Raw genomic sequence first — 288,358 nt, 5'->3', positions numbered from 1 at the left:
ATGATTTTGTTATCAGAAAGTGTTAAATAAATTATTACAACACCTAAAATTTAATGTGGGTATAGTTGTCGTTGCGTCTACATCTATTATTACAATCCGAATTGGGCCTCCTTTACTGAGATTATCAAACTTTAGGCACAGTATATGTGAACTAGGATTGTTTCAAAGTTACAAATTAGAAGAGAGATTTGTTAATAATATGTTTGCATAATTTCGGTCTTTGTAGTATCATGTTAGACTGTGAGATATTTCTTCATATTTTGTTATATCTACAGGTATTTGGTTATTTACAAGAGTTACGGAATTTGAATGTCTCGTACTTTTATAGGAATACATTTTTTGTTATAGTAGAAAGTCATACTTAAACACGTTATTGAAGAAAAAATAATATATTAAATAATAGTGGCTTTATTAGATCTTCCAAACAAAACATTAATATTGGTCTCATATAAATTATAAATTTACCTTACTAAGATTAAATTTAATAAAATACTCCTAATATCTGGATTGGTGGTATTTGGTCTTTTCATCATTTCCTACTGTCGTTATTTCTAATCTATTAAATCATAGATCGTAACTAAAGAGACTCAAAAAATTCCTTGTTTAAAAATTGGATTAACCCAGTAAACGGTGTTTACCAATGTTGTTCTATCCCTTAAGATGAAAATCGTCAAAGAAGATAATAATAATAATAATAATAATAATAATAATAATAATAATAATAATAATAATAATAATAATAATAGTAATAGTAATAGTAATAATAATAATAATTTTTGGTTTAATAGCAAGAAATTAACTTTATTTCAAGACCCTCATTACTAAGCTGCTTGGCTTGCAGTACTTCTTAAATGAGACTACTAGAAAAACAAAGACATAGACAACAATTGTGGTTTCAGATATGAAGGCTTGAAGAGTACATAACTTTACTACTGTTTGTATTCGAACTGAACAATTACTCGTATTCCTAAAATATAAACCAAACCCACTCTCAGTTATTGTCCAGGAACATTTGTAAAATATGACGGTAAAATAAGTATAAGAGTGAATACATTAATGCTTACGTTGTTGCTTTTCTAGACCTCAATTCAGATATCTATTTTAACTTTTTGAGGTTTCTAGAACAAAAAAATGGCTATTCAGATATTAATGGCAAAAAATTGACACAAATTAATTCTACTTACTCACTTCTTCCGCCATACTTGTTAAAATTCTAGAGCAATGCAAACACAAATAGCTCTTCTTTGTATAATTTCTTGGTTTTAGCTTTACATAGTAGAACACACACACATTGTAAATATTTGCATATTATAGTCAGCCACATATCTTTATAAAAATCTTTATTTAAGTTTTTTTCTGAAATAGTAAATTCAATTAATGTTTGCAGAAAGTAAATTCTACTTTTAACTGATAACAAAGTGCTACTTAAAAAGGTTTAATTTGGAGTAAACATATTCACAAGAGGAAATAACAATCGCTAAAAAACTTTTTTTCAATCTAGAGATATATTTCAGCGTCTCTTAGTATCTTGTACGGTACTGAATATTATTGCGTTAAATTTTAATACAAATCAAAAATGAGGGCAGTAATATAAATTTAAAGACTAGAAATAATTGTTCTACTATATTACATTTGATGTCTGTCAGGTCACGAAGAATTCGTAAATTAGTTCTGCTTTTCGAGAGAATAAATGCACCAGACAATCGGTAGTACTGCCCTGGAAGCAACGGATTATTCCTGTCGAATCTGAGAATTATGACAAAAAAATTATTATGATTACAAATTCTTGTCGTAAAGATATATAATTAATGCTAGTAAAAGTAATAAATTTAATAAATTGTTTCTCCATTTATATTGCTAATTTTATTAAATACATACAGCTTCTCATTAGATTATACAATGTCTGTTTACAATATATACAGGATGTCCCAAAAATAATGGCAAAAAATAAATCCACAGATTCCTGACACCAAAACAAGTAAAAAGTTTATATGACCTATAGTCCGGAAGTGGACAGGGACGGAGCTAGACAGCATCGGATGTGGGGGGCGAAGAACTTCATTCTTGCCATCGGAATAATAATAGGAACTAGAATGTAGGTTCATAAATACATAAAGATCATCTTGACCTGACATGTGAAACGCATGTTACATAACTACACCAGAGATCCTCTATACATCATTTAGGGATTCACCGAATATCTGTACGACAGGGGTATTGAAACGGTGCAATAAAGATGGAAACCATACATTAAAAAATATCTGTAGTACGATTGCAATCACATGTACAATGGGAGTCAAACCAAAGACTACTTAGCATGGTTGCATAATATCAGGAGGCAATGAAAAGTGATATACCAGATAGAAACCTGCAGATAGAGGGTAGAAATAAGAAGTATAACTAGTCGTGTAATGTAATGAAATAACAGGCAGAATAAACAATGGCGTATTTTATTTGTAACGCAATGTCTTATACAGAGTAGCACTACAAACTACTAGGTCATACGTGTTACCAATAAATGCACTTACAGAAGATATTCAAAGTGCTGTCCTCTCGCGTCTATGAACGTGCTAATCGTGAGTTTCGAATGCATTCCATTACTCCCAGTGTGTTCCGTAACTGTTCACGCGCATCTTCAATGCAGTTTTGTAAGTCGGCAAGTTCCTTTCCGTAAGTGTGAAGTTCCTTTCCCCCACATTCAAAGCTACCTAGCTCCGCCCTTGTCCACTTCCGGACTATAGGTCACATAAACAATTTTACTTGTTTTAGTGCCAGGAATTTGTGGTGTCATTTTTACCACTAATTTTGAGACATTCTGTATACATATACTATTTTATGACATTATAACTTGTAATGCACATCGGCATATACAGTCCTATTTCGACCATTGACCATAAGTAACGAAACGTTAATGTAATATAAGTATTTCACAATTTGTAGATAAAAATAATATGAGACTGTGATTGCAACATTGAGAAATCCAGGAGGAAAATATTATTATAGGTACACTACAAAGTAATAATAATTTTAAAGAAAAGGTCTATTCAACAACAGCCATTAACGATACTTGCGAAAGAAGTTGAACTATGTTTCATATTGTCTTCATGCATATACCAGTAGTATCCAATTGGAAAGCAAATCTGGCCATCAAGTAATTGTGTCTATTAATATAGTGAAGCTAATCCGAATTCCAAAATACCAACATGATTAATTTATTCATGTTCAGAAACTTAACCCTAATTACACTCAACAAAAATATTGATTTGTCATCATGGATTTTAAATTACTGTGCGACAGCAATTCTAGAGATAAATTAATTTTAAATATGTAATGTTCGTATATTTTATAGTTGATAAGATATTTCTTCCTGGGTATAATATTATATTTAATAACATAACTTTAAATCTGGAGCTGATGTTAAATTCTGAATACCAAAACAATGGCAGATATTTTAGTAATAATTGTCACGGATTTAGATTACAAGATTAACTAAAATGGTTGCAGTAACAGAACCTATACTTATCAACAGAGATATGACGGCTCTAGACAATTACTGTTAATATAACATCATTGATACAATACTACCAATTAGGAATACCTTGACAAACTTTTAATCCTATATAAAAGGAAATAATATATTATTGCTTTAACTTCTGAGTTATAGCTCAAAATTATAGTTAAATATACATAAATCACAGGAAAGACTTGTTACCTATTTGTGCTTGTTTCCTTCAAATTACTTTACTGGTGCATCTACACGCTGATTCCAAAGTAGCTGCCGTAGATGGAAGAAGCCCTGCAATTCCTGTTGTGGATTGCTTCGGAGTAACCTCATTGTATAATAATGAACATTGTAGATGGTGTATAATCGTTTCACTTTTAGTGTTGGTTTCATTGTGGAGAAAAAGAAAGTCACCGGAGGCTGGTCTGAGGAGTGGGAGGAATGGTGTAAAACAGGGATAATGCATTTTACCAAGAAGTTGGAAACATTCGTTAAGTCTAACCAAAAACATTGTCATTGCTCAAACGCCACTGTTCTAATACCCACTTCTCATGTTGTTTACGAAGAACGAAATTGCTAATTGTTGAAATTTATATGTGTAGACATCCTATGCTTAACCACATGGTACAAATTCGAAGCATACAAGATAATCCAAATATGTAAAAAGTTCAATCAGTTGCACTTTCCCGTGATACATGACGTGTATGACAATAAAGTGTTTAAAAAACTAACTCCCATTCACAGAGCACTATCTTGCATTTGGTCTGCGAATGTATACCCATAATATATCCACTTTGATAATATTGACCAAGAATGCTGGGTTCTTCGAGGGTATTTCTTCCAGTTTTCTCCTTATGGTGATATGAGTTTTCTTTTACTTTGTAAGAATCCTCGATCAGAATCTAGATGATACATTGACCATTCCTAAAGATTTCGTGTTAGCATTGGTGACGAGACTTTAAAAGTGTTTAACTCTACCATAATTCCATGGATAGTTAACTTACCATCGGATTTCAGATGTGCACTAAAATGTGCAATTTCCTTCTGACTTTGACTCTCGGAGGGTGACACTGACGACGAGTTTCCACTATGGACATATCTTTTGCAGCTTGGAAGCGCATAGACTGTAATTGTTGGGAGCTTACAGGTTTAAGTATATCTTGTCAGTTCTATTATTTTCGCGTCGATTTGGTGTGTTAAGGTGCTGGGTTATTAATACCAACTACTCTAATGTATGTTATCTTTTAAGAAATATGGATGTATTTATTAACGTAAACATATTATCTAAAAAGAGTTGTGCACTTGAAATTCAGATTCAAAATCAAGCAAAATATATTAAATAAGTATATTAAATTCACTTACTTGCCAAAATCCCGTGTTTCAATTTTATATTCACCCCATAAGAGCAAGCATTTGCAATAAAGGCCACTTCTTTCTTCATCAGGGGTAGAAACAATTTTTAGCTTGTCTAAAATGAAAATCAAAACAGATACATTGTAAATATCTTATTATGGCACAAAGTTCTTAAATAAGTTTTCAAGACATAAATTTCTGTGTATCTGCTGGATTTTAGTGAGAAGAAATTATCTCTATATATATTCCTGAAATTTTATATAACATTAAGCTGACTACACTAATATGCATTTCAACAGTTTAGAAATAACCTATATTAAACCTGTAGCCAGAAGTGAAACAGGTTTAAGCATTTTAATTTTGCTAATTTATTTTATAATAAACTAGCTTATATGTCTTTTGTATTGAGATATTAGGAAAATATGTTAATCCCGTCTCATCTTTAGGTTACTTATTTCAATAAAAATGTAATGATGAAACTCAAGAATGACTATATTTAGCACAAATTTTGAATTTTTTTTTTTTTTTTGGTTTTACAAGAGTACAAAATAGAAACGTAACGTACTTTTAATATTAATGCGTACTTTAATCAGAATAACATGTTGAAAACCTATCTTGAGGCAGGTACTATGTTTCAAAGTTCGTTTCAAACGGTTTAGACATTTTTATGTGATGTGATCACAAACAATAGACGACGTACCTTTCAATAGAATAAAAATTTAGAAGTGCCCCTTCCCGCCCTTAGAGAGATAGTAGAACACCTGTACACTTACTTCTATTGAAGAGTTTAGATATCGAGTTTCATCATTCTAACGTAACGATTTCATGAAACATTATATTTTTGGTATAAGTATGGAAATCTCTATCGCCCTCTGAGTTCACGCTAATAAAAGTAACATAACACAGCATTAGCTCAAATAAAGTACGAGCTATTTTCATAGGAGAATATATCAAACGGTTCAGTTGTTTCCCGTGATTCTATCATGCACAATATCACTTTCATTTTTGTATTAGATTGTTGGCGTTGGTTTCGTAAATAGGTATGTATATATTCCACATAACTTTACAGAGATGTTTATAATTCATTAAATAAGACTGTTGATTTTCCATCCGTGTTTATTTTCATTGATTGATGTTTCAAATGAATTGACTGTATTCATCTTAAGAGTTGTATTAATTGAGGATTTATTGCACAGTTCTCATGATATAATTAATTGTTACAGTGTTTAATTTTATGTTTCTACATTTTGACAATTAAATATTATTACAAATTACAGTTTGATTTAAGTTTATATTAACCGCTTTCTTAGTGTTCTTTTCACTCTTGTTCTCTTATTCATTTATTATAGTGATAAACTATTCCAAATTACGCTTACTTCCTAACTTACATATTCAATGTGTGATCGTGTAACTACATTTTTATTGTTTCTATTAATAATCTAACATAAATAAAATAAAGAGTTTGCCTGTGTCTGCCTGTCTGCATATATGCTGCCTGGGGACCAGACGAGTTGACCGACAGTTACCAAATTTGAACGCCTGCAGTACTTCCCGGTTCTCAGAGTATGACAATTTATATAGTTGACGTTAAACGTTAATGAATACTCCTTAATTTAATTATTTAATAATGTTTCACATACATACCTTCTGAGAGTGTATTCATGTAATTATTTCAAAACGAAAACATTAATTTTTCTCTTAATTTGCATTATTTAGGTCTGTATGCATAGTTATTTTATGGTCTACTTATGGACCACATATAAGACATTTGATAATTTGCGTAGCAGAGTTTTCACACAAGGTTAAAGCTCGCGACCTCCCTGCAAAAGAACGGAAGACTGTGGGAGCTCCTAAGTACCATTTGCTAACCCGTAGCAGTCTGGTATAGAAGATGCGCTTGGTGTAAAATAACTATTTTATAATAATTTTGAAGATTTTATTCAAATTATTAAGTTTGTTGAATAAGCTGATGAAACATCTAAAAGATGTAACGTCGAGAATGTTTTGTTTCAACTAGTACCCTGATTGAGTACAAGATCTCCTAAAATTCAATTATTATGTGTACAACCGTACTAGAGTACTAATAAATACCAGGTGAGTCTTAAGTTATTTGCATCAAAGATTTCCAGAAAATATTGAACTTATAGTTATAACGCTTCTATCCTTCTAAAGCTAACCTGCATCTTTAAATCCAAAGTATTTTATAAAATACGGTTCTTGAAACTACTAACAGTCAATTTTGTAAATAAAAAAAAAAAAAGACCGCCAGGTATAATTTGTTTCTACTGTTATTCCTATTTTAAATTTACTTTCTCACGTGTTTGCTACCCTCATAACTTCCGTATCTTCCCTTTATAGGGTTCGATTTTGTTTGAAAATTAACAGAATAGCTAGCTATCTCGTTCCTAATCTGTTGAGTTCATTTTTCTTATTAAGCGTTACAATTTTCATTTCAACAACTACGTGAAAATTTAATTTCTTTCAGTACTCGTGTACACTTTATCATTGTAGTTGCTGCATGAGACATTTACACTTTAACACAGTAGAATTGAGCTTCGGAGCTTTACTTTGAACTTCTTTTTGACAAAATATTAGCTTCCCCGAGATTTGGTTAGACCAACGAGCCCTCAGTATTAACCGTATCCAGCGGATCCCTTTGGATGTTTTGTGTAATGCATAGTCAAGAGAAAGGTTGAAGTATCCCACAGGAAGTGTTTGTCTACGGGACTTCTACGGGATCGACTATGCATAACGCTCTTAATCTCTCAACTATTTCTTACACTTGTAAATTTAAACTTATATTTATAATTGAAAAAAATGTAAGCTTTCATCCTACATTAGATAGCATGTATTGCAATTAAATTTATATGCCGGAAGGCAAAACTTCTTTATATCTTCCGACAAATAATTGTAACATATATATATATATATATATATATATATATATATATATATATATATATATATATATATATATATATATATATATATATATATATAATTCTATATTGCAGTAATTTATCATTCAATAATCAGTTAAGAAAGCAACAAATACTGCCTACCTTTGAGCTCTTTATGCATTCTCTTCCTCTTTTATCACATAATTTCTGTCGATTTGCAAATGACAATAGAGGATGAATATGTAAGTGTGCTTAGTCATAAACATTTTAAATATGTTATAAAAGTTTGCCAAGTACAAATTACATGACAACAGTTTGTGCACTTGTGAAACGCTACGGTTAACTATACTATTAAAGTAATGCTGGCTGTGTGTGAACTAAAAGAGGTATTTCACTGTTTAGAACCAGTTAATACTAATTTTTAACTAGCATATTGCTTTGTGATAGACAAGCAATAGAAGAAATACGTACAACAAGTCGCAAGGACATTCAACTACTTTTCTCGTATATAGATTATAAGATCGATTACCTACTTGGAATTTTAAAGCCATACAACATCACAGGAGCAATAGCAAGCGTTGCTTTGTAAGCAAAACTATTCGTAATTGTTTTTATACTTACAGGGTGGCGTACGAAATGATCCACCATTTTTTTTATCGTTTCAGGGAAACAAGAAATCGCAATGTACACTTTTACAGCAGTAGCAATAGAGTTTGGAGAAACAGTTGAAGAAGAAATTGACACCTAACTCACCCTGCCGCCGCTAGAGGGCTAGTTTTCAAGATGGCTGACAAGAGCAGACTGACCACAGAGCAGCGCTCAAAAATCGTACTTTTTTCCATGAGTCAAAAAAATGTTATTGTTGCTCAAAGACGGTTTCTAGAGAGGTTTAATACCCGATAGGCTCCCTCTAACAAAACCATCCACAGACTGTATGAAAACTTTCAGAGGGAAGGAACAATATTGGACAAGAAGCGTCCTCGACAGAAGCCTGTGTGTTTGCCTCAGAATATTGAAGCTATTGGAGTTCCAATGCAGAGGGGTCCCGCGAAGTCTACAAGAAAGGCAACAGTGCAACTTGGCATATCAAGACGTTCGGTTCAACGAATTTTGAAGAGTGACCTCCATTTTTATCCGTACAAGATGACCATTGTGCAACGACTCACAAATGAACCGAAGCAGCAGAGATTAGTGTTCGTGCAATTAGCAGAGGGTAAGGAACGATTTCTTCATAACTTTTGGTTTTCAGACGAGGTGCATTTCCATTTAGACGGAGTGGTAAACAAACAAAATGTGCGTTTTTGGACCAACGAAAATCCACGGTTGATTCATGAAAAGCAACACCACGCTCTTAGGATTACATTGTGGGTTCCAATTTCCAGCCATGGACTAATTGGGTCATTCTTCTTCGAATAAACAGTAAACGGTGAGCGGTACTTGACTATTCTCCGGAATAACTTTGCCCGCAGTTGCTTGCTACTGCTTTGCCCATCAGCACGCAGTGGTTCATGCAAGATCGAGCCAAACCGCACACTGCGAATCTTGTCTTGGATTTCTTACACGAAATTTTTTACATGAGCGTTATTTCTGATCGGTTTCCAGACCGGCTTCATTCTGGACAATCTTGACCACCTCATAGTCCTGATCTTAACCCATGTGATTACTTTCTGTATGGGTATTTGAAGGAAAAGATTTTTCCGAAACATCCCAACAATTTGGTAGAGCTCAGACAACTTCTTGTTCAGACTTGAAGTGAAATTGATGAACACATGTGTCGTCGAGTAGTGAATAACCTCAGTGTTCGATTAAATGCAGTTCAGATCAACACACATTGAACATGTTTTGAATTAGAACATTTCTCCACAGTACACTCTTTCTTGTGACGTGCATTTCTTTCCGTTCTGATTGTGAATAAAGTTTTAATTTAAAAAGAAAATGATGGATCTTTTCATGCGCCACCCTGTACATCAACAATGATGTCCCCAAGTAAGAAACTAATTAAACCGTAACAGTTCTAATATTCCAGCAACTGTAACTTACGTCTGTTTAATGTACATGTAAAATATCCACACACTGAGCTATGCAAACAGACGTAATGTGGTTAAGTTACCTCGTTCAGATGGTGTTCTCGTTTATTGAATTTATACAAATAAATGAATTTGGGAAACAAGCAGAATTATGTTGCTGTTTGTGAAATACGTTAAATTTGCCTGTTGCCGTTGATAAACAAGTAACATATAATAATACTATTCTTTTCAAAAACTGGTCAGATTACTGGAATTATTTTATTAGTATTTTGGACACCTCTACAAAGTCTGAGTGTAGTATGAAATTCCATTATAGACAAGTTCTCTATTAAATGAAATGTAGTATTCATGTTCATATATGCATACAGTACTCACGTCAGCATTAATATCAATCCCGATCTATTCCGAGTGATATATATACGTTCTTGTAAATGTAGACACCTCATTAAACCGATCTCCATTATAATAGAATTCATAAAAGTAAAGGTTTGACATTTTTACAATGGCTACATCCGAAAAATGAAGCAAGAACATCTTATTGAAGAAATGAATGTATGAAACAGAGCGGTCAAGATGTTTGGTAAGGTTTAAATATTAACATGTAAGCAGGAATATTATTAGTGATTTGAAGTGTTGCTGAATTAAAAATATCTGATTTCTAAAGGGTTGCTATGTCTTTGATCGTGATAACGGCTACTACACAGTAATGCATAAAGTCAACATATATACAGGAATGGTGATGCAGAAGAGTCGCCTGCCAAACGACCTCAAGATCTTTTTTATACATCAAGTAATAATGTCAATAGCAAATTAATTACTTGGCCATGAACCCCAGATGTGTTTTTAAAGTATCACCGAGGTGTTTGATGGATCTTAAGACCGGACTTTTCAGCGATAATTTCACCAACTTCCCCTAACCAAGAAGTAACCAACCAGGATCTGTGCAAGGAGCAGTTATTGTACTTGCACACTTCATTTGCATCCAGATGCAGAAAAGTATTAATTGATACAAGTAATCGCCCAGCAAATGTACATTGATGTGATAGATTGCGTGGTAAATGTACTAACGTTTCCAAACATTTTCATGAAACAATACCCTGAACATCAGAAGCCCACAATAATAGTGTATAATTCTAATATAGCACGGTGGATCCATGGCGTCATTCGGCTGGTACAGTCCGTGGCATAAAATTTGTTACAAAAATTCTAAGTCCAAATGAATAACAAACTCTTGCCCAGTTTTCTTATGCATTCTGGTTGGGAAACGCTGTTCTAGAAAGTTTGGAAAGCAAGAGATCACTACAATCATACTACTGTAGACTAGAATTGGTATACCATATGTCCTACTGGGCTCAATGCATCAAACATTTCATCCATTTACAAATTTCAGTAATGTTTTCTCAGGTTCAAACAAGAGAACCACTAATCACTACAAACCACCGTACCCAAGGTTTCCCATCGTCAGAAAACCCCTAAATTGGACTAAGGATGATTTGTTGCGAGTATCATGTAATAAGGACTCCGTATTCCAACGTCATCACCCTTATGGTAGTAGACAACTAATATGGTACAGTCCGCGGCATAAAATTTGTTACAAAAATTCTAAGTCCAAATGAATAACAAACTCTTGCCCAGTTTTCTTATGCATTCCCGCAATACATGCATCAATCGATTAGTTGCTTCTAGTATTTATTCCAACTCCTCCACGTCCTCCACCTCTCCTTGTCTAAAGCAGTGTGTGTGACGTAGTACACTCTTTCCATTCAGCTGAAAAAGAAACAGGAATCAAGTTTACAACGTTATAGCTTTAAAACAGTCTTTCCCATTCGTTTGTTCTGAAATATTTTTAACAGCCTAAATTAAAGGAAAATCACACAATCATCCCAGAGCTTCATAAATATCTTTAGTTTCATTCTTTTCTTTCTTTAAAGAGTGCAAGCTAGTAAGATGCTCCTTAAGAAATCTATGGAAATTGCCAAGAGCTCTAAAATATCTACGGACAGAAACGAGTTTTATTCAATGATTCATTTAATTTCTTTTCATTAAGTGCAAGCAAATCTTTCAGGGGCGTCATTTGGGCAGGACAGAAGGGTGTAATTCCCCCTCTCTTGAGCTTCATAAATACGTATTTTTTGATCAAATGTATAGTAATACACTAAAAAAAGTGAAAATCTTATGTCGCCGGAGAATCACTCCTTCCCCCCCCCCCCGAATAAACTCTAAAAGACACTGGTTTTAACAACAAACCTATAGAGCTACGATAGCACATTGCTAAAGAGCTTATATTTGGTTTCAAGAGTCGAAGGTTTGATCTCAAGCCATATGACTTCCTGGGTGACATTGAGAGAGAGCGAGCGAGAGAGAGAGAGAGAGAGAGAGAGAGAGAGAGAGAGAAATTCAAGTATGGAGACAGAGAGGGATGATTTGTATACACAGATTTAGAATTGGGGAAAAAATGATCGGACAGCATTCGTATTGTGACGAAAATTCTGATTTTGTGAAAGATAAGAAGGGAAGTTCTCGAACTGCAAGGATCACATTAGGCAGTTGTCGAATTAATGTGGAGAACTCTTTTTAGAGCATCAGATGATTACGAAAGGAGAGAAAGATCTTCAGAACTGAGGAATTAAGATTTTAAAAAATCTGATTTTTGCGACGGGTTTCGAACCACGAAGCTTGTGGTTACCGAACCATGACTTTATCCATACTGCTACGGAGGATTCTATTACTGGTGCACATACGTTTCCCTTAGCTGCGTTGAAAGCTACCTTAATTGGATATTCCAAAATTTGACTCGGTGGATGCGCTGTTCAGATAGGACGTAAACCTCTTGTAACTTAGTTACTATGTGCAAAATGAACTTCCTTTTCTTCAGGACACTTTTTAAAGCTTTAAATTTTGTTACTATTGTTTTAATTAAGTTACATTTGATAGAACCATCTGATAAAGTAGTGCCAAGCCCTGTGCGTCATTGTCTCTTAAGTGAATGGTTAATGTAAGTTACTTTTACGTGGATGGTCCGAGCATCCAATCAAGACCATTCTTATTGATTATTTTATTTGAGCTACGCTCATACTGTATATTCCACAAGTTCAAGTTTGAAGTAATGTAGTCACAGCTAGTTTAATTCGAAATAATTTTCCAATATTATATTTGTTACTAAATTTACATGGCACTCCTCACTGTTTGTAGCCCTGCATAAATGCAAAATTGTTTTAAAAGTATATTTTACTTTCAAGTATTACTGATTTTTTTTTTTGAATTTTCCTTCAAATTTATTTTATAATTATTTTCAATTTCTTAATTATAACATATTTTCTATTTATATTGTATTCTATGTTACACGTTTATTATTTACATTTTATGTCTTACCTTTGAAGACGAACTTTTGACAATTCAGAGCAGCAAGGACATACACAGGATGCAGGCCTTTGCAATCCAGAGCTTTTGCCCCCACGAAATCACTACTTTTTTTTGTATATATATATCTAGTTTTATAGATGGTGATAGCAGGGGCGGATCCAGGGGAGTGTGTTTGGGGTGATCGCATCCCCCAGAATAGGGAACTTTTTATACTTTTTATTTTAAAAAAAAACATATCCTAAGTATTTTTCATCTTTGTATTATAAACGTAAATTAAAACCTAAAGTAGATAGGCCTTATTTTCTTAAGAAAGTTAATTCTGCAGAAGAGCTACTTCTTCTTTTCTAAATTTGTTTTTTTCTTTTCTTTTCTTTCTTTTTTTTTGCAATCCGCTCTTACCTTGATTTGACTTCAAATGACCGCCCCTCCCAAACAATCAACCTGGATCCGCCCCTGGATGATAGACATTCTAGTAAAATATGCCTTCAATCGCTGAAATAAATTCCTGTCAAGGTTTCGATCGCTGAAATAAATTTCTGTCTACGGCCCTGCAAAACAGTAACGATTTTAGGGAGTGATCAGTTAGTAATGCCTCCCTGGAGCAACGACACTTCCCCAGAAGTCATATCTCCGATAATTCAGAATATGATTTGTGCATTATCACTTTTCACTCTCAGTGTCTTGAAACGCACCAAAAAGGAACTGTTCTGAAGTATTTACTGGTTCTCCCTATGACCCCATTTCAATATGGCCAACCTTGGACATATACACATCTGAAATATCACCTTTTATGTCAGTGATCCCGAAAACTATGCATTCGACACAAATATAGGATATTTTCGATTCTTTATTCCTGTCACCCTCCCATTGTCAACTCGAAGCCAACCAAGGCTTATTTTGGACTTACCTAGCATCCACATTGTCACTTTTCATCTTTGCATATGAATTCGACACTAATTTCGTTCGTATTTGACTACTTTTACATGTCACCTTCACCTCTTGGTAGGGATATTTTCAGTATCTCGCCCCCACAACTATGGAGAAATTTCAACCGACTAAGTATAATTATAAATTATCATCTGAAACACAACAGTACGGGTGATCTTTTTCGCAGAGGAATTCGTTAACTACTGTTTCAATATCAATGTATTGGCGTTTCTTGCTGTCCATGCTGAAGATTGCCAAAGGGCTAAACTTCATCTGCACTATTGTGCAATGAATATAGGTTTTAGTGGTTTAATTTACTGAATACTCGCTTAGATGTAGCTCTCGTCACAGAAAAAGTGATATACAGTTATAAAAGAAAAATGAAATGAAATATCTAATTTTTACGTCCCACGATTATGCCGACTATGCTAATGAAGAGAGTAATGGTGAGAAATAAATGAAATTGTTTAATGGAAAAGTGGGAGGAAACGGGAGAAACCCGCGAAAACTCATGCACACGGTGTTTGTCCATAATAAAGTTCATTCGGCGTGAGCTGGGATCGAACCAAGGACCCCATGCACCATAGGTAAAGTTATAAAAGAATAGGCGTCTAAACAAGTACGGAACACTACTATCAATGAGAATTATATAAGATTAGATTTTTAGTTATTTCATTCTAAGTTAAAATTTCAATCAATCTTGTTCTTCATTACTGTTCGAAAACTTAAAGTTGTTGCTGCAAGGACGTGATAAATCTTTTCAGTAGACTTCGCAGTCCCCTCCACAGCTTCTTTTTCATGTAAGGCTAAAGTAGTCTCATTTTAGACATCGAGGAAAAATAGTGGAATTACGAATTTTCAATGGGCCCCGTTTTAATCTGGGCTCCCTCAACGCACTGCCGTTAGTTACGTCACTGTTCGGGATGTATGATGCAGCTTCTGCTTTTAGGAATACTTTCTAAGGCAATACGAGTTTTTTTTAACTGCTGTGTGAATTAAGTTGTATTTGCTAGAAGTGTCGGTTAAAGGAAACTAAAGATCCTACACTCAAACACAAATAATCTATTTCGAAACTCTAATGGAAAACGAAACGAATCGTCCTAAACATGTTACGCTTTTGAAGAGAAAAAGAGCAAAGCAGTAGTTGCACATACGCTTAATGGTGTTTCTTGGATACAAATTTATAACTTACAAAAGTCATGTTCACGTCATGGTTTGATAGATGAAGGGTTAGTAAAAGGAAATCTTACGCTGGTGGTCGTGGGTTCGAATCTCTGCTCTTCTTGTTACTTTTTCTTTTAGCTACACTTAGTTTGTGCATTCCAAACCTCGAAGTTTGGTTTGGATTATTTATGAAAGCAGGTAGAGAATTAATGGTAGTCGAAATTAGTTTCAAATATGAGATTATAATTACATATTTTGTCTTTAACTTATTACGTATCAATTTTTATATCAAATTTTCCAGTCTTTATTTAATTCATCTTCCGGTGTAATACAATAAACATTTGCAGAACGACGTCAGTCGGACGAAAGTACTATATTCCATTGTTACTCTAATATACCTAGGTATTTGTTCATATATTTATAAATTGTTTACTAAGTAAAAACTTATGGCGGTCCACATTATGTGTCATATAATAGACCGTACGAAGGCGGACATAGCAGAAGGCGTATTGTAAATATTCCTGATGATAAAAAGTAGGGGTCTTCTTCACTAGATTCGAACCACTGTTACAGGCGGTTTTGGTTTACATAGCAAGCATAATACCACTCGGCCACCAAGTCTCGCACGTTAGCCTCTTTATTAATGCAGAACATACTGAGACACTTACATTCACTGGTGGCGCGTAATGTATTTCATAACATTTTGTTAATAAGTGGGTCGAATTAGGTAGCCCTCGAGAGGGCTGATGGTGTTGTGGGCGAGCATTTATTAATAGTGTGTATAGTCCCCTTGGGACTCGATTACAGCTGCCATACGCCGTGGCATTGAATCCACCAGGCGAGAGATATAGCGTTGGTTGCAACAGATCGACGACACATCTTCAACACGCTCCCAAAGATCATTAGATGTTCGTGGAGGATTGTTCGACCAGGTTTCCCGCAATGTTCTTGCAACAGAGGCCCACATACTTTCAATATGGTTCACATCTGCTCCATGAAGAACCCAGTCAACTATTTCGACATCAAGTTGCCTCTGCAACCATGTCTGAACCACATTTGAATTATGTATCGAGCTATTGTCCTGTTGCAAATATAATATGCCGTCACCTACATGAGCTTTTATTTCCGGAAGCGTTTCATCCAGATGTTCCACATACTTGTGGGCGTTTAGGTGACCAGGAATCCTGTAGATTCCTCCGAAATTTGCAGCCTTGCATATCCATTCCCAACAGTGGACAGTTACATGTCCCATTCGACCAGAACGGGAAACGTATTCAGAGGCATACCTTTTTCCAGGGGACGGTAAACACGCTTCGGCCAGAAGTGTGCACTGGAAAATATTTTTCGTCTGTGAAAACGACCTCGTCCCACACACGTGCAATATTTAACTGTGCAAACGCCAGACAGACGGTCAACCATGTGGTCTTCTGTTAGTCGCTCCTTAACAGCTGCCCTGTATGATCTCAAACCAAAGGATTTGAGTCTACGACGGACAGTCGTAACATCGCCTGGGAAATTGGTTTCCTCTCGTAACTGTCGGGCAGACATGAAAGGGTGCTCACGGCATTGGGCAATTAAACTCTGGTCTTCTTCGGCAGAGGAAACTCTTTGTCGCCCACTTCCTCTTTTACGTCCTACATCTCCTGTTTCCTCATATCTCCTCCACCACCTCCGTGGTGTAGCACGGTTAACGCCATATCTCGCGCCTGCCTCGCTATAGTTCATGCTTGCATGCTCAATTAAAGCAATCAATCTGCTTTTAACAGAAGCTTCGTAGTGAGCCATTTTCACACCAGAAGCAAAATGATAGCTTTGCTTAAGTGTTTGAACGGAACGTGCTTCATGTGACGTCACGTAATAAGGCGGAGTTTCCTCTCATTGCTGTAGACGATATCGTACGCCCTCTGCTGGGTGTTTCGTGACGGAAAAATTGCTTTTAAGCAGTTCATGGCGACCGCTTTAAAATCAAATGTAAAGTATGAGAATTGAATTTGTCATATCTGTAGTTTGGTGTAGAGACAAAACAAAATTGGAAACCAAAGGTTTAAGAACAACTCAGATTATTAATATAAAACAAGTCAAAGATTATTAACTTGTATTATCATACAAGAAATGCGAGAATTTTGAAACAAAGAAAAATAACTTAGAAATTTGCAACTGAAGACAAAAAAACTAACTTAAACACACTAAAGGATATGAGTAGGGGAATTAATGGGGACGTCAGCAATGAGGCTATATGTCCCCGTCTCGATTAACGCGAGGGACGGATTTTACCATTTCACTTTGACGGAATAACGTAGAGGATGGAGAGGAGGGGGAAGATACATAACAGCTATAAATATAAAAATAAAAGTGACAATTTTCGGTGGTTAATAACTCTTGAACTACCCGATCGTTCTCAATCACATTTTGAACATAGATGAAATTCGAAACTGGGAAGCTTTTTGTTATTTCACTTTGATATTAGAGCTTGCGGAAGAGGAGGGGAGGGTAAATATATGAAAATGAATAAAACTTAATAACTCTTGAACAATCCGACTGATCCCAATCAATCAAACATTCAATATAGATAAGGTTCGGACCTGGGGTGTTTTCATTTTTTGCCTTGACGGCACAATGTAGGGGAGGGGAAGGGGGACTATGTAAAAAATAAAAATAAAAATGCTGTCTTGATGACTTCATCACGCTTAAACCACCGAACTGATCTTAATCAAATTATCAACATAGATGAGGTGCGGACCTGGGGTGGTTTTTATCATATCCCTTTGATGGTAGAACGTAGGATAGAAGGAGAGGAGGGGAGATATCTATAAAAATGAATAAAACTTAACAACTCTTGAACCACCTGACCGATCTCGATCTAATTTTCAACATAGACGACGTTCGGGCCTAGAAACTTTTGTTTTAATATTTTCACTTTGACGGTAGAACATAGGAGAGGATAAGAGAAGGGGAGATTAATATATAAAAATAAGTAGAACAACTCTTGAACCATCCAACAGATTTCGATCAAATTTTCAACGTACATGACATTCGGGCCTGGGATAATTTTTGTCATACCGTGCCCCCAACATGGAGAGGGATACATAAAATCATCGAAAATGACCAATATCAAAGAGTGCTTTAGCAATAGTAAAACCATAACATATTACTATTTTTCTTTAATCGAGGAGCGAAATCGAGGTGCGACTTAGATTCGAGGACGTCTTAAGTTCGAGTAGTTATCGAGAAATAATTAAAGATATTAACTATTATTATTATTATTATTATTATTATTATTATTATTATTATTATTATTATTATTATTATTGAAGATTTGATCATTCAAATATTGAAAGATCATAATATTCAAATACCTTAAGACAATTAAACGTGTGTCATCGCCGACTAATGATCACCAAAACTTCTAAATTTAAACAAAATATTCACACATGGTTCTGGCTTGAGAACCTCCAGATTATTAGCTAGCGCCTTGAGCACAGATCCACGCACTATATGCGCTAAATGGTATGTTTTAGTATGTTTAAATTAGATTTCCTTGCCTCCAGTTACAAAATTCTAAGTTAGTATTTTTCGTTCTTTCAAAATTTCTTTCGATTTTTTTAATCATATAAGTCAATAATCTTTGGCATAGTTTATATTAATAACGTGGTTGTTCTTAAACCTTTCGTTCGCTATTTGGTTTCTTCTCCACACCAAACTACAGATATGATACGTTTAATTCTCATACTTGTCATTTGGTTTCAAAGCAGTCACCATTATCTGGTAAAGCAATTTTGTTCGCCACGATTCATGGGTTTTGTAACAAAACACGTCAAGAAATGAGTTAAATGAAGGCTGCAAGAGTTTATATCAAAGTTGAGTATTGTGAGCTAGTGACAAGCATGTAATAACGCCTCGTATTTGAAAATAATGTTAGCTACTTTTAATTCACTAACTGGTATTAGATTTAATTCAAGCTTAAAGAATTGGAATGAACAAACTCAGTGTAGCTTAAAGAAAAAATACGTAAGAAGAACGGACGAGATTCGAACCCTGGACCACCAGTACAAAAATTCTGTTCACTAACCCCTCACCTAAAAGCCATCAACTTCTATAAGTTTTAAATTTGCAAGCAAATGATACCATTATACGTTTGTGCAATCAATGTTTTGCTGTTTTCCTCTTCAAGAAAGTAACATGTTTACGACGATTCGTTTCGTTTTCTATTAGAGCTTCTAGAGAGATGATTTGTGTTTGAGTATAGGAACTTTTGTTTCCTTTAACCGACAGTTCTAGCAAATACAACTCAATTGAAACAGCTCAAAAAAACTAGTACTGTCTTAGAAAGTATTCCTAAAAGGGAGAAACTCCATCGTGCACCCTGAACAGTGACGGTAGTGCGTTGAGCGAGGCCAACAGCAAAATGGGGTCCATTGAAGATTCGTAACTTCACTTTGAAGGGTTTTAATTAATTTCACACTTTTTCCTCAATAACTAAAATGTAACTACTTAGCCTTAGATGAAAAGGAAGTTGTGAAGGAGCTATAGACTGTGAAGTCTACCGAAAAGATTTATCACGTCCTTGCAGCAACTATTTCCAGCAAAAGGGAATAAGTACATCAGACCTAAGTTTTCAGAAACGCTAAAAAAACCTTCCCGAGGCGTATTTGTATTTGTTTCAACAAGTGTATAACTGATTAATTGTAGCAAAAGAACTGACAAACTCTAAGACAAGAACAAGAATCTTGTATTGTAGCACTGCAATTGGTGAGAAAAGCTTAAAAGTGGAAAAAATATTTTTATGTACTTATTCCCTTTTTCCAATCAGTGGTTCAATTATGAGCCTATATTTTTAGGTGTTAAAAATAATAATAAGAAGAAGAAGAAGAAAACTTATTAACTGGTAGGTTACGCTGGACTCTTACTTGTGTATATGGAATAATGGAACGTGGGGTTATACAGAGGATTTTGGATTTCTGTTGGCGATCAATTAATCGTTACCCTAGTAGGGAATACTAGTTGATCCGGATTTCGAACAGTAACGAAGATCAAGATTGATTGAAATTTCAACATAGAAGGAAATAAATAAAAACCTAATCTTATACAACTCTCATTGATAGTAGTGTTCCGTATTTGTTTAGACGCCTATTCTTTTATAACTTTACCTATGGTGCATGGAGTTGTTGGTTAGATCCCAGCTCGCGCTGAATGAACTTTATTATGCACAAACACCGTGTGCATGAGTTTTCTCGGGTTTCTCCAGTTTCCTCCCACTTTCTTCATTAAACGATTTCATTCCTTTCTCACCATCACTGTCTCCAGTAGCGTAGTCGACATAACGTGGGACGTAAAACTTAAATATTTCGTTTCGTTTTTCTTTTATAACTGTATCTCACTTTTACTGTGACGAGAGCTACATCTAAGCGAGTATTCAGTAAATTAAACCACTAAAACCTATATTCATTGCACAATAGTGCAGATGAAGTTTAGCCCTTTGGCAATCTTCAGCATGGACAGCAAAAAACGCCAATACATTGATATTGAAACAGTAGTTAACGAATTCCTCTGCGAAAAAGATCACCCGTACTGTTGTGTTTCAGATGATAATTTATAATTATACTTAGTCGGTTGAAATTTCTCCATAGTTGTGGGGGCGAGATACTGAAAATATCCCTACCAAGAGGTGAAGGTGACATGTAAAAGTAGTCAAATACGAACGAAATTAGTGTCGAATTCATATGCAAAGATAAAAAGTGACACTGTGGATGCTAGGTAAGTCCAAAATAAGCCTTGGTTGGCTTCGAGTTGACAATGGGAGGGTGACAGGAATAAAGAATCGAAAATATCCTATATTTGTGTCGAATGCATAGTTTTCGGGATCACTGACATAAAAGGTGATATTTCAGATGTGTATATGTCCAAGGTTGGCCATATTGAAATGGGGTCATAGGGAGAACCAGTAAATACTTCAGAACAGTTCCTTTTTGGTGCGTTTCAAGACACTGAGAGTGAAAAGTGATAATGCAAAATCACATTCTGAATTATCGGAGATATGACTTCTGGGGAAGTGTCGTTGCTCCAGGGAGGCATTACTAACTGATCACTCCCTAAAATCGTTACTGTTTTGCAGGGCCGTAGACAGAAATTCAGCGATCGAAACCTTGACAAGAATTTATTTAAGCGATTGAGGGCATATTTTACTAAAATGTCTATCATCCAGGGGCGGATCCAGGTTGATTGTTTGGGAGGGGCGGTCGTTCGAAGTCAAATCAAGGTAAGAGCGGATTGCAAAAAAAAAGAAAGAAAAGAAAAGAAAAAAACAAATTTAGAAAAGAAGAAGTAGCTCTTCTGCAGAATTAACTTTCTTAAGAAAGTAAGGCCTATCTACTTTAGGTTTTAATTTACGTTTATAATACAAAGATGAAAAATACTTAGGATATGTTTTATTTTTAAAATAAAAAGTATAAAAAGTTCCCTATTCTGGGGGATGTGATCGCCCGAACGCACTTCCCTGGATCCGCCCCTGCTATCGCCATCTATAAAATTATATATATATATATATATATATATATATATATATATATATATATATATATATATATATATATATACATATACAAAAAAGTAGTGATTTCGTGGGGGCAAAAGCTCTGGATTGCAAAGGCCTGCATCTTGTGTATGTCCCTGCTGCTCTGAATTGTCAAAAGCTCCTCTTCAAAAGTAAGACATAAAATATAAATAACAAACGTGTAACATAGAATACAATATAAATAGAGAATATGTTATAATTAAGAAATTGAAAATAATTATAAAATAAATTTGAAGGAAAATTCAAAAAAAAATCAGTAATACTTGAAAGTAAAATATACTTTTAAAACAATTTTGCATTTATGCAGGGCTACAAACAGTGAGGAGTGCCATGTATATTTAGTAACAAATATAATATTGGAAAATTATTTCGAATTAAACTAGCTGTGACTACATTACTTCAAACTTGAACTTGTGGAATATACAGTATGAGCGTAGCTCAAATAAAATAATCAATAAGAATGGTCTTGATTGGATGCTCGGACCATCCACGTAAAAGTAACTTACATTAACCATTCACCTAAGAGACAATGACGCACAGGGCTTGGCACTACTTTATCAGATGGTTCTATCAAATGTAACTTAATTAAAACAATAGTAACAAATTTTAAAGGTTTAAAAAGTGTCCTGAAGAAAAGGAAGTTCATTTTGCACATAGTAACTAAGTTACAAGAGGTTTACCTCCTATCTGAACGGCGCATCCACCGAGTCAACTTTTGGAATATCCAATTAAGGTAGCTTACAACGCAGCTAAGGGAAACATATGTGCACCAGTAATAGAATCCTCCGTAGCAGAATGGATAAAGTCATGGTTCGGTAACCACAAGCTTCGTGGTTCGAAACCCGTCGCAAAAATCAGATTTTTTAAAATCTTAATTCCTCAGTTCTGAAGATCTTTCTCTCCTTTCGTAATCATCTGATGCTCTAAAAAGAGTTCTCCACATTAATTCGACAACTGCCTAATGTGATCCTCGCAGTTCGAGAACTTCCCTTCTTATCTTTCACAAAATCAGAATTTTCGTCATAATACGAATGCTGTCCGATCATTTTTTCCCCAATTCTAAATCTGTGTATACAAATCATCCCTCTCTGTCTCCATACTTGAATATCTCTCTCTCTCTCTCTCTCTCTCTCTCTCTCTCTTTCTCAATGTCACCCAGGAAGTCATATGACTTGAGATCAAACCTTCGACTCTTGAAACCAAATATAAGCTCTTTAGCAATGTGCTATCGTAGCTCTATAGGTTTGTTGTTAAAACCAGTATGTTTTAGAGTTTATTCGGGGGGGGGGGAAGGAGTGATTCTCCGGCGACATAAGATTTTCACTTTTTTTAGTGTATTACTATACATTTGATCAAAAAATACGTATTTATGAAGCTCAAGAGAGGGGGAATTACACCCTCTTGTCCTGCCCAAATGACGCCGCTGATACATTTGCTTGCATTTACTGAAAAGAAATTAAATGAATCATTGAATAAAACTCGTTTCTGTCCGTAGATATTTTAGAGCTCTTGGCAATTTCCATAGATTTCTTAAGGAGCATCTTACTAGCTTGCACTCTTTAAAGAAAGAAAAGAATGAAACTAAAGATATTTATGAAGCTCTGGGATGATTGTGTGATTTTCCTTTAATTTAGGCTGTTAAAAATATTTCAGAACAAACGAATGGGAAAGACTGTTTTAAAGCTATAACGTTGTAAACTTGATTCCTGTTTCTTTTTCAGCTGAATGGAAAGAGTGTACTACGTCACACACACTGCTTTAGACAAGGAGAGGTGGAGGACGTGGAGGAGTTGGAATAAATACTAGAAGCAACTAATCGATTGATGCATGTATTGCGGGAATGCATAAGAAAACTGGGCAAGAGTTTGTTATTCATTTGGACTTAGAATTTTTGTAACAAATTTTATGCCGCGGACTGTACCATATTAGTTGTCTACTACCATAAGGGTGATGACGTTGGAATACGGAGTCCTTATTACATGCTACTCGCAACAAATCATCCTTAGTCCAATTTAGGGGTTTTCTGACGATGGGAAACCTTGGGTACGGTGGTTTGTAGTGATTAGTGGTTCTCTTGTTTGAACCTGAGAAAACATTACTGAAATTTGTAAATGGATGAAATGTTTGATGCATTGAGCCCAGTAGGACATATGGTATACCAATTCTAGTCTACAGTAGTATGATTGTAGTGCTCTCTTGCTTTCCAAACTTTCTAGAACAGCGTTTCCCAACCTTTTTCACCTTGAGGCACACTATGGGTGTTACTTGGATTCTCGCGGCACACTTATAGATATTATTATTTGTGAATGTAGAGAAGAAAGCTCTTTCACTGTTTTTCCAACTTGGTAAATCACTATGCTTATTTTTCATTCTAATTTAAAAATAGAAAACAATTGCAATGAAATATTGGACTCTGGTTTCTAAAAATACGCTTTCTTTTTAAAAACTATGTCCAACCTTTTACTAAGAAGAAAGATCACTAATTAACGAACAAACAAACAAATCTCTTTTACTTTTAAAACACAAATGTAGGTAATTTGTCGAAAGGATTGAATGATATTTTAAAATTTCAAGTTACGAAATAGTCTGCAACAATAAAGAAGCAATAATGGTCATAACAATTATAACACATACTTTTTTCAACATTAGAAATGTACAGAACAGTAACCTGTTATGAAACTTAAAACTGTAGATTCATAGTAGAGGTTCATAGTAATGTGAAATACAAATATAGAATTTTCTCTACGTTTTGCAATTTTATTGCTATAAAATTAATAATTTTGTTTTGATTCCTCGTGGCACACCGGTTGGGAAACGCTGTTCTAGAAACTGGTTAGGTTCTGTTGATTATGATCATGACTTGGGTTCTGGTACTTTGCGAGTCGTGCCGTTTCTTCGCACTAAAAGTGGGAGGCCAAACTTGCCTTGAAACTATCTCGCATTCTCACTTGAGATGTCAGTTGACTTCTACTGTCTACAGGAGTTCTCTCCTCTGGTAGGTATAAATCGTGAATAAACGGGAGTTCATAGAATTAATGAGCGTAACCAATTACCCTTCTTAGGAAAGATTGTAAGTATTGCGTAGGTACCATCAGCGGCGCAAATCTGTCTTCAACATTGTGGAGACAAGTAAGACCGTTTCCTCTTTCTCTATGGTTAAGCGATGCTCAAAATATTTATGAAGTTGAAAAACAATCGTAAGGAGGATCAGGGAGCAGAGTTGTCTCCAACACTGGGAAACAGGCAGATTTAAGACTTATTCTGGGCGACATCAATTTCATCTTACTTTTCTTTGTGACAATCGGACATACATCATCACATTTTTTTTTCCAAAAGATTCAAATCGGATTATTGGTCGGACAGTCCCCTACTTCCAAGATTGGAGGGGACATGTCCCTCCGATCCTCCCAGGATTTACGCCAGTGGGCACCATAGAATGTAACATATTACTGTCCATATTGATATCACAAGCTGTTTGAAATTGTACTGGCATAAATATTTTTTTTTTAAAAAAAAAAGAAAGATACACATATTAGAATAGTATACATTCAGTATTTGTAGGAGATTTTCGCCGCTAGGGTTTGTTATCGCTTATCGTAGCAAAGTTTGGAGTTAGTTTTGATAAACAAGTTTAGCGATTCCTGCTTTAGTTGCTAACTAGTATCGATCCGATGAAATTCAGAAAGCAAATTGAGAATAAGTGTATAATAAAGCATAGTGTACCTCAATTGTACGTATAGTTTTTGAGTGCCAAATAATTACAGCTTAGATAGTTTTCCATCTGGTGAGTTGAATGTTGCAAATTTGTTACGAGTAGAATTATTACTTTACTATTTCAAGGGGAAAATATGTATTTGAACGATACTTGTAGCTTGCTGAATTGAACATATGTACTAAATATAACATAATGATTGAAATTATAATAACAATTATTTCGAGAGTGATATAATTTCAGCTGCATATATAATATAGTAGTATCCGCTTATGCACAGAACAAGACAATATCACTACGATATGGGCACAACCTTTCTTTTCCCTAATTCAATTTAAGTCAGTATATAAAACGAGATATAAAAATATAAACATATATGAACATCATATACAAAATAGGTCGCCTTGATTCTTGTTCTCAATATATTTTGTACATACCTGTGACATATCCTACAACGTAGTCCGTGCAGTTACACAATGTTAGTTTTTTCTCGACTAAACACTGAGCAATACACGCTGAGTAGCTGTAGTATTTGAAAGCCCACATATCTTCATTTTCATACGGGAACTTACATTTGCGAGACTCAGGAGGAAGTTTACTGACATCATTGTCCACAATTTCTTCTCTCAGTATGTATTCAAATCTAATTTCTGGAGGGAACATCATAATTTTTACGTTGTATAATGATCCAAAACCTTCTTCAACTGGAATCTCATACGGCGGTAGAATATACACTTTAAATTGTAACAACGATAATCTTATTTATCAATTTTATCAATTTAAGTTTTGTTGCAATTTAATAATCTATAACCTGTTCGTATCATTACTATGGGGTGGCGCACGAAAAACCGGCGTGACACATGACGGACATATGTCACTTTGTACGGCTTCATTCCGTAGATCCTTTAAGACATGTTCACAAGACCTACGCGAAATGTTCACTTGTTGAGAAAATTCCCGTGTCAATTTCTTTGGACTCTGGACCATTCATTCTTGAATATCCGGTGTCACACTAGGTGTACGAACAGGAGCTGGATTTTTTTTTGTTCCACACTATACCTGTAGTACACCACTTCTTCACCAAATCGTGTATACTGCTTTTTGACGGTGTAGAAACGCCAGGAAACTTGTTCTTCGTTTGCAAAAATGTTCTTCGTTTCCTTAAATGAATCGGTAGACAAGTACTCCTCCAATATTGCGATTCTTTCTTATAGAGAATACATCTCAAGGAGATTTATTTCTTACGTTTTCCCAAACACAACGTCTTCACGGCTTTCGTACTGAAAACTGACAACACACTACACAAATATAGTTTCAACAATAGACGATAAAATAGTAGTAGCAACAATAGATGATAATGCGCATCTGCTTGTCAGTAGCCGGTCGGTTTTTCGTGTGCCACCTCTGTAATTATTTATATGAAAGAAAATCACCGCCTCTAGTGAAAAATAACAAGTGATTGTGTCTTATTACTGAGTTACGAAAAAGCATTGTAATAGCTCACTGAGAATTCAGCGTTGGAAGGAAAGCAATAAAAGTAAGATAATGCACGATCAATAACTAAAAGTTAAATGTAGTTAGTTCTAAGAAAACCGCATGTTAGTGAGGTGATAAATGCAGTTTCAAAAATGTAATTTTAATTGAATGAGTATTGCGTAGGCACCTCAGCAAATTACATTAACTATCCAATTACTATTAAAACTTCCGGACGCTAGAGCTGAACATTATAGTACCTGGTCTTGGCAACTAATTCGAAGTCGTTTTTAACATATGAAAGTACAAAACGTAAGGAGAGGCGGGTAAAACGGCACAAATTGTCAATGGCGTAGTTTTGTCGAAATAAAACACAACGTAAGATAAGAATATTGTTTGTTAAGATACTGTTATTATATTATTAGAGTTACTATTTCTTACTGGAAACAAATTAGTACATATTACATGTTATTGATAACCATGTGTAAAAATACATTTACATAAAATGAAATGAAATATTAAAATACAAGTAAGAAGTATTTACAAGCAGCCTTTGTATATATGCATGCTAAAATGTAATTGGCATCTTCTCAGAACACAGCTCAACATATACACGTAGTTATAACAGTAACCTTGGTATATGCATGAAACGAACATGGCCTTAACTTTGCGAAGGGGTGACTGCCACTACCATACTAACAATGTATCGATTCACAATTCACAGCGTATACCAATACAAGTATAGAGAGCAACATTGTCGCCGAGCGATAAAATTCTTTCAATAGTATTTATATACAGTATACGTAAATGTAACCAATAACTTTCAGTATGAGTTCCCATTCTTTCTTGTTTCTTCTGCTCAATTACGACTTTTCTAAGGACAAACCTACCATGAGCAAAATATGCCTCAATAGACCCATTTACTCACACTATGAAGTGTCTTTCGAATACTAACTGCATTGTTTTTTTTTTATGTTTTGCCAGCGGGCAAAGTGAAAAATTTCCACTTAGAACATCATCTTTTATTCCTCTTTGCCCACGTCAACATGATTCTCAGTTTTCACTTTTCCAATCAAGTTTATCATAATTTTATCAAGAAACACTTTTGTCTATTTCTATTATGAATAATATTTTAAGTTTTGGTTTCAGTCTAGGTATTTGCGTTGAATACTCAGAACTCAAAAATTTTCCAGAAAAATATAGAAGAAAATTTTCCACCTCACAAAACGGCTAAACAACGATGTAGGAATAAGTGGTGTTTTTATGAATCGGAAAATTTTTCGGAAAATTTTCATCACTGGTGGGAGCTGACACATAAAAGCAATAATACTGGTTATACAACGAAAAGAGGAGAATCAGTAACACATGAACTAGAGATGGTATCGAGACGAGACGAGACTTGGTACAGTCTCGGTCTCGTCTCGGTTGATAAATCGCCGTCTCGGTCTTGTCTCGGTCAACAGATGTTTGTCTCGATCTCGGTCTCGGTCTCGAGGATCAAATCTCGGTATCGTCTCGAAAGTCTCGAAATAAATAGTGTAAAATTAAAATTGTGAAAGTATTATTATTGTACAGTCTGTCGTTTCCGTTTCTTATTTTTTGCCTTCATTCTTGACAATTATGGTACGCTGTACCTCTTCATAGTTAATTGCTAGCGCTAATCCCTTCCATGCGTGTGTTCCAGGTTCTATCATCAGTGGATATATCACATCTGGGATAAAACCCTAACAGTAACCCATATTTCACTTTTTAGCAATAGACTTTGTCTCATATAGCCTCAGTACTGCCTATACAATTAAACTCTATTAAATTAACTCCGGTACTATACAGTAGTTTATTTCCTTCCTTTGAATCAGAATTGATCAATACATCCTAACGGATAATGCAACACATAGCAGCACGAATGTATTAAATCGGACCGAAATTGAAATTTTACAATATCTCATTTATTATCCAGTACATTCTGCTTTGACTGTCCATTTTAAAAACAGAATATAACATTCGTTATCTTAACAAATAGAGTAAATTATCACTACAATATATTTTGTTTTTAATTGATCAAATGCTTTATTTGCGTTTCACATCTTCGTGTTTAATTTACACTTTATAACACGAACTTCCTGAACCTTGTGCTGGGAGCTAAGGCACTTGCCTTTGCTATGTGTGGATGTGTCTTGGGTTGGATCACCAAACAAGTTAGATTTGAAGTCCGATATTTCGCATAGTTCGAGTCTCAATTTAAGTACATTCTGTTTTTGTAAAAGTTCATACTTCTAGGCATGGCTAAATTCTGGCATGGCGGACAAAATCCAAGCGGATAAAATCCAAGGAACATTATCATGTGAGTAGTGCCTGTGAACACCCTAATTAAATTGTACGTTTTTTTCATTCTTCAATTGTAATGCATTCTAAAGTTTTATCTGTAATTCTTCAATTTATTCCGGTGGGAGGCAACGGGCAAAAAAAAAAAAAAACCTCAGCATTCTAACATTGCCATATTCAAATTTGATCTTGATAGGTACATTTGAATTAAACTATTATAAAAGAAATCATACAACACTACAAAAAAGGCTTTGATCTGGATAGGTACATTTCAATTAATTTTTTATAAAAGAAATCATACAACAGTCCAGAAAAGCTTTGATCTTGATAGGTACATTTGAATTATATCCAGAGGGTCAACTAATATATCCAGGGAATCACACTTATCAATTATAGCTGATAGAAATTCATTGTAGATCTCTTGTGTCTGGTTCGACAGAAATCCATACACACACGTTACAGCTGTCTCGCCCAATGGAACGCGAATGATATACAACTGGCGAAATATTGCAGGAGCCATTGCGAAGTTTCCATCCATAAACAATGTATCCGATGACGCGAGAAGCCTCAAACATTCTTCAGTAGCGAAAATCACTACTCTTCTTGTAGCAGCAGGCCCGCTATCGTGGACAAGGAATAGCATGGAATTAATTCCCCCAGTTGTTGTCCAATCACCTTCTAAAACCAGATCGTGTATTGTGGCTGGTTCTTTTGGAAGTGTGCCTCTCTTATGCCTTCGAAGATCTCTCTGAATAGAAGAAACTTTACCAATATGAGGCATTACTTCCTTTGGCACATCCTGCAAATTATTTGCAATAACTTCAATGGGTCTAGACGTTAAGTTCGTAGCCTCCATCTTCATCTTCATTCGTAACTTGCAGACTGTAATAGCTTATTCGTTACTGGGATGATTATGTTCTACGGAAATGCTCGGCTCCTGAATCTAGAAAAAAAAAGATGTAAAAACAAATATTATAAACTAGTAAAGAAATGTCTGTATTGTTTGACAGGAAGGCATATTTTGCATAAAATGTAATTTCCTTGTTTTAATTCCATCTTTCTGAAATTACGTAAAGTTCCTGAAACTAACAATTTTATTAGAACAATTCTTATAGTATCACTATTTAATGTGTTCTAATATAAATAAATTTATAACTAGGGAGCGGAAGTTCATTACTTAAAATTATAGATATATAACCTAAAAAGTGAAGTAACGAAATATTAATTTAAACATCCATGTATATAAAATGTACTAATTTCTCACATCTCGGCCTACCTCAGAAAAAGCAGTTCTGTGTTTACTCCGGCGCATTGTCATGAGAATATTGCCAAAAATTAAAAAATCATAAACAATAATTAAAAATTACCGAAGCTTTCAAAAAATAACGAACAAATTACCCAAACTTAGGAAAAATGACAAAAGAATGGCCTAAAATAAGAAAAATATGACCCTCCTAAATTTCCTAATAATTACTAACTATTACTATTTACTTACAATATTATTATAATTTGGTGACGATAAACAACAAACATTAAAAAATCCACTATTTCAACCTACCTCTTTATCAGTCGTAACAGCTCCTTTGCATGAGATTGTTTTTCTCTTTACACAGCTCCAGCGAATAGTATTATTTGAGATATAACCTTTTGTATATATATATATAACCGTTGAAGCACAATTTAGAACCACCTTTGTTCGACTTTGTCAACTCCATTTTCAAAACTGCAGTAAGTCACAAATTTCACTCCCTTTTATAGAAAGTGAAAGTTTAGATTTTAGATGTAAACAAAACTCAAGCGTTCATTGGCTAATAACGACGAAACTCGAAATTCCATTGGCTGGTTGGTTTTAATGTTAACTCAGCGAACTCGGGAGATTATTGTATACTGTGAACAATGTGAAAGGCTTCTGCAACTTTCTTGTTAGACAAACTAAATAACAATGTATATGTTATTGGTTATTTTGACAAGTGTAACTGACGTTTCGCGAAGACAATTAAAACATAACTTTTCATATGGATGTGATAAGTAATTAAAGCTCATCTGCATTCTTACTGGAGTGTTGAAGAATTACAGATAAAACTTTAGAATGCATGACAATTTAAGAAAGAAACAAACATACAATTTAATTAGTGTTCATAGGCACTACTCACATGATACTGTTCCTTGGATTTTATCCGCTTGGATTTTGTCCGCCTTGCCAGAATTTAGCTTGGATTTTGTCCTCTTGGATTTTGTCCGCGGCCCGCTTGGGGTTTCGGGTTCAAACCCTGCTCCCGCCAAGTGAACTTTGTAATGGAAAAACACCGTGTGCGTAGGTTTTCTCGGGGTTCTCCCGTTTCCTCCCACTTTCTTCATTCCATCATTTCATTCATCTCTCATCATCACCTTATTCTTTAGCCTAACTGGCGTAACCGCGGGACGTAAAACTCAAAAATTTCATTTCATTTCATTTTCAAAGGCTCACAAGGGGCGACTGCATTTGGCGTTTGCTAGAAAATATATGTATGCTAGATAGCGAGAAACGGATAACACCAACCAATCAGAACCTTGTATTTAGGTCCTACTTTCGGGAGTATACTTCTCCGAAGGAGTCGTTTTGTACCTCGTATAAGAATTTAAAGAATGCCTTCAAAACTGAAGAGTCGCTGGATGTCCCGCAAGTGGGGCTGATTTTGTAGGAGAGTTTTACAAAGCCGGTTTCGCCGTCATTTTCGATGTGACTTTCCTCTTGTTGAACTCTGGAGCTGCGACTGGATATTATGCAATGAATATTAAATCCTATCACATAGGCCTAGCAGTCTCGGAAATCGTAATCACTGACAGAACTGATATCTGACCAAATGGTGGATTTTTTGGCTAATTTATTACATGGAACAAGTAAATATTCTTCTGCATATGTTTCTGGCCAAAAAGCTCTTACCTATGTATTTATATAAAAAATACATATTTTATGTATAATTTAAAATTGAAATATTGCAATAAGAGATTTCTGTGTAAATCATTTTGGCTAATCAGTCCATAATAAAAACTCAGGATGAATTTTCCCAATTTGGAATGGAAAGAAACAAAAGTCGAAAACTTAATTGCAGTAGCAGAAGAATAAGTTCGATTCGTCGCCTGGAACTTGAAGACTCACATAGTGAAGTGGCTTTGTTTCAGTGCAAGGTGCTTGAGTAGTGCTCTTAGAGTTGACAAACACCATTTAGTGCTTCATTTCCTAGTGCAGTGACAAGTGCTAAACAGCAGTTAGTGTAAACCGGGTTACAACATACCCCGCCGGATGGCGGAGGTGTCCGGAGGTGATATCCCCCCTCCCCGATAATTACGGTTGCAATAACACACACTGATAATGAAGTGCACATGGAAGAAACCATTTTCGTGGCTAATAAAGTCATAACAAACTCTACTCCGCCTACGAATTTATACTTACCGCATCATGCTCCTCCATACATCGTGCATGTTGTACCGGGGGTTCAACTGAAGAACAATACAATAACGTTTCGGAAACATCTTGAAGTGCTAGGAAAAATTCTGTTCCAAAACAAAGTAGCTGGAGTTAAAACATTTACTCCCACCGGTAGGAACTTGGTAAAAATAGAATTCCACACAGGACAACAGGCCAATGACTTCCTCACCCATGAATTACTACAACTCCATGGCTGGAAGGCCTTCTGCCATATTACACTACTAGATCTTTCGGAATTATTCACGGGATATACCCGAATTCACCGAAGGGAAAATATTAGAAAATCTAGAATGTCGAGCTAATGTATTACACGTAAGACGGATTAACTAAAGGATAGATTCTGAAATACGTCCCACATATTCTGTGGTAATAATATTTGACACACAACGATTACCGGACTTATATGCTTTATATCACGCGAGTCACGCAATCCACACATATGTTCCTGCAGTAAAACAATGTTAAGATGGGTGCCACCGTCTAGGTCATCTACAGAGGGCGTGCCGGTCAAAGCAAAAGCTTTCCTACGCTGTAGAGCCCCACACGACACTCAATCATGCACTAACGCCTTCAAATGCATCAATTGTGGCAGAGAGTTCTCGGCCTTCGATCTACAATGTCCAGAAAGAAAACGTCACCAAAGAATCAATCAACTTATGGCAACAGAAAAAAATAACCTATAATGAAGCGCAGCAGCGAACACCCTCGACAAAACAACCTTTATTGCAAAATTTGAGTACTTCTCCTAATCCTCGCACCTCTCTCAATACCATGACGACTTCACCTTTTTCCTTCCAAGAACCCTCCACGTCAAAGTCAACCAGTCAGCCTCCATCACTCCGCCACACCTTAACAAAACCTTCAACATCCTACAACATGTCCCCTAGATCGGGAGGCGGACACAGGAACACATGAAAAAACGCAGAGCCACACGCATGGAAGAAGAGGAGAGATCTTTGGAAAATCTGCAATCTCCGATTCATACAGGCTTTTCCACAAGTAAAGCAGAACATAAGATGACACAGGGAACTCACAGAGGGAACCCTCGTTCACCTCTAGACGCCGGACAATGCTCCAAATACTGCCATCCACGATAACAGAATCAAAGGAAGACTCTTTAAAAAACTTTCTACAGAACCTCTTACATAGCATAGATAATAATGCTGCCATAAATTACGGTTTCCAGCCCGAAACGCATCATACGGAAGATTCCACACTATATAAGCATTTACACGATTATTTCAAATCATTACCAAATGGCCAGTAAAACAGCGCTCAAGTTACTACAATGGAACTGTCGCCAACTGAAGTGCAAAGAACCTTTTCTATGGCATTTATGCAGGTTCTACGCACCATCTATTCTTCTCTTACAAGAAACTTGATCCGTTCCCACCTTTCCAATAAAGATGCCGGCATACCGGATGTATCCACAACACAGACCAGATGGATATGGAGGCATAGCAGTAGGATTTCATAAATACTTACTTTCGCAAGACATACAAATGGATTTTCAACATCCACAGCTGACATATCCGATTCAAGTGTAAAGCTTTAAGTACAAAGGGATCACTATTCTCAGACTTTACGCTCCTCCAGATAGTGCCATAGTGCGGAACTTATGGACATATCTATTTACTCAGTGCACGGGATCTTGCATCATAGCTGGAGATCCTAACACCAAGAGCCTAAAATGAAGCAAAAAGAAGACAAATTGGGCCGCTGATTACCTAGTAAAGGCATTAGAAAACCAATCTTTTTTGATAGCTAATGATGGCACAGCTACACGTATGAAGAACCTTAATTCGCCACCGTCAGCCCCAGACTTAACTTTGCTTAGTGTGGACATTTATTTATATCATACGTGGTCGGTCTATGGGTTCACAGGTGGAAGTGATCATTTTCCAATTATAACGTCTTTGGCAAATATGGAGGGAATACCATCACTTATGCAACCGGAATATGCCGACAGGCCTTTTATACTGCTCAAACAAAATTATAATACTACAATTTACCAGGATCACATAGAACAGGCTATTCCGCATATATCTACCACGAACGGTAGCTTCATTATTCCCCTATTGTCAGAGCAAACGGTAACAGGGTTGCAAACAGCGGGGAGAGAGGAAGATAATAGAAGAAATAGCCGTACCAGATACACCTAGTAGTACTATGCATCAAACGTCGCCTTCATTTACCTGCCCAGGTATGTTAGCGGAATTAAACCGGGTTGCCTTCTTTTACCTGCCCCAGGTATGCTAAGAGGATTAAACCGCGATTACTCTGTTGTATGTTCTTATTAAGTTAGCAAACCAAGAGATTAACTTGGAATTAAGCCGAAAAGGCGACATTTCATCATATAGTATGATGTACATAGGTTAATTACATTTTCAATTGAAATAATGAGATTGCAATTATCCTGGATTGATAACGCGTATCAGATGGTGGCGCTGGCGCCCTTACTGTCTGATCGTGCCGCGGGCTTTGTATATTTTATCACGTATGTGTAACCTTTCCGCTGGCGCCATTCCCGTCGCGAGTTCTTCCGCCCGCCCGCCCGCCCGCTTTGAATATCTTATCACGCATGTTTGACCTTCCCGATGGCCCCATTACCGTCGCGAGTTTTCCCGCCCGCCCTTTTTGTGTACCCGCTGCCAGCCGCGGACGCTAACGATATTTTCCTTTATAGATACCAGCGCACTTTCTATGTTTGCCCGATACTTTAACTTAAGTAAGAAGATAAAGTTCACTTACCTTTGATAACACCTCCGCTGCTATCTATTTCCTGGTTGTCTTCGCTGCTATATTGATGTTGGCAATCTTCTTCTTTATGACGCAAAACTTGTTGCGCGAACCGAAAGCAAACAAATATTGCGATAACGCATTTGAAATGTCCGGCTTTAGGGTATACTTATAACCTCGGTTGACTATTTGATTCAAATTATTATTGAATTTAATAAAATAATAATTAATTGAGTGAATATATGAATTTGAAATTGTAATTTTATGAAAAGTATAAATATTGTGCACTTATGTATTGAAGATTATTTTAAAAAGTACGAGAAACTATACAATATTGGAATATGAATATTTCTATGGCGCTTTCACGTACACTATCCGAAACTAACTGTGTTTACAACCTAACGTTGTATGTTGGTACTTTTATGTCGCTTTTTCCGGAAGCATAGCTTATTTGACATTGATTGCAGGCACAGCATTTGATGTAAGATATTTATTGCACCTTGCAAGTCAGAACTATGTTCTTTTACACATTTGCATTGATAATAACTAACTAACTCTATGGCCTATGGAACCCGGAGGTTCAGTGCCGCGTTCACAAAAGTTCTCCACTGACTTCTATCCTTAGCTAATTGGATTCAGTTTCTACTTTGTATTCCTAACTCTGCTAGATCCATCTTAATATTATCCTCCCATCTGCGCCTAGGTCTTTCTAATGGTCGTTTTCCTATGGGTCTACCAGTTAAGACTTTGGAAGCGTTTCTACTTTCTTCCATTCTAGCTACATGACCTGCCCACCTAAGCCTCCTTGACTTGACGACCCTAACAATGTTGGGTAAACCGTATAAACTATGTAGTTCCTCGTTATGAAGCTTCCGCCATTCCCCATTCTCGTTCCTCTTGGGTCCGAATATTCTTCCCAGGATCCTGTTCTCAAATACTTTCAGTCTATGTTCTTCCCTCAGAGTAAGCGACCATGTTTCGCAACCATACAGAACAACAGGCATGATTTCCATTGATAATACAATTTGAATTGGAATTTTTTGTTATTACTATTTATTATTATTATTATTATTATTATTATTATTATTATTATTATTTTAAGTATGAAAATAAGTGTTATCTTACGTAAATAGGGTTGGAACTTAGGCTCTCCGAATTATTAGTTTGTTATTATATTTACTATTTGTCATGATATATATGACTAGGAAAGATTTAGTTGTGTATGTTGAAGGAAATTATTATAGCTAAATATGTGATTGCGTTTTAGTATATGAAACTGGATATAGAAATAACAGTACTTACCATGTAGATTCAATCGATTTAATTGTATGTCCTATTATTTAAATGTCAAATTACAATTAATTGATATGTATAATACAGTTAATAATTTTTATTACTAATTGCGGAGACCATATGATTTAGTTTACTTTGGGATTGTGATATTTAGATTTTTAATGTTTAGTGTGTGTATCCTAACAGTTATGTAATTGGTAGCAACGAACAATTAATTTGAAAATGTAAAAAAGACTTGCTCACCATTTTAATTTTTGAGCTGTTTAGACTTTATGTTGCATATGTATAAGAATAGACATTCCATACATAGGTTGAAACTGAGATTGTATTTTAGGTATTTTGGAGGGTGGATTTTAAAGATAATCTTTTTTTGTTCGTTAGGTACTTACTTTTCTCTTTAGTATACTAAGGGTGCAGCAGTTTAAAGCTATCACATTAATGCCTATATTTTAAAGTATAAGACTTGAATTTAATAATTTTATAATTAATTTAATACAGGTTGTATTCAAAATAATGGCTACATTAGGGATTATGTTAAGTCAAGCATGAATTTTACTAATTTCACTAATTAAACTATATGTTTTGCGTACAATAACAATATTACTAGAACGTACAATACTTTTAAAACTGTTTTGCTTGCACGAAATTAACATTAGCGGTTTGATTCTCATTGGACTTATTTGGATTACGCTTTGAAATTGGAGCTTATTTATTTATAATGGAAAACTTTATATTTGTGATTACTTGGAAATTTGTTACTGCATCTGAACGTTTATTTTGTGATAATTATTGTTTTTGTAGATGATATAGATATCTGTACACTGAATAAAAACATGATTACAGAAATACTAGTTTGTCGATAGTTTTCATTAAAAATTGCACTAAGAATTCCATACACTAGAGGTTACAGCCGAACAGTTAATAATTTTAACGTCCTATGATTATGCGTGTTAGAGTAACTTATACCAGAACACTTTGTGGTAAGTTTCACTTTTAAGATGAATGAAATGGTGGAATGAGAATGTAGGAGGAAATGGGAGAACCCGAGAAAATTCCATATGTACGATGTTTGTCCATTACAAACATACATGGTTTAGAATTGAACCAGAAGTATTAGCGATACTAAGTACGAAGAGTGTTCACTATAATTAAGAATAGAGGGTATTCCATTGTTTGAACCGAATTTAATGGGAAATTGTTGATAATTGTAGGGGTAAAAGTTATTCATTTTATGTGATAGTGTTGCAGAACTATTTATATATTATGTGGACTTAAGACTTACATTCAATACAGTACCGAGATTATTGATTTACGCCAAGATCATAGTTGAGGCCTTTTATAGAGAGGATTTAGTTCAATCTTTTTGATGACTGCATTATTACACTTTGAAGCAAATATATAGAACATATTTAAACTTGCGTCTTTAAATGGACTCGAATTTCAAGCCCTTGGGTTAACACTTGGACATGGTAGATGATTATTTATTACTTATGCTGCACAACAATATTTTATTACATATGCTTTTATTTGACTCGATTTATATAGATTTAAATCACTGACAGAATTATGTTAGGTAAAAGTTGTTTTTGTTTTGAAGTTTTATGTTACGTGTTTTTTTGGTTGTGAGCCATAAAAATATTTTTTTTTCATGGAGTATATGTGAATTTGATTATATTTAAGACTAGAATATATATTGTTATTGATAGAAAATTTGACATAGATTTAATTGAAGTTGGGAATTAGAGGTCCACACATTGATATGTGATGTATATATAGAGCACACCAGTATTTAGTATGTTGTAGATATATTTAAATTACAATGGACAATAATATTAGAATTTGACATAGCTTGTATTATATATTTGTGGTAGAAGGTTATCCTACAGAACCATTATATGAAGATTTGGTTGACTACAGTTTGTATTTTGCTGAAGTAGGATGTTTAGGAGATTATTTTTATATAGAGATACAGACTAATTACATGATGTTACCATATGATAGTCAAATGATTGATACTTTATTGTTTGGATAATAGAAATATGGTTATTGGTTACTAGGAAGAGAATTCACGGAAACTAGTCTACATTAAGATTTCAGAATTTCAGATTGCAAGATAGAACGTTGGTTGAGGGTATTTAATTTATCTATGGATGCTGATTAAATTTGACTAATTATATACACACTATTCAAACTTGAAAAGCTGTTTACTGTATTATATTAACGTAACAATACCAGGAATAACTACAAATTAATTTGTTATTTCTTATTAGACATAATTACAAATATTTTATCAGAACTGGCAATTATGTTTAAAATAATATTGAAGACAGAATTATGTTTGAATTTAGCAATGATTAATATTTGCTTACTATATTGACTAAAACTTTGATTATGTGTTATGATACCTTTACTGATTTAGTACTTTATTTGCACCTGTGTTACATACATTTTAGGATAACTTAAGTTGTTTCAACTATTTAATTGTAGATATTACAGTACGATTAGTATTATTTTATATTTCAAAAATGACACAGTATTAAGTATTGATAACTAATATTTTAGCTACGACTTACTCGGAACCCAAGCTCAGATTATAGCTTGCAAGTTTGAAACTTCTATTTTTCTTTTAAGAAGTACATGGTTACCAAGATTTAAGAGAAAGGGCAATTGATTTCCGCACTAGTGACAACTATTATACTGAATTGGAGATATGCAATTTATATAACTTTAATTTATTTGTATTGCAATTAGCAGATATAAGTACCTTATTTTTATAAATCCTTGATGATATTGATTCCTTTATATAAAAAGGACATACTTATTAATAGCATTAAGATTTGCATGGTTGGAATTAACTTAAGTAACAACCTTAACTATGAACAATATTATGACCCATTTGGAGATAGTTTTTAATTTTTGAGTTGATATTGGCGAAAATATACGATAGGAACTTATTATGTACTTGGAATTATAGATTTTACTAAGTAAAGTTATGATTATAAATTATTACGATTTGACGGATGTATTGTTATATGTTGGTTTATAATAAGAACTAAATGGATTAGAATATCGTGGATTGACTAATGATTACTAGAATATTGATATCTATTTAGAATAGATACATGGCAACGCACCTAGTGACAAGTATTAACCTCTTGAACTACTGAACACATAACTGACAGACTAACATGTATTGCTTTACATTATAATATAAATAGGTTGCAATTTTATGGAATGTTAGCTGAAGAGTATATTACTGACATTTATTTTAATAGATAGTTGGGCCAGCACAACTAGTAACAGCTATTACTTTGTTAAAAGTACTTAGGTATGATTGACAGACGGCTGTTTTGCTTTTATAATAATATATATTTGGTTTACATTTATGGAGACGCTTTTGTTACTGCATTAGCTACTTATTCATGCTAGATAGGAGGCAGCGCAAATAGGGACATCTAGTGAGTTATTTGAATTATTAAACTGCGGGAATGTTAGATTGATTTGTTTCTTTATAATGCGATATAACAGGTTTTCATTTAAGGATTGGTATTTTGATTACTACAATATTGAAATCTAATTATCTTAGAAGCTAATGCAAGTAGCCACATTTATTAACTTATTTGAATTATTAAAACGCGTGAATGTTAAATTGAATTTTATAAAAGATATATTTGGTTCTCATCTATGGATAGGCTTTTTGATTACTCCAATAGTCATTTATTTATGTTAGATACGAGACATCGTAACTAGCGACCTCTATTATCTTATTTGAAGTATTAAATACGTGAAAGTTAGACTGATTTGTTTTTCTTTTATTATAAGATGTATTTTGCTTTACACTAAAGTTGGAAATTTTGATTAGTACACTACTGAAATCTATATGTGTTAGATAGAAGGCAATACAACTAGCGATATTTACTAACTTATTTGAATTATTAATATGTATGAATGTCAGATTGATCTGTTTCTTTTTTTATTAAAAGAAATATTAGGTGTACATTTAGGGATTGATATTTGATTAGTATAATACCAAGATACTCATGTTTGATAGGAGGCAGCGCTATTACCGACAACTATTAACTTACCTGAATTACTATATGCATGAATGTCAGATTGAATTGTTTTACTTTAAATATTCATTTATTAAACCATAAATATATTTAAATTCACTGCATAGTAACAAGGTATATTGACGTTAAATACGACTCAGAATACAACATTATCATGTACTACATCGTATTTAAATTATTAGATTTTTGAATGACAGACTAGGACGTTTTGCTGTTACACTAAAAGACTAATTATTTTGAATATTTACTCGTATTCAATCAATAAATAAATACTAATGGATATGCATTATATTTTCTTTTACATATCTTTATAATTCATTTATTTTGCTGTTTATATTAACTTGTTATTGTAGACATTTTCTTTTGTTAAAGAAATTTGATAAGATAAATATAATTGTATAAACGCAAATAAATTGAAATTATATATTTATAGCCTACATATTGAATAAGTACTGGTTTGATTTACGAGTTGATAATGAAGTGATGAACAAACACACTGTGAATTTTATAATTGTATATCAGTGAGCATAACATTAGGGATAACTTTCTATGAATATGGACTAATTTTCTTGTACTGAAGAACACTGTATCCTTATTAAACAGAAGTTTTTTTTTCAAATATGTGAAGTTTAAAGAATCATAAGGAATACTTATAAGTAATTGGTGAAAAAACTAAAACGATGAGACCTGACTTTATGATGTGGATATATATCAGGAGAATATGAGGGATAAGAAAATAGCAATTTTTACTTATGAAGACTATGTATTTTTGTTTAATAGTGACATCAAGCATTTTTTTATTTCAGATTGATTACAGACAAAAACAATAGCCTATTTTCACTACTGATGAATTGCATGATAATTTAATTGTATTATAGATTATGACATTTGCAATATTAAGTGATTTGAAGGTTTGAAATCCTCCCAAGACAATGTTTGTGAATAGATGAATGTTATGACCATTTATAAATGTTTTAATAAACGTATTAATCAGGGGATCAACATATTGTACGATTTGTTTATAGTTTCCGCACGTATAAAGAAATATTTAATTATTAGTAACTATAGGTGCTTTTTCATCTTAGGTGACAGTTTTGAGACTATATTAACTTTAAGAATTGCATAGAATTGTTTTCATTATAATGATTCCTTTATTTTCTGCAAGATATGTTTTATGTTACGTTTGTTGATCCTATCTGTTCAGTATAGTGACAAATGAACAAATGTTTCAACTGTATTGTGATATTTGAATGAAAATGATACCAACCAATTTGTTTATTAATAGAGGTTCATTTTGCGGAAGAGTATGAGGGATATGAGGCTGTAATGAAGGAGAAGATGGATTGATTGTGTCGGCTGGATGTCTATATGAATGTGTGGGACTGTGTGGTGTGAAGATGTCTTGAAGGAAATCAGCAAAAGCATCAGCTTTAGAGGAGTCTGTCTAAATAGGTAAGGCATAATTTAATAGTGGACATGATGTTTTACTGTTTTCGCAAAGAGCATTGAAATGTTTCCAATACTTGTTAGGATGAGTGACGTCAGAGAGTATTACAGATTTTAACCCGACACGGTAGCTTGTAACCACAGATGTAATTTTTGACCATCCTCTGAAGTTGTCGGTGATGAGGAATGATTCTGGATTTTTTGTACATTGATAGTCACAATAAAACTGTCGAGAGTGAGTGATAAATGTGAGATATTTTGGTGCCAATGTTGGTCGATAAGGCGTTGATGTACTTATTGGTATGTAAAGTGAATTAGCTTCTTGGATTGAAGATGTGATGGTATGAATGTCATGATAGGGTTCGTCCTTTGATGTACGAGGTTGCAATGGCTCTACTGCTGTCGATAGATATGTTTTGTATTGTTCCCAGTTGAATTTGTCAAAACGGATGCTAGTTCTTCGAAATTCTGTAGATTGAGTCGTATGATGAGTACTAAGTTGTAATTTGATCGGAACAGATCACTTCCTAATGGATCGAGAACATCAATATGGATTTGTGAAACGTGATTAGCAGAAGTAATGACAATATCTGGTGTGCTTTGTGATACAGGCCTAGTGGGTTTTGGAAGATCATGAATGATACCAGGTATGTGAGTTATGACAAAGGTTTGAAAGGTAGATTTGTCTCTTTCTGGTCTGCTGTGCATGTTGAAGTCGGCCATAATTATGAATCTCTTATAATTATCGGAAATGTGTTGCACGATTACAGTAGGTAGCCGCTTTACAGGTCTGATATAAGCTGTAGCAACGGTTATAGCTATATTACGGAAGTATAAAGTAATGATGAGATATTCAGGAAGATTTGGCACCCTACAAAAGTGTTGACGTGATGGAATACGTGGAGAAAATCCTACGGCTGTTCCTCCATTTGCGCGCCTCCTAGGAAGGTGCTATCCTGTTGAATTATTGTATATCCAGAAAAATGTCAAATGATGGAGGGAGTGAGAAAGGTTTCGTTAAGGATAAACACTGCAGCTCTTTTTTCCACTAACAGCGCTTCCAATAAAGATTTATTCTGATGAATGGATCTAATATTGAGAAATATAAAGACTATATCCATGATCACTACCTTAGACAATAGTTTCCAAAAGTGCTATATGAAAATAGACATTTTGACCAGAATAAGTAGCATGAAACGTTTCATGGAATATTTCTTTTGCTGCGTTGGTGATTTGTTTAAGACATACAAACGATGAATTGGATGAATATTTTGAAGAATAAGCGTTAGAAAGGCAATTATATTGCACACTGTTGTGGAAGAGTCCAATGATTGTGGAACGTTTGCAGAGTAGTTGTATATACGTAATCGTGCCACGTACTCAGGCTGAACTTTGGTAGGGACAGGCTTGCCCTTGCACTTGTAACTATATGTCGGATGTTGCTCATGGCAAGTGTAACAATTTGGGGGTTGTTGTAGATTTGGACATGAACGACTGGAGTGATTATCAGAACAATAGATGCAGACTGAGGTATTTCGGCATATTGCGGTAGAGTGTTGATTATATGTCTGGCAATTTTTTGCATCGAAGTGGTAGGGGTGCTGGTGACCGTGAAGGTTCAACTCTGTCTTGTTATAAATGTATTCCCCATTAGTCAGAAGAGAATCATTGGTGGTTTGAGAAGGTGTTAGTACTCGATCAATATACGTGTGGCATGTAGCATTTCTAATTCGTATAACCTTCAGGATTTAGTGTCCTTCGTAGCTAAATTCCTCCTGAATCTCTTCATCGGTATAAGGATTAACACCACGAATCATCACGGAAAGGAGAGGAGGACGGCAAGGTGGTGGTATTTGCGTGCGTTGAGATGCATTGATGTTAGTAAGTTTAGCATCTTTGCCGAAGGTATATTTAGGTACTTTGTTCCTTATAGTGCTGAGCAAGTTTGCATTTTCTGTTTTGAAAATAAAGCCGTTCCTAGTTTTGACTATTTCTTTGAGTGAGGCACGAGGAAGGTACTTTTGCAGTTGTAGACCAACTTTTTTCTCAGTTGAGAAACGTGAATTGAAATTGGTCAATAGAAACGAGTAAATTGATTGAGATAAAGTTTGAGGTAAAGTTGGAGCCTTAGTAGCATTTGTTTCCATGTCCGTAGTGTTGTTTACTCTATCTGGTGTAGTGTGTACTTTCTTTGCAGGTGGTGAGAATTGCAAGCGGTTAGAATAAGTTTGCTTGATTGAAGAGCGGGAAGCCACAGACGTAATAGAGGTTTGAGATGAGCTTTTGGTACGACCAGATGTGGTTTGTGACTGCACCCTGCGTTTTCCACCTTAGTGGAGCAACCAGGAAGTTTACGCTAATTATTGCTAACTAGTAAGTTTATGATTGATACTTTGATACATTTTGACAGTTATACTTAGTAGTTGACATCAAAAGATATGGTAGAGAATTTTTATTAACGATAGATGCACCACATTATAGTTAACAATAAACATTGATATGTTATGAAATATGGAGAGTTTAATTGATATGCTAATGTGTTTTAGGTTCTAATAAGAACTATTTGATTCATAATACCACAGAACAATATTTGATTGGTATATTAGTGTTATTCATATGCAATAGATACAGCATATCGTATCTAGTATCAATAATTATATTATTTGAAATATGAAAAGCACACATGCTAGTTGCTAATTTAACTTTTAAAGTAAGATATGGTTTATGACTACTTCTAGATTAATATTTGATTACTACAGAACTATTACGTATCAACATTGAATATGAAGCATCAAAACAATCGACAAATATTACCATACTCGAAATTTTAATTGCATGATTGTCAGACTGAAATGTTTAGTTTCATAAAAGTTACATACATACAACATTAAAACAAAAATAATCAATATTATACAAATTTAAAACAAACAAAAATGTAAAACTGAATATAAAAAAATGCAATCTAAAATTCAAAGTGCAACTTGAAAAACAAAAAATGCAAAACTGAAAATGAAAAAGTGTGGAACTAAAATCAAAACTGCAGCTTGAAGAACAAAAAAGTAAAACTGAAAATAAAAAATGCAGAAACAAAATTAAAAGTGAAACTTTGAAAACACAAAAAATGTAAAATCGAAATAAAAACTGGAAACAATATTCAAAATGCAAGTCTTGCAATGTGCGTGGAATTGTCTTTATATTTCTCAATATTAGATCCATTCATCAGAATAAATCTTTATTGGAAGCGCTGTTAGTGGAAAAAAGAGCTGCAGTGTTTATCCTTAACGAAACCTTTCTCACTCCCTCCATCATTTGACATTTTTCTGGATATACAATAATTCAACAGGATAGCACCTTCCTAGGAGGCGCGCAAATGGAGGAACAGCCGTAGGATTTTCTCCACGTATTCCATCACGTCAACACTTTTGTAGGGTGCCAAATCTTCCTGAATATCTCATCATTACTTTATACTTCCGTAATATAGCTATAACCGTTGCTACAGCTTATATCAGACCTGTAAAGCGGCTACCTACTGTAATCGTGCAACACATTTCCGATAATTATAAGAGATTCATAATTATGGCCGACTTCAACATGCACAGCAGACCAGAAAGAGACAAATCTACCTTTCAAACCTTTGTCATAACTCACATACCTGGTATCATTCATGATCTTCCAAAACCCACTAGGCCTGTATCACAAAGCACACCAGATATTGTCATTACTTCTGCTAATCACGTTTCACAAATCCATATTGATGTTCTCGATCCATTAGGAAGTGATCCTGTTCCGATCAAATTACAACTTAGTACTCATCATACGACTCAATCTACAGAATTTCGAAGAACTAGCATCCGTTTTGACAAATTCAACTGGGAACAATACAAAACATATCTATCGACAGCAGTAGAGCCATTGCAACCTCGTACATCAAAGGACGAACCCTATCATGACATTCATACCATCACATCTTCAATCCAAGAAGCTAATTCACTTTACATACCAATAAGTACATCAACGCCTTATCGACCAACATTGGCACCAAAATATCTCACATTTATCACTCACTCTCGACAGTTTTATCGTGACTATCAATGTACAAAAAATCCAGAATCATTCCTCATCACCGACAACTTCAGAGGATGGTCAAAAATTACATCTGTGGTTACAAGCTACCGTGTCGGGTTAAAATCTGTAATACTCTCTGACGTCACTCATCCTAACAAGTATTGGAAACATTTCAATGCTCTTTGCGAAAACAGTAAAACATCATATCCACTATTAAATGATGCCTTACCTATTTAGACAGACTTCTCCAAAGCTGATGCTTTTGCTGATTTCCTTCAAGACATCTTCACACCACACAGTCCCACACATTCATATAGACATCCAGCCGACACAATCAATCCATCTTCTCCTTCATTACAGCCTCATATCCCTCATACTCTTCCGCAAAATGAACCTCTATTAAAAAACAAATTGGTTGGTATCATTTTCATTCAAATATCACAATACAGTTGAAACATTTGTCCATTTGTCACTATACTGAACAGATAGGATCAACAAACGTAACATAAAACATATCTTGCAGAAAATAAAGGAATCATTATTGTGAAAACAATTCTATGCAATTGTTAAAGTTAATATAGTCTCAAAACTGTCACCTAAGATGAAAAAGCGCCTATAGTTACTAATAATTAAATATTTCTTTATACGTGCGGAAACTATAAACAAATCGTACAATATGTTGATCCCCTGATTAATACGTTTATTAAAACATTTATAAATGGTCATAACATTCATCTATTCACAAACATTGTCTTGGGAGGATTTCAAACCTTCAAATCACTTAATATTGCAAATGTCATAATCTATAATACAATTAAATTATCATGCAATTCATCAGTAGTGAAAATAGGCTATTGTTTTTGTCTGTAATCAATCTGAAATAAAAAAATGCTTGATGTCACTATTAAACAAAAATACATAGTCTTCATAAGTAAAAATTGCTATTTTCTTATCCCTCATATTCTCCTGATATATATCCACATCATAAAGTCAGGTCTCATCGTATTAGTTTTTTCACCAATTACTTATAAGTATTCCTTATGATTCTTTAAACTTCACATATTTGAAAAAAAAAAACTTCTGTTTAATAAGGATACAGTGTTCTTCAGTACAAGAAAATTAGTCCATATTCATAGAAAGTTATCCTTAATGTTATGCTCACTGATATACAAATATAAAATTCACAGTGTATTTGTTCATCACTTCATTATCAACTCGTAAATCAAACCAGTACTTATTCAATATGTAGGCTATAAATATATAATTTCAATTTATTTGCGTTTATACAATTATATTTATCTTATCAAATTTCTTTAACAAAAGAAAATGTCTACAATAACAAGTTAATATAAACAGCAAAATAAATGAATTATAAAGATATGTAAAAGAAAATATAATGCATATCCATTAGTATTTATTTATTGATTGAATACGAGTAAATATTCAAAATAATTAGTCTTTTAGTGTAACAGCAAAACGTCCTAGTCTGTCATTCAAAAATCTAATAATTTAAATACGATGTAGTACGTGATAATGTTGTATTTTGAGTCGTATTTAACGTCAATATAACTTGTTACTATGCAGTCAATTTAAAGATATTTATGGCTTAATAAATGAATATTTAAAGTAAAACAATTCAATCTGACATTCATGCATATAGTAATTCAGGTAAGTTAATAGTTGTCGGTAATAGCGCTGCCTCCTATCAAACATGAGTATCTTGGTATTATACTAATCAAATATCAATCCCTAAATGTACACCTAATATTTCTTTTAATAAAAAAAGAAACAGATCAATCTGACATTCATACATTTTAATAATTCAAATAAGTTAATAAATATCGCTGGTTGTATTGCCTTCTATCTAACACATATAGATTTCAGTATTGTACTAATCAAAATTTTCAACTTCAGTAAAAAGCAAAATACATCTTATAATAAAAGAAAAACAAATCAGTCTAACTTTCACGTATTTAATACTTCAAATAAGATAATAGATGTCGTTAGTTACGATGTCTCGTATCTAACATAAATAAATGACTTTTGGAGTAATCAAAAAGCCTATCCATAGATGAGAACCAAATATATCTTATTATAAAAATTCAATTTAACATTCACGCGTTTTAATAATTCAAATAAGTTAATAAATGTGGCTACTTGCATTAGCTTTTAAGATAATTAGATTTCAATATTGTAGTAATCAAAATACCAATCCTTAAATGAAAACCTGTTATATCGCATTATAAAGCAAACAAATCAAACATTCCCGCATTTTAATAATTCAAATAACTCACTAGATGTCTCTATTTGCGCTGCCTTCTGTCTAGCATGAATAAGTAGCTAATGCAGTATCAAGAGCGTCTCCATAAATGTAAACCAAATATATATTATTATAAAAGCAAAACAGCCGTCTGTCAATCATACCTAAGTACTTTTAACAAAGTAATAGCTGTTACTAGTTGTGCTGGCCCAACTATCTATTAAAATAAATGTCAGTAATATACTCTTCAGCTAACATTCCATAAAATTGCAACCTATTTATATTATAATGTAAAGCAATACATGTTAGACTTTCAGTTATGTGTTTAGTAGTCCAAGAGGATAATACTTCTCACTAGGTGCGTTGCCTTGCATCTATTCTAAATAGATATCAATATTCTAGCAATCATTAGTCAATCCACCATATTCTAAAACCATTTAGTTCTTATTATAAAACAACATATAACAATACATCCGTCAAATCGTAATAATTTATAATCATAACATTACTTACTAAAATCTATAATTCCAAGTACATAATAAGTTCCTATCGTATATTTTCGCCAATATCAACTCAAAAATTAAAAACTGTCTCCAAATGGGTCATAATATTGTTCATAGTTAAGGTTGTTACTTAAGTTAATTCCAACCTTGCAAATCTTAATGCTATTAATAAGTATGTCCTTTTTATATAAAGGAATCAATATCAAGTATTTATAAAAATAAGGCACTTTTATCTGCTAATTGCAATACAAATAAATTAAAGTTATATAAATAGCATATCTTCAATTCAGTATAATAGTTGTCACTAGTGCGGAAATCAATTGCCCTTTCTCTTAAATCTTAGTAACCATGTACTTCTTAAAAGAAAAATAGAAGTTTCAAACTTGCAAGCTATAATCTGAGCTTGGGTTCCGAGTAAGTCATAGCTAAAATATTAGCTATCAATACTTAATACTGTGTCATATTTGAAATATAAAATAAATACTAATCGTACTGTAATATCTACAATTAAATAGTCGAAACAACTTAAGTTATCCTAAAATGTATGTAACACAGGTGCAAATAAAGTACTAAATCAATAAAGGTATCATAACACATAATCAATGTTCTAGTCAATATACCAAGCAAATATTAATCATTGCTAAATTCAAACATAAATCTGTCTTCAATCTTATTTTAAACATAATTGCCAGTTCTGATAAAATATTTGTAATTATGTCTAATAAGAAATAACAAATTAATTTGTAGTTATTCCTGGTATTGTTACGTTAATATAATACAGTAAACAGCTTTTCAAGTTTGAATAGTGTGTATATAATTAGTCAAATTTAATCAGCATCCATAGATATATTAAATACCCTCAACCAACGTTCTATCTTGCAATCTGAAATTCTGAAATCTTAATGTAGACTAGTTTCCGTGAATTCTCTTCCTAGTAACCAATAACCATATTTCTATTATCCAAACAATAAAGTATCAATCATTGGCTATCATATGGTAACATCATGTAATTAGTCTGTATCTCTATATAAAAATAATCTCCTAAACATCCTACTTCAGCAAAATACAAACTGTAGTCAACCAAATCTTCATATAATGGTTCTGTAGGATAACCTTCTACCACAAATATATAATACAAGCTATGTCAAATTCTAATATTATTGTCCATTGTAATTTAAATATATCTACAACATACTAAATACCAGTGTGCTCTATATATACATCACATGTCAATGTGTGGATCTCTAATTCCCAACTTCAATTAAATCTATGTCAAATTCTCTACCAATAACAATATATATTCTAGTCTTAAATATAATCAAGTTCACATATACTCCATGAAAAAAAAATATTTTTACGGCACACAACCAAAACACGTAACATAAAACTTCAAAACAAAAACAATTTTTACCTAACATAATTCTGTCAGTGATTTAAATCTATATAAATCGAGTCAAATAAAAGCATATGTAATAAAATATTGTTGTGCAGCATAAGTAATAAATAATCATTTATCATGTCCAAGTGTTAACCCAAAGGCTTGAAATTCGAGTCCATTTAAAGACGCATGTTTAAATATCTTCTATATATTTGCTTCAAAGTGTAATAATGCAGTCATCAAAAAGATTGAACTAAATCCTCTCTATAAAAGGCCTCAACTATGATCTTGGCTTAAATCAATAATCTCGGTACTGTATTGAATGTAAGTCTTAAGTCCACATAATATATAAATAGTTCTGCAACACTATCACATAAAATGAATAACTTTTACCCCTACAATTATCAACAATTTCCCATTAAATTCGGTTCAAACAATGCAATACTCTCTATTCTTACTTATAGTGAACAGACTTGGTAATTTTGCTAATATTTCTGGTTCAATTCTAAACCATGTATGTTTGTAATGGACAAACATCGTCCATATGGAATTTTCTCGGGTTCTACCATTCCCTCCTAAATTGTCATTCCACCATTTCATTCATCTTAAAAGGTAAAGTCACCGGAAAATGTTCTGGTATGTTACCCAAACATGCATAATCGTAGGACGCTAAACTTAAAATTATTAAATGTTCGGCTGTAACCTCAAGTAATCACAAATATAAAGTTTCCCACTATAAATAAATAAGCTCCAATTTCAAAGCGTAATCCAAATAAGTCCAATGAAAATCAAACCGCTAATGTTAATTTCGTGCAAGCAAAACAGTTTTAAAAGTATTGTACGTTCTAGTAAAATTGTTATTGTACGCAAAACATATAGTTTAATTAGTGAAATTAGTAAAATTCATGCTTGACTTAACATAATCCCTAATGTAGCCATTATTTTGAATACAACCTGTATTAAATTAATTATAAAATTATTAAATTCAAGTCTTATACCTTAAAATATAGGCATTAATGTGATAGCTTGAAACTGCTGCACCCTTTGTATACTAAAGAGAAAAGTAAGTACCTAACAAACAAAAAAGGATTATCTTTAAAATCCACCCTCCAAAATACCTAAAATACAATCTCAGTTTCAACCTATGTATGGAATGTCTATTCTTATACATATGCAACATAAAGTCTAAACAGCTCAAAAATTAAAATGGTGAGCAAGTCTTTTTTACATTTTCAAATTAATTGTTCGTTGCTACCAATTACATAACTGTTAGGATACACACACTAAACATTAAAAATCTAAATATCACAATCCCAAAGTAAACTAAATCATATGGTCTCCGCAATTAGTAATAAAAATTATTAACTGTATTATACATATCAATTAATTGTAACGTGTAATTTGACATTTAAATAATAGAACATACGATTAAATCGATTGAATCTACATGGTAAGTACTGTTATTTCTATATCCAGTTCCATATACTAAAACGCAATCACATATTTAGCTATAATAATTTCCTTCAACATACACAACTAAATCTTTCTTAGTCATATATATCATGACAAATAGTAAATATAATAACGAACTAATAATTCGGAGAGCCTAAGTTCCAACCCTATTTACGTAAGATAACACTTATTTTCATACTTAAAATAATAATAATAATAATAATAATAATAATAATAATAATAATAATAATAATAATAATAATAATAATAATAAATAGTAATAACAAAAAATTCCAATTCAAATTGTATTATCAATGGAAATCATGCCTGTTGTTCTGTATGGTTGCGAAACATGGTCGCTTACTCTGAGGGAAGAACATAGACTGAAAGTATTTGAGAACAGGATCCTGGGAAGAATATTCGGACCCAAGAGCAACGAGAATGGGGAATGGCGGAAGCTTCACAACGAGGAACTACATAGTTTATACGGTTTACCCAACATTGTTAGGGTCGTCAAGTCAAGGAGGCTTAGGTGGGCAGGTCATGTAGCTAGAATGGAAGAAAGTAGAAACGCTTCCAAAGTCTTAACTGGTAGACCCATAGGAAAACGACCATTAGAAAGACCTAGGCGCAGATGGGAGGATAATATTAAGATGGATCTAGCAGAGATAGGAATACAAAGTAGAAACTGAATCCAATTAGCTAAGGATAGAAGTCAGTGGAGAACTTTTGTGAACGCGGCACTGAACCTCCGGGTTCCATAGGCCATAGAGTTAGTTAGTTATTATCAATGCAAATGTGTAAAAGAACATAGTTCTGACTTGCAAGGTGCAATAAATATCTTACATCAAATGCTGTGCCTGCAATCAGTGTCAAATAAGCTATGCTTCCGGAAAAAGCGACATAAAAGTACCAACATACAACGTTAGGTTGTAAACATAGTTAGTTTCGGATAATGTACGTGTAAGCGCCATAGAAATATCCATATTCCAATAGTGTATAGTTTCTCGTACTTTTTAAAAAAAATCTTCAATACATAAGTGCACAATATTTATACTTTTCATAAAATTACAATTTCAAATTCATATATTCACTCAATTAATTATTTTATTAAATTCAATAATAATTTGAATCAAATTGTCAACCGAGGTTATAAGTATACCCTAAAACCGGACATTTCAAATGCGTTATCGCAATATTTGTTTGCTTTCGGTTCGCGCAACAAGTTTTGCGTCATAAAGAAGAAGATTGCCAACATCAATAAAGCAGCGAAGACAACCAGGAAATAGATAGCAGCGGAGGTGTTATCAAAGGTAAGTGAACTTTATCTTCTTACTTAAGTTAAAGTATCGGGCAAACATAGAAAGTGCGCTGGTATCTGTAAAGGAAAATATCGTTAGCGTCCGCGGCTGGCGGCGGGTACACAAAAAGGGCGGGCGGGAAAACTCGCGACGGTAATGGGGCCATCGGGAAGGTCAAACATGCGTGATAAGATATACAAAGCGGGCGGGCGGGCGGAAAAACTTGCGACGGGAATGGCGCCAGCGCAAAGGTTACACATACGTGATAAAATATACAAAGCGCGCGGCACGACCAGACAGTAAGGGCGCTAGCGCCACCATCTGACACGCGTTATCAATCCAGGATAATTGCAATCTCATTATTTCAACTGAAAATGTAATTAACCTATGTACATCATATTATATGATGAAATGTCGCCTTTTCGGCTTAATTCCACGTTAATCTCTTGGTTACCTAACGTAATAAGAACATACAACAGAGTAATCGCGGTTTAATCCTCTTAGCATACCTGGGGCAGGTAAAAGAAGGCAACCCGGTTTAATTCCGCTAACATACCTTGGCAGGTAAATGAAGGCGACGTTTGATGTATAGTACTACTATACCTATCAGTGGTGGGATACCCAGTGCCAAAATTACTCAACCACAGCAGAATGGCACAAAAACGATTCTTGCACGATCGCACGCCGACATCCTATACTCTTTGTAGAGAGGCGCAGGCGCAATTTAAGCAACATATACAACGAAGACGCAGAACACACTGGCAACAATTCTGTACTAGCCTAACAGAAGGGACCAATGCCGCATGCATTTGGAAATACGTCAAGAGTAATCTAGCATATCGTTCTCAATACAATGGCTCCCAACCTACTCTCAATTGGTTGGAGGATTTCCATAGCTCACTAACAGCACCTCAGTATTGGCTTCGAGAACGGAAATACTATCACACCTTTCCTGCTCTGTTCCTTCTCCAGCAATCTCTAACATATATCAAGAACTCGACGAAGCGTTACCAAAAGGACGTCTTGCCAGCACGGGCGTCGATGAAATCTCAAACCAACATAACCAAGATCTTCCTGGGCAAAGCCTTCCCCTCCTACTGCAGGGATTGCAATATATCTGGTCTACTGGACACATTCCGCACTCTTGGAAACATCACTTAGTAGTACCAATCTTGAATCCAACAAACCGATTGGACATGCTAATAGTTACGGGCCAATAACATTGCTGCCGTGTCTAAGCAAAGTGTTGAAAAAAATCATACTACGAAAAATAGAATGGTGTACCGAATATCACAATACCCTTCCCGCCACAATCATAGGAGCTCGAAAAGGGAAGGCCACCTTAGACGCACTTGCTACCTTCCTTTTAGAAATTTGGCAAGCATGCCAACACCGCCAATATGTAGTCGCCATTAAATTGGACTTCGATAGAGCATATGACAGTATAGATCTTGACAGACTGGTGTATCATCTCATCAAGGCAAACATACCGTCTATGTTTATCAGGTTCGTCCAGAATTGGTTGGTCAATAGAAGGATTAGTATTAAATACCACGTGAAACTCACTGCACCACGTAGCACTTCCAAGGGACTTCCTCAAGGATCGTGTCTCAGTCCATTGCTCTTTAACATCTATATGCTAGAATTTCACAATGCCTTGAAACAACACGTTCGAATCATCAGCTACTTCGACGACCACTTGTTGTACACCAGAGATTCTTCCTTAACAGAAGTGCAAAGCCGCTTACAAGATGCTCTGACATTTGTGCAACGATGGATTTTCAACAATGGCATGCAAGTGAACTGGGACAAAACAACCTATACCATTTTCACAAGGAAAAGACAGATGGGACTCATCCGCCTGCAAATAGACAATTTCAACCTAACACAGCAGCAAAAGCTCGTTTATTTGGGAATCATCTTTGATCGCAGATTAACTTGGAAGCCACAACTAGCAGCGCTACAAGAGAAGATAAGACCTTATATCAACATTATACGCAGCGTCAGCAAAAAAGGGGGGACGGACGTAGGAATTACGCATGGGATTACACATATCCCAACAATGTGTCGACGCCATCCTTCTATATGGAGGGATTTTACTAGCACCTACACCAGCCCGACTATGTCAAATTCCACTGTGATTAGAAGCAACCACTATACATTCTATCTTTTCACTACCTCAAACTGCGCCCACCAATACTTTATTAGAAGTATCAGGTACTATCCCTTTTGCAGTACAAGTGGAGCATTACATCATGAGAAGATTAGGTACCACTACATCTACGGTTATTCCGAAATTAGAACTGCTATACACGCAAAACAGACAGAATGCACTACCGTACCGTCAGAGACTTCCGTGATTGTATCAGGCATATGTCAACATGCGACGCTGGAAACAAGCAATATACAGGAATTCTCGTCTTAATTGTTATCACATTCAGTATAGAACAACACTCCAATCCATAGAATTGGAAAGACCAATTTTCACTAATAAACACACTAATCTACTGTGCCCCAAGAATGTGTTCCCCAGATGGGAAAACTATATGGAAGAAAAACATCCCCAACGCATTCTCATATACACGGACGCATCTAAAAGAACACAGGCTGGAACGGAATACACCAGAGCTGGCATATAAATACCCCATAATTCACACTTTGCAATACAAAGACTACCAAATCAGATGTCGATTTTTCACGCAGAATTATGGGCTATTCGCATGGGCCTTCGACATGTTATAGAACGGAAATATCAATGTTTCGGTATCTGTAGTGACAGCCTTAGAGCCCTAACAAGTCTACAAAACACGGCCCTGTCAAACCGGATGACTTGGATCCATGGTCATATCAAACAACAGCTCATAACGATCAAGGACAGAGGACAAGATGTCAAATTTTTTCATACTTTTGGTCACTTTGGTATCCCTGGTAACTCGGTTTGTGACCGTCTAGCAAAGGCCGGGACTCATCTGGATCACATCCATGCTATCCCGCTTCCAACGGAGAGCCTACAGGCCCAACTTCATCGGCGCCGACAGGAAAAATGGAGAAGGTATCAAGAGCAAAATAGACATCGTGAAGGTAACTACTTTTGGGAAATATTCCCCAGACCCACGACAAATCCCTGGATCACCCTAATGGCTGGAAGAGAAGACACGTGTGTATACTATTTAGATTATATCTAGGAATAGCTCAAACACCATATAGATTATATAAACAAGGTCACCGCAACACTCCTCTCTGTTATTTTGGCGACCACATTGGGAGTTTATCGCATATTATCTTTCAGTGTATGTTAACTCCAGCATATCGTCAAACATTATACAATGTAATCCACCAATACTTTCACCACACCAGTGACTGTTCCCTTTATCTTAGCGAACAATATACAAACCGTAGTTTACCACCTTCTCCAGTACCTTCTAATTAATAACATTACATTTTAACGAGACTTCGCACTACAACGATGCGCAATCTCTCCTAGAATGGACCGTATATACTACATCTAAACCATTATAAACGCATAGAACTGAAGTGCCCAGAAGTCGCATGCGCCAGGGGCAAAACAACCGGAAGAAGAAGAAGAAACAAAAGTCACGAGATCATCTGCGAAGGAAAACAGATGACAAATGACAGTCGAATTGCGATGAATTAGAAGGACTAACAGGTGATTGTAAATGTAGTGTAACATTTTTATGGGCGTGACTGAAGTGAAATTAGAATCAACAGAATAATTAGAAGGAAATATTAATTTATATCATCGATAGGCTAATTTTCAAAGCGAAGTACTAGAACAGACTGTAGGAAAATGTTTGGGGGTGATGATGATGACATTGACTTCGTTCCATCTACCAGGTATGGATTTTTTTTCTTTATATTTGTTAACTAAGAACATTTATATGAAATGCCATGGTAAGTTATATCAGTAAAAATATTTGTATTATTTTTATATTTAAATGAGTATTTTCGTATTCGTTTTGTTTTCACATTTTAGTGCAAGGATATAATAAACCGGTAAAGCAAAATCGTTTTTTAATATGTACTTTTGTTGGTTGGTTTAAAGTTGAATGTCACTTTGGAGTATGTTTAGTACAATAGGTCAAGAAGTACGTAAAAACACAAGATTTACAGGAGAAATAAATGATGCAAGTACCGTACTTAGACGTAACTTAACGTACCCAAATATAACCTAAGCTAACCTGAACTAGGTAATAGTATACATGAGAACGCCGTGATCTGCGTTTCTTCTGTGTTCTATTACCACTTCTACATGAAATACCATAAATTTTCTACGTAGTGCAATAGTAAGAAGTATCCATGTGCACAAGACATGTGATATGCGCTAAATTCCCCCCCCCCCTTACACACACACATAGTCATAGATAAAGTACAAGGGCACTACACATGCAGATATAAAGTACATGTACGTTCTTTTTTATTTTCGTATCAGTCGATAAGTAAATCAAAGTCGCTTTGTTACCCCCTTGGTAAGTTCGTAGATACTCAATGAATAATCCCTAAAAGTATGACCGTCCAGCTCCTTCGGGAACTGACGCGGCTTTACGTATACTATATCCCTGAACTAACCGAAGCTAACCTAATATTAGTAGAAATAAGCGAAAATCTATCATTTTTTGGAAACTTATATGGAACCCCTACACTAATATAACACAAACTAAACTAACCGTATGTGAACAAAAATTACCAAAATTATAACAATTTTTAGAGAAAAGAGCTGGACCCCTTCTGCTAAACATAGGCCGTCACGTTGAGTAGCGAAGCTATATGAGATCTACATTTTAGGCCTTTGTACCACAGAGAAGTCCAGCAATGTTAAGGTATAGGTTAGGTTGGGTTGAGTTAGTTTCGTTTCGGTTGAATTTCGTATTCTAAGACTTACTATGTGGCACGTAACCCACAGTTACGAATGTTCTCTTGATTGAAATTAGTACCACTGTTCGTATCTACGTGAAGCTAACAACTAAAGCGGCCAATGTAAAATTAACCCTGCTGAAGTCTTACTTCGCTGTAATGTTTCTGCCTTCAAGATAATAATTTGTATTGTACTTTATTATTATTATTATTACAGTGTTGAATATCCAACGTTATTGAATCATATGTTTGAAGGGTCGGTGACTGTTATCACTTGCATTGGTGGGTTTTACATAAATTGTGAAAAGTCATACTATCAAACTAGTGTGGCATCTAACGCTTTCCCGTTCTCCAGTGCGAAACAACAATAAAATTAATTTACGTACTTATGTGCACTTTAGTTCTGGGAACACGAAGGTTGAATGCTGTGTTCACGAAAGCCCTCCATTGACTTCTGTCCTCAACCAACTGGATCCACTTTCTATTTTGTATTGCTGTTTCTGTGATATCCATCTTAATATTGTTCTCTCGTCTGCGCCTAGGTCTTCCCAATACTTATTTTCCGATGGGATTTCCAGATAAAACTTTGAAAGTGTTCCTACTTTCTTCCATTCTGGCTACATGAGCTGCCCACCCGAGCTTCGTAGACTTGATGATCCTAATAATGTTTGGTAAACGGAATAATTTATGCAGTTTCTCATTATGATGTTTCCACCTTCCTCTTGAGTCCGAATATTCGCGTCAGTATTTTATTCTCAGATACTTTCAATTTGCGTTCTTCCCTTAGAGTAAGCGACCATGTTTTGCAACGATACAATACAACATTCATAATTATCGTTTCATATATTTTAAGCTTCAAATTCCTGGACAGAAGTCACAAACAAAATATTTTGAACTGAATAATAACATGAATTCCCTGCTTTCAGTCGACATTAATTTATTTCGTGGATATGGTTTTGGTCCGTTAATATTGATTCTACATATTTAAAACAATCTACTTTATCGAAAGTATTATTTGATATTTTGACGTATCCTTCATTCACAGTATTACAATCTCGGCGAATTTCCATGTATTTAGTTTTCTCTTTATTTATTTCTCTACCCATTTGTTCCATCATTTAGTATATCTCTGCATTTCTTTCTATGCATACCCCGGAGAGCATCATACAGCTTTATGCCCTGGTTACTGTTTTTGGTTTTCCTAGTAGCGTACTCCGAAACAAAATTGGATAATAATGGAGATAATGCATATCCTTGTTTCTGGCCATTGTCGACGTGGAAGCTTGTAGACAACTATTTTCCTACTCGGACTCTACTTCGGGATTCATTTAGATGTATGTTAATAAATCTAACTATATTCTTTGAAATTCCAAATTATATAAGAATGTTATACAGTGTTTCCCTCCTAACCGAATCGTAGACCTTTCGCAAATCAATAAATAATTGATGTAATTTGACGAATGCTAAATATCTGATCATTAGTTGACCGATTTCTCCTAAATCCGCACTGGTAGTCTTCAGTAATTTCATGTGCTTATGGAGTCAGTCTTTTGGGCCGCGGTGGCTCAGTGGTAGAGCGTTCACCTCTGGTGCTTGGGGTCCCGGGTTCGATCCTTGCCCCCGCCAAATGAACTTTGTGGTGGACAAACACGGTGTGCGTGGGTTTTCTCGGGGTTCTCTCGTTTCCTTCCACTTTCTTCATTTCACCATTTCATTCATTATTCATCATCACCGTCTCCTTTAGCCTAACCGGCATAACCGTGGGACGTAAAACTCACACAGAGAGAGAGAGAGAGGGGGGGGGGTCAATCTTGCTAACAGTATGTTTGAGAGTACAGATATTTTATAGGATGATGACGAAAGAGAGATACTTTGATAATTATTACAATAAGTTTTGTCGCCTTTCTTGTGAATTGGAACAATTGATTGTTTCAAGTCATATGGGAATTCCTTCTTGTTCCGAATAAGTAGAATGAGTGTGTGTTTCTTGTTCCACAATTTTTACCCTCCATCTAAACTTAACTCAAAAGGAATATGTGTTTCTTTAATTTCTTTTATAGTAATTTCTGTTTCTGTACTGTTCGGTTAACGGAAAGTATTTGAGAACACGATCCTGAGACGAATATTCGGTCCCAAGAGGAACGGGAATGGGAAATGACGGAAACTCCATAACGAGGAACTACATAATTTATACAGTTTACCCAACACTGTTACGGTCATTCATATGGTTTACCAAATATTGTTAGGATCATCAAGTCTAGGAGGCTCAGGTGGGCAGGTCATGTAGCCAGGATGGAAGAAAGTAGGAACGCTTTCAAAGTCTTAACTGGAAGACCAATCGAAAAACGACCATTAGGAAGACGTAGGCGCAGATGGGAGAATGATATTGAGATGGATTTCACGGAAATAGGAGTACAAAGTAGAAACTGGATCCAGTTGGCTAAGGATAGAAGTCAGTGGAGAGCTTTTGTGAACGCGGCATTGCACCTCCGGGTTCCATAGGCCATATATATATTTAAGTACTGTTCGGTTAGGTTCTAGAATATACAATTCTGCTGTGTGTATTTCCCTTTGTCTATGAACATTTGTTTTTGGCGCCGGCGTGTTAAGCAAATCGTCAGAGAAATCTTTCCATTAAAAGTGCTGTCTTTGTCAGTGAGAATTCTTCCGACGGCTTCCTTTAATATAAAATTGCGAGATTGATAGCTTTTCTTAAATTCGTAGAGGTCCTAATACATGTCCCGGCTGTTTTTATTTTTTACTATTATCTTCAATTTCATTAATTTTAGCTTTCTTTATTCTAAAAGTTTTGGAAGTCTCTCGCCTGATGTCAACGAAATTTTATGTAGTTACATCGTTCGGATTTTATAGCCAACCCGCGGTTTTGCGTTTTCTCTTTTCTGATAGTTTAGTGCATTCCTTGTCGAACCATCGTTTGTTCGTATGTATTTCCACATATTCCAATTTCACTTTAAATGAAATTTTATTGCTTCCCTAATTTCAACCCAAGTATTCTCAACATTAGTGCATTCCGAACCTTCTAAAACCGAGAGTCTGTTCAACAGTTCAATCGGGTATTCTCCTTTGCCTCGTTCTCCTATATATATATATATATATATATATATATATATATATATATATATATATATATATATATATTAAATTAAACCTTTCCGTTTTCAGATATTGGCTGTTTTCTTTATTTAACGATAATCTCTCTCTCATTATTGCTACTACCAGGTAATGATTAGTGTCACAGTCAACTCCTCTAAACGACTAAACATCAATTATAGTGTTCTCTTCTGTCTACTAAAACGTGATCAATTTGGTTATATGTTTTTCCATCTGATGAGGTCCAAGTATATTTATGAACGTCGCGATGCGGGAATGTTGTACTCTTCACGATAAGGTTTTGGATGTTGCAAAGTTCAGAAGCCTAACGCCATTGTCATTACTTTCCACATATAAACTTTCATTCCCTATAATCGATTTGAAAATATCGTCTGATCTACCTTTGAACTGAAATTCGTGTTATCGAGGAAGTTCGTCAAATTCCAGTTGTACTTCTTCGAACTGTCTTTTATGTCGTCATCTTTATCTTCTGTTGGGGGTTTACATTAAGGACAATAATATACCACCAACCCATAAGGAAAATAAAAGCAAAAAAAATCTCTATCATTAACAAATTCAACTCTTGTAGTTGCTAAACGAAACACCTTGTTTCTAGTTGGTAATTTTTACTTACTTTCCCGCAAAAGAACGTAAAATTTCTAGCCTACACGGCTCCCTTTCCTTCTCATCTAACTTCCTGAGCTTCTACTAGGTCCATTCTATATTTCTATAACTCACTCGTTACGGATTTTGATGTGCCTGTCCTATAAAGACTTCTTATGTTCTAAATCTCATATGCATTTTACTTTGCTGAGGTCACGCCAAGTTATTAGTCCTGACAACAATAGTAGGGTGGAGCGAAAAATTGACTTTTTAACTTTTTTTTTCTCGAAATCTATATGGGGCTAGTGCGGAAAAGTTGCCACATGATCTCAGGAACAATTTTCAGTCCATTTCGTTAATGTTTTGATCTCCCACCAGGGGCAAATTTGGCGCTCCCCTCAAATTATTCAAATTTAGCTGGTTTTTTGCTTTTTTTATTTATCTCGCTAATTTTTGAAGATATATTAATGTTTCGTACATCGTTAGAATCGTCATGATACTGACATTCAAAATGCTTCGTACTCATTGTGCATATTTCTTACTTTTGAGACGATATTGGCGGGAAACTAGTTTTTCTATTAAAAATTTATACTTGGCAATACCTGTGCATTGTTCAGAATGCATATAAAAGTAATATTTGTTTAGCAGCTCTTCGCTTACTTCAGGAGGTAAAGTATAATTGTACTCTGCATTTCTGCAATTGCACAATATTCTTTTCACATCCTTCCATAACCCAGAACTAACCACGAGGAGGTGGCTACATGCTAGTTTTACCCATTCCCAACCCAGCCACCCTATCATGTGGGAATGTTTCTTTCTACGTTTTCAAGAAGTCCTGTTTTGTCTCCACTTTCGGTAGTCTTTTTCTGCTCTCCATCCTCACTCTGATAAATCCGTCTCTGTTGTCAGGCCCAGAAACAGCACTGGAGGCTTCAGGGAGGAGCTTGACAATCCTTTCTACAGACTGTGTGTGGCACGGAATGTTGATGATATCCAGTTGATCAACCTCGAGAGGAATTACCCCTTTCAACATCCTATTGATCTCACTGCTTGCTATGTTTCTTGTTATAGGTGGTTCGGTAACTTCCCACTCGTTCCAGTTAAATAAATCGAAGTAGTCCGTCGTGCTAGGGTTCATTGGAGGGACTTTGAATTTGCGAATATGCTTCTTCTCTCCTTCTGCCCTGGTCTTCAGAATTCTCCTCAACGCAAATTCCTGAATATGTATTCGTTCGTCTTTAACCATGTAAACAAGGATGTATTTAGAATGACCAAAATATCCATTTCTTTGAATAACCGGATCTACTATCTTCTTTAGTTCGCTAAGATACCGAGACCGAGCGAATAGACTCAAGAGATGCTTCGGCCCCTCCTCAAAATGCGGTTTGAACTTAATATTGAACCAAAAGGGAGCATACATCTTTACGACAAAAGTAGCAAGCGTCTTCAGGATCTCAGAAGGATTCGCTGTACCTATGTATTGTCGAAGAATTCTGTTGGCAGTACTTAACCATCTCGAGTGCGAGAGTTTTCGAGGGTTATTGCTTTCCAACGATGTAGTGCATTGTCCACTTGCAATTGCTTGGCATATTTCGTAGAGGTATTGTTGATAGGAGCTAAGATCTTTAGGGTCCACTGACGGCAGAACTGTGTCAATAGTTTCGTAGAGAGTCACTGGCAGTTTCTCGCACTTCTGGAGTTGAGAACCTATAGGCCCAGAAAACGTGTAGGATCCGGTCGTATGACCGTCCAAATATTGAAGCAGATAACGAAGTGGTAGCTCATTTGCATGAAGTAGACAGACTGCCCACTGTAACAGTCTCCCCAGGATCATTTCAAGTTGTCGGGTAACTCCACCGGTATGTTCAGTATTCACCACGGTTCCGACGCAACCAACAGCCAGTATATGCTCTGCTGAAAATCCCTGTTTATTTAGCGTTTGTAAGTCCTTCAGCAATGGAAGTGCTAGCCCCTGTGGATGGCATGAAATGTCCGATATACAGAGAGCCAGGTTCGTGCACTACAGACACGTGTTCTTCTTTAACAACTCGATGGAACTTTCCTCTTCTCTTTTCTTGACTGATCGTGTTGTCGCGCCTTCTGTCAAAGTAGACTGCTCGCAGGACCGTCTCTTCATCTGCACATTGTTTTGTCTGCATTTCTTCCTCTCACGTCTTACTTTGCTCCTATCTACGACCTTGGAATAATCTTCTGTTACAATTCCCACATCTCTGAAGATCGCCGTCGCGAGCTGGGAAGCATTTCTGTCGGATCTCCCAGTTCGATCACAAGCTATTGAGAAATTCAATAGGGTTAGCCTAGCGGTCGGAGGGGTAGGTTGAGTTCGTTCGGCAGTTCTTTTTTCTTTCTTTTTTTTTTTTTTTTTCGGCTAGGATTAAACTCGTCATCATTATAGTCATCTGAAGAAGTCACAGAAACTTCAATGTCTCTGTTATTTTCACTATCTTCTTCCAATTCTGAACTTTTTTCAACTTTCTTTTCCTTGCTTTTTCTCTGTTCTCCTTTCTCTCTGTTTTCCTTAGTATTCGCGTCGTCGTTTTCGTATCCAAACCTCCAATGAACATCCTTCTCATAGTTTGCTGATAAGAAATGAATTCTCTTTCGATGGGAGGGACTTTTCTGAATTTCTCACAAGTACAATTTCGGAAATCAGGACATTTACACGCTGCAATGTCAAAGAGCGTAATTCTGGTATTTTTCCAGAAACGCCTTCCTGGCCTGAATAGCGGACTCAGTTGTTTTCTTCACGCTCTTCATAATTTTGGAATACTTGTTGTGATACGAGTGAATCATATCAACAACTCGTTTATGGAAGATGACTGGAATTGATGCCTTGTTCAGATTTCCTTCTCCTTTCTTGCCGACGATGTCTGCGATTTCCGAAACAGGTTTTGGTTTTTCTGATTCCGCAGAGGCTTGGTCTCGAATCCAAAGATAGAACTTCAACACATCTTCGACAGTTGGTAGAACAATTTCGGAAAACTCCGATGGATTTCCAAAAAGTTGACATGCCGAGTTCTTTCTAGTTTTCTTTTCCTTAACCTGACTCATTTGTACAGTCCGGGGTAATTTGATGTGACAGATTCAGAGTATTCGGTATTTATATCTGTAGTATTTTTAGTATTATCAAAATCATTATTAATTCACAATCACACTAAACACTTCGTAACGTTGCTTGGGTACTATTAACAGTATTATCAAAACCAAAATAAATCCACATTCACACTAAACACTTCATGTTGCTAGGTCTAATTTTCTGTTATATAGCCTTTTGCTCATAAATGAGCTCATGTAATCTTGACTACAAGTTTCAACATCAATAAAAAAAAAAAAAAAAAAAAAAAAAAAAAAAATATCACTTTCGCAGTAAACACTGAAGTATTTAAGCTCACACTATGTTTGTAATGCTGCTGTGGTGGACACTCAGAACTGGAATGATACAAACTCGGCTACACTTCTAAACATCAGCGGGAACACAACCTATGGGAGAATAATATGTAATCATGGATTAATTATATTATGCTTCTGTTTAGTATTTCGCAAAAATGTGCAACACTAATAGTATAAATGCAAAAGTGCTCATGAATCTTACGTGAAAAATTCTTAAATACGAAAATTTGTGATTTTTTCTTTAAAAATAAAAATTTTGTCCGAAGAATGTCAAAAACGTGAAACAATGTCAATGAACACCAAACTTTTTCAAAGTCCGATATGCAAAGCATTGGTATATCTTCAAAAATTAGCGCGATAAATGCAAACGAATAAATAAATAATTTAAAAAGGCTAAATTTGAATAATTTGAATGGAGCGCCAAATTTGACACTGGCGGGAGATGAAAACTTAACGAAATGGACTGAAAATTTGCACAATTGTTCCTGACACCATTTGGTAACTTTTCCGCACTAGCCCCATATATATATATAGATTTCGAAAAAAAGTGAAGAAATCCATTTTTCGCTCCACCCTAAACAATAGCCTTATATGTGAAAACAAGAATTTAGATTTTATATGATAAATATTTACAATTACATAAACAAGCTTGTAAAGGCTATACAAATGTTTTGTAACACTCCGAAGCTCCTTATCTAGTACTTGCGTATTTTAATTTATGCTAATTTCAGTATTCTTTTTATTTCTTTATTCTTTTAACGTGTGTATTTAGTTTGTATCTTCAGTTATATTTGTATATATTATTTATAACTTTCTGAGATGTAGAAATCAATGAAAACCCTCTTTAAATGCAATGAGTTTTGTCTGTTAGAGGTGGAAATGATTGAATAGTGATTTATGCCATCGCGGCTTCTCTAAATTTCACTAACGGTTTCTAATTTTAGAATGTTATTATTATTATTATTATTATTATTATTATTATTATTATTATTATTATTATTATTATTATTATTATTATTATTTTGGTCCTTAAGATTTGTTTTAAAACTTAGATCTGAGAAGAAGTAAGAGTAATGACAAAGCAAACTTGAATATTGGTAAAGATAACTTTGTTTGTGGTCTTGAACTATGATTCTATAGTCTTAAGGATATGGTGAAATCAAAAGAAAATTGATAAAGAAAAGTAAATGCAATTCACCCTAAAAGTTGGTTCCGCACAAATGCCACCCTGTGACAAACTTTTCTCTTCAAAAGCGCCCAAGGCTGCAACACTGATCCAAAATTTATGGGCCAACTTCATGTAAGTGAAGTGATATTACCAAGCTATCAGCGCAACTAGGCTTTTTCTAAATCTATATTGTCTCGTTCCGCACCGTCTTCTCATTTTGGTAGATATATTTGCATTTATGAATGTTATTTGATGATGTTCTTGAAATCATTCCATCAGCAGTTTAGAGCAACTTTTCCTAAATGTGTGCTTGCTTCGCTTCGTACCACTTCACACCATGTTTTATAATCATCTCATTCGGGCAGGTATAATTTAAATTTCAAAAATCAAATTAATACATTAGATCAAGATTATCGTAGGTAATTTTATTTCAGGTTAGTTAATGATACACAAGGAAAGAAAAAAAGTACGACTGGGGCGAGATTCGAACCCTGATATTCGTCTTACCGTAGCAATGTGTTAACTACTGCGCTACCTACAAGAACAGTATTACAACATAATTCATCTGTTAACACAGTGTGCTTCCCATTGTTGTTTATTTGTTTGGATTTCAGCGAACAATGCCAGAAGTATTTTGTAGTAGATATGATGGTTAAAATTAGTTTGAATAATTTTTAATTTAATAAAAATTCCTTTCAGTTCCAAACTAGCATCGTTGTTCGGAATGGAGAAACCAGCTTTGGATAATGTTTCTTCTTTAACGTATGTTGCTCCTAAACAACCTAAGAAAGCGCAGCCGGAGGTTTCTGAGAGTCAGAAGACGGAAGGTAGTGACCAGTCGTCAACATCAAAACTTTCTGTAATTTGTGCCAAAGCAGTTATTGCATATAAATTGTAAGTACCAGTATGAACACGTACAAATTTAACCTATATATTGATAGAAATATGGTAGCTTACAGTGCAGTATCATCTGGGATAAGTATAAGCTTTTACAGATCGCTTACTGATAGGAGGAAAATAACCTGTAAATTACAAATAGATTATTTTCATAAAATAAACTGAAACTACGTATCTCATGTAAATATGTTAAGGTTTTATTTGGTTGTATGCACTCGGAATGTAATACAAAAATACAATGGAAACTTTATTTACCTTTTTAGTGCGTTTTCTTACTCTGATATTCCATATTTTTACTTCTAATGGTTGTGAAATCTTCTGAAATGATTTTTTACGAACAAAACTCGCACTACTTCTTGTAAATACATATCTTAATGATTCTTAAGATTTCAAAGTTTTTTCTTGAATCATCGTATATTTTAAAGCACCATTGTTCTATATAATAGCTTACATTTTTTTAAAGATTGCATGTAACAGTTTCTTCTTTAATATTTACTTTGGAATCGATATATGAGAGAAGAAGAGTGAAATTCTATTCGATATTTTTAAATAAATATTACAGAACAAGTGTTGTTATGCGTACTCTTTTAAAAGTATGAACCATTATATGGAATAATTGTGGTATAGAATACAAGGTGATGCAGGGAAGAACCTAGAAATCTTAACGAACATTCAGTCTAAAAATAATATAAGATACGTGATTACAAGAAGCAATTCAAGTTTTGTTCGTAGGAACAAACATTCAAGAGGAAGACCTCAGGACTATTAGAGATTAAAATATAGGACAACAGAACAATAAAATATATTATGTTTTCATACCATCATGTGATCCCGAGGAAGTTTTGTCGTTCTTTTTTGTAAATAGGAGTCGTTATAAATGTTTATTAGTAAGTTGGATGGAATCGTATCCAACAAAGACATCGATTCTACACTTCATTGACAAATTTCCTGTAAGCCTATGCCACTAGATATTTACAGGGATGAATCCAAGAGAGAAAATTATAGAGAAATATTGCCAATATTCGTATAATTGTAGTACATACTTACTTTCTGAGAAGAAACCAAAGGATACAAGTTAAATATCACTCCAGAGAATACTTGTGAAAAAATTACTCTTGTAATTTGGTGAAATGACACTTGAGTATCTTAAATTCTTAGTGACGTTAAGAGAGTAGCATTAACGAACTCTTAGGGTACTGACTTTACTTTACTCTAGTATCTTATGATAGCCTTTCCCAACCGGTATGTCTTTAAACCTCATTGAGTTATTCTGAAACTTAAGAATTTAAGTCTCAACTTTATACGATACTTTTATTTTTACCGTGAAACATTTAGATGAATATTAATTTGAGACAGACTATATTACATAAAGTAATACTATTCAACGCCCTCAACGGCAACAACAATGCTAAATTCTAACGTAATCTAACCTAAGTGTATTGCAATGTGCTGGGCTCTTTTTGTGAAATGCGTCATTGGTAGAGACACGATTTTTTTGATGACACGCTAAAACGCGAAGTGTATCAGTTTTATATGAAAATAAAATATACGTAAAATATATTTTTTTCACTATTTGTGAGGCCATATAACGCTCGCGATTAAACGCGAAATTCTGTTGAATTAGCGAAATTTGCAACAAGTCTCGATATTCCACGAAATTTAGGCAAAAGTGACAATTTTTGGATGCTTTTACGATTTATTCATTACCATTATTTGGCAATTACTAGCCATGTGATGAAAATCCCCATTTTTGAAAAAATAGACCGTGATGAATTTTTGAAATTTTACATGCAGTTACAAAATGAAGTCCAAACGTTATCTACTGGTGAAGTGGATAGTGTGGTAGGAATGTTGCGCGGTATTTTAGATGAGCATTCTCTGTAAAGTGTCTCCAACTAACTGTACATATCAGTTTTGAATGTTGATGTGGCTCGAATGGCTCTCTCTTCTTACAATGACATACTTACCGACAAAAGAACAAACATTGAAACAATGCTTACGTCTTATTTGCATAAGTAAACTGTGAACACTAAAGTTATTATTTTCTATTAATGTTCTCTGTGTGCGTTTTTTCCTTTAAATGTTACTTTTATTCAATGAGGATACTTAGTGTTATTTTTTTTTTAAACTCAAATATTGTTTAGTATAATCATGCATGAGCTAATGTCGTGATGATTGATGAGTGCAAATTAAGGTAACTAATTGTGATTGCCAAGGAAAATAATGTTCTTACATTGAATTTTTATTCACCGATTTTATCCCGCTTTACGCATATTTTCATAACGAAATTACAAATTCTTACTTCCCACAAAATCGTATGTCTAGTCATCGGTCGAAAAAGGTTGGGGAGCACTGTGTTACGGGAATTCATTAAAATAATATATATATTTGTCAAATTTTTGTTGTGAACATAAACAAGATATAGGGAAAAAAAATGGAAATTGGATAAATGGGATTAACCACGCAGGTCATAGTTATGTGCACTAATATAACTTGTCGCTTGTAAACACAGACTTCTTGCGAGTTCCAGCCAGAGAATTGTACTACACACAGGTAAGTTGCCCTGTGCCAAATAAGAAAGCAATGTTGCCACTTTGACAGACTGTACCTTTGGGCCATTACCATACCAACAGTGTTCCCTTGCACAATAATGTGCACGTTTCCCGTGTCATTTTTGTGCCTCTTTCGTTTCGATTGAACACCCTACTGAACTAGAAACGTTGGTTTTTCATTTAACGTAGAGCGCCTATCCACTGTGGACTCCAAATTGTGATTAGGAAAGATTCTACCATTTTAGATTCAAAATCGCCTATTTCAAACAACTGTTTATTCTTTATATCTTTACCCATAACGGAGGTGATCTATAGACCTTGGTTTTTGATACACCCTGTATATAAATCTCTAACAGGGCATAGAAGAGCAGAGTAGCACCTTTATTGAAAAGACAGTTTTTCAAGCGATGTACTTTGGCAATATCATTGTAAAAACTATGATATTATGGCACGTAGCTTTCCATTTGTGTATTGTAATGTCAGATTTGACATTGCATGAGGTGAGTGCAGATTCCAAATTTCAGATTATAATGAAAAAGTAAATAAATTTCTAGATATGCGTGAGATCGGTCTGTTGAATAAATAATTAAATTACAGTTAGACAACTCTTTAGCCATCGTTGCTACAAACCTTCAGATTAAAATAAAGATTCGTCTTAACTACATGAGAGCATTCTTTTGTGTAATAAATTGAACACTCAATGGGTACTTGCGTTAATTTGATTTATTCTTCTCCCAAGAAAAGGAAAAAGAAAGAAATATCAGATTTAAAAGTTGATTACTGTCACTGTTGATATTTCATATTTGACAACGAAACAATTGTGAGATAATTTGTTAATTGTTAATCAAAATTGCTTTGTATGTCAGTAATTCTTCAAAGGTAAATACAGATATTAATGTTGATACTTTTTCTGCTTTTTAATAGGAAAGGTCGTACTTTTAAAAGTAAGTTCTGCTTTTTAATTAAAAATAAAATATATTCAGGTAATATTGTCATGGAGTTTACGCTGCATTTTTGTTAAATATGGTGGTTGACGTTGACTCCAGCTGCGGGAAAAGATTGTAACTCAGTGATCAGCACTAAAAATACTTTATGTTTGAGCTATCGAAAGGAAACCAAAGTTTAAGACAAAAATGATTTGTGCCAATAGATACTGCAGTGTTTAAACGATTTTCCTTGTAGAATCCTTAGCAAGTTACATTTTCTAGTACATGCGTCGATACTGTTTGATAAGTTATTAAAGTTGCTTTAGAAAGATAAGCCACTAATTTTTGTACTTCATGAAGCTTGCACTCTTGTCAAGATTTTGTTAATTCGCTTCGTAAATGTCAGTAGTTTAGTTGAAAATCTGTTGAAGAACTTACTTAGACAAAATTTCCAAGTTCACATCAAAAGTTAAATAATGTTAAAACTGAAAGTACGATCAAAAAAATAAGGATACTTTTAGAAAGATAGAAAAAAATTAAAACTAAGACATGGAATGAAATAGTTTTGTCAGAAAGCTGCTATAAAGAAAAAAAAAAAAAAAATCACCAGTGACCAATTCAGTTTTGGAAAATAGTTTACGTTATAACTTACGTGAAACCTTGTCTTCTATAACTATTATTTCACTATATTTTTCTTTAGTTTCATCTTTGAATGAAGATTTCATTTCTGATGAATGAAAGATACTACAAAAGTGAGCAAGTATTTTATTTCTTTCTTTCCTTTCAGCATTGGTTATTTCTGGACTGGCATTTTCTATTTTAAAATGTCTCTAAAAGAAGAAAATATCATAGTTTGCAATAATATAATAGTTATTGAACATCATACAGGGTGGAGCAGACGAAACGCATTTTTATTAAACCGCTAGTACTCAGCGATGAGTAGGGGTATTGATTTTGAACGACCGTTGGCAGACAGCTCAAACAATGGAGTTTCAGTCGCTATGGAGCGTTGGAACGTAGAGCATCGTGTGTTCGCGGTCGATCAGTTCTTTAGAAACAATGATTCTGTGGTCACGGTTCAACATCTTTTCCGTTAAAAGTTTAATGTCGAACGTCCAGATTCAGTCCCAGATCGAAACACTATACTCCAATGGGTTGCAGCGTTCAGAAGTACTGGATCTGTGATGAAAGTGAAGCCACCTGGTCTTCCTCGTTCAGTTCGAACTCCGCGAAACGTAGATAGAGTGAAAAGGGCAGTTCTTGCTACTTTATATCGCACATCGTTCGCGTCATCGCATATTACATGATAATCTCAAATTTCATCCGTATAAAATAATGATTATCCAGCAGCTAAAAGAAAGGGATTTTGTGCAGCGCAGAAAATTTTGTGGCATAATGGACACTATTCTTACGAAAGATGCAGAAGTCCCAATATTCATGAGTGATGAAGCCCATTTTCATCTGGGTGGTTACGCTAATGTAACTGCTCTACGCTCCAACGTTCCATAGCAACTGAAACTACATTGTCTGAGTTGTCTGCTAACGGTCGCTCCAAATCAATACCCCTACTCGTCTCTGAGTACTGTCGGTTTAAAAAAAAAAAAAAGTCCTCTGCTCCACCCTGTATAAATTACTGAACCACTTAACATTTATTAAAATAATGTCCAGTCTTATGTAGGAAGGATGTATATTAATAATCCTACTTACTCCTACTTCGTCACTAAAAGTTACTTATTTCCCTCCCTTTTACTCATTAAAAGTCACATAAATCTATGTAAATATTTGTAGTGATCTTTTTCTCTCTTTCATATTGACAGTGATGATGGTAAATACGCATTGTATGGAAAGGTGGGTGCAGCTCTTCTTGGTAACCCTTCAAATTGTGTGTATCAACTTCTGCTATACAAGGGGCAAAAGCAGCATGTTACCTTCGCGAAAATTAGTTTGAAATTTCAATGGACGGTAAGTAGAAATGCTATATAAAGTACATTTATACTGCAAGAAGTTGACATTTTAAATATAAAATTCATGTTAAACAGCTATAAAATGTCGGTATAACTTAAAAACAGTGATCTTTCTTTTTCGTTGGCTTATTTCAAATTCAAAAGCATAATATATATCTAATAGTGTAAAGCATAAGTATAAAAAGTATAGGTGATATTTCTTAAGCACGTGTTTTGTGTAGTCTTCCTTTTAGTTATTGGGCAGCTATAAATGTGAAAAAGTAATATAATATATTGAAAGTAAGATAGTTCCTGAAACCAATTATCAGATGCATATATTTAAAGTAATATAGTTCTTGGAACCAATTTTCAAATGCATATATTTAAAGTAACATAGTTCTTGGAACCAATTGTAAGATTCTTATATTTAAAGTAACATTGTTCCTGGAACCAATTGTCAGATGCATAAGTAACATAGTTCCTGGAACCAATTGTGAGATACATATACGGTATATAATATTGGTTGGTTGTTTTGATTGGAGTGTAGAGTCGGATTGGAGCGTCTTCGATTCCTCATGAATGTGCAAAGGTTTTGATCGCAACTGTAGAAGTGCTAAAATCTATTGAATATAGAGTTAAGCGTGAAAGAGAGAAAAATGAGCTCTAAAATCAAAATATTAATCAGATTAAGTGTGTAGGACTAGGCCACAACCTGTACCGTGTTTCAAGATGATAATATACAATATTCTTGGAACCAGCACTTTATTCTTATTCTGAAAATTATTCACAAGCTCACTAATATATTCTTTTTCCACTACTTGGGTTCAATTGCAACCTTGTAATAATCTGAATTCCAAATTCATATTCCATAGACGCAAATCTCAACAACCCTCAACTGATAATCAACGGAAGAGTATATGCCTCATTTTCATAGTATTTTCCATCCCAACATTGTCTCGGCGTCACGACACAGTTAGAGAACTATTAGAATCAGAAGATAGTTCCAACCGGATAAAGCAAAAGTAATAAGTTAGGAAAAGAATGAAATGAAATCTTCTAGTTTTACGTCCCACGATTATGCTGGCTAGGCTAAAGGAGACGGTGATGATGAGAAATGAATGAAATAGTAGAATGAAGAAAGTGGGAAGAAATTGGAAAACCCCAAGAAAACCCATGCTTCGGTGTTTGTCCACTACAAAGTTCACTTGGCGCGATCTGGGATCGAACCAAGGACCCCATGCACCAAAGGTGAGCCTTCGAGGCCCCAGTAATGAGTTAGGAGCCGACGAACTGACCACGTATCGCTCAGTTAATATGCGCCATCTGGTCAACCATAGCTCTTCATTCTACAGCAGTCATTTCCAACTGAATGCGCTGGTAGATCAGAGTTTGGTTCTCGCTTGCTCCATTTGAGGAAAAGAAGCTCGCAGGTAACTTGATGTTAAAAGATAGTGGTTTTAAAAGACAGTGGTAGTAACAGGCAAACAAGAACATTGATAGTGTAGTTAGTGGATTTGCAGCCATACTAGTTGTGAATCCATGATTGCTCGTTTACTATCAACATTTACTCTCCTACGTCATTCTCCCTCCCCCCCCCTTCGTTTTTTATTTTTAAATTTCTCTCTGCTTTTTTCAAATTGTAAAACCGGGCTCCTACATAATACAGTTTCAAGTTGGAAATGACTGTTCTATAGTATCAATGAATTTGGCTTAGTTCAGAGCCCCCATAGCAAAACATGCCCCGATCTGCGATGTGATCGCAGAAAATTTGCCGTGCCTGTGCAGAAAAAATAATAATAAAAAAAAAGCAAACAGAAAAATATAAAAACATGCCTGCTATGCTTAAATTCACGGACGACTCGCATAAATATAGTTTGAACTGTTTTTTACGTCGCGTAAAGTGTATTTTTAACAATCACAAATGTTTCTTCTGCAGAAAATTTTTGACTTACCAAAGCTCATCGCAGAGAGACAAAGAAAGTTCTGCCATCAGGGTTCAGAGTTAAAAACCACGGTAAAACAATGATAAACATATTACAGGACAATGTAAGCCTGTAGTACGTTTGATTGCGATGATCCTTATGTAATTATATGCTTTTTCCTCGTGTATGAAAATTCTTGAAAAGCAAATGTGTTGGTGAATGATGCACAAAGAGTGAAAAAAAATGCATGACTGGACGACCGAAACTCGAACCCAGGATCTTAGGGGAACCGAAGATCCCTAGTTCGAATCCCGGTCCAATCACGCATTTCTTCGCTCTTTGTGTATAATTGAATTCGCATCTACGGAGGATTCGGTATGTAAAAATAAGTTTAAATCGGTTGTTTTCTCCTTTTATTGATGTATTGTTGTTGAATAATTTACATTAATAGGTTCCTTAGTTATTTATATTGACTAATATTGCGATTTACATTTGTAATTTCATTCGTTTTATTTATTTGTTTATTTTAATTTTTACATATACAATGAGTTTTAAATGATCCTTAAGGTCACTAACATTTTGACTGTGAGATGCTGGAAAGAAACTCTGGTAGGCCACAATTACTTGTTGACAGTGTACCATATTCTTAGTAATGATAAACGAAATCATCAAGTCATCCTATTATGCATTCCATTTACTGAAATGTATATGCTACTTCTAATAGTGTTGAGAGAGTATTTGCAACGTGTAAGATTAATTTTTTCGATCTCGAGAAACTTCTTTGCTTGATCATTTGAAAATGTTCGTTTATTGCTCACTCGTTGTTCGTTGTTTAAATAATTGTTAAATATCAGATGTGCTTACTGTCAATTCTTAATTTTGCTGTGGATTCAAATATATTTTACTGTGTATTTCTTATACAAGGTCGGATCCAGGATTTTCTAAGGGGGGCTGCACCAATCACTACCAAAATAACCAATCACACGGGAAACTCTTCAAAATGACATACGACAATATTCTTTACCCCCTGACAACGCTGATACATAGAACGTGGGGGAAGGGAGTATTTTAAACAGGGTCGCAAGTGATTGCAGGAAAAGATGTTTTTCTCTCCTTCTGGCCTCTGTTTTCTTCTTTACTTGAGAAATGTTATATTGTTTTGTTTGGTGAATCCGTTTCCTTCAACCTTCACAAAATCGACTTCAACTATTGCTTTTGCATAGCTCTGCTTTCTCTTAAGCCCTAAACGGAAAAAATAACGCCAGAAAATTTCGGAAAGTGTTGCTATTTTCACTGCTGGCTTCTCATTTTAGATAGTGTATATTTACGAGGGGGTAGGGGGGGTGCACGTGTACCTGTGCAACCTCCTAAATCCGGCCCTGTATATATATATATAGTCTGGCGCTAAATTCGTTGTACAAAAGCAGAGGGTATTCCTGAGCAAAACAAACAAAAAAGTTCTAATAAACATACGGCGAAAATCGCTTCGTTTACGTGTTATAGGCTGCCGAAAGCGTGGTAAAACAAACTCTTAGAGTTAAATATTGCACAAACTACTGAGCATAGACGTGATGTGGCATGATATCATCAAAGGATCCTAACCTGCTCTATCCAAATTTGCAGTTTTCAGATTTGTGGAATGGCGGCGCAAGGGATTCTCCAAAGGACGTTAGGGATTCGCGGACATTTTATGACGTAAACTGAATTGACAAGAATATGTAAAAGATATCTCAGTACCTGGAAATAATACTACGTGGTAGGTCAATACACATACACGCAGATAAATGATGGCGGATAAGGTAAAAATCATTGTGCGGGGTTGCATACCTCCTTAAAAAGTACTAGTAGAGACGTTGTGCAAGATTTTACTGAAAACGTCACGTCGCCACAATGTAAAAATACATACAACACAAGCCGATAGGTAACAGAAAATGAAGAAATTGAGATTACTAATCTGCTCATTAATGACATCCGAATTCTTTTCATGACGATCTGTTATTGATTGAGAAAAAGAAAGTACTCTAGTCTCACTTGTGTGATGTACTAATAGAAATGAATATGCTCAAACAGTTATTATTATTATTATTATTATTATTATTATTATTATTATTATTATTATTATTATTATTATTATTATTATTATTATTATTATTATTATTATTATGCGTTCTTTCTTTGTCTCTTAATAGTAGTTCTTGTTCAATTCCTGTAGTATTAAAGGTAGATACGTTCTCAAAAGTTTGCAATATCATTAATATGAGCAGATTAGCAATCGGAATTTCTTTATTTTCTGTTACCTATCGGCTTGTATTGTACATATTTTTACATTGTAGCAACGTGACGTTTGCAGTGAAATCTTGCACAAGGTCTTTACTAGTACTTTTTGAGGAAGTATGCAACCACGCACAGTGATCTTTACCTTATTCGCCATCCTTTATCTGCGTGTATGTGTATTGACCTGCCTATTTCCAGATAGTGAGACGTCTTTTACATACTCTTGTCAATTCAGTTTACGTCATAAAATGTCCGCGAATCCCTAACGTCCTTTGGGGAATCCCTTGCGCCGCCATTGGGCAATGCGCGATAAAACGAAATGCGTCAGAATTAAGTAATTTTCAGTTTCTTGATGTTTTATGATATTCTGTGTGTATTTTCATTGGTTTCCGTTGCGCGTTAAAATGCGAAATTGGCAGTTGCGCGAAATTTCTAACAATGCGCGATATAACGCGAAATTTTAGAAATACGTTTTCATTACTTTAAAAACGCTTTTTTTTTTCCGCTGACGGAACGGTAGAACGTGGCATGAACTGTGCATTTTGGGTGATTCGGACACGGTTATAGGGAACATTTTACCCGTTAGCTATCACCATCGCAGCTGGATGGGGAGTTCCGAAGTGATGATTGTTTGATGTAAGTTTCTTGTAAATGCACTTACATATGTGTAGCTTCTAACAAGCAATGCCAATTGCGAAAGGTTTTTTCCAAGTATGGGCTGATGAAGTGACAAACGTACAATAATGGAGGAGGAAAATGTGGAAACATGTAACATGCTTATGTTTAATGCTTAAATGTAACTTGTGCCTATGTGTTTTCAGAAGACAACAGAACTTTCCTATTCATAGTAAGTTTAGTTCTGATTTTCCTTCAGTTTGATATGAAAAAGTTGATTTTCCGTGAATTAAATTGACAGTGTCAAGTGAAATATTCAATGTATTTTGCTTTTAGGTAATTAATGGTTTATTTTTATAGTGATCTATGAATAAAAGGAACAGTTGTAAAAATGTCAGGAAATTCTTTTCCACAAGAGCTACAAAATGCGAAACTTTATTTGGAGAATGCGACAAAACGCGAAATATGAAAAACGAAACGCGGTTTTCAACTTCTTAGTGCGAAAAACTCGTGCCCCTACGCATAATCTAAAAACTTTAAATTTGGATAGTAGATAGAATTTATTAGGTGAGGTGCCACTAAGAAGGATTTTTTTTTGTTTTTTGTTTTTTTGTTTTTTGTTTTTTTAAGAGCAGGGGAATAGAATCGGTGAAGTTTCCATATGTCGGAGTCTCTAAAGGTTAGAGACATGAATTTCGATATTTTCACTTTCCATTTAAAATAATTAAATAAGTATTTTAGTTTATATATATATATATATATATACAGGGTGGTAGATAACTCCACCGACAAACTTTGGGAGGTGATTCCTTATATGAAATGAAAGAAAAAAGTTCTTATAAACATAGGTCGAAAAACGTCTCATTTCAGAGTTATGAACCGCCGAAAATTCAAAATATCATGTTTCGAAACGCCATGCCTTAGAAACTATAGGACCTATAACAAGCGGTTTAAGAAATTACACAGAAACTAGTATGCGAACTATCTAAATATCCATGTTTTACCGTCCTCCGTTATCGGCGAAACGATCGCGTTATTAGTACTTAAAGGAGTATCCCTACACCTCAATTTCCTTTTTACAGTTAGTTTCGCCGATAACGGAGGATGGTAAACATGGATATTATGTAGTTCGCATGCTAGTTCCGTTGTAATTCCTTAAACCGCTTGGGATTGGTCCTGTAGTATCTAAGACAGAGCGTTTCGAAACGTGAATTTTCGAATTTTCGGCGGTTCATAACTCTGAAAGGAGACATTTTTCGTCCCATGTTTATTAGAACTTTTTTTCTTTCATTTCATATAAGAAATAATCTCCCAAAGTTTGTCGGTGGAGTTACCTACCACCCTGTATATGATCGAGAAGGGAAGAAAAGCGGTGAGAAGATAAAAGGGATGAAACTTTCAGTTATTATAATAAGAATCCATAACTCGGAAACTTTGAAGATTAGAGGGATAACATTTTGTATTTCGATTTCTCATTTAAAGTACTAAAAAGCGTATCGTAAGGAAGGAAATAAGTTCAGGCATTTTCCTAAACCTATTCTCCCTGTACGAAGATTGGGCATTTCAGCTTAATATCTAAATATTTTTATTACTGTATATCCATTTAATTCCGGTACATAGAGCCACAGTGCCGTAGTGGGTAAAGCGTCTACTTAGCATTCGGAAGGTGCAGTATCGATATCTGAGGGAAGGGGTACTTCTCACTTTACCCTTGTTCCAAAAAGGATTCACCCAGCCTCTACAAAATGGATACTTGTGGAAATGTGTGAGCTAAACGTGTATACCAAAATGAAAAATATAATGGCACTTTACTTCCACATAACCTGCAGGCTACAGGCTGGCGAAGTGTGTGTGTGGGGGGGAGGGGGGCAGTCTTTATCTTTCTGTGACCATTAGATGAGGCAGACCGTTCGAATAACAGAAATGTAATCACTAGAATGGCGAAGACTTGATTTTGATAATCTGCTAGGCAAGTGAGAAATCAAGAGTTGGAGTCCCTCTCTCACAGCTAATAGTGATCATGTTTTTCTCTAGTTTTTTTTTTCTTTAACATGGGTTTGGGGCAGAAATCATAGCAACTATTTTTTTGTCGTTTTTTTTTTAAATTTCAGTAGAAAATTGTCGTGCCATAAAATGATTGTACGGGCGAGAGAATTTGGGAACCACAGTACAGTACATTTCACTAGTTTGTAAAGTCATCTGTAAGTTGCGCACAGAAACTAGTTCAACTGGGAGATAAGCGTCATACAACGTGGACATGACTCGGCAAAGAAAGTGTGCTTACATAAAACTTGCCATTCATCGGGGTAAAATCGCTAGAGAATATCACAAGGAGTTACTGGAAACTCTGGCAAATAATTTCTTACGCCATTGAACTGTTGTGAGGTGGCTGACAGAATCTTGACATGAACGCGAAGCATTGACAGCACGTAGGAAGGTTTTTGAGAGCGTGAAAATAGATGTGCCACACTGCACGGAAAGCGACATAAGATGGACATTGCTCGAGTTACATTCAAAAACAATCATTGATACGTATCATCTGTAGCATATCACGGGAAGATTTGTGCCTGTACAAAGTTGCAACGAGTTGAATGTTTCATTCATTTACTGAGGTGGTGAAAGTATACCATATGTTAGGGCCACTTGATACACTACCAAGGAAGGATAGAACGTCTGTAAGCCTTTCTTGTTGATGTATTGATAATATATATAATCTACGTTCTATGTCAAATAAATGCATGTAACAAGATAACAGGAGAGCACACTATCATTATGATAATTTGAGCTTCCTCTGCTCCATATACTGTGCATTCTTCGTACCTTAAATAAATCCATTCTCCTCCTACTTCCATTTGTCATGGACGCAATAGTCGATTTACCACGCATTATCGTGGGAAAAAAGAAAGCTACCATGTCTTGCGTCTTAATCATCGTATTGATTGTAGTACCTGTTAAGAAGCGAAAGTTTATGACATATCTATGTTTTGCTTTGAATGTGTAGTTTAATTCTGGATTTATTTAACTTTCTTTTATATAATTTTAGGTTCAATCAAATAACTATATCTCATTTTATGATGAACAGAAGCAAAACTGGTCACTAAGATTTGATTCTGCAGATGATGCAGCATCGTTAACGAAGGAGGTATGTAAAACTTGTTAATTCAGTACCATAATGGTAAGTTCAGAACTTTCCTCTTTACTTCAAAGAACTGCATTCAATATTTCTATAATTTAATGATTGTAAATTTTAAGAATTTTAAATTTAGATACTACGTGCAAACAACACAGTGTCAAGATTCATGAGTGAAAAACCTTTGAAGACGTATCAAAATATGCAAATCAGAGATGTAGTGGGATGTATACCCACCTAATACTTTTATAGTCTAGTATATATGCACCTCAAATTTACGAGTGTTTTCAGTGATGTGTATGCGCTATATTTTTGAAAACGGTCGAGTGCATACCTACGTAGATTAATCCCTAATTAGATTTATTGGCAGTTCCGATGCCTTTTAAGTCCAATCTCAGCTTCCAATGGGGGTAAGTCAACCCTAGCACATCTGGGGTTAGTAAGAGAAATGATTTATAAAGATGACGACTCTATTTCCGGAGTCGCTAAGCAGTTAGATGTTAATCCCGATTACATTTAAGCCATCGGAATTGTCATCTAATCCGGGCAAGAACGGGCATGTAGGATGGCTCGGGAATTTACAGAGACCCTTATTTATTCTACTTGGTTTCTTATTTAGTGAAACGGGCTCCTACATATAGATGTATGTGGTGTAGGTATGTTTCACTTCAACTGTAAAACTAATTGGGTTATTTCAACTAAACTTGGTACACGTATGATTTACAATTGGAAAAAAGCATCTATGAAGTAAGACAACCCTAGCTTTACTAGTAGGAGTAGCAAGGGATGACATGTAAAAATATTCGGAAAGGACGGATATTAATATCGAGTCCATAGTTTTCGGTCTTACTGATATAAGCACTGACATTCTTGACCCCGTCAAGTCCAAGTTCAGCCCCAGTGTGGGTAAGACGCCATAGGGTTGAAAGCTGGCGAGTGTAAAAATAATCGAAAATGATCTACATTAGTGTCGAATCCATAGTTTTCGGACTCTATTAGACGAATACTGATACTCCCAGTGCTGTTTAATTCCACGTTCGGCCCCCATCGACATAGTAGGTGAAAAGGGGTGAAAAGTAAAATATCCAAACTGATCGGAATTGTGTCGAATCTATAGTTTCCGTGGTCGGGGAAACGGGTGATCCGCTTGAAATAACTGTTAGAATATAGTTAGTATCTGTCTCAAGGTGGGTTTCTATCATATCACTTCAGTTAAATTTCATATTCTGTTGAAGTAGAATGTTCCAAAATTTATGCCAAAAGTAGAATATCTTATAAATTTTTATCAGCATAGTTTCATTGAAGTGCTCATTCTAAAGGAGAAAGGGATTCAGATATTTCCCATACGCCTATTCTCCCCGTTCAGCTAGTGCAATAATAATGCTGCACGTCTTATTGGATTACTTTTACTTTTAGAACAGCGTTTCTTTCAGGGAAAAAAAATGTTCCGGGGGAGGGGGGCTTAGTATTCGGAGAGGCACATATTATTTTCACACGATATTATAGACGTATTATTTTAATGTCCTTCGGGGGTCACTCTCAGAGCTCCAGGGAAGGGGGGCAATGATCCCCTAAAAACATATTTGGAAGAAACTGTTTCAGAATAGTTAATAAATGACTTTAGGGACTTTTATAGAGGGATGACTTATATTTAAAAAGAAAATTATCACAGAAGGGTTATATTTTACACTATAAGCTCATACTCCCAGCAGTTCTTTTGTTTCTTTTTAGAGAGAGCTGAGAGTAATCTAAATTTGAAACCTATCTGTAACCGACACCTCTCATTTACGGGCTTATAATCATGTTTCATCGGTGTCCGTTATTGAAAGGTTTCACTGTATTAACAAAACTTGTGGTTTAACAATAATTTGACATAGTTTAAATTAATCTTACAGATTAATAAACTCAAAAGGCATTTATTTTTACTTTCCCAAATTATTATTGATTGTTTAAAAAATATATATTATGTGTCGAATTTTCAGTGGTACCTTAGGTTTGTTCGGCAGGTACAGAAAGGTGTAGAGTATATGGAAATTAAATATTTACACTCACCAATAAGTATATCTTCTTATTGGGAAAGGCAAGATATTTATAGGAAGCATCTTAGCATTGTGGTACCTTTTCTTACCTAAGTCTTGACGATACTAGCAGCGAATATTTTACGTTTCATATACTTTTTAGACAATCTATAACAATTTGAAGGAGCAGAAGTGAGTATTTTTTGAGTTTATTGGCAAGATTGCTCGCCGAGCAGTTCACACTACAATAGTTCTATATTATTTGGAATGATAACGTTTTAAATATTTTGTTTGTTTTAGATTGGATTAGCAAGAATAAACAGTGCGGCAGGCAAGATAGATACGATAATAGTTCAAGATTTGCTTTTCGGAGAGGGAAGTGGAGTAGAAAATGGTGATTCTATAGAGATCAGATACACAGGATGGATTTTTAAAAATGGGAAATTAGATCAGGTAAGTAGGTATTCTTCGTTCCTTCCTTTCGTTTCTTTCTTGCTTGCTTACTTTCTTTTCTTCCTATCTAATTTACTTTATTTCTTGTTTGATTTCTTTCATTCTTTCATTTATTTATTCATACCAGTCCATTAACTACTACATTCATTCATTCATGCTAGTTCATTAATTAATTCGTAACGGAAGTAAAGTTTATTCACATGTGTGAAGTTTAAATCCTTGCATAATTAAAATCAAATTATTTAGCTTTATTATTCGAAGTGCGTATGATTAAATATACACAGTAAAAAATGAGATGTTGAAACAACACCAAATGACTACCACTTCAGCGTGTTACTTGTTTGTCAATTCAACATTAAGCACATCGCTTTCAGAGCATATCAGAAATACCTCGTTACTGGCTGTGAGTATTTGCATTGTTTTTTATTGTTGGTATGAGCAAAGCTTTGCGAAATATATTTTGCATTTAAGCCAAGTAACTAATAACATTCTATGTTTTCTGTAATCGATCACAATAATATTGTTGTAAACCTGTGAATCATTTGATAACAGTTACACAAGTAGCAGTGCTTCCATCTGTTTTCTTTTTCTGTTATTCTTGTGTTTTAGGACGTAAGAACAGAAGATGGCAGAACTATTGCCTGAGTAACTGTTATCAGATGATTCACAACAATATTATTGTGACCGATTACAGAAAACATAGAACATTATTCTTTACTTGGTATATATGCCAAATATATTTCGCAAAGCTTTGCTTGTACCAAACGATAAATGCAAATGCAAATACTCACAGCCAGTAACGAGGTATTTCTGATATGCTTGGAAGGCGACGTGCTTGCTGCTGAATTAACACACAAGTAAGACGCTAAAGTGGTAGTCATTTTGTGTTGTTTCAACACCTCATTTTTTACTGTGTAGGTAGAGCATTCAGTATTGTTAACAGTGATAGAACCGAACTTTTCCTTTGTAACCCTTTCCTTTTCTTTATTGTTGTTTTGTGTCTATTGAAACTTAGCACCCTTTTGAGCACCAAGGCTATAAGACGTGAACCTATAGTTTAAAGTGGAATCTGAAGGCTATAATGCATTTAATGCTTTGAAATCGGGAATTGAACTGGAAACTACGTGCACCAAAGGTATGCGTGCCGGTCACTAGACTAGCAGGAGGGCTTCATCTTACTTCATCTTGCTTCACCGCGATGTCAAACTGTTGTGAAAGCAAGATTTCTGAATTTTTGTTTAGTATACTGTAGTTTTTTGATATTTTATTCATATGCATTTGTGAACAATTTCAAAAAGCGAGCGAAAGCTGCAATATATTATAACTTCAGTGAACATTTATTTTATCGTTTTGCTCCGGTATCAGGACTGTTTGGTGAGGAAACTTGTATATTCGCTTTTGCCACGGGCGGTCTTCTCTTCTTTATCTAATAACGCGTGTGAGTGTGTGATTTCAATCAATGGAAGTAGCTCTGTGTATTATTCTTTTCGTCTAGTTGGCTGGGACTCATATCGTGCATGCGCAAGAGACCAAAACTCGCGTTCGTAATCGTGTCACCAACACTTTACTAGCGCTCGGCGGGTATGCACAAAGGAATATATACAAAATCAAATACCTTTTCTTTAGTATTTTAAGTTGTGCTGTGCAAAATAATTATACATTGCACAATACATAATAGGGTATTACCTGAAATAAAATTAGATGTAAAAACAACCTAAATTTGCTTTAACCATAATATTTTCTGCAGCCGGAAAATACCGCTATATTCAGAAATCAATATGATTTTCTCCGGAACTATTATGTAAGTGTGAATGACTGATTTCAAACACATCATTCGTACATAGATTCCACACGATGTTGCAGATTATCTCGGGAAGGATAAAAGCGAACGGAAAATTATTCAAAATTACATAAAGATGTTACCTAGGCCTTTTAGTTGAAGAGATTTACACCAATGTCTTCGTCCTGAAGAACCATGTCGAACTAGCAACAAATAGTAAGTGATAATTAGAGGCGGTCCTTCATAGTAAAGATTCTTTAATTAACAAAGTGGATACTAACACATATATATATGTGTGTGTGTGTGTTTACCGCCTTCTTTCTCCTCCTTTATTTCAATATATATATATAGCAATCTCTACTCCTGTTTTTATATCTCCGGGGTCGCGGTAGCTCAGTGATAAAGCGTTCACGTCTGATGCGTGGGGTCCCTGGTTCGATCCCAGCTCCCGCCAAGTGGGCTTTGTGGTGGAGAAACACCGTGTGCGTGGATTGTCTCGGGGTTCTTCCGTCTCCTCCCACTCTTCATTCCACCATTTCATTTATTTCTCATCATCACCGTCTCCTTTAGCCCATGCGGCATAACGCTGGAACGTAAGACTCAGATTTTTTTTTTTCATTTTTTCTCATTTCTTCGTAACCGTTTAAGATATCAAATTTTAGCAAACAGCGTTATAATTTTGTCGTCTGTTAGAAACCATGTAATTCCTTAGATGTGGTACTTATTCTAGCGCTTGTTGGAAAGCTATTTGAATAATGTCAAAGTTTCTGTCCGTTGTAACCTTGTTCCTGTTTATTCGAAGTGCGTCACATGATCGTAGTATTCGACGTAAATGTACTTTGAGTGTGCATTACCCCTTTAATTTCCCTGACGTTATTACTTTTGTAAAGGCCAGTGGCCCCGCGTAGCGTAGTCGCTAACGCTCTCGCCTTCGGTGCGAGCGGTCCCGGGTTCGATTCCCGGTGGGGTCACTCGGTCGAAAAAGTGTAACAGCTTTTTCAGGCCAGCCACCCTGAATGAGGTTTTCCTGGGTTTTCCTCATTCACACCAGGCAAATGCCGGGGTGGTACCTAACTTATAGGTCCCAGGCCGCTTCCTTCCTTTCCCAATCCTTTCTTCCTTCCCTTTCCCCGGATTGTGTGCTCGCCGAGGGACGTCATCCCTCAAATCGTGAAGGGCTACATGGCCTTAGATGCCGAAAGCCCAGAAATCCAAATCCTAATCCTTTTGTAAAGGCCACTGAAATTTTGATGTTTTAATACTGTAGCGGCCTTGGTTTGCAACACTAAATAATAAATATGATATTCTAAATTTTCGTTTAATATTTAGATTTCAGGAATGTAATAATCTTACGTAGTGGCATTTGAAAAATAAACACACTGCTGAACAAGACTGCACTTATTTAATATAAAAACATATTTACACGTGACGTTTCGATCTAGCCAGAATCCTCATCAGATGTACACTCAAAGCCAAGATCTTCATCAGAGTGTACATCTGATGAGGATTCTGGCTAGAAGATCGAAACGTCATGTGTAAATATGTTTTTATATTAAATAAGTGCAGTCTTGTTCAGCAGTGTGTTTATTTTTCTGACTTTATTTGCAAGACGTATGACTATGATTGTGTGCCATTTGAAAAGAATATAATTTATGTTGAGTTCTGTTAATGTGAGAATATTGGAATATATATCTAACAGTATCTTCTGTCGATTCTGACATCATACAAAATATGTTTTTTCTTCAAGATAAATAGCCATCATATATATATATATATAAATGAAACTGACCTTGTAAGTGATCGAATCATGAAAAACCGTTGAACTCTTTCAGATTATTTTTTGAACAAAGTTTTTACCTATCTCGAACATAGTTCATATCGTGTCAGCTAATTAAAATGCATATTTTAAGGAGGAAGCGAGTGGGGATATAATTTATGCGAAAAGTTGAGTATTTCATGAGCCTGTCAAGTTAGGAAGATAAAACTCGGTATATAAACTCTTTATTACAAATAAAGAAACGTGTTCCGGCGTTTCTAAAAATTCACGTTTTAAAGGGAGGCATTGTACCTTGACCTAGGTATATGTATATATTTTTTCGCCACATTGAAAGATACGTTGTCTGAAGTTTGTAATAGTATCACGGAAAGGCGGCTGAACTGTTTACTGGAATTAGCATGCACCTTTTGCTAATGTACACATTTTAAGAATAGTATTATTGCTCGTATTGTTAGTAACTTACAATGATGCCGATTGACATCAAAATGCAATTTAGAGGTAAAATTTCCTGAGAAGACCTTGTAAAAGAGATCCTTGGATAGGTTAAGTGAAGAGATTAATATAAGGCAACATCTTAGGTGGATAATAACCGTGATCGGATTTGTGCGACGATAAACCTTGGTATTTGTTAATCCATGTGATAAGAAAATGATTTAATTATTTACAGATATTTAATTGCCATTTCAGATGTTTGATGATAACACAAAGACCGATAAACCGTTACGTTTAAGGATTGGTAAAGGAAAGCTTGTGCAAGGTTGTGAGGAAGGACTTCTTGGAAGCAAGAAGGGAGGCCGAAGACTTATATTTGTTCCTGCTGCTTTAGGATATGGAAGTAAGGTAGTATGTTTGTAATATAAGAAGCAACTTGTACATATAAATGTTGCCATTTTCTTTTCTTTTTTATCAGAAATTAGTTAAAACACTATCAAAACGCAAAAAATAACTAATAATAGTAATAATAAATATGCCATCAGGCAGAGAAGACAGGAAAAGTTAGAAGAAAAGGAGTAGTAAAAAAAGTGGAACTGAGCAATATCAGGTATGGCATTGTATTTGGCTTTGTGAATCAAATGATAAAATGATACGGTTCAAAGTAAAAAGAGAGATTAGAATTATATGGTCGCATAAGAGGATGATTCAAATTAAAAAAAGTTGGCTACTTACGAATGAATCCTCCCTTAGAAAGCCTAAATATTTTTCAGATGTTTCGGAACTTAAAGCTGGTTCCATCCACTGTGGCAAGGTGTAAAACGGATAGGAGATAAAAGGTGTAAAACAAGGAATACGTACCACTAAATGAATAAATGCAACGTAAAGAGTAGATTTTGCACTTTCCTCTGCTCGTCACATTTCAGAATCTACTCTTTACTTTATATTTATTTATTTAGTGGTATGTATTCCTTGTTTTTCACCTTTTATTTCCTGTCCGTTTTAATCTTTATCACCTTGCTTCTTAGGACGAAGCCTGCTTTGAGTTCCGAAACGTCTGAAAAATATTTAGGCTTTCCAAGGGGAGATTCATTGGTAAGTAGCCAATTTTTTATTAAAAGGACAGATACTCATTATTATTTATTTACTTATTTATTTAAATGGTTTTAAGCAGTAAATATTGTAGCGAATGTTGGTTACAAAATATAGGTATCAGAATACCAAATTGTAGAACAAGGACTCAATTGACTTTAGTTCCATAGCATGTGAAATCTGAAATGCTAAGAAGAGTTACAAAATCATATAATTTAAACAGTACATGATGATATTGATAGCAGCATGATTAGCAAACTTTTCAGTATGCATTTTTCATACCGTAATTGGTACATTTTACATTGTACAGAGAAGGTTTTCATCTACGCAAAAGGAGCCCTTCGTGGCTAAGCGGATAGCGTACGCACCTTTTGCGTGTGAAACCCGGGTTCGATTCCCGACGGGAGCTCATGTGGTTCAGATTTCGCGTTACTCAGTAGGTCCCGTCTTATATAGCCTCGCTGCTAAAAGGGACTTGAATTCCAAATCAAATCAAATCATCTACCCAAAGAGTAAAATTATACTACAAATTACAAGGTGAATCGTATTTGCTTTCATCGGTATTATACTATTTAACTTCATTGTTACATTCAATAATCTTTAGATAAGAATATAGAAGCACTTACGTCAGAATACGTTTAAAATCTGAAAATTCCAGTCCGTTTCGAAGAGTCCTGTTGTCTTGTTCAGCAGCTTTGAAATCGAGACGTACTGTGAGGTAAATCACGGCAAGTATAAATATAATTGAATGTAAGAACTTTTAGGTTTTTTCATTCGGATAGTTTATAAAGTTTAATTCGTCTATACAGTAACGGTCATACTTGAAATCAGTATTCATAATTCTGTATGGACATCACAACCATTTCTTTTGAATAAAAAGTTTAATGTTATGTTATTTTGTGATATTCAAGGGCAAAGAAGGCGTTGTGCCACCAAATTCCACACTCTGTTTTGAAGTAGAAGTTGTGAGGGTGAAGCAGCATAAGGATTCAGTGTCATCTCGATCGGACACCCCTGTATTAGCAGAGGATACCAGTGATAATGTTCCATTACCAAGGTATGATTTTGGGTAGTATGCATAGTGATGTTCGTACTACAATTGTTTTTTAATGTATTTAGGAAACGGCAAAAGTTCGTTGAACAGACTTACAAATATGTTCAGATGCTTTTGAGGTTATGTGTTACTACGTATTATTATTAACATCATGAAACGTAAAACTCCCCTTCCGAAAACACACTTGAAGACATTAATCGGACTCTTCCAAACTTCTGAAGCCATCTAGAAGAAACCACCACCATATTCAAAACGTAAAACTATTCCAATCCCTACAATTCAGAATAAAGAAATTGAAATATTTATAATAATTCTTAATCTTTAATTTTATTTCTTTAGAAAACCATTAGTAACAGTAATTAGAGGCGTAATTAGTCATATACTGTATATACTAACAGATGTGTTTGGCAAACAATAACAATATATATGTTGTATATAAGTTTGCTGTGTATACCACGTATCTGCTATAATCATAGCTTAACATTAATAACTCACTCTTTAAAGAATAACATATATTCTCATTCACACACTTAAATAATTACAATACACATCAATAGCTTGCACTTCAGACGTAACTATTTGTATGACCAATATTCTACTACAATGTATATATTCAGTAAAAAACTACTATAGATAAACAAAACAGCTGTAATCCTTATTACTTAGATTATTATTATTATTATTATTATTATTATTATTATTATTATTATTATTATTATTAGTAGTAGTAGTAGTAGTAGTAGTAGTAGTAGTAGTAGTAGTAGTAGTAGTAGTAGTAGTAGTAAGAAGAAGAAGAAGAAGAAGAAGACTTATAATTTAAGTTTACAAGAATATATTGCATTTCTCTGCTATCTCAATACATTTATGAAACCTAAGCACAGAGTATCTTCATTACATTAACACTTATCTGACGCATTTTATTATTTGTAATTGCTTTCATATCCTTTCCGTAAGAATGGTAACATCTAACTATCGATTACGACTCTCAAACTTGTTAGATATATTAAAAAAAAAAAAAAAAAATAACGCTTTCTGACTATACACTGTTTATGATTTAAGCATGTTACTGCACCATGCGTAAACATTGTGAAATCACAGGCTTTACAGGTTGGCATAATGACTTCTGGCTGTCCAATAACTTGACGTAACTCGTATGATGTAGAAGCACACTTATGAAATATTTTGATTTGTTGGGTTTTATCTGTTTGGTCGCTATGTCATTGGCGTTATGAAATGTTAACTTTTAGCCCCGAGCTTCAGCCTATATGCTATTTCATGTTCTACAGTACAAACAATGTAAACGTTTGATATAGTTAGTTTTCATCCTTAGAATAAAATGTTCGTTTCTTCAGTTAAACAAACTCCATTCCAGAGTGATACTCCTTTTGCATCGGATTATGCAGTTGGTTCCTACAACTAGATTCATTTCTTCCCATTTTGATTGTATATCAAGTTTTCAAGCCTATTACGCACAAGAGCTTTAGGACAACACATATCTCGTCGTTTAGTACCTCTTGTCATCTAGTGCTATCAGTTGAGTAGGAACTTTCCTATTTTTATATAGCATCAGAACATTATGGACTTTACCGGTTTCGATGTTTAGTTGTTTCCAAGCTAAAAAATGTGATACAGTTACTACATCATAATACGAGCGTACTGCGTGAATATAAGTATTATTCCTCAAAGAATTACAGCAGTTTTGAGGCCAAAAATTAATAATGTGTATATCATTAGACGTAAATGAATAACAACTAATAGATAATACCAGGTCATGTCAACTGCTAATCTAATAATAATAATAATCATAATCATAATAATAATATAAACTAGATAAAATATGGAATAATCATATTAAAAACTTTTCAAAAGATTTGTACCATCAAATAACGTTATTCTCGAACATTTTCGTTGGCAAAGATAATGTCATGAGTTTGAAATTCTTTTATTAGTAACCATCATATTTGTTCCAAAATAAAACATCGGACAGCTAAACAACAATATCTTTCGGGTCTTCAACGATTTTGAGCAACAAAGTAAAATCTGTAGATCATGTTGCTACCACTCCCAAAGTTACCGGTATTAGCCATGACTTTCAAAAATTTATATTTATCCAAACTGGATTCAAAACATTCTTCATGAACATCGTCAAAGTGGTTGTCAGACTCCTAGGATGTCTCTACTTCCGTCGTATTGTGGGTTATAGAAGAAAAATCTCGTCCAGTTCTTTACCAGGAGGTAATGTGCCTAAGATCGATGACACATTCTCGCGCTGGATAGCGATGCTGATACATTGGAAAAGGAATGCAGTAGCTCGGGGATCACCAGTTTTGATTGCTATTCGATGACCAACTTCATTAATGAAATTAGATCCTTCGTGACCTCAAGACCCACTGTTACAAACCAATATTTGTTTGAAGTACTTGCATTATTTTTTCTATTGCCATCGTACTGCATTTCCTGTGTGCTTCGTTCAAATTGGTTTTATTTTTAAATTGCCACTATTTTATTAATTTCTTACAAGGTTCTGTTTATCATTTTGTAGATCATTTTAGCTTATTTTCTTGTGGATCTTTTAAACTCATTTTCTTATATTTTCGTGTCAATATCTGTAACATGATAGAGATTGAAATAATTCGGGGAGATACATTTCCTTATTCGACGAAATATGTGATATTTTATTATTAATTTAGGGTGTGTTTTCCTTTCGATTTTCTTAGATAAAATAACATATTTACAAATCGCAATTAAATTCAAAAATCCAGAATAGAACAAACAGTACCACAGAAGATGTTAATTGTACTTTTCAGCTGATAAATTTTATTTTTAAAATAACTGAGTTATTTCTGTACAGCATAGGCTCGGATGACAGCAGTAGCATTAAAGCGAGAAGAGCTTGTATTTCAGAAGCTTTAACGAGTAGTCCTGGGTCTCATAAAGCAAGCATTATTTCAAGAATGGCCAAGATGGGGCAACCTACGCTTCTTTTACCAGGGGCTGTCACTTGTGGCCCAAGTGACTCTGAAGATAATGAGGTGAGTTGTTTTTCTTTCCCGAGGTGTGACATTGCTCTCGAACACAAGGTAAGTAGTAATGAAGATAAGAGTAAATAGAGACACGTTTCTGTTAAAAATCTCGTTTATGTTGTAAAAGCTTAAGTTGTGTTCTGATACGTGGTTACACTATTTATATAGTGCACTTCGTATTGCGATAACCAGTTTCTTCCTGTTGTCATCTCGTGAAGCTCTGTACTACAACGAATTAAATTCTAATATGATCAGTGAGAAGGCGTCATGTTGCCTAGACGCGAGAGGGTAGCTTAAATATTGCACAAGTAAAAGACCTATTATTATTATTATTATTATTATTATTATTATTATTATTATTATTATTATTATTATTATTGTTATTATTATTTTCTCCACTCCTTATCTACGCAGGTGATATAATAATATACGAGTCATCAAAGTATATGGGGGCGAGGTGACTCAGTGGTAGAGCGTTCACCTCCGGTGCTTGGGGTCCCTGGTTTGATCCCAGCTCGCGCCGTGTGGACTTTGTGGTGGACAAACACCGTGCTCGTGGGTTTTCTCGGGTTCTCCCGTTTCCTCCCACTTTCTTCATTCTACCATTTCACTCATCTCTCATCATCACCGTTTCCTTTAGCCTAACCGGCATAATCGTGGGACGTAAAACTTAAAGATTTCATTTCATTTTTTTTTTCACCAAAGTACAGTGAAACATGTTTATGTTGGCCACCATCGGTTCCATTGAAAAGTGGCCAACTTAGACAGGTGGCCAACTTACAGAAAGTAAGTGTCATTGGTGTATTTTTAGAATAGAATTTCTAGTATTACTTGATTATAAATTTTTAATAAGCAATGACACGTGAGCTACTTTTAAATAATGTATATAGAGCAGGGGCGGATTCAGGGGAGCGATTGCCCCCCCCAGAAGAGGAAACTTTCTTATTTTATATATACAAATAAAAAACATCCCAAAGTTTGGAGCCCTTAAAAGTAGCAGTATGACAACCCCTCGCCAGAAGTCGGTCCTGGATCCGCCCCTGATATAGAGTAATCATAACAATATACATTACTAGAAAAAAATACTACAGTATGTTTAATACACACAATTCATACAACTTTCTACGTTTCGAATCCATTATGAATTCATGAATTCAAGACGTCCCCTTCCACTGAACACACACATACACATACCGAAATCGGATTCACTCGTTTGCTGTCTGTAGAGTAAGAAACTTTCATTTGAACTGATTAAACAGTGACAAATATTTTCTGTAGATACTTTTCGACAAATGGCGAGTCAGTTATTAATAACAAATTTATTTATAATGGTACATTCTAGAGGCGTTTCATTTATTCTCTTTGCCGCATATGCACATTCTAATTTTGTAGTTAACTACCTCTTGTTATTGAGCTACAAGTGTTTCCCTCGGAGCAAAAGATGTTTGCAGAAAATCTTAAGGGAATTCATGTCTTAAAACCTCCGCTACCATTCGACAAGCCGTCTGGGGCCAATAGTTGACAATTGAAATGGTTAGCTTTAATCTTGAGAATTTTCCGGAATTACTGAAGCTCCCCACTGTTGAAAGCAGCCGACATAGCTAATGGTTTTACCAAAACAGATTTGTTTACAATATGTACAACCATTTTCTGAGTACCTGTACGTGCTTTTTCTTATTCACATATTTCTTCAACACCCCTCTATCAGGGCAGTGTTCTGGCCATTGACCTCCAAGAACAAAGAGTGGAAATCCTACTTAAATACAGAATAATTGCCTCTCATATGGGAATACGAAAAAGTTAAGAAAAGTAACAAAACGGTATTTTGCGTGGCCAAGTTACGCAGGTAAATTTATCATTATCATCATAGAATAACATTGCTTCAAAGTGGCCAACTTCCAAGATAGACAGGTGGCCAACTTACAGAGTAATAAGTATCGAATGTCTTATGGGAAAATGCATGTTCAAGACGAACCAGTCTAAGATAAGCAGGTGGCCAAGTTGACAGGTCTCACTGTATATTGCTTTTCCTCTCTGTTTTTCCCTTTACTCTGAGGTTCGCAAAAAGTTTCTTAGAATTCTGCATGTGTCCAATATTACACTCTTCCATCTTTTCTTTATGACTTTTTCTTCAATTCCAATTGTTTCAAGTGCTTTTTCCATCATCTTGTGAACCACTCCGGTATCCAATATTACTACTGGCATTAACTTCACACTTCTGGTCTTCCATTGTTCTTTTGTTTGTATTTTTTTCTTTCTTTATGTTCTTTCTGCAGGTTTGTTGTATTTGATATTGTGATGCATATTAAATGTACCTCTCCCTTCTCGTTGCTTATTACTGGGGATGTCCGGCCTATTATGATGTCCTTCTTTATCCATTAGTATTGTTATGTTCCAGTAAAGTTCATGTTTGTTTCTAGTGTAGCTTGTAAATATAACGTTCCGCCTTCTTTTTTCTTTTTCCTTCCTTTTTAATTTATGTAAAGTTCTTTTCAGGAAGAGATATCAAGTACAACTTCACCACCTCCTTCTGTTACAAATTCATCAGTGTCGTCGTTAGGAACAACTAAATCTGCTGGAGGGACCACAGCGCAACCACCAACAGTTACGAAAATATCTCAGCCGCCGTCTACAGCAGGACCACTGAATAAGATAGCTCCATATGCTCCGGATACTTGGCAAAGGCAAGAATTAATGGTACGTAAACATGTATTATTACAATCCAATCTATATATGGTATTCACTGTTCCAGCATATGCAGTATTCCTCATTTTGAGGGAACGACTCTTGGTGAGTTTTCAAGTTAAAAACAGTGTCTTGTTTGTATAATGAAAACCACAATTACTTCTGTGCCATAATTAATGTATATAATATTTTCTATTTAGGTTCACGACAGGGCTTAAGATTCTTTGAAACATCGGCATATCATATGACAGTTACCAAGAGATCAGCCCATTTAATGACAGCAAGTATCGGCTAGCGGTCCGTTTTTCTTAATAATAATAATAATAATAATAATAATAATATAATAATCATCATCATCATCTTTATTTTAGTGCCGCGAACAGCTTTTGGCAAAAATACAACACGTGGTATCAGAGTATGCGATGGAATAATAATACTACTAAAAATAGTAATAAGTAAGAAAACAATAAAAAGAAGGGTACTAATATAAAACACAGTGTAGATAAAGGTCAGTTAAGCAGAAGTAATTCCTTGTCAACGCAGTAAAACTTATCAAGTTTTCCATCCATCTAAAACAACAAGAAGCTAAGAACAGCAGTTATAAAATTACATTTGACTTAATGTTTCTAAACGTCATTGATTAAAAACTATCAGTCAGATCACATAAAACTTTCACATTGTTTAATACAACATGTCTAAAATGAGCTTAAAGAATATGTCAATCTTTTTAAAATTTTACATTTCCAATTCAGAGGAACTAAAATCATGGTATTTCTTATGCTATTTGACACTTTAAAACCTATGTTTTGTAAACAATATTCACTGATATAAATGTTATCTAGTATTTTTTGCATGCATACTCTGTCGAAATTTTTTCGTCTATTCATAAGGCTTTCCAGACCCCAATAATCAATCCAATATTCATAACTATGTGAGTAATAGCTCATTTTCATTTTAAAACATAGCAGTCGAATAAAGCATTTTTGCACAGATTTGAATCTTGTTTGTCAAAGTTTTAGAAATGCTGTTCCAAATTACCGAACCAAATTCTAATTTTGGTCTTACAAGTAATTTATATAGAAATACATACGTTTTATCTCTTTGAAATACAGGCCACTGTTTAAAAATAAAACTTATTATCCTTCTGGCACCTTGTACAATACAATTTATATGATTAGAAAACTTTAACTGACTGTCTAATGTAATACCTAGGTCTTTAATAATGCTTACTTTCTCAATTTGTACACCGTTGATCTCATATTTACTGACATAATATTGAGTTTTATTGGTGTATGTCATAAATTTTGTTTTCTTATCATTAATTTTTAGAAAATTATTTCTACACTACGTGTTTACTGCATTTAAGTCTTGTTGCAGTAAATAATTATCGAACTCATTGTTGACTAATCTGAACAACTTCATATCGTCAGCATATAGGAGAATTTTAGAGTATTTTATTTTTTCTGTAAGGTCATTTAAAAATAAAGAAAATAAGGGAGGACCCAAGGGCGACCCTTGTGGTATTCCGTTTTTTACATAGCCTACACTAGAATGTACAGGTCCGATTTTAACTTCGTAAGTTCTGTTTGACAGATAGCTTTTAAACCAGCGAATGTACAAAGGTGACAAACCAATATTTGATAACTTGCTAATGAGATACTTATGACTGACAGAGCCAAAAGCTTTTGATATATCTATGTATATTACATCGACTTGCAGTTTATTTTTCAGTGCGTTATAGGTAAAGTCTGTAAAATGAATTAGATTTGTTACAATTGACTTGCCCTTATAAAAACCATGTTGAAACTCATTTAAGATATTTCTTACATTAAAATATATGTGTTTATGGACAATTAGTTCAAATATCTTCGAGAATGCATTGACAAGAGTTATTGGCCTGTAGTTGCTTGCAACCTGTCTGTCACCTGATTTATATACCGGAACAACATATACTTGCTTCAACATTGAAGGATATACACCCGTACGTAATGAAATGTTAAATATATTTGCTAAATTAGATGAAAGTTCAGTTGCACAAGCTTTTATTACATAATAAGGAATATTATCTGGACCTGGAGTAATGTTCGGTTTAATTAGTTTAATAGTGTGGTATGTTAGCGTAAGTATCCTGCATTTCCGGTTACCAGCATGAAAGTTCGCCATTTTGTTACATGTCCAATCAAGGTTGGAAAATTACCGGGAGACAGTTCGTAGGATCATTATGGTCGACACTGGACGCCATATTGAAAAATGGCTAACTTCTAGCAACTTAATCTAAATATTTACACGAAAGCTTTAGAAAACACTTTTCTTCTTTTCCAGTCTGCTAACAAACAGAATAAGAAACAGTTAATATCACAAATTTTCCGATTCTAGTCATTTAACCCTTTGGGGACCGATGGAACAGATCTGTACCATAGCGTCGACCTTTAGAATTTGCCTTATAAGTCTCTAGTTAAGCTTTTCACACCATTTTCTTTTTTTGCATTTATTCATGTGTGAAAGCATCAAAAAACGTGTTTAATGGACATCTCCCAGTCATGCGTTCGATGCCTACAGAAGAAAAAAATTGGGTAATTTTTAGAGTTTTTTTTTGGGGGGGGGGGTTGACACTTCCTATTTATTCTAGGATCATGGTTCGTACCTCGTTGTGTTCGTAATGAAGCACTGTTTCCAACTGTACTATTACAATTTCCCTATTGTGTATTAGAAGCGAGAAAATCTCGTCCAAATTAAAAAAAAATGATATTTTTTCAGGGAAAAAATTACCTTTTTCTGGATTTCACCTCTCAGGGACACGATAGGGCATGTAAGTGGTACCATTTGAAAGCTACTCTAATTTGGACCGAAATCGTTTGCAAATTATGATCCTCGGATAAATAGGGACGTGTCAGGGACTTTTTGTTTTTCCCTTAAAGTACGGGTTATGCTTTCCACGTGGGGGAATTTTCTTTACCGCCCTTAGTTTTCAAGATATGAGATTGATATTTTCCACAGATATTACATACACCATATAGTATGTTTTTGGGGATTTTGAGATTCAAGAATTAACACAGGGGGAGAGGGACCCAAACTTGAAAGAGAGTGATTTTTTCTGACAAACTTTCCCTTTGGAAGTTATTTTTCGTCCACAGACACATGGTACCCATATGCGAGTGGTACAATTCAAAAGGTTGATTCATTCCAAAGACAACAAGGTACGATTCATGTTCCTACGAAGAATAGTCTTTATGCTGAAGCTCATTGAAAAACAATTGACTGACAATGTATTATTGAGGGAAATTGGTAAATCAGGTAGAGCATCTACACTAATTTTGGGGGGACCATTTTTCATACCTCATTCTATTCACTATAAAGCAAAGTTTGTTTTGGTACCACTTGCATGTTCGTGTCGCGTACCATTTGCATGTTCGAGGGGAAATACTGGTGCAATTTTTTTTCGTAATTTCCATTTTTCCCACTTTGGGTGCGAATTTCCCGCCTTAGGTGCAAAATAAGGAAATTTGACTAGTACAGTTGGAAACACAGCTTCATTACAAAATACGAGGTATGAACCATGATCCTACGATAAATTGCCTCGTTGCAATAGCTGCTTGACTGAAACTCTAAAATTTACCCTAAAAAGGCAAGTTCCCATAAGGGTAACTGCATGAATGGCCTCCCCGGACACCCTACCTCACTGTGAGTTCTTATTGTAGAGGAGTTGTATATCAAGTACAAACTAATACAGTTTATCATTCTACAACTTTAATAGTTTCCTACAATGTTACATATCTACATAACTCATATACACTTTCACATTTAAGAAAAAAGTTCAGCTGCTGTGTTCATAGTGATATCACTGTGAGCATTGCCCTTCACATTTGCAAAGCAACGTACAGACGACGCCGTTCTTAATACAAGTACATTTGCCAGTACAGCGCAGTTTGCAACGGCATGTCACTAGTTGTCGACTTTTATCAGACATACTTCTCAACGTAGTCGACAAAGGTTGGTAACCGAGTCCGTCATCTGTTTCCTTCCAACCCCAGTTCAGGGGTTCAACATCATGCACATCCTTTTCGAGGCATTGTCGCCAGACCTTGCACTGAAGAGTTGCCCTTCTTGTATGGAGATTCAATGTGTCTTCGGTTGGAAGTATTCTGTCTATTGTGCGATTTTTCTTGTTGAATAGAATAGGTCTGGTTTCGTTGACTTGCTCGCAAGTACTTGATCTGTCGCATATGAGCGTCACAAATTGCTGGATTAGCATGCGAGATTTGTAGCTTACAACATCGTGAGAATGAACGACTGATAGTTCCCGAAAAGCTGTATCCATTTCTTTAAACCCATCAACGTACAACATGCACTTGTCTTGCCAACACCAAGAAAGGCTGGCACTGTGTCACAGCCCGTAAAACTGTGAAAAAACGGCAGCAAATCTATCGTTCCAGAAGGTAAGTTCGTGCACATGGTGTGTATAGGAATGAAACGTCGCATGTTTGCAGAACCAAAATCAATCCATAGTTTCTCCAGAGTGGGTGACAGATGCAGAAACGCAAAGAGAGCGATAACAACAACATCGGAGTCAACTGTACGAACTGTAATATTTTTGTGTCCCTTCTTGGGGGATGACGGACTTGCAGAAGGATTCTTCCATCAGCTTCTATGTGGGATGAGGGAGAAATACCAGTAATATCTAAGCCTGAGGAAGAGGATAAGACTTGATTTCCTCATGTGCAGAATATTTCTCTTTCTGAAATATCAGCTGCAGTTATTGTTCCAGGGAGGTAATGAAATAGTCTTTCCTTGTTGTCAACGTTTGCAAGGAACTTCTGGAATTTTTTTGGAAACAATCCCGTTAGCTTGACAACAAAGCGCTCGCCCTGCCCACGCTTCTGACGCGTCTGTGTTTTCAAGCTCTTTTCAATGTAGCAGTCAAAGACCATGTCTAAGCGTTTAGTGTCTCAAAGTGTGAAAGAAACCCAGTTATTCACAACTGAGGCATATTCTGCGGTTTTCGCTGCTCCTGGTTGCAGTTGGTGTACCAGCATCGCTCCATCGACGACAAGACAAGAGGAATGGGGGATGATAGTACTTGTACACCCATCAAATTTTTCAAAATATCTGATTTAGAGGTAGGAAATCTGAGATCTCCAAATTCAGATATTGATGGAGGATAAGTTGTGTTCTCATGAGAAAAGAATTCTCGGATATCGCCCTCCCTTTCCTGGCATGCTATGAACATCTTACAGAACAGGTTATAATCTTTGTGTGCACTAGCAAGTTTCATCTTTGCAACGAACTTTCAACGAACTACAGATGAGAAGCTGTATATTAACTTTCTTTATAACATCGCGTATGGACTGCTTGCATGTCGTTAGACGGTTATAAACGAAGTCCTCATACATTTTGGTTCCTGTGGTAGCTGCGATGCGGACAGACTGGCACGAATCTTCTGGCGCTATACGTCTGGTGAACCCAGCTGTAGACAGATGCTCTCCTTCAAAAGGATTACCAGTATCACGAAGTACATCAATTAGGTTCTTCACATGTGTCCTGTACTTGCTTTGGAATGCATCCGTGTCCTCGTGGTGTGATCTCGATACCTGCAACTCAGCAGAGTAGCTGTCTTCATACTCAGCCAGTAAACGAGCGATTTCGGACAACTGACTATTTTCTTCAAAAGAGTAAATGGGTTATCGTAAGCTCCCATAGAGAACCACTTTCTTTTATCAGTTTGTTGTTCTGTTCGTGAAGGTGGTCGTCTGACATACGTGAAAAGTGCCGGTAAGATTTTGTCCCTTAGAGAATTCGTTAAATACGTCAGGATGACAAACTGGAAGTTGCTTCAGAGTATGAAGAAAGACTGGTAACCATCGCCCGTAGTGTACGTGGTCCAAAGCTAAGTATCAAGAACACATGTACTGGAGTACTTCTACATAAAACATGAAATTACCATTACGCACACTTTTCACAAACAGTAACAACAGTGCTTCTAGCTCTATAACTGTAACCCAGTATTGGAATTGAGCCGAGTGCTGCCTCTGCTGGGATATCCACATTGCTATATTACTAGTTTCGGAAGCTTCATGATTGGAGGACTCGTCGGCCCCGTACAGTAGGGCGTGTAGGACAGCGATTGTGACTTCATGGGAGTACCTGGCACGTGTCACGTAATATGCTGTAAGGAGCGCATCAGCTGGACCGGGCGTTGTTACTCCAGCTTGAGCAAGTACATGCAGCACTATGACAACGCTAGATGGGAAGAAGGGGGCAAGTGCACTCTGCTGACATCGTGAACCAGGCTCGTAGCCATCGCAAAAATGTAGGGGTGCGGTAGATGTTAGGGGGCCCGATCCAACCTTATTAACTGTAATATCTGCTCTTGTATGCCTACCATGAAAACTTTAGGGGGCAGTAGAAATTTAGGGGTGGCCCCTCATGACCCCCGTGGATACGGGCCTGTCGTAAGTCCCCTTCCCAGAGATGTTGACTTGATATATAGGTCAAGTAACACAATAGTCTTATTTTTGGTGTACACAAAATAACTGCCCCCCCCCCCCCCAGAATGCTTGTGCCCTTTCACTAGCCCCCTCAAGAAATTAAAGCTACTGCTGTTATTGTCTAGCAGTTCACAGTCTTCTATAGTCGTTTTGCCTGTGAACTTGAGCTCAAAGACGATGTAAATCAAACAAAATTTGGGGAACTTGTGAAAAGTAGGCCACTTTTCAAGATGGCGCCCCGAGGCACACGAAACATATTGAGAAGCTGTCTCCCGGCTTTTTTCTCATTTACATGTAGCGTTAAACACTCTGACCAAATTTCGTGCTGGTAACCGGAAATGCACGATCCATACAAATTATTGCACTTACGGACTGCACTATAATTGCTTCCATTACATCTAAATCAGTAACGGTAGGAATTACGATTAGAGCACTATTACTAACGATATTCTCAGGCAATACCTCTTGACCTAAGCTAAAAGCTTAGTTAAAAGCTTCATAAAATACACTCTTAAATGCTTCAGCAATTTCGATAGTGTCTTGAATTAGCATACCATTACAATTTATGTGCTTTGGTACTTGTTTACAGTCAGACTTTTTAAAAACGTTCCAAAAATATGAGCTGTTCTTATAAATACTATTTTCTAAACCTGAATAATAAGATTTTCTTGCTTCCATGTATTTCTTTTTTACCAGTTTCCTTAGGTCTGAATATCTCTGATACCATACGTCATCATTTGTTCTTTTAGCTTTAACAAAATATTTAGATTTTTTTTTTTTATTAGTGCTTTCAATTCTCGCGTCATCCATGGATCCTTATATTTTTGTTTACAACCAATTGACTTCTTAGATACATGCTCGTTAAATACAGAATAAATTAAATTATATAAATGGTCAGTGGTCTCATTGACACTGTTACTGCAATTATTTATTAAGTTAATTTCTCTAATGCCCTTGTACATACCTAGGAAATTTGCTCATTTGAAATTATATGTATCTTACTGAGGAACGGGACAATATTTGCCACTATCTATAATTTTCCACTCAAACGTGAATGGGGGATAGAAGCGATCGACTTTAGTCAGTGGTGGGATGTCAAAATGCATAGAACTGTTATCCAAATTTGTTAGCAACAAATCTAATACTCTTCCTGGATTACTATGGTCATATGACGTGTTTTTCTGGTTTAAATTTAAAATATTGCTTAATTCAAATATTTTTTCTCCTTTTTTCTTCGAATAATAATCAGTTGTTATGTTATCTGAAATCCAATCTATACCTCCTGCGTTAAACTCTCCTAATATAATTACATTAAAATCTTTCGTCAATACAAAAGAACATAGCCAATCACAGTAGTTACTAAAATCTTGAAGTAACATGTCAGGAGGGAAATAATCTAAACATAAAATCAATGGGGTACTGTCAGGAATTAAAATTTTTGCTATAATAATGTCTAAGGATTCGTCAGGGGGATTAAGGATTTCATAAGAATATTTATTTTTTATTAAGAGTAAACACCCTCCACCTTTAGACTTGTTTGTAAGGGTTAGATTTCTATCTTTTCGTATCATACTGTAGTTTCTAGAGGTTTGAGAAAGATAACAGTTTTCCTTTTTATACCACGTTTCTGTTATACAATAAAAATCATAGTTCTCACAACTTATTTCATCTGTAAATTCTTTTTCATTTGTGTTCAAACCATTAGAATTTTGATAGTATAGTTGTAAATATCTCGTATGAATTGATTATGCATTAGTTACCTGTTGTTGCTCTCTTCCATTCCGATCGCTTGCCGACATGGGTACCACTATTTCATCCTTCAAACGTCCCATGAACCTTGTAAACAATACTCCTTCAGGCCACATGTCTGAGTTGCACACAGTATCAAAATGTTTTTCATGTACACTAACTTAAATAATAATAATAATAATAATAATAATATAATAATAATAATAATAATAATAATAATACCAATAATAACTAAATACTTTTGTAAGTACATTTATACATCGTTTCAAGTATAATCATAATCCGCACATTAATTTGGTTTTTAATGTTTTAAATTGAGATGAGAATTCTTTCCATTCTTTTAATACGTTTAAAATTTCATGATGGTCTTAGAATACTCTTTGCATTTCTTAAGTATTCTGCGTAGGATATTTTAGTAATATCGAATTCGCTCAACAAAAGTCCAGAGCTCTCGTTAAAAAAAAATGATAATAATAATAAAAGCAATGCGACAGCTTTGTTGTACCAATAATATACTACCTAGGTAATATAAAGTTCAATAAACCCAGATGTTTCTTCTTTTAATAGAATCATTTGGGCAAACACTGTCGCTATATGGTGGGTACCTTTGCAAACTGTCCTTGATATTTAATTCCTTCCTTGCGACAAACCAGGATTAGGCGATCTCTCTGATAGAAACTTGAAAGATATTTTGTACTAGCAGAATGCCTGTTCTTTATACGGGGAAAATACGTTTCACTTTAAACATAAAGGGCTGAATTTGAAATTAAACTGAATCAGAAGTGTCACTGTTCGTCTCAGCAACCCCGAAAACTATGGATTCAACACTAATATCGGTCATTTTCGATCGTTTATATATATCTTTCTCCTTCCCCAAGTCGCGGGGATCGTTTTTATATCTTACCCCTCCCTTAAGTTTCACCGTCAAAGTGAAATGATAAAAACCATCCCAGGGCCGAAACTCATCTATGTTGAAAATTCGAGACTTTCAGTCAAGCAGCTACTGCATCGTCACTATTTATCCTAGGGTCATGGTTCATACCTCTTTCTCTTCAGAATGGAGCTGGCTGTCAAATGGTACCACTTGCATGCTCATACCATATACCAGAAGAGGGAAAATGATGTCGAAGGGAAAATATCAGAGGGAAGTTTTTTCACACTTTGGGCCCCTCTGGAACGGCCCTGTGTGAACGTAGAGATCTCAAAAAATCTGATAAATAGTACTTGGTATACTGAATGTGTGTACCAAATTTCAAGTTTCTATCTTGAATACTAAGGGCGGGAGAAATTTTATCAAAAATTCCCACATTGCCCCAAATTACAGCAAAACACCATGATCTCAGGTAAAAAAAATCCTGAAACATCTCTATTTACCCTAGGACTATAATCCGCCAAACATTTTCTTCAGAATAGAACTGCCTTTCAGGCGGTACCATTCACATGTCTCCATCATGTGTCTAAGGCGGGAAAATTCCGAAAAAAGGATTTTTTTGGTCTAAATATCCCTTTTTTCAACTTTTAGCCCCTTTGAACCCCCCCCCCCCCTGTTTTAACGCAGAAATCTGAAAAAAAAAATCTGTCAAATACTACTCGGTGGACTGAATGTTTGTGCAAAATTTCAAGCTTCTACGTGCAAAAATAAGCCCGCCAGAAAATAATGAACATAGGCTTCATAAGAGAAAATATATATTTTAAAATTATGACATCATCACCTCCTATGTCTGGACGCGGGAAGGTGTGAAACCATACGTAACGTGTTCTACAATGCCTCTGGACTTGAACAACAAAGCAAAAAAAAAAAAAAATAAATAAAAAATAAAAAATAAAATAAAATAAAAAAACGGACGAAAAAGTTCAAATAGAAGAGTTATAACGCAATGTACCATGAAACACCCGTATGGTACAAATTGTACCATAGAATCCCCAAAGGGATATACTAGCCTTTGGCTAGCTTTGGGCTCCGCCCCCAGTCCCCCGAGTGTGCTCGGCCTACGGCCTCGCATTTCTTGGCTATCGGCTTTTTTGTCAACGGTGAATTTTGTGAACTTGCTCTTCATATTTCCTGAATCTGCCCATCCGGGGGCTTAGCTTCCACACATTGTCTCTTCTCGGCCAAAGGTCTCGCATCTCTGGAACCCATAATTCTATCGTTTCTTTTCCTGTTTTAACTATATAAAAGATAATATTTTGTATCTCAAGAAAATGCCCATTTAAATAGCATGGGAATTTCTTCATCCCCTTTAGACCCCTAAAAAATTAAAAATATTCACTTTTTGCAATTTTCCTGTCGATTAGTCCTGAAAGGCTACAATCAAGCCAAATTTCATACTCTAATCCTGCCGAAAGTGCCTAAACATTTTGGGATGTAGAAGACGTCCCATATAAATAACATGGGAAAAATTTTTTCAGTTCCCCATAAAACCATTCTACAGTTGGAAATTTTTATTTCTGGTGATTCACTTAGGTAACACTAACGAAAACGTACAAGCATACCGAATTTCAAGTTTTTATTCCAATTCTAAGTACCTAAAACATGATATTATAAGAAAGAAAAAAAATCCATTTAAAATTATATGGGGAAATTCTTCATTCACTCTTTAAACAACCTAAAACTTAAAAATCATCACTTTTGGCAATTTTCCTTTGGGTTAGTTCCGAAAAGCTACAATTATGCCAAATTGAATCATTGTAGCCCTACAGAAAGTGCTCAATAATTCATGTCAGCTCATGTAGTTTTATATAGTTAGGATATATCTATCTATCTATCTGTCTATATATATGAATCGGTACTTCTTATGATTGTAAATTATGAATAACAGTGTATTGTGAAAGGATAATGGTAATGTTCATTTTCTAAATTGCAGTCAAATACTTCTGCCATGGGAATGGGGATGAAGCAGATACATCCTGAAGCCGGATACGTTCAACAGTTACAGACTTCGTACTCGATACAACAGCCATACACAATGACAAATCAACCGCTACCTGTTCATGCATTAAGTGCTCAACCTATTCCAGTTACCACCTTATCACAGTCAAGTGATGTGCTTCCAGTGTTTATGTCTGAAGCTAGAACTCACAATAGTGAAGTGCGAATGACTGTGAATAAAGTTTTAGATAAAATAGATCAAATGTCTTCAAAAGTAAGTATTTGATATCGTCTGCTACTCAATAATTCAAGTGTAAATATGCAAACTGAAACCAAAAGTTTAAAAATGGCAGTGGAGTTACTTGTTTACTCTTAAGTAATTAGGGAGTAAATAGTAGGTTAAAGTTCGCATCGTGTGCATACTTTTAAGAGTGAAAACTAAATTGTTTACCTAGATTTCCTCAGTTATTCTGTAGAACTGTATTTCGATTTCGTTGCTACAAAACACACATAATTTAAATGAACTGAAAATATAGTCAGTCACCTTATCCTTCTGTATTGTTATAGGTTGTTCAAAATAATCACGTTAAATGTCGAAAACATTAACTTCTTGAGACATCATAGTATATAGATCTTAAATCTCTAAGTACCTAAAACATGAGATTATAAGTTAAAAAAAAAAAGTCCATTTAAAATAACATGGGGAAATTCTTCATCCCCTCTTTAAACAACCTAAAACTTAAAAATCATCACTTTTGGCAATTTTCCTTTGGGTTAGTTCCAAAAAGCTAGAATTACGCCAAATTTAATCATTGTAGCCCTACAGGAAGTGCTCAATAATTTATGTCAGCTCATGTAGTTTTATATAGTTAGGATATATCTATCTATATCTATATCTCTTAAATCTCTCTTTTGACATTGATAACGACTGTCAGTGTCAGTGATTTTATTCCAACTTCTACCGAGAGGACTGATTTCGGAATAGTGATTCCTTCATTTGCATGTCTGTCTTTCCAAGAATGATAGAAACATTTTGATTACTTCCACTATATCGATGCTCTGCTTTGAATATTTCAGATGTTGTGAAAAGACCGATGCTGGTGCATCGTTGTGTTTGTCATCACGGATATGTTCTTTCAGTCTAATGTATATGTGTTTCTTTTTGTCATGCCTATATAAGTATCGTGTATGGCATGTACATGAGTCTTCATAGACACGTGCAGAGTCCAGTAAATCAATGAAGACATTTTTGTCACTCTCCATGTTATTTCGGGGCATTATGCTGTGTTAAAATTATGCCTGCTGAGGGCCTGTTGTAGTTTTATTGGTTGGATTAGAGTAAATTTTCCTCCTATGTTCAACATAAAGTTGATTTCAGTTGTTCTGTTATTATCATTGGAACAGATTCTTCCGAATGTTAGTCTTTGTTCTATTTGTGTGCTGAATTTGCATGTATGTATTTTAACATTGTATTAAACATTGGGAATTAAAAATGATAAAGGATACACAGGTTGAATATCATTCAAAGCGGACAAAATCAAAATAAGTGTTGCTTCTGAAAAATAGATAAAAATGTCGTTTTTTCATTCGGTTTCAAACAAGCTACAAAAAATTTTGAAGAAACATAATTTTAATGCGGCAGTAGTGTCCTCAAAGAACATAAAAAAAACTTAACAAGTTATAAAAATTGCTTCATTGATTGCTTCATGGAATCCGCTGGATTTCACATGTATCTATAAAATCTCATGTACAACCTTGTTCAAAGAACTTGGCTACTCGCCTCTCATTGTAAAACTCTGTACTGTTATCTACTGTTAAAATTAAACAAATGTGGATTTTTCTTTAGCCAATTGAGATCTGCCAAAAAAAAGTAAGTGTACTACATACAGTTGCCAGAATATGGCTTTTTGAAAACAAGATGGGTGGTCATCTTTTTAAAATAAGACTGTACATGTTAAGACACTTAACTGACGAAAACGAATACGCATAATAAACTGGAAGAATATATTCGTGAAGCCAACGTAACGATACTCCAGTGTCGGTTATCTGAAGGAAATAGCACGACACCGATAAAGTGGAAGTAATCAGAAAATCTTCATCCCTCAGAGAGAGAGAGAGAGACAGGTATAGAAACCTTTTTCATTCAAACGAAGGAATTAAATTCCTAAATTGGCTTTCTGTACAGATATAGAATAATATCATCGACACTTTCACTGTCATTACCAACCACAAAAGAAGAAGCACAAGGATTTAAGATTTTGTATACTGTCAAGCCTCAAAAAGCTATTGTTTACTAGTATAAATATTTTCAAGGTTCTTACCATATGTAATTAATTACCATATGAGCTCCTTCGTGGCTAAGCGGTTAGCATACGCACCTTTGGCGTGGGAGACGCGAGTTCGATTCCCGGCGGGAGCTCATGTGGTTCGGATTCCACGTTAATCAGTATGTCCCGTTTCATATAGCCTCGCTGCTGAAATTGACGTTAAATTCAAAATCAACTCAACTAATTACCATACATTCTACTTCCAGTAAAATCTTACTTTTTACATATGTTTTGACAATGCTGAGAGCGAAAATTTGACGTTGAACATAAGTTTCTGAACAACTGTAACAGAATTCAGACCAGCAGGGTGTTTCTTTTAATGATCTCCAAGCGTCACTGTTTGTCAAAATCATGCAACTTAGTTAAATGAAGCAGTGTCTTCATAATGTGAACGTTTTGGATTTAACAAACGTGTGACAATAAACCGGCGGATGATTGCAGCAAAATAACCGATATATATTACCAAAGAATAGAAACTACTTCTGACTAAGCATTTTTTAGCTTTTATTTCTTGGAAAATAAAATAAATAGTTTATGCAGTCACCGTGGTTATATTGTAATTTCAATATTTTTGTTGTTCATGATTTCGAGGACTTCATTTTCTCTGCCTATTTCATTAGAGCACTTTAAATGAATGGTTAAGAAATTTGAGATGTCACAAAAGATAAATTTAATTGAAAGAAAGAAACTGACATGGTAAAAAAAAAGAATCACTAAAACTTACCTTAAGTACTTTGATGTAGAATTGTACAAAATTATTTTCAGAGATTTTATTGTCTTCTTCGTAAGGTCGTCGTAGCTGCAAGAAAATATATCCTTCAGTCCGATATCATATTTTAGAACATTAATAACGTGATATAGGATCGAAAAAGACCGACCCCATTCTGTCCCTCTTCTAACTTTGTGATGAAGTTGGTGGAGAAAGTAATAATGTCGAAATCATCAGAACGAAACCATTAAAATTAGAACGCAACGTCCTTTCTGCACCGTAACCGGTTAGTTTTTAGCTGGGTGATGTGAAGTTTAGCGTTCCGTTCAGCACCGAGTCCATATGAGACGTGGACCTACGGTTCAACGTTGAATCTGAACTTGTTGCTCTCCTGCGCCAAAAGCGCGAACACTAACCATTTAGCTACAAAGGAGTCATGTTCATTTTTTTTCTTTTCTCTTTCCCGTTTTTCGTAGGTTTTTGTAGCTTCTCATTTGAATAGTATCACTTACAGTAATATAGTACAAATTACTGTACTTTTTCTAAATTTCATTTCTTATTATTACTAGCTTTATGTAGTGTAGCTAATGTTGACTCCTCACTTTCGTAACCGGTGTTCCAGAAGTTTAGCTTTTACCGAAGTTTCCTCCATTTGCTTTATGTTGAAAACTTACAATTTTGTTGACAAATACTTTGCTATTGTCTATGTACGATCATATTTTCCAATTGTTCCTCTTTTTTTAAAAAAGAAAAAAAGTAACTAAGTACACACATCGCAGTGTTTTAACAGGAACTGCATTTATCAACACAGATGACTACACTGCCTGAACACTTCACTATGTTATTACATTGTATTTATACTCGTATCTCCTTGGTAATTTGTATATTTTGCCTACTTTTAATGGCTAGCACGTATCTGAATTAGTAAACAGGGTTAGAGTATCCTCTCGAAAATTGATGTCAGTGATATGAATAATATTGAAGATGATAACAGAGCATTTTACACAAGAGAAGTGAAAATGATGACACAAATATTGTCGTATCGCAAGTGAATTGAGAGATACATTTCACTACAAAAATATACGTTATTGTGTAACTACACCTCCAAAATAACGCAGAATACTCCTGTTGAATAAAGAAATATGAAATTTAAAGAAAACAATGTAAGAGTTTTCCTCTATATTTTTGCCTCTCGTGTCTTTAGTAAGCAACAATTAGAAACTGTATTAAAATGGCAGTACAAAATGTACTTAAAATAAATTAATAAGGATTTGATTTGTGTGTTTGTTACTGTATGAAGTTAGAGTGGCTCATATTGGAGGAATATTACTTGGTGTGTGTAAGTAAATACTTTCATAATGAAGTTATATAATTATTCAGTTCTTGTAAGTATGGTATTCCAAATTGTTATTCTCTATATTCTCAATATACTTGTTCATTCTAGCTCCCGAGTTGCTAATATTATCCTGAACCACAGGAAAAGAAACTGGCTACTGAACGCTTACACAAGACAAATGTAATGTACCTATGTTTATTTTTTTTATTGCCATCCTATAATTGTTTTATTTTATTTTATTTTTTTTCTTTTTATAGCTAGATCACGTTCTGGTTAACCATCAAGTAGCACCGGGTCAGTTGTACACATCTAGTCCTGTTCGAGGTTTAGAACCATCTGAATTAGTGTACAGCATCCAAAAAATAGTGAATGAAAACGAGAAATTAAAAGATGAAGTAAGAGAGAAAACTGTGAAGTTATCACAACAAAATGAGAAAATGTTCGAGTTGCTTCAACAGAGTCAAAAGTAAGTATTTCAGCAATCTCTTCGTCATTAGGGTGCTCATTTTAAGTCAGTGCGTGTCAGAAAACAAATGTTACTTTAAGTTAAATTCAAATGCTTTCAAATTAGTACTGATATTTGGCATTACTCGGTACAGTTTTCTTCTTAATGGCAATAAAGATTTAAATAAAATGTGGTGTATTAGTAGAGGTGTTACTTCTTTTTTTCTATTAATCATCATCATCATCATCATCACCATCACATCGTATTCTTTTGTTCTTAAGGCTTTGCCAGTGAATTCAGTTGCAATGTCCTCGATATAAGATGGAGTGGACTGCGAGCTGCTAGACCAGCTGAAGCAAATTGTCATTTGCTTCTAGCTGTCATTTGCATTTCTTGCTATTACCCATATGACAGCATGTGACAGCTGGTCTTACTAACTCACAACTCATTCCAGAGAATCAAAAAACAGAACACCTCAACTCCTTGGTCAAGTATCTGCATAAACTACAGAGTATTCTTTTCTTCTTCTTCTTCTTCTTGTTTTTATTATTATTATTATTATTATTATTATTATTATTATTATTATTATTATTATTATTATTATTATTAAGTTCTGTAATTTATCTAACCTACTTCGTTTCAAATACACGTGCCAAGACACGTACATAGACAAGGTGGAAAGGAACACTGACTGAAAGAACATATTTTTGATGCCAAATACATGCTTCAGCATCAAGTCTTTCAAGAACATCTAAGGGAAACAAAGTACAACAGTAATAAAGTGGAAGTACAACGTGATAAAACTAACTCCTCTTCATCACTCAGAACTAAAAATCCCCATCGTTCACAAAAGACAAGTGTACGAAATCCTTTTTATTCAAGCGAAGAAGTCGAAAATTAAATTCGGACAAGGGCGCTCTGGACAAAAGTTGGAATGACATCCTTGACTACTTCACGTTGTCACTAGTGCTGCTCACGTTTCATGACATTTTCAGTTTTCGATTCTTTTAAAAATCGATTTTCGGTTTCAAAAATCGAAACCGGTTTTTCGGTTTAGGAAACGGAAATCGATTTTCAGTTTTCGGAATAATAAAATGGTTTCAAAACCCAACAACGACTGGCGATTTTCATCGTCTCTCCAATACAAAAATACTTCGATGCAATACAATGGTACTCGGATTAGAACAAACGGTTTTCCCTTTCTTTCCATTTCTTTAAGATTATCATTCCTTAGTTTTCGATAAGTAGTACTCGAAACGAGAAATATTAATCGCTAGCGCCGATAGTCTGTATATTTTTAATACATACAAACTCCTATAACGGTACCGCTATGAAAATTAAATGGAAATAGTGTCGGTGTATATCAGACTGAATATACGAACCATTTTGAGCAATGCATAACATAATCATCGTCGTAATAAATCTCTTCGTATCTCCGGTGCGGAAGTGGGTTTTTCTTCCTCCCCTCTCCCGCAATCAGGCATTGGATATAAAGAAGGAGAATATTTGACTCTCCTCCTGAATCATAGATTGTTTTGAAGAATAATAGTTAAAACTTGTTAGAAGCCATAACAACGAACCTCCTTGAATTGATTAATATATCTTGTTTTGTTTCTCAATTAGATCTGCGGAACCTTGTTTACTCGGAGCCCCTAGCTCTCTCCTGAGAGCCACAAAAGGTAAAAAAAAAAAAAAAACACTCACACACACACACACACACACAAAAAAAAAAAAAAAAGCCTATTAGATCTTTTTATTTGAACAAGGACGTATTACACATAAAGTGTGTAGTATATCTACTGATAATTTATTATGGTATATTGATGATCACCTTTGCCATCGTTTCAGTGACGTCTGTGCTATTCTGCGGTCAAGCGCTCAGCCTAAGCTGACTCCGTGTAAGATATTGTGTATTCTACAACGTAACCAAAACGTTCTTGCTGTTTTTCACGTCCCGTTAATCGTACGCTCACAGAGAGGAAACGAAATGACGCAGGCGCTCACAGAGAGGAAACGAAATGACGCAGGTGCTTGTTCAGCGCTTAAAAGTTAGTCTGACCATCGATCTTCAGTAATACAGGCTCGTTGCGTACATACAGAGGTCTACTATTGAAGAGAAATTGAGGTATCGAAACATCTTTGTTTGCATGTGTTTGTTGTATGACTTTAAAGTGGGACTGTCAGCTGCCACATCAAATTGCCGCATATTCCAGGGATTTGGGGAGAATGCCGTAAACGAACGCACCATGAAGTTTCGGTTCCAAAAATTCCGTTCGGAAGATGTGGGCCTTTCAGATGAACTTCGCCGTGGATGACCACATATGTTGCGTAACGAGACCCTGGAAGCAACCATCGAGGATGACAGTAGTCTTGGAGAAAGGTGATGAACTTGGAGAAAGGTTCTATACTTCCGCTGAAACAGTCAGACTGCACTTGCATGGGATAGAGGAGGCATACAAGTTAAGCAAGTGGGTACGCCACACATTGTCGGCAGCCAACAAGGAACAACGAATGGCAATCTGTTTGTCCTTGCTCACTCAGCATCTGAACAAACCTATCTTTGATCACGTGCTTACTTTTGGCGACAATGCTAAGCCACATATGGCAAAGAGGATTGGAAGACCCTTCAGCAACTTGGCTGCGAGACCATATTCACCGGAACGTGCAGAGCTCCTCCGTGACTTATAACGTTTACTCCATAGGATGGTGGTCCAAATAGAGCAAACATTATATTATATAGTCGTAAATAGGATGTTTGCTCGAGCGTTGACGATGAAACAAGTTATCCGAAGAAAACTCCTTTCAACGCCAACTACACATAAGCAAAAATTCTACGTACAACTTTTTATAAAGGCAAAAGATTCAGCATCATATTTCCGAAAATTAACAAATTACACAAATAATAAGTAAAAGTAAATTTTGCACCATGTACTCAAATAGACAGCCACGAGGCATAGGAGATGACATGCACAATCGCAGAAAATACTCATCAATCGATTTGGGAAATTTTAATTATATTGATACTTACATAACTTTAAATTAGGAGATAATAATTGTGATAATAATATGTATGGATGTTTCTTATAATGTGAAAAATAATTCGATTCGATTAAGTGCAGAATATGATTACACAATGTCTTGTTGCAGCAGGGTAGTAGAAGCTGTTGTTCATTCGTCTCTTCGGCGCCAAGTAGTTTTCCTCCCGCTAAATCTCTTCGGCTCTCGCTGTACGCGTGGGTTTCACGCGTTAAGTGACGTAAGAGAGGACAGGGCTATGATTGGCTGAAGAAGTGCTGATCAAGCTCACAACACCCACATGCGTTCTCTGAATGAGAAAACACACACACTCACACATAGAAACGTCGTCTGCTAGTATATGCTAGTCCTTTTAAATTAAAAAGAGAATTAAACTGCTTGAACTGCATACAGCCAAAATAATGAATAAATGAGTTTATGACAGACTAAGCAGTTAGCATACGCGCCTTTGGCGTGGGAGCCCCGGGTTCGATTCCTGCATGTGGTTCGGATTCCACGTTAATCAGTAAGTCCACGCCTCATATAGTTTCGCTGCTAAAATTGACGTTAAACTCAAAATCAACTCAACTAATTACCATACATTCTACTTCCAGTAAAACCTTACTTTTTACATACGTTTTGACAATGCTGAGAGCGAAACTTTGACGTTGAACATAAGTTTCTGAACAACTGTAACAGAATTCAAACCAGCAGGGTGGTTTTTTTAATGATCTCCAAGCGTCAACTCACCGGACGTTAAGCTCAAAATCAACTCAACTCACCGGACCGTACATGCACCATATTCACCGTATCTTGAACCAATAGATTACTTGTTTCATTCCCTCGACAACCACCTCCGTGGGATATTCTTCGCAAATAAGGGAAACTTGTGGACGCACTCACGGACTTCTTTACATCCACGACCACCGAATTTTATTATCAGGGTATTGTGAAGCTGCAGGAGCGTTGGCAAAAGGTGTTGGATGCTGATGGAGACTACTTCGAAACCTAAAAGTACTTACCGTCCACTGTATTGTTCTTTGTTTATCATTGCTCTAGAACGGCATGAACTTTTTTGGTTATCTTGTACAATGCAATCTATATTAATTGTTTTAATATTTAAATACATTTCTACTTTCCAAACATTACTTGAATGTTAACAATGGGAGAGGGAATCAAATCAAGTTTGCTACGAATATGAAACTTTAAAATGTGCAAATCGCACACAATATGAATAATAGAATAAGTTATATATTCAGTAATATGATGTTCAAACAGTGGCTGATGGACGGGCTGGGACCCCTTTCGTCCGATTGCGCCACGAATTGTTAGGCTTTGAACATACTTTTACTTTTCAGTACTACCTGTGAATATTCTAAATGTATGGTAGAAATTACGAAACGAAATACAAAATGATTACATTTCTTTTTCTTCTTGCAACATGTTATCGCTATCGGGAATGGAACGAATGTCTGCGTACACGAAAAGCGCACGCGCTTACCACTAGACCAGTGGGGAGTGCGATTTTAATATATGTTTTAGATAATGCAAATGTATTTACGCATAACATGTGGAAAAACATTTAATTCTGTTCTGGCATACCGAATTTATCGAATTGTAATTTTGTATTATAATATCATTATTCCCGTGAGTGTGCAGTAACTGCGTAAGATACTTTTCAGAAACTCGTTTCTAACTTATTCCTTCTATAATCGTGTAACGTAGCTGACGTGAATACACATGAAATGGGATAAACGAACCTTAATTTAAACTACAGCTGACATTTTTAAAAAATCGATTTTACATATAGAAAAGAACAATCTTACAAGCGTAGATATAATTGTCTTTAAGGGGGTCATTAAAATTTTGAGAGGTCATTCGTGTTTCGTGCGCTTTGCTAGATAAAGAAAAATAACATACACACTAATTACATATTGAGCAGCCGTGATTGAATTGGTATATCATTAACTTTATATCAAGGTTTTCAGGTCAAGTGTCAGAGTTCTATTATATACCTAGGTAGGTCTATATGGGGTGTTCTAAACCTCGCTCCTGTGCTTAACGAGAGTGATGGCTGGAGGTAAAAAGAAGACGAAAATATCATCTAGCACTTAACCTCCGGGGCCTTGTTTCGGCTGTAAATCCCAGTTTAAAAAAATTATGATGTGGCAATAGCGCACGGCAAATTTTAAAATAAGTGTGTAACACCAAGGAGTGCCGTTCTTGGTGCGGAGTAGGAGTGAGTATGTGACTGTCGACCAGGTGATCCGTGTTCAAACCAGATTTGTCAGTTTTTTCTTTCTTTTTGTGTCGTATTCTAATAGTATATTTTTTATGCGATCTCACATATCGTGGTGTAGCTACTATTTGGCATTTGCAGTTACTATATTCTAATATAACAATCTCAGAACTCAAATTCGCGGAAATGAAACGCGTAAAATTTTTGTGTCCCCAGACTGTTTGTACAAATTTCCTCATAATTTGACAAGATAAAGTAGAATTTGTCTAAAAATTGTGTCGATTTTACATTTGATTCAGATTTCAAAATTTACGATGACAGTCCGTGGGGTTGAGGTTAGGCAACCCCGGAGTACATTCCACAGGCACCCTTTTCCCAATCTAGCGTTTGGGCTACACTATCCGAAAAAACGCGTCCAGTGATTTCTGCTTAAACTATTTATCATACTGCCGTTGAAATGTGGTGTCATTTCATCACTGATCAACAAGAGAGGAAGAAAGTTTTAGCTCAGAGCAAGAATGGACCAACAATGAATGCCCCATAAACAACACCACTACCAAGTTTGGAAAGCCTGCCGTCGATGAACCAGTTGCGGTTCATATTTGATCAGAATTTGAAATTCTTCACATCCGTAACGTAAAATTTCATCTCGTCAGAGGATATTTAAGAAATATATTTCTTTTAGTTTCAAAAATAAAGCATTGGGATACTCAAATACTTTGCATTCTTGGCTGAGTTTTGATAGATAATTCAAAATCTGCCGTTCATGCGGATGGAACTTTTCGCTTTCAAAATTTTCAGCACATTGCTGCAGCCTAAGTCAGTTTACATGCATAATTACTAATGATTGGGATGAAACTTCGGAAGTACTTCAATTCTCTTCTTTTTAGAGTCAGCTACAACGATGTTTATCGTAAACCGATTCTGTTTCACGATTGTTTTAATACGTTTTTCAAATTGTACTATCTATTATTGACTTCATCTGATATCTTTATTAAGATCGACGACCGACAGTTCCTGCTAAATCTATCTTTCGTCCACAAATAAGAAATGTTTCCAGAAGTATTTCTGTTAATGTCAAAGCTCGGTTGTCTTTCTCAGTACCACTGCTCACGTGTGAGTAGAAAACAATACAGGGTTCTTACTGGTTAGGGAAAACTCAAGGAAAATCAGGGGGAAAAGACTAAAAATCAGGGAAAGTCGGAAATTTTACAAAATATTTTTTTTTCTAACATTAATTGTACACCAATTTCAGCTTAGCTAACCATTATAATACCTAATTTTATGGGAGATAAGTGGAATGTACGTTTGGGCATTTGAGTACTATTTGTCTCAATAGAATAAATGTTCTCATATATAAATATTCAGGGAAAGTCAGGGAAATAGATTTCTCCAGATCAGTAGGAACCCTGCAACACTGCCGTTCGTTGCAGACTGTGCGTAAAATGTATGTCATATACCTATTTCTTAGTCTACGAAAGTAAATGCACAACATAATTAGATTTTAATATGCAGTAACTATTTTGGGAAGTAATCGTCTATTTAATTCACTTTCGGTGTAATCCTCTATTTGATGTAATAAATTGAAATAATTCTGTATTTTTAAGTTGATTTTTGTATAATTTCAGATATATTGAACAAAGCACGAACATGTTGGAGCGACGGTCTGAAGCGTTTCAAACCAATGCTGGAAACAATGATAAACTTCTTTTGTTAGAACAAGAAAAGGTCAAACTTGTCGCCGAATTAAGTAACGCAACAACAACTATCAATGAACTAAAGGTAAATAGGTATTAAAGAACTTAACGTTTAAGTTAACACTCTTAAAAATCGAACAACCAACAATTGTTGTGAAGTCTTTAAATGTACGTTCTTTAGCTAACAATCACCTATTTGGTGTGTGACACACAATCGGATTGTTATATTCGTAGTATAATTTGTCTTTGATAGCTACACACTAATGAAGAAAGTCGACTTTATATGTATATTTTTAAATTTTGTCCACTCTACTTCTTTTAACACAGAAGCGTCAAAATCAGCAAAAGGTTATTGAAATGTTGGTGATCACTACACACACACTAACTCACAACTTGGTGGTACCAAGATAAAAGTAATTTAAAATGTTTCTATTTACATGTTTCATACAAATTAAAACGTTTTACTTCAATATAACTGAAGTATTCACCTATTTATATTCCGTAACGCAGAATAAACTTTACAAAATTTCGGTTACATACACGAGTAACCTGTAACAAGGATTAATGAGGCTTAACACGTATGTATTAAGATCTTCACATGCTTATTGTTTTAGTATGAAATTTGTATACAAAGTAACATAGTTTTAACTTCAAGAATTTCCCTTTTTATGTAAAGGATAATCCAAACAGTTGACTCCCCCTAACATCCGTTTACATAGAAAGAAAAATCTTGAAGCTAAAAATACATTACTTTGTATACAAATTTGAAGTAGCTACTGATACTAAAATAATAAACATTTAAAGATATTAATATACAACGTGTATTAAACCTGATTAATCCTTGTTAAAGATTATTCGTGTACGTAATTGAAATATTGGAAAGATTATTCTGCATTAGGAAATATAAATAAATTAAGTACTTTAGTTATATCGAACCATGTATTCCATACGTTCTATCAGTCAATATGTTCTACTTTACTTTAGCTGCTTTCTTCTCCTTCTTCGCCGCCTTCCGTAATCCGCAGACAAATTGGATCAAACTAAGCAAATTGCCTATGTACAAATCTGAAAAATTGAGTTACCTGTACAATTTAAAGGCACAGAGCTTTACTTTTTAAATCCCGAAGCTTCACATAAATAAGTAAATCGAAAGTCTTCTCGATGTTACGATCGTCCATTGGGTTAGTGTTAAAATTAACACAATGTATCAGATTGTGTATGTTAATATTTAACCTACTTTAGCAATTAATTGAAAACAACTTTTTACATATGAAAATACACTTTGTAATACTGTACAATAGGGATAAACAAATTATGACATAAACTCAAAATCTTACCTTTTACCCCCAGCTGTTGATCCTCTTTAGGACGTCATTTCACTTTGCAATATTTCAGTTCTCGGTGGGACCGTGTTTACGCGCATGTGTGACAAACCGAAATCTCTTTGTAATTACATTATATATATGCAAAAGAAAAAAATAGACTTCAAGTATTTGGTAAAGGACTCTTATATATTTTATTAGTTTTATCATTAGGACATAAATAGAAAGAGTTCAAAAGAGAAAGGCAGTAATAATTTTTTATATACATTTGAATAAAAAGTGGGTACAAAAATTTTGAAGTATCACTTAACATTAAATTTGTTATAGCTACATTGACGCTTTAAGACTATATCACACTTAAACGTACAGGATTTTCTACTGCTCTAGTGTGGAAAAGAAACGCATGGTTTAACATATTTTTGATGATTTATAAAACATGTTTTTGGTAGTTGTATTTTATTAACATGGGTTATATTAATATGCAGGGTTCCCACGCCCCTGGAAAATCCTGGAAAACCCTGGAAATTGAAATTACCCTGGAATGTCCTGGAATATCCTTGAATTTCTTTGCAGTCCTGGAAAAATCCTGGAAAAGTGGAAGTTTTTTCAATTTCCTAACTAGTTGCAATTACATGCAATAGAATGCGAACGAAAGCAGTCCTGAGAAATAAAAATTGCGAGACCTAGGACATTTTCCTCTCAGTGCCGCATTCTAAGGCGACTGAGTAAACGGAAACGCACAGTATACACCATATTCGGTGTAATACATTTCCGCTGTGTGGAGAGATGTGTTCATTAGAGATTTCTGTGCTTAGTGTATTGATTTAAAAAACTATTTTGCTTCTCGTATCATGTTTTTGATCTTTTTGTGTAGTCGAAGTAACAACTAGGCAACGTTACATCTTAATCTGCAATGACATTGTATAAAAGCGAAAGTGCATTAGACTGAACATTGTGTACACTATGCGTTTACGGTTTCTCAACCGCTCGTGTAAACTGCTCAAAGGCGTGCTACCGCTTTCAGAGCAATATCCATTACGAAGGAAGGAAGGAAAAGAAATGTCCAGTTAGTTAACTGGCGATCTTCGTTTGATAGATTGTGCTTTGTTCATGTGGTCGAATAATAGCGATACTTCTCTTGTTATTTTACTTAACGATTAGCCAAAAAAAAAAAAAAAAAAAAAAAATGCCTAGAGGCAAATCCACGTTCAGTAAAACTTGGCTGAAGAAAAAATAATATAAAAAGTTGCTGACTGTGGGTCCGGACAAGTACAGTGCAAAATGTGTGCTTTGCTCAAAAGTGTTCGGTGTTTGCAACATGGGTGAGGCTGCCATTCGAAGTCATGAAGGGGTAAAGAAACATTTGGCTTTAACAAACAACCGAAATGGCACAGTGCAGATTTTTTTTTTTTTTTTTTTTTTTTTTCAGCCGAAAACTACTGTAGGTAATGAACGGAAAAAAGTTAGTAAAGCCGATTTGCCATCCACCAGTGCATCACCAACCATTCAGGTGACACGCAACGATTGTTTGCGAGCTTAAGTACTTTGGGCAATGAAAGTCGTGACATCGCGTTACTCGTACAATTCTTGTCAAAACATTTCGAGTCTTTTTACCTCTATGTTCCCCGCCAATGATGTGGCCAAACAGTTTTCATGTGGTGAAACTAAGTGTTCATATTTAAGTGTGTTTGGTTTGGCGCCATATTTCAAAATTCACCTTCAAGATTACGTGTCTGCACAGCCAAGTTACGTTCTGCTTTTTGATGAAACTTTGAACTCAACGACAGCTATGAAACAGATGGATATCCACGTTCGCATTTGGGATATTAACAACAGGGTAAGTAGATGTTACTGAAAATTTAGGTGTTAGTTTTAAATACAAGAACCAATTTGTTGTTAAATACTCGCATCATTCTAAGTGTAATGATGTGTAGATTATTTCTAAAAGTAACTAAACTAGCTTTACTTAACCTAGATTAGGCATACTTTTGGCTCACATCTGCGAAATATTCGCCATTTTTGACACTTTAAAAGGTAATACTTAAGATTATCTCCTCAACTATAACAGCTTTGGTTATAGTGGAAATCACCGTTATTTGGTTACGATGCTAAAAAAGTGGTACAGACACAGTATGCCATATTATTAATTGCGACTTAGTTATTTGTAATCATAGTTAAGTAAAGGAACTAACTGCAGAGGCACTTTAGACTCATGACACTTATACTTAATGTTCTGAGCTCTAACAGAAACATATGGAGGTATAACTAAGGTCCTACCGAACTTGGGGAAGATTGGTTTTGATTGAGATTGGAGGGGATTAGTTGCACGGATATCAGAACTTTGTTTTAGTCAAAGTTCCGGATTACTAGTCTCATGCCAAGATTTTAAAATAAAAGAAGCGAAATGAAGTATTCGATATGACAAAAATCACATTTCTCTGTTTTGAGTAAGATTTATATTAAAACTTGATATTGTGAGTTATCATATCAGTGATTACGAACTCTACGTTATTTTTTAAAACAAAATACAGAGGTTGTTTCCAATCTATGGTGACGATTTGAAGCTACACTAATCTTAAGAGAAACCATGTCGCCATTATCGAGAATGCTCTATTTGGTGGCCCTGCATCTTGGCAATTGCCCTTCAGCGAAGTTTCCACTCTAAGAGGCTGGCACGCAGTGTTTACGTTGGAAAGGGCAGTTATGTAGACCTCCCAAAAAGCACTTATTTACGGCTGCATTCGTCCAGATATGCACTTACCACATCTGTCACACATAGTCAATGATCCAAGGTGCCCACACGACTGGTAATTTCCTTCTCTTCCCGCTTGGTGGTGCTGCACAGGGTGTTTCATTTCGTCACTATAGATCGGAAACAACCTCTGTATACGATAGAAATAAACTAGCTGACCAAAGCACTGTTTTTATTATTTTTACTTAATAAAAACAGTGCTTTGGTCAGAGAGTGTAATTTCTGTACAACAAATGCACTTAAACTTACTTTTTTCACTTACAGGTGGTAACCCGGTATTATGGTTCAGCATTCATGGGACATTCTACAGCTGAAGTGATGCTGGAAGATTTCCAGAACTGTGTTGAAAGACTGAACCTAAATAAAGTTCTTCAGGTATTCATGGAATGTGAATTGGAAGTTTCATCGTTTGTTGCAGGAACAGTTGCTACAGACTTCAGGAGTGCATTTGTTAAATGTGGGAAGCTGTGGGTTCCACATTGTACATAATTCTGTAAAAGAAGGAATGAACAAAACAGGGTGGCATTTGATGGAAGTTTTCAGTAGTTTGCACAGGTTTTTTCAAGATTTCCCTGCTAGAAGGGAGGATTACATGAAAATGACTGGCTCACATGTGTTTCCATTAAAACACTGTGTGCACCGTTGGGTGGAAAATTTGCCCGTTGCCGAGAGAGTACTACAGATGCAAGGAGAGTTAAAATTATTTATTGATGAATGCAGTAAAACGTCAAATACCCTGAACTCAGCTTCTTTTAAAACCATCAAGTCCCACTTTCAGGAACCACTGACAACATCAAGTCACAAAGGACATCGGCAATTTCTTGACAGTGTATCAGGTGGACAAGCCAGTGATTCCTTTCCTCTGTGATGATCTTTATAATTTAGTGCGAAATATAATAAGAAGATTTATTCTGAATAATAAAGTTGAAAGCATTGGTAATATTCCATAGCTACTGAAATTACACATACAAGATTCTGTAAATTACACTCATCCAGAAAACATTAATGTTGGATTTGTAGCTCAGCATGAGCTTGATCAGTTACTGACTAGCAAGGCCATCAGTGAAAAGCATGTGCTAGAATTCAAGATTCAATGCAGGTTTTTTCTTCTTTGCATTGCAAAAAAGATATTGGAAAAGTCACCTATCAAATACCCACTATCACGTGCCATACAATGTCCGAATCCCAAATTAATGGGAACAGATAAGCCGAGATGTCAGAAAATGACGACGAGCTTATTAAAGACATTGACAGACTTAAATAGAATTGAGGGTGGAATGTCTTCTTGCGATGATATGCTGAAGGAGTACAGAGATTTTCTTGATGCTGTTGTTCTTCCAAACAACGGTGTATATAAGGAATTCGATCATATTTCAGGCAAAGAAAGTGTTGATGCTTTCCTGTATAGAGAAGTTGGTTCGTCAGGAAAATACAATAAGTTGTGGTTGCAGGTGATGAAGCCAGTTCTTCTCTTATCACATGGGCAAGCCACAGTTGAAAGAGGATTTTCTGTTAATAAGGAAATTGAAATCGAAAATCTTCAGCAGAAGTCATTCCAAGCGCAAAGAATAATATGCTGGCGTTACTCAGTTATGTTGGTGGTGTAACAAAAGTAGATTATTTCAAAGGAACTCTTAGCTTCTGCATCAAGTGCTCGTAGTAAGTATCAGTTATTCATAGAACAGAAGAAGGAGAAGGCAAAGAAAGAGTCATCACAAAATAGAAAAGAAGTTGCTGATGCTGTTCAAGAGCTGAAGAACAAAAAGAAACGGTTACAAAATGACATAGATGAACTACAGAAATCTGCTGACAAATACGCCGAAAAAGCGGAACAGTGTGACAGTTTGACTTTCATTACAAAATCAAACAGCATGAGAAGATCTACAAAACAAAAAGAAGAGGAAGTGAAAAGTGTGGTGAAGGAGCTAAGTGAAAAGATGATGATGTTGAAACTCAGTTAATCTGCCATAGCGATGTGTTGGTCTAAAGATTAACAGTAAAGTAATGATATTCTGCTGAACTGCATATTATAACTTCAGAATAGGTATATTTTGTTAGAAATACCGTGGAATTTTTATGTGATATCCCTGGAAAATTTGCCTGAATATCCTGGAAAACCCCTGGAAAATCCTGGATTTTTTTTTTTTTTTTTTTTTGCCAGTTGCGTGGAAACCCTGAATATGAAATAGACATCAATAATTTTATATAGGCTTAATAAATGCACTCTAAGGTCATTTATAATAAATACAAAATAGATATTTATCACATTTCCATCGGGTGTTATACTAATTGAAAAACTGGAATATATATATTCTTATAATTAAGTTTTTGCTACTGAACCGCTATACCTTATAGTTTGAATAGCTGATATCTTCACAATTGACCTTAATTAAATGTCTGAAGAAAGGTAATAGAGTAAGGTGTTAGAAATATATATGGGAAGTTAAAAATTATTGATCACCATTACCATACTAACCCGTAAAGGTCAGTATTGTGTTAAATTTTAACGTTCTGTGTTCATGCACCGCGGGCTAAATACATTAGATGATAAATATTAGTGTAAATAAATGCTGACGGAAGAGGTTCAAACTAGAAAATGGTAGCAAAGAGGAAATTTCAAGAAAACTCACGAACACGATGTTGCCCACAACAAGTTCACATAACTTGGGATTGAATATCGCATCCTTCATGCTAGAGATGGGGTACACTACCACTAATCCAATGTGGCTGCGTATAACTATCTGATTAAACAATAGGATTCACTTCCTAATGTTACATTCGTGAAAAAAGTGTTTGGGGATGCCTCCTCTAGACCTAAAAGCGAATATGAATTTTCCAACATGTGTAAATCAATACGATGCCTTCAGTGCTCCTGACCTGCGAATTGCGGAAACTGAAGAAAAGATGTAAAGGCAAACGATCCCAACATATTGGATTTATCGTAAGTCGTTTGAACGAAGGGTCATCCAGCAATAGAATCGATGCAGTTTTCAGCGTGGTTAACCCTTATCCGGGCGACCGGGGCCTCCTAGGCCCAGTAGCTTCATTTTTCTAAAATTTCTCAATAACCATACATATTTCGAAGACATAAAATACTGAATTCTTCTATCTTTCGTCGAAGTTAAAATCATGAACATATCGAGTTGGTAAAGCTTTTTTTCTAATAATAATAATAATAATAATTTGAAAATCTTTTCCTGACATAACCGGGCAACCGGGGCCTAGGAGGCCCCGTATAACTTTAGTGAAATTCCTGTCAAATATTAGATCAAATTGTCACATAATTATATATTGAACACATGACTATTGTAACCTTTAGTCGGAACAGTATGCGGCAACAGACATTGAATTTTGAGTGTTCTGCACTTAAAATATATACTGGGCCTCACAGGCCCCGGTTGCCCGTTTACGTTACAAAAATGTCTTGCCCGGATAAAGGTTAAATGCGTATAAAAGCAGTATTTTGGCTAAAATACAAGTTAGTCAAGTGTGAATATAAATTTTAGAAAAGACGAGAATAATACAAATGTTCTATGTATTTTATTATGTGTACTTGATCAAAATATTTGACTTTGAACTCAATGCTGTTCATACAATTGAAGACTAACCTCTGCTCGACTACCTGTATGTGCTAAATTATTCTACTTGTAAAATTACACTGCTTTATTTATATTCTCATATACAAGTAAAACCTGTCACCATGATCACCTCTCTAAGTTAGCCTCCTGCTTTTACCTGCATTTTCTCACTAGACATGCATTGATTTACTCTTTAAGTTAGAAAACTGTCTGCCTTGAAACTTGGCCGCATTGAAGCAATGTTTGTCCTATGATGTTAATAATAAATTTACCTATTTATCTTTTCCACCAAAATACCACGTTATTATTATTTTTCTCAAGCAGCTGTGCCGTATTTGTGAATGGAAAATCAAAAGTATGCATTCCCTGGATTTATTCTGTGAGATCAATGACCAGAATAGCACCCTGATTGATGAAACAGTGAACTGGAATTTAAGAAGTTGTTGTATTTGTTTACTGTCTGTTTGGTCCATCAACATGTCGACTCCTTTCTTCAATGAAGAGTTTAGTAATTCCGGAATATCTTCAAGGTTAAACTTAACCATCTCAACCGATGGTACCTGACAAGTTTTCAATAGCTTGTCAATAGGTAGCGAATCTATTTAGCTATTGATACCCAGTATCTTTTGTTTCGGGATGAACACTTGTAGCTCATTAATAGCTGGCTAAGTTCAAAATTAGAATTTGATATGTGGCAGAAAGAATAAAAGTAAAATCGTAGGATATAGAATGAACGATCATAAATAAAATTGTTATTAACTACTGATTTGCTGTGAAGTACAGTGGATATTATCCAAAATATATATATATATATATATATATATATATATATATATATATATATTGCAGTAGAAAAGAAATGAAATGAAATCTTTACGTTTTACGTCACATGGTTGTGCCGACTAGAATAAAGGAGACGGTGATGTTGAGAAATGAATGAAAGGGTGGAATCAAGAAAGTGGGAGAACCTCGAGAAAACCCACGCACACGGTGTTCGCCCACCACAAAGCTCATTTGGTGCGGGCTAGGATCGAACCAAGGAGCCCATGAACCAGAGGTGAGCGCTCTACCACTGCACCACGGCCCCCACTGCAGTAGAAAAGACCATATAAAAGAATCAGTTCCTGGACATTGCAGATATATTATTCTATTTATGATTTTCTTTTTTTTTTTTCTTTTTTTTTTTAAGTTTGAATATTGTAGTGCGCAATAATATATATTTCTGTAAATTACGTGCATGTGTTTCTGTTTTGATTGTTCTTATGCTTGTGTTTTTATGTTGGACTGATATTCAGGAAGAATTAAGGTGTATATGAAATATACTGTAGTAATTTTCTTAATACTGCAGAATGGTTATGATTTACTTTATATACCTAGGTATATATTATTTAAAAATAACTGTCACGGTATTTCTTATTAAAACCTTACTGTCAAGCAATATTAGATATTCTGAACTAAAAGACGTCGATTACTCTTATTTTCTGTAAGTTACCGACTTCTCAATGGAAGCGATGGTGGCAAACATAGACATTTTTCACTGTATTATATTTATATTATAGTTAACGTAGTGCACAAGCATATTGTAGTGTGGAGTTAATTGACGTCGTCATGATTTTCTTAAAGGAAATTTAATGCCCACGAATGGAATAGAAGTATCATAATCAACAGCGAAATTATATTTATTCAAAGTTTAGCAGTATGACAGAAAATGGAAGTGACAAGTGCATATATTGCTATCGCTCCTCAATAACTTAAAATATTAATTTTCACGCATGAAGTTTCTTAAAAGCCTTAGTGTTAGGCTGCTCTTAATTTAAAGCATGTAAGGTACGTATATATTTTTTTTTAATTTAAAGAAAGAAAGAAAATACATTTCAAATAATGGTGAAACGCTTTTGTGATTACAGATGAAGTTAGATAAGAGTGAGAAGAAAGAAAGTGATTCGAGTGAAAAAGCCGAAGAATATAAGCAATCAGTAAGAAATTTGGAAGAAGAATTAAAATGTGTTCAAGAGCACGAGCGAGGTATGTTAAAGAAATTACATATTTTTGAAGTAGTTACCACTACTGACATTCGTACATTCCCTTCTTGGATAAAGTATTGCTACCTTCCCAATAGCAATGTTCTTGATCACTGATTACCCTGATGAACCACTCCCTATATTCCTAATGGAAATCCAAATCGTTCCCATAATGCAACAAAAGTGACTCTGCGACACTACCGGCTAGAGTTGTAACTAATTGCATTGTCTGCTACTGGCAGTAGCTAAGTGTATCATTGGCTAATTCTATCAGACTCACGCACTCTGAATGATTTGATTTGTTCTTGCTTTTAGTATTTCGTAGTACCCAACTTCCTTGAGTGGCGGAGCCACAGTCTCCATAGTTTCAGTGGGAAAAGCAGCTGAAACGTCTTATACTATATTATTACTTTATGTTCTTGATTGTTTAGTTAATCAATATTGGGGAGAAATAGATTAAGTTAAGAAGCACATACTTAGTTTCGTTGAGAATTAGTGAGTAGGAATGTGTTCAAATAGAAGTGTTGTAATGTTGATGGAGGTGTATTTAGTGTAAGATAAAATTGATTGTGGGACGTTTACCTAGGTTTCAATTAAGCTTACAGTGAGTATAGAATAAAATATTCAGGAAAACTTAAGTCGGTTTTACTATTATTCCCAAGAGCTAATAGTGTTGTAGCTATTGTACTCATTTGTTAGTTCCTGTTCTGTTTTCTGTATAGTGTTTACTTCTGGTTGAATTACGTTATCAACTGTCACTTCTACACTTTCAGAATTGAAAAGCAAGCTGCATAAACATTTGAGTTAAAACAAAAGAATAGAGTAAGTGGGTATAGCTAGCCTTTGTTGGTAGTAACCTTCATAAATTAAAAGCTTGTCAACGGAAGCAGGGTAATGATATACGAACATATATATATAGCCATGTAACATTATGTTCTGAAAGAAGAACGTATAAGTTTTCATGAATATTTGCTTAGTATCCGTAAAACCATAAAACAAGGCGTCATTTGGTGCAAGTTGTTCTTATTTTGATGGAACCGATAAATTTTTGTACTGTAAATTATATATTACTTTGTAAATTGGCCACCTACTTACCTTGAACTTCGCAGCATCAGATCAACTTCGTTCATATGTTTCAAACATTGCAATAATTTGTATATCTTGGCCACATAAATTACCATTATCTCTATATATCTATATCTACCTATCTCTCCGTCTATCTGTCTCTCTCTCTCTATATATATATATATATTAACGTTAACTATCATTGTTGTTATATGAGTGTCAAATGTACTGGAACTATTGATGGACTTTGTGGGGCTAATGATTGGAATGCGACCCAGATAAAAAGATGGAGGAGAAAGAGGTTTAGTTAAAGAACTGCATACACGAATGCAAGAAATTGTTTCCTTTATATTGTTTTTCATATCAGTTTTCGACAAGTGTATGGACGTATCAGCACCTTTCTTCAGTGGAAACTTAAACTAATACCAGATAGCTTCCAAGGTTGATGATTAGAACCTCATTTAATTCATCTAATTACACTCAACATCATGTCTATATGATCTTCTTGTTCACCTCAACCATAGGTTGATGGGTAACATGGAAATTTTAAAACTTTTCTTTTGCTTGGGAAAGCTGTTTTATTCTTTGATAAGGCCTCTTCTTCGCAACTGCGTTTAGATATCCTATCCTTGATCTCTTTCTGGTTTTCCTTCTGCCTTTCCTTCTACCAGCACGGTGATTTAATCGGAGTGCCGAATAAGATGGCCAAGCATCCTGTTTCTTATTTTTCTTATTATCTTCATGATCTGTCGTCCTTCATTAGCTTCCTTTAGTACATCTTCATTCCTTTTCCTTTCGATTCATATATATCTATATAGTTTGTCAAAAGTTTGCAGAACTTTTAAACTTCAGATTCTTTCCACTTTTCCCAGAACATATAGCTAACGGTAAACATTGCATTGCAGTAGGTCATAAACAAGAGAAAAATTAAAATTTAGAAGGTACATGTGCAAGAAAGAAAGAGAAAAAAAAAAAAAAACATTAACAGCTGATTTGTTGTGGTTACTTTATAAAAATGTAAGTAAAATCAACAGTTTACTTCTTAGCTGTATTTTGTGATGCGGCGGCGTTTGTGTTTCCATTTTCAATATGAATAATTAGTAAGATATATTAAATATGTTGTAAACATTTTACTATCATAGCATTGTTATTTACTGCATATTAATTATTTAAAATAAGAAATAATGCCACCAAATTATAGTAGAGGCTCTGTCATAGTTATATTTTGTAAGTTGGCCAGATTTTTGTTTAGCCGTCAGTATCCAACATAGACACAGGTTTTATAGTATTCCACATGTTTCGACCATACATTTTCAAAGATGTCACATGGCTACTAATGAGATTACTACTTTAAAAACCTCTGTTTTCACGTTTTTTTCCGTGATAGTGCATAAATTATGATAATTTTTGTATATTTGTTCACACTTCCTTCGAAAGCATCGTATCCTATTTCATGCCGATTTCATGTGCTTCACAAGGAGCTTACATTTTAGTGTAATGAAACCCTGCTTCTGCTTTAAAAAATCACAAGTTTTAAGAAACTTTTTTTGTTATTTATTACTAGTTGTGACTCTTACCTACCTGTTTACTTACTGTATATTTTTAGTATATGAAATTTCGTTTCTGAACCTATTTCTTCAAGTTGTTTTTCATACATTATATTCCTCATTAGTAGAGACCGGATGTTAGGCAAATTGCCTATTCTTTAATATTAAAGATATGATCAAAAATAAGGTTTTAAAGTTTATATAGGGGGTTATAGTTTCGATTTAAGCCAATTTTATTTTGCCTATTTTGCCTGCCTATTCTATGCATTTTCTTCAAAATAAGCCTTCATTGGGAAAATATATAATTTATATAACATAAATAATACATACATATATACGTATATTAGGTGTTTGTAAACACAAGCACGTGGTACGTTACAATATATACACAGGGTGAACTTCAAAGATGTGCACATACTTCCGAGGTGATTAATGATATCAAAAGAAGACAAAAAGTTATCTTGTAGTTTGTCGAATTCCGTGTCGTGTGCGAGTGATAATGATGCCAACTTGGAATCGCAAATCGAATCTTGACAATTGGAATGGAACAGCTAGATGTGCACATACATTAGGAGGTGATTCGTGACATGAAAAGAAGACAAAAAGTCCTCTTGAATGTCACGAATCACCTCCCAAAGTAGGTACACACTTTTATGCCTCGCTCTAATTGTCAGGATTCGATTTTCGATTCCACCTCCCGAAGTATGTGCACATCTTCCAGGTTCACCCAGTATATATGGAATGCATAGCAAGTTTCGTTTTTATATATGCAATAAAAGAAGATATTGACAAAGAAGTATGTTTCTATATTCTTTGAGCATTATTTATGACTTGAATCTATTTTTTAATGGTATTGAGTATTTATCTTCATTATTTCGAGCTACATTTTAGTGCCTATTTTACTGCCTATTTTATAAATTTTTAGTGCCTATTTGCCTGCTTATTTTCTAGGTCTTTAGTGCCTAAACATCCGGTCTCTACTCATTAGTATATCGCAAAGTTTGTGAAGGTTTATTATTTTTTATTTTTTATTTTTAAACACCTAATATGTGTTATATTAAATCTATACAAGTGTAAAAAAATCTGTTTTACGTTTCATTGCTATGATCTGTAGATTAAAGGTGGTGGATGATTAATGAAAATGAATAGTTGTTAAACAATTGGTAATAAAGTGTACATTTAGCAGTTATTTAATTTGTTCACGAACCAACATGTGATTACATAAATATCCATGCTCCTTTCTAAATATGGTTATGGCCCTTGTCTTCATAATAAACAGCTAAGCGCTTTCATTTTCAGTACCATTGCTACCCATTTTCAAATAATTGAATTGAAACAATACAGCGTTAAATTGCAATTAAATCGCCACAATATATGATTGTGGAAATATACAATTACTAATACTCATATCTAAATATAGTTATGGCTCTTCTCCTGTTTTGAAATAATTGAATTGAAACAGTAGAGCTTTTAAGTTGCAATTAAGTCGTCATAATACTTTGAAAATCAGCAAATTGCTTGCACGTTAACGACATTTATTGGTGTCAGACAGACAGGAAGCTCAGAAAGCGGCATTTATTAGCATAATCGCGTACTCTTAGGAATTAGAATAACGCACAAACGGAGGTGCTTCTTTTTTATGTTTTTATGTTAATTAGAATTTTCTTCTTATACATATCTACCGCCGTCCACTTTTTTTCAATATCATAAATTATTAAAGCGCGTGACCAAAATTGCTTCTAATCCCTTTCTAATTACGTTTTAGTTAAGTAATGTGTATGTTAGGTCACATTGCTCTTTTAAGTCCTCACTTAGTTTCGTACTGCAAACCAGTACCAAGTGCAGACATTCCATAAACGAGAATCCTGAAAAGGAAATTCCACAAACGAGAATACTTAATTTAAGAATATTTTAAAATACAAAATTCATGAAACCCGGACTGTGTATCAGACCGGCTCTAGAAAGCAGGTCCATAACCTTTCCGTTATATGGCAAATATGGATGCTTACACAGGAATACCTCGAATATCGTGATCGTGGCTGCGAGATGTAGCCCATTGTTTACACAGCCAGAATTACATTTAGTTCAAGTCTCCACTCTCCAGGTAGTGCTTCGTTTTAATCAGATGAACAACAGCACGGGTTAAATTGAAACTTCCTATATAAATTAAGCTTGAATTATAATCCTGTTTTTCTAAATGAATCTGCTTTTCTTACTTGACACGTTTAACACATTTCTTTTTCTTAACCTAAGTCACTGTGAAGCAGACATAAATCTAATCATGTACGCTCTTGTAGTTGATAATAGTGTATATTGTAATATTCTGACCACTTGTTGGCTACAGCAGAAGACACTACAACCATAAACAAGTCATCACGTGTCCCTAAGGACGACGTCTATTGGCAGCAGGCACGACAGCAGTGCCATCAACGAGGATGAACGAGGATCCTCAAAAATCCTATATAAAAGGAGGAGCATCAGATACCTCAATATTAGTCTGCCTGGATTGATCATTCCTCTCTCTTGGCTGCGTGGGCCCTGAGATTCTTCCTCACCTCTCTTGGCTTTTTGAACTTGAGATTTATCTATACCTTTCTCTGGCTGCGTGCGCCCCGAGATTCTTCCTGACCTCTCTTGGCTGCTTGAACCTTGAGATTTACCTATACCTTTCTCACTGGCTGCATGGGCCAGGAGAATCACACAAGTAACTCACTTTGGTCGACTGCTTGGATCGTGGAGTAATCTCGTCCTAGAACCTCATAGGCTGCTTGGACTCAAAGTTATCCTGTATTACAACTTACTCATTCCTTAGTATTTACATAAGAAACAGGCTTATTCGAAGAGATAATTACTGTATAGAATTTGACTTCGTAAAGAAGAATTTTGTGTCTAGTCTTTTCTAAGGTGAAAGGGAAAAACAAAATCCCGTGTACGATTCTTCTACCACCAAAACGTTACAGTATTTTTACTGTTTTTTTGCTTCTATACCCACAATGGGTAATACTAATAACCGCCGCCGTTGTTAAGTTTTATTGATCATGTCAATAAAATTATTATATGCAGTAATTGTGTCTATACATTAAACTGTTGACACAACTTGCAGTTTCCATTGCAAAACAAGATGGCACGGACGAACTGAAATTTGTCTGATCCCATGCAGAGTTTCCCATTAATAATTAACGATTAAAACACTAATGTAATGAAATTATGATAAAAACACATATAAAAATAAAGTCGTTTCAAATACAAATTTGTTAAAAACTAAAAAAAAAGTTTCCAAGTGTAATCTGATGTTAAAACACAGTTGATGTTAAGTTGGTTATTCTAGTGCCATATTGATTGGTCCTCTTGTTTCCTTTTCCCTTTTTATCACATACATAAAATGTAATTAACAAATTTGAAAAATCCTTAGCAATGACCACCCCTTCTTCACACATTATTTATCTCGATTGTCGCGGATTCGATTATTGTGGTATTTTTCGTGACAACAATAACCCTGATAAATTGATATATTCCTATATATATGAAATGGAATTCGTTTGTATGTTTGAAGTATAATGTCACGGTTATATAAACAAAACAAAAAAAAATCTTTAGCTAAATAATATCTTAAGTAAATGTTGATTTAATACGATTTATGTAATTTTAATCGTTTCAGAACAACAGGAAAATATAGAAAAGTTAGAGAGATCATTGAAGGAGATGAGAGAAAAGAAGCAAGAACTCGAGAGCAGTCTATCACAAATAGAGGTGGGAATAATTATGCTTTTAATATTATTTTATTTATTTCTATTTTTAATTAAATTATTTATCATTCCTTCATTATTTTTTTATTAAAGAAGAGTAGTTATTGCATGTTTAATAATTAAATTTGTTTTTAAGTTCTTATTAAGATATGATTAATTAAAATATGTTTAAATGAATCACAAAGTAAAGTCCGGGTAGGAAAATTTTTGTTCACGAGCTTTCACGTCGAAAATGGCCTGAAACAAGGAGATGCGTTGTCCCCATTATTATTTAACTTTGTGCTGGAATTCGCTATAAGGAAAATCAAAGATAGCAACCAGGGCCTAAAATTGAACGGTATTCACCAGGTTATGGCATATGCTGATGATGTAAACTTAATAGGGAATGGTAGGAGAACAATAGAGAGAAATGCAGAGATCTTATTAAACGCTTGCAAGGAAATGGGTTTAGAAGTAAATGCAGAGAAAACTAAGTACATGGAAGTGCGTCGGGACCGTAATACGGCAAATTGTGGATGCGTTAAAATATTAAATAATACTTTTGATAAAGTGGATAGTTTCTAATATTTAGGATCAATATTAACAGACAAAAATCATATTCACGAAGAAATTAAATGTCGATTAAAAGCAGGGAATTCGTGTTACTATTCGGTTCAAAATCTCTTGTCGTCGCGAATTATGTCGAGAAATTTAAAGCTTAAAATATATAAAACGATAATTATGCCTGTTGTTCTGTATGGTTGCGAAACATGATCCCTTACTCTGAGGGAAGAACATGGACTGAAAGTATTTGAGAACAAGATTATGAGAAGAATATTCAGACCCAAGAGGAACGGGAATGGGGGAAACTTCACAACGAGGAACTAAATAATTTATACGGTTTACCCAACATTGTTAGGGTCGTCAAGTCTAGGAGGCTTAGGTGGGCAGGTCGTGTAGCTAGAATGGAAGAAAGTAAAAACGCTTTCAAAGTGTTAGCGGTAAGACCAATCGGAAAACGACCATTAGGAAGACCTAGACGCAGATGGGAGGACAATATTAGGATGGATCTCGCGGAGATAGGAATACAAAGTAGAAACTGGATCCAATTAGCTAAGGATAGAAGTCAGTGGAGAGCTTTTGTGAACGTGGCATTGAACCTCCGGGTTCCATAGGCCATAGAGTTAGTTAGTTTTATGTTCTTAATGTTTTGGAATTAAATTTATGATTGCACTGTATAATTAAAATTAAAATGACACTCACAAAATTAATGTGTATATATGTATAATATAACTATAAAACATTCTGAAAAACATAACACTTTATAAACATTATGGGAATTACAGAACCACCCCACATTTATTGGAAAAAGGGTCCATACATGTAAGCACATGCTTACATATATGCTTAACATGTGTGGAAAGGATGTATACTAGTGATTCTACTTAGACTTATTTTTTGACCAGAAATTCTTACTTTTCCTATAGAAGAGTTTCTTAACAGAAAAGATGTTAACTTGGTTTACAACTGTGATTTGGCATCTAGCGATGCTCTGCGAGCTTAAAAAATTGAGTAATCAAACGATGAATCAAACCTTTGGATCCATCAGACTTAATAGAATTAATCATATTATTCATATTTTCAAAGCTAACACTTAAAAACACTGTAAACGTGCTAGCGACCATAGACTAGTGTATCTGAACAAACATGCCGCGACTTGTCTATACATGGAAGTATTAGTTATTAATCCTGTACTATTCAGCTACCAGCGATTCTCAGAAATTCGTATTTTATAAATAAATAGTTCATTAACAGTCTTATAATATTGGATATCTCGTTTCACTTGGAAACATTCAAATATAGGTTGTCTTAACGGTTTTCTCAAAATGGCTGGGATGATTTCGTTTATATTTCATTAATATTTCGTTAATAAGTCAGCAATTCAGAGTAATTATTATTTATCATAAAATTTCTCAAATAGTATTTTCCTTTTGGGTGATTTTTTTCCCCGACGATTTGCCCAAACACTATTGTAGCGATTTTGTTTATATTTCGTAAACAACTATTTATTAATAATTCTAGTATATGATGTGTGTGTCAATTCTCGTGGAAAATGTACAAGAGTGAGCTTTGCCTGTACAGTTTTCTCGTAAACAGCGTAGACGATTTCGTTCATGTTCCATTATTAAAAATATTAATTATATTCGTAAGTCCAACAGTATACAGTAATACATTCGTCGTACAAAACTCCAGATAGGATAATTTACTCGATCCAGAGTAGTTTGTGGTAGTGATTTTCTCGATAAAGGCATCAGCAAAGTTCTTCATATCTTATATATAAACATTTCGTTAAAATTTTACAATAGGATGTTGAGTCACTTCTATCAAAACACTCTGGAAAGAGTACTTTATTGATGGTATATCAGGGCTCATAGCGACTCTCTTTTTTAACTAAAAGTTACCTTTTTTTTTTTTTTTTTTAATTTGTCACTAAAAGTTACTTATTTTGGGAGGTAAAGTGACATTTTCGTAAGATTTATGTTTTGCATTGGCAGTTTTCTAAGAAAAATATAAAAATAATTGGAAAAAGGCAGAAATTGGTTTGTCATTACTCTTCTGAAAGCTTAAGTGTTGCTGCCACATGTGAAACAGTCAGCTTTATTCTCACTACAGCTTTTATTCTTTCTAAAGCACAGTGGATGGTTGGTGGATGCTTAAGCTCTCAAGGTAGGGTTGAGAACCCATCTGTGTCTATTCTTTCTTCTATCATAATAGTCTTAGTTTTCTCTCGTAATAGTTAACGCTCCGCTCAACGTTGTGTGTGTGTGTGTGTGTGTGTGTGGTTCATCATGTTCGTCTTATGTTATGCTTCTTGTATGTTCTTCTTAAGAGTAGGTGATGAATTTGAATATTTCATGACTTTGAGAACTCTCAATGCTAAGTTAAATATAATGTCTGAGATAAAGAAATTCGGAAATAGGCCAGAACTGGTTCCACTTACTCAGAAGCTTCTTACATATGCTAAATCTGGTTACTGTAACTACAGAGCATACTTTGAAAACCTAAGAAAGGAGGAAGCTCAAAAAGAAGAACTAAAGGAGAAAAGATGAAAAAAAAAGAGAGAGAGGTGATGGAGAAATTGACAAAGAAAAAAAGGGGCATGATGGGATTTTGGTCACTTTTAACTATTTACAAGAGACCAGACTACTATGAGCCCTGGTATATGATTTTCTCTAAAATGGTACTAATAATATATTAGGTATAAATTAATATTTTGTTAGCAGTTCCACTACGTGGAATAATTCATTTCCCTTACAGAATTTCAGAGAACATAACGTACTGATAGAATGAGTTCTGTTCAGATTAGTTTTACGCTAGTGAATTTCTTCGTCTTTCATCGGTACATACACACACTTCAATAACAATTTTCTAATATACTATAAGGTATAATCTATTTTTCAAAAATGCTGCTAGAGTAATGTCGTTTGATCGACTTTTTAAATGTTTATAAGACGTTTGCTCATGTTTAAGTAACAATCACATTACCAAACATTTCATTAATTTTGCATAATCCGTTTCTTTAGAAAATAATAATAATGATAAAATAAAGGTAGGATGTAATTTTTTTTAGCAAAGTTTTGGGAATATTCCTATAACAGGTTTGTTCATATGTTTCTAAATACCTCACTCATAATGTTACGGTAACCCTACCTTTTATTCTATATTGATATATTGATGTTGGTGTATTACCTTATGTCCGTGGATTTCATGATTTGCTTTCGTTTCCTTGTGCGTTATCTTGTTCTTAAAATTACGTTGTTCAGATATGTACGTGAATTGCAATGTCAAAGTTGTCCTTAGCTTGTTTTTAGTTAACGTTTGTTCAGTTTTTTGCTGTGTGTACTAATGGAAACTATTTTCTTATCTTGGGAATAGAAGTCGAACCACACGCATAAACTTCAACGTGCAAAGTATTCGTATCTCTGGAACACTGAGCTTTGATGGATCTCATTGTTATAAACTTATAACAGCGTAGATTTTTAATGAGAAACAAGCAAAAAGGCTAATACTCACCGCATAGAATAGCCGAGTTTTCCTCTACATGTAGGAAGCGCTTTCGGAAGAATCTTCTTCCATCATCAGCTTGCTTAAAATTCAAAAAGGATTTAAAACATGAAGGAGAATACGGAAAGGTAAAAAATAGTAAAAGGATTAAGAAATGTAAATCACAAATCTTCTGTCAAAAATGCAGGTAAATTATTATTCAAACTAAAAGATAAACAGTAAATTCTGAACAGTTAGTTATAAAAGGAAAACCAGAAAAGCAGTAGCCCGCTTGTCACCAGTAAGGTGTGCAATACGTTGGCCTACTTCTTTGATGAAATTGAGCCCTTCGAGGCCCCAAATGCCGCTCGATTCAATGGCTACGGGCACGAACTATCGAGCAGATCTTTATATTTTCTTCTTTTCTCGCATTCTCTGCGGGCTGCAATAGCTCCTTCTCGAGATGAAGAAAGAGTGAGATTAGATGACGCGAAAGTGTCAGAGCAGGTGAAATCCCAGAGAAGAATCCTTCCTCTCTTCCATAGTACCAGCATCATGCCATCTGGTCTTTTGCCATCAGATCTGTTACACTCCACAGGTTCACGAACAGATGGAACTTCCGCCGATGTGAGTGCTCTCCAGATAATGTCATTCACGTTCGAATGCCTCACATGTCTTCCGGAGCTACTTATACAAGACAGACCGTGTAGACCATTCTGCTTGACTGATGCAACACATTTAGAGCAGTTGTGTAATTCACAGATGTCTACTCCTACGCGAAGTGCAACTGCAATACGAAAATTTTCGTTTGGAAGGTGCAATCCTAGGGTGTGTGAAGGTAATGCCTGTAGCCAAGCACCTGATATTGGTGAAGAGGACGCGAGAAGTCTAGCCTTTTCCTCTTGACTGTCTGCTTCTTGTAATAACACTGATTGATATAATTTGATGATTGGTTTGTTCCAAATTGATTGCGAACTTCTGCCCGTTATTTCAGGAGGGCTTAAACCAACTAGGTTAGGCTAGTCAGATATGCAAGACCTCCAGAATCAACTGGAAGGGAGAACAATCTGTCAAAAATTACATCCATAAAGGGAAACCTATACTTAATTTGAATAAAGGAGAAATAAATATGATTTGGAGTAATGTTTTTGCTACGTAGTATCGCCATCTGGAAAGCAAGAAAAGAAAACAGTGAACATCAGTGTACAATGACAGTGTGAACCTAATCCCATGCGTTTAATTTAACCTTTTTTACCTTTCCGTATTCTTCTTCATGTTTTAAATCCTTTTTGAATTTTAAGCAGTCTCATGATAGGAGAGGGTTCTTCCGAAAGCGCTTCTTACATGTAGAAGAAAACTCTTTTTTTTTTTTTTTTTTCGGTGAGTATAAGCCTTTTTGCTTGTTTGCTTGTTGTTCTCATATTGTCGCAATATTGTGATAACTTAGATTTTGTTCTAAGTATAGTTACATTTAACTAGCTACTAGATCAACCATCTCTTTTGATTGCTAATTTTTGTTTTATGACCCTATGAAAATGGAGATCAGAAAGTATACAACCGTTTTACTATTTGGGAGAGTTTACTTTCAGTCCGGTATAGTAGTTTGGTGGAAATGGAAGAAAGTAGAAACGCTTTCAAAGTCTTGACTGGAAGACCAATCGGAAAACGACCATTAGGAAGACCTAGGCGCAGATGGGAGGACAATATTAAGATGGATCTCGCAGAGATAGGAATACAAAGTAGAAACTGGATCCAGTTAGCTAAGGATAGAAGTCAGTGGAGAGCTTTTGTGAACGCGACATTGAACCTCCGGATTCCATAGGCCAAAGAGTTAGTTAGTTAGTTATAGTAGTTTGGTGCATAAATTATAATGCAAGATCGCTAGCAGACACTGGCTCTTCTACATCATTTTCCTTCTAAGAAAACTAGATTACATGACGTCACAAGTCATGCCTTGTTCATTTAGTTTCACTTCCCAACACTACAAAATCATTTTACTTTTATCCCCACAACTTATATTTAAATACAATTTTTGTTCCTGTAAATTTCTATAAATATATTGTACAAACCTTTCTCCTCTTTCACTAGTGTTTTGTTCTAATTTTCTTGGCTCTTCACCGACAATCATCGTCATCCAACGTTGATAAATAGTGTGAAATGACCGGCTTTTTTTTTTTTTTTTTTTTTTTTTTTTTTTTTTTTTTTTTTATCGTCTCTTTCTTTGTGTTCTGCCAACAACTCATTGGGTCTTCAAAGCTGAGTTTTCCTGTTTCATGCTATTAGCGCATTCGTATTGTAAATAATTTTACGAACGCACTAACATTACGCTGGTTGTCATATACTTATTGTGAAAATTCCTTTGTTCTAACCATTGTGTAATTTCTGTATTTGTAGTTTGATAAGACGCTGAAAGATTCTTCTAGCACAGCTGAAAGTAAACTTCGGAAAGAACTGGCGGGGAAGGAAGAGGATCTACGCTTGAAAGATCAGAAAATACAAGAATTACAGGCAAGTTTTTTCTTATTTACAGTAACTCGAGTATATTTATTAAGAAAATATTTTTTTCTTCGTTATTTAAAACTTTTTCGTTAACTTTAAAATTTAGAAGTAAACTTTTAAACTTGTATGTATCTTCAACTATTAACTCTGAATATACAGCGCATATAGAAATGACACACATTGAATATACTTAGAGGCACGAGTTTTCCGCAATGCGCGATAAAACGAAATGCGTCAGAATTAAGTAGTTTTCAGTTTCTTAACATTTTATGATATTCTGTGTGTGTTTTCATTGCTTTCCATTGCGCAGTAAAACGCGAAATTGGCAGTTTTGTGCGAAATTTCTAACAGTACGCTAAATAACGCCAAATTTTAAAAATACACTTTCATTAATTTAAAAACGTCAGTTTTCTGCTAACGAAACGGTAGAACGTGGCATGAACGGTGCATTTTGGGTGATTCGGACACGGCTATAGAGAACGTCGTATGAACTCTTGGCAAGTGATTCGTCTGGAAACTGCAGTGTAGAGAATACTTTGAATGGAGAAAAGTTCCGAAGTGTTGATTGTTTGAAGTTTGTTGTAAATGCAGTTACGTATATGTGACTTCAAACGAGCAATGCGAATTGCGAGAATTTTTTTTCCAAGTGTAGACTGGTGATAACTGGCAAACGTAAAACAATAAAGGAGGAAAATGTAGTATGCCGGTGCTGTGCCATCAGTTGTAGCTCAGAGTAATCTCTAAAAATACTTATAGAATAAAGTAACTATTGGGGATGGAACTGATGCACAACACGGTACTTAACAACTAAATTATGATTGAATTTAAATAAAATTCAAATGTTTCTAATTTTGAAAAATGACTAGTAGGGAAAAGGCGAGAGAGAGAAATAGGTTATGATTGAAAGATAAAGGATGAGCACTAGCCTGATAGATCCATCGAGACTGGCGTCGTCCTAGTCATCTGGAATGATGAATGTTTTCCCTTGGAGTAGCCTGGATAGCTGGAGACAGTCAACACCTGGATCTCTATCCTGTTGATCTGCAAGGGGCGTCGAGTTCTCTCATCTTCATGCGTTTCCAATGATGTTTTCCCACCTCTTCATTCCACTACTCTGCTAACAAACTTAAAGGTGTCTGCGGCGATGAACCGACAGAAATGTACTCTTGACTTATGGAGTCTTTCGTCCTCCAGTGGTGGGATCTGTTTGTCTCCGATGATCCTGCACCTATCTTGATCGTGTGTCCAATACCCCTTGTTGTTGTGTCCCCCTTGGTTTTGTGTCACTGAAGAATGATGACTTTGGAGTTCAAAGAATCGGGAAGTATCAGGCTATGCTTGAAGGTATACGGAAAAGCAATGAGGAAACTAGTCGTGTTTATTAACAAATATGCGTTTACAAAAGCTGTCTGAGAATGTACAATCTTGATCAAAGTTTCCTTCCGATGAATTTTCAAAAGTTCATGATTCTGTCGTTGATAATGCAATTTAATAAAATAATAAAAATTAGCGAATTAAGTTAAGAGTTTACACATGGTCACTTCACATCTAATACTCAGTTACTTCACAGTAGAAACATGTAATATGCTTATATTTAATGCTTAAATGTAACTTGTGCCTATCTGTCTTCAGCAGACAACAAAACTTGCCTATTTATAGTAAGTTTAGTTACTGATTTTCCTTCAGTTTGATTTTAATAAATATATAATTTTCTATAAGTGAAATTTACAATGTCAAGTGAAATATTCAGTGTTTTTTGTTTTTAGGTAATTAATGGTTTATTTCTGTAGTGATCTGTGAATAAAAGGAACAGTTGTTAAAATGTCAGGGAATATATTTCCCACAAGAGCTACACAGTGCGAAACGTTTTCGGAAAATGCGATAAAACGCGAAATATGAAAAACGAAACGCGAGATTTTCAAATTCTTAGCGCGAAAAACACGTGCCCCTAAATATACTAGGTGATAGTATATGTAAAAATAAAGAAAAAGTTCCAAAGTTCTAATGAACATGCGTATGTGTGGAGCTTCAGCTCGTGTCTGCGATTTCTAAATAGTGTAATACCATAATAATGTGATTTCCCTTTTGTCCGAAAATCATCGTACTAGGTAGTTTTACCCAGGTATTATTTCTTCTTCAGTAGATTCCAGTATTCTACCGTTATCTTAAAATGAATGTAAATGTATTGTATTGTTTCAAAAATACTCATTGAAACAAGAACAACAAGCTATAAAGGACTTGCTTTGTTATTTTTATCTGTACTGTTACGTTGTACATTAATTTAATTAAACGTTCGTTTTCATTACCAAATCTATATTAAGAAATGGGACTAGTGTTTAAATCCGCTTATCACATTGTAAGTAGGTTCCAATCCGCTTATCATATTGGTATTCGAGGCAAGTATTATGATAGAACCCGGTATCACGCATTAGCTCTTGGCCACGGAGGGACATTTGTCTGCGCTGTGCGCGAAATTTCATATGCGCACTATATACTCAGTTATGGGAGACACGGTGGCTCAGTGGTATAGCGCTTACCTCTGGTGGGTAGGGTCCCTGGTTCGATCCACGACCAAGTAAGTTTGTGGTGGACAACATTGTGTCCGTGGGTTTCCTCTGGGTACTCCCGTTTCGTCCCGCTTTCTCATTCCACCAATTCTTGCATCGCCATTCATTTACCTTAATCATTCGTCTCCCTTATTCTAAAGGGCATAATCGCGGGACGTTAAGCTGAAAAATTTCATTTCATTTCTTTTTTTTGTGTGTGTGTGTGTGTGTGTGTGTGTACGCAGTTTTAGATATAAATATTCTTTCACAGAATAGGTACTTCCAGTTTCTTTTAACGCTTGTTTGCGTGTGTAAATTACAAACATTGGCTAATAATAAATGAGAAAAAGCGTTACATGTTCATTTTATTAGCCTTCTTATATCGTAATTAAAGTACTGCTAGATTGTCTCCCATGTTTATTGTCTTGTTGTTATATCCAGTGCAAAATGGTGGATGCTGTATTTGGATTTACTGTTGATAAATATGTTGGTACATTAAGTGGAATTATATTTATAAAGTCACGGGTCCAATAACTTTTTCGTTCAGTATAAGTTAACATTAGTTTCAATTTGTTTTTGACTTTTAAACTGTTTTATTCATAGGTATGGGAAGTCTTGTAAATGGCCATACCGTTGGTCTTTCCGTCGACAGATATCAGAGCAAAAACGAGAATAGGTAGCGAATATATATATATATATATATATATATATATATATATATATATATATATATATATATATATATATATTGCAAATAAGACTAACCTAGGTGTAAGATCCCGGATATAATTTATATCAGTATGAAGATCAATTTCTGTACTTGACAGTAAAGTACAAAGTATAATGTATCAGTAACCAGAAAATTGAACAAAATATTTCAACAGTTAAAAAAGTGAAGCCTCAATTCAGGTACTATGTATTACTATGGCCAGCTGCACTCTTCGTGTTACGCATGAAGCTAAGAAAATAAAATGAAATTTTTAAGTTTTACGTTCCATAGTTATGGCGATTAAGCTAAAGAAGACGGTGATAATGAGATATTAAGGAAATGATGGAATAAAGAAAGTGATACGAAACGGGAGAACCCCGAGGAACCTCACGAACACGGTGTTTGTCAACCACAGAGTTCACTTGGCGCGAACTGCAATCGAACCAAGAATCCCATATACCAGAGGTGAAGGTTCTACCACTGAGCCATCGCGGTCCACGAAGCTAAAAGTAAAAAGAATAAAACATACAATTTGTCAGTTTTATCCGCGGAGTTGATCAAACTAACTCGCGGGCCGCCATTTGGCCATTATAGCAATAGGAGTAAGATTTCTGAGCTGTTGGCATCTATGGTCATTTAGTCCGTCACGTATATGAGGGATGACGTCCCTCGGCGAACACACTATCCGGGGAAAGGAAGGAAGCGGCCTGGGACCATTATGTTACGTACCATCGCCTGGTGTGAACGAGTGAAACCCAGGAAAGGCGTAACTCAAGATGGCTGCCCTGAAAAAAGCTGTTACACTTTTTGGACCGAGTATCCCCACCGGGAATCGAACCTGGGACCACTCGCACCAAAGGAGAAAGCGTTGGTGACTAAGCCACGCGGGGCAACTTGGCCATCACAGCATTAAAGATTAAACCTCGTTAGTTCTTTCTAGTAATAATTAAAACAGAAAGAAAATTTTAGTGTATTATTAATACCTGCAGATTATCTATTACGTGAAATATTTGTATACGTTTTTATCTAGTGGTGATGAACGTTGTTGTAATCTTCAATTACCTCTGCAATATTTCTGTGGTAAATGCTTAAAAGTGTCTGCACGCGAGTCTTATTGGATTATGCTTAATATGGCGTTTTTATTCTTTGTTTTTGGCATTTGCAAGAGCTGAAGCATTAATTGATAAATAATTTATAATTAACTTCATTATTTGTTATTTATTTGTTAAGTTTTCCTTCTGTTGCAGGATCGGGTGCGTCGTTTGACAGAAGACTTGGATGCTGCGAAATCACGTACGGAAAGCAGTTCGAAACCATCTTCTGGCGATGTGTTTTCGGCGGTAAAACAAGTAATGAATCGTGTGTACCACATATTACGAAGTGAATTTTTGCCAGATAAAATGTACGATGGAGCGGAAATAAGGAAGATTCTAGGGACTATAATACGAGTAAGTAAAACTTCCTTGCTTTCATGAGGAAACTTAGGAACTTTGCGATTTAAATATGTGTTATGTGGAAATCTCTCTCTTTGTCGAATTCTTACTCACGTATTTATTTATCTATTTATCATTTCCAAATAGAGTTTTTTCCAGTAGCTATACAGTTAGATACACAATATAGCGAAATAGGCAAAATAAATTTTGCTGAAATTGAGGTTGCGGTACCCCAAATGAACTTAAGCGAGTTCACTTTTATCATATTTTTAATATTAAAGAAATAGACAATTTTGAGTAACATGGTCTCTAACCACTATCAGTCGTCTCAGCTACCACCATATGTCCATGTTCTAAGGCTCCCCAAAAGCATCACAAGAACCAAGATTGTGTAATTTGCGCGTGTTTTTTATCCATGCGAAGTATCCTGTCAGCCTAAAATGTCCTGATCTATGTGAGAAATGGGAATTCTATTTTTCCTTACGCCATATATCATCTATAGTTGTGAATTCAATGGCAATTCAAAAACTGGAAATTATACCGAGTTGAGAATCGAATCGGTATGGAAGGCTTAGATTATGGGCTCAGATTTTTTCTTTTTTATTTAGTCTTTGAAATGCCGTTGTGTTCTAGTTACTTCAGACTTTATGCTATGCGATCCCACTTCCAAGTATCGGAAATCAACGGTTAAGTCGCTCTGTCTGCCTGTTGACAATTATCAGAGCAAGAACAGTAAGAGATATCTAGAAGCGATCTGCTGGAATCGATTCAACATCCGAAGAATAGGTTCCATCCCATCTATTAGCTCTATATTCAAACCAGAAGACCAGTTAAATTTGTCATTTCCGGTTTAAACGTTAATGGTCATACTATAGAACAAATACTGTAATATACAGCGGCAAGCGGTGTTTTTTTTTTATTGGAATCGATTCAACATCTGTAGAAAAGATTAACTTCTTTATCTGAATCTCTCTATTAAATCCGGAAGTGGTAGAAATTTTCTACTGCTCAGTTTCAGTATTGATCTTCATAGAGCAAACACGGTATGAGGTAGCAAAAAACTGTCTGTTTGAATTGATTTTGGATTCGAACAATAGGTCCCATTTAGTCCATTACACATCTAGCAAACCGGAAGTAATAGAAATTAACCATTTCCGGTTTTAACGTTGGTCACCTTAAAACAAAAACGGTAATAGATAGCAACAGAGATAACGAGAAGCAGTTTTTTTTTTTCTTCTTCAGTCGATTAAGCGTCCGAAGTATATATACTCCATCACCGACTTAATTTCTGTAGTTCAAGTGGAAGTTGCAGAAATCTTCTATCACTTTCGATTGGAATATTAATCTTTATACAACAAGGAAGGTATGTGTTAGCAAGAAATGGCTTTCTGATATGGCTTCAGCTTCACAAGAAAGTTCAGTCTCTGATCTTATTCCTGTATTACAGCTAAAAGATTACAGATCTACGACCACCAGTTGGAGTATTGAGTTTGCATAGTTTGGAAGTCTATCATAGTTTCGTAATGCGAAATGAAAATCACTTGTTTACTACAGGTACGAGTCTGTATTTTACAGTTCCACGTTGTATATATTTGCTTTTTCGATGCGGCTGTTTCTTCGTCTGTTTGTTGACAAAATAGTTTTCTCAAATTTTGTATTCGAAAATGTGCAGCCAGAGCTTATACATGCAACGTAATGACCAACTTCCGTCTGAACTGCAGAATCAGAAAATTATACTGTAATAGATTTTTACTTCTAGGAGCTTTGTTAACAATCTCGAAATTGGAAACTTTGTGGTGGACAAACACCGTGCTCGTGGGTTTTCTCGGGGTTCTTCCGTTTCCTTCCACTTTCTTCATTCCACCATTTCACTCATCTCTCATTATCACCTACCGTCTCCTTTAGCCTAACCGGCATAACCATGGGACGTTAAACTTAAAGATTTCATTTCGAAATTTGAAAAAAAAAAACTTTCAAGTGGGGTATTACTTTCATCATTATTCTATTTATTTACTAATTAAGTTGTTTCTGTTTGCAAGTATCACGTCCAGGCATATATTCACATTCACTTTTAGTGTGATTATTGATTACATCTTTGAGCTTATTCTTTTAATAAGACTTCTGCTTATCACCATGTCTTCGTCGTATCTTCATACTCACTTTTTGACTGTTTTTTTATATGATATACGTGATGAGAAACAAGCCTTCCTCCTTACAATAAATTGTTTATAAAGTTAAACATTGCAGTGCTTTAAGTTTACTCAACAGCTGCTTCGTATTTTAGATGTTTAATTTCGACGCCACTACTGAGAGTAAACAAATCATAAATCCAGATTACTTCAGTATTAGTGTATATTTCGTTCCGTGAATGTGCTCTAGTGAAAATTACGAACCGAACACAACAATATTAAATAACTATGCGGAATTACTTATAATTTTTGGCAACAGCAAAAACAAGAACATATCTTTATTGTACTTCGATTGCAGGAAGGGAGCAAAGAGGCTAGTATAAATCACATCTAAAAATAATAAAGAATTTGAAAATACTTTTCGATATTGTATTACGTTATCAGAAGTTCTTAACTTTCACTTGATGTTTGAGCTGGTGCTCATTTGTTAAGAAAATAACATACAGGATATATCGAAAGTCCAGCCCATAGACCGACTTCAGAAGAAAGAAAAGAAAAAAGGAAAGAAAGTAAAGTTGTTGAAAATGGTTTTCGATCTAAAATGGTTTAATTTTGAGTTCCATACTGGTAGGACTCTCAATGACAAATGAAAAAGCAGTATCACCAGTTCAATAGGCTGTTCCCGTGGGTACATACCATACCAACAATACAAAACTGTTGGAAAACTTATTTGAGGTGCTGGAGGTTCCCTCACACACAAGTGTCAATTTACACGCTCGTACGTTCTTTTCGAACAGCCTACAGAACTTGAAACATTGCTTTTTCATTTAACATGGTGCACCTTACCAGTATAGAACCCAGACGACTTGTGCGATTGGAAAATTTTCCATTTTAGATTGAAATCCTCCTATTTCCAACAACTCCCATTGTTTCTTATCTTTACTCATAACCCAGTTGACCTATGACCCCGGACTTCTGAAACACCAGGTATATCTAGAATTCTAGCTGCGTATTACGTAGGAGTATTACAAGTAAGTGATTCTTCGTTGTAAAGAATTTATTTCACTAGCTAATACAGTGAACCACTTTTCCATGTTGATTGTCACGTGACCTTGGTTTTATCTAAGAAACCTGCAGTTCTTTGTGAGCCCATATATTTTATCGATAGAAACCAGTTTATTCACATAACAGCAGGCTTTTCAATACTCCTATATTTCCTATATATTTGCGTCTCTTCCTATAACCTCCTATATTTTTGTGGCATTGCTACTTCTACTTGTGAAAATAACAAGGAAATAAAGTGTGGGTTGGAAAGCCTTTTGTCTCCACAGTAGAGTGGCTGAATGGAGACTCTTATGTATTTCGTTCTTTCCTGCTCATTGTCTAAAGATAATTACACCAAACAATATACAGTTAGCGAGCCTTGTCCAATCAGTATTGGATATAGAAAGTCACTTCTTCTGCATCATGTTCGAAGCCGATGGGTAACTTTGTCTTCTGTGTGCAAACGCATCACAGTAACGGTTAGTGTATATAAAATAATATTGTAATATACATTTGTACATGAATCGGTACGAAATTTTATGGGTAACATGAAGTACAATACAATAATTCATTTTTTTAAATTCAATTTATTGTTAAAATTACACTTAGATTAGAGCAAAGTTTTGCATTCTGTAAGAGAAACTAAGAAAAATAGGTACCAGAGCATACATTACAAAGCAGTCACAAAACAGAAGAAATATTTAATTTTACATTTATTTGTGCATTGCTTATTCAAATCAGGTAGTTGGGAATATCTGAACGTTAATGTCATACATTCTAAAACTCTTGTTGCTTTAATGAAACCACTTTGAACAAGAAGCGGACATGTTGTGATCTTGTTTTGTCTCCCTTTTTAAGAACCAACAAAAATCTGCCAACATTGAAAGTGTCTATTTACCCTTGTACCCCTTCTCAATAATAGCTAAGTCTTTGTGGAAAATTTCACCATGTTCATCACCCACATGGCCTGAGTTAGAATGAAAACAATCAATATGACTATTCAGAAAGGGAATCTTTAAAGACATATTACAACCCATCGTCCGGTAGGCATCGATTAGGTTTTGAACCATTTCCTTATAGTTTGGATCTTTTTTCCTACCGAGGAAATTTTCAGCTACTGCACATAATGCTTCCCATGCAAACTTCTCAGTGCCTTCCAAGTTCATAAAATGTCATATTGTGCATAAGTTCTCTGACTTGAGGACCAATGAAGATTCCTTCTTTGAGCTTCATGCTACTAATACCAGGAAATTTTCGTCCAATGTATTCAAAGGCTTCACTGTTTTGATCCATTGCATTCACATTTTTTTTCATTACCCCAAGTTTAACGTGCAAAAGAGGCAAAATAATGTTTTGTGGCTCAACAAAAAGTTGATGTGCCACTTTTTTTTTTTTTTTTTTTTTTTTTTTTTTTTTTTTTTTTTTTTGTCTCCCACTCAATAGTATTCTCTACGAGGCCAGTCTTTTAGAACGTAATGATCGTATATTGCACGACTGTCCCATTCACATAGATAATAGCAAAATTTTGTATAACCTGTTTGCATTCCTAGAAACAGAGCAATAACTTTAAAATCTCCACATACTTTCTACAAGTATTTGCTGTACTGCACACAATCAAGCAGAATCTTCAGGTTTTCGTAGAATTCTTTCATGCATGTGGATATCCAATAGGGATGGAAGGTAAATCACAGAAAATATGAAGAAGGACAACTTTTAAGCTTACCTTCGATGAATCAATGAAGAGACACCATTCCTCTGGCTTATGCTCGGATCCTAACACACTGAATAGGCCATCAATGTTGTTACAATAAGAAACACTGTCACTTGTGGAAAAGAATTCTACCACTTCTTTTTCACGATAACGATATATCGAAATATTCACATCTTTTTCCAAGTAATTAGATTGTTGCATCCTAGAAGCAAGTAGTTCACTTTATGAGTCGCATTTGAATTTGGTGGAATATACTGTGTATCTTGAGATGCAACCTCAGAATTCATCACAGCATCTTCTTTGTCAGATTCGTCACTAATGTTCAATTCATAGTTATCTGGTTTCTCTGGTACAGGAAGGTCTACTGAATGTGGGACCGGTCTCAGGGCCGAGGGCAGATTTGGGTAAACAACTTTCTTCTTAGTTTTAGATGTATGTCCTAAAATGTTTGTTAAACAGAAATAGCAGTCTGTTACATGGTCTGTTGGCTCTCTCCATATCATTGGGACAGCAAGTGCCATTAAATATTTCTTTCCTTTAAGCCATGATAAGGTCAACAGCACAAGTTGAACAGCAAATATGGGGTGCCCAACTTTTGTCTTGATCCTCGATTGCACATCCAAAATAGAGTTTATAGCACATCTTGATGGTAGGGGCAATGATTCTCCTTTGCGATTTCAAGGTGAACTTTGCACACACGTAACAAAATACATTATTGTCATTAATACACCAGCGTGACATGATGAAATCAACGACATTATATGAGAAACACAATACCTTTGTTTTATTCCTTGTTCGTTTAATCTTTGTAATGTATATGATTTGATGTTTCGTATTATTTCAGGAAAACACAGCACTCGCTGATATAAGGAACAATCAGTACAACACTCATTCCTTATTTTAAATCTTTTCTCATAGTTTTCTTATCTTTAAAGTTAAACACACAATAGCTTTGGAACAAGCAACAACGAAATGAGTTATGCCTTATCAACACATGACACTGTTGCCAAACAAAAAGTTATAAAACAATTCGCATTGTTGCCAAACTAAGGAAAATAAATTTCCCTTTTCGGGGAAATTTTCATCATACACAGAAAAAGAAACAACAATTTCCCGCAATCTGTTGGTGATGAGCAAAAATTAAGGTCATTTCCAGAGCTTGGGGGTGGATGCTTGCCTTGGTCACCACATAACTTTCAGGAAGCAAAATCACTATAACACAGTGTAATTGTTACAGAAGGATTAAACAATTTCTGAAAGACAAATTGTTTGAAGCCCAAAACTGCGTTTCATCATTTGTACATCAGTTATTTTTTGGTAAATTTTTGTGTTTCAACACGAAGACCAACTAATTCATTTACGGCTCAGAGCTAGTCAGAATGATGCTGTTGAGGTTTGTGAAGCCAGGTGTGTTTGGGGAGAAGGAGGGTACTGATTTATCTGCAATTGATTTCAAGAACTATCTGCGGCAACCTGAAGTTGGAGTGAAAGCGCAAACTGTAATAGCTAACTGCTCAGAGCTACAAAAGAGGGAATTCAGGGAGGGTGTGAGGCGATTCTACATTTGTGTGGTTTCAAAACTGCTTAAGAAATTACCAATATCGAAACCATCCTGTAGTGTCCACATCCACTATTCAGAAAGAAGATTACTTGCACGGAATTTGGCAAAAGAAATGAAGCATGTATTTGCAAATTATAAAAACATCAATGTCTTCATGGATGGGTGGAAACTATTCTGTGGAGCCACTTATCGAATATTCTTGGTTTATGGAAAATCCTGAGTGTGGTGAGGTCAGATATTTGTCCGTGGATCAATACTGGTCAAGAGCATGTGATATAAGAAATTCGTGTGGAACAATTAAATATCCAGTGATGTCTAAAGTGGCCAAAGCTTACCTGTCAGTATTTCATGATAGTGCTGATGTGGAACGTGGTTTCTCAGAGAATAGATACATTTTAGGAATAGATCGATCCCATCTTGTATAAAGACTCTGAGGACTGTAAAGGTCAGCATTAGAATGTATGGAGGAAAAGTTGAAAACATACCTGTTACAAAGCAGTTAATAGATGCTATGCAGTACACCTGGAGAAAGTATAAAGATTACTGAGAAGACTACAGATCCAAAGAGATCACAGTAGCAAGGATTTCCAGAGAAGCAAGTGCGTTAAGAAATACGAAGCAAGAAGCTATATCAAAGGAAGTTTCAGAATGAATCGTCTCAGAAGAAATTAAATGAAATGGACGAAACAGTACAGAAGGAAATGGAAGTAGCTACTAGACTGATTGAAAGATGCTCAGACAAGATTATCTTCTGCGCTATCAACAAAGGACATGCTTGACGTTAGTGTTGCCCAGGCAGTAATCCAAACCGCATCCTTGAATGAATGAACTACAGAAAATTCAAGACGAGCAGAACAAAGAGAAACGAAAGATGGCAAATAAGCATATTCAGGCACTGAAGAAAATGGAAGTGTAACTGATAGTTTTACTGTTGGATATATTTCCTTAGATGCACTAAGTTCTGTGTGCAATTGTGTATTTAGCTACTTAACAAACCAAGTCTTTGTATCATGTGTTTTGCGATATTTTTTAATGAATTGTGTATTGATTTTCACATCTTACGTATATTATTTGAAAAAAAAGGGGGGTTAAGATAGAAATGATAGGATCTTGCCAGTGATGAAATTATTCACATCTTGGAGACGTATACTTACAAACACTTATTTTCTGATGCAGATCCTTTTTACACTTTCCTTACGGTCGTTGCTTAGTACTGGTGGACTACGTAAGAAAACATTAAGAAACTTGTATAAAATTTTGCAGATTATTACCCATTTACTTATATATTTAGAGTGGAATGTATGTTCATATAACAGTTGGTGTAATTTCCATGTGATTTTTTTTTTTTTTTTTTTTTTTTAATTTCTACCTATTGGATAATTGAAATGTTCCTTTTTCACAGCTTCACGAAATCTCCTATATTTTTTCGTCGTGATTTCCTATATTTTTTTCCATTAGTATTGGAAAGCCTGTAACAGAAATCAATTAACATGACCAATAGAACAACTGTGGACTTTCAATTGTAGCTAAATTAATGGTGTTTTTAGCTTTGATATAGAAAACCTGAGTTCGATTTTTAATAGGAGTTAACATGTTAGAATCACATTTAAAGCTGTGGGTCCGTGTATCGTATACCTTCTATTAGAAATGAGCATAAACACAGGATAACTGTATCGTATTCTGATGTTCGTTTTACTTCCATAAAAATAAAACTCGTCGCCATTGGTATCACTAATTGAAGGATATACGAAAGTAAGTCAACAATTATCCACAATTTTGACCCAACTCTTTTTACATTGTTCATACTGACCATTGTCCTCTATAATTTTATTGTTATGCTGTTGTGATCATGCTATGAAAGCTTGATCGCAATTCCTCTATTTGTCTTCTTTTTGTTGCAGATGGCCGCTCCATTAGAAGTTTGCACCAAAGAGGAACAGTGAGCAATGATCTGGTTTTTGTAGTCAGAAGGTGTATCAGGGGCCGCAGTCCATCAAAGACTTTCAGCACAATACGGGAACAGTGTCTTGCCACAACGGAGTGTCTACGCATGGATTGAAAAATTCAAAAATGGTCTCACAAGTGTCACGCACGAGAAAGGAGGCGGACGACTATCTACGGCCACAAATGACAACAACATTGAACGCGCACATGACATGGTTCTGTTAAACAGGACGAGTGACTATTGACTATTGTGCCGAAGTCTTTGATGGTTGCGGCCTCTGATACACCTTCCGACCACAAAAGCCGAATCACTGCTCGTTGATCCTCTTTGGTGCAAACTTCTAATGAAGCAGCCATGATATATCTGCAACAAAAGGAAGAGAAATTGAAGCATTAGGATCAGACTTTCATAGCGTGACTAGAACATAATAACAATAAAATATACGAGGACAGAGGTCAGTATCAACAATGTAGAAAGAGTTATGTCAAAATTGTGGATAATTTTTGACTTGCCCTCGTATAAATACCAGTAACATCAATCCACAGTGAACTCAGAGTAGTATTTTAATAAATTTCAGTACTTAACTCGATTCAAATAACTACACTACTACATTAGTCATCATTTCTAATCCCTGATTCGTACACGACAATCGTCTCAAGAATTTAACAATTTCCCTCTAACGTCCATTTTTTCATGTCCATTCTATTGTATTCGGATAGTGTAGAATTTTTTACATTTTTTTTTGCACTAAATTAAAATAAGTAGATTTTCCACCTTACACCTTTGATGCTAGAAAAGGATATTAAGTTCCAAACAAACAAAACAAATGTGGCTTTCAGCTGACAACTTCTCTATTCGAAGTTCGCGGTTAATATGTTAAATGATATCGGATTCCTTCCAGGTAACTGACTGTTTGAACAAGAAATTTATTTATTTATTTTTAATCCTTTTACAGGACGTGACTCTACAACTTCTGGAAACGGATGCAAGTACAGAAGCGCCATCTAATGCAGCTACAAAGACTTTACCTAACCAACAGATTGATTCTGTACAAGAACGTAGGGATAATGCAAGTGTTGAAGAAGAATCCAAAAATGATGTTCCTAAAGTTGAAGAGAAAGAAGTAAAAAATGTTACTGAAGATAGTTCTCAAAATGTGCCGATGGAAGTAGATGACGATAGTAATTCAAAAACTGACGCTCATGTTTCTTTAAATAGTCAAGAGATAGAATCAAAAAGTGATGCTGAAGAAACCGTAGAAGTTACATACGACAAAATAAAGAAGACAGAACTTCCAAAAGAAGAGCGAAATGAATCGTCTAGTGATGAAGCTTTCAAAACCACTGTGGAAGAAAATAAGGAGAATTCGGCAGGTAACGAAAAGACTTCTGCGTCGGATGAAAAGGAGTCAGAAACTCAAAGAAAACATTCCGAGACTGATAAAACAGACGAAGAAAAGTCACGAGCTTCGTCTTTGGAGAGGGTAAGCAAATAATAATACCAAATTTATCATTAGATCCCCCAAAAGTTATTCAGACTTCACTGGTGGCTGTATGGTTAACACATGTGCCTTCAGCGCGCAAAATCCGGGTTCGATTCCCAGCGAGGAATGTTCGAAAATCACGTTAAGATGAGAATCTATACTTCATATATTCTCGGTTCTGAAAAAGGGATGTTAAACTCTAAGTCAGCAATAAAAAGATGATAGTCTTGGAAAGATTACATTAGAAATTAAATTTCAAGTGTGTACTGTATTTTTCAAAAATTTTACGTATTTTTAGATATGTGTGGGCATTATCAACAAACTCGTCACGTATGAGGGATGACGTTCCGCGCCGAGCACACTGTGTGGGAAAGGAGGCTTAGGAGAAAGAAATAGAGAAGGAAGGGAGCGGCCTGGGACCTGTAAGTTAGGTACTATCCTAACATTTGCTTGGTGTGAATGAGGAAAACACAAGAAAAGTTCATTGAAAATGACCGGCGTGAAACAGCTTTTATATCTTTTCGACCGAGTGTTCCCACGGAGAACCAGAACCGCTCGCACCGAAGACTAACAGCGTTAGCGATTACACTACGCAGGGATACTCGGAAGTTTTAGATGTACAGGGTGTTCCAAAGTCCAGTTTTATAGAAAATGTTGTTTTATTGCAGTTTAGAACACAAATAGTTGAATAAGTAGATTGTAGCAAATTATAGGCTTTGTTTCGGGAAGAACGTTGGAATAAATTAATTTATCCCTACACTATCACACCAGCAATGTTACGCTGTATAAAATGAGCTCTCCATCTTCGTATTGTTACCAGCAAAACTCAAGAGTGGCTTCAATTTCAACATTTGTTGCCATGGTACTTGTGATAATGCTTCATGGGTATTAAAATACCTGAAACAGCGGCTATAATGTTCAAATACAGTGTGTCCTACAAAGGGAATTTACACTGTTAAAATTTTAATAATTCGAACTAAAATAAACAGTTTTCTTTTTCGAATCACAAAGATGTTCAAAACATTACTCATTTTGTTCTAATGAGAATATGTTCAAAGTGACCTCCATTGGTCCCAATAGACTGTCGGCAACGCTGTGGAACAGATCGATTAACATGTGATATGGTTTCTATTAGAATTGATTCACAGACAGTCTCAGTTATATCTTTCATAGCATCCAGCGTGCGTGGTTTTGACATAGACAATATTCTTCAGTTTCCCACAGAAAGAAGTCTAACGGCTCTAGATCGAGAGATCTGGGCGGATACTCGACAATTCCTCGTCAGCATCTCCATCTCTCAACAAATGTTTCATTCAGAAATTACTACACGTCTCGATGGTAATGTGGCGGTGCGCCGTCTTGTTAAAAAGAAAGTCTTCATTTGGGTACAATTGGTAAACAGCTGGTACATGTTTATGTACTTTACATCTGTCATTGTTCCTTCAGAAAGGAATGGCCGACAAGTCCTTTAATAAACATACCACACCACACTGATAATCCAGGAAGATTAACAGCTTGTTCTTCCATAATATGGAAATTACATCTTGTTAAATACACACAGTTGTAGCGATTGATGATTCTATTCAATTTAAAAGTCGTCTCGTGAAACGAAACAATGAAATCAGTCAAATGTACATTATCGCAAACCTACTCACAAAATAGGAGGCGCCTATCCAGATCGTTCTCATTCATTGCCTGAAGCAACCTGGGAATGTAGGGTTTTCACTTTGCTTGCTTTAAAATGCGGTGAACCTAAATTTATCACATATGATTCATCGAAGCTTGCTTTATGAACTTCTCATGGATTCTTGAGAGAGTTTGTAACACTGTTTCCACCCCCTCTTTCGTCCGCTGCTGATTTCTTCCTGCCATACAGTCTGTTCTTCAGATCACACACAGTTCCTTCTTTCTCAAATTTTGTTGCGTAATTTCGTAATTGTTACACGTGACAGTAACGCAGTAACAAATTCTGCCCACCATCATCTGTGCATTTCTTTCATGTTCTCACATTTCCAGAAGCACTTTAAAATCCACTTTCGTTGCTCAAAGGAAAGGTTCACAGCCATCTTGCCAGTTACTTATCGCTGCTGGCACTTGAACAGAAAATAAAAACAAAACAAATGAATAGCTGCATTCACTAGTCCTGAGAGCGCCAACTAATAACAATTTGATCAGATTATTTTTGATACCTTCTCTGGTATTAACATTCAAATGATGTAAATCCCTTTGTGGAACACTATATATATTAATCTGTAACAAATAGCTTTTCTCTAAGACCTGACTTTTAAGACACCTTGTGTATATACCGGGTCTGGCGAAAGTGCAAGGCTATAGACCAACTTCATTATGAGCAAAAATACGAAGAAGTGGAGAGAGAGTAAAGTTGTTGGAAATAAATTACTTTCGGTCTAAAGTAGTGGATTTTTTCCGATCGCACCAGCTATTTAGGCTCCACATTGGCAAGGTGCCCTTTGTTAATTGAAAATGCAACGTTGCCAATTCAGCAGGATGTTCCCTTGGGTTATCACCATACCTAGGGTTGCTAGATTTAGTAAACGAAAAACCGGGACACCAATCTCAAGCTATATATAAGTTCAGGGCTCCTACTCATTTGGTCAGAATCCATTAATTTACATATGCAGCGATTGAGAGCAATATCGCCGTTGTTAATTTAAGTTTCAACAATGAATCAATCGTGCGCTACCGATTGAAGTACAGTGACTTGAAAATATATTCGTACAGTAGCAGGTTTCAAACAATTTCATAGATAACATTCATATAATGTGTCTCAAAGTGGTTAATTTAATTACGTGTATTAGTGTACACATCTATGAAGATACTAACGTTGGTATTTTTAATTAAAAGATATTTTTGTTTCTGCAAGGAAAAATAAAAATAAAGTAATTCTAAAATCATGCAAACAAAAAAATATTCGTACAGCTGACCTAGTCAGAAAATAATAACATCACTTTTCAATTGGTTAATACTTTGTTTGATTCCCGTCAGAAAATATAATTGCATGAAGCCTTCCTGGAATGCAAGGAACCAAACTGCTGTAATTGCATGTGAAATGCCGTAGCATTCTTCCAACAGCTCCTTCTTGAGATCCACCTTGTTAGAAATAAATTTCCATATGGGAAGTTGTTTGGGTACATTCATTAGCACCCACATCTTGGTATTACGTGCAGTATCTTTGGGTCGTTATCGTGCATATATGAAATCTTTATTGAGAGCCATTCTTAGAACACTTTATAGCCGATTGTTCTTCAGAATATTAGTGTAGCTCGTTTCGTTCATATTTCCTTCCACGAAGCACAAATTCCCAACTCCAGCTGCATTTAAGATCCCCAAACAAGCACATAGATGCCTCACAATGTTACCGTGGGAGTAAGATTCTTGAGTCCGATCTCTGTATTATTCTTTCTCTACGCGGTTCATCTTCCATCTGAATCAAATAAGTTGCGCTTACTCTAAACTTACTATCATCGATGAAAATCACGTGTTTCCAAAAGTCATCAGGCTTATTTACGTTTTTAAGGGCGAATTCTCGGCGCTTCTAGCGATTCGTATTATTTACTAATATTTTAGTTTCTTGAGACACGCTTGTCTCTAGACCGTTTTTCAACATACTCTCACTGTATCCACCAAAGCCTTTACTCCTCGTCTCTGCAGCTCATTTGCAATCTGAGTGTCAGTTGTTGTAGGATTTCTTTTGTTAGTATGCACTATAATGCTCTTTTCTCTATTTGTTTAGAACTCTTGGGTCGGGTTACCTCCTAAGTTTGTTTTAACTGACTGGGAACGCAGTATCTATTTAGTATCGATTGAGCTGTAAAACGAAGTCCTCATATTATTTTAGGTATTTCAGAGAGCGATTTGGTTTGATTGTAAAACCTAATAATAGTTTTTCTTTCGTCCTCCGTAATTTCTCTCCCTTTGTGCCCCATTTAGTCTTACGTCGTTTGCAATAAATGAAGGTCAAGCAATTAGTTAATATTTCTGTCAGTATCATAGCGAACACACTAATTGTGTTTGGCAGGCATCTTTACTATAAACAGAACTACTGTGTACGAATACTTTTTCGATTGGGTAAGGCATGAATCCAGCAAATAACATTGCATATATGCAGCAGCTATTCAACTGACGATTCAAAATATCGTAGATATAATACCTAGGGCTCGTTCATGTGAAGTATATCATCTCTACCTATTTTGCTCATAACATAATCGTAAGCACGAGCTCATTCTTTAAAAATAATAACTGTACGAGTACTTTTTCGAGCCCCTGTACAAAATAGCGAGTAGACGTTTGTTTTTCTATTGAAAATGATATTCGAGAAATTATTGCTACAACATATGCCCCCTCTTGAATACTTTTTAATTTTTTTTTTTTTTAACCCTCTGGAAGCTAAACAACCCATAGAATGAAAGAATGGATGTGATTCTCAAACTCCGTGTTGTTCGTTTAGTAAAATGAATTGGCTACACAAAACTTCCGAAAACCTTCCAATTTTAGATGAGACATACTAGTCCTTGCAGGGTGTACTTTTTTTCAATCTGAAGAAGGAAAACCGGGACAAATGCGCGTCTCCCATCAAAACTGGGACGTCTGGCAACCCTAACCATACCCACAATACAGCACTGTTTGGAAACTGGTTCAAGTTGTTCTAGGTTTCCTCACATAATAATGTGCACGTTGCCTCTGTATCATGCACGCTCCGTTCAACCAGTCTGCTCAATTGGAAACGTTGCTTCTCATTTAATCATAGATCAGCTTAGCAATGTGGAACCCAAACGGCTGGTACAATGGAAAAATTCCAGTATTTTAGGTTGGAAACTAACGTTCCATTTTTTCGTATCTTCACCATATCAGAGTTGGTCTATGGTCGTGCACTTCTGATAACCCATATATATATATATATAGAAAAAGGGTGCACGGAAATGATTAAATGAATTAAGCATATTTTTCTACAATATGTCAGAGGAACTCTAGTGTAGGAATATGCAAATCAGTTTTCTTTGTTTCCACTTTCCCGTTTTATTGTCTTCATACATGATGTTTCATATAAAACGGGTTATATTAAAACTTCGTGTCTATTTGATAGAAGCTAAAAGCATGTAACTACGTGCTAAGTGTGAAGTATCTTTGGGAGTTCTATTTACCATCATAACAGATGTTGAAGGTGTCGTCCTCTTCCTGTATGTACTTCCGTACCCGTTGCTCTATGTTTTGCGAGATCCTCTGCAACATATCTTACGTAATGTCATTAACTTCGGTGATCATATTGTTCTTTAAATCTTCAGATATAAGTTTTCGATTTCGATATTCACGATCTTAAAATAATCCCACGAGAAGTAATCCAGTGACATTTGATGTGGCGGGGAGAAAGGGTAGCTACAAATTTGACGAAAGATTTTCGTCAAAGAAACCGATAATCAGGGTTAGAGAGTTAGTTTCGGCGCAAATAACCATGAATTAGTCCAGTATCATTCAGCTGCTCAATAGCAGGGTTGGCAAAAAACTTAAAAAAAAAAAAAAAAAAAAATGTTTATACCAGTTTTTTTTTGGGGGGGGGGGTAAACAATTTGCGCTATGAATTTATATTACATATGGACAGAAAACTCGTAAGTTTGTTTCGCCTTGTTGTTATTATGCAACAACGGGGTTATGCTGGAAGGGGTCACATAAGCGTGAAGCGGAATCCAAACCACTTCTCGGCTTACATCCGAGAGAAACTGTCCTCCATTTGGATTCGAAACTAGGTATAATTGGCCACAAATGCGATGAGTCTGCCGACTCACTCACGAAACACTCCTAATAAAAATACGTTGTACTGATCTTTACATACTTGTTAATATAATTGTCAAGAGTCATTTTAGAAGGACAAAAAGATAAATAGTTGCACAAGTGAAACCATTATACAGAATTATATATAAATCGGAAAACTCCCGCCTTAGGCATCGGAAAAATCCTGTTATTACTTTAAATGTAAAGCAATAACGGGAAAATCCTGTTATTGCTTTGCATGTACAATTTTAAGGTTAGCGTATCATAATAATCAGTACGCCAAAATTGAGATATTAAATTACAAATTTAATATGTCGACATCTTTAAAAACTGAAAGTCCAATCCAAGCTAATGTTGGAAGCTGCGTAGGCAGTCGATAAATTCTGCTAATGTCTACCAATATATTTAAGCAGCCTTGGCTTCGTTATAAAACAACAAGCATTCAGACAAGCAGAAATATAAAATTTGGTTTCGTTTCGTATGCCTATGTAGCGCCGAGGTTATCATGGAAAAGACTTTCGATTAAAGTGACATCACAGCTGCTACTTGGTTTACACTTAAAAGAAGGATTGTGGTTCGACCGAGAATTACACATGGGACGCCTTGATTAAAAGGTGAAAAGAAGATAAAACTAAAGCAGATAATTTGGTCGCACGATTTAAAGCATTTTTTCGTTCTTTTTCCGTTTGGTTTAAACCAATTTAAAAAAAAAAAAAAAACAGTTGGTTTAAACCAAGGTATAAGCCATGGTTTAAACCACTTTGGTTTAAACTAGCCAACCCTGCTCAATAGATTCCTGACACTCGCCGACTAATGTGCTGGGGGGGAGGGGAGGAAGGTATTCAACGTACAAAAATTTTACATTTTTTTCAGAGGTCAAAAGGTTTCATGAGAAACTTGTAGGTATGCTGCAGCCTGTATACGCACTGGATATGTTTATTTTCGCCAGAATTATTGGAAAAATTTACTTTTATCGTAATAAAATGATTCGTGTTTTTTTTTTTTTTTTTTTTTTTTTTAAGTTTAATATCCTTTTTAAGACTGAAGATATAAGAAACGTGGATGTACAGCTTGACATAAAATTTGAATCATATAACTCCCACTGGGAATCGGACTCAGTTCTAGCTATATAGCCATTAAGGAGGTCAAATCTAATCTGAACACATTTTCATGGTTCGGTGGATTAACGTCCCTTTCAGCAGCGAGCCTGTAGGAGAGCGAACTTGCAGCTTAACGTGGGATCAGAACCACATTTGCTGCCGCCGAAGTCTCCCATATCAAAGACTCATACGCTAACCATATAACTATGATGTAACTTGGAACATGCTCTTAATTGGCATGCAGAGCTAATGCAGTGTATAGTAAAATACGTTAAGGTAAGCAAAGAATGTATGCTTAACCCTTTTTAATATCATTGCAACACCGTATCGCTAAAAAGCTCCGTTATCATTTGACTGGTACATTACTTAATTACCTGGTAAGTGCGAGTTATGTAACCCTTACACATAAAGATTGCGGGTTAATGTATACGTATGAAGACAAACCCTCTGTCCCAACCCCGTCCTCGAAAGTCATGTGTGCTACAAATTTGTTCTTCGTTCGAAAACTTTATATATCTTCAAAACTGCTAATCATATGTCAATAAAACTTGGGAAATATATAACTTAGAACATATAGAAGTTTTCTGAGGTACTTTTCATGCAGGTATCTGACTTGGAGCCTTAATAAGAACCCCCACATTTATATATGTATCAGTGTTTTATTTAAAAGGTATCGCATTGCAGTTTGTTACACAAAATTTTAGAAAAATGCAAATGAAAAATTGTATCACAAAATGCGATGTATCTACACGTATGATCATAGATGTGTGCAAGGGCGAAAGAGTACTTATCATCACAGAACTGTTCCCTTTCGACCTCGCACACGTCTAAAGCTAAATGACGAGTCCTCTGGAATATCCGACGTTTCTCTTTGTGTCTGTTAGGTTCTCGAGAACACAATCTACTACGGAGTACATACAAATTACTGAAAACTGTCTGTGGAACTTAAGACAAAGACCATATCCGCTTCGTCACTTCGTTCTGTCTGTCGAGAAAGTGGCTCAATAGTTTCTCAAAATCTAAGAGCAGAGCTTACTTTTCGGGAGCGAGATTAGTAGGTAAAACATTGGATTCTCTTCTGCCCTAGTTATTTCATAACACTGGCCCAGAAATGTAATTCGTTTTGCTACGCTCTCCTAGGGCAGATCAATACGACGAAAGAAAATTAGTGTTTGGTTTAAAATGTTTATAATAATGATGATAAACTGGATCCCGGTAGCATTAGGTGCAATGTAAATTAGGAAGTAAACATTTCTGTGAAATTAAGCTATTTTGTTATCGTAAAACTGATGGTTCATTTCTTGGACTACGTAATTCTAATCCATTGATTCTTAAGGTCATCAAGAATTCAAAATTTAATTTTTTTGAAAAAAAAACATATAGATACGTTGAATAATAATAATAATGGTTCGGATCCCATGTTAAGCTTATAGATGCATGTCTCATATAGCTTCGATACCGAACGGAACGCTAAACTCCAAATCAACCAACTAACCAGTATACATATCGTCGTCTGACATTCAACACCGCGTTTCTCCAATTTTGGCGAATTTGAGTTTCTGATACCATTAGAATCAGTATAGGATTACACGCAATCTAGTTAAGTAGTACACATATATCACGACAAATAGCTCTGTTGTTCCCTCAAAGTAATACCGCGTATATTGAGGCTAAGATAGTTTTTATTTATTTATTTTATTTTGTTTTTTTATTTATTTATTTTTTATTTTTATTTATTTATTTATTTATTTGTTTATTTTATTTATTTTTTTTTTTTTTGCCTCTCTTGTAAAATTCGTGAAATGTTATTTACGCCTTATTGAATCTCAGACGACAATATATTATTTTGATCGAAATGTCATATGTATATTTTGAAACATAGGAATGTTTGCATTGTTTTGAAAACAGCGACGTATGAACCATGAAACTAAGGTAGATGGGATGCAGGTAGCAGCTTCCTAAGGGAAAGTCTGCATTTTTTTAAGTATTGAACACTATTTACTCAGTGACTGATTATTGTAGTTTTAATGTTACGTTGTTTACGTTTCAATGGCTTTTGAAGTGTGCCGCCATCATCACAGCAACTAGACAGTTAGGATATTTTAGATATTTATTGTTACTTTGTGACTTCATTCTTTGAAAAAAAAATATATATTTAAAAGTACTTCCATTATTTACACTTTGTATATTTTTCTTCTTCTTTTTCTATACTATTGAGGTACCAACGACAGACAAATTTTCCGTATCTGTTACCTAGGTTACTATACTCTTCCATTTATCATTTAAACATAGTAGGAATCATTATTTGGGAATACTAACTGGCAAAGATATAACTAAAATTCCAAATTTATGTAATAGTTTTATTTGTGGTTATTTTATACTAAACCCATAACATCGGATGAGCATACTGCAACTCATATTCTGGGTAGTTTTCCGTTGTATACGTAGGAAGATTCGTTGAGTTAAGTTAAGTTTAATGTCCCTCTCAACAGCGAGGCTATATGAGATGGAACCTACTAATTAATGTAAAATTCGAACCGCATGAGCTCCCACTGGAAATCGAACCCGGACCTCCCATGCCAAAGGCGAGTATGCTATCCTCTTAGCCACGAAGGAGCTCTTGACCGACTAGAAAGTCGGAAAGTGTTGGACACAGCTAACACAACGATAGGGAGATTCGTGCTGTATAATAGAGACAAATAGCAATGAAAGTTCAAGAATATCATGGTGATATAGAAAGTTTATTGAATGTAAACAAACGAAGGCTGACGCTGGTTGATTCAGTCATATATAAAACTGAGTGTATTAAGTTGATGCAAATAAAATGTCGTCCCTAGGTGCGCCATTTCTAAGGAACAAAAAATGAAAACTACAATATCTGTTAATCAGAATAGTCATCGTCTGCATCTACATCATTTTGCCATTGCTCACCCAACAATTAGATTCCATAGCGAAAGAAGTCCGGAGCCTTAATACAAAGGAGTTCCTAAACACATATTGCACTGTCTAATCACCAGGTAAGGTCTCCCCTCCGAAGACATAATCGAGATGCCTGAAGAGGTGGTGATCAGTGGGAGAGATATCAGTTGAATACGGTGAATGACTAAGGATTCTACGCTACAGCTCATGAAGACATGTTAGCGTTGCAGTTCGTGGAGCTGAGCACTATAACGATTTGAAATGATAGTTTCTTCTCGCCTGAGAAAGACATTAATTGATCACTCCCATCATATGCCACCATACCAGAGCAACATCATTGTCTGTGACTGGAGAGATGGTTTGGGAAACCATCCTAGACTTTTATCACGACCCATCAATTGTCCTGACTCTTTTACAATTATCATAGCAAATTCATTTTTCATTTGAAATAGTAATCCGATGCAGGGAATAATGTGCTTGAATTTCTTGAAAAACATTATTTACACGGAAAATCGAACGTCCATCTTCTTCATTTTATAGTTCTTCCAGGCCTCACTACTAGAGCGATAAACACGTGGAAGGAACAGCAGTCCAATATATGCTTCTATTTCCTCAAATGTAATATCCGTCTATTCCTTGTTCTTTTCGTGGAAGATCCTTTTGTCTCGTTATTGGTTTGAGAAGGGAATGGCTAAAGAGTTTTATCCGTGGAAAACATTCGGAAAACAGACAGCTCAATATTATCCGCTTTCTGGAGAGCATAATGTGTTGGCCCAGGAGCAGGTCTCGAAGCGTTACTTGATTTTGACTTTTCTGAGATCTTATTAAGGTATTTCGAGCTTTACAATGTGGCCTATCCTTGTTGCTATAGTATGGCTGATTTATTTCTGATTGGTGCAAACGACACTGCCTTCAGAATCTTTAACGTCGGGTTATGACACGTGGTCTCCTTCTTGTTGATTAGAACGTGAATCTTCATTTGACGAATTCTCGAAAAGATCCTGCTCCGCTTCACTTTTCTCGAAAAACAACAGTTGTTACGCTTCATCCTCGATTGGAGAACGGTGACAGAAAGTAACTTGTTTCCTAAATAACTAATAGTGAATATCTTCAAACTGTTATTTTCCGCGCATTAAGCTAATTTTTGTCTCTATGGTCAAATCTTTAATTACTATTCTTTAGACAAAGCAATGTTCTAAAATTGCAGTGTTGTGAAGCAAAATAATGTAGAAATAAACAATGTCAATTGCAAATGAATTTCTACCTTGTAAATGTAACTTTTCTTCTCTGTGTCATTAGTGCATCATGGAAGTAAATTAGCTGACAAAATTGCAGCGGCAATAAAACCATCTATCGGGAAAAAATGCGACTACTAAAATAAAGTAGCTTAATTATAGAAATATCTTTATATGCAATCATATAAATCCCAAGGTCTGATGTATTACCTTTTTATGTGACAACCCTATTTAAACCAATGAATTTTTCGATTGTGAAATGTGTAAAGTACTAAATGAAGGAAAAATATACTAAAATAATCCGTTACCAAAAGTATTCCTCAAATAAATTGTTTAAGAAATATATAGTGACCCCGCGTAGCGTAGTCACTAACGCTCTTGGTTTGGTGCGAGTGGTCCCTGGTTCGATTTCCGGTGGGGACACTTGGTCGCAAAAGTAAAAGTTTTTACAGGCCAGTCATCCTGAGTGAGTCTTTCGTGGGTTTTCCTCATTCACACCAGACAAATTCCGGGATAGTACCTAACATAGGTCCCAGGCCGCTTCCTTCCCTTTCCTCGAATAGTGTGATCGCCGAAGGACATCCCTCATACGTGACGGGCCACAGATGCCGAACGCCCAGAAATCTAATCCCTAATATATATATATATATATATATATATATATATATATATATATATAAAATATGGATAGATAGATTTATTTATTTATTGATTGATTGATTGATTTTCTTGGGGACAAATTGACCCTTACTGCACAGGAGTATAAACTACGTATCCTAGAGCAGACACGTACATAGAAGTTTATTTCTGAAAGAGCCTATTGTTTTTCGGGGGGGAAGGGGGCAGAAATTTCATAGAAGTATACATTAAGTTTGTAAAATCACCCCTACAATTAGACTGAATTTACAGAAAAGTCGGAATGTCATGGAGGTCCAGGCTCCCAGGATCCACCCTCTACGTACGTCCTTGTCCTAAGGGGACGGTAAAAAAAATTATGTCAACAATCTCACGAATTCCTGAAAGTTAGACAGATAGTGTCCAGACATTTAAGGAAATTACGCTTCCAAAAGGGTAAAGAGGAACAATTTCTGTAATATTTTGATTTCCTATTTTCTTTTTATAAATAAGGCAAGTACAAGTAAGCTGTTGAACCATTTAAATTCAAGTTCTGAAAATAGCACTTGGGTCAGCCTGAATTTTTAGCACGATGCTTTGATTGAAATTCGTGTTTTAAGGAGGCAGGAGATGTTAAATTGTTAGCAAAGAATAACGAATTTTTAAATGTAGTTAGCACTTTGAAATTGATTTGATTTTTATAGTAAGAGTATAATTTTTTGTATGAGGGACGTCCCAAAGGCAAGTTTGATTTGAAATGATATTTGGCATTAATCATATTTTATGTTACACATAAATCAATGCATATTTTGTGCAACAGTGAACACTTTACTCTTCAACATAGTCACCAGGACGATTGAGGCATATGTTTTACTGTGAGACTAGTTTCTCCGTGTCAGTTTTGTAAGATATACGGTTCTGACTGTTGAGCCAGCATTGCGTCGCTGTTTTAACATCGTCACTGTCTTGTAGTATAAACTTATTTTTGGGATGCGCTCGTATGAATCTAACTTTCAATAGCATCCGTAACTAACTACAGCAAAGTGTTCTATTGGCTACACACCCTCATTGGCACTCAAGAACTGTTGCGACAGTTTCCATAGGAGTGTTTGAAACATTCACCATACAATCTTGACCAGCCCGGTGATTATCACCTCTCCCGATTCTTAAAAGAACATTTTGGAGGGTACACATTCCAACGTGGCGAAGGTGTCAGGCAATGACACAATGTGCATTGGTTTATATGAAACATAAGATTATCAACAAATATACCTTGTAAATTTACTTTTGAAATGTCCTTCGTATATAAATGCATTGTGTAAAACCGATGTATTTTCATTTTAGGGATGGAGACCTCAGCCGCCACCCCCTCCATTGTTTGATGATGATGATGACGACGATGATGACTGGCTAAAATGAATCTGCTTATATATCAATGTGTACAAAGAACCTCATAATTATTTATATATATAATTATTGTTATTTCCGAGTGAATTATAAAAATGCCATATTTGGCCTTAATCTATGATTTGCTCACAAATTAATCTTTTTTTTTTCATTAATTGAGATTTAAGGACAATATAATATTTGATATCAAAATATTAGGTACAGCCGGCAGTAAAAGTGCTTTCCTCTGTACTACATGTTCTTTTGTCAATAACTTAACCAATTTAAGTACAGTTTTCTTTCGAGTAAGGATGATGTGATTCTGTATATGCAATCAGGTACTGTATATAAATTAATCAACTTCTACTGAAAGTGTTGCCAAAGAAGCATGTAGTTAAATAGCTTTATCACTGCGAAATTAAAGTACCCCTAATTTTACAGAAATTATGTGATAACTTCAAATAGATAAAATATAATCAAAATATGGAACAAGATTGCCCTAGACAATATTATTTTGCATGAGGTACCATTATCACGTGTCGCCTAGTAGCTTTCCGTTTGCAGCAATTTATAAACGCAAAAATAAATGCCGATTTTCTAATGCCTGGAAATCGAAAGCAAATAAGTGAGTCGTGATAACGGTATCTTATGTAAAATAATATTGTGTAGGGAGCTCTTGTACCACTTTTCGATTTTTTTAAAAATCTTTTTAAAGATACCATATAATTACTGTAAAATTAGAGGTATTTTAATTTCGCCGTGATGGAGCCTCTTATTAAGAGGAAATTCGCTTTGATTGTATACTGTGCAAGATATATTTATGAACTTGGATGTTTGTGCATAATTTTCTCATCTGAACATAGAAACATTTCCATTTTGTATTTGAGCCTAAGAAATAGCCTTAATTACAATATATCCGTTTTTCATGTATCTTTTATATTTTACATATTCTGTATATATATAAATGTGTATACCAATGTAGATATCATTAAAATGTTAAAGAAAAGCTTTAAGCATTCTTTTTACTCTTTCTTCATTAATACGTCAATAAAAATATATTTATAGCTGATAAAATCTATCTTGATTTTCTATGGTCAACTTTTATCATTAAATTTTGTAAAATATATAAATAATGAAGAAATATGGGAGATGAGGGAAGAGAAAGTTATGTAAGGAGAGAAAAAAGTAGAGTAATTTGGTTCTTTAGATGTGTTATGACTGCACACATATTCCCTTCATTGCAATTTTTGACATTTGTATCAGAGAAATACTTTGTTACTAAAAATCTCCTTTTGTCTCCTCTGCAAATGTAAATCTACAATTTGATTACCTCTAGTATAGTGATGAAGTCCTCACTTCCCGGTGTGAAGGATCCTAAGTCATGTAAATTTGTGGTGAATTTCGTGAGGGTTTTTAGTTTCGTCCATTATTTTCATTTACCAATTATTTACTCATATGTTTTTGATGCACGAAGTACCGTGTTCTGTTTCCGGTGAGGAAGCATCGAACGCACTTGAATGCTTCAGCTGGTATTTTAAACCTTAGGTCTTGTCCTATATAGCCTTGCTGTTGACAAAGAGCAAGTATAAATACAAATCAATCAATTTATTTATTTACTCATTCATTTTTATCCATTCAGAACCGTATAAGGCTTACTTGAACTAAATAAAGATTGTGCTTCATCAGTGTTTTATACCTTCCCATTCACATATCAATATATAGAATATCAAACTATTATTAATGCCGATGGCCTGAAGTAATAGCAGCAGCACAGGGGTGCGTGCACATGGGTGGTCCACAGAGTCCGGCTCCTCCCCATACTTTGTTACTCGATAGACATTTCTACAGAACCTTAAGAAAATCATGGTTGCTCTAGAAGAGAAATTAAAGATTTGATCTTACATTACATCCGTACTCTTTCTTTTCTTTTTATATATATATAAAATAGTTTTCTTATTTTTTTCCTGAGAATGTAAGTGGCAGTACTTCAAAATTACCTACCGTTTTATCTGATGTAGAACAATACCAGTTCAACACTATATAAAAGGAAGTAACTACTAATGATGGACTCCGCAAACTTTGGACCTTCCTCAACCCAAGCAAAAAATTGGTGTATTAATTATACGTATACCTCATTCCGTTGAAAAGTTAGCCTCTGCCTGATTCCAACTTGCGTTTTAAATGGGACACCCTGTATACTATAAACCACACCAGTTCTCTCTTTGTTTTTATGGGAGAACTAAACTTTTGATGATACATTAAGGAAGTGGTAAATAAGTTAGCAAGTAATTACGTATGTTGTATTCAGCTTGCAAATATAACTCAAAACTTTTCAGATTCGGAAGTCAACACTACCGTTGTTCATAGTCATACTGTTACAGACGCGTACCCAGCAGCACTCAATGCAATGGTGGCACTCTTGCTCTCCTAAAGCGAAGAAATTTAAAGAAACAGCTTCAGAACATTAGATCATGTTAACTGTTTTGGGTCCAAAAGGGTGTGACTCAGGCCCGTATCCACGAGGGGTCTAGCCCCCCTCCCCCTAAATTTTCACGATAGGCTTGCAAATGAACTATAATATAGTGATGAACTATAATATGGTTGGATCACCCCCCTAACTTCTACCACCCCACCTGCGTTTTTGGGCTGGCTACCGGCCTGGTGTGACTTGTGAAATTCCTGGAACCAGGACAACTAATTACAGCAGATGTATATTGCCAAACACTGAATAATCCGAGATGTGCCATCCAAAATTGGTGGAGGGGAATGCTACGCTCTGGAATTCTGATCCACAACGACGACCGCCCACACACAGCTGCGTGTACAGTTGAGACAATTCAAAGATTTCGATGGTAAAAATTCAATCATCCCCTTGGGGCCGCGGTGGCTCAGTGGTAGAGCGTTCACCTCTGGTGTTTGGGGTCCCGGGTTCGATCCCAGCCCCCGCCAAGTGAACTTTGTGGTGGACAAACACCGTGTGCGTGGGTTTTCTCGGGGTTCTCCCGTTTCCTCCCACTTTCTTCATTCCACCATTTCATTCATTACTCATCATCACCGTCTCCTTTAGCCTAACCGGCATAACCGTGGGACGTAAAACTCAAAGATTTCATTTCATTTTTTTCATTTCAATCATCCCCTTACAGCTTCGACCGTGCCCCAGTGATTTCTTTCTTTTTCTTAACCGGAAAAAGTGGTTTGCATCGAAACGTTTCAATGACAGTGAAGTGCTCATGGCATTAGTTTTGGACTGGCTGCACTATCAGGCGGCAGATTTTTACACAGAGGTTCATGCGGAAACTTGTGCACGTTACCAGAAATGTCAGGAAGTTCAGTTATCTATATGCTATATACGCACTGCCCTTTTTCCTGCTTAGATGTTACATCATGCCATTGCAGGATGTCAGAGATATAACAGTCTTCCGTATATTATACACGTATATGTATGTTCCATACGTCAGCTATATGTTACATGCGTCCATCTGTAGATCAGATGCATGTATGGTGATCAGTGTATTAATGTTTAAATGCACCTATATACAGTTCTACTTTTTCAGTTATACGTCCAAAAACTTCAAGATTTACACATATAACCTGTGTTTTTACGTACTACATATTTTTTCCTCAGTGTATGCACTTGTATATCAATCACAATATTTTATCCTCTATCATTTTCTTGCTTTTTCTTTTATGCGCCTCGTAGTAGTGTTACGACTGTTGGGAGTAATAGAAAACTTTTTCAACTACTTTGCGAAAGAAAGTGTGGCGTGTAGTATCTATATGAAACAAGAGCAGAAAATGTTCAGAATCACGATGGAAACGCTTTTTTCCTTCTTTCTTCTAAGCTTCTGGAGACTTTAAATGATAAACTTCAAATGACCACCATCATTCGCAATCCACTCCTCGTTCAGTCTACCCATTTGTAACACACCACACATTTTCATTAACTCCTCACATAATTCCAGATGCAACACTCACACAGACTCCACAATTTTACCGTTGTGCAACGTCCCTACTTCTTGTGGAGTATACTGACTCAGTGACACAACAGATAAAAATTGTGTCATTACCTTCCTCATTGTAACGTTGAAGGTGTAGACGCGCACATTCCCATCTATGCTACTTTTGAACTTCAGTCAGAGCATGGGGTACTCATCTGGCTGCAATTTTCCGCATACCAACATCTTGTGTTAGCATGCGGAACACTGATCCGGAAGAAATGTTCAGTTGATGTGCCAATTCACTACAAGTCCAGCGCCGATCACCGTCAAGCAGTGTCCGTAGTCGGTTGCATATGGCCTCCATTGGGCATTTTGTCTGTTGACTCGTTCCGCCTGAAAAGATGCAACTCATCTCGCCACTGTCCGATACGGTAGAGCAGCTTCACCATGGGCCTCTACTAATCATCTGTGAATAGTCCTAACATTTCGCCCTCGTACCACCTGGAATTTCATGAACACACGCTGTTCTGCACGCATGAACATTGCGTTAGGGCGGTCTTTCAAACAACAATCACTTTAACAATATCTACTCGCCACACACACCGTAATATGGGACCTCAGCAGCGTTGAACTGACTCGTACACATCCACGAAACTCACTACGTTTGTCATTTGTCTTCTGCCCACACGACTCTCCAATCGTAGGTGTCTTGAATTCAACTGGTGATCAGTGTATTAATGTTTAAATGCATGTATGGTTACGTCCTTGTCCTATTTTGAAATGATTAAATTGAAATAATACATTTTATAAGTTACAATTAAAAAATGAAATGAAATCTTTGAGTTTTACGTCCCACGATTATGCCGGTTAGGCTAAAGGAGACGGTGATGATGAATAATGAATGAAATGGTGGAATGAAGAAAGTGGGAGAAAACGGGAGAACCCCGAGAAAACCCACGCACACGGCGTTTGTCCAACATAAAGTTCACTTGGCGGAGGCTGGGATCGAACCCGGGACCCCAAGCACCAGAGGTGAACGCTCTACCACTGAGCCAAGTTACAATTAAATCGTCACAGTAGGTCATTGGTAAATTTCCTGCACAATTTAACACTGATAGCGCACGTAGTATGTATTAATTCGAGTTAATTACTATTAGCAGGATTCCGTTTTTCATTTTATTATTGGGATATTAGATTATTTTCTTAACAAGAAAACTATGAAAATTAATGCATTTCTCTGAGAAATTCCACAAATTAGTAAATGCGTAAAATGCTGTGAAAGAAAGAATTAAAAGGATATTTATTGTTAACAAAACTAGCTTTTTGTGTGTGAATAATAAATAAAATGGTTCAGTTATAACACCACTGAACTATTCTTTTCTGAGACAGCATATTTCTTCCTGTCAAAATCTGTTCTCCTATCAAAATCTTTTCATTTCTACTCAATAAGCTGTCAATCATATATGTAATAATATGAAGCAACAAACAAAATTTTGATGTTTTACATTTTGAAGATTCTTACCTATAAATGTAACAATAACAACATAGTTTATTTATGTATTATTTACAATTGTTGCCTTCTTTGACATAGATTGGGTAAATTCATACCAATTTCCTTGAAATTTAACATTTGAGAAAGCATTATTTCCAAAGACGCTCATTTAGATTATCAGTAATGTGGAAATGGTAGCTTGTTTCTGGTGGCTTAGATTAAAATATGCACATCTAAGTAGTCGCTTGCTGTTCCGTTAGCACGGTACTTTACAAAGACAATCTCACGTTCTTGAATTCATTTAGGTAAGGGAAACGGCACAACTATTAATCTTTATAATGGTTATTGCCTTTAGTTTGATTTAGCTGCAATTTGTAGGCTTGTATGCGTATTACCATAATATGAATATCTAACGTGGGTTCTTGTCACTACGGTATAGCGCATCCTCAGGTTGCGGATCGAGGAGAAGGCCTCTAGATATAGAAGTTAGCTGCGAATATACTGAATAAGCAGTCGCGGATAGACGACTAGGAGTGGTCCTCCAGCTTGGGGGTTTGGGTAAGGCTAACAACCTCATCCTGTAAAAAAGACACTTGTTCAGAAACATTCACAAAAGCCTCGGACAATTACTGACAACTTGGCATGACCTCAGCAAAAGAAAATGGACATGAGATTTCAAACATGGAATATTAGAAGTCTTTATAGGGCAGGCGCGTTAAAATCCGTAAGGAGTGAATTAGAGAAATACAAGATGGACCTAGTAGGAATTCAGGAATTTAGGTGAGAAGGAAATGGATCTGTGAATTGCGAAAATATGACCTTGTTTTACGGGGAAGGAAATAAAAATCACCAGTTAGGAACAGGGGTTTCCGTTCACAAACGAATATTACCAGCAATTAAACGGATTGAATTTGTTACTGACAGACTTTCTTTTATTACTCTTAAGGGACGGTAGTGTGATATTATTATTTTAAATGTAGATGCTCAAACTGGAGATAAGGATGACGATGTAAAAGACAGTTTGTACGAAGAAGTGGAACGGATATTTGACCAACTCCCGCGATACCATATGAAAATTCTATTAGGGGGTTTCAATGCGAAGGTAGGACGAGAGGATATTTTCAAACCGATTATGGGGAACGAAAGTCTGCATAAGGAAAGTAATGACAACGGTGTTAGACTCGTGAACTTTGCAACATCCAAAAACCTAATCGTGAAGAGTACAAAATTCCCACAGCGTGGCGTTTATAAATACACATGGGCCTCACCAGACGAAAAAACACACAATTAAATTGACCATGTTTTAGTAGATAGAGGAAGGCAATCTACCGTAATTGATATCCGGTCGTTTAGAGGGGCTGACTGTGACACTGATCACTACCTGGTAGCAGCGATAATAAGAGAGAGATTATCGTTGAATAAAAGAAATATTCAATGTCCGAAAATGGAGAGATTTAATTTAAAGAAATTAGAAGAGAGCCAGGTAAGAGAGGAATATCAGATTGAAGTTTCGAATAGATTCTCGGTTTTACAAGATCTATTCGCACTAGAGTTGCGGATACTTGGATTGAAATTAGAGATAGCATTAAAAGTTCAGCAATAGAAAAATTGGGACTCGCGGAAATACGTAGGAACAAACCGTGGTCCGACCAGGAATGCATTAAACTAGCAGAGAAGCGAAAACAGGCAAAATTACGCTGGCTACAAAATCCGAGTAAAATAACTACACAAAATTTCGCAGATATCAGGCGGAAAACTTCCAAAACTTTTAGAACAAAGAAACGCGATTTTCTGAAAGCTAAAATTAAGGAACTTGAAGATAATAGTAAAAATAAAAACATCCGGGACATGTATAAGGGAATCAACGAATTTAAGAAAGGCTATCAACCTCGAGCTTATATATTAAAGAAATCTGACGGAACATTTCTCACTTATACGGATAGCCTCTTAAATAGATGGAAAGATTACTTTGACGTTTTCTTGAACATCCAGCCAAAAATTAATGTGCGTGGAGGAAAGGAGATACACACCGCAGAACTAACCCAACCGAATAGAAGTAGAAACCGCTATAAAGAAATTAAAGAAACATAAATCTCCGGATGTAGATGAAATTCCGGCTCAGTTACTTTTAGCTGGAAGCGAAAAATTGTGGAACAAGATACACAAACGCATTCTCCTTATCTGGAACAAGGAAGAATTGCCACAAGAGTGGAAAAAATCAATCACTGTTCCAATTCACAACAAAGGCAACAAAACTGACTAATAATTATCGAGGCATTTCTCTTCTGTCAACATCCTATAAAATCCTTTCAAATATTCTATTATCAAGATTGACCCCATACGCAGATGAAATTATTGGAGATTATCAGTGCGGATTTAGACGAAATTGATCAACTATCGACCAAATATTTCCCATTCGCCAAATACTCGAAAAAAGTGGGAATACAATACCCCGGTACATCAGTTATTTATTGATCTTAGAAAGGCATACGACTCGGTTAGAAGAGAAACATTATACAGCGTTCTTACAGAACTTGGATTACCGAGAAAGCTAATTAGATTAATTAAGATATGTTTAAATGAATACCAAAGTAAATTTCGGGTAGGAAAAGTTTTGTCCACAAGCTTTCACGTCGAAAATGGCCTGAAACACGGAGATGCGTTATCACCATTATTATTTAACTTTGTGCTGGAATACGCTATAAGGAAAATCAAAGATAGCAACCAGGGCCTCGAGTCGAATGGGATTCACCAGGTTATGGCATATGCTGATGATGTAAATTTAATAGGGTATGATAGGAGAACAATAGAAAGAAATGCGGAGATCTTATTAAATGCTTGCAGGGATATAGGTTTAGAAGTAAATGCATAGAAAACTAAATACATGGAAGTACGTCAGGACTGTAATACGGCAAATTGTGGATGCGTTAAAATATTAAATAATACTTTTATAAAGTGGGTACTTTCAAATGTTTAGGATCAATATTAACAGACGAAACTCATATTCACGAAGAAATTAAATGTTGACTAAACGCAGGGAATTCGTGTTACTATTCGGTTCAAAATCTCTTGTCGTTACTAATTCTGTCGAGGAATTTGAAGCTTAAAATATATAAAACCATAATCATGCCTGTTGTTCTGTATGGTTGCGAAACATGGTCGCTTACTCTGAGGGAAAAACATAGGTTGAAAGTATTTGAGAACTAGATCCTAAAACGAATATTCGGACCCAATAGGAACGGAAATGGGGAATGGCGGAAACTTCATAACGAGGAACTACATGATTTATACGGTTTACTCAACATTGTTAGGTTCGTCAAATCTAGGAGGCTTAGGTGGGCGGGTCATGTAGCTAGAATGGAAGAAAGTAGAAACACTTTCAATGTCTTGACTGGAAGACCAATCGGGAAACGACCATTAGGAAGACCTAGACGCAGATGGGAGGACAATATTAAGATGGATCTCGCAGATATAGGAATACAAATAGAAACTGAATCCAATTGGCTAAGGATAGAAGTCAGTGGAGAGCTTTTGTGAACGCGGCATTGAACCTCCGGGTTCCATAGGCCATAGAGTTAGTTAGTTAATTTAGCATGCGTAGTACACACAGTAGGTACAACAGTGACAAAGATAGGCGAACCAACTGCGAACGTTGTAATTGGACACTGCCGAGCATTTGCCAGCCAACTCAATTGCCAACATAACTTTTAATAACAAGTAAAATTGCAATGCAAGAAGGAGGTTGCAATTGGTGCACAAATGACGATAAATTATTGATTGGTCAACATACTTTAAAATATTTCACTTCAACAATTGACTTCAACGTATTTTTAAACTTTATTTTTGCAATTGTTAATTACTAATCGTGTCAACCACCAACTTACCAATTTCCAACCATGTCGAGCATTAGGAAATTCTTTCACTGGATCCGAACCCGAATTCCCAATATGTGAATTGCGGTATCTCCAGTATGACGTATAAAATGGACAGTGTCATTTTCGTGTCTATAAAGATTACTTAATTCCCGGCAAACGAAATATATATTCGGTAGCAGTATTACATTTATTCAGATACATTATTGGCCTAGTAGTATGACAGAAAACATAAATTGTTTTATTCTGGTTAAGTGGCAAGTGTTAATACACTACCATTGCTCTCAAAAACTTAGGATACTAATTTGCGAGTAATAAAAAATCTTTAAATATATTGATGTAATTCACATTCGGAATTCTTCGGATCCAGTTGGCACAGTTGAGTTCACATTAACTATGCGTAAAGCACTGCTTGCAGCGAAACGGAATACAATTATTATTATTATTATTTTGTACCGTTTCTGAACATAGTAGATGTCAAATCATGAAGCTGTGGACGCCTACGAAAAGCACATGCTATAAACTTGATAGTTAAACTATGGGAAGCCAGATCGTTTATAAATATGGACTTGCAAAGCTATGAAAATCGGAAACCGGATTCGAGTTTTCATCGAAACGGGTTTTTGGTACAAAACCGAACCCGTTTTGATAGAAAACTTAAATCTATTAGAAAGCTATCAAACGAAGACTTGGTTACTGGATTCCTTAAAGAAACTTGAACCTATACTAACCTATGCAAACAAATGTAAACTAACGGTTTCCTAATTGGGCAAGCTTCCCAATTAGTCAAAATGGAATCACTAGTGAAGAATGATCTCTCACTAGTTTCTCCCTCTTCCTGAAGCTTTCTTAAAACAAATTGCATGTCATATGTAAGCCCTTGAAAGGTTCTATTTTAGATATACATTTTCTTTCGTCTACCTTTGTTTTATTTCGAGATATCTAGTTTTGAAAAATCTTCGACTCATCAACAATGCCGATATCTCAACTTAGTGCTATCCTCTATGGATGCTTCACACATACGCTAAGTGCAATTAAAGGGCAAATATTTTTGTGTATTTTTCGAAGGTGTAACTCCAAGGTAGACGTAACTATATCGATGCAAAGTTGTGTGAACCATAATGATGATGTAATGATTGTTCATCAGTATGGCAAGCAGTAGTGCTGATTTCCATGTGAGTTTCTTTCTTTCTTCTTCTTTTTTTGGTAGGGGCATTCAGTTTTGTCAGATAATATTAACAGACAATGAGAGTTTTAATAAAAATAAGTAGGCGTAAGCAAACTTCAGGGGGCAGATCTCCTCGTCCTCCGGGATCAACGCTGACGATGGCAAACACTCAAAAATGGGAAACTGTGAGAAATGCTTGTATTATTCCAAGACAGTGGTTCTCACATGACCTTATGGGTCGAAGATTTGACTTCAACTTGTCTCTCAGAAGGATAATGATGCTGAATGGAGGCAGGACAGCCACAGACAAAAATATCGAGAATATCTCAGAAACTGCTTTGTAGTTAGTTTGGAGTTCATGCTGCATGAGGCGGGATCTCCATCTAAACACAGAATTCGAAGTGCATGTACTTCCATCATTAAACAAACTTGGGTTTCCCGAGTTCACGTTAACCATTAAGCCTCGGGGTAGCTGTCTGCAAAGTGTTTTGTCATGACTCCGGAGCCAATTCTAATGAACAGGTAATGTATCATAGAAACCTGTCCAAAGCCCACAAATCCACAAAATGACTTCTATTTAGGCCTCACTGCTAGACACTACTCCACCTTATCCCCACTTCAACTGGCTTCATACTTCGTTGCTGCCATAGAGCGGGCTGAATCAAAATCTGCTGTGTCTTGAAGGCTTCGTGAAACATCTCACTTTGTCTTGAAGTCTGATTTCTGTGTCGAGACCTTAACGTAAAAATGTACTCACCTAGTGAGAGCCGAATACAAAATACCATCCGTCAACAGTTAGGGACGGGATTACGTGGGATGGTGACTGGATGATAAGGTGACACAACGTCCAGTTTATAACGAGATTTCCCCCTTGTTTTTAAAAAATAAAGTCGTCAGGTGTGTCGAGAAAAATGCAAACGGAACGCAAAATGTTCGTTTTTCTTTACCGTCCCGTTTTCTGGCTCATAGTATAGTATTAATGTTTCGAACGGAATTCAACAATGGAGAGGTTCGAAGGAAATACCAACTTTTCTACAAAAAACTCAGTCATCAAAAAATAATGAATTCAAGGCAAATCTATGGCCCTAATTCTAGTTCCGAATAAATATATATTAAAAGATAGTACACAAATTGAAATATGTTCAAATAACTGAAATTGGTTATTTTCAAAAGATGAAAACTTCTTACTCATTGGCATGACTAATGACATAACAATGATTAGATGTAGGCAGACTCTTAAATTCACTGTCCGACATTTTGGGATGAAGTTTCTGATGACTTCGATTTTTCTTGTGTTCTTAGATAATTTGGGGATGCTGATCACGAAACTGAGCTTATTTTTACCCTAACATATCAGGTTTTTGCACAAAAAGCACAGAAACATGTGAAAATTACGGAATTTGTGCATTTTTGAAACAAAATTTTAAAAAATCGAAACTCGAGATGAATATAATGTTAAGTGTGTTTCAAAATTATACATTTATGTAGTTTTCAAAAATATGATTACGTTTTCTCCAACTAATTTTCACATATTAGTGTTAAAATATACACATACTTATTTATTACGTAAGCAAGAATGGAAACCCTAGGTATAAATACTTTGATTTTACTTATATTTCTGCAATGTTAGAATCAGCATTGGTGTTATTTGTAGTAACTATAGCAGCAGTAGTAATACTTTTGCATTACTATAGGAACAAATATACATGTAACACAAATGCGCAAATTAAAGTAGTTTGTAGTTTGTAGTGCAATAAGCAATACTAACAGTTACTGAACTATATATATGAAACAGAAATCCATATATGAAACCAGTACAGAAAAAACGGAATGCACACATTATTCCCTTTTCAGAAGCCAACAAAAATCAGTGAGCATATTTGTGTTCCATCTTCCTTGATATCTTTTCTCCATAAGTTTAATTGTCTGATGGAATCTCTCGCCGTGTTCCTCACTGAACTGTCCAAGGTTACTTGGGAAATAACTCAAGTGACTATGCAGGAAATGTAGCTTCACACTCATATTACATCCTAATCGTCGGAAGTGCACGAAAAAATGCGATTAGAAACAGTATTCACATGTGAGTCATAAATGTCATATTAGAATGTAATTATGTCAGTATAGCGAGCGTTCCGTTTTATGTTCTCTAAATCTGGTCACCTTACATTATGATCAGTTGACCTCCAAATCATTAAAGCTATAGTGATTGCACGGAGTAGTGAAGTTTGACCTAGATCTATCCACTAATCACCCTGACCCACCACTCCCTGTGTACCAAATTTAAATTCAAATTGTTCCCATAATGTAACTAAAGTGATATCAGCGACTCTGTCGGCTGCATTCGCAACTAATAGTACCGTCTGCTACTGGCAGTAGCCAATTCTATCATTGGTTAATTGTATCAAATCCAGGCACTCTGAATAATTTGACGCGTTCTTGTTTTCAATAGTTTGTGCTACCGAACTGCTTTGAGTGACCGCGCCACAGTCTCCAGCCACGTGGTTCAGTTTCAGCGTGAAGAGCAGCTGAAACTTCTTATAATATGTCCTTACTCTGTGAATCTACCACCGATTTCACCACCCAATAGAGCGCTAAATTGTGTTCCGGTTGTCAACCCCATCTATGAACGATGAACATCTCCGGAACGTACACTGTGGTCGGGTTGCTGCTAAATTTCGTTTTGTTAACTTTTATTGTTGTTTTATGTGCTTACTTTTTGCTATTTTCGCTGTTATTATTGTTATCGTTTCATTCGAACAGTTGTTCCAGTTCGTGTTATATGCATTTAATTTTTATTTGTTTATTTATTTATTTTTGCCATTCGTTCATCATGTCTTCAGCGCTTGGTAACACTGTCTATGCACTCCTGATGTTTGACCTTTTCTCAAGTGTGTGCTCGTAAAGCAACTCCACGAGGCGTACCGAAATCTTCCGATGTGTCACACATGGACCAAAACAGTTTTATAATTGAAGTGAAGCCCATCTCACCATAGAAAATTTTGTTTTATGGAATATAAACCAGTTCATAGGACCTAAATTCGATCGAACATAGAATGTGTTATATAAACTTATGACAGAACATTATCCTAGGGACCTATAGAAGTTAAAAGTAGCTCTTCGTATGTAATGAAGTTTATTATCTAATAGTCTGATCAGTAATCTTAATTTGAGTATGAATATCGTTGTGGGACATGTATAGAAGTTTGGGATCATTACATCCCTCATTACATGCATCTTCCACAATTTGCGATATAAGTGTCGTTCACACAAGTTTATATTTCATAGTGAAGGTAATCTCTTCCTTTGGTCGCTTTGCTCATATACCTTATTGGCATCAGTATGTTTCTTTTGGTTTATAGCTTTCGGCATGCGGCACATATGGTGATTGTAATATCTACTTTTACTTTTTCCATTTAGTTCTTTTTACATTAGCGTTTATGAAAGATTGTTAAAATGAAATCCTGTACATTTAAGTGTGTTCGGTTTTATATGAAGTTCTAGTACTGATCTGTTTATCGAGCATAAAAGTGAATTTAAACAACTAATCTCAGTTGATAAGGTAACTGAGAGTGTCACGTGATGTTTAAATAGAAAACGATTCAGATGGAACTAAAACTTACTTTATTTTAATGTTCATTATAAAACTTAGAGATAGGGACTTTGTACTGATCATATACATACACTCCACGACTTTATAAATAATATTAAACTGTTCTGTTCCTTAAGATGAAGCTTTTGTATAGAATTAAAATAATAGACTTCATAGGATTTTCATTTAATGTAAAATCTCATATTTCCAGGAAATTAAATGGAGAGGTTAAGATTGGACAATTTCTTCGTTATCAATGCGAGTTGGTTAACCTTTTTCGTCTATGTTGTATCAACTGTTGATGCAAAACTTACCTTGCCAAATGTGGGATCTAGAGTGGATCAGAAGTTGCTATCAATTGCTTCTTATCTTTGCCTACAATTGCACCACCAGGAGCACCATGTTACCATCGTGCATGAAAATTCTAACAGCTCCCTTACACATTTACTCATGCAGATGAGCCATGCAAATATCTTAGCTGTCATACATAAACTTCCTATAATGAAGTCTGACCATAATTTGAGTTTTGAAGAATTCGTTGGAGTGCAACCTGCAGGAAAAGCTAACGTAATAATAAATCTCATTGACGACATGAAATCATTTACAGGGAGAATTCCACAGATGCAGCAAACTTTCTATTGGAATTCAACTGCCAATATAATTTTTGTTTTGGAACAAAGTGATGCATGGAGTATACCGATCAAGGCAGAAATTTTGAAAGCAACTCGAGATGAAAAAGTATTTAGAACAGCTATCATCTCAAGGATTTCTTGTGGTGTGTTGAGCTATAGTAAAAACAACTGTTTTGCTTTGACTGTCAGAGTATCTGTACACGAGACTAAATCCTTCAATGTGTCAAGAGTGGAAGAGTTGCATAAACATTGTCATGGTAACATCTTCTCGTCAACGCTAACAAACAATGTTTACGGATTTCCTTTATCTTTTATCATTACCAATGAACAAAATATGCTATCAGTTTTTGTAAAAAGAGCCAAGAATGAGGGTTGGATATTTAGAGGACCTCTAGGTATGTTATTTGACTGTCTCCGTAATTATATGAATTTCACGCCCATCCTTTATCGTGTTCATAAAATGGAAGAACACCATTGGTGGACTGATTTGTTCGCTGATCTTGTAATGAAACGAGCAGATTTTGCGCTTGTGGGACTATATTTCACATATAATAGACATAAACTTGTCAGTTATCTCCCTCCAACAAAAATTGAGCCTGTAGTGGTGGTTGTCAGAAAACCAGAACGCATAGCTGAATGGAAATCCATTTATTTGACATTCCAACCAGAAACATGGGTCTGTCTGTTAGTGACGTTTCTCATAGTTGCTCTTTTAGTAAAAATTTCCAGTTGTCTATGGACAAACGGAAAGAGAACTCAAACATTTTCCGAAGTGTTTATAATGATCTTTGGGCTTTTATTACAGATATCGGTGACGCAGCAAGTTAGCCAGTTGGTCAAGAAAACCCTCATTTTGTGGATCATTTTCAGTTTAATTATGAGCACTCTATATCAGGGTTCCCTTTTCAAGTTTCTAACTGTGCCACATTATCATCCGCCGATAAATAGTTTTGAAGATATGTTGAAGTTTAACTATGGTCTGTGTGGTATATATATTCATCGCATTTTTCTCAAAGATTCTACAAATCCATCTTTGAAATTATTATCTAAAAAATTTGTTCAAAGATACTGTAATATTAATACTGAACCATTTGGTCGTATTTCAAGCTTACAGCCAGCTTCTATTGAGATACAGAATGGTTCATGTTTTAACTGCGACACTCCTTTTCATATTTTAAAAGACCATTTAGGTGTTCAGCTAGTGTCATGTGTCCTGTCAAAAGATTCTGCATTTCTTCCTAGAATGAGCACTTTGGTTCGACGAATTTTAGAAGCTGGTCTTCATGATAAATGGTATAATGATGAGAAATTTTCTGCGCTACTTCATCCCTGTAAACAGGATTGCAGTGAAAATACTATTTCTGTTCTTACATTAAGACATGTTGAAGCGTGTTTCTACCTTTTGATTATTGGATGTTGCACATCACTGTTTGCATTTATAGTTGAAAATATGATTTCTAGAATAGCAACACGTTTTGTTAATGCCAGCAGAAAGTATTGACCAAATTATTTGCATTTTCTAACACGAGTTAGTAGATGTTAGTATGAGTTACAGGATAAGCAAAATATTACTAGTGTTTCAAACTGAATCAGAAAATGTTAGGTTGGGTGTCTCCACTACTTTCCTGCATACCGTCAATCGGTCATTTTCAACTCGGTGGTATACAACATAGGAGCAGACTTTTACGATCAGTGCCAGGAGAGAACGAACTCCTTGAGCAAAAAGGTGAGAAAACTAATTAGGTTGAACGGAATAAAACAAGTGTTGGCAGTGTTTGGTTAAGAGTAGTATATCTACAAAACGATTGACATCTTGTTTCCCTGTCACCACTGTCTTCTATCAACGCTTGTTTTGCTGCCTTTCCATTGCTGTCTGTGAGTGGTTTACTGAAAATTCGAGCAGCAAACTGTGACTGTGACGTAGAAATTCTCACTTTGTCCTGTAAAGTTGAAACAAATTTGAAGTTCAGACTTAACTGAAAATATAGTCTTTTTTTCTCAGACAGCATTCATTAATGAAAATATCCGTTCGCAGTATTACCACTTTTGTATGGGAAGAATATATGAACCGACTTTCTTCAAATTCTCAAAACCTTTTTTCGCACGTTCGAAAAGTTTTAAATACATTTCTTCAACAGTTATGCAGTTATTGAACATATCTGAGGCTGCTAATTCTTGAAACACATTGAATTCTACATAAATTTCATCCATGTCTAACAAAATCTTCAAAAGGACAGTCCAGATGTCCAAGCGAAAGCAACGATTCTCTTATGTAAACTTGTTTCACTAAAACCATACCGCTTGCGAATGTATTGACGAGCCCGTTTATAAAAATTCAAAAATTAGATTCGCATTTTGTTTTATCGCAAGGAAGTAATAGTTTCATCTTAGAATTAACAACATATTCAAAGAATTTGTCTCTTATTCTATCTGTAAGCTTTTTATCTAGATATTTCAACATTGAATAAAGTGTTGTAACAATACAAGTATTACTTTCGAGAGTTTCGATGACAGGAGAAAATAATTTGAGGGCATGACTTAAGAAAGAGTAATACATTTCAGCTATTTCACTTTTGTTACCTTTGTCCCCCCCAAAAGTTCCCCAACACAGTTGAACATTGTTCTTCCCCAAGTGACCGAAAGTAACTACTCACTCAAAGCCTGACACGATTTCGCTAGACGATCTACTGCAGATAGTTAAGACAATCAACGTGTGACTACATGATGAAAAAACCTTTTGATACTCGATATCACAAAGTCACATATTTCTTCTAACTGTTCAACTCTTACAGCATGAATACTAAAATAAGCATACACTTTCAGAACAACCGTTTCATAGTCAACGTTGAGTTTTGACATTGCAAAACGAACAACATTTTCCAAAACGTGAGCGTAATGATTACACGCTACTATGTTTAGATTTATTTCTTTTAATGCTTGGTAGACTGTTTCGTATTCCATAGTTTACACAAGGATTATCCAGTGATGTATACTGGTTTGATGGCTTGGGCTACCACTAACTTTTATAACACCTGTACATTATTATTATTATTATTATTATAATAATAATAATAATAATAATAATAATAATAATTATTATTATTATTATTATTATTATTATTATTATTATTATTATTATTATTATTATTATTATTAATAATAATATTATTGGAATTTAGTTCCCACGTTATTATACATTCTTCAAAATAAGAAAAAAACCTAACAACACACTTTCCTTTTATCAAATAGATAAATATGATTTTCTTTGCACTAGCGAGACATATTATTTTGTTAGTATTACGGAAAAACGATCGTACATTTCTACCTTCATTTGTTACATGAAATGTCCCTACATTTTGCTTTGGATAAGTGGTAACTCTACTCACCAGAATGAATCAAAGCTCGGTATTACTATCCGAGTAATAAAAAAAACGCTGAAATAGGCGATTAGCCAATGAAGGAGCCTCAGTCTGTAAGAGCCTTGGCAATGAAACAAGTATTTAAAACAGCTATGCCAACTATCGCAAAATAATATAAAACACAGAATTTTCGTTGCGTTCACGCAAACCGCTACGAAAAGTGGCTCAAGATGTCCGAGACAATCCCCAGACTCCCAAAATACATTCCTATTACTCGTATAATTTCCCTTTATTCTACGCTCACACCCAAGAAACCGATTTCTCTAGAGGCAACTGCTGTCACCTGCCAGTCTGTTCGTACGTTGTGGGCGGAGGTGGATCGAAGGGGAATGCGCTAATACTATTCTTGCTATAGTAACTAGAGAGTGGTTACTGCTGAATTGTCATATCGAAGAACTCTTAAGTTAACGAGAGAGACTACTTGCAAAAATTTAACCGCTCTCTAAATTCATACAGTTCTCAGAATCTTGTATCATTGAAAGAATATACTAAAGTATAAAATTATCAATATAATTTAGTTTATATTATAATAACTTAATTTGGTAATATTGTAGGGCTACCGCCGGTAGGCCCAGTAGCCCGCAAAATACGCCACTGGCATTATCACCCGTGTATGCAGACATATTCTCAACATTTAAGCCAGAAACAGTTACTGTGTCTATGAAGTTTGTTCCAATCACGGCAGACGTGTCATCCGAATCTTCATAAAAGTCTAGCAGACAATATTGAATTTGTTTTTCAAAATAAAAATATCGCAAAACTAGATGGAAACACTTCGCTAATCCGTAGTTTGAAGCGTCTTTGCTCATAGAAAAATTAACGCATTTATCTTTCAAATAATCCTTATGCACTGATACTGAAAAAGGTGCTAATACATGATCACAAAGCGACTTGTTTTTAGTTTTACCGCCTGTAATGTCATTAACAATTTCAACTTGCTGAAAAGAACACGATTAAGTTTAACAGTACAATCAATGCGTCTAAAAGAGTGATGATGTTTGACAGAATGATAAACCAAAGTTAACTCAATTGCAATCACATTATCATTATGAGGAAACGACGATCTACTAGAGAAAAAAAGATTTGAACTTGAAGCCACATCTCTTTAATTGGATTTGTGTTTATTTGTTTCCATTTGTTTACTAATGTCACCTTTCCCGCGATTCGACACATCTATAGCCTATCACGTCTACAATACATACAAAATGCATAATTGAAACATTTTGCACTGTTTTTAACGCATTAAAATTCTTCCGTCCACATTAGAAAACACTGATTTTTGCTTCAGCATCTATATATTAAAATGATAGGTTTATACGCTTGTCTCCAAAGAAAAGTTTATATGTTTGTCTCCAGTCCTTTCGACAATGAAATCTTGAAAATAATAAGTGCTAGGAGCGTGCAGTTTTTACTGGTCGATTCCAAATTTTGTGTAGATTGTCCAGTTCTAATTGAATATTTAAAGCACGTGGCCGATATTTCTTTGTTACATTCTTTATTAGTACACTGGAAGTGTTGAAATTTGAAAAAAAAATCATATCCTGTTTGTTATACATTCCAACACAATATAGTTGTATACTGAGGTTGTATATATCTCAGGCGTTTTGCTGCATGGCCAAACGATAATGAAAAACGAAAGATAATTATTTATCCAGGCTAAGATGAATATTTATTGTTTGTAGTGTTTTGCCCAATGAACATCATATATCACTGACACTGTCATTAATTTTGTATGTAATGTATTTCCTTATTACGCAATGCATGTAAGAAGAACGAAGACACTGATCATACATGAATTAGAAACTCCAACTGGAAGTTGGGGGCGCGGTGGCTCAGTGGTAGAGCGTTCACCTCTGGTGCTTGGAGTCCCGGGTTCGATCCCAGCCCCCGCCAAGTGAACTTTGTGGTGGACAAACACCGTGCTCGTGGGTTTTCTCGGGGTTCTCCCGTTTCCTCCCACTTTCTTCATTCCACCATTTCACTCATCTCTTATCATCACCGTCTCCTTTAGCCTAACCGGCATAACCGTGGGACGTAAAACTCAAAGATTTCATTTCATTTTTCCAACTGGAAGTAGGCTCAATCTTGCAAACGGTGCGAGATATTGAAAAAGTTCACCCTTTATGGTACCCGTTGTCAATTTTTATCAAGACTTCTTTCACTTGTGTCTGTAAAGGGACATGTACAGATGTTGTGAGGAATGAGAAGGAAATTCATGTTCATATGTGAATGAATGATGCATTGTATAGAGAGCGCAGGTTCAGCTAGTATTCTTAACAAAAACTCTAGCAATCCAAGTGAAAATACATACATACTCCTACTTATCATTGCCTTAGCAACACACAGGCAGAACTTCGTCTAATTTTCTGCAGATTTTTCGCTGTCAACAAACACGTGGTCCAAGGTACATATGACGCCGTCTCACCTCTTTTCCAAAACAATTGAAGGATTATGAAGCAGATGGATATATATAATTGATACGGCCTGGCCAGAGTTTGCCAATCTAATGGTTTTCCTACCAAATTTTGGAACTCTAAAGTTTTCTTACTTTACAACTTACAAAAATGTACTGATAATAATTTGCAAAGTCTGAAATGTCTGAGACTGGAGTCATCAGAATAATAGAAAGTTTAACATTTATAATGAGACAACTGAAAAGCAGGACAAATGGGCGTCCGGCTTGACTACTAGGCCGGACATGGGACAGAACCTCCAAAAAAGCAGGACTGTCCAGTCAAAAGCTGGACATCTGGCCATCTACCAGTTAAAAATTACTGCCGTACATTACTAGAATTCACACAAGGGAAAAATTGAAAATGAAATCTCTGAGTTTTACGTCCCACGGTTATGCCGGTTAGGCTAAAGGAGACGGTGATGATGAGTGATGAATGAAATGAAGAAAGTGGGAGGAAACGGGGGAACCCCGAGAAAACCCACGCACACGGTGTTTGTCCACCACAAAGTTCACTTGGCAGGGGCTGGGATCGAACCCGGGACCCCAAGCACCAGAGGTGAACGCTCTACCACTGAGCCACCGCGGCCCCACACAAGGGAAAAGTCAATTATGATCAGCTTCACTTTATGTGCCAGATTACGCAATGAAACAACTAAATTAAAGAGTTAGCAAATTAATACTTTTGATACCATATAACAACAATCAAGAGTATTTTCAACAAAGTGCATGGATTTTCCTATATGTCATGTATCAGATCAAGCAGAATCCTTTGGTTGGTTGGTCGGAGTTTAGGATCCCTCTTCAGTACTAAGACTATATAGGACATTCACCTACTTTAATGTGAGACATCTCCGGTCAAGAATCGAATCGACTATAAGTTTAACTTTGAAGAAACAGATATCAGGAGGTATTCAAGTAGAGTTAGGTTGTCGTTTCGCAATTGGAGGTTCCAGATCTGACGTTTGCGATAAATCGAAATATGTTCGACTCCACGGATAGTGAAGTTAACAGCTCAGGGTGTCTACTAAACTTCCAAAATGAAATTTCGTGACTTTTTCGTGACCTTTTCTTTACCAAACCATAAAATTTCCTAACATTCTCAAGCGCGAATTTGGGTGCGAATTAGGCCAATTTTCATGCATACGATAGAAGCGTGCTTTGCTTGCAATTTGGTAGCGTCTAAAACCGACCACAAATATTTTTGATGGTGAATTTCGACGTTTTATAGAACGAAACTTTCCGGTCTGTACTTATATTTGTACAGATTTTAAACAATCGTGACCTAAAAGCTAAATTTCGTGAATTTTTCTTGACTTTCATGACCGTTTTCTGATTTCGTGACCTTTCTCGGACTTTCGTGACTTTCGTGACCGATAGACACCCTGTGAACTTAAGTTTGTTGTATACCTATGTCGTCTTGGTTTCTCAGCCCATTGACATACACGGGGAAGTACTTTTCCTTATATATTTTTTTTATAAAAAGAGAATTTTAGTGGTTTAATATTACCGATTTCTTCTATTCTTTCAGGGGTGGATCAATGAGCAACGCAAAACAATTGTTCATGCGATGTTATATGAATGAAAGTTTTATTCTTTTTTTACCATAGATAGCTAGAGCTATCATCTATTGTAATGTTCTTTAATAGAGTCAATCCGTTAATATCTTCACGGGTAACGGCGACTTTAAATGTGGCTATCCATACCGCATTCGTTCATAAGAAATGCACGTTTTACGTAACGCTATTTTGTAACCCCAAAAACATATAAGAGTTGTTGGTTACATAAACATCTAGGCGGAACACTTATATATTCTTAATCCTTGTAATAGAGTGGCTGATTGCATAAACATCAGCAGAAACCTTTATATACTCTTAATCCTTCTTATAGAGTTGCTGATTGCATAAACATCTAAGCAGAAACCTTTATATATTCTTAATGCTTTTTATAGAGTTGCTGATTGCATAAACATCTAGGCAGAAACATTTATATTCTTAATCCTTGTTAAAGAGTTGCTGATTGCATAAACATCTAGGTGGAAACCTTTATGTATTCTTAATCCTTGTTATAAACGCAATAACATTCATTCATAAATGTACATTCCGTGTAACCCTCTTGAAGCACATTGTAAAACTGAAGTCTATTTGGATTTTTATCATGGTTTTGGTATACGTATATATTATCTAGGGCTATAATGGGGGTGAATACGAGAGTATATGACTACCTACCTAATATTTTTAGAGTTCAACGTATACTCACCTTTAATTTACGAAAGAACAACCGTGTATGAGAGTGAGTATGTGTTATAGTATTATTGAAAACGGTCGGGCGTATATCCACCAAAAAACTGAAGCATTACACCCTCTGCAGATAACTAAACACTTTCTTCACATCATATTTGCATATATGTGTGAGGCTTCTTTTTATATGTTCATATGTAATATCTCTGTATATGTACTTTGTAATGTTATTATTTGTTAGGTGAGGTGATAGAGTAGCCTACGGCTGAGGACTCGCTCCATGATTAAAAATATATTTCGGTTCAATTTAATGCAATGTCGAACCATCATCAAACCAAAACCAAGTTTTAAAATTCTGTTTAGTATCTATTTATGAAAAAAGAAGTCTGTGATATCCAGTGTTTTCAAGTTCGTAATTCTTAACTGCCATATATGACACTTGATAAATTGATGCCATAATTTTTAACAATGAATATCGTTAACTTTCCTGCAAAAGTTGAAAAATTCTGAGTGTTGACTTAACCTCTTTCACAAAAAGTTAACAACGTTTTCTTCAAAAATGAAAAGTAAAAGGAAAAAATCCATCGTTTTTCATTCCATCTTTTTATTATCCCTTTTCAGTTTATTGAATTTACAAGTTTCTCTTAATGACTTACAAACATTAGGTACATACTATACAAATATAGCAAAATGTGAACACCAAATAAGCAACACTCGTAATTTTCTTTGTAACCTATTATAGTGGCCGAAACAAGATGGCCTTAGTGGGTGGTAATCAGGACTGTCCGAACGAACGTATCCTTTTACTAGTAACACTGTAACTTTATGTGTGTCCAACGACGTTGCCATAGTTTTGGTTCCCGTTACACTGTGATTAATGACTTACGCATGTGGATTCTTTCTTTCTTTCTTTCTATATAGATAGATGGGAAATGAACAAATATTGACAAACCTGCCTGCATATATGGGTCGTTCCTTCTCAACAGAAGAAGAAATATTCTGTTGAAAGCAGGTTGAAAGCATCCAATAACAAAGCAACACCAAGCATTTGGAGTTTCCAGGCTACTTTTTAATTCGTCAAAACATTTGAGAAATTCCATTCCTTACTCGTGTGAAGGAGAAGATAATCTTTTGCTCATCCCTCTTATTCTCGCCGAGATCTGTCGTCTAGTTCGAATTTTGTTGGCAACACCGAATTCAGGAGAAAATATCTGTTTCACTACCATGTAGTGGGAGGAGAAGGCTAATGGGTCAATTTTCTATAACACCCACTAAGGCTTTTAAGATCTTGCCTAAAGAATACTACAACACATGAATTTGTACACCATAAAATGATTTATTAATTTATCTTCTTACAGAATCTCAAACACCAAAATAAAATTTCAAGTAATTCTAGAATAGTATAACTCTATAATGGAGAAATATGAGACATAATAGAGAGTTGAGCAATGACACTCACTCCTCTGTAGCTATTTCGTAGCGTGCAATGTGTGTGTAATTTGTGCTCACATCTAGGGCTGTTCAAAAGATAACAGTTGTGGAGTTGACTACGCCAAAGTAGGTTACAAGAAGCTACTTTTTCATGAAATGCAGTAAAATTTTGAAGATATTATGTGCGAAATACCAAAGTATGTTATCACACAACAAAATCTTTCGAAGTTCACTGTAAGACAGAAATTGATTAAAAACATATAGACATGGAACAAGATACAAGAATTGTTTATGATGGAAACTTGAAGACGCTTTTCTTAGTAAGCGTCCAATTTGCATTTGTGAACATTTTTTTATTTATTTTTACCTATTTACATAACTATTAATAAATAAGAGTCCTAAAATATAGTTTCTGTCTGGTTAAAAAAAGTGCTATTGATTTACTATTATGAAACTTGCTGAGTACATTTAACCCTACTAGTAAAGTAATCGCGTTTAGACGTATACTGTTACATTTCCACATTTGTAGGAACAAAGACAGCGGACAAAGTGATACACGAAAATATATTAGAAACATTGCTACTTCTAATACATCTATTCTTTTCGTATGACTCCATACAATTTTTGAGATTTGTTTTTCAATTTCTCGTAAGTGGCCGCCACTCCTCCATTTTCCTTTGATATAATTCGATAGATCTCAGTAATCTGAACAAAATGATATGAGTAAATGTAAATCCTCATGCGTAATATTTGAGAATATAAATACCTAAAAAATGATGCTGTACGATAACCACGCCACGTATTAAGATAGAACTGACACTAGACTATATCTTTATCAAGCGTTTCATTATGAAATTTCCTTAAAAATTGACAAGGACATGATAGAAAGTAAACGTTTCATTATGAAATGTTCTTAAAAATTGACAAGGACATGATAGAAAGTAAACGTTTCATTATGAAATGTTCTTAAAATTGACAAGGACATGATAGAAAGTAAGCGTATCATTATGAAATGTTCTTAAAAATTGACAAAAACGTGATAAAAAGTTAGTGTTTCATTATGAAATGTTCTTAAAAATTGACAAGGACGTGATAGAAAGTAAACGTTTCATTATGGATTTTCCTTAAAAATTGACAAGGACGTGACAAAAAGTAAGCGTTTCATTATGAAATGTTCTTAAAAATTGACAAGGACGTGATAGAAAGTAAGCGTTTCATTATGAAGTTTCCTTTAAAATGGACAAGGACGTGATAGAAAGTAAGCGTTTTATTATGAAATTTCCTTAAAAGTTGACAAAGGCGCGATAGAAAGTATCATGGGAGAAAATAGGAAAGAGATGGATAACTTATCATGGAAATGAGGATAATGGAATTGGATGGGGATTATGGAAAAGAATTAAGCCGGATAACTACCACGTCATAACAAAGAGATTAACAGAGACCAATATTATTACATGGAACCTGTTCTGTTAGTCATTTAAAGCAGAATAGTTGTTGTATGTCTAGTGGCTTACGCCGAAGTTCGTCAAGGGAGAAAGGGTTCAAGATCACAAGTTCATATAATTTTAGATGTTTGTATATGTACACACGGTAACTGTCAATTTTTTCATGATATCTTGCTTGTAAGTTGGAGCTGTAACCCCGAAACCCTTCTTGCGTATACCACTGATTATACGAGGATAAGTCAACTGAAAACCATAAAAGTAGAAATAAAAATTCGCATATGGCGCCAGTGAGCTGTAAGTTGGCATGTCTGTTTACGATAGTATGCCGGATGTCTCCTAGGTGGCAGCAGCCGGCAGATGCACAAACACCGGCGCAACAACAGTTCCAAAATGGCAGCCCCACTAGCCACATGCACCGTTGAATCCATCGTTTTGGAAAACTGCCGTGTGACAATAGACGAAATTGCAGCATGTGTACACATGAGTCATGGATCGGCATATCATATTGTGAATGATGTTCTCCAGTTTCATAAGGTGTCTGCAAGATGGGTGCCCCGACAGCTGACGCCTGAATTGAAACAGCGACGTGTTGATGCGTGCGAAGACCTTTTGTGGCGTGCTGAATGTGACGGTAATGCCTTCCTGTCACAAATCGTCACTGGTGACGAAACATGGGTGCATTACCATCAGCCTGAAACAAAGCGAGCGAGCAAGGAGTGGCGGCAGGAAGTTCCACTCCGATGAAGAGGTACGCAACGCGGTGCACGAGTGGTTGCGCCGTCGCCCAAAAGACTTTTATTCTGCAGGTATTCAGGCTCTTCCGAAGCGCTGGCGGACTTGCATTGAACGAGGAGGGGACTATGTTGAAAAGTGATTTACTTCTGTACCCTGTGTGACCAATAAATAATATTTTAAAAAAATAATTATGGTTTTCATTTGACTCCCCCTCGTATCAATCATTTTCTATTACAACGTTGTCACATATTACAACAAATTATTTTCTTTTCACACTGTAAAAATGCAATAGATTTTCAAACTATGCCAATTGAATATTAAAACGGAAGTAGTGAATCTGTAACTGCTGGCTGCAATACAAGGATAAGATCATAGGTAGAACCTATTCCTCGGATACTGAATCCATATCGAGAACAGTTTCGTGCTAATTCTTACAACTATTATTCCCATATAGAATTAATACCGAAACCGGAAGTTGTACTTGTTTCTACTACTTCCGTTAGCAATAGAAAAATAAGAGCCGGGACAAAATCTATTCATGCGGCCCTGCGTCTGAATCAGAGAAACCTTTCTCGACTCTTACAACCCTTTTCGCTCTATGAGGGATCCATGTTGGAACCAGAGATGGCATGCATCTATGAAAACTTTACCCATGACCCACGGGCCCACCACCCACCGTGACCCACAACCCACCATGACCCAACCCATCGTAACCCACATTGACCCACTACTCACATCACCCACTCTGACCCACTTAAACGCACCATCCCACCATGACTTACTCTGACCCATCACCCACCAAAACCCACTGTCATCAACTCTGACCCATGATCCACGCCCTCCTCTCAACTGACCAAAGAGTTTACACTTGCAATAAAACAAGCAAGACTGTTCTATATAAGGCTGGGGTCGTGCTCTGTCACGTGATCTGTGACGTATTCGTGACGTTGAGTGGCGACAAGAATCAAGCTAGGAGACCCGCAGAGCTTGCGGAAGACATTTCCCGCGTCTATTGAAATACGGAGATTTTACCACCTTGTAAATTCTATGGAAAGAGGATAATAGCACAAAAATTTCGGATGAAAGAAACGAAATAGGAAAAAAAAATATAAATAATTTCCTAGTTTGGAGTACGTTAACTTTACAATATTCGCCCAAATCACCACATTTAGTTACATTTCTATTATTAAAAATAACACGCAAAATACTGGGGACGGGGATCACTCCCTTCCTTCAGCTATCTAAGCAATTCTATTTCTATCTTGGTGACAGGGAGGTAGCCAGGGAATAGTCCGTGGGGTGTAGATTCCCCCGAAAATTAAGGTGAAACGAAAAAATGCTACCTATAAATAACATTTTTCACACTAACTTTAGAAGTTGCAACAGTCTACTCCCCCCTGACACACGCACAAACACCGAAATGAAGTAACTAACGGAATAAATATCAAACGAGTAAATAAGAAGTAATTAACAAATTTCTAAAAAAGTAATTTGCGTAAGAAATTTGAATCGACTTGCTATATTTACAAAAAAAAAAAAAAAAAAAAAACTATTCTACTAAGAGACAAGTTTTTTTTTTTTTTTTTTTTTTTTGCGAGAAATATGGCAAGTTACCCTCTCCTTCGACGCTATATCGATACGTTAAGCTTCATTGTGTGATTACTTCACTAACTTTTTCATTTTCTTTTGTTGAGCGTGACTTGGTGAACTAACGTTGTTTATATGCCTAATCCTAATAATAGTTCTTAATCTTATAAATCTTTCGATTACACTAAGAGGCACATGTGGTATCTTGCGCGATATCAATTCGGATAGGGTTTTCACAACTTTTGCCCTTTGTCGAAATGATGTTGAACCATGAAACTTCAAAAATTCTCTGTTCATGAACATCACATCTTCATAAAATTTATTCGACGGGTGCACAAGACTACCTCTAGAGAGAAACGACAACCATGAAACTTTTCCATCTATTATTTTCTTGTCCTCTGAGCATAATTCTGGATATTTTTTTACCTTCTTTGAAAGCTATATATCCAGCTATATACAACAAACCTTCGTTTGACGTGTTTATGTTCTCATCACTATTTTCCTTCGGCGTTTCGTGTACAGAGTTCCGATGAAGCCCTTCATGTTCAATTGCATAATTACTACTTGAACATTCACCAGTTTTATGTTCGAGGTTCTCAACTATACTCTGTGATTCTTTCAATAGTGATACATAAAACTCGGAGGAAACATACGGCTCGTCACTGTCTTCATTCACATTCAAATTTGAACTTATAGTGGAAACATTGCGACTTAAAATTAGTTTCCTTAATCGATACTTAACTTCAACTGGTGTAGGATGATCATACTGTCCACCAGCAAAGCGTAGCTGCGAAAAGAGATTCTCTAAGCAATCCTGGTTAAGTCTACTCGTTAATATATATTGTATACCATATTTACTTTTGACATATTCGAATAAAGATATTAAAGATTTAATAGATAATGCAATACCTTCCTGAAATGGCAAAATATTTTTGCTTCCTACTTTTCTTATACCTAAGGTAAGATTTAGCATTTGCGACAAAATACTTAATTGGGATTGAATAGAATTTCCAAAAGCACTTCTTAAGGGCTTTCTAAAATCGAAAGGTAGGCGCGAATTAAAAACATCAAAAAATTTATCTATAGCCAAAATGAAGTTCGATAATGTTTCTTCCTTTGGATACACATACCGCACTGCCTTTGCAACACTTTCCGAAAAAAGTTCTGTTGCATATTTCACGCACTGTCTGTTTGTTCCATGAACGTTAATATGAATGTCACGAAGCTTGGGACATATTTTAATTTCATTACAGTCATATTTCGAAAGAGCTACTAATGGGAATTTTGAAATTCTCTCTCCTGATGGTGATACATAGCCTTCATCTAAGAAATGATTCCTTAATAACTTCATCATGTGAGGAATATCGGCAAAAAAGAATATATTTCTTTCGGTGTCGAAAGGATTGCGATATGACGTGTTATTCATTGTTATCCCTAACTCTTTCCAAAGACGCCTATTTGATCCTCCAAGATCTGATACTGCAGCAACCACAGGATACCCTATTTCTTCTAGAGCTTGGACAATTGTGTCAAATAATGTTTTTGTAAACCTAATATCAAAATCAAAATATATTGGTTGTTTCCATTTACCCACTAATCCTCGAACCATTACCACTAACACCTGTTTAGAAGGTTCATATACAGTATCAGTCCGTTTGTCATAACAAGCTTTTTGGAGAATGTTCATTTCATCAAACGAAATCACACACAATTTTTCTGAAACAGATAGACTTTCACCTTTGGCCTTGAATATGCATATGACTTGCTTCAGAAGACCTGGCTCACATTTTATTGAACGAAACCAACGGCGAATGGTACTTACACTCGGCAGTGGAAAATGGCACTTTTCGCGCAAGAACATGTATGTTTTCTTTGACAAAGTCCAAAGAGACAAACACATCGTCATATCTTCTTGTTGCCACTTAGTTCTCGTTTTCTGATTGAGTAGGCAATCAATTTGGCTATCAGTGAATGACGTTTGTAAAATTCTTCGAACTTCACTCGCAACGAATCTGCGCTGCCTACTGGGTTTAATTTTTTACGCAAATTCGAAATTTGAGCTTGATAAGCTCTGTTGCGGCTTTTTTCGGTTTCTAATTGATTCTTTAAATTATTTAGGTGTGCACGTAATTCTTCGTTTTCTTTTACTAAGTTATTTTGGAGAACATTATCATTATCATATATATTATCACTCAGTACACTTTTACACTTCTTCTTAGGAGATGACGGTGATTCTTGTAGTATGCTCGCTATTTGTCGTTTCCTCTCTCTTACTAACTGTCGATCACCTCGTTCTGATTTTTGGGGAGAAAAATTAGACGGTAAACTTATTTTGGGGACTGCATCTTGTTTAAGACGTTTTCTGGGAGGGAGGCCTAATAATTCATGTTCCAAGTCACGCTCATAATCATCACTACAAAAATGCGTAGAACAAATTCGACTATTTTCGGGCTTAAAACTGTCTTTTCGTTTGCACCTCACTGTCCACACCGCAGAGACCGCAGAATCCTTTGGGAAACGATGAAAAATAATGTCTTTATTGCAACTTCTGCTGTTGTTCTTACAAGTTGAAACAGCACACTCAGACGGCATTTTCTTTAGATATTAGACATGCACTTACTCACTCAGCATTAACACACGAATATGTGATAATATAGGAAAAATACACACAACAAAACACAGCTCACAACACAATCACAAAACAAACTAATTTCTAACAGAAATGCTTCTCAAATTCTTCTTTTCAGCCACACATGTTTCCCATTATTTTGTATTTGTGTATGTGTGTGTGTTCGTCCCTTTAGTTGTCGCCATGTGACGTCATAGTTTGACCACTGCTTCCACGGCGAAAAAAGAGGCGTGTCTAACCCTAGCCTTATATAGAGTAGTCTTGTAAAACAAGGGTGTGAAATTATCGGACTTTGAATTTCTACGGCCAATTGCTCAAGCACCGTTCTGTTACAATACCAGTCGATCAGACTTTTACGATATAAAATAGTAAAGTGTCTGTCATGGGCCATATTACGATGAATTTCAATTTAATTATCATATATAATTATTTCCTTGTTGAATTACAGATACTTTTTCAGTGGAAAATAAGATGAAATTTGAAAGTTTGAAATCAAGGTAAAGTAGATCAAAGCAAATTTAAAAGAAAATAGTGTAAAATTCGATTGGGTCTCGAAAGCCAACTAATAAGTCCTATTGCTATGATTACAATTACAAATATACAAAAGCACTTGATGTTTTTATTATTATTTTTTTACTTATATATACTCATCTCAAGCAAGTAAATAGAAACAAATATAAAAGAAAGAAAAATGGAGTCCTTGAAAGTAAATCGCAGACAAGTTTACCAGTGCAATGTTCAAAAGATACTGTCGACAATGCATTGAGCAGAATGGGTCGGAGGGTCGTAGTAGGTCATGGTGAGTGATGGGTCACGGTGGGTGGTGGGTCACGTCCTGTTGACCCACGACCCACTGACCAACTCCATTTCTCGTTTGAACCAGAAGTGGTAACAGACCATTTTCCGTTGTAATAGAGGAACAAGATCGAAGAAGATATGAGCTAGTCGTGAGGTACTCAATCCATATCAACAAACTGCTCTTCACTACCTCCATTTTTCAGTTTTACAATCAGTTTTGAAATCGAAAATTATAGATTTTGCTGCATGTTAAAAAAAATGTCAGATATTACATGTTTGAGTGGAACCAGCGTTGCCAGATCTAGCATAATGATGCTAGATCTAGCATGATTAGCATGCATCTAGCATCTTGCTTTTAGCATCCTGCCCAAATCTAGCATAATTTCAGCAAGTTTATCAAAAAGCCATAAAACCTGGAGATGAGAAAGAAGTTGGTCGTGGGAAGCAAAAGAACGTCAGAAATGTACCCTCTCCCATTGATTCATACAGTCGGTAAACCATACAGGCAGTCTTATTTTCCGAAGTAAGTTAGAAAAGGCTCTGGGCTTTTTTGTGTGTGGCTCCACACAGGGTTTTCTAATCCTTGAACTGCGAGGGATGGGCGGAGCTATGGGGGCCATTCTCCTCCAACTTTTTGACAACTTCACCATCTTTATTCCTGACTTCATGACCATCTTTATTCCTGAAATGAAAGGTCCGAGACCGACCAAAAATCTGCCCCCCAGCAGACAACTCCCAACTCCGCTTATGCTGCGAGGTAATTTTCTTTCAAAATATGTAAACAAATACTTTGCATTCATTTATACGATATATACGCCATTGAGTCTGGCAACGACTGCACTAGTTTAGTTGAGTTAAAGTTTTGGTGAGTGAAGTATTGAGTTCTATCCACGCATTCTTGCGCTCTACGTATTTTAAGTTACGTTATCGTATCTCAACTTCGTTTTTTCTTTTAAAACTCCTGAATTAGTAATTATGAGGATCTAGCATAATTTGACCGAATCTAGCATAATTTCGATCAGGTTTTGGAATAATTCCGAGCTGTGAGTCTGGCAACGCTGAGTGGAACAAGAGTTGATAACACTGATAAGTTTGTAACAGTGCCATCTTGCGACTGAAGTCAAAATCTTTTGCGTGAAATTTGATTGGTACGAATTGTGTCAGAATTTAGGGAAAATTGGAATTGTTCGAACCCTTCTTGACCAAGTAAATGTTATAAATAACATAGTACTGTATATTCATGAACATCAGTTGAATACAACTATTATTTGTGATATCGAGAATGTACTCAGTGTTATATGATGTAAATTTGGTGAATCTGTTCTGATTTTGATTATTTAACTGTAACTAAATCTTTAGATTCTGTTTAAATTGGCCACTATTCAATTTAAATGAACCAATATAAGCTGAAGGTTTAAGTGTGATTTGGATCCACTGATTATTCCAGCTTTTGTCTAAAATTTAGATATTCTGGTATTAAGAAGATTCCAAGAATAGGAATCGGTACTATTATTGTTAAAATTAATAATAATAATACCTGAAGTTATAAAGATTATAGCTCATAGGGTAGTTGATTACTGAGTTCCGTTATTTTGATTGTTAATTTTCTTGTATTTTGTTGTAGTGTTCTATAATTATATTCGAAAATAATAATCATCTCAATTTTATTCACTCAACTTGTTATTCAACCTTACAAAATAAGAATTTTAGGTAATTGTGAATATTAGAGTATCTTGTGTATGGGATTGAGAGCTGGAAACAATATATTTAAACCGTTATTGCAGATTAATGCATTAATTTTAAAAATTAGTTGTTTGAAACCGTTTATATTTGCAATATCTATATGCTGATTTACTTTCTCGCTACTATTAATTTGGGGTGACGTTTTGTGACCCTGACCAGTGACGATGCTTAATTATTACTCTAATATTTAAAAAAAAATACGCACGTTACAATTTCTACTACTTTTGGCTTGAATAGAAAGACAAAGGCCTAGATGAGTCATTCTTGGAACGTTGAATTTTTATGAAAAAGGCTTTTCTCGCTATCTCTTGTCTTTCTTACTCTGACTAGAGCATTTTTATTTCATGTGTGCTCCTCCTGGCTCTACTGTCGATATGTGTTTTCCCGTACCTTCCTCCAAAGAGGAGGGACAATTTGCTGCGGCCGAGATCTTTCATTTGTTAGATGCGGAAGCGTTGCTACAATGAATTATTTCACGGACTTCGTTGTGCTCTGTCTTGTTAGCCATTCTAAGTAGCCTACGATCTTCACTCGTCAAGATCAAGCGACTGAATGACAAATTGGCAACACAGCGGAGGTCATTTATTTCTTTTTCCTAAGCAAAGGGAGGGTTTCCTCCGTCAGAGGACGGCGGGGGTGGGGCCGAAGTATATAGTTCGCATAGTTTGCGAGGTCACAGGTGGAATAGACGGGCTCTAGTGATGACAACCCGTGCGTAAAATCCCATTTTGTGAAACTTTTTGACATTATTTTTTTTTCCGAAAGAGGTAAAGAAAATGTTTGTTGAAATAGGCAACATATGTGGAATATTTCGTATATTATGTAAAATCCACGCTAACAAAAATATCTCTAGGGACGAAAAATAGATATAATTAATAATCAAAGAGTGTGAAATTAGTGTTAATTCTCAATTTTAACACAACATTTTATTTTTTTTATTTCGATAGTTATTGCCACTGAGGAAGTTTTGTGGGGTGTATGATCAAAAATCAACCTCCAAATTATGAAAGTTGTGCTGTGGTAAAATAAAATAACGAAGAAACGAGTGAATGAAAGAAAAAGAAAATATCAAACGAGAAACAAATGAAAGAAGAAAGTTAAATATTAAGCGAGAAACGATCAACTTTCAAAATATTCTACCCAAAATGTGTGGGGAACGATATTTTTGTATCATCGTTAGGCTGAGAATGAGGTGATAGCAGGATGACGTAGTGATAGACACACTGCATATTTCTGTCACCAGAAGATGCTCGTTTTCGATTAAGGAATATTTTATACACAAGCTATTTTATATTCGTGAAGGATCGAATAGTTTAATTTCACATTTTATTATTATTATTATTATTATTATTATTATTATTATTATTATTATTATTATTATTATTATTATTATTATTATTATTATTATTATTATTATTATCTTGTAATTAGTATAACGTGGGAAATTCAAAAGAGAATTGAGACTCTTTGACTCTAGAGATGGGATTATATAACATTTCAGGTTGGCATCGCTGGTTGAGAAACAGACGGATAGACGAACATAGCCATTCTGTGAGACCCATATATAATGTAGTTTGGAAGTCTAATTTCTAGCTTTAGGGCTATGTCTTAAATTATGAATTTATAGCCAATAATATGGAACTGTAATATAAATATTGTTTCATTAGTTATTTTTCTTTCGTAAACACTTCTTTATCAAAGAAAATTGTTGCGATTTCTTTTCGTTCTTCGACATCACTTGCTTTATGCTACTGTGTTTGTCTTTCTTATTTTTCCGCATTCGGAACAAAGAGATCTCTATTAGAAACATGAGAAGAGCAAATAAGCAAAATATACCCAACATGTAAAAGCAAACTTTAACGTGATTGAATTTGAGAGCTGTAACTGGATTAAAAGTACAATTACTATTACACAAATGGATCAAATTGAAATCTCTGGCTAGATCAAATGCCCGTTTTAAGATACCTGTTTCAATACTTCTGCGAAGAACAATATTCATTCTGGGCAAGTAGGGAGAGTTCTTCGTTACAGCACATGCAACGAATTGTGTACCTAGATGTTCTTTCAGAATATGATACGGTTTCTTACACTCTGAACATAAATATGCTTCTAAAATAAATCTTGCTGATATGTAAGTTTCAATTTGACCATAAGGTTCTGTGTCGATATCTGGGTACCCTAATACAAACTTTTTGGAGAGCTGTTTCAAGTAAGGATTGATGGAATGTTTCAAGATTTCGTAATGCACTGACTTGCCTGCTAGACCGAACTTGAATTTTACCAAATCGTGGAAAGTGTTTATACCTGGTAGATATCGTGGCACTGCCATTAATTGAAATAAGGATCCCTCGTAAAGATAACTCATAATCACGCTGAAGAAAACCCACATGAAAAAGAATGTCTTTCCAATCTTTGCCCTCGGTGGCTTAACTGAAACTCGTAGACAGGTTGCAAGAAAATTAAGAACCGTTATTCCATGCCTGTAATTGATATTGGAGTGGATTTTTATTTTGCGCGTTGCTTCTGCAGAAATGACAATTGTTATAAAGCTTATGAAAATACATACCCAAATTTCAGTTGGGAAAGCTAGGTATACAGACTTCCATATGGGTATTCGTTCTGGATTTCTAACCTTAACTACAAGAGGTTCAATTTTGATTGGGTGTAAAAAACTCATTACTTCATGTCTGACAGAAGTCATTACCAGACCCATTAAACCAAAGTCTACCACACCGTTTACTATGTCGCCAAGAAAATAAGTCCATGTGCCATTCGTCAGTTTTTTACCTGTATAATTGTGAATTCTAGTTACTACGCTTGAGAAATTCATGATTCGTTCCATGGATTCAAATGCTTCACCTATAGGACCTCCAAAGAAAATCATGCCTTTCCGAATTACGTAAGACACAGAGAAGGCACTTCCTACTGAGCTTATTGCAACAAATAATTTGTATCTATGAAAATTATTAAACATTTTTGAAGGAAAAATCATATCTTGTACATTACTACTATTGAAATCTTCCATTGTTTTCACTAAGAGATTGGCAACTTCTACCAATGTTTTCTGTAGCGTTACATAAACACATTTGTTTTGTGAAGCTATGTGTCTTTTGCATGGGACTGTTGAAATTACGACAGTTGAGAATATTTTCTTTATTCTGCAGTAACGAGCAATTGCCTGTCCTCTTCTTGCATTCGAAGTAGCTTCTTCTAGGAGTACAAAGATAAATTTAGAACGTATATTCCAATAAAATGACTTTTGTGCCAGGATAAAAATTTCGAAGAAGTCCTTCACATCTTCTATCAGAACTAAAATAGCTTCGCTTGGTTGAACGAATTTTGTCTTTTCAAATCTGAGATTTGTTTTCGAATTTATTTCATGCAAAACAATGCCTATGTTCAATGTATGAATGTTATGGAGCAGAGGAGTGATGTCAAAGTTTCTTGTTCCATCCACTATAACCAACTGTTTCGCATCATGAAGTTTCTTAAAACAGAGTAAATTTATAAAAGCGAATAATTCATGGTGAATTTCAATCTGAAATTTTAAAGACGCTATCACGAAATTGAAGCACGAAACCAGAAATATTAACTTCATTTCTTTTTGTCAGCAGTGTGCTTCAGGATCCGATGAGGCGCACTTGTTTCAAATGGAATTTACTGAAAGAGAAAATAAATTCAGCATTTTATTTATTTATTAATTTATTTATGTTAATGGCGATGTAAATAAGGAAAAATAAACACATTCCCATGCCGTAAGCGTTGGTGGACTACCGATGGGTAACTAGCGATATCTCACCAAAAAATTGGCGGCCCCGCAGCGACGATCCGCGGTGGCTCCACTTCCGTTTTGAAAATTATACCAGCAGTGGCACACCAGCGGGAGAAACGCGACGATATTCCAGTAAACCACAAAATTAACTCCCCCAAAATATGTTAAATTGCCTATATACCTGATTTCTTTACATTTAGACCAGAATAGAACAACATTAAAGAAAATATCCGGGATGGGCGCGAACCACAAACCTTATGATCACTAACCGCGTGTTTTCCGAGCTCGCCACGGAGGCGATGATCGCTTGTAGGGGGATAAATCGTTGAAGTCGTTTTAATTTGGCTAATCAGAGTGCTCCTTTAACCGTGTATATTCGACGATAACCGTTTGGGATCATATAAAATGCGTTTGCCATGTAATTTTATAACAAAATGACGCGCGTCTATTAACTTTATTTAATATTCTCCCATAGGCACTTTCTAATGATCGGCGACAGTTGGCATCTAAATTCACACAATTATACGCACTCATCTTAATATTTTTTACTTCATGATGTAGAGGCAGGGGTTACTCTTAACCCTCGGAGCTCACTTTAGGAACAATTTGTCAGGAATAAATAGTATATAATAATAACCGCATGCACGTGACTGACGATAGTTCGTGTTGGCCCCTTCGCGATTCTCCACGACGAATCGAAGCAGCGCGGACCAAAATGGAGTCCTCGCTGCTACGCGGTAGTAACTTCAAAACCATGATTCGAGCTGTAATATTTTCCATAAGTAGAAGCTTTGCTTTGTATATACTGAAACACAAACAAACTATTTGCTGAGCAAAACAATATATTCACATAAAAAACTACATGCGTGTTACAGTTTCGCCAACTAACATTTTGGCTTCATCAGACACTATCAACACGCACTATCAACATTTTGGCGAAACTGTAACACGCATGTAGTTTTTTATGTGAATATATTGTTTTGCTCAGCAAATAGTTTGTGTTTCATGATTCGAGGTATCTGTTACGACTCGACCAAAACCGCCAGTGGCACACTAGCGGCAATCCATCGACGCGTCGCTATATCGACAATCGACATTTACTAGCAAGTGGAGCACTAGGTGTCGGCGACGTTTACGGCATGGGGATATTAAGAAGGAGCAAAAGTTGGTGTGAAGAGCTTCGGTTTAATCTGGGACATAATTCTTCTTCATCGTATATCTCTGCCACAACAGTTTAATGTGAACGGCAGGTGCGTTAATGCAGCTTACTGATAGAAGTTTCATGACTATGTTGAATTTATAATTTGGTATATATTTATTACGTATTAATTGAAATCCATTTGAAATTTTCTATTATTATTATAACAAAGTAAAACTTTAATATTTCTATGGCTTCCATCGGTACAGCTATATTAACGCAACTGTAATTTTCGTGCAGTCTTAACAAAAAAAAAAAAAAAAAAAAATCATAGACTGAGATACATACGTAACGAAAAGTGTTTATGACCCATGTTAACAGAAGCAATGCACAAGTTTGAACTTAATTTTAAAACTGAAAACCGAAATAGTGCAAGATGTTCAAATACATTTAAAATGTGAATCTTAAACTAGTTTCATTTTGAAACAACAAATTTCCAGTGATAATGAACTTCTAAATTCAGTAGTTATATAGGATACAGCAAAGTTATTCGATGTTGTTCTTCTTTAAATTAATAATAACACAATTATTTATTCAAATATTGGTGTGCGTATGGCATTTAACATACATTACAAAGTTTGAAAACTACGTCTTTAAGTTTTGGTGATAACTTCATCCTTGTCATCCCTAAAGTGTATCTATTCCTCGTCATGCACTTTTCAAATCTCTAGCCGAAGCTGTCGAAAACACACACCAACATTTGATTTATTACGCAAGCGTTTTCCTGGAGTATGGCCTCTTTTAAGGTAATTTAATATGCGTGGTTTGTTTTACACTCTCGATTTCAGGTATTTTAACAAGAACATACCACAGACATAGATTTGTAGATAAGCAGGCCAAGCAATGTCAGCATTACGAGAAAATAGGGAACCAGGGAACATTGCCCTTAAAAAAATTCATAACAATATTTGCTGTATGAGCAGGTGCTCCATTTTGGTGGAACTATATTTAATTGCGATTTAGGGTGAGGGCAATGTGACTCAATGGTACAGCGCTTACCTTTGGTGTGTGGGGTCTGTGGTTCGATCCCCGACCAAGTAAGTTTTTGATGGACATCATGTCCTTGGATTTACTCGGGAAATTCCCGTTTCCTTCCACAATTTCATTCCACCAATTCTTCCATCATCATTCACTTGCCTTAAGAATCTGTTTCCCTTAGCTGAATGGGCATAATCGTGGAACGTTAGACTAAAACATTTCATTTTTCCCGTTGGTCTCATGTGCATGATTGTGTGATGTTAAACTGAAAGATTTCATTTCGTTTTTGTGATTTATGCCTCTTTTATGAACTTGATGGAACACTTCCGCTTAGACCCTTGTTGATGTATTGGCGGAATTGACGCTGAGTTGCAACGAAAGAATCACAACTTTCAAAAATGTTTCCAAGGCAAAAGATGTTACACAACCACAACCCCATGAATATTGAATTGGCGTCGAATACATAGCAGCTAATCAAAACTATGCTCATTTCCTTTTACTATGCTTATTCACATTTTGTACGCATTAATGAAACCTGACAGACTACTTTGCTACGTGGCGAGAAATGAACATCATGTGGATGACGTCATCTGCAAAACGTAACTCTTTGCTTTCAAGACTTTTTAAAGAAATGATGTTCGGTGGCAAATGTACCCTAATATGTTGAAGAAATAACCGTGTAGTAGTAAGTGTCTTATTATTAATCAAACCCAACAGATCTTTCGGCTGTATCATGTATTCTTTTGTAAATGTTAGTATTGATAACTTACAGTATTTGAAATAAGACTGAAAAAACTCGAATTCAAGACTTTTATCAGATTTACACGTTTCATTCATGCCTTACATGTGCTAGAAAAGACAATTTGGATGCTGGGTCGTTCGTCACAATGCATTTATACAAGCTTACAGGCCGTAGAATTCAACGTATCAGGACCAACTTTGGGTTTCTATGTGATTCTTCTATAGATGTTTCGAGTATTTCTCCTACCTGCTGCTGGGCGAAAAGTGATAATCAAATTATCATTGTCTTACGTTATTGCATAGAGGACGTGAAGAAACAGACCTTTGTTGAAATGTTTTTGGGGTTTTGTTAATATGATGTCCTAGTTTATCGTTGCTAGCTTGAGCAATATATGCTTCTAGACAGCGTTAGTATTATTTCTTACTTTAGTCAGCCGTAGAACATTCATTGTATATTAAGTATTTAATTCAGTTATTAAGAGTCTCAAAAAAGAAGAAGAAGAAGAAGAACCAGTTTACATTGAAGAGTGAAAATCAAACATAGCAATTTTCTCAAAAACGACTCGAACGATTTTGTTTGCAATTTATGAACCCTACACCATTGTGTATATGTCGTTTGTATTTTTAAAAAGAAGCCTAGAAGGGGTGAATTTCTCCTGACTACTGTATTTTCTGGTAAACAACTCACGCAATTTTGTGTTCATATTTCGTAAGTAAACTCTGCAATGGACAGTAAGGAGTGTGTTACAATTCCATATATGAAATACGAACAGCTACTTTTCTGGATATCCTTTTATCGTAGACAACCAATATTTCTTTGCTACTCTTCGGGTTGCATAGAAGCTAGGGGATGATATAGATTTTAAATGGGATATGTATAGTCACCATAAAATCGCCGTTAACCGTGAAGATATTAACGGATTGATTCTATTAATGAACTCGGCCAATATAATCGCTCTAGCTATCTATTGCAATGGAATCCAAAAATTTGCTTTCACAAGGAGTTATCGCGTGGAGTAACGGACGGATGGACTGACTTGATAATAGTATAATCCTATAAGTCACAAAGCGTGATCCTAATGCATATTCGAGAAAAATCCGTATAATATAACAGAGGCCATTTTTGGGAGAAAAGTATCAAAAATATTACCTTACTCTCTATGTGTGTGTGTGTTTTTTTTTTCTGAAAATAAGAAACGATCCTGACAGTGTTGTTTATGTTTTTCTTTTTTTTTTTAATCCTTTAAGAACCCTCTCATGCCGCACAAGTAATTGTTCTTGTAAAAATTCGCAAATTGTTTTTATTAGATAATTTTCCAAATGACTCAGACAATTTTGCACATGTTTCATAAATAAATATTTTGTTAAGAACTCTACAAAATAAGTTATTATTATTATTTATTTATTTATATATTTTACAAAATGGAGCGCATAGTTTACCAATGGATATAGGTCTACTTTCTATGATAATTTTTCTCTAAAACAGCTTAAGAAATTATACAATTTAATAAATAAATATTTCATTAACAACTATACAAACCGTACAGTATAATGCAAGTCATTAAAAAAAAGATGGTTAATTGGTTAAACTTTCTTCGGCAATTTCACAAAAAAAAATCTTCAGACGTTTTTGATTATATTTCATAAATAAATATATCAGTAAGAACCCTAAACTACGACATAAGTAATTTATCTTGAAATCATTTAAGTCTGAATGTTTCTTGAATGTTGGATGGTAATGGAAAAGTGCAAAGAATGCTAGAAGGACCCTCATATGGTTTTCATCGACCTAGAGAAAGTATATGATAGAGTGCTATGGGATCCTATTTGGTGGGCACTGAAGAAGAAGTGTGTTCCGAACACATTCATCTGTATAATTCAAGAACTCAGAGCTAAAGTAGACTTCATCTGAGATCTAGTTTTAGTCCATATCTTTTTGCAATTGCGATGGACGAATTTACAAAGGACATCCAAGAATTAGCGCCTTAGAATATTTTATTTGCGGATGACAACGAGCTCGTGAGTGAGACGAAGGCAGTACTGCAGGAAAAATTAAATGCCAGGAAAGGAGCACTGGAGAGCATAGAATTACTACAACCAAGACGTAATATTTACATTGTCCTTTCAGGAAAAAAGAATATAAGAATACAACTGGACGAAGAAGAAGTGGTAATGACGAGGAAATTCAAGTACTTGGAATCCATACTGCAGGAAAATGCAAGAATAGAAGATGTAAGCAGCAGAATTAGCAGGAAGATGGTACACAAAGGCATGTAGAAGCCCAATAGTCGAGTCATCTCGCGAACCGGAGAGACAGACTATTTTTTCATGTCTGTGGCGGATCGGAGAGCCACATCCCGAATACTGGTGCACATATTCAAGTCGTTGTGCAACGACCACTCTCTACATGAACATTTCGATATTGTCTGGTGGGTAAGGCATAATTGTACGGTGCTTATTGTGTCGGTGTATACGGTGTCGCAAAAACGTACATAGAGAGCCGAAGGTCATCTTATAACATTCACTTCTCTCTCTCTAACAAATCACACGTCATCATGTTGCCCGCATTCGCGTCTGAGAGTACTATTGTCTAACAGACTGGGTGATGCTTACATTCTGCATCCCTATTCATATCCGCCCACATGTAGTAAATATTAACGAGAGACTTTGGGCATCCGAGATGTTGAATTCGGTTGTGATTCTCTCTTACTATAGGTCCTACATGGAGATATTTTAGAACGCAACGACCCTCACTTTCTGGATGAACATGATATTCCACTGCTTCCCTGGTTAGAGCGTTCACCTACTCTGTCACTGACGTTTGGTTCATGATTGCACAAAGCGTAGCATGCCAGAGACCTTCTCCAGCTAAAATTGGTGAGCGTTCATAAAGTAGGGTACGCATTGTAACCCAAATGTTTTAGCAGTGGCGGCCAGTGGATTGTGGTTTCGGGTGTTGCAGTACGAACGATAAGAGACAGAAGATATAAAACTGACTCATTGACTAATCAGCATAACTTTAGATGCAAATGCTATGTGACATGTGAAATTAAATAAAATTCTGTTTTCAAAAAATAAAAAATGCAGAACATTTTAACCGATTAATTACCTTAATTAATTAGTAAGTTCATTCTTCTCTCCTGTCTAATACATGTTGGTTGAACTCTGGTATTCTTATTGTCAGGTCTTTTTCAATGGAAAGCATAACCAATGGTGATAACCTTTCTTGGGAAATTCAATTCCTTGAAAGTGTCAATTCTTTCTCATGTGGAAAAAAACTTTTTGTCTTTTGCTGACACTATAGGTACAGTTAATATTAATTTCAGCTTTGCAGATTCACTAAATATTTTTTCTAGATTATTGCGAACGATTCATTCTAGCAAACTCAGTCCCTGACAGTGATCCGAATTCCTCTTCAGCGTTGACTGAAGAGAGTTCGTAGCAGAGATTAGTGTTTTTTAAAAAAATGTACATTGAACACACTTTATTCACAGTCTATCCAGGAAAATTTAAAATAAATTGAGGAAATGTATCTGGTGCAAACAACACTACTGCCAAAGATCCTGTAAATTTAAACTGGATTTTTTTTTTCGAACACTCTCCTGAATTGCCCTTTGCTTGTTTTGTCTAAGCCTTAATTGCAAATTTTTCCTCAGTTGAAAGCTGGTCAATGTTTTCTAAGTTATTTACAGAAGTTGGTATACAATTCATTCAGAATTTGTAGGTTATTTACAGAATTAAAACTCACACAATAAAATTAAACCTAATAATTAAAAACCAAACCAGCTGATACAAAAGAGGTACTGGTATATGAATTCCGAATGTCACATATTCATACATCAACACACACACATGTGCGTAAAAGAAAAACTACATTCCAAATCATCAGTCTTGGTTGTTACGCAATGCACGATGAACACAATATACTTCCACATGAGGCGAAACAATGCTTACCAATGTAACATGTTTTGGAAAGGAAACCTCGAAATCCGCCAGATGAAGTATCAGCATGTAACAGAAGCCAAAAATCAAAGAACATCAAAACAAACAGCACTGCCAGTTCTAAACCCAAAAATGTTAACTGGGAGGGGTCCAAAGTATTTGAGGGAGGTCCAATACGTCTACATAATATGGAATCTGTCTTATACTGCACCCGAAAATATGGTAATAATTCTTACTTACTATCACCTATAATTTTAGAAAAAATGATAGAACGATTATTTTTATAAGAAAAGAAGGGTATATGATGAGGCGTAAAATAAAATATTTAGCCTACATCAATCGTTTCTCTGTTAAACAAGTATAGTTCGTTAAGAAAGTCGACATATGTTAGTCAAGTTTCGAAACTTTTGGGAGGTCCGGACCCGGTGGCCCCCCCCTCGTGGTTACGCCCCTGAGCATTGCTAACTAGTCCCAAATTCAATGTGGCGTTCCCCATCATACAGTTCTATGTGAAAATTATCAAGAGTATAAAATATACTTATTTTATAAAAGAAATATGTTTATAATAAAATACTATCCGCAGAGTGGGGGGGAGCGATTCTACATACTGACTTATTAATATTTGATTCACAAATTACTGTAGAAGAAGCCTTCATTATCAATATAAGCTAAGAATTAAGTTGTAAATGCGGGTCTACTTTCATTTGTTTTCTCCTCTACTAGATATTTTCTTTCTTTTTTTGTAATTCTGCAATCACTTTTTTTAATTGTCATTATATTGATTTGCTTCAGTATGGTACCGTAATTCAAAAATATGAATGCATAAAAAGAAATTCCATTTGTTAATTGCTAGTGAAAGAAAATTCAGAAATCTTATTTAGCGCGAGAAACCTTCTCGTTCACTGGAAACCGTGCTGTGTTGCAGAAGCGCTGCAACGACCAGTCCCTTTAACTTCTGAGATAGGGGAAAAGAGACTTAACATTTGCTCCAATTGCCGCGCTGAAGGAATCTGGTCGTTGTATGCTCGCTGCAACACAATATAAATTAGAGACTCTGTGACGGATTATTTTTCGCTTTTTAAAACGGATTAACGGAACGGACAGTTACAGAAGTAAAAAATATGTTATTTAAAGTGTATATATGCGAGTATTAAAAAGTACTTTTTTTTCTGTTCTTTACTACTATTGATAAAAATTTTTTTTTTCTTGAAATACTTTGGTCGTTGCGCAACGCTGCAACACTAGCATTAGCCGCCACTGTGTTTTAGGAGAATATTTAATATCTCGTTCTCTCTGTGGCTCATCTATCGCAGTCATTCTGTATCCCTCTGGTAGATTCACGTGCTACAGACTTCTTTTTCTTCTCATATTGTCATCAAACATCAAAGAAGGCATTTCTCTACCGAGGCTCTCTACTCTCAATATTTATTCTATTTTATTTTAGTGCTGTAGCTTTCACCTGCTATTAGCTTCTACTAAAAAGCTAGAACTAGAGTAAAAATTGCAGTTATAATATTGTACCACTACAGCACGTGTTTATGTGCAACAGTTTACATTATATAATGGATGAAAGTTTCATTCCCTTAAAACTCCCCCACTGTAACGCTTGGCAATCAGCTAGTGATTTACATATTTCAATTATGTGTAGGCCGGGCTGTAACTAGACGGCAGTTTCCCACGACTATCGGCAAAGTTGGTCCCAAGCTAGCAAGCTTTTCTCTTTTCTTTCTTTTTCCTTTCCTTTCCTTTCCTTTCCTTTCCTTTCCTTTCCTTTCCTTTCCTTTCCTTTCCTTTCCTTTCCTTTCCTTTCCTTTCCTTTCCTTTCCTTTCCTTTTCTTTCCTTTTCCTTTTTTCTTTCTTTCTTTCTTTCTTTTTTCTTTTTCTTTTTGTAATGAGACTTCTACTAAAGAATGATTAGTTGAATATTGAAATCACTCATCATGCAGTACAGTTTATACTGTCCAAAATATTCATTGAATGAAACATTATGTACACTCATGTCCAAAATTATTGTCGCATGTCTATAAATATGTTGTTATAAGAATATAATTTGGTAACGATTTCGCCCGGTATTTCTTATAATGTTAGTATGTACATAATCGGCAAGGACATGTATGTGACAAATTTCATGTCAAAAGAGCAGCAAATAAGAACAATAAAACAAAAATAAAACTTTCATGTTCATTTAGCAACATCTTGTTTCACTCATTCTAATTTTCGTATTTATAATTCCTTTTCTATGAAATTTACCATAAATATATATTTCCCGATCATACACATAGTATCAATATTAAAAGTACCCTACAAAATCATTACCAAATTATATAATTACAAGAAGGCAATTATAAAATCATATGCGACAATCATTTTGGACATAAGTGTACGTAAGTGTTAAAGTAAAATTTTCCAAGTACAGGTTATACAACATATACATATAGACGAACCCAATTTATTTGATGGGTTCGGGTCTAGTTTGTTGATCTGCTCCGGGACTTCCTAAGCAGATTGTTTCATTATCATTCAACAGTTGTCTGATATGTTCGTCTCAATCTCGATCTCGCCTCGATCAACATATGATGGTCTCGATTTCGACTTTGGCTTCAATTATCAAGTCTCTATCTCGTGTCGAAAGTCTCAAAATAAATTTGTGAAATTTAAAATATATAAATCGTACCAGTTTACAGTTTGTTGCTTCCTCTTTTCATCTTTCAATTCATTGAATTATTGTATGCCGCTTATGTAACGAGGCTAAGAGAGATGAAGGGATGATAATGGTGAAATAACGAAAGTGAGAAGAAACGGAAGAATCCCGAGAAAACCCAAACACACTGTGTTCGTCCACCACAAAGCGCACTTGACAGGAGCTGGAATTGAACCTGAGACACCACACGAAAGAGGTGAGTACTCAACCACTGAGTGTATCAAACCTTGGGTAAAACAGCAATAGGGATTAAAACTACACTTTAAACACGATGGATCTTATCCCAATGTATCTTTAGTATTGAAAATATTAATCTATTTAGCCTCTAATTATACCATAGTGTATTTCCTTCCTGTTAAATCACTGCCACTTACTACTACGTATCAGATTATGAAGTGGATAACAGTAAAACTGTAGTTAATCGAATCGTAATGCAAATTTTTACGATTTTTCATTTATTATATATTTCATTATTTCTGGATTGCAATGTTCAGTACAGAAAATCTCGTTCATTATCTTAACAAAAATTTGTTAATTATTATTATAATATGTTTTATTTCAAATGGATGAAATGTTTTATTACCGTTTCACTTTTCCGAATTTAATTGGTCTTACACTAGACAGACTTACTACAACTTTATGATCAAGGTTGTTCCCCATAACTTCATAGCTAGAACACTCATCTTTACAATGCATGGTTCTTGGTTGAGTAATCATAGAGAAAGCACACGTTAATTGTGCAAAATAGAAGCAAGAAAAATCATTTAAAGTCCAGAATATTGTTTCTATTATGATTGACTTAAGGTTTACACCCTAACCTTGCTATCTGTTCAGCGGTAATTCGCTTACATTGGTATCTACTTAAAGCAAAAATTAAATTTTCTGCAATATGAGAAAAATCTACTCGTATATCAAAACTTACACTGAATTTGAGTTCATTTTATGATGTATTGGGGAGATACTTTTCTTTTTTCTTTTTTATCTTTTTTCTTTTTTTTTAAATTCTGAATTGACTCAATAGAGTGAACAAGTCATATCAAATTAATCAAAAGTAAATTTTAGGTTTCTACTTTAGTTCTAAAATTACGTTCATCACGATGTGGCAATTGATGAAAATTCTAATATTCTACTTTATTGGTATATTCTTTCTTAACACCGAAGCTAGAGAGGATTCGGAGGCGTGGGATTTCAATCAGATGATAGGCCTATCCTACTGGCAATAGAAACCACGTCTCTTTCGTCGAAGAAGCATACGTCAGTCTCACACCCAGCGGAGAGCTCAATAACCCACCACAAGTGGACGACAAAGTCATTTCCTTGAAATTTAAGGAAAATGTCCTTTTCTAATTATCCTGAAGTAGTTACTTAAAATTTGTCATGCTTTGTTAAGATTAAAATTTATATTTAAAAAAAGAACATCAGTAAAAGATACTCCTGAAAATAGATATATGGAAAGCATCGACTCTTCAATGCATAATTCAATGTATGAATATTAAGAGAAGTATGCAGGAAGTTTTATATTTGTTTCATTAATGCTTATATCAAAAGAAGTCGCTTTAATAAATGCGGAACTAAATTTGAATTGATACGTACTTTTAATTGCTCAGGGAAAAGTAGCACAATCAGAGTAGATTTATTATGTAGAATACAATGTGTTACTTACCAATACCATTCATTAAAATGTTCACTTTTTTGCAACACTACAATATGTATCTCGTTGATGAAGTTAGAGTAGCGACGATTTGATTGGTTGGTGGTTCATCTACCTACCAACAAGACAGCGCAATTTTAATCGTCGATGCAACATGATTTATTCTCCAGTTTTACCCTGGTCCTAATTTTGTTTAGGTTTTTACTCAGCCTCTAGCAAATGGATACTTGGGAAAACTTGACGAAGTGTGTGTGTGGAAAGATGGTAGGAGCGTGGTTTTGACCACATCAGGTCCTCTGAATACCGAGATCGTGAAAGTATAAAATCGTGTAATTACATTGCTTCACCCAACTAAAACTTCAAATATCTTTTAGTTCCGTAGAAGTTAGGTTCTTCATCATGTATCTCTTGTTATCTACAACTCCTGAATTACACATAGGTATTAAAATATTGGAGTGTAAGCGGCAGGAGTAGTTTCTTATTTCATGGATATAGGAAAATCTGTTTAACAACGAATACTAATTCAACTTATTTTTAGATAGTTATTTATTTAAAAAAATTAAGTTCAGCTTTAAAATTCTATAACTACGGAAATAAATTTATACTCATAGGAAAAAGATTGCAACTTGAAAATGTCACGATACAGCAGGGTTACTAAGGAACTGGGAACCCCAATATTTTAGCACATATTTTAAATTTGTCTTGAAGAGAACTAAGAGATAGAAGAATGCTAGTAGCCTCTAGGTCCTCAGGCTATTAGCCTGAGACTACAACTGATCAGTGAAGTAATATGTTAAGACATTATATTATTAAGCTTAAAGGAGCTATAGCATTACTAACATAGGATTCCTAATTTCACTACTAATATTGGATTAGATCTCAGATTGCTGTTACCGTAGAAAGAAACAGGCAGAGAAGGAAGAGAAACTCTTTCCAACACTTTTATGGGTTAGTAAAGTAACACACACAAACACACACACACACACACACACACACACACACATATATATATATATATATATATATATATATATATATATATATATATATATATATATATATAGGGTGTCCGAGAAGTCCTTCTCTGATTACAGAAATTGATAACTCAGGCTAGAAATAAGATAGAAATATGAAACTGGTGTTGAATTGTTTACAAACTATAAAAGTTTTTGTCTGTGTTAGGTTTGTTCTGTTTTACCAAGTCTCAATTTTTTTTTTGTTTTAGGTTTGTAGTACGTAAGTAAGAAGCCCAAGAAGCCATGCCAACCAACCAGGAGAAGGCACAGTGTGTCCTGTGGTACCATGAGACACGATCACCAACCACGGTGCAGAGACAGTTCCAGACAACATTTGGGAGGACTCCACCTGATGTCAAGAGCATTAAATCCTGGTATGAGAAGTTCAAGAACACAGGGTCGGTTGCTGACCTTCTGAGGTCTGGTCTCTTTTTGGCTAATGTGTGGATGGAAATTGAATATCGCCTAGATGTGCTACGTGCTACCAAGGGTGTTCATGTGGAAGTGTACTGATGTGACCAAAACTTTATAGTTTGTAAACAATTCAACACCAGTTTCATATTTCTATCTTATTTCTAGCCAGAGTTATTAATTTCTGTAATCAGGGAAGGACTTCTCGGACACCCTGTATATATATATATATATATATATATATATATATATATATATATATATATATATATATATATATATATATATATATATATATATGTACTGTATTCTCTGTTATACGTTCTAACTTCAAACACTGACATCTTAATGGTTCTTACTAATAATTGATCTGATGCTTTTGCACTTTTCATGATCTTGCTCTATCTTATTTTAGAATTAAGTTTTCTAGTGGCTAAGCGGCTGACGTATACACCGTTGGCGTGGAACATCCGGGTTCGATTCAAGACGGGAGTGCATGTGGTTCGGACCCCACGTTACACTGTAGGTACACATTTCATATAGCCTCGCTGCTGAAAGGGATGGTAAACTGAAAATAAAATAAAGATTTCCTATTCTGGATTTTCTGCTACTATTGTCTTCCAATCTAGATATTTAAGCCTCCGTTTGAAAGGAAACTCAATTAAAGTAAAACAAGAACTTATTAAGAATAACTTTCCCTGCATAACTCCTAAACTGTATGGAAAAGTTATGTCGACATCTTACATTTCCTTTACTAAATTAAGTTTCGGAATATATTGGCAACAGGTTTTGTGAGTAATTATAATGACTAGAAAGATAATAAAACTTATTTAATCTCAATTTAAAATTACGTGCAGTTTAAAACATGTTGAGTGCACTAAGTAATTAGAGACAGCTGTTGCCTTTTTTTCTCCAATGACAGTTGTTATGCAATCATTGATCGTTCCCTACCTTACATACAACTTAACAACGCAATGAATTTTGAGTAAGGGTCATTTCTTTTCTTTCCTTTCTTACGTTCTTTCTTTTTTGGTCAATATTCGAGATAAGGTCTCGTCTCGAATCACAAAAGCGATCTCGATCTTGATTTATAAGAGGGCGCGGTGGCTCAGTAGTAGAGCGTTCACCTCTGTTGTATGGTATTTATGGTTCGATTCCAGGTCGTGCCAAGTGAACTTTGTAGCGGGCAAACACCGTATGGGTGGCTTTCCTCGGGATTCTTCCGTTTCCTCCCACTTGCTTCATTCCACCACTTCATTCATTTCTCATATTCACCGTCTCCTTTAGCCTAGCCAGCATAACTGTGGGACGTAAAAACTCAAATATTTCATTTCAGTTCATTTTCATTTTTTATTATAAGAAGCTGTCTCGATCTTGGTCCCGCCTCGAAATTTCGACAAGAGACGAGACGGAATTAGTCTCGGTCTCGGCACCATCCCTAATTTATACATAATTGAGCAGTCTTACCGATACAACTGAAGAAGTAGAAGCTGTGCGTTGCAAAGTCAAAGATATTTTAATCACAATAGCAGACACAATAGTGATTTGAATTTATATTTTATTGCTTGAGAATTGAAGGTAACAAACAGCACGTGATTAAGAATATTCGATTTGTCAATATATAAAATATGAAAAGAATATAAAAGCAAGGTTGAAATGCAGATTTGTGCTTTCATTGTATGAAAAAGGCAGCAATTTCCTTACTAAACGATTTCAAACTTCTTTAATGGGTGCTATGAATAAAATGAGCCATTTAACGGAACTGTTTATGTATATTGCTGTTAATGGACACGTTTGATATTTCTTTCTTATTCGTTTTTATTCATGTGGAAGATATATATATATATATATATATATATATATATATATATATATATATATATATATATATATATATATATATATATATATATATATATATATGTGTGTGTGTATGTATGATTTATTTTCTGCAATGAAGAAATGAAATTCAAATAGAACATAGTCAATCGAATAATACAGGTTGCCATAAGTGAACTGTAAAAATATCTATGAGGTACTAGATATACTAGACATAAACCGGAATACAAATTTAAATGTGAAGTATTTAGTAAGTTCTTCAAAGCCCACCAACAGGTAAAGAATGTCTAAGAGAAAAATTACAATAACTGGCCATTATTAAGACACTCGAGAAATTCCTATATCGACTCGAATTTGAAAATTTACTTCTTGTCTCTTAAGCAACACTAGTCTTTTTTTTTTTTTTACGAACTCTTCTTTAATAAACTGAGAGTGAGACATCGCTTCTGAAAGACATAGAATGTTTGCCCATGCGATGCTGTGCGATCGTTCTTCAATTGATTTTCCTTTGCATAAAGCAGGATTTCTCACGAGATCGCGAGAGGGTTTTGTGGGGGTCGCGAAGATAAGTGGAAGAGATAAATCTAATTAAAATCTAATACCGGGAAATATTTTTAAATATTATTTTGAATTTTGCTCAGATAGACATACTTTTAGTTTTATACATAGAAAATACTGTTAAGAACATCAAAAATATTTTCAACAGGATCAGAGTTGTTTAAAAATAAATTTAAATGAAAGAGGTACGATATGAAGTTAATAATAACTGCATATTGAAATACTAGAAAAGTACAAATGCAACATAATCTGCATATTGAAATACAATTAAAATTGAAAGCTAATGGGATACTTGAGCATGGTGTGATTTCATTAGTGTGGCAATGTCCAGTCCAATCTTCGTGATCCACTTCATCAAGTCATTTAAACTACTAACATGTGTAAATAACTTTAACAACTGCCTAAGTTTTTTTTAACGAAAACTAGAAATCACTTTATTTTTTTTTATCATAGGACCAAAAATTAAAGGAGTTATGAATTTTCAAACGACCTTCATTTTCAAGCAATATGAGGGATCGGATTCGATATTTGTAATATGCATTAATTGACCAAATTTGATTTAATCCTTTCCCTTTTACGGTAGTTACTTTATCCACTATATACAAGAAATGGATTCTACTATTATAGAAATAGGTGGATATCGTGAGACCTCCGCAATAGGTAGTCTATACTAAAAATCCCACCCAAGCTTATTCCAAACTAGAAATTATAAATGGTCGCTGGCAAGAGATTGTGATAAAATGGCGGTCGTGATAGGAATTATATTGAGAACCACTGGTATAAAGCATCAATCACAAGATTATGCAATAGTATATACTCATCAGATTTTGGCCGAAGTTGGCGCAGTGGTAGACCTTGAACTCCGCACGTATAGACACATTATAGGGTGTAGACCTTTCATTTCCGAGGTGTACACTATCAAAATTGTGGTTTTCACTTACAGTTAATAAAATTTTAGGGACAAAAATCTCTAAGTTTAATTGCTATTTAGAACAAAAGTATTTGGAGAAAACCTGTTCAATGTTAATTTGAGGCATACAATGAGACAGGAGCTTGTCGTAAATGCAATGCGCACTTATAATAAAGATTTGCTAAAATAAATAACTGAATCAGGTTTTTTTTCGCGTAGAGAAACTTACTACAGTAAAACCCTCGATAATCCGAACTTACGCATAACGTGTTGTCCATCATAGACTCACTTGGCCTGGGTGGGGGCCGCGGTGGCTCAGAGATAGAGCGTTCACCTCTGGTGCATGGGGCCCTTGGTACGATGACAGCTCGCGCCAAGTGAATTTTGTGGTGGACAAGCACCATGTGCGTGGATTTTCTCGGGGTTCTCCTGTTTCATCTCACCTTCTTGATTCCACCATTTCATTCATTTCTCATCATCACCGTCTTCTTTACAGCAGCCGTCATAGCCATGGGTTGTAAAACTTAAAGATTCAGATTCACTTGGCCTGGGATCGAACCAGGAATTCTCGCATCAGAGGTGACTGTTCTACCTCTGAGCCACCGTTGTCCACACTAGTACGTTTGTTATTCTATATGATTTAAAACTTATTCACTTTTTTTTATGAATGTATTTAAAACTTATTTACTATTTTTTGTTTAATAATCAACGTATTTAAGCAAAAAAAGTGCTACATAGGCAACACTGTCAAGACTCAATTTACGAACGGATAAAATCAATTTTTCGCAAGATTCTTTTTTATTTACGAAAAGAGAAGCACTAAATTGATACTTAAAGAAGTATTATGTGACTTAAATAACTATATATCAAGTTCTTTGCATCTAAAAACTAGAGTGTAATAATACAAATCTTACTTTAAAATTGTGATAGAAATCAAACTTATAATGTACTTTTCTAAACTGGTGATAAAAGTTTGAAGATATACACCTATTGTTGTATTCTATCTCACTCAGTAAGTGCTAACTAATCCGACTCCATTGTACTTGTGCTGTTTACCTAACACGAACTTTCTTCGTTTCGTTATAAGTTTTACCAGTAGAGGGAGATTTAATAACACCAACTTAAGAGTTTATTAGAACAATAGAAAGTTCCCTTCAGTCATTTGATTTTGTCAGACACTATATTTTAAATTACTTTTCACTATATACACAGGCTATTATACTTATGCAGTAATGATCTTAGTTGACGTCAATGCTTAACGTGTTCAGTCAGAAATCAATGTCAAATAGGTTTCTACATGAAAGCAATTTTCTAATTTAATGGTAAAGAAATATTTTATGGCTTCTTCAATAGTCATCTCGGTGTTAGTAGCCACAGCTGTTAAGAAATATTAAATTGTTAAATATTTTAATGGATACGTTAGGAATTTGTAAAATACGCAAATATAAGCATAAAATTTTCCATTAGATTAATGACTTAATTGATGAGAAGTATCGCTATAGATACAACTTAATTACTAATAAGGCTATTTTATCAACTGGTGAAACAATAGCATAATGGCTTGTAAATGAACTTGTTAAAGAATCATTCCTGTCACAAGATGGAGAAAACAGTACGTGTAAACAAAGTGATCTATAATTACAATAAATAGAGCCATGCATTGTAATGTTATTTAATAAGGAATTGTGGGTAAGATATCAGTTTTCAGCTAAACATAATGCAGTTTTTATGGCTACTTATTTGTTTTCACTTTCTCCTCCTATAAATCTTGCATTAAAAGCAAGAGTTACATGAAACTTTAAGAAAACGAAGTTTAAGAAAACTGTTACCTACCCATAGTTACCCATAGTTAGACCCTATATACAATGAAACTGGAAATTATAATTCCAAATAAATAATAATTTTCATTTCTTACAGTAGACATTTTGCAAGTTACACAATAAATAGTAAATCGAAATCTAGTTGCATACCTTATTTACTACTTGCAATCTCACAATCTTACAATCTCAAATCGTGAAATATATATAGAAAATTCCACACATAAAATGCAATATATATGAATTTGTGATATACAGGGTCCTGCAAAAAACTCTAAGGGTTTGCTAATTAAAAAGTGATATTACTTCAACAAATATTATTTTATTTCGAAATTGAACAATAGGCCTAACTCAACGTGTTTTGCTTACGACTAATAGGTATGAAACATACCGCTTCTACTTTGTGAGACTTCATTTTTATCAATATTTCCCCATTAACAATACTCAAAACGTCACTGCAACGAAGACCGCGAATTATCTTATTCCTGGCACTCACTTGTTGCACCACAACAATTTTGTATGGGTGAAAGTTAAGGTCCATGTGAAATATTGTGTGTACGGAGCGGTCAGAAATTTCAAGGGCGCTAGCATGTTTTACTGCAGATCTCCATGAACTAACAAGACAGGGTACCCCGATGTAACACCGCGATTGGGATAAGATTGCACAGACATAGAGAACATTGAAAAAGAAGCGAAACGTATTTTTTTTATATCGGCCAACAAAGCGCACTGAAAGGGTCAAATAGGGGCATAAAAATGAGGTCAAAATGAGATTATGTGAAATATAACGAGAACGAAAAGAAATATGGGAAAATGTTAAATGAACGAAATACTACCCATAGTCGACACAAGGCAATGAGGTAGAATGCACCCATGCGAAGAAAGCATAACATCCGGAAATGGAGCAATCATGTGTACAACATTGTCAGAATGTGTTACTGAAATGAGCGAAAAGGGTGGTTAGGAGAAGGAAAAAAGAAGAAAAGGAAACAGAAAATACGTGGTTTTGCATTGAGTGCATACGTCGTCGCCGTATGCGAAAGACACGCAGATTCATCTCAATGCACGAATATGGGAGAACGCACAGGAAGGATACAAACGCCGTTCGTATAGACAGTCAGCGAGACAATATTGCGCACTGGGTTGCATATATCACACAATAAGAAGAACAATGAGATGCATCTTGGAAACGAAAATGTGTGTAGACAATAAGAAAGAAAAATGTTACTGTTATGTTGTAAGCGTACTTTCGTAGTGATGTAATGTAGATGCTCATGCGTGGTACTGATATTACTGTTGCTGTTTATCTTACGTGTGTGGACCACATGCTATTACATTCTACTGTGCTATGCATTTTTTCCCATTACGTGATATATGCAACCCACTGCGCAGTACTGTCTCGCTGGCTGCCAATACGAACGGTGTTTGTATCTTTCCTGGGTGTTCTTCCATCTTCGTGTATTGAGATGAATTTGCGTCTCTTTCGCATACGAGCGACGTGTGCACCCAAAGCAAAAACACGTATTTCGTTTTCGATCTTCTTTCTTCCTGCTCTTTATCGTCCTTTTCGTTCATTTCTGCAACACATTGTGAGAATGTTGTACACATGATTGGTCCATTTCCGAATGTTGTGCTTTCTTCGCATGGGTGCATTCTACCTCATTGCCTTGTGTCGACTATGGGTGGTATTTCGTACATTTAACATTTTCCGATATTTCTTTTCGTTCTTGTTATATTTCACATAATCTTATTTTGACCTCATTTTTATGGCCCTATTTGACTCTTTCAGTGTTCTTGTTGGCCGATATAAAAGATACGTTTCGCTTCTTTTTCGATGTTCTCTATGTCTGTGCAATCTTATCACAATCGGTGTGTTACACCGGGGTACCCTGTCTTGTAAGTAGAACAGAGTGATGCATATGTTCAATATTTTCTGCAGTTCGAACGCTACCCGATTTTTCTGAAAGTGTCTTCTTTACGGCTCAATTTTTTCCTGAACGTTTTTGTTCCCGAATTATTGGCTATCAAATTTGAGGTTCACATGAACGGGTTCAACTGAGCTAATCCGATCTGGATTAAAACTAACTTGGTAATATAGTGCATACTTCCTGCTACACGAGCTTGTGAAATATGGTGTGCATGCAAGCTTTGGTTACCGAGCTATGGGTAATCAAATTTAGGAGTTGGCCTTCGTGAAATTTTCGCAGAATTCATTTAATAAAGATTTGTGTAAGAAATAAATGGAAAGCAATTTTTCCGCAATAGGAAGATTATACTTGATAGGTTTTTTGAAATCATGCGTAATGCTAACTTTTAATATCATATTATGGTGTCAAAAAGGAAATTCTGATTGTACATCTAATAGAATATTGTCTAACTTTTTTAGCCAGTGATTGGAACACGTACATGTTACCAACATAGAAAATGTGGTAGTTTGCTATTAATAGTTGTAAACTTAATTATACTGCCATAAATAAATATAATTTTTCAATCTAAAGAGGGTGGGAAAATTCAGTTGTTCTTAAAACTTTATTTCTATTAAACAGGGTTTTTCTATTTTCCTTGGGGTTAATTATTATTTCCTTCACCCTATTCTTGCACTTTCTCTGAAACTAAATTATACAGGGTGTTTCAAAACAACACCGATTACGTCTGGGTGGTGATGCCTGACACCGGGATAAGATAAAAAGTATAGACCAATCTGGATGCACAAATCTTCCTTTCGGAGTTATAGGCTGCCGGAAACATGGAAAAATGAACTTTAAAGATCCATAGCTTCAAAACTATGTAACCTACCGTAGTCGAGTCAAGACTTCACTCAGGAACTAATATGTGCGATATCTAAAAATATATATTTCAGAATCTTAAGGTAGTCATGCAACAATTTTTATAGAGGGAGTTTGGCTACGGGCATATAATTCGAAGTACTCACACTACTTCTATAAAAAAATGTTGTGGAAGTACCGCAGAATTGTAAAACTTGGATATTTGGATAGAGAATATTCTATAGTTCGCGTCACCTGAATTGGCGTGTGCCATCAGCCAATAAGCTCGCAGTGCGCTTGTACTAAACTTTCAGGGAGGAATCAAATCATTTATAATTGTCCACAAATACGAACAGAATCTCTGATTAGATTCCTCCCTGAAGGTTTAGTACTAGGGAAATGCGAGCTTATTGGCTGATGCCACACGCCAATCCGGGTGATGCGGACTATATAGTTCCTAAGTGAAGTCTTGACCCGACTACGGTGGGTCCCATAGTTTTAGACCTATAGACCTTTAAAGTTCATGTTTTCCGCAGCCTATAGCTCCGAAAGGAAGCATTTGAGCACCTAAGTTGATCTATGCCTTTTGTCTTATCTTGGTGTCAGGAATCACCTCCCAAACATTGTCGGTGTTGTTTTGGAACACCCTGTATATTTTATTAATATTAAGGTGCACTGAAACTAAACTAAATCGATACTTGTTAATTATTTTTTCTGTATATATTCAATTAAGAACACCAGCCAACAGTGAAAATGTAACTGGGATGAAATAGATGTTTGTTAATTATATCGACCACGCTGATTACGAAAACGACAATGAAAAACTGGAATTAGCTCTCGTTTCCAAGTTAAAGGGGGAAGCATTTAATTATATTTATTGTATTTTATTAGCATTTATTGTCAATCCCTTCCCATATAGGCTTCCCATATAGGTCCCGCTGATTGTAGACAAAGTGATTAAGTTTCCCGTAGGCAACAATAGCTGTGTATATTTTGTCGCTATTTTTAGCCTGGGTTCGTAGCAACAACGGGGAGGGAAAGGAGAAGGGAAGGAAGGAGTGGAGCGTGTTTCATTTAAGCGTAGTTTCTGCCTGTTACAAGCTGTGTTGTGTTCTTGTGCTGGAAGAACATGTTATTGAAGTGTATTTAGTGCGTGTGGTCATTGTAATTCCTGTGATTCAATATGCCTCGCAAATGCGTAAACAGTGCTGACTATTTTTGTTACATTTGCGGACAGGCTACATTGAAATCGCAAAGGAGGCCAATAACGCCATATATTAGGAAGACGTATTTTGGATGTGAAATCGGGGACCAGGACAAGCCCTGGGCTCCTCGTGTGAGTTGCATATCTTGTGTCTCGAGTCTTCATTCGTGGTTAAACCGTAAAAGATCTTCCATGGGCTTTGCTATACCCATGATCTGGCGAGAACCATCAAACCATGAAGATGATTGTTATTTTTGTATGACAACTCCGCTAGCACATGGTATTTCCAAGAAGAAAAAGTCTTCCTTGATATATCCTAACATACCGTCGGCCATGCGACCAGTGCTTCACGGAGTTGGACTGTCTGTTCCTGTTCCACCTGATTGTGATAGTGACGAGGGCAGTAGTGAAACTAGTCTGCACCACCACCTTCAAAACCCAGTTCTTCGAAAAATCCTGATTTTGTGTGTAACGATGAGTGTACAGAGTATCACAAAATAACACAGTTTGAACTTAATGACCTAGTGAGAGATCTGGAATTGCCGAAAGATAAAGCTGAACTGTTGGCGTCAAGATTATAACAGTGGAATTGCCTTGATAAGACGGCAAATGTGACTGCATTCCGTAACCGCCATATGTTATTCCTTCCATTTTTCGAAAGTGAAAAGAACTTGGTATTTTATGGTGATGTAGAGGGACTAATGGCAGTTATGGGCATTGACAATAAAAGTGATGAGTATAGGTTGTTCATCGACACCTCCGAAATTAGTCTCAAATGTGTCCTCCTGCATAATTGCTATGTGCTACCATCGATTCCGATTGGGTATGCACCTTACATGAAAGAAACATATGATAACATGAAACAACTGTTATTGCGATTGTACTATGACAAGTTTAAATGTTAGATTTTCGGGAATCTGAAAGTCATTGGCATATTACTTGGGCTACAACAGGGCTACACCAAATACTGTTGCTTCCTGTGCCTCTGGGATAACCGCGCCAAAGCACTTCATTATAAAAAGAAAAATTGGCCTAAGCGCCAATCTTTTGAATCAGGACCTTACAATGTTATGCACGAAGCACTTATCGAATCCAAGAACATAATTCTTCCTGCTCTTCATGTAAAACTGGGCCTAATGAAAAACTTTGTTAAGGCCATGGAGAAAAATAGGGAAGCATTTCTCTATTTGCGCGAGAAATTTCCACGTCTTAATGAGGCGAAAATAAAAGAGGGGTTTTTTTGTAGGTCACCAGATACTAAACTGTACAAAGATGAGCATTTAAACACCATCCTGACAGGTGATGAAAAGTTAGCTTGGAATGCTTTGTTCAAGTATCAACAAACGTTTTAGGAAATAAGAGGACAAAAAACTATAAGGATCTTGTGGCAAATCTTCTGATCTGCTACGATAGACTAAGGTGTAACATGTCCTTAAAATGACATTTCTTAGATTCCCACTTGGACGTCTTTCCTGACAACTATGGTGCTGTAAGCGACGAGCACGAGGAACGCTTCCACCAGCAAATTTCGGACATGGAAATGAGACACCAGGGAAAATGAAATGCATCAATGTTGGCAGATTATTGTTGGACACTAATCAGGGAGTCACCATCAGGAAATTACAAATGCCAGACAAAGCGGTTGCTCCTTCAGTGACCTTCCTCGGAGGGATAACAACAAAGTAAATACACGGATAAGCTTATATAGGCAATAACGTAAAATTATCATAACTTCAAAACGAGAGCTAATCTTGCATTTTCATTAACATTTTCGTTATCAGCACACCCGAAAACATAAAGATTAGCTGTTGTCATACCAGTTACAGAAAAAAAGTAAAATTTTGTTGCCTAGTGGAATCTATCCATAGTATATAAGTTATTATTATATTTGTTATTCGTAAAACTAATCGTATGCTTATTATTGATATTAATGATGTAAGTGATGATTAAATAAAAGTACAATTGAGTCTGTATAGCAATGCAATGATTACTTTTATAAGTTGCCTTTTTAAAGTTGATTTATCGTCTTACATTTGATTTTTTTTTTCAAAATCACCTAAAATTTGTGTCTGAAAAATGTTTGGGATGTCATAGTATTCTCTTTTTGTAACACTGAATAACAATTGTGGTATATACAGAGTGGCCCAAAAGTAGGTATACAGATCTGCATCTATCAAGTATGGCATTTCAATTGATTAAGATAATAAATTTATTTGCTTCGGTCTGTTCCGAGTTTAAGGCATAAGTGAAAAGGAATTAAGAACAAGTAATGAAGAAACTAAGTTAACACCTGTGTGGATCTCATTAAGTAAATTACATAAAATCCCATAAGTTGATCAGTACAGGACTGTATACTTACTTTTGAGCCACCCTGTATTGAAAGTTTTCGTTTAATACGTAAATTTGGAGTATGTAATAACCTGATGTAGTGCTGTTTAGAGAAACAACTTTACGTTGGGATTGGCATCACTGTAATATAATGCTGTTGCAGTTTATCAAACAATATTCCCCTGTTGATATTTATATGGTACGAAATTTCATTGATTTTTTCATATCCATTAGTTTAAAAGTTACTAGGACATATCAAAATAAATTGTAGACCCTGTATATAAACACATTTTCATTATTTTACTCCCATTTTCTTACAAGTCTCACTGTATAATATTCTAGAAAGGATTAGAGTTTAGAGAGGACCATTGGAATTCAAACATATTAGTGTTATTCTGTTTCTGAAATTTTGTTCGTAAAAAGTCAAAGTTGGTTTACAAAGTTTCACAAAGTTAGTTTAATCACAAGCAAGACTGTAACCGCGTTGTGTCAATGCAAATGGTTTCAAACTTGTAGTAATTGATAATATGGATACCGTGTGTTGTACTAATATATATATATATATATATATATATATATATATATATATATATATATATCATTTAAATCCACACTTTAATATCTCTTCTCAAATGGCAAGTTTCTTCCTGTAGATACAGTATTCTGTGTTGTTTATTTCTGCTGTCACTTTACACTCAACTCAGGGAATACATAATTTTCTTCTCTTTATTGTTTTAATTTGAGAAGTGATCACGAAAGATATTCCTAGCAAAAGAACAGGGTGTTTCAAAATGCATATAGGAGTTTTAAGGCTTTGTAGTATTTATTATAATTAACTTATGATTATAAATAATATATCGAATGACAGAGCAACTCAAACCGTTTTCAGTATATATATGTAATACTTCAGTATGTGTTATCAATATTAGCAAGGTATACGATTTGTGCCAAAACAGTGGGTGATAGGATGTTTTGAGTGTCATTTTCGAATTCAGGAGGTCGAAATACATAAAGAGCACCTACTTGTGCGAAAAGGAAAGTTTTTTCATTGTTGCACTGTGTAATCAATGAAAGAACAATTCAAGCAGTTTTTGCTACAAGTGTTCGACGTGAGCATCATTCGCCAGACGGCACACATGGAGCCAATAGGCGAGTTCTTCCCAAACATTGGTCAATGTGTTTGTAGTAATTGTTGCAACAACTGCTTCAATCCTCTTTTTTAAGTCGGGTAGGTCAGCTGGTAGCGGAGGCACACACACCTGATCCTTTATATATCCCGAAAGGTAAATACCGCATGACGTCAGATCTGGTGAAACAAGAGCCATAAACTTCCCGCCATTATATTCACAAAACCTATTCAATTTAGGAGAGTCTAGTTTAAATTGAACCATCTCGTGGGGATTTGCTGATCCCCAGATGCGAACATTATCAGTGTTCGCATCGCCACTTAGGAGAAATGTCAATTCATCACTGAAGACGACACGATCCAAAAAATCTTTATCGTCATGCAGCAACTAGTCACCATCTTTGCTACTAGAGCTTTCTAACAGTAAACAGAGGAAACAGTACATACGCATATGTGCGTACATACTTCAGGGATGAATTGTCATTCTGAAGTTTCACTGCTATTCTGCTCTAAGCGGCTGATGATATCAGCCGGATGTTTCTTCCCTTCAATGTGGCAGATATTGAAATAATAGTCAGCTAAGAAAAGTCTATAGCAAGTATATTTTCCTACACTGTCCGGGTGAGTACGTAAAGAAGTTAGACATTTTGCATCTGTAAACAATTTAAATTTACGACTAAGTAAGAAATATCTAAATTTTCGTAAAGCATATATAATAGCGTATAATTCTTTTTGCCAGACTGAACTCTTGGTCTCAGTTTTTGTGAGACGTCTGCTACAATAAGAAACGATTCTTTCTTCGTTTGTTTTGGGGTCATAACAGGCTAATAACCCACCGATCTGATGTGAAGATGCATCTGTGTATCTCTAGCTTTTCGTCGAAATGATAGAGAGATGGGGCATTCAAAATGTCTTCTTTCAACTCCTCAAATAATTCATCATGTTTTTCGGTCCATTTAAATTTCGCATTGTTAGAAAGGAGCTGCTGGAAAGGTTCTATCTTGGTCGTGAAGTCCTTAATATGACTTCGTAGATAAGAGCATAGGGCTATGAAGCTCTTAAGTATGCGTTTACTAGTCGGTTTTTTTAAAATTCTTGATCTTCTTTGCTATTTTCGGTGAGATGCTTATCTTCTCTCCGGATACAAGGAATCCTAGTACTGGGAGTTCTCTATATAACAGGTGCGTCTTCTTGGGGTTGGCTTAAAAGTCGTGTTACCGTAATTTTTAGAATAAAAGCTCTTAATCTGAGAGTTGTTTTTCCCACGTATAAGAACCGATCACGATGTCATGTGCAAAATTGGTTATGCGTTTTGGTAAGCCGTCTAATAGCATTTTTATTACTATGGTTAAAGGTTGGGAAGAGGAAGAATGGCCCATAACACATCTAAGGAATTTATAACTTTTGTGTGTATGATTTACCTCGAAAGTCATGAATTTAGTGCTTTTTTGATGCAATATTATCTGAAAATAGGATTGAGAAATGTCCAAGGTTGTAATTAGGGTTTTCCTTTATAAAACCTGCATAACGTCCTCTGTATTTTGAAACGGTATGCTTAAATATTTGGTATAGCTATTACATGCCTGTAGATTCAACACAAGCCTGAAATCTGAACTCTTTGGCTTTTTGATCGCAATTAAAGGCGAGAAGAAATTACTCGTTGGTGTCGCAGCTATGATTTTGGCATCTAACAGCTATTGTATCTGCTTACCAATTTGATCTCTTATCCCTAATGGAATTGTTGGGGAACGGTGATGGAGTGACGCACATTTATCTATACGAATTTTATGTTCATATCCTCTAAAATAACCTATATCCTCTGGGCTGTATGAAAACACATGCCTGTATTTGTACAATAAGTTGGTTACAGCTATTCGCTAGTATTCCGGTAAATCCGGATTTATATCAAAAAGGTTAATGCTAAAAGTTTTGCCCGTTTGTCTTAATCTTTCCTTTATCTTTTCTTGAGTACGAAATTGTTGAGTTTTCTTTTCATCTTCTATTCTAAATGAAAATTCTTCCACGCCCTCCTCTGTATACGGCACTGGTGTCCCTTTATTTAGCGTTATTATTCGTGCCGTAGGATAGGAAATTAGAGACGTAAGGTCGTTACTCGGTACTCTCATGGTCATTGCCTGTAAGCCGTATCGGTCTAATAATGATTGTAGTGAAGTAATATAAAATGCAGCGTCATGAATTGTTTCTCTTTGAATTGATACAGGAAAGTAGAAATGTGACTTCGCCGGAATCGTAACTTTACTGCCTGTGGTGATGTTTGCATTCCTTTGCAAGTGCAAATAGTGAGTACTTTCTCGTGGCATTTCTTCCCACTCTTCTTTTTCCATTGGAAACGTAGGTTTTCTAGGTTTTCTATATAGCGATATGGATTTATTCTCCAAGTCTATTTGAGAGAAAAGTCTTGTGAGAATGTCATTCCCAAAAATCGGATTAAAGTTAGCATCTATGATTCGGAAGCAATGTGAGAAGGTGGTGGTGCCAATTTTGAATTTAATTAAAGGTACTTCCTTCAAAGTTAAAACTTTGTTAGCAATGCCCTTGATACGAGTTTGAAATAGCATCAATTTGCAATTTGGGGGTACGTCCCCTCTTGACCATAGACTAAGACTAAACCCAGTGTCTATTATAGCTGATGGACTGCTTGCAGTTACATCAATATTGAGCAATAGTTTATTACTTTCTATTTCCAGTTTAACAAGTTCTCCCACGTTAACATAATTTTTAGGATTGTTCCAACACGTGGATGCCCAATGGTTCTTCTTATAACAAATTGAGCAGATTGAAATTTTATCACCTTTTACAAAATTGTTATTTTTTCTACCTTCGTTATTTCCTTTATTGGCATTCTTCGCATCCGCTTTTTGTTCGTTTCCTTTACGATTTTCTTCTCCGTTGTTACGTTTATAATTGGACTTCATGGCATTCTGTGCCACCATTAATGATAGCTCGGCCATTTGATTAGCCAGTTGGGTGAGGTCCGTGTGGTGAGGTAGTAAGGGCGGGTTTTGACTTTGGTGGGGGTGCGGATTTGAAACTTCAGATGGAGAGGAAGTTGATTGTGGAGGGGAAATATTCGCAATGAAGGTGCAGAAGGTAATGATTGCGAATAACAAGAAGCAGGTTGGGTGTGATGCACACTAGAAGTTGGCTGTTATACAAGCCAAGATTGCAAATATAACAGGATTCGTTTGGCTATCAAAGTCGTTCAGAGGACTGTGAGAATTTCCCATAATTTCTCTTCTGTATGAGGTTCTGAGTATTTTCCAATTCATGAAGTCGATCCTGCAGCCGCTGGATTGTTTGAAAGGGTCGTCTGTACTGTGACCAGAGTATCTAGTTAAATGAGGAATATTAACAGGTATACTGGGGTCTGATTCTGCCATATTGTTATCACCTTCTTTATATGTATTTTTCCCAGATCTAGTTGTCGACATAAATACCTGCCAGTTTCGAAGTTCCCAATCCGCAACGACATGGAGGCAATCCTAACCTCCAATAGTAGTTGTTTGTTCTTCTACTCTCTATCGCACAATCGACGTCTAACTCACGATTACTACTTTGAGAAGTGTTTCTAACAGTTTTGTTGGAAGAGAACAATAGCGTTTAGATCATTCAACCAGAAAGCTCGTACAATGGAAAAGAATGTAGCGTGATGGTGTAATGAGTAACAGTCTTTCGTTTATCGGCTAATTTTACAATGATGAAATGAATGTAATGATTTTACAAATACTTACCTCACGATGTACAATCATAATCAAATGTTGTTGAGGCTAAACTAATGAATTAAATAGAGATTTAGAAAAGGTCGTAAATGATTCAATTGTGATAATAACTTAAATAGCCCAATGAATTTGCAGTTGTAAGGACTTTGCAGTAATTTCACAATGTAGCAGAGTATTGCTCAGTATAATGTTGCATACATCATTTCCATCAGAATATTCATAAGTATTAGTTTATTCTTCGGGATAAAATACGGTTCAAGCTATTTTGTTGCTTTCCTTATCAAAAAAATATTTCATTAATAATGATAACATATGACAAGTTATTTCTTACGGTAACATTTACAAGGGATAATTTAGTTTTGATGATGCGTTTTTTAGCGACGTTTTCCGGAAACGCCTTATAATTTGATTTGTATTTTACAAGAAAACTTTTCGTTAATAACAACAGCATAACGCGATTTAAAAATTGGAAAAAGAAAACGTTTAGTGCAGTTGCCCTATCATTTATTGTTTGTGAAATCTAAAAATGTTTTCTTTCTTAAAGTCAGTCATATGATAACTCCAAACTTGTTTAATTTTTCTTAATGTGTTTTCCTTCAAGAGCAACCACTGTACAAACTACAAATGCATGAACTCGTAACAACATTTAAAACTCGTAACGGTGTCTGCGTATTTTGTGTATCGTCTCTCTTGAAGGGAGACAATCTGATTCAGAGTACTAAAGCTCTTGCATAAAATGGCAATATGTGCAGATACTTATCAATTTAATGAAAAAACCTAAAGTTGGAAATATATTAGATGTGTTGGTTGGTAACGATCAAGTAGCAACCACAGAGTCGGGCTGTTATGTATTGCGTACTGAGTGGTGAAATATTCCATTTGCTATCATCCATGATCGTATGAGTCCATTTCCTATTGAATCAAATCTATTCTGAGATTGAAAGGAAATCTGATAATTTGTGCTTTCTTGAAAAGAATATGCTTTATTAAATTGACAGGTATCTGCAACTAGAGTGTAATTTCTAATAGTACGTGTTAGGATCATCTGGGTCACTGTTAGGAATATGGGCGTTACTCTTAGAAAGATGTGCGCTACTTTTAGGGGTATTTTCGTCCGTGTTAGAGCACATCAAACAAAAATTGATATTCATCTGCTGTATATTTTTCACATAGAGTACATGAGTAAATAAAATATTTATTTCAGCAGAATAAAAACTATGAACTACATCAGATTAGCAGAGGACGATATTTTTAACTCCAAAATGTTTTTCTCTGAAACTGTGCATAAGGATTTATCCTTCACTATTGCACGTTATTCACTTCGATGTGATTTATCAGTTGACATTTATCTAAGTTTTGGAGAATATTCTAGTTATGTAAAAATTGAAATTTAAGACTTAATCAATATTGCACAATATTCAAGTTAAACAAAAATTGAATTTGAGACTCAATCAATATTGCACAATATTCAAGTTAAACAAAAATTGAATTTGAGACTCAATCAATATTGTCAATATTCAAGTTAAACAAAAATTTTAAGTTTAAGACAATCAACATTGGACAATATTCAAGTTAAACAAAAATTGAAGTTTAAGACTTATTCAATATTGGACAATATTGTGGATAAAGAATTAAAGTTTAACATTTAATGAATACTGGACAATACTCAAGTTAAACAAAAAATAAAGTTTAAGATTTAATCAACATTGGTCGATATTGAAGTTAAACAAAACATTGAAGTTTAAGACAATCAATATTCCGTGCTCGTGGGTTTTCTCGGGGTTCTTCCGTTTCCTCCCACTTTCTTCATTCCACCATTTCACTCATTTCTCATTATCACCGTCTCCTATAGCCTAACCGGCATAACCGTGGGACGTTAAACTTAAAGATTTCATTTCATTTACAATCAATATTTTACAATATTCAAGTTAAACAATAAATTGAAGTTTAAGACAACCAAAATTGGACAATATTTTAGTTAAACAAAAAATGAAGTTTAAGACTTATTCAATATTGGACAATATTCTAGTTAAACAAAAATTAAAGTTCAAGACTTATTTCCTATTGGACAATATTCAAGTTAAACAAAAATTTAAGTTTAAGACTTAATCAATATTAGACAATACTCTGGATAAACAAACAATTGAAGTTTAAGACTTAATCAATATTGGACAATATTGAAGTTAAACAAAAAATGAACTTTAAGACTTAATCAACATTTGACAATATTCTAGTTAAACAAAAATTGAATTTATGACTTAATCAATATTGTCAATATTCAAGTTAAACAAAAAATTAAGTTTAAGACTTATTCAATATTGGATAATATTCAAGTTTAAGAAAATAAAATTTAAGATTTGTTTCATATTCGACAATATTCAAGTTAAACAAAACTTGAAGTTCAAGACTTAGTCAACATTGGACAATATTCTGGATAAAAATTCAAGTTTAACATTTAATAAATATTGGACAATATTCAAATTAAGCAAAAATGAAGTTTAAGACTTAATCAATATTGGACAATATTCAAGCTAAACAAAAAATTGAAGTTTAAGACAATCAATATTGGACAATATTCAAGTTAAACAAAAATTAAAGTTTAAGACTTATTCAATATTGGACAATGTTCAAGTTGAACAAAGATTGAAGTTTAAGACTTAATCAATATAAGACAATATTCTCGATAAACAAAAATGAAGTTTAAGACTTAATCAACATTGGACGATATTCAAGTTAAACAAAAATTGAAGTTTAAGACTTATTCAATATTCTTCAATATTCTGGATAAACAAACAATTAAAGTATAAGACTTAATAAATATTGGACAGTATTCTAGTTAAACAAGAATTGAAGGTTAAGACTTAATCAATATTGAACAATATTCAGGTTAAAGTAGAATTGAAGTTTAAGACTTAATCAATCAATATTGGACAGTATTCAAGTTAAACAAATATTGAACTTTAAAACTTAATAACTATTTTTGGCAGTATTTCATTAATAATATCGTATACTATCGTCTTCATAATGTCATAATAAAGTATGATGTGGTTATACTTCATATGTTTTGTCTCAATAGGTGACGTAGTTAATGTATAACGTCAATTTTTAGGATTAGAAATAATCCTTTTCCTGAATTTCCTAAGAAACTACTCATTAAGATTTACTCTCACCGATATCATTTTCTTCCGCGTAATGAGAGTTTTCGATGTATATGTAACACTTGTGTGACTTTCACTTTCACATTTTAGCTGCAATACGTGTTCAATTAGAAGTGTACTTTTTTCGCTGGATACATTCTGTCCTCTAATTATCCTTATTTTCCTTATTAATTTTTTCTCTTTCTTTCTTCTTCCTTTTCATTTCTTCTTCTTTAAGTAGAAACTTCACCCACTCTTTATTTATCGAGAACCCTGCATTCTAATTCATCACCTTGTCTCCTGCCTCCAACTAAAAAGTGAAAGTGAAAGCCACACAAGTGTTACTTTTTAATGAAGGGGCGGAGCCTAATTAAATTTGATCTCTGGAGAGTATATAAGTGATGACCAACTCTCAAGCAGCCAGAAGGAATGGAAGTCTGATGAAGACACAGTTATTGTGTTGAAACTGTTACATGATAGTGTTTTTTTATATATTATCACATAACCTTGGTGAGTGTGTTATTGTGTATTAGTACAAAATGGAAACAAGGCCTGATGCAATAGTTATATATATATATATATATATATATATATATATATATATATATATATATATATATATATATATATATATATATATATATATATATATATATATATATATATATATATATAAGATTTTTTCGTTGTATGCTAATAATACTGTGTATTGTAATGTTAGTGTTATGTTACACATTTAACGTATTGTAGAATATTATATTTTTTATCATGTCAACTTTGTTGTCTGTTTTTCCATATCATGTTCAAATGCTATGCCCACGGAACTAACCCGTAGGAAATCATTTATTTCTAACTGGAAGTATCTATTTTATTTAACTCTTAGGCCGCGCCTCCATTGCATCCGAATGCGATTGCGAATGCGAATGCGAATTTCCCAGCACGTGTAAATGAATTGGAGTGCCTCGACTAGTTCCGACCTGCGAATTGCGAAAACCGACGAAAAGATGCGAATGCGAACGATCCCAACATGCTGGGATTGTTCGTCCGAATTGATGCGAATGGAGCGTCGTCTGCAGAGAAATTGAGCGCTACGTGAGAGAAGAAAGTTCTTTTTGCGTGAAAGTAGTCGACGGTGCGAGGTGCGGAGATAAAAATGAAAATAATAATGGAAATATATGTTGATGTTTTAATAAATTGTGTTTTTTATAAAGTTCCATTGTGGATCCAAGGTCATCCAGATTACCACAAACGACACGTCGTGAACAAATTATGGGCAGATGTAAGTAAAGAACTTGGAGTGGAAGATATTTATAATTTTATTTGTTTTCTCTTTAAAATATGAAGATCTAGTTAATACACGAACCGCAACTTTTTATTCAATTCATATTTCCTCTTTGTTCCTCAAATAATGATTTTACGAATACATATAATTATTGACTAATATGTTTGAAATAGCAAAAACGGGTTTTTTACTCATGGAGAAAATTTTCTTAGAAAGTTGGTTAATTTTGCAATCTCAAGTTTTATTTAGTTTATTTATTTAAAGTGAACATAGCGGTTACCACAGAAGCATAATAATAACAGGAGCGGCATTTGCGACATTCACTCTATTTTGCACACAAAGGAAATTAATACATTATTATTATTATTATTATTATTATTATTATTATTATTATTATTATTATTATTATTATTATTATTATTGCTCTGAAAACTTTAAGATATGAATTTTCAAGCAAAAATATTTCACATTGAAGGTTTGAAAGAGATATTACAACTTGATTCGCATTCACAAAACTTCGGATGTAGTAGAGGCACATGAATTCGCAGTTCGCATTCGCATTCGCGTTCGCAGTCGCATTCGGATGCAATGGAGGCGCGGCCTTACTTCCGCTTTCGTGTAATATTCTTGTTTGATATTTCGTTCAACCAGGAAATCAATTTGTTTCTCTTTGCAGGGTAGTGTTCAAGAAGAAATATTATCAGTGCAAAACAATGCCCAACTCCTAGAATATAGAATGATACTTGAATGTGTTTTAGCGAAACTATAGTGTTTTTTATAGAATTATTCTTACACCTTGAATCATAATTACATAATTGAAATACTTGCGAAACTTTTCCATCATTGTACCATTTTTGAACCAGTCCAGCTTCTATAGCTCTTCCAATCAATGTATCCATTCTTGGAATAAATGGAGACTTTTTCGATACAGCATATGAAGCGAATTGAACTCCAAGTGTTTCTTCCAAGATATGGAAAGGCTTTCGACACCAAAGGCATAAGGACAAATCAGAAAGATATGTGGCACCGTTAAGTGTAATTATTTGGCCATAGCGTTCTGAGTTGATGTTAGGCACACGGGAGATAAAGTTTTTTGACAGATCTTGTAGATATCTGTTTGTTGAAGTTTTTAACATTAAAAAATGTACCGGCTGCCCAGCTACACCATATCCATGAGAAACCATATCTTCAAAGGTGTTAATTGGTGATGTGTGAGTTTGAAAAGTGATGCCTCATACAGGTGACTTATAATAAAGCAAAATATGACCCACATAAACACAACTGCTTTTAATATAACATTCTTAGGTTCCTTGTGCGGTACCCGAATGAGACCAAGGAAAAACATAAGGAATACTTGAAAAAAATTAATTGCATTATTATTATTCTCGTTAGTAAATTGCTGCAAATTATGATAGACAATCGTAATAATTAAAAACGCCATTACTATGGAGATCCAAATATTAACTGGGAATGCTCGAAATATTGCTTCCCATTCTGAAATAAGAGTCGGATTTCTAACCGTAATAACTAATGGTTCAATTTTAATCGGTCGAAGAAAACTAACACGCGTGTATCTCTCATGAGTCATAAGAACTGCAAAAAGACAGAAATCCATCCTTTTGTTGACGAAATTATCAAGGAAGGCTGTCCATGAACCATTAGCTTGTATTGATTTGAGTTTAATTTTTAACGTACTTAAAACAATGGGAGTGAAATTCATGTATAACTTAAAGATTGAAACATCAGACCTAGAGGGCCTTACCATCTGAATTTACTTGCACGGAAACTGACAGTTTTTGGTTAATATTGTAAGTTAGCACAGAGAGTTTGAAACCGTAGAGGTTATTTAAAAAGGATTTAGCATAAATAGTTGTTGGAAATACATCTTGAATGCTGGTAACGTTCTTAAGAACAAAATGTCTCAATTTATGCACATTACCCCTTACCGTGAGGGATACGTAATAAACATCTTCAGTCTTAGACGCTAAATGTCTAGTATAATGGGCTCTGGAGATTATTATGGTATTGAAAATTCTTAAATTTTCACAAACATTGGACACACTTGTACCGGTTTCAATTGCGACCGTAAGAGTAGTTTCTCGCAACAGCATTAGAATGAAATAAGCTGTTGAGTTGCAGTAGAAACTTCTCTTGATTTTAGAGACAGTTATGAAGAAATGATAATAGTTTTCGATCAAAACTAAAATAACATGACTTTTTACTTGACGCTGGTCGTAATCACTTGGAAACATATCTTCGACACTAATAGTACTAGGTTTTATTTTATGCAATATGACGGAGTAATTCAATTTATGCATAAGTACAAGAAAAGGTTCGACTTTTGTGTTTATGGTGCCATCTACAATGGACAAATATTGTCCTTGATGAATCTTCTGGGAGACAAGTATTAAGGCAGTAGACATCAAATCACTGTGAACAACAGCAGCAAAATTTCCAGTTGAAAGAGTTAATGTGAGCAATAACATGAACTGTATAGCTGCCATTGTGAAGATATCAGTGTTTCATTCTGGATCAATATAATCTGAAAACAAAGAGAAAGGTATATGTTAGCGCAGAGGTTAATTTACAGAAATTAGGAAATGTTAGGACAACATTTAACAAAATGCTTCCAATTAAAAAAACACGAAAGAGGGTAAAGCAATTACTCACATTTGCGTTACGCAATTATTACATAAGATACACATATCCTACGTAACATTGTTAAATTTGTATTTTATAGTTTAGAGTCCAACTGTTATGTCCTTTAGGCTAATAGAGACGGGTGAATAATAAAAATAAATGATTGGGGATTTAACTTTTGTGTTCTCCTATTAGAAATCGAACCCAGGACCAAGTGCACCAAAAGGCATACGACTTAGTCATTAGACAAGCCAGAAGGTTACATTTTACACACCCGATCTTTGCACCTTTTGACGACCCATTTTGCTTTCCTCTGGGGTTACCTGCTACTACAATTCTGTAGTACACTGACTCTCGTTAATCTGACCCTCAGTAGTCCGGCCTTTCAGTAATCCGACGCACATCCTACCAAAAACACGTGCACAATGAATTATCGTGCGCATGCGCAACAATACCTAGTTAAACAATGCTTTACATACTGTACGTATTCAAAATTGTAGCATTTTTTACTGTTTGGAATCATGTCTTTTAAAAGGAAACACGTTACGCTAGACTTCAAGCAGAAACTCGAAATTTTAGATAAGTTAAATCGAGGTTCTTCGCAGAAAGACATTGATGCTGAGTTCAATGTTGGATGAACAACTATTTATGACATCAAAAAGAAAGAACTCAATAATCCGGTACCCATATGTGCCAGTAATGGCCGGATTAGCGAGAGTATAGTGTATTATCCTCTTGCCAGTTTTGGCCTCGAACGTTCATGTTACCACGTTTCCCTAGATGTCTACCTCCTTAAAAAAATCGTTCCCTACTTTTTGCTTACATATAACCGCTTTTGTTTGCTTTCATATACCATCATCTCCCATGCGTTATCAACTATGTTTGTCAGCTACAAGAAGGACGGAGGGATGTGGTGAATCCGTGATGGAGCGTTCATCTGTGCTGCAAGTGGTCTCGCTGTCGAGCTCAGGCTAAGTGAGTTTGTGGTAAATGAAATCACGTCAGTGAGTTTTTCTTTGGGTGGCAGAAACTGTCAATCCTCCCATATTTTCATTCCATCAATTCCTTCATAATCAATCAATTTCAGTAACAAATTGTATCCTTTAGCCTACAGGACATGAGTTTGGGACATTAAATGTACGCAACACTCATTCCCTACGGAAGTTGTGCAACCACATACAGTGTATCCAAAATTGCTTTGCAACTTGGATTCTGTTGGAGATATCGATGTTCAATCGACGAATTGTTACTTATTTGGACGTCGTTCTATACTGCATGAATCAGACATGCGTTTTCTACTGGAATGTCTTGAAACCTATTATAGAAGGAATTCTTCATTTCTCTACTGAAAGGTTTTGAATCATGCATTTTTGGAGTCGATCAAATTACAAGTCTAGGACTATAGCATGCCACTTCAGCTCAATGGCTAGTAGCTTTAAAGATATTCACCTCTAAAGTTCATTTTTCATGCCTTCGGCAGACTATAACTTGAATAGGAATTCAGACGAAATACTTTATTCCATATTTTATTTGTTTCTATGAGTAGATCCACGTCCCAGTGGTCCTGTATTTGTATTTGGAGTACCTGGAATGTACGTTAAAGTAAAGCTTTTACAAAATAACACTCAGTAGGAATTTGCTTATCATGTACAAAATTGATGAACAAGAAGAAGAAATGACAATGATTACGGTACAACATAGTGCTTGTGAGGCATTCTAAACATGTACATATACATGATGTTGTTACACACAATACTACCACATGGGCAATCATCCTGGTCAGCCACAGAAGCTGCTCTTGCGAAAGGTAGCTGATCGTCAAATGCTGAATGTTTGTCAGTGGTGTGATTTCATATATCAAGTTGGCGTACCTGGGCGATGTCGTCGGACGGTAAAATCTTATCTAACAGACTTTACACGTGTTCGATAGAGTTTAAACCTAGACCCCTAAAAATCATTACAGGAGGCCTAGACGGAGTATGTGTATGCAGTATTCATAACAAACTTCGAAGAAATACTTAGTTCCTATTAGTTTCCTCGCTCCTCTTCGTTCATCAGCTTCCTAGCGAGTAGACACCGGCCAACATATGCAGTGATAGCTTCAGAGCTTTATAAGACAAGTTTACCTCCCCCTCGGAGAACATAGCCCAAAGTTACTGAATCCCACGATATGACTACAGCCCGGCAGAATCCAACCCAATACAGAATATTCAGGCTATCTCGGAGGCTCGGATTTTGGCACTACCTACCTCTATTTCGTTCAACTGGTGCCAGGGGGTGCTGCGCAGGTACCCAAGCAACGATCTCCTTGACCCAAGACCATACTTTAGTCGCTCATTTGGAAGGTATACGGAAGGTTTTCTTCTACTGATAGGCATGATAGAATTCCAACCTCTGCCTTCCTCAGCTTACAAAAGAAGTACAGCGTACATTACGGGTATGTAATGCATTTACACCAGGCAAATATTTCTTTTTAGTAGACACAATTATTCGAGATTCAGTGCTCCAAAGTAATCATCTCTGATGTGGGATCAAACCAGACTGAGTTACCTACTTATACACGACAAAACTCCGTTATCGTCGCCACTGGATTTGCAGGATGAGTCACTAACGTATCGTGAGTTATGTTTGTTATTGCATCATCTGTATCCGTTCAGCCATAGCCACGTCACCATTTTCCATGTCACCGAGGAAGGACCAAGAATCTACACACGTTAAAGAGATACTGTGCTTGTTACTCTTTTACTATAGTCAATCTCCCCTTGTTATTTTTCCCTTTTTCATCCTTTATCATTTTGATCTATTGTTCACATTTTTAATTCTTGAGTTTAATTTATGTATCCCCAAATACAATCTGATATTATTTAAGATGCAAGGGAAATTTGTCAGCTTTTATCCCCGATTATCCTCTTCAGTATTGAGTTCCATCTGAACTACAAACGTTGGTGATTTCCCCAATACTTTCAACTAATTTTTAAAGGTGTTTGTGGTGTAGTAGGCTTAAATATGTACTAGATAAAAATATTGCACGTACATGTAATTGTCTTTCAAATGTATTTTGCGTGAAATGTATATCTTCAAAAATGTTGGAGCTACTCGTACAAAGTTTTGCAAAATCGTTTGTAAACTGCAAAATTGGCTTACCTGCCTACACAAATTAGCTACTCAAAAGAAAACTGAACATCTAAAACATGATTGAATGCTTGTTTCTATTCCCTAAATATAGGATTACTTTGTGTGAGAGTAACTGAAAAATAATTAATTTTTATCAAAAATCTTTTAATCTGAAATTGGTTAATTTCAAATGGATCCCAATTGAGTATCCGCAATCTGAACACCTTCGTTAATTGCATTGCCAATCATTTTAGTTTAAATGTGTTTGTCATGAAAAGAATTAGAAAATTGTCTAGATTCCAATATTTTTCTGTTACTGACAGTTAGTAACCTAGTTTAGAATCGCAAATAAAGGACCACCGCACTAAACGTTTTTATTTTCACTTCTTAAATTGAATCCTGGTGTGGGGAAAAAGGAGAGGATTAGCTGGGTTAAATGGGAAACAAATGAGAAGGTGTTAGAAATTGTGAGAAAGAAAACGATAATTTTAGATATAATTGAAAAGAAGAACAAATGAATTGGACATCGGGTGAGAGTGAACTTAGTCATGAGGCACGTGGTAGAGGGCAGAGAAAAGAGTGAAGAAGGAAGTAGACTAAGGCTAGTGAACGATATGAGAAGAGAAAAGTCGTACGCGAAGACAAAAAAATTAGCTAAAGACTCGGGAAGCTTCTCAATTGTGGAAAGTGACCCTCCACTAAAGACAGTATATTAATGACGATGATGATAATATTGTAGAATTCTTTCATGAATGTTTATTTATGAAAAATGTACAAACTCAACTGTATAGTTTGTGAAAAAACTGTCTGGGAAAAAATCCCCAAAGAGTAAACTTTCACTTGTGCATTTTTTCATACAAAATGACATACGTCACATGGTAGGGTTGTTAATTAAACATTATTTATGAAATAAGAACAAAATCAACTGAATGATGGTTGATGAAACTGTCCAAAAAAACTTACCTCAAAATTAAACTCCTGATTGTGGTTATTTTAATGCAATATTATTTATATCGTGTAATATGTGTTAGTGAAATGATTCTTTATGAAATACGAACAAAATTATCTGAGTAGTTGTGGAGAAAATCCTTGGTGAAGCACTCACCTGGAAGATTACACTGTTCTTGTGGATTTTTCATGCAAAATGATTTATGCTGTATTGTGGTATAGTTAATGAACCATTTTGATATAAAATAAGAAGATATTATTTTTATTTTCTTGAACAGTTTTTGACAAAATTTGCCAAAAATAAATTAAAAAATAAAACAAAACTAATCTCCAGGAGTAAACTAAGCCTTGTAGTCAATTTTACACACTCATGTGGTTCGGATTCCACGTTAATCAGTAGGTCCACGTCTCATATAGCCTCGCTGCTGAACGGGACGCTAAACTAAAATCAAACAAAATCAATTTTACACAAAATGGTTAATGCCGTATTATACCTTCTGTGGGGTTATTAATGAAATGCTCATTTATGAAACAAGAATAAAGTTAACTGAACAGGTTTTGAAAAAATGTCCAAATAAGACTCACCTCAAGAGTAAACTACCCTCTGTGGACCTTTTCATGGCTAATAGATTATGATATATTGTAGAAATGTTAATGGAACTTTCTATTATGAAATTTTTGAGAAAAAACATTCGAGAACTGATAACCAAGATTTTTTTTACCATTTGTGATTTCTTTAATATGATAAATGACATATCATATTGTTGGTTCGTTACTAGATTCCAATATTTACGAAATATAAGATATGAACAAAACTGCCTGAGGCATTTTAGATTTATCATTTGTAAAGAACTCATTTCCAAGAGTAAGTTAAGAATATATTCTAAGCAAACAATATTATTCTTTAGGTAATGTTTTGAAATGTAAATAACAAATCACAACCTCTTCAGGATTGTTCCCAAGAAGTCATTTCCAGAAGAAAATAAGAAAATTATTAGAGTCATTTTCAAAAATAATAACAATTTGTCATTTCCACTCTTCAGTAAGCCTATCTTTATTTTTCTTATTTTGGTAAATTATTGTTATTTTTAAAGTTGGATGAAAGTTTGACAGGCCCCTGGGGAATTATACAATAACACTAAGTTTAAAATTTGTTCCGGACACGTTACCGTTACACATCAAAAATTCCCTTTTTCGGTATGTAGAAGCCAATGAAATGAGTAAATTCATTGAAATCTCTCATTATTTTTATTTCGTTTTACTTTTACGCTCACTATATTTTCTTTTCTCCTATTATCGCGGGGCGGTTCAGTGATATGTAAATTGCACGGTGTGAATACATTTTATGTATTAAAAAGTTATGAACACATTTTACCTTCAAATATTACCTTATATCAAAGATAAGTTGTGAAATCAAGTCTCAAGTTACTTAAAATTTTGCATCATACAAAATATTCTGTAGAACCTCTACCTTTCAACTTAAGGTAGATAACGCTTGTCGTTCATTCGGTAATAAAGCTTCGCTTGGAATGGTCAATTCACATTTGGGGAAGAAACATTTTATTCATCTATGACAATATGCATTTTAAAGTAAGAACAACCATAAAACTCATTTTACTGATGGAATATCGTTATAAAAGGTAACTTTTATGTGCATATATTTGAACCATATGAATGTGAAAATAAAGTTAATTTACCAAACGAAGAGAAAATTCGCAACTAATGCTTTCAACAAAATGTGGTTTGGTTAGGGTGCAATAAAACTGTAAGATTTTCATGAAGCATTTCTCCTTCTCCAACCGTTATCAAGATATAAATGTTAAAAGTCACAGCAGTAAATTCTATTTGACTATATCACTAAGTTTCCTTAATATCAGATTTTGTTTTAAACATTGAATAGTTTCAATGATTGCAGTACATACTGTAACCAAAATAGCACTTTGTAAGTCCAAATTACCTTTTCTAAACTGAAATACTTAAATAATTGAATTGTTATAAATAATTCTTGATACTATCGCTGGATATGTTTCACTTGTACTACATGTTATGGTAATCATAGCAAAATACAAATTGTCTCTAGTAACAATTCTTTTAAAGTGTGAAAATAAAATTAAATGTGAGTTTGAAACTTTGATACTTACCTGGCAACCATTTTGTCTTCGTTGAATATAATGCTAAATAAAAAAGAAAACTTTCACAAGAAGTAGGTTAATCTTTGATAACAATGATCTCTCATTACAACAAAATATAGTTGCGCTGTTCATGTAGAATGTATCTTCCATCATATATCGCTCAACGGTTGCTGGTGTTAATCAATGTGTACTTGGAAACTCACACAATAACATCATATATCACTGGTTTTACTTTTATTGCAACTACTACTAGGAATAATAATATCAATATTAAATAGTCATTTTAATCGCAATTATAACTATAGTATTGCCCTGTTTGTTTTTATAATTTTTAAGAGGATAGAAGGATAGTAATTTAAATCAGGGGAAAGTTACAATTTTGGAAACAAGGAGAAGATAAAAAATGTTATACTATTATTTCCCTCATGTGTTCCATGAGATAGAATAGTTAATACAAAGAAATAATATGGAATGAAAATCAATATCGAATAGTCGAAAGTCATGAGAATATCAGACTTACAGGTCAGGGCAGAACAAAGATAATCTTAAGACGTTGATTTCTAGGTATGGAAACTCTTTTTGCAGTTCACCAGGTCCTTGAAATTACTGCCCGTACAAACTTGAATTTTGTACTTATAAGCGATGTCAATGAATTCTAGGCTAATGGTAAATCTGAGATTTAGGTGATGCGTGTACTACAGAGAAAAAGGCGGGCGTTGAAGTATTTCTTCAACTTTTACTGGGATTTCTGAATTATTTGGTGTAGGAAGTTTTATTTGTACAAATGTTATCCTTGAACTCTAGGCTGAGAATAATAAAGATTTTTTTCTAAGAAAAGATATCCGTAAAAGAAGAAAGGGTATTGAATGTTTCTTCGTCACTTAACAAATCTCCTAAACAGTTGAAATTTAAAACTTTAAATATTGTATACATTTTCTGATTGAACATTAACCTGAGGATAAATAAATAAATGAGCTTGGAATAATCTTTCTTTGCCGCTCACCGAATATTCGAAATAATTTGGCATAAGTAAGTGAAATTTTTCACAAATGTTTTCATCAGACTCTTACCTACTGGGCGACGTAGGACTTGGTGAAATTCAACATCTGAGATGAGGTACAAAGAAGCTAAAAGCTTTCTTACTTTAGAAAATTTAAATTTTGTTCAGATGTTTTCTGAACAACGGGGTATCAAAAAGTTCGTGCAATCACCTAGAAGAAATCCCCTCTAGAGAACACTGACATCATGATGGTATTAGTCCTCTATATACAGTGCGTCCCACTAGCTTTCGAACCCGAAAAAAACGTTATAATTTCCGAACAAATATACATAGGAAAATGAAATTCACAATACACGTACCTTGTTTCATGCTGAATACATGACCGTCACAGTAGGTGCTGAAAGTGTCCTCCCTGGACGTCAAGACATGTTTGTACACGGTGTTCCATATTGTGAAAAAGTCCGACGTAGAGTCTCCGGTGTGATCTCATGAATCGCATTCTCAATGTTGTTTCGCAACTCTTGCAGTGATCGTGGGTTGTTCCCGTAGACACAACCTTTAAGAAACCCCATAAGAAGAAATCAGGTGGTTCAAATCCGGGGATCTTGGCGGCCACAATCCTTTAGAGATTATCCCGTCACCAAAAAAGGACTCAATTTCTGCAATGGCCACGTTGGAAGTATGGCATGTTCCTCCGTCTTGTTGGAAATAACCGCGACGCCGTTCTTGATCGTCCAGCTGATTCACAAATTCACTGAAGATGTGTAAGTAAACTTGTGTGTTTACTGTATCGTCAAAGAAAATGGGTCCAATGATACGCTGTCGGGAAATTGCACACCAAACTCCCACCTTCAAGGGATGAAGTGGAATCTCATGGTACACATGCGGATTTTCGGCGGCCCACACCCGAGTATTCTGCGAGTTCACATAACCGGAGAGATAGAACCAAGCTTCATCTGTGAACCAAGTATTGTCTAGAATTCCTGGATTGTCATACAACAACGCTTGCAACCAACGACAATACATCACGCGCTTTTCCCAATCTGTAGTCTTCAATTCCTGGACGACTGTAACGCGATATGGAAACAGCTTGGCTCTTTTGGCGGCTCTTTGCACAGTTGACTTTGACATCCCTACCTCTTGTGATAATCGACGCAGGCTCTTCTTAAGGGACTGCAAAAGACGTTGCCGCACATTCTGTACTGTCTCCTAGGACACCCATGGACGCGCACCTCCATGTCCTGTAAGCAACGTTCCTGTTGTTTCGAACTTGTTCACCAAACGATGTATTGATGATTTCGATGGTCCTTTACGGCAACCAAATTCACGGCAAAATTCACGTTGAACGGTTTGATACGATCCCAATATCCAATATTTTTAAACGATGAACACGCGTTCCTGTACGGTGTGCAGAACCATCCTCGCGATGCAGCGACTCGAGTCACACTAACGCTCGCGCACCACGCCAAGCAGCACTTCTCCTGGCGCCACCTATCGTCTTTGTTTTGACGTGTGCGCTTCTGTTCAACCCTTTGTCGTGTTTACCATGAAACAAGGTACGTGTATTGTGAATTTCATTTTCTTATGTACATTTGTTCGGAAATTATAACGTTTTTTTCGGGTTCGAAAGCTAGTGGGACACACTGTAGTTACCGTGCCTAGCGACATGTTTTTGACAGCGGTTCTTCACTTTTCGTAAGCGTGTTTTGTAAAAGTCTGCAGTTTTTCTTTAAAACTACAGTTCAACCTCAGAAATGACATCATCCCTACTGTCAAAATGGCGTTCTCGGCGGCAGCCTTTGCACTTATGCCTTTTGAGAAATTGCGGTGGAGAGATGTTTCTATTGTTTACTTTTTCCTTTGTTTCTTGATCATGAGAAAAATTCAACATTCATCCATTATCCTAGTCTGCTGAAAAATCCTCTTCATCTATCTCGCAGGGATGCAATACTTCTCTTGCCGCGTTCTCGAATTTTCTCTTGGAAAGGTGTGAGGAATCGTGGCACTCATCATGATGACACTTTCTGAAGATGCAGTTAGTTAGTTGTAATGATATTCCAGGAAGACTCATAACTCATACCTACTGCAAACATAACATTTTGAATGGTTATCCACCTGTCTTCCATTATGATTTCAACTTTCTCCGTCAAAGAGGCATCATCAGTGAAAGGTGGTCTTACAAATTAAGAGGCGTCTGCGGTCGCCATATGTAAAGTTTGGAATTGCCCTTTCTACTTGGATATCATCTCATAGAATATACTTTCACCTTAATAGACTTCTTTTATCTCTTCGTGGATCTGCTTTGTTGGTTTCCCTGAAGACGGAGCAACATAATGACTCTCCGTGCCTCATGCTTGTCAATCATCGCACATTCAGTAATTTATTTAAAAAAAAAAGAGTTATTCTAACGAGTCCAGAATTTGCAAGGTTAACATACAAGTACCTAACTATGCATGTCCGAAAATAAATGTTTCAGAATCCTAAGGTACTCACCAACTACCTCTAGAAAAATTGTTGCGGAAGTACCACAGACATATGGATAGGGCACATAATAGTTCCTAATATAAGTATTGACCCAATTGCTGTAGGCCGCATAGTGTTAGAGCTCTGGACCTTTAAAGTTGACTTTTCATGTTTCCGACAGCGTATAAGTCCGAAAGGAAGCATTTATGCACCCAGGCTGATCTATACTTTTTGTCTTATCTTAGTGTCAGAAATCAGCTTTCAAACGTTGTAGGTGTCGCTTCGTGGGATGAGTTTGAAGATTCCCTCCTGGTAAATATCCCATCCTTGCGTGTCCAGCCATGTTGTCATGAAGTGCTTCACTCCTCGTCTGAAGCGGAGCGACAGCTTACTAAGTGCTCCTTCAAGTGCAGGAACTAGTGGAAGTCGCTTGGAAAGAGTTCCGGGTTGTACGGAGAATGGTCGATAACATTAGAGCGAAACTGCTTCAACAACATGTGATCTTCTCTACCGGCCTCAAACTTTCGAACCATTCTGCGGCATGCTGATGAGACATTACAATCTCTCCGTAAACATCTTCCAACTGCCGGTGAATTTCAATCACGGTTACTTTTTTCTCCCGCAGAAATCGAATAACTGAGCAGACTTCTTCGCGAGACCAGTTTGCCTGAAGCTCTGCACAGTTGGCAACTCCATAAATTAAAATTATACATACCAATTGCAGAAAAGTACTTTTGTCTATCTGTCACCGTTTTTGTTGTATAGTGATCGACGTCAAACAGAAAATGATTGATTTTTACCTCTTTCGTTTTGAATATCACTTCCACCAACTCATTGTGTCTTATTAATCTTTTACTCTCTACACCCTGCTAAAATTGGTGGCAATCTATGAAGTAGGTCTTGAGATATTTTTTTATCTCTACACTTAATAGACGGACACACGGGGAGAGTAAATATATTTAGGATTTTGATAAACAAATTTTCTTAAAAAGTATTACGTTATTACGGTGGGAAATATCTTTATTTTCGAAACCATTGTAAACATTCTTTAAGGGAACAAACATGTATTAAGTGTTACTAATGTTCATATACTAATCCTTGCAAACATATATTAATTTCGTACAATTACAGGAAAGCAGGTTCTTAGAGTTGATTTTGATATTGTTTATAACATTTTCTGTTTTGGATCATGATTATTAGCGGAATACAAGGAAAGTAAATAAATTCCTAATTTGTAATACATTCAAATTTAGTCATCATGTATGGTTCTTACATAAACTTCGATCCTATGATTTTAAATTGACGTAGATTGTTTTTTATATAATCTGTGCTTATAGGTATTTTAGAGTTCGTAAAGAAATTTACAGAGATGTCCACAAAGTAACGAGACTGGGCGTCACGTGGTACTCCAGTCAACAGCAGCACGCTCCCCGGCAAGGGAATTTGTAGTGGGAGTCTAAGCTAAGCAATGCATTGGACATCAGTGGCGTCCGAGTTTTGGTCCAGTAAGGATCATGGTAGCGCAAAAGCTGTTTTTAAGTTTTTGTCACGACAGAAAACGTAACAAACACAGCTTTCGAGAAACGCCCTGTCAAGAGCCCCGGTTAACAGACGGAGATCATTGAAGACATGGAGCGATCTGGACGCCCTCCAAAGAGTGGTTTGGACAAAAATGTGGGCAAAGCGAAACTTCTCCTAAACTCCGACCGTTGTTTGAGTGTAAAGTTAATCGTCAAAGACCTCATCATGTGCAAAACAACTGTTCACAAAATTATTTTTGAAAATCTGCCATGACAAAAACCCGAAAACAGCTTTTGCGCCATATGTGATCCTTACTGCATCAGAGCTCGAACTTGACTGACGTCCAGTGTTGCTTAGCTTAGACCCCTTCACTACAAATTCCCTTTCCGGGGAAGCGAGGTGCTGGCGACTGGAATGCCGCGCGAAAGCCAGTCTCATTTCTTTTTGGACAGACCCTGTATACACAACTTAATACGGTATCTGCGTATTGCTTTCAAAGTTGAATTAAATAATTATTACAACATGTAGTACGGTATTCGCTCAAAAGATATCGGTATTCTCATGGCTGCAACATGTAACCTATGACGCACTTATATAGGTTACAATACTTATCATCGTAAAATTATGAACATAAAATACACGTTCCCTACATCGTGTAGAAACAATCTGGCGGTAGAAATTAATATACTACACTGTTGTCTTTTAAATAAACCCATTCATTCTAACCGTACTACAGCATTTGTCCTTGTTTGACCACTTGTAACCCTACACTTGTAAACATAAAATACTGGTTTCCTATATTGTGCAGAAATGCACCACCGGTGGAAATTAATATCTTAGACAGTCTTCTTTCATATGAACTCACTCATTTTAAGCGTAAAATTTCCATTTCCATGACGGTCCATTATCAGTCTGCACGTTTTTTTGTATAGTTTTTGGAACGTATGCTTGTACAGGTGTATATCGTAAATATGTATGTACACGAGCAAAAGTGCATTCACCCTTCCAACTTTCATATCCTGCAACGATATACAACAAACAATACTGTTAAGGTTGGTTGGTTGGGAACCTTACAAGGCGTTCTACAAGTCCTCTAGTTTGTTTGAAATATGTCAGTGTAGCAAACATAAAAAAATAGAAAAATATCCATGACTCTCCAACGTAAAACAAATCAAGTCGAAGACTCCTCTTAGTATCTATAGAGGTATTAATATCCTGAGCAAGTTACAAAGAAATCTTATCTAATCTTAGACATACCAAGCAAAAATCAATTTTGGTCAAACATTTATTTTATTTCACAAGTTACAGTATTTTTGTTAAATTTCTGAATATTTTACATTATTCGCTTCAACGTTACCTTCCCTTTTGTCACTTATCAGTTTTAATATATCTAGTAAAACTTTATGAAAACATACCAGATCGAGGTGATTTGACTCCCATCTTTGTTTTGCGAGAACATTTTTATCAGCAAAACCATCCTAACTTTTATTTTTAATGTATTATTATTATATTTCATTGACACATTAAAACTAACAAGAGTATTTTCTTAAGTTATATTACTAGTTTCCAGTGTGTTCGGAAAATGAAACAAGGAAAAAGAAAAAATAAAAATAAAAAAGAAGACAGTCTAAGAAAGCAAAAACAAGATATGCAGTGTGTATCAGTTCAATTTGCGAAAACCATTACATCAGTAGAAAAATGTCATGTGTTTCAAATATGACAAATAGTCATAATTTGTGTGCTCGTAACATGAGTTTGTGTAATTTAATACCCGATTAATGATACAAACATGTTTTTATTAGAACCAAAAAAAAAAAAAAAACATATACGATATCAAAAGAATAACAGTTCGCTCTTGCAATACGCCGTAATATATCATTCACTATCTCTTGTCATGTTCTAAATAATCGAGAACTGTAATTTCGTAAAGAAGAATAAACAAAAATGAACTAAAACATAATCAAATATGAACATCTATGAATGTTTCGGATAATATTTCAATTGGTGATATTTGCACACTCTCTTTCTCTGGGTAAACATATGCATTCAGAGCTCATCAAATTATGGTCTGTGTAGGTATTTTTGTAGCAAAGTTTTTATAATTACATTTGCATATCCTAAAAGGTAGTTTATTATTAGCCTTACTATTCACTGATATTCAGTTATTTTTGTTACAGTTATATTCCTTAAAACGTACAGTAGAATACGTTCTAGACGAAACTTTAGTGGAACGTTTTCGTTTAAAATTTGGGTAGTAAAGTTTTAAATCTCTGCACAAATAGTTACCCACAAAGTATTATTTAAAAAAAGTTTCTTTAAGTTCAAATGTGTATAACATTTTAGACTTAACACCTTTTACACAGCAAATACAGGTGTGTTATTTTTTCATGACGAATTGTTGCTATTGTGAGCTCCGGGGGTAAACCTTATTCTGCATCTTTAAGGAAAGTCTTGAGATGAGTGAGTATACTTGTATGAATTTTGACGGCAATTGTCGCCGATCATTAGAAAGTGAATATGGGTGAACTATGAAATAAAGTAAAGAGGCGCGTGTCATTTTGTTAAAAACTAAAACAATGCAAATGCATTTTATCTGATCCCTAATAATTTTTGACGAATATACACGGTTAAAGGAGCACTCTGATTAGCCAAATTAAAAAGACTTCAATAATCTATCCTTCTAGAAGCAATGTTTTCTTTATCGCATCCGTGGCGAAGTCACAAGAAAACGCGACTAGTAATCAGAAGGTTGGTGTTTCGCGCCCATTCCGGAGAGCAATCTATCGTCATACGGAATTTCTATTCTATATTATTATTATTGTTGTTGTTGTTCTTCTTCTTCTTCTTCTTCTTCTTCTTCTTCTTCTTCTTCTTATTATTATTATTATTATTATTATTATTATTATTATTATTATTATTATTATTATTATTTTACTGAAAATTTGAGACCTCAATATTACGCCCTATTCAAACAAGATCGATGATACTTTTGGGCTGTTTCAGTGCTACACTCCTGTTCACATAAACTTGGAAACTTGTTCAGACACTAAGCCTAGATTTGTCACAATTCCCGCAGATTTATACAAAGGGAATTACATTTTCACTCGTTTCATTATATAGGCGCTAAGTGCAAGCCGTACATATGCCGCCAGTAGACAAGCATCTTGAACCGCTCTGTCTTCGTAAAGAACTTGTGAAGCTTGAAGATTGGGAGTTCGAAACTCGGTCTGAGATGTTTTATTTATTTTTTAACATGAAGATATGATGAAATAATTAAAAGTGTAAGATTTTCTACATATGGAAATTGTAAATGTAGTGATTTGGTGTTAAAATTGATGTTAGTGCCTATATTGCATGTTTGTTTGCATTTAGTTCAAAAGAAATACTTACAAGACTTCTCGGTTTAAAATTTCTAGAATAATCATTCACACTTGGATGGGTGAAATTAGACTGAAATAAATGTAAATAAGCATACTGAAAATAATAGGAAGAAGGAAAAGAAATTGTTTCTTTACAGGGTCTAACAGTGAACTGCCTTATAAGAAATACTTTGGAAGTATTAGTGTCTTAGGCCTAGGCCCTAAGATTGAGCCTTATGTATTCGTAAATTGTTTCCTAAAGACGTTGCGTTCTCACTGTCAGACAGTACGAATCGAGGTTGTAGACATGTGTTGTCATGTTGTTAGTATTTCCTCTGTAAAGAAGGTTATTTCAACTCTAAGACCGAGAGAAATGGAATATTTTTCATGTTATACATCAGATGTATCGATATTGTAAATGATAAAGATTTCCCTCATTACCTATGTAAAATCGAACCCAGAACCCTTTCATTACGAAACGAATGCTCAAGTCCCTACTCTAAGACGGCTCTGTTAAGTAAGAGGAAAAGTCACTCGTCTATTTAGCAAATTGCACACGTTTACAATTCAAAGATTTTAATAAGGACGAAACACTCTGATTTCGGTCGTAATATGCTATTACAGTTAAAGTAGTATAAATTTTGGGGGGTCCAGTATTTATGAACGCACTGTATATTGTAAATTTTTAACACATAATTTTCGGTTTATGTATTAAATCCATTCGTTTCTTATCTAAATCAAAATTAACGCAGGAGCTTTTGAATAACTAGAAAAATATATTTTGGGGAATAATTTCTTAATTTATATATAATTTTCATCTTAATTTCTGTATATGGGTATCTCAATTGGATGATTATTGAAATTATAATTTTATATTAACATAAAACATAGGTCGGTAATTGGGTAAAGTTTTCTGAATTTGTCCACTAATCCACTATTTGGTAAAATAATTTAGATCCCCTTCGTCTCTCTGAGATGCCCATATCCAGCTAAAATCCTGTTTAATCTATTTTTCACCATTTCTTATTCGCTTTATATTTTCCGCCGCGAGAATCTCATGTGATTTGAGAACTATTTCCCATCTCAGAATTCTGGCGCGAATTACTTCGTCTTTGGCTAGTAGCCGTTCCCGAAACAACATCTTAGATCAAGTGGTGCAGTAAAATTTATAACAGGACTGGATTTTTCATGACAGGTAAATTAGTTGTAACGAATAAATAAACACCTCGGGAAGCTAGGAGTCTCAATTCGTTGGAATTTCATCCAGAAATAAGCGAATCAGAAAATATAAATATGGAATTTCTGGCCATAATTGCCATATTGGACACTACCCATATCTCAGGACAGGAATGAAGTGATTAATAGTACATTGGTTTCTAGTGTTGTGAACTCTCGAAATTAAGATTCAGTGATTTAAAACGTGTAGGATATCCCTTGTACTCTTCTAAACCTAATTAGGGTGCGGTAGCCTGCCCTAGTATAGTTCTGTGTACGTGAATTTTATTTTAACATGGCGGGCTAATTTTCGTTATGTGTGTGTAAATTCTAATAAGTACTCCCATTTACTCCTAAGTTGGCCGCAGCGTCCAACTTAGAATGGGTTGAATAATTTCAGAAAGATTCCTTTCCCCTCAGGAAAGGAATCTTTTTCTTAATAGTTTTGATATGGCCCTCCGGGGTCAATAATGATAATCTTACAATTGAAAACATGGGTTAGTTTTCAGTATCAGATCCGATTCAGAATATGGTGATGTCAGTGATTTGTTTTGTCTATACATGTAGTAGTTAATTTGTGTAGTGATATAAATTAGTATGCGTAGTTTAGGTCATATGTGATGTAGCGTGTATATGTGTAATTTGGTATGTTGGGATGTACGCGTAAACGTGTTAGTAATTAATTTAAGGACAGTGTATTGTTGGTGCGTAACTATTCATCTGTTTTGGTCTAATAAGTAAATTGGTCCGTAACGCTAATATACATTGATTCTGTACTGTTATTGCATAATACAACGCGTAGCTAGCTTTTAATATAGTACAAAACGTGGTCAGTAGTACAAATTGTATTTTATGCTACAGAGCCACATCACGCCCTGTAAACAATTACTCATCATTAGTGTTTTGTTGCCCCGAGAGCTAAGAAAGTAGTTGACTCAAAAATCACCTCTTTTCTCCGATTATTCAAAAATATGTCGCAGTTTTGGTCCATATGAGTAGACAAATCAATAAATTGCATTACTAACAGTTCTGAAAAGCACAATATTGTAATATGACTGAAAAGAATTGGTAAAGGGCAAATAATATTTTATTAATTTTGATATTAATATTTTGTAAACTTTCATATTTTAAATGGAAATAAAAACTCAATTCCCAATCTGGTGCTTTAGGTCGTTCACATGTGTAGAGAAATTAAGGAAGTCTCGTAACAACTCAAACTATGTCTAGATAAAACATTCTTTTAATAGGAAATATAACTTATGTTATGCAGCAATATGTCAAGTCAATAACAAACACTTCCTACTTCGAGTTAGAGGTAATTCTTGAAAATGTAATTGTAAGCGGAAGAAATGACGCTACCAAAAGCTAGGAAGAAAAGGTAGGTGGACAAAAGAGTAGTGAACTCGAGAGAGTTTTGAAGTGACCAGCACAGAAGAAGGTTCGACCTCTCAAATTTTTACCGATCAAACTCTTGGTCAGTAAATGCTGGTTACAAATTGAATACACACTTCCATTATTCGACTTCATTACCAATTTCATTCACATCAAAATCTAACTTCTAATTTAATATGACAGTTATTATTTATTTTATCATAAGGCCACAGCACCAGTTTTGGGTAATTATCTGAACTGATATCTCTAGTTTCATTTATGCAATCAAAAACTATTCAACTTAACAAATTCATCGCTCTACCTAAAAATTAAATGGTTAAGTTTTGTTATGAATATGCATCCTAAATTGCCCCCATGCTAACATGGTTATTATTACACGTGCTATGTGTGGATATAAATTGTGTGTGTCGATGTCCGGATTTCGATGCAATAAGTTGGCATACGTTATGGTGGAATAAGCGCCGGATTTTGTGACTAGTGCCCTTGTTAAAAACCTTATGGTAGTGAGTGCAAAAGAAAATTAATGGCTAACGCTTTGTACATAAATGGTAGTACAATTTTCTGTTTAAATATAGATATCGATCCCGAAGCTACACATATATGAGTAAGCAGTCAAATCATGCAGAGAATAGATGGTAAAATTACACGGGATAACAGATTTGTTATTATCCAGGATGGTGCTGGTATATATGTTCGAATATGTGCATACCATTTCCTATAGAAAATTCTGCAGAAACTTACAACAAAAAATATTGCATATACATATAGATGGTTTCTACGTTTATGATTGAGTTGCTTTGCACATGTCAGACATTCTTAGGAGCTTATTGCAGTGCATTGTAACAGGAAATGCTTATGTAGAGTGTAAGCGTCTGCGAAGGTTATCTTGGAACACGAAGTTAGTTCAGTACAGTAATCACGTTCAAAGAATTAAATATTTATTGTTATAAAACTTATGAGCAGACGTATAGTGGAGTTAAGATCAGACATGGCGACCCCTCCATTTCCCTCTCAAGCAAATGATAGAAGTCGTGAGAATGTTAGCCAAACGAATGTCTCTCAATCTAGTTCTCAGTCAGGAGCACCCGCCCAAAATTCAAGACCTATTGTAAATGTATATAGCAATGCGTTTCCTTTTCCCAAATATGACCCAAAAGAAATGACTATTCAACAGTTCTTTTCTGCGTATGACGACACTAAAAAGCTCAACGAATTATCGCCGGAGGAGGCTAAAGAAATAATATTAACATGCTTCTCAGGAAAAGAAAAAGAAAGATTATGTTTTCATAAATAGGAAGCAGTTACATACTAACAAGCAAGGGGCGCGATATCGAGACTCGAATTGCGCAATAAGAGTTACATATACTGAAAGAGCATCAGGTAGTTAGTAAGTTACCAAATTATTAGCTGCAGTCCGCCAGTAGGGAAAAAGTTATGGGACTGTAAAGTTCAGAGCCTCTCGTACGAAAATCACACAAAACTTAGCATTTGGCTTGTTCCTCTTTGTATTGACAAGAAATAATGTGACGCTGAATCCAAAAATATGGTTACATTGCTCTTTATTGAAGGAATTGAGAAGGCTATTTTGGATTAATATGCATTATAAAAGACATTTTCTCTCTCTTGACTTGCTACAAGCTAGCAACAGAAACGGGAAATACGTAAAACTTTCTGAAAGTGACTAATGTTGCTTTTGCTGCGCAATTTTGTAGGAAGTTTACTTGTCGAAGATTACTCATAGTCATCCTACAGGATACATAATCATGATTTTGGCAACGTGACACCGCATTAATATGTTGAAATTGGTTATATAGATATGAATCTATAGATAAGTCTAGAGATCACGCTATTTAATTCTTCCGGCTGTGACAGTACACGTATGTACATGTGTGTCACGCCACGTATTTTGGGTGCGGCAGTCTCTAAGAGCCAATCAGAATGCAAAAGAGCAATAAGTTTCCATATTTGTGGAGATGATAAAACGGATGTACTGACGGATGTGAGGCTTGGGTGTGACCCTCGAGAATAATATAAAAGAACCTCAAGGTCTCAAACGGTTGATCACTTGTTCCGGTGCAAAGGTGCAGAGGTTCGAGACGTCGGTTGTGACCAGACAGAATCATCGTCAAAGTTTCTAAGAGTTACAGGAATACTACCATAAGGTATGTATAATCTCTTGTTGCATCATAAAATTCAAGTTTAGAGATGTCATGCGATACTTCAAAATGAATTGTGTACCTACCATAAAACTTTCAAGATTACGAACTGTTGTCACATACTTGTATTTCATCTTCCGTTTTCTTCTAACTTAATATTTCAATCTCTAGCCTGTTAATCAATATATATATAAATATAATTTAAGATATCAATCTATCAAATGAACTATCAGATATTCCATTACTTTTGTTGAATCACTAAATCAAATGCTGTTATATATTACCATTTTAGTTATGTAATAAACTTACTTTTATAAATAATGTTGTCATTCCCCTAGATTAAACCACTTTTTCCCATAAAAATAATGGTGTAATTTAAGCATATTTTTTTGTGACATCCGCTACAGAATTAGCGTGAGCAGATCTCTACATTATGGTGGAATAAAACAAGCTAAATAATTAAAAAGAGTCTGCACATCGTCACAAATGGGGGCTCGTCCAAAGCTTTTCTTCTTTTTTTCATTTTTCGGGACGAAAAATTTTGTGGTGCTGCTATGACATCTTTCCTTTTCTATTCTGTGTCTTATGTTTATGTTTTGGTATTTTGTTCATAGTGCATGTTAATTTAAGTGAATTATGTAAATTGTCGCATTACTGCAATAGTGTTATTGTGGATTATAATGACAATTAGTGATTGATTATATTGCTCATAGTGAAATACCCCCCCCATTATCTTTTTAAATTGAGTAAAAAAAATAGTGAAAACAGTAATTCGAGATGTCTTCCCATTGGTTCCCCTTTTTCAAACCTAAGAAATCTCCGCCGAAGTTTCATGCCTGGTATATTACAAAATCGGGAGAGGCAAATTGCAAATATTGTAGGAAATCTCTCGCTCAGAAAACTGCGCTCACGAAGACTTTGCGTTCCGAGTTATGTCCCATGGCAAAAGAAGCAACCGATTTGCCAGTGCAGCAGGCTAGTTTGCCAGTAGCTAGTTCGCCTACTTCTCTTGAACCGCGGATAGATCATCCACAGCAGTATAGTTTACCAGATCCTGTGGATAGGCAACCGATAACGAAAACGCAACGTTATAAGGAAAATCTGGCTAAGTTTGAAGAAACTTGTAATAAAATGTCATCCTTGACTCCTTTGGACAGTACACAATATAAACCAGTGGTCGCGAAACGGACAATTTTTCTTAAGCCAGAACAACTGACTAACCCTTCTAATGAAGATGCAGTTAGTTCTTCCGAAGAATCCCCTGGTATTATGACGAGTGATTTTGAGTTTGATCCTAGGTTTGTGTCAACACCTTTAAAGACAGAAGAACAGCTGCAAGTAGTTGCTTCCGAAGCGGGTGAGGATGAAGTTTATTTTCCATTTGATATACCGCCTTATGTGGGCAAACCCTTGAAGGTGAACTCCTAGAAACTTCACCACCTGAATCATGTAAACCTGACTCCGATGACAAATTTAAAGAACTGGCAAAGAAGGAGCTATATCAGGAAAAGACTGCACATGACGTACTAACACCAAGTCCTTTCTCATATGAATCAAGTGAAGAATTCAAAGATTTTGCAAATGACAAACCTTGTATAGAAAATCTAAGCTTTCCTAAATATCCGCAAGTTGCTTCTCACCCTCCTCAAATGAAATATTCCCCCACTGTCGATAACGCACTTGAATTTTTGTTATATAATAATATTAGGCAAGAAATTTTAAATAATCATGAAGTGAAACTCCCTCAGAGGATTCATTACCCTTGGACGAGAATAAGGCAATAGAAGTTAATTCACCCCCTCCGAAAGAACCCCAAGTAGAAAATAGACAAAACCTTGATGAATCAAGTGCAAGAGAAGAAAATGGAGATCGAGTAGCCAGTGTACCGGTATTGAAATTGCCGAAATTTAAAGGAAGTCCTAAAGAATCTATTACTAGATACCTTGATGAATATCAGACCATAGTCGAGAAATATGATCATAATTTGGCAAACTAATTGAAGAAATATGTGTCTACTTCTCCAGAAGGTTGGCCTCTATTTGTTAGAACTGCTTGTTATGCTTATAATACTGCGAGACACGAACACTATCCTTATTCCCCTTTTGAATTGGTGTTTGGTAGAAAGGCTGTATTAGGTATCGAAGTCGAGACACCATGTCGAACCCTGTATGGGAAACTCGTGAAAAAGAATCTTGGTCGTATAAGAAAACTAGCTCAAAAGACCTTAATTAGTCAGCAGTAAAAACAAAAGCAAAAAAAATTGATAAGTGTAGGAAAGCCCATACGTAAAAAGAAAATGATTTAGTCTTCATTAGAAATTTGGCAACTAAGCCGGGGTTATTTCTTAAATGTAAACGAGGAAGATCAGCCAAAGAAAGTTAATGTTGAATGAATGAAATTATATTATCTAAGTTCTCTAGTTCCAAACCTGATCGATTTTGTTAGATCATCCCACACTGCATAGTCAAATTAAAAATGTTATTTTAATAAGTTATCGCGATAGGCGTAGGAAATTCTAACGTGAAATTCAATGTTGATGCAGGCTTTCTGAAAGAAATGTTATGTTAATACATAAATAAATCAATCAATAAATAAATAAGTAAATAGGTACCTAACCAATTAAGTAAATACATCTATGTGTATAGGAAGGAATAAATAGAGAAAAGAGTATTATAGAGAAGTACAAGATAGTTTAAATCCATATATGGTCGGAAACCCTGCGAAAAAAAGGAGAGAAAAGAGAATAATAAGAATATATATATATACAACTAAGGAACCAACTTGATTCCTTGCGTAGGTATTATATTCCTGGTGTTGACAGACAGACCGATGGCCAGACAGACAGACAGACAAAAAAAACACCAAGAGGAAGAAGACGAGAGAAGTGGATAGATACACAAAAGTTAAATTCTATTTATTAAAAGTAAAACTTCCGTTAGAAGGATTGAAAATCGCAGTAATGAGAATATTAAAAAGAGAATAAGAATATATTAAGAGAATAAGAATATAAAAGAGAATAAGAAAAAATAGGATACGCCTTCGTATTTTATACGTCCAGATAGGCTTTTGCCTTCGCAGTTGGTGAACCATTGTCTTATGGCAAGACGGAATAAAACACCTCATGAACGTTTTCGAATTAAGTATGCAGTTCTAAGAGTATGTACTAAACTATATTTTAATATGAGAGGAAACGACATATATGAAAAGGTTTGGACCCCCGTGCTTTGGAAATTATCTTTACTCGTGAGCCAGGTCGTGTGTAAATGAAGTTAAGAGACTACTTAAATTGTATGAATCTGCTAAGGTTCAAGCAGGTTTACGTGCCCTCTCTAATGCTCCCTTGGAGCTCCATAATGTGGAATGTAGTCAACCAAAGTTAAAATCAATCGACAGAGTGTATTGATAAATCGTGGAGAACATGATACTAGAATAATAAGGGTCGTGGTAAAAGAGGTTATTATAATAATAGAGGTCAGCCGCATAATAGAGGGACGACATTCTAGAAGACGCCTTAATAGGGAGAGACAGAACAATAATGTAGGTAGAACTTAAAATGTAGAAATTCCTAATAATGCCCAAATCTCAAGTGCGTATTGGTACCCCCTCCCCTCACTTTCAAGAATTCGATAAATTTGAATTTTGTAAATAAAATTCACGCAGGACATATCTTTAGAAGGAATTCGATCCACCAGATAATCTCCATAATCTGAAAAACAATGCACACGAAAACAAAACAACACAAAACATATATTATATTCATTTAGAATATATGAAGAAGCATGAATAAGTTCATAAGTTAGGTTAAGTTGCCTTCGATTACGGGATATTACTCCCCGCCACCAATCTATAACAGAATCTGGAATGTATGATTCGAGAGTACTATTCAAAAGACATCCGTGCACAAAAGCTAGTGCAATGCGAATGTTTAATTCAATTATGATTAATTCAAGTGGCAACAGTATAGTCTTCACTATGTATATAGTAGGCTTGCTGTAAATAAATGTATGTATATGTCAATATACATTTACTATACGTAAATCATTGTAATCATTTAGCCTGTGCACCTACTGTGCAGACTCAACTCGACAATGTGTTATTATAGACACCCGTTGTTAGAGTATAGAACTATATATTGGAATGTTATCTGTTAATGTTATCTGTTACAACGGTAAATATTAATTGCTTGTAAATTAGAAACGCACTTCCTTATTATACCATATGTCTCTATCTCAACTATGCGAGATTAGCTAAGTTGTTCTCTCTCTTTTCTATTTTATGCGACAGGAAATAAGATTTTTTTGCGTACTTATTCGCTTTTTTTGTTCTTATGTTCTTCAAAAGTAAATGAAGTCAGTATAAATTCAATAAAGGAATAGAATATTATGTATATAATATTATTGCATGGCATTGTATGTACCCTTATTAGTTTTCGTTAGCCTAGTATAAGTTGTTCCTTAGTTATATTAGGAACTCTCATTTTTATGATATGTGCAAATATAGGTTATAAATTTCATATACACTGACTACCTATCTTATTCAAGTAGTAGCCTACTACCTTTATAAGCAGGTGCAATTCATTATTAGTATTCTATTAGTAATCAATTCCATAATACTATTAGTATTATTTTACTCTAGAACATTATATAATGAAGCAGTGAGAACGTAGTTGTCATTTGAAAACAAAAACAAAGACAAGAAAAGAACACGAGCGACAACAATCTTAATTTTGTATAATCATGTTTTGCTTCCTTTTACAGATAAAAATCTCTATTAATTGCCATTGGTCGTAAGTAATTACGTCTTGTTTTGTTTGTATTATTGCAATGCAACATTATAGTATATTCTATATAAAGTATTATAGTTACATACATTATTGTATTACAAATATTGCAGATGGATGACGATTCACAATTCACCGTTTGCGTAAACACTATAGGTAGCCCCGAAATACCTGTGTACCCCCTCTTTATTTTTTTTCATTGGCATGAATGTAGGTATAGTACTCTGTTACGAAGCTAGGATGACTTCTTTCCCCTTTACTTTTTTTCCGGCCTGATCCTGCAACGTTCTGTACCCTTTTTAAAGGTCTCCCTCTCCAATCAAGTATATGTTTTATGTATTTCATATTTATTAAATAAAATATTGTTATATACTTCATATTTGTTAAATCAAATATTGTTTCTTTTCTCAACGATCTTACTTCATAACAGTATTATCTTCTATTATGTAATAATGTTCTCTTGCATAGTTTCTGCATTCCGGAAGTAAGTTATCTACTTCCTTACTCAACTGTTATCAGCACACACTCTTAGTTCTACTATTGGAATTAGGTCAAGTTCAATAGCAGCAACCATACCCATAAGTTTTCATGCAATACTAATAATGCTAATACTAATAGTAATAATAATAACAGTGATAAAATACATATGATTTGTACTGTCATCTAAGTTAAATAGTAATACTAATGAGTATATATAAGCTATTCACTTTTCGATTCCCCGTCTAAATTACCATCGATCCCCACTTACTTAAATTCGTTACATTCAATTGAAGAATGTACATGTTACATAACAATTGCCCTCATTACTCTTCCTATAACAATTATTGTATAAAACAAGTATTACTTCCTATAACAAATATTATTTGAATACCTTCTTCTAATACCACTACTTTCATTGTGACTACTTGCATAGCTTCCTGTGCGTATTTCTTGTGCGCCCAATATTGGATACGCTCCCTCCTTATATTAGTGAGACTTTCTAATCATTGTAACTACCATTTACTATTGCAAAGAATTTTATTTTTATTTGCTCCAAATACTTTTTTCTTTTAATTTTGTTTCCTTACTATAAGTTCATTTTTTTACTACTTGCTATATCTATATAAATTTTTATCAACATTGCGTTAGGAAATTCTGCTTATACTATGGTGTATCATATCAGTCTTTTAGTTAAATGAAGAATTACCTTATTATTTATTTGTTATTTAAATATTTTAATTGAAAATGGTAAATTATAAATTAATCGTGTTCTATTCTATTTTCATGGATCTAATTGACTTCTGAGTGTGAGTTCTGTTCCTTGAAAAATGGAAGAATGCCTAAGAAGAGTAAAATTTGTAATTTGTAAAATTGGAAATAATTTGGAAATCCTTACTGTACTTCGGACATCAGACTACAACTTCAGGAAGTAATTGTCTTTAATGGTGTATAGTGGTGTATTTAATTCAAAACGTGGCATTACATTCAAGTGTTAGAGTATTATACTATGTCAGAATATAGTTTCTAAGTTTCTACTTACCACTGGACACTTTTCCCATGGTAATCCATAGGTAGGATGCTGAAGTAAATCACGCCGACGCGATTATAATATTTCCAAAATGATTTAAATCCCTAACTACCCGTAGTATTAAACGCACTTTTATATTTTAGTAAGAATTGTTGTACTTGCATTCAATATGCATTTCTTACTTAAACAACACTCACACAAACACCTACATTACGATCACTTCGCGACTCTCAAGAATAAGAGTAACTACGATGTGCATGTCAATCCGCGAATTACCAACGTTTGACTACGTGGTCACAAGCTTTGCATAATACAAAATATCCGGCATCCACCCATCCGCTATTGGACCAAAAAGAATTGAGACACCTATTACTTTCCTTATATGATGTATGGTGTCATCCTTAGAACATTAACTCGAATAAGGAGTATCCAACCCGACACTTTATTTGTGAATTATGAACACTCAATAACACTCACAATTAAGCCCCTGATTCTTGTGGGTTCCAACAGTAAAAACAAAAAGGAATATAGCATTACTTGTTATTCAGTTGGAAATTTTGTAAACGTTTTCCTAGCTGAATTGGCACACGCTTCCTGTCTATGCAAATTGTAGACAGTAAACAGGAAATGCCTGCGGTTTTACCTAATCTAAGATTGCGAATAATCGCCTGTGGCAATATACTTTAATGCCAGCGAGAAGTTAGTAAAATGTGAATGACTAAAATTCTCTAATTGCCTAAATTCGGTATACCTGATAAACGCCCACAACCTCTAGCGGAAGCAAGAACCACTAGGTGTGGAGATTCCAAATCTAACTAAGTATTGGTTCGATTCTCCGAAGTCCCCGACTAATAAACAAGGGATCCTTTTCCTTCCTCGCTCCTTTTGAATACACCTGTAAACTTTTAAAACGCACAAAAGAGGAGAAGGGAAAGAGAGGATTATTCAATATTTTGGAGGATTACTTAAAACGAAACAGGGTTCCAATAAACTTTAAATTCATGACATGTAGACTCAAGGCAACGTCTACGAGTAAACTCAATATTGAACTATTATTCGTTGTTTGTCACACTTAAAATAATATAACCTATAGTAAAGAGATAAATTAAAATTCAAGATCATAATATCAACAGTTTCACGGTAGTTACCCCTTGAATCTACATGAACTTAAATATTGGAAATTCATTATAATAAATTAACAAATCAATGGTAGTCAAACATTGTAATTCAACCCTTGTTGATATCTCGAATCCTTATGTAACCAAATCTCTACGAGCTATGTAACTGTAGAGATCTCTATTTAAACCCCATTACTAGTTGACGTTACTAATTACTCATTACTAATTACTTGGGGTGACTAAATTGTAATCATTCATTTATCTTTGTAAACAACGAAACAAGGCTGTTTTGCTATGTAATTACCACAATTTATGTATTGGCATATCTTCTTTTCCATTCATCTTAGGTGCCAATCTCTTCATCAATGGTTTATGTTCTCTTATTTCATTCAATCACTTCATAAGCACAATATTGAAATTAAAATATGTGTGTAATGTAATGAAATAATGCAAACTATTTTGCTCCTGAGTATATTACATTGTTACTAATTATAACAATACTACTTCTTACTTGTGTAGCGTTAAATTTCTAATGGGACCCTATTTCGTTGAATATGAGATGGTACACATCTCACTAGATTGTAGTATTTAACGTACGTAACCGTATATTAATACTTACTTTTATTAAAGCTCAGACTTTGCCATTAGTGAATCTACTGTACTAAAGGAACTGAATTGAATTTAAGATAGTGTGCTGAACATTACAAAATCACCGTTAGAATGATAAACCGAACGGTTCTCTGTTATTGTTCAGTAGTCTAATTCACTCTCTGTCATTACTTTATTCTCTGTATATATTACAATTCCAATGCATTCCTTTTACATATATTACAATTCCAATGAAATGTGGATGCTTGTCGGTAAGGTTTGTATGCAAGATTTTTTTTAAAATAATGAATCTTTAGAACTGAGAACTGTTAGTTGTTAATGAACATTATGTAGGTTGTTCTCCTGTTGCATTCTTGCAATCGTAGCATTTATGATAATTGAGAAAATTGACTTTTATCTTAATGTAGCATGTTCAGTATGTCATTGACTTTTCAACCTTAGTGTAGTATTTCATTCGAGTGACTTCTTTCAAATTTTAGCACATTGAAATGTTGTTCATCTTTAACTTTGTTATAGTACATTAGTTATATGATGTGTCAAACTAAAATATTCTTGTTAGTAGAAGTTACTCATTCATAATCACCTGTATCTCCATTTAGCTGAGTTATGTGAGGAAACAGAGACACCATTTTGTTATAAAAGTTCTCTGTATTATTGTTAAGAAAAGATGAAATGCGACTATGCTGACAACAGACTCATAAGTATATATAACCTATGCTTTCTTCACTTTGCGAAAACTGTTTTTTTTTTTCAATATAATTTTTTTACGAGGGGCACTCGGAAAGTAAATTACCCATGTTCCAGCTTTAACCTCGCTTTTTGATGATTTTCGAGGTCGAAAATTATGAAGCAGTGAGAATGTGACGCTGAATCCAAAAATATGGTTACATTGCTCTTTATTGAAGGAATTGAGAAGGCTATTTTGGATTAATATGCATTATAAAAGACATTTTCTCTCTCTTGACTTGGTACAAGCTAGCAACAGAAACGGGAAATACGTAAAACTTTCTGAAAGTGACTAATGTTGCTTTTGCTGCGCAATTTTGTAGGAAGTTTACTTGTCGAAGATTACTCATAGTCATCCTACAGGATACATAATCATGATTTTGGCAACGTGACACCGCATTAATATGTTGAAATTGGTTATATAGATATGAATCTATAGATAGATAAGTCTAGAGATCACGCTATTTAATTCTTCCGGCTGTGACAGTACACGTATGTACATGTGTGTCACGCCACGTATTTTGGGTGCGGCAGTCTCTAAGAGCCAATCAGAATGCAAAAGAGCAATAAGTTTCCATATTTGTGGAGATGATAAAACGGATGTACTGACGGATGTGAGGCTTGGGTGTGACCCTCGAGAATAATATAAAAGAACCTCAAGGTCTCAAACGGTTGATCACTTGTTCCGGTGCAAAGGTGCAGAGGTTCGAGACGTCGGTTGTGACCAGACAGAATCATCGTCAAAGTTTCTAAGAGTTACAGGAATACTACCATAAGGTATGTATAATCTCTTGTTGCATCATAAAATTCAAGTTTAGAGATGTCATGCGATACTTCAAAATGAATTGTGTACCTACCATAAAACTTTCAAGATTACGAACTGTTGTCACATACTTGTATTTCATCTTCCGTTTCTTCTAACTTAATATTTCAATCTCTAGCCTGTCAATCAATATATATATAAATATAATTTAAGATATCAATCTATCAAATGAACTATCAGATATTCCATTACTTTTGTTGAATCACTAAATCAAATGTTGTTATATATTACCATTTTAGTTATGTAATAAACTTACTTTTATAAATAATGTTGTCATTCCCCTAGATTAAACCACTTTTTCCCATAAAAATAATGGTGTAATTTAAGCATATTTTTTTGTGACATCCGCTACAGAATTAGCGTGAGCAGATCTCTACATTATGGTGGAATAAAACAAGCTAAATAATTAAAAAGAGTCTGCACATCGTCACAAAATGGGGGCACCACGTATTTTGGGTGCGGCAGTCTCTAAGAGCCAATCAAAATGCAAAAGAGCAATAAGTTTCCATATTTGTGGAGATGATAAAACGGATGTACTGACGGATGTGAGGCTTGGGTGTGACCCTCGAGAATAATATAAAAGAACCTCAAGGTCTCAAACGGTTGTTGAGAAGTTCAGAAGTTCCGGTGCAAAGGTGCAGAGGTTCGAGACGTCGGTTGTGACCAGACAGAATCATCGTCAAAGTTTCTAAGAGTTACAAGAATACTACCATAAGGTATGTATAATCCCTTGTTGCATCATAAAATTCAAGTTTAGAGATGTCATGCGTTACTTCAAAATGAATTGTGTACCTACCATAAAACTTTCAAGATTAAGAACTGTTGTCACATACTTGTATTTCATCTTCCGTTTCTTCTAACTTAAATATTTCCATCTCTAGCCTGTCAATCAATATATATATATATATATATATATATATATATATATATATATATATATATATATTAGTGCACCTAGCTGTCCATGTACTATCAGATATTCCATTACTTTTGTTGAATCACTAAATCAAATGTTGTTATATATATTACCATTTTAGTTATGTAATAAACTTACTTTTTATAAATAATTTTGTCATTCCCCTAGATTAAAACCACCTTTTCCCATGAAAATAATGGCGTAATTTAAGTATATTTCTTTGTGACATCCGCTACAGAATTAGCGTGAGCAGATCTCTATATTATGGTGGAATAAAACGAGCTAAATAATTAAAAAGAGTCTGCACATCGTCACAATAATGAACTCTAACGCATTCCTATCACAGAACATGATGTTTAACATAAGAAAATCTGTATGAGAAGAATTGCCAATGTTGCCATCCATAGAAATTACAGTGTTGCCAGAATAAGAATACCTCGAAAAGCTTGCAAACAAATAGTACGTGATCGGGACTTGCGTTGCACAATAAGGGTTATATATTCTGAAAGACCATCAATCATGAAATGACCACGTTGTTAGCTGCAGTCCGCCAGTAGGGCAAAATTATGGGGCTGCAAAGTAAACATGAGAGACTATGGCAAACAGAAGGAATAACCTCTTTGTGTGTGCAATAGCAAACGGTATTTGTTTGGGAAGGGGAGATAGCTATGTAAATGACAGTGTTAAGCCATACAATTGATATGAAGAGCAGAAAGTATCGAGTGATCCAAACAAAAACAGTTAGTACAATATGCACATCGGACGATAGCCAGCGACGCGCAGTAATAACACATTTCTGTGGTAAGGGAGTCAAAACAGCGCTCCTGGAGACTTGCCATTGGTGTCATCTATAGGCATTACAGTGTTGCTAGAATACCCTACGCCCTTCGTTAAGACACGGACTACAAGAATGAATTCAACGGCGTTATTCAGCGGCGATATGTCACTAACAACACGAAACGAGTTTTACGATTCGCGATGCTCGACATTTGTGTTATCTGTCTGTCGATATGCCTCACGATAAATGCCCAACGAACAAACCGATTCGAACCCGAATGGCATTTTCACAGGCTTATCGTGAGGTCTACTTTGCGAAGCACCTTCATACTAGTGGTTTCTTGGTAGCTTTTGTACTTATGTTTAAGTAATATTCTGTAATGTTAATACTAGTATAACTACTTTCATTCTTACGAACTAAATAACGTATTATTTAAAACGTAATTCCGTGCGAACCACGAAAACATGATGTCACAAAACACCGTTGTGTTCGCTCTTTCATTCGCTGCAAACCAAGCTTTTCGCTGTATTCTTATTTTGGCAACACTGTAATTTCTATGGATGGCAACGCTGATAATTTTTCTCATATAGATTTTCTTATGTCAAACATCATGTTTTGTGATGGGAATTTGTTAGAGTTCATTATCTCTTGTCAATACAAAAAGGAACAAGCCAAATGCTAAGTTTTGTGTGGTTTTCGTACGCCAGGCCCTGAACTTTACAGTCCCATAACTTTTTCCCTACTGGCGGACTGCAGCTAATAATTTGGTAATTTACTAACTACCTGATGCTCTTTCAGTATATGTAACTCTTATTGCGCAATTCGAGTCTCGATATCGCGCCCCTTGCTTGTAAGTCATATGAGACATTTAAGGAAGAAGTAAAAATGTGTTTCGAAAGACTGAAAGAGAATGTATATATTTTCGCTAAAATTCAAAATAGAGTTCGAAAGAAACATGAGTCCGTACAGAATTACATATACGATGTATTAGGATTGATAGATAGACCATACTTTTACAGGAGCTATGTGTGGATATAAATTGTGTATATCGACGTCCGGATTTTGATCCAATAAGTTGGCATACGTTAATATGTTATGTAGTCTAGTAATTAAATAATTAACATAAACATTACGTCCGTTCTTAAACGTAAGCTAGTATACATGACGCTATTCCAAAGACAGATCGTAATTTAAAATTTTCTCCTTTCGTTGCTTTCATTGATTAACTTCATTGTTGTTTTCAGAATATAAATACATTTATAAATTAGTACAATCAATAATATTGAATTTTCCTTGCGTATATATGATTTTTAAACCGTGAAGTGCTGATACGGTGTTATTTGTATTGAAAGAATCGAGCGTTGGTTCATGCGAGTTCCCACGTATCGGTCTTGACGCGATAATTTCTGTAGTTGCTTCTAGTTTTAGGAGAGTGCTTTGAACAGTCTTGGGTATAATTAAACAATAGGGTGTCTTGAAATGAATGTGTCATAAAATGTTAATAAATATAAATGAGTAATAATAGTAATAATATATATATATATATATATATATATATATATATATATATATATATATATATATATATATATATATATATATAAAGACTGTTCCATAATTCGTGTTATTTTCTACAGCGCTGGGAGAAGATGAAGTTTATACACTATTAATGTAAAATTTGGCACTCTTATTGAGAAATATCTGAATTTTTCGAATTTGTAAAGAAAATAAAAGAAAATTGCTGTTTAGCCCCCCTTTTAGGGGTGTAAACACGAAAGTTCATTTTCCTTATGGGAGATTCAATGTTAAATTTTAGAAGCAGTTTTCTCCAATAATTATTCGTGAAGATTTTGGAGCAAATGAGTTGTATTTGTTACAAAATGCAAAAACACTCATTCACAAAGCTAGTAAAGCCGGTTTGGGTACAAAACCTCGCGGCCAGAACCTCGCGGCGACAACCTCGCGGACCAAAACCTCGCCTGGCCAAAACCTCGCCTCCCAAAACCTCGCGGCCCAAAATCTCGCCAGGCCGAAACCTCGCCTGGCCAAAACCTCGCCGCCCAAAACCTCGCGGGACAAAATCTCGCCGGGCCAAAACCCCGCCTGGCCAAAACCTCGCCGCCCAAAACCTCGCGGGCCAAAATCTCGCGGGGCCAAAACCTCGCCTGGCCAAAACCTCGCCACCCAAAACCTCGCGGGCCAAAACCTCGCGCCCCAAAATATCGCCATACCCAAAATCTCGCCTGACCAAAATGTAAATGTTCCAACAGATGATAAGGATGACGGTATAAAAGACGCTGTTTCAGAAGAAGTATCACGGGTATTTGACCAAGTCCCGCAATACCATATGAAAATTCTATTTCTGTATTAGAGGATTACAATGTGAAGGTAGGGCGACAGGATGTTTTTAAACTGGTTATAGGGAAAGAAAGTCTGCATAAGGAAAGTAATGACAACTAACGAGGTTAGTTTCGTGAACTTTGGAACATCCAAAAACTTAAAATTTTAACAAAAATCTAATAATATTTATGAAAATATGAAACAATATATGAGTTTTTACGACGTCCCTTGATTATGTCCTATAGGTTAAAGGAGACGTAGATGACAAGGATGAAGGAAATGATCGAATAAAGAAAGTGGGAGGAAACGGGAATAACCCGAGAAAGCCCGATGTTTTGTATATTATTATTATTATTATTATTATTATTATTATTATTATTATTATTATTATTATTATTATTATTATTATTATTATTATTATTATTTGTAATGTGGAATTGAATATTAGGAAACACATTGGGTTAATTTTAAAGAAAAGTTTCATTCGCGGCGAGGTTTTGGCCCGGCGAGATTTTGTCCCGCGAGGTTTTGGGCGGCGAGGTTTTGGCCACGCGAGATTTTGGGCGGCGAGGTTTTGGCCACGCGAGGTTTTGGCCTGGCGAGATTTTGTCCCGCGAGGTTTTGGGCGGCGAGGTTTTGGCCACGCGAGGTTTTGGCCCGGCGAGATTTTGTCCCGCGAGGTTTTGGGCGGCGAGGTTTTGGCCACGCGAGGTTTTGGCCCGGCGAGATTTTGTCCCGCGAGGTTTTGGCCGGCGAGATTCTGGGCGGCGATGTTTCGGCCGCGAGATTTTGTCCGTATACCAGTAAAGCCGTCTCAAACATTATTTTGCGAAGGTCCCCCTTTTGAGGGGCAAGGGTCATAAAAAGGTGGTGCGTGATATGTTACCAAAATCCCAAAATTTATTTTCGGAATGCCAGTAAACGTGAGATTAATCACAAATGTCACAGAATTAATGCTCCAATGTCCTTACATGTAAGAGTGACTGATAGTGAGGCTACAGCCCCCTTTCAAAAATTAAAAAAAAAATCACCATAAATATCCTTAGTAGGGACATACGAGAAGAAGGTATTTTTGTTAGTTAATGTGAAATTTGGCGTCATTGTATCAAATGAGTATGCGTTTTTCAAATCTGGAATATTATTTTGATAACGCACCGCCTTAGGGGGGCACAGGGGGTGAAAAACTCGATGATGGATCTTTATAAAAATTCAAAATTTTGTTCCGGAAATGCCAGTGAGCGTCAGATTTTTCACCACTGTCACAAAATTAATATTCTAATGCTCCTTGCATGTGCCAGTGACTTATATGGGGCTAAAGCCCCCTTTCAAAAATTAAAAAAATACCATAAATATCCTTAGTAGGGTCATACGAGAAGAAGGTATTTTTTTTAATTAATGTAAAATTAGGCGTCATTGTATCAAAAGAGTATGCTATTTTTCAAATCTGGAATGTTATTTTGATAACGCACCGCCTTAGGGGGCACAGGGGGCGAAGCACTCAATGATGGATCTTTATAAAAATTCAAAATTTTGTTCCGGAAATGCCAGTGAGCATCAGATTAATCACAAATGTCACAGAATTAATATTCCGATACTCTTTGCATGTGTCAGTGACTGATATGTGGCTACAGCCTCCCTTCCAAAAATCATATTAAAAATTCACCATAAATATCCTTAGCAGGAACATACCGGAAGAAACATTTTTTTTAATCAATTAAGTTAAATTTGGTGTTATTGTGCTTGAAAGGTATGTGTCTTTTAATAAGGGATGTTACTTTGGTACCGCACCGCCTTAGGGGGCACAGGGGGCCAAACATAAAATGATGGATGTTTATAAAAATTCCAAATTTTATTCTGGAAATGCCAATGAGCATCAGATTAATCATAAATTTCGCAGAATTAATATTCTGATGTTTTTTGCATGTGCCAGTGATTGATATGGGGCTACAGCCCCCTTCTAAAAATCACATAAAAAATTAGCCATAAATATTTTAGCAGGGACATCCGAGAAACCATTATTTCTTGTCAAATTAATGTAAAATAATTTATCTTAGTAAATAGGTACGCGTTTTTGAAATATAGAATGTTATTTTGGTGACGCCGGATTAGGGGGGCACAGGGCGCGCAGCATAAGCATTTTATTCTTTATTAAAAAAAATCCAAATTTTATTCTGGAAGTGTGAATGAGTATCAGATTAATCACAAATGACACAGAATTAAGATTCCGATGCTCCTTCCATGTGCCAGTGATTGATGTGGGGCTACAGCCCCCTTCCACAAATCACGATAAATATCCTTAACAGGGACACACCGGAAGAAGATATTTTTTTTAAATCAAGTAATGTGAAATTTGGCGCTATCATTGTTTTTTAATTCGGTATAATTTTGATAACGCACCACCTTTAGCGGCAAAAAGGGCGAAGCATAAGATTGTGGATCTTTATGAAGATTCCAAATTTTATTTTGAAAATGCTAGTGAGCGTGAGATTAGTCACAAATGTCACAGAATTAATATTCCGATGCTCTTTGCATGTCCCAGTGACTTATATGGGCTACAGCCCCCTTCCAAAAATCACAAAAATTCACAATAAATATGTCATAATTAATATGTAAGTTGTCATTATTGCAAAACAAAAAAATATATACTATAAACGTGGAAATTACTGTAAATGAATAACTTCTGTCAGTGTAACTGATTATGCATATAGCTTTGTTGTTATGGTGTCACTGGAATATAATCAAATAATTTTATATTTTTAAAAATCAATTAGGGCTCTTTTTATAGCAGAAAATCTCACACACAAATCACCTACGTATTTTCTACACACTTAAGCAGAACCATCTCGAAATAGAACACAAAATGACAATGGAAAACGTAGCAGGAACAAAACAAAAAATCTTAATGAAAAGTAAGATCTTAAAAATTAAAAGTGAGCTTTAAGTTTCAATATTGTTTGCTTTATTCGTAAAAAGAAAAAGCATGTATTTTCATTACTTCTTACACAATAACCGAATTATCCAACTTTCCATATAACAACTTACTCGTATGTACTGCAGACGTAATACACACGGACACACGGTTGTAATAGAAACAAATGTTTCCCGAGGAATAAGAATCAGTTGCTGGAAATTATTCTTTGTTGAAAACTATTCTTCTTGGCTCTACTATCACTAATTGTTTAAAAAGATCATTAACCTAAGTGTAAAACTCATAAAATCAACTTACTTTTATTCGGCATGCCCTCCTGAACGAGCAAGACATAAATTAATGCGGTTTACTAAAGAAACTGTGAACACCTTCTCCATAATATATGGAGTGATCATCTCGATACTGTGGACAATCCTCTGTTTCAAGTCCTCTACACTGTTACATGATTTTTGGTAGACAATTTGTTTTAGGAATCCCCACAAGAAAAAAAATCGCATGGTGTAAGATCCGGACTTCCTGGTGGCCATTCGACACTTGACCCCATAGAAATAATCCGTTCCCAAAATTTCTCTCTCAAAAGACTTATAGTCGTATTTGAGCGATGCGCTGGCGCTCCATCTTGCATAAACCATAATTCATCGCTTTGACCTAAATTTAAACGATCAAGTTCAGCAAATACTTTTTCTCTTAGTAGCTTTTGGTATGATGACGTTGTTACATTTTCATCAAAAAAGAAAGGTCCTATCACCTCAGTCGCAGTTATACCACACCAAACCATTATTCCTCGTTTGTCCATTGACACTTCTGATCTCACGTTCGGCTGTATCGATGATCAATATCTTGCATGTGATGAGGACACAGAACCACTTAAGCAGAATTTTGCTTCATCGGAAAACATCACTTGAAATAAGAACATAGGGTTTTCATTTAACTTCTCGATAAACCAGTTACAGAAATAAACACAATCACCATAATCACTTGCACACAATTCAAAAACCATTCGGACCTTGTATGGTTTTACCTTCAAGTTTTTTAAAAATCTTTGTAGCGTAATTTTCTTAATATTTAAGCCTAAGCTTCGACGAGCAAGGGATTTCCGCGGTGAACTAGTAACAGATAATAACACCTGTCTTTTTGTTTCTTCTGTAGATACACTTGGAGATCTTCCTGCACTTTTTCTAGATGCAAGATGGGCAGTGTGAAAACAATTGCTGCGGAACTGTTTGTACAAATTGTGAATTTGCATATCGTGTACTTTTAATCCGAGTTCTTTAACTATACGGGATCTTGTTGCTCTTGCAGATTTTTCTGATAAAATGTACCATTCAATTACATTAGCTCGCTGATCCTGAGTTAAAGACTGCATGATCGAATGACACTACAGTATGAATGCACTCTTAAAGTATACTGGAAACGACAAGTAATTATCAAATGATTAAGCCAGTCTATCCCCGAGATTCACCTACTATGTAATGTCCATTTCCGAAGAAGTCAATCTAACCCAGGTGTTGACTACAGACACGAAATCCTATTGAACTGTCAACACGTTAACTCGTAAATCGTTGGTGTATTGCGATAAGAAAAGGTCTGAAACTGTTGTCAGCACACATGAACAAGAAGTTGAGTCAGGAATTAGAGGGTGTTTTATAAACAAAAGTTTGTTGACATTGCTTAAAATCAGCTTACAGTGGGACGCCAACAAATGATTCGGACGTGTTCCAGTGCTTCTTAAACACACATCTCTTAGCATGCATTCTGAATAGGCCAGAGAGAAGCATGGGAGATAATAAAACAAAGTGGTGTGGTTCTTTAAATGATTTTGGGACCGGGAAGGGGGAATTGAATCACTAAAGTGGTCGCTGGCACATGGAGATAGCTTCTAAGCATTAATTTTGGTATATTTCCAAATATTTTGACGCTCACGGGAAATAACGAAAAGTTTGAATTTTTCTTACTGCCTATCTTCCCCAATTTGCAGGTTTGGCGTAATAAAACTAGAAACGCATGTACCATCATAGATGAAAGGGGAGGAAGAAAAGGAATGATATCGTATTTTCTACCTAAAACTGCTAATTTACAGCAAAATTCGAATAAATATAGAGCAAACTGCTTTCCGCATTTTACATTGAAACTCCAGTTAGGCCAATCAAATTTTGAGTTGACGCCACTAAAAGAGATCAACACATGACCATTATCATATTGTCGCTTTAGCTCTTTTTCTAAACACATTTTTCGACAATAATGCCAATTTCACATTTACCTTCTGCTAGTAGGTCCTTGCGTATAAGGACTTCATCATGAATTTCTATTGTTTTATGAAAGGGGATTGTAGCCTAATATCAGTCACTGGTACAGTCCGCAGCAAAAAACCTGCAACATGAGCATATATGTTTATTGTGATACGACGAAGTCTTTTGCTCCAAAATATGTGTGCAGGAGAGGACGCCGAGGTTTCTCCTGGCGTGATTCATGCCATTTAGATGTTATGTTGATTCCCTCTGCTGTTAGTCGTAGTTTCACAATAAACTTACATGCTCATGTTGCAGGTTCTTTGCTGCGGATTGTACATGGAAATAGCATAGGAGCATTAATTCTGTGCGCCTTGCAATTAATTTCATGCTCATTGGCACTACCAAAAAAATAATATTAATAATAATAATAATAAAATTTGGAATTTTTATACTTCGGCCCCTATGCCCTCCAAAGCCAAAAATTACCAACCGCGCCCTTTGTCCCCTGTTACCAAAATAATATTTCAGATTTGGAAAATGCATAACTTTTTATTACAATAACGCCAAATTTCACATTAATCGACCAACAGAAAAAAAGCTTCTTCTGGTATGTCCCTGTTAAGGATATTTATCGTGATTTTTGGTGATTTGTGGAAGGTGGCTGTAGCACCACATCAATCACTGGCACATGCAAGGAGCATCGGAATATTAATTCTGTGTCATTTGTGATTAATCTAATACTCATTCACACTTCCAGAATAAAATTTGGAATTTTTATAAACATCCATCATCAGTACTTCGCCCCCTGTGCACTCCTAAGGCGGTGCGTTATCAAAATAGCATTCCAGATTTGAAAAAACGCATACTCTTTTGATACAATGACGCCTAATTTTACATTAATTAAAAAAAAACCTTCTTCTCGAATGTCCCTAATAAGGATAATTATGGTGATTTTTTTTAATTTTTGAAAGGGGGCTATAGCCCCATATAAGTCACTGGCACATGCAAGGAGCATTAGAATATTAATCCTGTGACAGTGGTGAAAAATCTGACGCTCACTGGCATTTCCGGAACAAAATTTTGAATTTTTATAAAGATCCATCATCGAGTACTTCGCCCCCTGTGCCCCCCTAAGGCGGTGCGTTATCAAAATAACATTCCAGATTTGAAAAACGCATACTCTTTTGATACAATGACGCCTAATTTTACATTAATTAAAATACCTTCTTCTCGTATGTCCCTACTAAGGATATTTATGGTGATTTTTTGTTTTTGAAAGGGGGCTATAGCCGCATATAAGTCACTGGTACATGCAAGGAGCATTAGAATATTAATTCTGTGACAGTGGTGAAATTCTGACGCTCACTGGCATTTCCGGAACAAAATTTTGAATTTTTATAAAGATCCATCATCGAGTACTTTGCCCCCTGTGTCCCCTAAGGCGGTGCGTTGTCAAAATAACATTCCAGATTTGAAAAACGCATACTCATTTGATACAATGACGCCAAATTTCACATTAATTAACAAAAATACCTTCTTCTCGTATGTCCCTACTAAGGATATTTATGGTGATTTTTTTTTTATTTTTGAAAGGGGGCTGTAGCCCCACTATCAGTCACTCTTACATGTAAGGACATTGGAGCATTAATTCTGTGACATTTGTGATTAATCTCACGTTTACTGGCATTCCGAAAATAAATTTTGGGATTTTGGTAACATATCACGCACCACCTTTTTACGACCCTTGCCCCCCAAAAGGGGGACCTTCGCAAAATAATGTTTGAGACGGCTTTACTAGCTTTTTGAATGAGTGTTTTTGCATTTTATAACAAATACAACTCATTTGCTCCAAAATCTTCACGAATAATTATTGGAGAAAACTGCTTCTAAAATTTAACATTGAATCTCCCATAAGGAAAATGAACTTCCATGTTTACACCCCTAAAAGTGGGGCTAAACAGCAATTTTCTTTTATTTTCTTTACAAATTCGAAAAATTCAGATATTTCTCAATAAGAGTGCCAAATTTTACATTAATAGTGTATAAACTTCATCTTCTCCCAGCGCTGTAGAAAATAAAACGAATTATGGAACAGTCTGTATATATATATATATTAATTATAGTAAGTGCGAAAGAATGATAGAACACATGTAAATATATGAGCCCAGTTGTATTCTTTGCCAGAAGGTATTGATTGTTCATATACAATGATGAGTGTTTCGATTACTGATCATTACGTTAGAATTTCATGTAAGGAAGTGTGTTGTGTGAAAATGACTGATTATGTTTTCACTTGTGGTTTGAGATTTAATTGTAATTGGGTATCCTAACTGCTTATCTGGTCCGACGATGTGAACGGTGTTTATGTAGCAAATGATTCCGGATAGTTTCCAAGTAATTAAAGAGCAGTATAGCCGTTTCTATAATTGGTACAGTTTAAGGATACGCGTTCAGTTTTACACTAGCGATAGTACTTTGTGACTTTCAATTTTTTCACGTCACCTCACAAAGCCGAGTCCACTACTGTTCGCAGAGGTGACGGAATGGATAAAAGTGAATAATATGGAAGACTGATTACAGTAGGGTCCACGATTCCGTAAAAGGTATCGATGTTCCCCCAAATATATTCAATTTCTTTAGCTCTAAACTATGTAGTAATCGAAATTAATAGACACCTCAAAATGTAGCGAATCTTGCGGATTGGGAGCTCTAGCAAGAATTTGCAAACAATGTGCTAGTACAAAAAATTATTTTATTTATTTTGGCAAATCCCAGTCAAGATTTTATCTATTTTTATCGATTTTTACAGGAGTTTTCCATGTTTCAATCTAAATTCTTCTCAGTTTTTGAGGGGTCAGATAATTCTTTTTATTAGAAATTCTAAATTAATAGACTATGCCACCTTCCGGGAGTTTTCCGGAGTCTCCAATGGCGTTGACTGGGTACGGTGAGTAGTAAGATTTCTATAGAGCCCTTGTCTTTGTGAAAATCTTTTTCTGGGTACAGAGTTGTGTTGCACTTGGAGCTATTTATCTTAGGCTATGCATTTGGTTAGCAACTTGTTTCGGCATTTTGAAGAGTATATTTGGCGATGCAGTTGACGATTGTCTTGTGTTTAAGTTCGACCACTTACCTTTGTAGTATTTAGTTTTCTAGTTTATTTCCTTTCGCGCGCCGCGTTTTCTCCTCTAGCTATCTTTCTGTTTTCTTCTCTAAGACTTTTTTATTCCTCAACCTATCTTCTTTTTAATTTGACAACTTTGAACCATGTAAGATATATCATTTGAACTTGAACTTTCGATTGAAATATTACGAGATACAATTCGTGGAGGTATTCAGTTTCTTCAGATATCAAGGGACTGTTTCCATCACATTTCGACCCGCTGCAGTAGCGAGCGATCGTCTGGTATAAATTTAACTTTGCTTTCGTCTACCTTATCATTCTCTGTTTGAAGTTCACCGTTGTGCTATTCGTTGTCTTCACTTTTGTTTGTATCAAGTACAATAGAGATTAAATTCGTGTGGATGTTTGGACCCGTAAGTGTTGTTAAATTTTAAGGTTTCATCATTCGGATGACGAATTGTCAAAATAAAATGTTTATATTGTAATTCAGTTTATGTACATGCCTCATACCTTGAATGTTCATTATTTCGAAATCGTCAAAGATATAAATGTTTATAATATTGCGTTGTTATTTATTCGTGATATAGCCGAATTTATTTTATTGTATGTAGTGTTGCAACCTAAGAATTTTATTGAGCGGGGTAATTAATTTGAAAGGGTAAATAATGAATAAATATATGTATGTTGCAATATAATACGTAACGAATATAATTGTGATATTAAAGAAAAGCGTGTAGTGTTGTAATACTTGAATAAATATGTATAAAGAGTTTTGTTTCCTACCCCGAACGGTTAAATTGGTTGCAATAATTTCATAAAATTCGACGAATGTGAAGCGTAAATTTAGAATATACCGCCCCATGTTAAACATCTTCCTTAACCTTGTAACGTGGTTAACCTGTATATGTGTGTATTAACACCTCCTGTTGTTGTACTAATTGCACGTTACATGTAACTAAGGCAGGTTGTCGTAACGTTAAGCTATCATTAAATTTATTCTCAAGTCCATAAACCTGGAATCTTCCTGTACAGTTGTATTTCCATTTCATTCGTCATATACAAACCTTCGAACTTGAAAAGTGTTTTCTGACTTAGCCATTCTGGTCTTGATATGGAAGTGCTTACATCCAAAAGCTCTTCAAATTAAGGAAATTTTCGTTTCTTCTATATTGTATTAATATACAGTAACTACCAATGTGTGTGTCCAAGATGATATAATATGATAGTGATTTAAAAGCTAGTGAATGGACGAAATACCAAAAGAACTAACGAGATAAGTGATGTAGTTGGGTTAATGGGAAAAACTTTGCTTTCTTAAGCTATGAATTGGAAAAATGCTTAAATAAATGATTGTATAAACTGAATACGCGTTATTCACGAATACATAAATATTATTTCATAGGCGTACCTAAATTTAAGTTAAATTACGTGCATGGACGTCAAAAGGGTGCACTATGGACGCGTAACATAAAATATTATCTGAAACTACGAGAAAAGTTATATTTTTTTTTTTTCATACGAGATACAATTTGATGTAACTAAATTTTCAAATTCACATTCTATTTTAATAACTTTTTTCCTTCTGTCATGGTCCTTTTAATATTGAACCTATATTGATGTAATTTAAGATTTCATGTGTAATGATATAACTATATGTATATTCAATTGCATATCACTAACATTTTCTTTGTGCTTATTCTTAAGAGGTGTAATAAATGTTGACAAACTGTGGTTATTAAATAGTTTTCTTCAATGCTGATTTATCTGTATTAATACATTGTCCTATATGTATGCTAGTGTGCGTGAATGAATGATAACTTTAGTTTTAAGTGGTAACATTTAATCTCGATTTACGATAATAGTGCTTACAATATGTGTATTACTATAATATTGTGTATTGCTTCATGGCCGAGGTCATGAAGGATAACCAACTCTAAGCTAATCCCACATCGGCTCTGAAAGGCAAGCCGAAACAAAAGAATAAGCTGAAATAACGACAGTCTTTTCAAGAATTTCAGGAACTTCGATTTGTGGAAAATATGTGTACCATTTTGATTTTTTTTGCTTTCCTTGCCTAATTCAAACGCGTGTTCGATCCCCACATTGGAAATTCAGCTACTAGATAAAAGTAGTTTAATGTTCAGAAATAATAGACAAACAATTAAATTAATAATTCTCATCATCTGGGCTGGGTCAGGGTAACTCCTACTTGTGCAGTTACCTGGATCCAGGTCGGAGTAGTTTGAGGGAACATGTGTCTCATCACAAACAATTCAGAATTAATTCTCAATTATTAAAATTCGGGTATGAAACATTTTATTAGTGTTTATTTAAACTTTTTCAATATATTTCCATAATTATCCAGTATTTCTCAATTTCTAGTTTCCTCTTTCTGTTTTTCTTTCTTCTTCTTCTTTTCTTCTACGTCCTTCTCGGCTTTCTTATATCTTTTTCTCAGTTTTTCTTATTTTAAAATAAACTGAAGAGAAGTCGTGACTGGGAATTGTCGCCATAGACGCGGTCAATATATTCATTAGATTGTCTCTTTGGAAGTCCGATATTAATTGGTTAATAATGAAACATACGTAGAAAAGAGAAACAAATAAGATTTAATTTAGTTCATTTATAAAATTATCAAATCAAAGTTCAAGTTAGTGACAACTAAACAGTGGGTCACTACGTCACTTCATTTCCCAATCGCGACGTCTATTCTTCACAGAAAATTCTATTTTAAATTAGAAAACAAAAGAAGACACACAAACACTCAAGGACATGAAGGACAAAGTGGTTTTGAGAGTCATTCGAAACCTTAACTAGAACTTTTTTGATTCACCGGTGTTTTTCTGATTCACCGAAAATATCACCGTAATTTGTCTCTATGTTCTACTAGGTTAAACTCGTTTTACAATTTCATCAACGTTGAACGACAGGGACACGAACACAGACATAGAGATCTTTTAAAATTGCAAAGTCTCTCTCACAGGGAATCCAACCCGGGACCCTGACTAGTGAACGATCTGATAGTTGGGGTACCTGGTTCCAGGGCCGCCCACAGGAGGGATGTATGGCGCAAGCTGCGCCATTGAGAAAAATTTTGGGGGGGATTTTACTTTACTTTCGAACTAGCAATTTTACTGTCGGAATAGCATTAAAACACGATTTTGAGAAGCTAATTTTCAAAAATTTTCCGGGGTGAACCCCCGTACCCCCTGCTTCGATACTCGATGAATGAAGTACCGCGCAAGTAGCCGTATGAAAGGAAAGGTTGGTTCGTTTTAAGAGAGAAGGGCCGCCCACAGGAGGGATGAATGGCGCAAGTTGTGCCATCGAGAAAAAAATTGGGGGGAATAAAAAAAATTGGGGAAGAACTTTATTCTAATGTCGAATAAGTAATTTTGCTGTCGTCAGAATAACATTGGAACACGATGCGATTTTTTTTTTAAATCTCGAGAATGAATCCCCCTATCCCCTGCTTAGAAACTCTATGAATGAAGTACCGCGCAAGTTGCTATATGAAGGATGAACAACAGTTCAAGTTCTGGTGAACAACAGTTACAAACACTCAAGGAATCACATTCAAATTTAGATTTGAAACTTGCCTATGTTGTCTGTTGAAATTTATAAAGTAGTTTGACATAATTGTGAGCTAGTGGTAACCATACAGACAACAACCAAGTTTCAAATCTAAATTTGAAGTGAGCCAGTGAGTGTTTGTAACTGTTGTCCACCAGAACTTGGCGCCTATTTTTGTGATTTCAATTCTTTTTAAGGCAACTCGTACTTGGCTCTTTTACTGGAATGTTTTTTGTTGGATATCACTTCTTTTTGTAGGCTAATTTCGAGGATAATTTTCTTTTGGTATAAAACTCAATAACTTGTAACTTGCGTCTTACTTTTCATGTAAAAGGGAATTATATCAATATTTTGTAAAGAAAAAAATAATACTACTAATTGTAAAAAAAAAAAAAAAAGAATACCTGTGCCATACACAGTGTGTAGAAGTTTTTATACCCTTCGATATCCTTACAGAACATATTTTGTATTGTACACTACCAAGACTACTAATAAAAGTAATGCCATTTTTATAATTACTACTGCCCCTACTACTACTACAAGCATTCTATAATACTACTACAGGAAATAAAAACAATAACAAAAATAACAATTACTAGTACTATAAAAACTACTGCTACACTGGGCAATTGTTTTTAGAGGATTTGAGTTTTGAGGAGGGAAGAGATTATTAGTTTTGGGGGGGAGTGCGCCATCAGCTTTGGGGGGATGGGCACCCCTGCCTGGTTCGTTCCCAAGGCAAGTGAGCTTGAGGTGGACAACATCGTGCACGTGGCTTTTCTCGGGACACAACCGTACTTCCGTTTCCTCCCACTTTCTCATTCCACCAATTCGTCCTTCATAATTCACTTGTTTTAATAATCGTCTCACTTAACCAAACAGGAATAATCCTGGGACATTAAACACAAAAAATTTATTTCATTTCATTTTCAAACGGCTAACCGAAACTAAACCGAACCGAAAAAACAGTTGTATTTTCTATTGCTCATTAACCTGCTCTCACAAAAATATATAGTGAAAAAAACTTGTGAAATCGTAATTCGATTCAAAAGTGAAAAATGAAATGAATTCTTTAAGTTTTACGTCCCACGGTTATGCCGGTTAGGCTAAAGGAGACGGTGATGATGAGAGATGAGTGAAATGGTGGAATGAAGAAAGTGGGAGGAAACGGGAGAACCCCGAGAAAACCCACGAGCACGGTGTTTGTCCACCACAAAGTTCACTTGGCGCGAGTTGGGATCGAACCAGGGACCCCAAGCACCGGAGGTGAACGCTCTACCACTGAGCCACCGCGCTCAGTGGGAAATTAATTTTTGGGAAATTAATTGTCCAAAACATGTTTCTTACCGTATGTTCCTGCTAAGGATATTTATGCCAAATATTCATGTAAATTTTTAGTAGGGGGACTGTAGCCCCATATCAGTCATTGCCACATGCAAGGAGCATCAGACCGCTAAGTCTGTGAGATTTGTGATTAAGCTAACGCTTACTGGCGTTCGAAAATGTAATTTGGGATTTGGTGACACTCAAACCACCACCTTTTTACGTCCCTTGAAACCAAAAAAAAAAAAAAAAGCCTTGAAGATAATGTTCGAGATAACTATACTATCATTTCGGATGAGTATTATTGCATTTTATAACAAATATTCTGATGGGCCCCAATATCCTTACCAATGATCATTGAAAAAAACTACTTCAAAAGTTTACATAGAATCTCCCATAAGGAAAATGAAGTTTTGTGCTCACGCCCCCAAAACAGGGGATAAACAATGACTTTCTCTCATTTACCGTTAAAATTTAAAAAATTCAGACCTTGTTCAATACGAATGACGAATTTCATATTAATAGTGTGAAACTAATCTTTTTCCAGTTATGTAGAAAATTACAGGAATCGTGAAACAGGCCACACAAACACACACACACACACTCTATGTGTTCGGAAATAGGGGATTATAGGGGCTTTATCTCCAAATTTACACTACATAACGGCAGTTGATTTCAGGACATATTAGAGACCATCAATTACAGTCTAGCTACTAGACACGTTCCAAAACCCAATTAACAGATTTAGGTTCCGTTTAAGGTTGAAACAGAATGTGTTAGTTTATTTCTGAAACCGAACTGTAATACGGTTCAGTTTTATTCGAAAACAGATATTAAATAGCCGCTTTTTAGAATATCCAAACATATTTTGAAAAAGTTCCAAAAAAGGTATATAATGCTTTCGTTTTAATTTAAGGTATTATGGATCTGCTGCTGTTTCACTTTTGAATGGAATTACGATTTCTCAGGTTTTTTCTCTATATATTTTTGTGAAAACACGTTAATGAGCAATAGAAAATACAAGTGTTTTTCTTTTTGGTTTGGATTGGTTTCAGTTAACCGTTTGAAAATAAACTAAGTTCTTTGCGTTTAATGCCCCACGTTTATGCCTGTTAGGTTAAGCAAGACCATTATTAAAAAACGTGAATTATGATGGACGAATTTGTAGAATGAGAAAGTGGGAGGAAACTGGAGTACGGTAGTGTCCCGAGAAAATCCTCGTGCACGATGTTGTCCACCGTAAGCTTACTTGCCTTGTGAATGAACCAGGTACTCTGCCATCGGATACTTCACTATTCAG

At 35.2% G+C, this 288,358-nt stretch overlaps 1 protein-coding gene and 1 non-coding gene across 2 annotated transcripts; both read left to right on the top strand.

Annotated features, from left to right (window-relative positions):
* The first annotated feature begins 56,246 nt into the window (after positions 1-56,246).
* Positions 56,247-169,068, top strand: LOC145690180 (FK506-binding protein 15-like). Its single transcript, XM_081764816.1, has 18 exons — positions 56,247-57,145; positions 67,155-67,349; positions 72,648-72,792; positions 80,628-80,726; positions 83,033-83,185; positions 87,430-87,582; positions 89,178-89,323; positions 92,172-92,352; positions 94,840-95,040; positions 106,127-106,405; positions 110,761-110,969; positions 117,831-117,984; positions 127,459-127,576; positions 133,843-133,934; positions 140,348-140,461; positions 144,955-145,155; positions 154,486-155,013; positions 168,014-169,068. Exons 1-18 carry the CDS (start codon positions 57,099-57,101, stop codon positions 168,086-168,088), a joined length of 3,090 nt encoding a protein of 1,029 aa, XP_081620942.1. The 5' UTR covers positions 56,247-57,098; the 3' UTR covers positions 168,089-169,068.
* On the top strand, positions 85,862-85,936 carry TRNAR-UCG (transfer RNA arginine (anticodon UCG)). Its single transcript has one exon. It is a non-coding gene; the product is annotated as a tRNA-Arg (tRNA).
* Positions 169,069-288,358: the final 119,290 nt, after the last annotated feature.

This window comes from Thermobia domestica, chromosome 7 (assembly GCF_964235325.1).
Source record: "Thermobia domestica chromosome 7, izTheDome1.hap1.1, whole genome shotgun sequence".
In the NCBI taxonomy this organism is placed as follows: domain Eukaryota; kingdom Metazoa; phylum Arthropoda; class Insecta; order Zygentoma; family Lepismatidae; genus Thermobia; species Thermobia domestica.
The sequence above is the reverse complement of the archived record's forward strand: the minus strand, read 5'-3'. Positions and strand labels throughout refer to the sequence as shown.

What these genes read in the sequence shown, in the direction of transcription:
- LOC145690180 (XM_081764816.1), top strand. Translation starts at nt 57,099, where the DNA reads ATGTTTGGGGGTGATGATGATGACATTGACTTCGTTCCATCTACCAG. An exon ending in CAGCATCGTTAACGAAGGAG is followed by an intron (nt 80,727 to 83,032) that starts GTATGTAAAACT and finishes TGTTTGTTTTAG; the next exon opens with ATTGGATTAGCAAGAATAAA. An exon ending in GGCAAAGGCAAGAATTAATG is followed by an intron (nt 95,041 to 106,126) that starts GTACGTAAACAT and finishes TCTAAATTGCAG; the next exon opens with TCAAATACTTCTGCCATGGG.